Source organism: Xiphophorus maculatus, chromosome 23 (genome assembly GCF_002775205.1).
Source record: "Xiphophorus maculatus strain JP 163 A chromosome 23, X_maculatus-5.0-male, whole genome shotgun sequence".
Classification (NCBI taxonomy): domain Eukaryota; kingdom Metazoa; phylum Chordata; class Actinopteri; order Cyprinodontiformes; family Poeciliidae; genus Xiphophorus; species Xiphophorus maculatus.
In genome coordinates this window covers 26038214-26286433 of record NC_036465.1, presented here as the reverse complement: position 1 = coordinate 26286433, position 248220 = coordinate 26038214, and the positions used below count along the sequence as shown (strand labels likewise).

Genomic DNA, 248220 nt, shown 5'->3' with positions numbered 1-248220 from the left:
TTGTGACTCTTGTGTTTTTTACTGTTATTAGACAATTAATAAACATTGCTGACTGTTGCTTCCAAATAAAAACATATTAAGTCTCACTCTGAAGCAGTTTCAGTCAACATATACTGAATTGCAGTGGCGTGCGCAAACATTTTTGGGGGCCGGTGCTCAAGAGGGCAAAAAAGGGCACCTGCTGCGACACGTGGAACCACCGCCTACCTTAGTAATGTGCAAATTTTTTTTTTTTTTACATCATGTATACAAACCTATTTTAAATCAATAGTCATCTGCTGAATTGAGCCACACACAATAAGTCGTAAAACAAACAAAAAAGAGATTTCAGAAGGGCACTTTTTCATCCAGAGAAAAAAAGACAGGTGCTATAGCACCTCCTAGTGTCTACCTGAAAACTGACAACAGAATGAAGGCTTAAAGAGGAACAGAGAACTCCATAGTGGTAACAAAAACTTTAAAAATGAAAAGACGTGAATCTTTTTCTGGTTTCAGATTTGTGCAGCAAAAAATTCCCTCTTGTGCCGCTATCATTTGACAGATATTAAGAAATGTTTCCAGAGGTCATGAAAGTTTCAAACAGCCCACCCACCTTCCTTAAAATCAGACAAAATTGGTGTCAATCAACTCGGCTACATTTGTGCAGCAACATCTTTTGTTTGTGCTGCTTTAACTTTGAAATTATTCACAAAAGTTTAAAGGCTCTAGACGTCAACCAACCCTCCTGCTTTTACTAAACCAAAATGGCCTTTAAACTTTCATTGATGTTTTCAAAACCAAAGCAGCACACACAAAAAACTTTTGCTGCACAGACCAGCTCAAACGTAGTCGAGTTGACGGACAAGAATTTTGTCTGATTTGAAGAAAGTAGGTGAGCTGGTTGACCTTTCATGACCTCTAGAAACATTTTTTAATATTTGTAAAATGATAGCGGCACAAACGAAACTTTTTGCTGCACAAACGTTTGACACCAATTTACTCTGATTTGAAGAAGGGGGCAACTTCACTCAGGTTTTGCTGTCAACACATACTTTTACAATACACTGTAAAAACAGAACCAAAAATTCAGAAGAGCCATTTTGTTTGTCCAGAGGAAAAAATTTCAGGTGCTCTAGCGCCTCCTAGTTTCTGTCTGTGCACGTCCCTGGTGAATTATGGAGCCTGGAAAGTTAATTGCCTCAGTATCGTTGGATCCAACACCCGAATAAACTTGTAATGACAAAGTATAATGAGCTCTTTCACCTTGGCCCACAAATTACGTTTATTTAAAGCCACCAATCACTCTAAATCTATTATTTGCTCTGGCGGAGATGATCTGCTGCCATGAACGCTCACATATTTGTTTTTTCCTGTAATGGCATTAAGGAGATAATGCGATTGACTTTGAAAAGGCGGCGTCATAAACAGAAGAGCGTCATTTACCATCTGCAGACCAGAGCACTCGCCACAGTGGCAACTGGGAATCGGGACGAATGGTTGTTGGATGAGTTTACTGGTCTCAGATCGGATCGTTACACCAGGAGGCACACTCATCTCCAACTGGCTCACTCAGTAGCACTGATCTTCCCGAATTACTGTCATTATATACTTTTTTTCCCCCCTTTTTTGATGATTCAATACATTTTATGCCCTGCCATTAATGAGTGTTTTTGTCCTGTGTGGTTTGTTTTCGAGTCTTTATTTTTTATGGTATGGCCCAATTTATGGAAAGCACTTTGTGCTGCAGGCACTTCATGCCTAATGATTCCCAAACAACTGCAGTCTAAGTGTGGGCTGCTTTCCACACAGGTCCATTCCACAGAAATGTTACTAATTCCACTATATGGTTGTTATTCCAAATGAGAAATGCAATCAAAAACTTTTTTTTCAAGATTTCAAACTTGCCTCCCACAGAACTTTGTCTTTGGAGGGTTGTCATAAAAAAAAGGTGGGGGGGGGGAGGAAGATCTCCACAACCTCCAACATTTGTGTGGCTCACTTTCACGTAGGCGTGTGGATTTCAAGTGTATACGTCTTCACCTGGGAGTCTGTGAGCAGTTGAGGTTCTACAGTGTCCTGAGCAGAGAAAAGCTGGTTCTGAAATCTACTGAGGGAAAGTTCTGACCTTGTGGGTCACAGCATCACAAAGCTCTGATGACCGTTGACAACACTGAAGGGGTCGCCTTTCAAAATCTCTCTGTTTTGTCTTCAAGTTTCTCGTGTTGATCTTGCTGTTACTTGGGGATTACTGTGTCTCATGACTGCCATCTGGTTTTCTTGGTTTGACCACCCACTGCGAAAACACAAAATCCTACCAAGTATTTTTGGTCTAGTTTCTAGATGAAACTAACTCACAAGTAATGCTTCTCAAGATGTAGGAGCCCCTTAATATTGATTTTAAAAACAGTACTAGCCATAAGCAACCTAATCTGCCAACAGAACAAGATGTTGCAACTTTTAATATTCAAAATGTGAATGTGAATATTGTAAATAATCAAAATCATGGAATGCAAATGTAAAGTACGTTCACAAATATTGAGAATGAAAATGATACATGTTTTTTTTTCTTTTTCTATGCTTTTTTGTGTTGTTTGTTTTTTATAAGTTAAACCTTGTAATGTCTGTCATGTATTTCTATTCAACCCTGCGGAGTCAACATAATGCAGAACAGGGGTGTCCAAAGTGTGGCCCAGGGACAATTTGTGGCCCCTGAAATGATTTTTTTCTGCCCCTGACTGAGTACAAGTCCAAGACTGGTAAAACTTTGGCTAACAAAATAATTGATGGCCCCCAAAAATTGGGAAATTAATCTTTTCTTTTAATTAAGCAACAGTCTAAAGACCTTTTTATGTTTTAGATCTTTAAAGGGGCAGTGTTATGTATTTTCCAGTCACATAGTGAAAACTTATAGTATAAATATGACTTAAAAGAAATTTGACTTGCTAATTTAGCACCTAGAAATTGGGCCTCTGTCTCTTTAAGAAGCACCTGCTCTTTCTTAAACTCCACCCTCAGGAAGTTATCACAACATGGCTCCTCTAATAACCCTTTAACAACGTTTTTACCAGCTTTTGACTGAGAAGCAGCTCGTATATTGAGCTCAGTTTCACCAGGTGTTTGCTAATTGTTGCTAGCTAGTCTGAAGGAGCCAAGTGGGGAGTCGTGGAGAAGGGCAGCTCTGTAAAGTGGAATCTCGAAAGCTTTGGAAATGTAGCGCAGATAAGGAGCTTTGCCCTCGAAGGATGAGCTAGGTAAACATAGGCGGTTTGCACAGCTGAATGGTTACCATGGAGACTGAGGGATCCCTCAAACGTTCCTGGGGGAAACAAAGTAACACTCCAGGTATGTTTTTGATGAGGAAATAACATTATAACACTATGTAAAGCTCAAAAAAGTTTATTTTTTTCCATAATGCTGGCACTTTCATAATACAAAGGTTTCCTAAAATCTGTGTTTATTTTTGAGCAGGTCAAACTAAAGAAAAAAAGACAAACAATTTTTTTTTTCATTCTTATTTTAATTAATTTTGTGGTCCCCTCGGTAAATTCCCAGTTTTGGCCCCCAGGGCTAAAGCTCTGGACAACAGTAGAGTAGGACCTTCAGCTACAAGTCTTTATGGGTCTACCGGCTTTACTCATCTGGTCAGTCTGCATGGAGAACAACATTTGTGATTACAATACGTACTGATTACAATCAGTACGAATTCAAATTCGTACTGATTTTGTCAATACGAATTCAGCTTGGACTTTGATTGGGCCAGTCTAAAACATCCATAAAATTCCCTTAGAGTTTGGCATTCAGACCCAAAACGAAAAGGGTACAAAACTCTCGAGAAACCGTGCCTCAAAGAACAGAGAGGCTGCTACGGCAGCCCCAAAAGTCCATCAACAACGTGCAGAAAGTGTTCACATGTTCTACCCAGGAGCTGCGCTGTCATCGGAGGATTCTAAACATACTGCGAGATCATCATTCATTAGAGCCTTGTAAATAACGCGCCACGCTCTGGGAGTAAAAACCAGCCTGCTCTTGCACAACCCAATTACAACAGGATGATTTAGAGCACAGATTAAGGAGAACAAATAAACAGACCTGCACACTGTTCTAGATAACACGCACGGATGTCACAGCACACAGGAAATGAGCCAGAGAAGCCCAAACTGCTGCTAAACGAATAGACGTCGCAGGACAAAGAACACCAACAAAAAAAAACAGACTCTGACACAACTTCAGATCGTGAAATATTGGTTGCAAAGTGCCCTACATAGGAGATAATGCTGATTCCCAAATTATTTTCCAGCTGCTTCCTCTTTTTTTTAAAAAGAACTGAAGGGATTCCACAAAAGGTTTTGAGTCCAGATGTCGGTGACGTTCTGGCCCACATATTGGCGACGGAAACCTGGCCGATGGTCCGGGGGCCTCTCCGGAGAGGCATCCTCAGAGAGCGGAGAGGGCTATTTCTGGTGCGCCTATTTATAAAGCGGCTGTCTCAAAAGAGAGGAGCAGTGAAGTAAGATTTTTACCAGCAATAAGGTCAGGGATGTGGAAAAACAGCCCAGCCAGTTTTTTTTTTTTTAATAAGTGAATTTAATGTCATTGTCAAAATCAGAGGGATCAGCGAAACGTTTTACTGCTTGAGATTTTTTTACTGGCTTCGTGACATCAAACAGGTGCTTTTTAACGCAGTGGCTCTAGAAATGGATGATGTGAAGATGTACAGAAACGCATCTTTTTAGTGAAACAGCATAGTCAGCATAGACATTTTTGACAATCCAATGTATAATCTTAATTTTACTTTGTTTTTTTAGGAGTTTTTGTGTGTGTGTTTTGTTTAACAATCATAGGTGACAAAATGATTGACGCTCTAAATAATCTTTCAATTGTGCATTTTTACTTTTATTAAGTTGATCAAACGCTGAAGGAACTTCAAATTAGTAATCCACAACGTTTTGTTTCCAGGGGCGTAAATATGACGTGACACATTTCTTTTAGGAAACAAAAAAACCCAAAAACAAACATGGGTTAAAAAAAATCTCTAAAACAGCAGTGTTTTGGGCGTGAGGGGGGAGGACATCATGTCTCCATGACAACCAACAGACTTCATCACCATGCCGACTGGTTGTTTCAGAGGCATGTGAGGAAAAAGCATTTTCTTTCTTACAATCACAAACGTAAATATATGGAGTTTCTTGAATGTGTGTCACAGAGGGCAATGGAACAACTTTCAGAGGTAAAGCACACACAAACTACTAACCAGTTGAGAAGATTGCATGAAAATGAATCAACATGAATCTCGTCAGGTGTTTTTTCATTAGCGAGTAATGAAAAGTTATGGGTGTTGCAAACGATTGTGACAGAAAAATGTTTTGCCTAGGAACACAAAATGTTACAATGAGAGACTGTCATTTTTTAAAACTTATTTTCTCCATATTTATACTTTAACAATAATGTCAGAGTCTAAAGATATTCCCTAATATTTATTAAATAATTTAACCTGTGCTTTTTTTTTCTGTATTGGGGATTGAAGCAAAGTCGTGCTAGGCTTCCTTACCGAGATACGTTTTCAGATTTCATTACAATCTGAAATAGGTAGTCTTGTTTTATGTTTACAATCAGATTAAATCAAATCCGTCTGTCCGGTTGGATTCGGCTCGTACGGATTTGCTCCACTGTATTGGTTTGTGTCACGTGAAAGGAATCAGATCAGATTAGGTTTTGAAGTTGTGCCTTTGTTTGTGAGTAGAGGAAACGTACGCTAACTTTCAATTCTCTGTGCCAAAAAAGAGATTAAGTCCTTTCAAATAAGGTAAAACTAGTAAAACGTAAAATGACCAATATCTAAATTTGTTTCCCCCAATTTAACATCTTGCTGGAGAAAACTGTCAGGATCTGTGTTTTTCTGTGTTTATTTAGAGTTTTCCTTGTCCTTGAGTCTCTCCGTTGTCCTGTCCTCCCCTTGATTGTTCCCAGGTGTGTCTCGTTTCTGTGATTATCCTCCAGTGTATTTAACTCCACCTGTGTTCCTTGTTCCTCGTCGGGTCCTTGTCAATGTCAATGTCTTGTCAGCTCAGCGTCTAATGTGTGCTCAGTCCTTCGTGTTGTCCTGTCGTCATACCAGTTGCTACCGGCGTTGAGCTCTGGCTTCTGCTCAGTCGTGCTGCCTGGTTGTGTGGACTTATTCTGAACATTCATCATTAAAATTATTTATTTTTTCACATCCTGGGTCTACAGCGTCTGCCTCACCACCATCTACACCGCATTTCATGACAAAAACTCATTCCCTTCGCTGTCCTCTGCGTCTAATCTTCGCAATAACTAGAAGAGATGCTAATTACAGATAGTAGTAGCCCAAATTATGTTTAATTATATAGTAAACTTTCCTCCTGCTCGCTCTCTGCTTGCCTTGCTGCTTTCTGGACATTTTTCTCCTGTAAGTCGTTTGGAAATATCTAAAATCGTCTCCACTGATAAAGAGACTCAAATTGATTTGTTGGTCAGTTGGATTTTTCTACATGCTTCTGGAATACAAATATGAAATCTATGTAGGGTTGTTTGTGTCATCTTTAACACAGAATTTGTCTGTAAACTTGTGTTTGTTCATTTAGTGAAGGCTAATGAGGCTAATCAAACACAAACAGCCGAGATGGAATAGCTTAGCTAGCAAAATTACTAGAATGCATTAGCATAACTTGGGGGAGACGCGGGGAGCGTGTAAACTCAGAGACGCCACTGTTAAAAATGGGTGTGAGAAACATACAATCAAGTATCAAGAAGGGAGGTCCTGGCAGCGATGACAGTGATGTTGCAGGAGAAAAATACAAACATAGATGCCTCGTTGTTTTCCTGACCTCTTGTCATCGATCGGTGCTCTCTCTCCTGTACGTTTACCCTCTCGCCTCAGTCCCGCCCTCACGCGTTTACCGCACCATCGATTCCCTGCTCGGTCTCTGTGGGTTTCACCTGAATGTCATTACGCTCTTAAGTTGTCCTTTTTCCACTAGAACTGAGGTTTTTAATCATGAAATTCTGAAATAACAATACTCCAACTAATGATGCAAGTTTTATTAATATTTTCTTGATGAATGCAAGCTAGGAGCGACATTTTGTCCCAACCATTCATTTGATTATTTTCTCAGGATCTTCATTCTATATACAATACTTGTCAGATGAATAAGCAGCAGTGTCAAGATATCCAACAGTGCTGACTACATCGTTGTTGTTGTTTTTTTACCTTTAAATGTTGGTGTTGGGTTTTGTAAAAACTTTCTGGTTCTGTTGGGTCTCTCTGGGTCTAGTTTTGTGCCATTCGGTGTTAATTTCATGTTTTAGTGAATTTTTCAGTAGCAACATCTGGTTGTTGATCACGTTTTCATTGCAGTTTTAGCTAAATACGCTAGATTCGATATACAACCAAAAAACTACCTCACTCTGTAATGCAAAAACTGTATATTGAAAAACTTGTATTTTTTCCTAAATTTATGCGTTTCCATTAAGCAAACTTATTTTCTTAATTCAATTATATAGTCAATGGAAACATAGCTAATGTCAGTTATTGGGAAGAGAGGGAGAACACATCTGATTCAAATATATAGGTGTGCAGAACCACTTGGGGAGACACCTAGAAGTTGCAGGACAGCTGCCACAAAGAGCTGCAGTTTGACTCTCCCAGTTCACCTTCTACTGTACATTTTTTTATTTTTAATTTCATCAAGGGTTTTATTCCCTTTACCTTCTCCGCCTTCCTGCATTGGGATCCAATGCCAGAGTTTTGTGTTTGTCATTATCATTGTGGGTTTGGGTTCCTTCTGTTTGTATTTTTTATTATTTCCTTGTTTCTTTATACTCAGCCTAGACCTCCCTTTGTTAATTAATTATTTTATTCAGTATCTTGGTTTATCTTTGGATTCCTAAGGTTAGTGTTTAGCCCTCTTCTCTTGGTTATTATTTATTCCTCCTGAGCCTCTCTCATGTTCATCGGTCTCTTTCCCTCAGCCTGCCTGACTGGTCTCCCCTCACAGCTGCACCCTGTTATCAATCAGCCACCTGTCACTTGTCCAGTAATTAAGCTCCCCAGTATTTTAGCTCCTCATTCTCAGTCTCTTGCTGCTGAATTCTTCCATTTTTTTTTCTGCTACTGTTTCCTTGAGCTTTGTGTTGCTTCCTGGTTCCCTGTCTGTGCTACCCTGTCAGTTCCTCGCCTGTATCCCTCCGCACCCGCCTGCAAGTTTTTGTATTTATTTTCATTGAAGTCTCTTAATTATATCTCTGCCTCCAACTCTTCCTGCTTCCTGGGTCTCACTGCAACACAACACTATGACAGTCTTAGGGGCAGAAGGAATAGAAACTCCTTTTAAGGAAAAAAAAGTCTGCCTCTGTACTGGAAGCTATGGAGCTATGACAGAAGGAAAATATATATACATTTATTGTAAAAAGAACATTTCCATGACCGTCAGCACAAACTACACCTAACTGTAGAGCATGGTGGTGGAGGAGTTTGTTTTGGAGCCAAAGGACCTGGGCACTCTGCAGTCATCCAGCAAATCATGCATACCAAAGTAATTTGGGTTCAGCTGCAAGGTGATCTGTTAATCACCTAAAGCGTGGCCAAAACTGGGTCATCAACAGGACAATGATCCCAAAACGCAGCAGCAAATCAACAACAGAAGGGCTGAAAATGGCCCACTCAATGTCCGTCAGTCCTCAACCTGACTGAAATTCCACTGTGGCGTAACGAATGCGTTCAAACGTCAACCAGTCACAGCATTACTGGAAATAACTCTGAGGAACAATTTCTCTGCAAAGCCATTCAGAAAACGACTACTTCAAGACAAAGACTCTACAGGTAGTATGGAAAACAGAACAGTTAGTATGAGGCATTTGTGTTCTGATATCAGATCACAACCGCAATTGCAGAGGTAAACATATCTGGTTTTCTATAATGTTTTAAGTGCAATGCATCAAAACTGTTTTGACAGCTGTATATCTGGACTGTTGAAATAACTTTTTCCCTCTAGTTTAAGCTCTTATTATCAGTAATCAAGATACTAAAACTCAAATAAATTGATATGGTCATCCTACGGAGTGAGGAAAACCTTGATGATAATGTTATCTTTGCAATTCTATGACGTCACTGCAGTGTGTGCAACGCATAGGGGCGCTGCACTAGAGGGGGCGCAAAAACGACGTGGGGAATTTTTTTTTCTAGTCAGCATATTATGTACTTAACAGCTGTTTGTGTATGAAATGATCAATAACAGAGGAACAGCACTGATTAGGCGCCCCCCTCTCCCCTCCCATACAGGTAGCTTGGGCAGCGGCCCTTCAAGAAACCGCTGAGGCGCGTTTTTTTTTTTTCCTTTTAAATTTGAATTGCAGTAATGCGCTCGACAACAGGGAGCTAAAGATGGGGCGGCAGAAAAAACCCCTCCGGGGCACAAAACAGAAAACGGAAGAGGGGTAAGGATAAAGATGTTGGAGAGACGAAGAAAAGCTTTTCAAAGTGGTTGAAAGACAGAAGGTAAGTAATGTCAGTGTATCAATAAGAGAGTTGTAAATATTCAGGTTAGCTTAAGCTAGCCAAAAAAATACAGGTGGTTGTTTTTGTCTCCGCCCCGTATTGAACCAATACGGGACGCGATTTATTCCGTATGGCTATAAATGTCTGATAGACACACCTATCACACACATCTCAATAATAAGTGTAATAATAATGACCAAAACAAAACACGGGAAATATTAGGGTCCGCTAAATTGTCGTTGCGGGACCTAAATAGTCACGGTTGCCTAGAGACGGTTGCTACGCAGCCGCCGTGAGCTGCTATCAACCCGCGTCTTTTTAAACTGTCCACCGATACTACACCGTCCTTAGAAGCAAAACCTCTGGCAAAAATACAGACGATAGTGGGAAGACACACATTCCAGGCTAAACAATCACTGTGAAGTTTAATAAGGTCATTAAAATAAATGTGTCGGCGATATTCAGTGGCCCACAGTGGGTTTGATATCAGACAGAATGGGTCAGGAGAGGAACCGCAGACCCGTCAGAACCTAAAGAACCAGACATCAGTCTCTTCATCCCTCAATCATTTTGTGAGACCGTGAAATAATATAGATGGCAATTTAAAGAACAAATCATATTAATAGTAAATACATAAATATTGTGAAGAGAACATTAAAAACGTTTAGGATTATGTAGGAAAAATGTTTATCTTTTATAAATACAGTGTTTTGTGGTCAATATTATCTCGCCATTTTATTAATGTGGGTTGTCAGTTTGAATAAGGCTTCCTATCAAGCTATAAGAATGATAGAAAACATGCTAACAAAAAGCCTCAGACCTGCAGCCCCACAGTGGCGCAAAAGGTGGCTATGCAGTGTGTGCAACGCATAGGGGCGCTGCACTAGAGGGGGCGCAAAAACGAGGTGGGGAATTTTTTTTTCTAGTCAGCATATTATGTACTTAACAGCTGTTTGTGTATGAAATGATCAATAACAGAGGAACAGCACTGATTAGGCGCCCCCCTCTCCCCTCCCATACAGGTAGCTTGGGCAGCGGCCCTTCAAGAAACCGCTGAGGCGCGTTTTTTTTTTTTCTTTTAAATTTGAATTGCAGTAATGCGCTCGACAACAGGGAGCTAAAGATGGGGCGGCAGAAAAAACCCCTCCGGGGCACAAAACAGAAAACGGAAGAGGGGTAAGGATAAAGATGTTGGAGAGACGAAGAAGAGACGGTTGCTACGCAGCCGCCGTGAGCTGCTATCAACCCGCGTCTTTTTAAACTGTCCACCGATACTACACCGTCCTTAGAAGCAAAACCTCTGGCAAAAATACAGACGATAGTGGGAAGACACACATTCCAGGCTAAACAACCTAACCCTACCCTACCCTCTTTGGCTCAAATATATTAAATGATGAAATATTGCAGTTTTTTGTTTCATTCTTTTTCAGTTCCCCTGTAGGCAGCAATTTATTACATACATGTTCATTTATTATTATTGATACTTTAGTTAAAAATGAGTTGTACAAGTTTATGTCGTGGGGGCGGCATGTTCGCGTACGCCTCAGAAAGTGTGCAGTTGCGCCCCAGCGTCACAGATTCCTTATTTCTTTAAGTCTCTGTTTCGGTCTCACGTGTTCACAGGACGTTGCTCCATCTGTCTTGTACTTCTTCTGCAACTTCATTCTTTTGAGGGAGAAATTACGTTCTCTTTACAATTCTCCCAAACAAGCTATATTTTTTCAGTTTTTAGCCAACAGTCCTGTCATGAATATTCAACGTGCTAGCATTTTCTGTAAAATGGACACAATGATGTCAAGAATAGGGTACAATTACTGAGTAAAACCTATAGTTTCTGACATTTCTTTTGTTACTTCTCCCTGGTCTTACCTTTCAGTATATCTGCTGGAACAGCGGGGAGGCTATCTTAACTCCGACTTGTGAAAAATCATTCTCACTGTAGAATGAAAATTAGAAATGGGCCTTTTCCAGATCGAAGGACAGAAACAGTTGCTTCTCCAAGGTGTTGCTGTTGTTTCCTGATGTTTTTCTTCTTTCCTTAGCAATTTGTAAGCCCACATTATGGTGTGCTAAAGAGTCCCATATCCCCAGATAAAGACAACTCTGCTTCTAACAACTAAAAGCGACATCCTGGAGTTTGGAGAACCTTGCAGTACATGAATGCTAGGGCTGGAAAATATGGCTGAAAAACGTAAAACACACACAAAAAAGTGTAAATGTCCGTTCTGTTTAAAAGTTGAATAGAGGTTGTTACCCATTAATGTACAGTGGGGGGTGCTGCGGCTTAGTTCGTGACGAGATGTGTCTTCATTAAAACCGGTCTGGTGCGAAATTCTGTGAAAATCTGTGCCCCCTGCGTCTGGAGCGCACATTGCGGCCAAAGAGGCGGATCTGACCATTTTCACTGCTCCTCTGATCAATTTCTCTGTAAAACAACTCATATAATCATGTCAAGGTTGTAACATTCAGTTTAATCAGCAGCTGTTGTTTTAAAAAGAAGCTATAACAAAATTGTAAAATAAATAAACGAGGTCTTCTTACGCCGTTTTGTGTTGTTGTTTTAAACGCCAAGAGAATTGGTCTTTTTCCAACTTTTGTCACTTAAGTCTGACAAATAAAAAGTCAGCCACCAAACACAGTTTTCCAACACGTAGAGTGTATTTATAATTTTTCATTGCTGATATAAGAGGATGGAAGCTGGCTGATAGCAGGGCACAAAAATTAAGACTTCCTGAAAAGATGAGAGTGTAGACTTTCTGATAAATCCCGTTCTAATGTAAAATATGACAGATTACTGGATTAAGGAAATTTCTACTATACTACATGCTATCACACATAACATTTTTTGAGAATTTGGAAACAGTTGCTTTTTATTTCCCAAAGTTATGGGGGGAGGAGAGGAGAGAATGGATACTTCAGCTGCCTGAAATTATTTGCCAAAGTTAAAGGAGGGGAACCAAATATTTTAGCCACCTGATATAATCTGTTCCCACTCTGTAACATGGGAATAAATTAATTTACCAGCAACTCTTTAACTGTGCTTTGGAAACATTTGCTCTTCATTTCACAAATGTAAGGGGCCCTGGGATTTAAACTGTCTTTCCATAACTACCTTGTATTAAAGTCCTGTAAGGATAAATATCAAACATATTTTTCAAAATGTAATTTATTAACCATTATACAACGTACATAAACCAGCACACCAGCAAATTCAGGAACCTAAGGCAAACACGCGAAGCACTGATAAGTTTTTTCAGTTGGGGTTCCCACACACTCCTGATGGAACCACCTCAGACACATGTCACACTGGATCTAGGAAAGAAACCAAAAAAATATGGCTTTTTTTTAAAAGAAAAATATGTCTTTACATTCACAATACACAATCAATCATTTTAGATTCCCTTATTTTCCAACTGCTGGAGGATCCGAGGCCATGGTCTTGAGCCGGAAAAGGGTAGAGTGCCTTCTCCGGGTCAGGGAGGGTGTCCTGCCCCAAGTGGAGGAGTTCAAGTATCTCGGGATCTTGTTCACGAATGGGGGAAGAAGGGAGCGGGAGGTCGACAGGCGGATTGGCACAGCGTCTGCCGTCAAGCGGGCGCTGTACCGGTCCGTCGTGGTGAAGAGAGAGCTGAGCCAAAAAGCAAAGCTCTCGATTTACCGGTCGATCTACGTTCCCATGACCGAAAGAACGAGATCGCGGATACAAGCGGCTGAAATGGGTTTTCTCCGTAGGGTGGCTGGGCTCTCCCTTAGAGATAGGGTGAGAAGCTCAGTCGTCCGGGAGGGACTCAGAGTAGAGCCGCTGCTCCTTCACATCAAGAGGAGCCAGTTGAGGTGGCTCGGGCATCTGGTCAGGATGCCTCCTGGACGCCTCCCTGGTGAGGTGTTCCAGGCACGTCCCACCGGGAGGAGGCCCTGGGGAAGACCCAGGACACGCTGGAGGGACTATGTCTCTCGGCTGGCCTGGGAACGCCTCGGGATTCCCCCGGAAGAGCTGGAAGAAGTGGCCAGGGAGAGGGAAGTCTGGGCCTCCCTTCTGAAGCTGCTACCCCCGCAACCCAACCCCGGATAAGCGGAAGAAGATGGATGGATGGATGGATGGAGGATCACAAGGGGAAATAACCAAAATACAAACACAAAGGAGTAAGTAGACTAAAGGAACCTAATTAGAACAAACAAAAAAATAACTAGAAACAAGAAATAAACATAATTAGAATCACCAATGAAGAACAGATGTGGAAAACAAGGCAGAATTAAATGGAAACAACTAAGGAACACCAAAAGAATCTGAAACCTAGGAGGATGCCGGCGGCAGAGTAGAAACCTTGGGGGACGCTGACAGCGGAGCAAGTACCTTGGTGGAGGCAGAGCAGGAACCTGGAGACCAACGGGATTCGCTATGAAGCCCTGGAGGCAGGCCAGGAGACTGACAGGACTCACCACAAAGCCCTGGAGATTGGACAGGAGACCAACAGGACTCGCTAGGAAGCCCTGGAGGTCGGGAAGGAGACCGACAGGACTCGATATTAAGCCCTGGAGGCAGGCCGCAAGAACGACAGGACTCGCTATGAAGCCCTGGAGGTCAGCCGGGGGACCGACGGGCCTCGCTATGAAGCCCTGGAGGCAGTCCAGGAGACCGACGGGACTTGCTAGGAAGCCCTGAAAGTCAGCCAGGAGACCAACGAGCTTCGCTATGAAACCCGTCTGTACAAGAGACCGACGGGACTCGCTAGGAAGCCCTGAAGGTCAGCCAGGAGACCAACGGGACTTGCTAGGAAGCCCTGGAGGTCAGCCAGGAGACCAACGGGCCTTGCTATGAAGCCCTGCCTCTCCTGCCAACAAATTTCAAGCGTTAAGCTCAGGGGAGCTTGACTGCGGTGCCAAGCTGTTGAGGACAACAGGACTGCCAACCGCAGTCCTGTTGTCCTCAAGCTTTTCTGCCGCCGATAAGCAAGCATGAAGCTTGGAGCCCTCATGACACTTCTTTATTTAGAAGAACCATCTTTCAAGCCAGTGCCTGAGAGTGCCTCTTTGGTACATATTCAGAAGTGTATTGATCATACGTCTGAATACAGACGGCTGCCTCGGTGGCTTGTCTGAAACCACAAAGTCAGTCCAACTGGCTGACTTTGTGGGTTTCCTCTTCAGATGGCTGCTGGTTCTGCTGTTCCACTCTGTCCCTCAGCCTTTTGTTCAGCTGGTCCACTTCAGGATGCATGTTGGTGTTTTCCTCCTCAAAGGCGGTGTTTATATGCTTCAGGGCGATGGTTTCCTGCTCCAGGGCTCTTTTTTCCTCCTCCAAGGCAGCGTATTTTTTGCCCCAGGGTGGTGTTTTCCTTTGTCAGGGTATTTTTTTCCTCCTCTAAGTCTGTGCTCGTCTTCTCCAGTTCGGTGGATTTCACCTCCAGAGCAGTGACTGACAGCATCAGGGTTTTTTTTTCATGCTCCAGGGTTCTTCTTCTCAGATTCAAGTCGATGTTGTGCTGCTGCAGGTCGTTGTTCTCTTGCTCAAAATTGATGTTTTCCCGTTCCAAGTTATGGTTTCTCTGGTCCAGGACGCAATTTATCACCTCCAAAAAGGGGATTCTCTGCTGCAGAGTGATGTTTTCCTGTTCTAAGGTGTTACATTCCTGCTCCAGGGCGGTGTTTCTCTCCTCCCGGGCAGTGTTTTTCTGCTCCAAGGCAGTCTTTTCTTTCTCCAGTACATTACTTTTCTGCTCCAGGGTGGTGTCCAGGAGACTGGCGGTACTCAGTCTCCTGTGTAATGTGGTGTATTTGTGCTTCAATGTGGTGTATTTGTGCTTCAATGTGGTGTTTTTCTGCTTCATTGTAGTGTTTTTCTGCTCCAAGGAGGTTATTTTCTGGTCCAGGGTGGTGATTTTCTGACCCAAAGCAGTGTTTATCTGCTTCAATGTGGCGTTATCCTCCTTTCAAGTTTTATTTACATTAAACAGTTTTTAAAATTCCTTGTCTTTCTCCCGAAGCAGCTTGTCTATTTCAAGTGCAGCTTTTTCTATGTTTATAGCTTGAATCTTCAGGTCCTCATTTGCTTTAACCAGCGACTGTCTCTCAATTGACCCATGTTGACTTCTTTCAAGATACCACAAAGCTTCTGTGTCTCTCTAGCTAGTTGTATTTTGTCATTCCCAGAATGAGAAGACCTCGTCTTCTTCCAGCGTGATTCTGTCTAGCGTTTCTTTCTGTCCACCTGTTTACCAGTTGCTACCGGCGTTGAGCCCTGGCCTCTGCTCAGTCGTGCTGCCTGGGTTTATGTGGACTATTTTGGACTTATCTTCTTCATTAAACTGTCATCATTCATCTTACCTGGGTCTCAAGCGTTTGCCTCACCTCCTCACCACACCTCTTCATGACAGAAGGACCCGACCAGACCGATCGGTGCTGCTATCCAGGACCAGAATGTTCCCACAAAAGAGGCAGAGCGGACCGAGGCGGAGATCCAGCGGAGAGGAGAGGGCACTGGCGGAAGCTCTCGCCGACCTGCAGCGGGAGCTTTTCCAGGGGATGAGACGGGTATTAGCACCCCCCGGATTCGGTCCCCCCCATTACCTCCGCCCGGGAAGACAGCGACCTGAGCCGCCGGTGGACCCGGCCTCTCGTCGCCTTCCGGGAGCACCACCTCCACCGCCGGCTCCAAGGGTCCGCTCCGGACCACCTCTGCTGCTGGCTCCAAGGGTCCGCTCCGGACCATCTACGCTGCCGGCTCCAAGGCGCCTCTCCGAACCTCCTCTGCTGCCGGCCCCCAGGGTCCTCTCCGGACTTCCTCCGCTGCCAGCTCCAAGGGTCCGCTCCGGACCGCCTCCGCTCCCGGCCCCGGTTAGTGGGTTATCGGCCCCATCAGAGTTTCCGAGTCAGTCTCCAGAGTTTCCGCCTCTTAGTGCTCCTCCCGAGACTCCTCGTCGCCGCCTCTGGGTGGCCCCTAAAGCTCCTTGCCGTCGCCCTCAGCGCCGCGGACGGCTGCTGGACCTCCTCCGTGGTTCCCGCCTTCAGCGCTGCGGACGTCCGCCGGACATTCCCCACGGGTTCCACCTCCTTTGTCTAAGCCCACCCTGTGGGTAGTTTTTTATTGTTTTTGGACTCTGCTCCCCGCCCAGCGCCCCTCCGCCCACCCTTGTTGTGTTTTTTTTTCAGACTTGTTTTGGGCGTCTGGTAGCCGCCTTTGAGGGGGGGGGGGGGGGTACTGTTGCGATCTGTGTTTTTCTGTGTTTATTTCTGAGTTTTCTGTGTCCTTGAGTCTCTTTGTTGTCCTGTCTCTCCTCAATTACTCCCAGGTGTGTCTCGTTCCCTGTTTATCTCCTGTGTATTTAGTCTCACCTGTGTCTCTGTGTCTTTGTCGGGTCCTCGTCTTGTTCCAGCGTGATTCTGTCTAGCGTTTAGTTCCGTCCACCTGTTTACCAGTTGCTACTGGCGTTGAGCCCTGGCCTCTGCTCAGTCACGCTGCCTGGGTTTATGTGGACTATTTTGGACATGTCGTCTTCATTAAACTGTCATCATTCATCTTACCTGGGTCCGTTTTTGATCAGATGCTGTATAATTTCGGTTATATTCACTCCACAACAAATTAGCCTGTGAGGGTAAGCGTCTCATAAGAATAAAAAAAGTAAACTCTGATTATTCTGTGTGGCTGATTTCCTGTTCGTGTGCTCACACGCTTTTGGTCCGTCGAGTTTAAATCACAACACAACCCACATGAATAAAATGGTGAAATAATATTGACCACAAAACACTGTATTTATAAAAGATATCAACATTTTTCCTACACAATCCTAACAAACGTTTTTAATGTTCTCTTCACAATATTTATTTATTTACTATTAATCTATTTGTATGATTTGTTCTTTAAATTGCCATCTATATTATTTTTCGGTCTCAGGAAATGATTGAGGAATGAAGAAACTGATGTCTGGTTCTTTAGGTTCGGACGGGTCTGCGGTTCCTCTCCTGACCCATTCTGTCTGATATCAAACCCACTGTGGGCCACTGAATGTCACAGACACATTTATTTTAATGCCCCTATTAAACTTCACAGTGATTGTTTAGCCTGTGTCTTCCCACTACCATGTGTATTTTTGCCAGAGGTTTTGCTTCTAAGGACGGTGTAGTATCGGTGGACAGTTTAAAAAGACGCGGGTTGATAGCAGCTCACTGCGGCTGCGTAGTGTTCGGCTCTAGGTAACCATGACAACAGCGTCAGTTCGTGGGGTCCTATTTACAATGACAATTTAGCGGACCCTAATATTTCCCGTGTTTTGTTTTGGTCATTATCATTATACTTATTGTTGAGATGTGTGTGATAAGTGTGTCTGTCAGACATTATAGCAATATGGAATAAATCGCGTCCCGTATTGGACAACAACCACCTGTATTTTTTTGGCTAGCTTAAGCTAACCTGAATATTTACAACTCTCTTATTGATACACTGACATTACTTACCTTCTGTCTTTCAACCACTTTGAAAAGCTTTTCTTCGTCTCTCCAACATCTTTATCCTTACCCCTCTTCCGTTTTCTGCCTCGGAGGTTTTTCTGCGCCCAAATTTTAGCTCCCTGTTGTCGAGGCATTACTACAAATTGAAAAGAACAAAAACGCGCCTTAGTGCGTTGTCGGCGGGCCGCTGCCCAAGCTACCTGTATGGGAGGGGAGAGCGGCTGACAGGGAGGGGGGCGCCTAATCAGTGCTGTTCCTCTGTTATTGATCATTTCATACATAAACAGCTGTTAAGTACATAAAATGCTGACTAGAAAAAGAAATTCCCCACGTCGTTTTTGCGCCCCCTCTAGTGCAGCGCCCCTATGCGTTGCACACACTGCATAGCCACCTTTTGTGCCACTGAGAGGAGCCGTGAACATGGTCAGATCCACCTCTCTGGCTGTAATGCGCGCTCCCGACGCAGGGGGAACTGATTTTCCCAGGGTAACAGAATTTCGCACAAGATCTCTTAACAAGAGATAGAAGTTTTGCTAAGCGTCCTGTCATTCAGTACTTTGGGCTGAAATATTCCCCTGACTAGAGCAAGAAGATGTTCTTCATCTTTGTGACTCTGGACTGTGGCGGACTCTCTACAGAATACAGGTCAAGGCTTCCTAGCAGCACAGCACGGACTTTACCGGTGTTCAGTTTAAAAACGTTGCAGGCCTTGGACAGCGGAGCGAGGTAGCTACATGTTTAGAGCTGTATTAGTAATGTATTCATGTTCCGTGTCAAACAAAAGCACTTAAGCAGATGTATTTTATTTTTGGTTTTCACGGTGTATTTGGTGCACTTCAGGAAATCTTAGTTTCTTAGGAAGTAAATGTGAATCTTCTGAGGGACTACCAAACAAAGCCTTTCATATCAATATTTCAATAATTATTGATTAGGTTTTTGTTTTAAATATCTGAAATACAGCCAAACTGGTGGTGTGACAATTAATATTTTATGCACAGATTTCACTCCACGACGTTTCTCATTTTTAAGCAGGCAAAACTTGAAACTGCTGTGAGTGCGAGTTACTCAACAGGGTAACCAAAACGTGAGTGAGTGAATGCAACTCACCTTGCTTAGCTTGAGGCTAGAAGTTGAGTAGCTAAAGCCTTTCTTACATCACCCAGAATTCTTTGTGGCGTTCAGTGAGTATTCCATCAGGTGTTAAATATCTATCGATATTGCGATATGTATTGTTATCGATTAATTGTCCAGCCCTACTGAGTGCACAAGAAATCAAATTAAAACAGAGAAAATGTAAGTTTTTATTATTATCCCAGAAGCAAAGAGACCACATCAACACCACCGCCCAGCACCTGAAGAAAGTGTTGCATCTGGGATGTAACGTTGAGGCTGCTTCTCTGTTGACAGATTGTGAACGCGCTTGGCTGAAAGCGGAATCCACAGAGGAGACACTGATTCAATGTATTCCTGTTGCAGTCCTCACTTTCCCACACAATGTTCCACGAAAATCTCTGTTCCAGCATGAGCTTTCTGAAAAGAAAAGGGGGAAAAAGTAACACTTCATATACCGCAGGTCATAATATATTAGAGAGTCTGAGCTAGTTTTTTTTTTTTTATTTTAAATGAAGCTGATGGTGAAATTTGATTTCATATGTTGTTTTTTTCTGACCACAAACCAAATTGACAGCTGAGAAAAAGTGCAGATTTAAAAATTGCGTACAACTGGGACAGCCTCCAACATAGTTGCTCCAAGACTGTTCGATGCCCTGAACAGAAGCTTATGTTCAGTCATTTCAGCTCATCAAGGAACAAGGAATAATAGTAAAACTAGAACCAAGTAATCAAAACACCAAAACAACACGATGATATCATCTGTATTCCAACACTGCTGCATCACACATCTAACACACACATAGCTAATTCTCCACAGAAGGCTGTACTCTGTGCTGTCGCATTACTATACTATGTAAATCTCAGACTACGAAGTCGGCCGACTGTTCCATGAGCTTTGAACACCTGCTCCCCAAAACGTGCACGCCTCTGATCCTTACTGTCAACTTTATCGATTTAAACACATCCCATTTGTGCAAAACCCACTGATCAAACCCTTGCACACACGTGCGTCATCACAATAGATCAAATGGACCGAGTGAACCAGTTGGATTGCGGAACAAAGTAAGCCATAAAGGCCAGGTAGGGGTAAAAGCGGCTCAGTCTGCGCTCGGAGTTACGATTGATGAGGCTCATTGTGGCAGTGCAGGAAGCTAATGAGTCAGAACCACGAGTCAAGCTGTTGGGAAATCACACCAGCGCCGACACCCCCTCTAAAAAAAGACACAACGCGACACGGTCGACTCCGAACGAACGCAGCTGCAGAGACGACTGACAACCAAAGCGAGACACCAGAGACGAGCTTCTGTTCAGCTGTAAATTATTTCTCCCTGAGACAAATTTCCGTCCGCTCGCCTGAAAATGACTAATTATCAAAAAAAAAAAGTATATATATCCTCAGCACTTCATACAGAAAATAATGGAAGGAGTAGCTTTTAAAAATAGAGCTGTGATTGTAAAAGACGGTCTTCAAAAACGAAACACGTTGACAGCGCTTAAGATGTTTCTGTCAGCCTTCTCGCGGCATCAGATCAGCAACTTGACTTAAGGCTGTCTCTTCCCAGTCGTACCTTTTGGCTTTGAATGCATCCCAGCATTATATAACGTGAACATCAGCAGTGACACTGTTTTGTTGGAACTCGAAAGTATAAGTTTCAAGCAACCCCAATATCCTGGGTTGGGTAGGATTCCCAATATATCTGCAGTAGAAGAAGTAGGGCGTATTGATCCAGAAAATATCGATACATGTTGGTATCAGATTGATACTACCCTCCTAATATCAATACTTCAGGTTCAGACCCCATCTTGGAATTTTATTTCATTTTTGTGTTGTTTGCATTGTTTCTCAACTCTACCTAAAAAAATTTGGTTTGCTTTGTTCTCAAATATTGTTTTTTTTTTTAAATGCACATAAATCATGTTAAAGTTATTAATGTATTTTGTAGACACCTATACACGTAATTCAAATTCTGTCTTAGGTTTAAATAAAAATAATTCAAAGGAAAAAACACAAAAACAAATAGGTCAGAAGTTTGACTATATATCAAATTTTAATATCAGTATTGCATATTTTGGATTGATACAGAAATATGCAGTTTTCCACACCTCTAATTTGCAGGAACTTGTAAAATAACCTGTCCACCTGTCCATCCAGTATTCAGCTATGACTAAAAACTGGAAATCACTGGGATTTTATTCGACAGACCAACACAAAGTAGTGCAAACCTGTGTTGTGGAAAGAGTAGTGGTTTTTGGCATGCATTTTTCCTTTTTGGACTTATTAAGTGAACACTTTCTAGAACCAATCAATCAATAAATATTGTGTACGTGCTGCTCATTGTGATAACGGTGGAGAAACACCTAATCATTCCAGGAAAACTGTTCATCTACCATCATTGGTGGCTGTGTTTTTATTTAGTTTCCTGTGGAAAACAGCAAAAGAGAAGAAAGAAAAACTGCAGTCAGGCTACAGATTCAGAACTTTTTGACACGTGTTATGTTCCTGAAAGTCCTCTATCTAATGCATAAACATATGTGTCTAAAGGCTCCATCTCTCACCTCTGGCTTTGCGTAGCTCTGAATGTGGATGAGTTATGTTTTCAGATGTTTGTGCCTCTGCTTTTCACTGCGTTCCATTTCTTAACCAGCAGCGTTTCTGTGTTGCTCCGTGGCAGATCGGTTTCTGCAATAGCCACCGTAAGTGAACTTTCAAAATTGCTTTGCTGTACAATCCATCAAAGGTATGTTTATTTCCACCGACACTGGGTCTCCTTGAACCGGACGTTGCATGGAATATCTAGCAGCTTTTTTTTTTTTTTTAAACATAGTTAAGTAAGCTTGAGCCTGGCAGCTTGGACCTTTATCTCAGGGATCTGAATGCTGTTTGGTGCGACTGACCCTGGGTGTCTGACCCCTGTGTGGAGGTGGAGTTTGATTCAGAGAGTCTCCCCTCAGGGGTTGAGCAGCATAAAAGGCAAACCTTTCTCTGACATGAACATATATAAAAATAACTAGATGTTTCAGTCTTCCACATTCACACAAAAAAATATTGACATAAAATCTTTCCTTAACACGGCAACCATCAACCTTCCCCTTGTGATACTGGATAATTCCTGCTTTTTTTTTTTGGAGTCATTTATGGAAAGAGAAGAAAAAGAAAGAAAAGTCGTCGGAATATGAGTCAGACTCCCCTGATCCTTAACTATCCTCTGAAAAGATGACTTCAAGCCAGATCTTCAAATGCGGAAAGTGTCCTCACAGCGCATTCGTAAAAGAGCGGCCTGCCGGGTAAGAAGGGCTTTCGCCGTCCGCGGCCATCGAGAGTGAAGATGCTCCGATCCAAATTAAAAGGACGCATAGTGCTAAACCATTATCCACTTGTGAATCTGAGTGATTGGGTGTCATTTACGCTCTGCAGGGCCCCCTCATCTCTTTCAGTCAGCCCGCCCACCCATTAGATTAGCGTACTTGACGATACTTGAGTGCCCTCTTTCCTCTTCCTAGACTTTTTCTTCTAGTTCGTTGCCCTCTGAAAGTTTAGGTCTTGGATGATGGGCGGCTGAAAGTCACAAGTAGGGGCTTGGGTCCAAATCCAAACTTTTTATCTTCTTTTTTTACACCTTAATGCAGAAAATATCCCCCCTTCTTGATTATCCCCCAAAGTTCCAAAACCCTGTTTTCTCTGACATCCCAGCTTCTAAGTATAGGCGGTTTGGCCTATTTAATATGACTGTAACTTACTTACGGGGACTGTGCTTCTTTTCCTGCTTAAGGGAGAGAGCATCGCCTTGCTCTCTCTACCTGTTTTAGGCAGGACTAACTTACCTCTGTTGTGTCCTGTGTGTGTGAGCTGAAGTGGAGGAGGTGTGTGTGTGTGTGTGTGAGAGTAGGGGGAGGTCTACGTTACATAAGCCTCAAGTCAGCATTGGAGGTACAATCAAAGGGTCTAATTGATGTGTATGCGTTTTAGTGGGAAGTGCTGCTGTATTACGGAACAATGGGGTTGTTGTCACTCAGCGTCATTGTTAAGTCTATATTTGTTAGGGCCACGCTAGCAAATATAGACTTAAAAGAAGAATGGGGCTTTTTGAGTGTGAAAAACAAAGCAAAAAAATAAATAAATAAATAAATGAGTGCAGCTAAAGTGGGTGGTGGTTTCTGTTTGTTCTGATTGGAAAACATGAGATTTAACAGGATCATTGAAATTTCTTCCGGTAGGGACGGCGAGTCCACCTGGACGGGTCATGGCGCCAACATGGAAATTGGCAAGAGAGACATTGATGTTACCAGTTAACTCAAATAAATCGCTTAAAATCAAATGATGGCTATTTTCTTCCAACCAAACTTCTGAACCAGTCTGCAGTTTTTATCGTGAAGAAATGCATACAATTTCTCTTTTTGGGGGAGGGGCGTCGGGAAGTCCCATTTTGCTTAGTCTAGAAAAATACTTATTTGTCCATCAGGAATGCAAAATATGTCACTTTTCTTGTTAGCCATGTTTAACTGAATTGGCTCTAGTCAATTTCATAGCAAAATTCATAGTTTGTTCTGAATTTAAAATGAAGGTAAGTTAAGACATGTGACGTACTAAATATATGGTGAATAATTTGTGTTGTAAGAAATTTTATCATAATTATGAGATAAAATTATTTTTGCTACTTTTACATTTTTAAAAGTAGCATTTTATTCATAAAAAAAATTAACTGTCTGAAAATAAATTTCTGACTTATAGATAGAGGTCAGATAATTATTAACAGGATTAATGCTGTCATTTTTACTTTGTTTCAAGCATACAGCATCCAGAGGTGAGGGAATTTTCATCAGCACAGTCAGACTGTTCGCATGGAGTAGAATTAGATTATTAGCACTTTAAATTGCTGCTTTCAAAAAGTTGTTCAAAAGATTTAAGAACAAATCTGTGGGGTAACTTGTGTATTTTCTGGGACATATCACAGTTTAAACAGATTTAATCTGACAAATGGGGCTCATTGGAATCCATAAATGAATTTATTGAATAGGACTGTATATAAATACGACAATGCAGTAATAATGCACTTTCCTCCCGTGTGTCTGTTCTCCTTCCTCCTTCTCTTGTAATGTTAAAAGCAGGATCAGCCAGAACCCAAAACGCAGGATGTTTCACCAAAGGTTTTATTACAAAAGTAATTGGTGTGGAAGGGTGTGGCCTCACTGGTGGAGTCAGGGATGGGGGATCCACAGAGGTCAGGAGTCCAGCCAGGAGCAGGTAGGGTAAATGGACAAGGGGAGATCTGGGGAGGGCTCAGGGGACAAGCAGACGACAGGGACAAAATCCACCAACCAGAAGCTGAGTCCTGAAACGGTCCGGGGTCATGCACGGGAGGGTCTCAAGCAATGAAAATCCAGAATCCAGAAGGCAGGGTCAGAAACAGGCAGGGTTCAGCAACAGGACTTTCAACAGCAGAAGGATTAGGCAAAACTGTGGTCAAAAACAGGCAGGATCAGAAACCAGAAAACTCTTTGGAACATGGGACAACAAGGCTTGAAAGCTGTGACAGCGGCAACAGACGATCTCGCACTGAGCTGGTGACGAGCAGCTGTTTAAATAGGAACCAGCTCAGTGCAGGTGAGGGCAATGAGCAATCAGCACAGCCAAGGCAGAGCTGAAGGGCTGGAATCATGACATCTCTAAGGAAAATAGTCTATAACTATTTATATATAGAGCAGGTATGCTAAGTAACATTTTTTTTAAGGTTAGCAATGAAGTTTGAATCTACACTGCTCAAAAAAATAAAGGGAACACTCAAATAACACATCCTAGATCTGAATGAAAGAAATATTCTCATTGAATACTTTGTTCTGTACAAAGTTCCATTTGCAAAACAGCAGGTGAAATTGATTGTCAATCAGTGTTGCTTCCTAAGTGGACAGTTTGATTTCACAGAAGTTTGATTTACTTGGAGTTATATTGTGTTGTTTAAGTGTTCCCTTTATTTTTTTGAGCAGTATATTTTAACTGTGCATAAAATGAAAGCAGAATTACTGTACCTTGTTCCTGTAAATTTGCACATTTTCCATTCATTTCTGAGAGAAAAGTAGAAATGTTTTCTAGATCTAAACCACATAAACACACAGCACTAAGACAGAAGGCTACCACAACTGTTGTGAGCAGCATTTTTTTGTGTGTGCGTTTTATTTTTGTTTGGGTAAACAGACGGAAATGAGGCGATTACATATTTATAGAGCGGTTCTCTAGATGATTTGGATATTTCTGCAGGGGAGGTGGCCGGTGGGAGATGGAAGAAGAGGCGTAAATGTTGGTGGGAGAGCGTTTGCCCTGCAGCACGTGTTGTGTCGGTGCTCTTTTCGTGCACATGCACTTATGCAAGCATGCTTCTCGAGCGTCACTTCCAATCACACGAGGAAACAAAGTTGCTCTGCGAATCTAAATGGAACGAATCCCAAACCAGTTACATGAATTCAGACAAAAACGGAGGGACGTTTTGAAATGAAGGGAGAAAATATAAATACTGTCTATTCAGTGGCAGAAACCGATTTGACTTTAAACTGCAAAACTAAACTATTATGTTAAATAATTTTTCTGTTTGTCTCTAGAGTCAAAAGTGAACAAACGTGGTCCTTTTCAGCGCGGTGCAGGGACTTTCTTTGGCAGAAAGCATGTTTCTGTTCTGCTCTGCTCCACGGCAGCCGGGGCCGCCCACCGGCAGCAGCAGCTGCAGCCACCACACTAAACCGAGCCGTTTTCTGCTGAGCCATGACAATCGCAACGGAAACTGGATGACACCGATAACCCGAGTGTCATTGACACGCCGCGTACCCCGGGGGACAAACTTGATCTGTCACTATGGCAACCGTGCCATCGTTTTTGATCTTCCTGGAAATTAGTCGTGGGCTTTTAACATCAGTTGTGTGCAAAAATGTTAACATTAAAATACTGTAAAGGGAAGTCAACGCCTGGATAAAGCTACTTTGTTTGGCCTTTTCAGGAAACAAAGACATTTATATTGATCAAAGCTTGTTATATTGTTTGAGGGCTGAGCAAAGACCTCCAAGCCACCAGGGGGCATCCACGAACACCTGAATGATCAAATTTACATTTTTATGAATAACACCTCATGTAATAGTGAGCTAAACTTGCCATATTTGATACATATACATGATGAATCATTGCAATCATATTGCAAATATTACTTTCTTTCTTTTTTTTACTCAAATATTTTGTTGCTAAGTATTTTGAAAAGTAATAAACGGATAATGTCTTTATTTGAAAGTCGACTTTTAGCAATCTCTGAAATGTCATTGACGGTTTGTGGTAATGTTGTTTTATTTAAACCACTTAGACTAAATGAAGACGGTACGAAAGTTATTTACTTCTAAGGATTTAGTAGAACCTCCCCTAGGCTGGGTTAGCAAAACATCCTGAGTTGAGACGTCATTGAAGACGTTTCTAGAGTGCAGTATGGACAGCAAACTGTGCATTTTACTATTTGCTCTGGCTGACAGAAATGTATTTGTGGTCAGATTGAGACTCCTCAGGGGATGGCATTGTGAACCCTTATCTTTGGGTGCAAGCAAAGGATTCAAAGCCAGCTCCCTTTAGATCTCCCCCCCAATTCCTCTCACCTTTTTCTGCTTCCATTCTGCAAGCACACACAGGAGCTCGGAGAGACGCACAAACAAAAAACTAGATTACCATCGCAGTCTATGTGCACTGCAGGGCTCTCCAATAGCAGAGGATTCTGTATAAGCCCGCCTCACGACGGAGTCGCACAAACACTGAAATTCAATTAAAGGACCTCTAAAAACTCCTCGGCGTGCGACAGGCACCGAACGTGTCTTCGGGCCACGAGCGTCGACGCAGCGGAACGCCGCGAGCGGGAAGTTTTAAACCAGCCGGGAAACCACGAGGAAAAGGTCAAGAGGCGTAATAAGGCCGGAAGGTCACTTCTTAAATCTGTGTGACATTTTCAGGCGTTCGACGGCGGCTTCAGTCGATAACGTGACAGCAGCCTTGTTGTGCGGTCTGCCGCGAGAGCCTCGCTTAAAAGAGCAAACGGTAATCAAACGCCCAAAAAGATGAGAAACAAACAAGAAGAAAGATTCCCTCGGACCAATGCCAGCCCCCACAAGGAGCGCGTGCATTACTCATCCCCCACAGAGCCGCCTTGCTCTGGTGTATTGTGGGAGGACTGGGGGTGGGCGGCTGTGCAGGAGATTGAGAGCTGCCTTGCAAGACTTGCATGACTTCAGCTCGCATAAAAGATACTGTATCTACATAATGCTTCCTCATCTTCCCCCTCAAAAACAACACACGCACAAAAAAATCCCCCTCCCGTGTGTGCCTTTCTATCACTTTCAAACTCATCAGGAAAGCCAGTGTGGTGGAACCCACCTTCAGAGCCACACACACACAAACACACACGCACACGCCCGAACGCACACACAAAGGCAGCACACACGACGAGTGAAGGTCTTGTTCTTGTCCCAGGTGCAGAGAAATCTGTGAAGCAGCATGTGGCTTGTCCCAGTTCCTCTACAGTACCTGTGTGCGTGCGCGACTGCGTATTGCGACAAGACTGACCCATTTGAATCCTGATACGGGCGCTCGCCGATGCGTTGCCTGAAACTAGTTCAACATGTAGGTTAAGCTGCAGCTGGCGCTTCCGCATTGGCAGAGAGCAGTGGGCGCCAGGTTGGCGCGGGTTGGCAGAGAGGTCAAAGAGCACGGCGGGATTGTTGCCGCGTATTTTCAACTGTAAACTTAATGCCAAAAAACCTTTCTTTATACGTTGGATATGCTTGATCATTTTTTCATCCATTTCAGCTTTTATGTTACATGTTAAATGTACTGTATTGGCACAGCGCTTTATCAAGTCCAGAGGACTCCAAAGCGTCTCACACTACATTCAGAGGTGAGGCTGGCCGGTGCCACCTGGGGCCTCTGACCACCACCAGCAGGCAGGGCAGGTCAAGTGTCTTATCCAAGGACACCATGACGGAGGTGCTAGAACACATGCCTCTTTTCCTCAGAGCAAAAAAAAAAATGCCCTTCTGAAATCTTTTGTGTGTGTGTGTGTGTATAGCCAGGACAGAATACTGCTATTCATTTGAAATAGGTATATGTACATGATGTTCGATCTGTGCCTGCAAAAAAATCTCACACTATTAAATTTGCGGTATTACGCAAAATCAACATTTTGATTTTGATCAAGCTTTACATGATGCCAAAAAAATGATCTGGAGCCTTGCTTTGTTTCTTTCATTTCTTTCATGTTTGAGAAATCCTTTGATCTCCATGGCAACCAAGCTTCGCCTCAACAGAGCAGCCCTCTCAGGCGACTCCCCCTCTCAGCTCCTTCAGACTAGCCGGCAGCAATTAGCAAGCGCCTGGTGGGACTGCTGAGCTCATTTCCTCTCAGTGCAGCGCTGGTGAAAACGTTGTTGAAGGGTTAATAGAGGAGCTATGCTGTGATGACTCCCTGGGGGCGAAGCTTCAGAAAGAGCAGGAGCTTCTTAAAGAGACAGAAGCCCAATTTCAAGACCCTAAATCATAAAGTCAAATTTCTCTTAAGTCATAGTTCATATAAACTGCTTTTTCAGAACAAGTGAAGGTAAGACAGTTATTTGATTGGGCTAGAAAGTGGCAGTTTGTGGATGGAAAACATAATACTGCCCCTTTAAGGCAGCCAACGACTGAAGTTGGGGTTTATAGGCAGACTCAGTCCAGAGGAGTATGCAAATAAAAAAATCTGCCTCTTCATGTGTGAAACTGGTATTGAGATTCACAGCTTCCTGACAAGAGCTAAAAGAGTAATGTGTCGTTTTAAAAATATCAAGCACACGTTTCATCAGCTCTTACTTCTTCCACAGGATTTCTGCTCCGTCACTGGTTTTGGTGTATAGCGCCTCAAATTTATCAGTGCCCCCCCCTTCCCCACAAATGTGGCTAAACTTTCTGGAGGCGCCCCTGGGAGCGGGGTCAGGGAGGCTGGAGAAGATGGGAGGTGGGGAGTGAGGGGGAGTGGGGGGGGACTCCTTCTCAGAAATGTGCCAGGGTTTTAAATGTGTGAGAGGGAAAGGAGAAAACAGGCAGGGATGGAGAGAAGAGAGGGAATGAGAGAAAGAAGGTGAGACACCGGGAAGGATCCGGACAGGAGGTGACCGCCCGGTGTTGTAGGGTGAAAGTGTGTGTGCGTGAAGGCGTGTGTGCGTGGGCGCGCGTGTGTGTGAGACTGTGTTGCGCTTGTGGCAGGGAGACCGCAGAGGAGAAATCCACACAACTTCCAGCATCCTCCCCGCGCCGCGCCGGGCTGCGCCGCTGCCGCCACCGCCGCGTCTCTTTCCCCTCACTCAGTCTCTTCTACCGGGACACAGGCGGCTCGGCGCGGTGAGATGTGAAGAGGCTTGAAGTATGGCATGCGAGGATGCTGTTCGCAAAGAAGAAGGAGATGGTGACGGCGACGAGACCCGCGTTCATTCGGACCCTGGTCTACTTTTTCTGTTTGACGACTTGGTGAGTGTGGTGCCGAAAAGAAAACTAATAAGTAAAGAAATAATTAAAAAAAAAAAAACAACTGACGGATCGGATTAGTTCACACCTGAAAGTTCAGGGTTTTTTTTTTTATTTATTATTTATTTTATATTTTTTATTATTTTTCTCGTAGTGCGAAAACAATCTCCGGACAATCAAGGAAGGATGAGAGGATTTACCCGGAGAATTTCACTCGGATTTTGGACCGACTCCTGGACGGCTACGACAACAGGCTGCGACCTGGATTCGGAGGTATTTAGAGGAGAAGCGCAATTTTTTTTTTTTTTTTTTTTTGCGCAGCAGAACGAGCATCGCACAATTCACAACACTTTGGCGTCGCTTTGGAAATTAAATTATCGGCTTAAATGAAAAATAATGTAAACGAAAAATGATGCCACTGTTTCCCAAAGAGCCGCTTAAAACATCTTCTCTCTATAGGAGGCGTAGAAGTACAAACAATTTGAGCCCAAAAAAGGTCAAAATTATTTTTCCAACATCCAGCTTTAGCGACTCCTTCTTAACTTTTTTTTTTTTTTTACTACATTAGAAAAAAAAATAAAAATAAAAGCATAAACTTTTTTTTTGCGCAGGACCGACCCAAGGTTGTCCGCGGCCCTGAGCTCCAGCTTTGTCCTTCAGCTGTGCTGCATTCAGTTTGTGTCTGAGGTCGGAGCTCAGAATGACGTCACACCCGAGTTGAGTGGGTTGTTGAGAATCAGAAACCCAGCGGGAGTTCGCTGGGTTTTCTGTATTGAATAGTGGGCATGTCCAAGTTCAGAGTTTCCAAATGGACAACAAGCAACCGGGAACGTCGGGACTGTCGAAGCGGCCCAGTGTGTCCGGGAAAAGATGGCGGAGAGTTGAAGGAATAAACAATTTGTTTTGCTCAGTGTCTGTAAATTGAAGGAACCTCTTTCCGGAGACGCAAACAGCAGAACTTGTTCACTTGAAATCTGACAGCTGGCATATTTTCAAATAAAAATAAAGTTTTACTTTGTACGTTAAAGGGCACGAGGATAAAATTTCTAATATAAACACGGAGGAAAAACACTGTGGCAAGATCTTCTAAATATTAGGGAACACGTCAGACCTTGTTTAGACAAAAAAAAGAAAAAAAATAGGGAATCATTTTTTTCTCTTGATATACTCATCATATTATCGGTGTTTAGTCCTGTCACGATAAGAAATAAATCAAGTAATCGCACAACAAATGAAAACGAGTTCAATAATTTTCATTTTTATCGTTTATTGTTCTTCATTTTTCTCTCTTTCTACCAAAACCCGGGTGACGAAAGTCTTCAGTCTGGTGCTTTGGTCTCAGCTAGCCGTTTATTTGAAAGACAGTTTTGTTTGCAGAGACTTCGTAATTCATTTTATTTGTGGTTCTTGTTGGATATTTAAAATGTCCTCCAGTTCCGGTGTTACATGTTCATTAGAAGTGAAAACTTATTGATCTTTGAGAATGTGTTCTTACAATATTATCCCATCTTATTACTTGAAAAAGTGGTCTCAAAACAGTGATATTATCGTTTATCGCAATAACTTCTGGGAAACAATGTATCACCCAGTAAAATTTGCTATCGTGACGTTTAAAACTTGTAGCAGCTCTTTTGTTTTGGTCAGCAGGGGGCCTTAACTAATTGCACTTTTTCTCCAACCAAACAATCTTACAGAATAGTGAAAACTTGTACTCACCGAAGGCTCCGTGCAAATCCTTAGGATGAACGACCAAGAAAAAGGGTTTAAAACGGCAAAATGTGAAGTAAGCAGAAAATAAATCAAATTCTAGTCACTTTGTTTGATCTTACCGCCCTCAAAGCCTCAGAAGATCCATCGAGTTCATGTCAACACTGTGGCTCTGCGCCCAGAGTTTACTCTGGACCCCACCGGTCTCACCTTTTCTGGAGGACTGGCTAAAAAAAAGAAATCTCTTCTCAACAGCGACACTTAAGGTAGTTATCGAGGCAGAAACGCAATGCGTGGCAGAAAACCGACTCTCCACATCATTGTGAAACTTGGAAGTGGCAGCATTGTGCTGCGGGGGATGCTTTTCTTTAGCAGAGACAGAAAAAGGTGATTAGAGGTGATGGGAAGCAGAGTGGGACTAAATAAAGAGCAAGATGTTGGAGGCAGCACTAAACTAAGACTAAAGTCTAGAGGTGGGCATTTATCGTATCGTTTATCTTTTATCGTGATAAATCTTTTATTGTGACAAATTTTTGATTTATCGCTGTCACAATAAATTCTAATTGATCATGTTTAAAAACCATTTAAAAACCACTAAAAACTGGGCTGTTTTTCTCCAAACTAGAATCAACCAATCAGAGCCAGGAGGCGGGACTTAGCGCTGTCAATCACCATCACAACTCCCCCCCTCAACCTCTCTCCTTTGCTTTCTGCTACGGTGCAGCTAGAATAGTCTATCACGAATGCAAAGAACAGTTAGCACAGTCACCGGGTAAGCAGTGAGTTGTTTCTCTGCCGTTAGCACATTTAGCAGCGCATTCACGGGGTTGATTTGAGGCACCGAGATCCTCCTCCTGGCACTGATTGGTTGTTTTTGGTTGGAGTGGTGCATTTCTTCAGATAGCAATAATATATCAGGAAGGATGTGGAGGAGAGCGATGTTTTCACTGATTTCCTGTGTCAGATTATACTGTCACAACATAGTGATAGCTTTATTAAAAGTTACGTACTGCAGTTTTAAAGACCGCATAAGCAAACCTGCTTTACTTCCTAAATATTAACTGTTGAGAAACAAACAAAAAACCATAAAATGCAGTAAGCAGGGTACCAAAGAATTACAATCAATTTATTCGATCTTAAGGCGCTCATAGGCAGATGAAGCCCGAGGAAATCCTCCATTCAGGACAGAGGAAGTCTTTATGTCAACATCGTGCTTCTATGCTCCATCTCTCCAACTCGCATCGCAAGATTAGCATTGTATGTAACGCGCTGCTTTGTAAACTCACAACGCGACGCCTGCTGAGACGCCGTCTCGCCCTTCGTACTTACAGTGTGACGGGTTTGCCTTTTAAACGAGCGGCCCCGGTGCCATGTGCGTATGACTGAGGGCAGTTACATAATCAACTGTACGTTTCAGGACAAATGCGTAGCGCTCGGTTCAAGGTAAAAAGTATGGATTTGGTTTTTATGCATGATGTCTGCTGAATATTCATGTTGGGAAGCAGCGAGAACGGGTTTACTGTGCAAAGCGGCCTGTCAACGGGAATGTCCGCGTGCAGGCGCCCGCTTACAGCTCGTCTTCACACTGGGACTCCACATCCGTTCAATGAAGGGGGGAAAAAATCAAACAGGATTATGTTTTTTGGGTTTTTTTTTTTTTTACATCTTCTAAGCTATTTTCTCCATTGCATTATGCAGAGTACTAAACTGCTCCAGAAGAGATGAGCCACTGCAAGTCTCCTAGATTTTATTCTCAGGAGCTGTAGAACTCAAAACAGCTTATAACACCTATTTGGATAAGATAACTTTCTGAGAAAATGTCAATGGATGTGATTTCTGTGGTGTGTTTAATTGACCCGACAGGTCCTGTGACAGAGGTGAAGACTGACATTTATGTGACAAGTTTTGGGCCAGTCTCAGACGTTGAAATGGTAGGTAGCTAGACTCTTGTCATGTTGAATTCTGTTCTTACTTTTACGCAACTTTTTGTGCTATCAGGTTGCGATTCAACATATATCACAAATTTACTGTTAAGACAATATCACTGTATGCAGTATGCATATGGTAAAGAAATGTAATCAGTTAGCTAATCAGCCCAGGTCTTTTGTTCAGCATTCAATCTCCCCAGTACTTAAGTACCTCAACCTCAGTCACTCCTCGCCTGTTCCTTTTGTCTACTCCTGCCACTTCCTCCAACCTGTGTTCCCCCCTCTTCTCTCACTGCTGGGCTCCTTGTGAGTTTTGTACTCCTTTTTCATTATCTTTTCATTTCTGAAAAGATAGCATGTCGCGTAGTTCTGCGTTTGTTTTTTTTTCCTGTGTGTCTGCCTTTTAGAGAAAGTACCTCTAACAAAGCTTTTGTGCTTGCTTTGTCGGATAGAGAGCGCTCACTTTTTAAAGTTGTTTTGCGTGTACTCACCCACGTTAGCAAATTTTAAAACCTCCACCGAGGGTTTTAAATTTTGACACAAATGTGATAATTTAGAAAAATGTGAATGGGTCAGTTTGACAAAAGCGAACGTCTTTGAATTGTTAGATAACATCGAAATAGCGATTGTTTTGACAACCCTTGTCTTAAATAATACTGTTATCGCGACATTCACCAATTTTATCACACATCACGTTTTCTTAATGTTGTGCAGCCGTAGCACTGCACTATTTGGTTGTTCAACCAATACATTACTGCATTTGATATTTTGTAGAAAACAAAATAATTCACACTGCTAATTCTTATCCAGATAAATCCATCCATGTTTTTCGTAACATGTCGTTTTTCCCTCCATTAGGAATACACTATGGATGTATTCTTTCGGCAGACCTGGGTTGATCGGAGATTGATGTACGAGGGTCCAGTGGAGATACTGAGACTTAACAACCTGATGGTGACCAAGGTCTGGACACCGGACACTTTCTTCAGGAACGGCAAGCGGTCAGTCGCCCACAACATGACCGCGCCCAACAAGCTCTTCCGCATCATGAAGAACGGCACCATCCTTTACACCATGAGGTAAAAAAACACAAACTCTTAACTCTGCCTCCATCTTATCGACAGCCGGCTGCTTTGCATCTAATTTCATAACTTTCAAAAACACTGGCTTGTGATTGCGTTGCAGACACTTCGCATATTGTAGATTTCCATATTTCTGTATTTTTTTTATCAGTTTTTTTTTTTTTTTGCTAGAAAAGGCGAGATGACAGACTGTGTTTGCTATAAAGTAATAAAAGGGATCTAGTGTGGAATCCAACCAAGGTTCTCGGTGTAAACAGCAGAACGCTGCTCAGAGGCGGTGCTGATGCCAAACGTTTGGCGCGATCCAAAACGCCGCCTTTTTCAACTCGGAGCGACGTGGGCCAAAATAGGAAATTAACAAGCTAAAAGCTTCCCTTGATTTGTGTACCCTTCAGCAGTCACAATGCAGACACTGTAAAAAAAAAACCCAACTAAACAAACCAAAAATCTTTCCTCTACTATCAAAAGTGACTTACAGTATTCAGAGGATCTAAAAATCCGTGTTTCACTCAGGTACTGCTGACTAAATGTGTTTAAATAATTTCTATGTTAGGAAGGGTTTTGGTCGTTTGCTGCTCAGCAGGTGTTTAGCAAAGGAGCAATATTGTGTAAAATGAACTCTTTTGAGCTTAGCATCGCGTTACAATGTTATTCCCCCATCGTAAGCATGCCTGGAGTGTTGCGTTGATTCTTTCATGCATGTTTGAGGAAGCTTAGAATTTCCCATCGCAGCCATTCTGGGGCACCTAAATGAGTTTTTTAAAAAAAGAAGCTTGTTTTAATTCTTATAATTATTATTATTGCCATGTAAGATTCATCTTGGTCCCAGCTTTAACCATTCCTCTGTGCGCCGCTTCAGGTTGACCATTAGCGCCGAGTGTCCCATGAAGCTGGTGGATTTCCCCATGGACGGACATGCCTGCCCCCTCAAGTTTGGAAGCTGTGAGTGCTTTGGTGCTTGTTTGCGTTGACCTGATGAAATAATGTGCAACGTGTCTTTCAAACACCGAGCAGCAACAGAAAAGACGGCAAAAACCTGTCGTGAAAGCAGGTAGATCATTGCTGGCTGGGTTTGTGCTGAAATATGAACGTTTTAAAGTGGTTTTAGCTCCTACTGAGAGACTTTTTCAGACACGTCTCTCAGTCTATCTGCTACTACAGCTACCGTATGCTTCACAGATCTATTTTGTTCAATGTTTTGGGGTGTATTTTATTGAGTATATAATGTTAACCTGCAGAATCACAACAAAATGTCAGGCAAGCTAAAGATATTATTTAATGAGTGATTATATTTGACTGAGAACAATCCAAGTGTTGGCCTGTCATGATAAATTTTGCCGGTCGACAAACTGTCCCAGTATTTATTGCGATAAACGATAATGTTGTCGTCTTGAGGCTATTTTCAAGTAATGTATTGGCAATGGAATAATAATGGAAGTTTGCCCTCTCAAAGGTCAGTAAACTTTAATTTATTAAAAACACTTAATACACTTCAACTGGAAGGCATTTTAATCATCCAAAAGTGAAACACGACAACCAAACGCAAAAAATAAAACGGAAATAAAAACCACTTCCAAACAAAAGCATAAATAAAACAGAGTACGATCTCATTTTAACTAATATTAACCATCAAAATGGAAATGATTGAGTTCATTTTAACATATCAGGCGATTAATTGATTAATCGTTTATTGCGATGTGCTGACTGAGGCATTTGCTGTGAACCAACTGAGGCAAAATGGCTGCCGTCTCTGCTGGCCTTCTTCCATCTCTATTTTCTGTTCAGTGTCTCCTGGTGTGCTTTCTCTGGAGACTCTGTGCCTTACATTAGAGGGGGGGGGGAATGGCAGACACATGAGCAAAGGACACATGGCAAGTGGGCAGGTGTCAGCCTGGGAGTGAGCTCTGGACTTAGGATAATTCAACAAGTTACTTTGTCAGCTGTCTTTAAGTTTGCTGCAAACAAAGTAAGACATAACTTCTGCAAATATAACACTACGTTCCAAACACTGATGTCACAAAGTAGGATTATTATGTATTTAAAGAGGTTTATGTCATGTTATAAAGTCATTCCCTCGTTAAACACATCCCTGGGTTGTTGCTTTGATTCATTCATTTCATGCATGTTTGAGAAATCCTTTAGTCTCATTTGGTAACGCCTGAGCGCTTGCTCTTCCGCTCAGCTAGCGGCGGCAGCAATTAGCAAACACTGGTGGAGCTGAGCGTCTGCTGAGCGCATTGCACAAACTACAGCTCAAAGATCGGTTCGTAAACGGCATCAATGAACCCATAGAGAAGCATTGCTGTGATAAAGTGCTGAAGTCTTGGAAAGGGTAGGAAGTTCTTAAAGAGACAGACGCCCAATTTCAAGTTGTCAGATACAGCTATGATGCAAAGTCAAGTTTGGTTGAAGTTGTTTTTGATATAGAATTTTGTTAACAACTGAAGGTGACATATTTCTTGATTGTGCTACAAAATAACACAATGTGTCCGGAAAATACACAATACCTCCCTTTAAGCTACACATTGACAAGTCCTATGTTCATAGGCTAACATTGAGAAACATGAGGACATCTTAGTGCCTCGCAATGGTATTTATGTCCCTCCAACATCTTCACATTTTCTCACTTTGCAGTCAGAAAAATGCAAAGTATTTAGGGGTAATTTAAGTAATTAGGTAGGGTAGGTGAAAACAAACGCTACAACAACCCTGAAATCACAATGGAGTATAGTGGTGGCAGCATCATGTTTTTATAAATGGACACATTGAAGTTCACCTTTCAGCCGGATGTCAACCCTAAACTTACAGTCAGAGCTACAAGGAGACGATTCAGATGTTAACATTTCTTTAAAGGTTTTATCGGCTCTAATGGCCTTTATTTGACAGTGAATTGACGGGAAAGTGGGTAATGAGAAAAGGAGGAAGTGGCACGTGGTGGTGGTGATTGGTGGTGAGGAAAACGCAGCAGGCTCAAGATATGATGAGAAATGGTGTTTTAATAAAGTAAATCCATAAATAAACACAGTCCAAAACAATCCCAAAGCCGGGCAGCACGGCTGAGCTGAAGCCAGGGCTCGACGCCGGTAGCAACCGGTAAACGAGGGACGAAAAACAGACTGGGCACACAGGAACGGAACGACAAACGCCAAGGGCGGCAAGTAACTACAAGGACCCGACGAAGATACAGAGACACAGGTGACATTAAATACACAGGAGGTAATAAGGGAACGAGAAACACCTGGGAACAATCGAGGAGAAGACAGGACAACATGGAAACTCAAAATAAATACATAGAGAAACACAGATCCTGACGGGAAGACAGGCGCCAAAGGTCACTAGGCCGGGAATCGAACCTACGACAACCACATCGAGGACCAAGGCCTCCATATGTGGGTTGTGCTTAACCCCTACGCCACCACAGCACCCCAAATGGATGATTGTTTGAACTATTTTGAAAACCATGCATCATTTCCCTTACAGTTTGCAATTATTAATTCTATCTCTGTTGTAAAAATGAAGGTTGTACCAGTAAATCGGCCCAGATTTTTTTGAATTTGGGAGATCGATGATCGGCCCGATATTTGCATGTAAAGCCGACCTTTTCGGTGATCTTACCTACCTCGACAAAAATCTACAAATCAAACACTGTCCTCTTTTGCTCTGCTGTGAGAGAAGTTTGACTGTTAGCCTCACAGTTAGCAATTAGTTAACTATAGTCACCCCACAGTCGTCAACTCAGCAACTGTCTTGCTGTATCTCCCAATTGATATTGGCCAAAATCAGAGAGGTCAGGCTTTTTAAACATCGGCCAGAAAACTGCCACCGGTGCACCCTCGATAAAAACATTGAAGTCTTTTACTGTAAAGCGACAAAACGTGGAAAAGTTCAAGTCGGGAAAGTCGCACGACTCCATTTCTTGGACTCTGTGCTTAACAGGATTTGCTGAGGAGCCAAACGCGAGGCGGCCGAGCGCCGTAACCGCATGACGACACGTTTCATCCTTTGTTGCGAGCGACGAAGCCCTAACTCAGCATCCGTGTTTACGCCGAGCCTCGTGGTCGGCAGAAACAAACGGAAACAAAGACGCGTCTCGCGCGGAGCGGCTCCGCCTTATCAGGCGCGTGCAGCGATGTGAAGATTACGACCGGCAAGACGCGAGAGAAAGGAGACGCATTTACACCCGCCGTCAATTACCCGGCGCGGTGACATTGCGGAGGACACACTCCCATGTTCTCGGTTCTCGTCGTCCCCCTCTCCTCGCCCGCTCCTCCCGCTCTGCTGCCGCCTGCCTCCGGTGAGGAGGAGGAAGCGACCGTGAATCCGCAGAGGCCCCGAGCAGAGGAAAGGTCAAAGTCCCTTCCTCCGCCTCGGGACGGCACAGACCTATGCAGCTATTTTCCATAGCCGCTGTGTGTGAGCTTCTTTTCTCGCTGTCTGCCTCTTCTTCACGTTTTCCTCCATCATCCTACATCTCTCTCTGTACCGCCCCGCAACCCTTCCCTCTCTCTTCCCCGTCTTCTTTTCTGCTTCTCCATCTGGGCCTGTGTGCACAGGCACGGCGTTCCACTCCATGACACACCGGAGTCATTTCATTTGGCAGAACAGTTGGTGTCCCACCGACGTGGGGTCCCACCGGGAGTGGCAGGCAACGACAACTGCTATTTAGCTGTGCGCGCACAGACCGGTCAACCTCGCCCGTATGCGAGAGAGGAAGAAACGAGACGAGGACGAAGGCAACAAGAGCAAATGAGAAAACCTCCATATTCGCACCGAGGCAGGTGCATCCGAATGACTTAGAATAGCCTAAAGCCTCTACTCCAAGTTTCTATTAATTTCAGGGCATCCGCGCATCCTTAGAAAGTTTAAAATTCATGTATCTAAAATCAAGGCCTTAAAATGTCTTTAAACTCATTTTACAATGTAACACATTAATCACAGGTATTGTTTTTTTGTCGTGGACAAACTAATCTCAAATATACAACTTTATTTTTCTTGTAGGACTTTTCTTTCAGGCAAACGTAGGAGTCGCACACAGACATCTTCACTGCCTTCTTTGACTCGAGGCAGATAACTACCACTAACTAGCTGCTAATATACCCCTGCTAGCTAGCTGACTAACTTTTTTGTCTATCGGGAGACAGTTGAGACGACCACTGACTAGCTACCCAGCTACCCAGCTGGCCAGCTGGGTAGCTGGGTAGCTTTCATGCATCCATCATTGGAAGGTAGATAAGTCCACTGCTAACTAGCTGCTAAATTACCCCTGCTAGCTGGCTAGCTAGCCTTTTTGTGTCTGTCATGGGTAAGTGCAAATTTATCTCCAGTTGACTGGACGACGTCCGTCTTTGCCACTGACTCACTTTTGTTGCCGACTCACATGATGTTATTTGCATTCTGTCCATATAAAATATGTAATTTTCTTTTGTGCATTTCTATCATGATACAGGTCTTAAATTTCATTCGTATTGGTCTTAAAAATGTTTTTAAAAGACTTAAATTTGAGTTGGTGACACCTGCACAGACCCTGGATTTTGATGATTATGACTGACAGCTCATCAGCACCCCAAAACCAATGAATACAATTATTTTTATAACAGAAATCCATCGATATAAAAAACATTTTGATGGCTTTGTGCTATATATTCACTCAATACTTGACACGAGCTCCTCTTTTACGAACTCTTGCATCAGTGCAGCGTGGCACAGAGATGATCAGCATGTGGTTCTGTTGAGGTGTGTTATCCCTGTTGCTTGAGCACCTCTTTTCCTTCCACTCAACCTTCCATTGTTATACTTGGACACAACCAACAGTTTCAGCAATAACCTTTTGTGGCTTCCCCTCTTTAAGGAGTGTTCCAGTGAAAAATAAATGCTTGGAAAACATTTTAGTTAATAATTGAGATACACTTGAAGGCCCCTAAGTGGATGTTGCATAATTAATTTAAAGTTTGATAGGAAATATTGATGATTACTTATAAGTATACAATACTAGATTAAACAACAAGATATACAGTTGATATCTAATACAAACAATGTGTTTAATATACAACAAATTTTACCGATAGTCTATGCAGTTAGAAATCTGCATTTTCAAGCTCAGAGATAAATTTGACTTTGTAAACTGGCGCCTGCAAAAGGCGGAGGACTAGCTCACGGTCCGTGACACACACAGAGTAGACTGGCACCGGCTGCACAGAGCTAATAGGGAGGGAGAACCACATGGAAAAGTGAAAAGAGCTTGAGAGAATTTATTTTAGAGTCGCCAGTCCAGGCGTTTTCTGCACTGCAAAAACACAAAATCCTACCAAGCGCTTTTGGTCTAGTTTCTGGAGCAAATCTCTGAAGACCAAACCAACTTATAAGTAAGCTTCTTTGGAGTCAATAAATCTTTAGTATTGATGAAAAAGTCCTAGTTCCAGTGGCAGATTATGTCACTCCTAACATTGAAAAAACCCCCGCCATGTTCTAAGTAAGATAATATACCAGTGGAAATTGTACTTTTTCTTCAATATTAAGGATTTATTGACTCAAATCAAGCTCTATATCTTGCTGTAAAGTTAGTTTTGTCTTATTTCAAGTGTACTAAGATGTAGCAGAAACTAGGCCAAAACTACATGGTAAGATTTTGTGTTTTTGCAGGGTGGCTGACACAGATTTAAAGATTTCTATAAAATGCAGTCTACCAATTTAAATTTTGACTCATTAAGGTTTTTAGTGAGGAGGATTACGCACTTAAAAGAAATGTTCTCAGTTTCTTTGTTTGTTTTTCTATCACAGATGGCAGAAAGCACACAGGAAGAGCGAGCTACGGTTTGGAAATGACAGAGTTTGAATGTTTGGAACTAAGGTGAAGAAAGCGGCATACATTTAAATGTGACACTTGTAAAAAAATAAGTAAATTTAAAAAAAATACAAAACTCAGCAGTAATCTGCTCCACTTCAAAACCTGCCTCGTGGATTATTTCAGCACAATCACCCCTCGTTATGGAAATACTGACTGTTGTTCATTTCTATGTCAGCAGAAAAATGCAGCTTTTTTTTTTTTTTTTTTTGTTGGACCAAGACATAAATAAATACATACTTGGAAAAATAGATTGCTTTAGATTTATAATGGGTTTTAGATGAGACTCTGACACAGGAAGCACATGCAGATAAAATCAGAGTCTAGCTGTGGTGTCGGAGGCTTAAAAGCAGACGGCTGTGAGTTTCTCGCTCTCTTTTTGTCTGTTTCTTTTTCTTCACATCTTATTCGTTCCCCCCTGTCTGTCTGCAGACGCCTATCCCAAAACGGAGATGATCTACACTTGGACCAAAGGGCCTCAGCATTCGGTGGAGGTCCCTCCCGAGTCCTCCAGCCTCGTCCAGTACGATCTCATCGGCCAGACGGTTTCCAGCGAGACCATTAAATCAATCACAGGTGAGCCGCAGGCGTCCTGTCAGCGTTTGTATTTATTTTTGCTTTAAATAAGGGTAGCTGGTTGTTTTTTTTTTTTTTAACCCTCCACACTCACAAGTTCACCCTTGAAATCTGAGTGAAAAGCCCTCAGCGTTGGGTATGTACATAATGTTTGGATGCGGCTCCGCCGGCAACATCGGAGGGACTTTTGGAGCCTTGACACTTTACAGTCTGTCAGCTGAAGCATGACTAGCACACAGCAGCAGCCTCGTGAAGCAAACATCACGGACTGAGTCATTTCACAGGCCAACTGGTTCACCCGAAAAAACTGATGGATCCAAAAACAGATTTTATTAATTCCTTTATCTATTTTCCTGAGTTGTGTTTTGCAGGACGGATGACGGGCGTAGATTTGACTGAGAACAGACGGGAGATGTAACGACGGCCGTCTTTCACTGATTGTGCGCCGATTGATTTTCTGTTGATCCAGGCGAATATGTGGTGATGACGGTCTACTTCCACTTGAAGCGGAAGATGGGCTACTTCATGATCCAGACGTACATCCCCTGCATAATGACAGTCATCCTCTCTCAAGTGTCCTTCTGGATAAACAAGGAGTCGGTCCCGGCGCGGACCGTTTTTGGTACGTAACGCACCTTTTAACCACCGCTTGTATTGTCCTGCACAGGGGGAAAATGCAGGTGCCACAGATATAAAGTTTCACACGAAAAATAAAAATAAATAAACAAATATAACATACTGTATGAGAGTATAATGGAAAAATCGGCGCAGCTTTTAGAAATAGGCATATCGGACATTTTATGTGCGCTGAACTCGCTTTTGTTCCATCAAATTTAAAATTAATACACTTAGAAATCAGGCACCATAAAAATATTTTTATGTCCTGCAATGCCCATGTGCCAGTTCAACTTTTGCTAGAGTTACTATAAATGGATGAACTCATGTTCATAGTTCACCTTAAAAGCACTCTGAAGTAAATTCACATCTGCAAAACGAGGTAAAAAACATATTTATATACAGCTCTGGGAAAAAAATGAGGAGCCCTCTGCACTGAACTCCATTGAAAACCTCCTGGCTATTCCACTAACTGTTGATTTCTGAACTCTGACTTAAAACATCAGTGTTGTTGTTTCTAAATGAATCTGAATTTGTTTTTATCTGAGGTCTGAAAGCACTGCATCTTTTTCGTTATTTTGACCATTTCTCATTTTCTGCAGATAAACACTAAATTTTTTTTTGGAATTTCAGAGACACGTCAGTAGTTCATAGAATAAAAGAGCAATGTTCATTTTACTCAAACATATAACTATAGAGAGTAAAATCAGAGAAACTGATCATTTTAAATGCTCTCTTATTTTTTTTACCAGAGCGGTATTTTTTACATATCAGGTCACGGCATCCAAATTGACTGCGTTCCTTTCTGTTTTCTTTGTTGATGTAAGCTGCTCTCATATTCACATTTGTTAAGAAAGCACATTTTCAGAGAGAGAGTGAGAGAAATGGGGAAAGGCACCCAACAAGATGCCTGTCCCCAACAAGATGCCTGTCCCCAACAAGATGCCTGTCCCCAACAAGATGCCTGTCCCCAACAAGATGCCTTTCCCCAACAAGATGCCTTTCCCCAAGAGTCTGAAGGTTTGGAGAATCGAACCTCAAACTGCTGCGTCGATAGTGTTTGCATGTTTCGTTCAAAGACAAGTTTGGTTGCAGATGTCTCATCCAACTTAAAGCGGCGGCAATTGTGATTCATCCGTAAACGCTTGTCTGTCGTCCGCGAAATGCACTCTAGGACTCAGGCTGTGGTCACTTTTCCCTTTAGAAACACTTACACATCGCTGAAACCAATATATATTTAACACGCTTGTTTGCTGAGTAAAAAGATATTGCGTGACCCTAAGTGGAAATGTGCCTTGGTTGTTGCGTGGTTTAATAAAGCCCCGGGGGATTAGGGCCGCTTTCCTGCAGTCGTCAACATATATGTCAGTGCCTCTGCTTCCTTTCCCCCAAAGCGTTCAGCGTGACGGAGCATCACAGCGGCTGGCTTTGCGTCATCCAAGGCTCTGAGGCGGCAGCGGGGTTGGAGGGGTTTCTGCTGCTGCTGTTTTAGGTGTTTTGAACGGGCGCATGTGTTCGTTTGGGACGAACGTGTGACCGGCGTTCAGATCCGTCCCCGTGTGCCCTGCAGTGTGTTCAACTCCCTGCCTCGGTGACTTTAGCCTTGGTGACCCATTTCCAGGATGGCGAAAGTTTCATCAACAGGAGAAAAGGGAGGCAGCAGCTTCTTGTGTTTTCCACGGTCCGTCACATTATAACCACAAACCTCAATGCATTTTCCTGGGATTTTGTGGGACAGACTGACATAAAGTTGCACATAACTGTAATGTGGATGAAAAAGGATCCTCACACGCTTTCACAAGTGAAATACTAAGGGCGGCGTCCATTTTTAATCAGCCACCTTTAAACATCTAAACACTGAAAATATCTACGCACCTTTTTTCACAAAGTAACTGATGCTGTCAGATTGGATGGATGGCATCTAGGGCTGCAACTAACAATTATTTTAGCTATCGATTAATTGATTATTCTGACGATTAATCGATTGAATTGGAATTTTTCATTTAAGCCTTTTTTCCCAAATATTTTTATTAGAGCCAAACAAATTACAATATACAATTCTTACTTAACATATACATCTATTAATACACTTAACAATATAATACTGACAACATAGTGCATACAAAAAAATAAAACAGTGGAGTGCACCAGTGTCAGCCGTCTTCCAATAAAGCAACAGATAATTTAAGCATTTTAATGCAATATTAGAAATAAATCTGTTGACTGTTTTTGGATCAACCAATCAATAATTGAATATCAAGTGGTGCCTAAAAGGAGATTTTGTTTAAATCATTTGAACCAGGTGAAGCTAAAACTGCCACTTGAAGAGTTCTGGGTAAAGCATACTTACAAAGTTATTATTATTATTTTTTTTATCTTTAATGCAAAATACATGTTGTTTTTTTGGTACAGTTTTGACTTAATAAAAGCTCTGAATATAATGTTCTTTCACAAGCTGGCCTTTTGTTTTGAGTCTCTACACTAATGACTAATCAATTACTAAATTAGTTGCCAACTATTTGAATAATCAATTCATCACGATTAATCGTTCAGGTTATGTTCTTATCTGTCTTTTCTGACGTAGCTCGCGAGCCTCCTTCCTTCGCCACATGCTGTAAAGATGTATTTCTCTGCCTCCTTAGTCAAAGTGCAAACCCAGAAAATGAACCTGAATCTCTTTTATGACGTATCGATAATCTACTGTAACCAGTCAAACCAGTTTGTTTATCTGAATGAAACCCTGACGTATGCTGTGCGGACTCTGTTGTTGATTTGTGTTGAACGGCTTGTGTCCGTAGCCATTGAAACAAGCTAAGCTAATTGCCATTTCTGGCAGTAAATCCTGCACACTGAATTAATTACCCAAACAGAACACCACTTTCACAGCAAATGGGATTTTCCATTAGCGCTCTTACTTAACCAGTGGGTCTCTTTCTTAAGTTTTCAAGCTAACTGCAACATTTCGAGCTAATTTTCTCCGCGTGTTCACTTTAGCCGCAGGTCACCTGTCAATGTCAGCCGCCAGCTTTTGACTGATAGGTAAATTATATGGCGGTCACGTCTGGGCAACAGACGGAGCGCAAGGACTTTAAGGAGCGCCCCGTTCCTGTTCTTGTTCCTGCGACCAAAGGGGATTTTCTCCAAATCACATTATTGCTGTTAGTTAATAATCCCAAGGACGAGCAACGATCTACCCACACGACCTTGTCTTTTCGTTCGGTGGGGCCTTTCTTCTCGGAGCAGCGACGACTCTCTAACAAACATGGAGAACATCTCTAACAAACCAGAACATCTGTAACAAACCACGTCGACACATCGAGCGAACATGAGGCTCGGTCGATGTGTCCTCTGGCTCTGTGACGTATAAACACCCCTTTACCTTTTACCTTTGCTTCCGCTGTGGGAGAGAGTCGCAGATAAAGACGATGGAGCAGAAGAGATGCGATTTATTCAACTCTAAGCTGGTGGCGTTGGGTCTTTTGATACAAGAATAGCATTTGGAGGCAGAGCTTGCATGCTAGCAGAAATAATCCTAGTCGATATGAGAGAGCTGCACAGACGCCACAAAGCCTTTCATTTGTTGCTCCTTTACTTTAACGATTATGGTATTTAGCCTCGTCAGTCACTGTTGGCTCGCCCAGTGTAGGAAATGCATTTTGGATTTAGACATATGATTCAGTTACTTAGTATGATAATAACCGATTCTGATTAGCAGCAGCATCAAATGACAATCTGGGATGTGAATTGGATCTTTTGTACCGTCGGGAAAATAATACCAAGTCCTCAGAAGTCTTAAATCAGTAGGAAACAGAGATTTCCAAACCGAGGAATTCAAGTTTGACAGACTCACTTCATTTAAATTTGAGGCTGAGAATGCAGACAGAATTTTCCAGCTGAGCGGTTCGGTCTTGGCCTGAAGCGGAGAAGGTCAGGGGTCATGTTTAGGGTGGAGTGAGGGATGGATTCATGATTTGCGGACTCATATGAAGTAACGTAGCGTTGCTGAGGTGAAGAAATATCTCTGCCAACTGATGAGGCCAGGTGATTGCGACGATAAAAGATGAGACAATATAAATTGCTTCTACATGTAATGTGGCCTTTATTTCAGTCCAATTCGACTGAAAAGCAACTAAAGATATTAGAAGTAGAAGTTGTTACAAAAAGGCTTGTCAGTCTCTGCAAATCAATTTGGTTAAGGTCGATGAGCATGCCGTGTTAAATGCGTTTACCCGTCTTTTATCGAGTAGATTTTAAGATTCTTTTATTAACTTATAAAGTTTTAAATGGATTAGCTCCCCCTTATCTTCAGGACCTTTTAAAATTTCAGTCTGTGTCCAGAACCCTACGTTCAAATAATCAGCTTTTACTGACAGTTCCTCGGACCCGACTTAGGAGGAAAGGAGATCGGGCTTTTTCTGTTGTTGTTCCTACTTTATGGAGCAACCTACCTTTCCAAATTAGATCTGCCCACAGCCTGGATCATTTTAAATCGCTTCTTAAAACTCATTTTTATTCTTTGCCATTTATTTGAAGTAGTGTTTTGATACTCCGTTTTTATTCATTTGTGTTACTGTCGTTTTTGTACAGCACTTTGGTGCAGTTTTATACCTATTTTTAAACTGCTATATGAATAAATTTGACATTGACATTGTGTCTCAATTTGACGGTTTTTACCCACTCTACCCTACAAAGGTGCTCCAGATCTATCAGACTGTGAAGACATCTCTGACCCGCTGCCCTTTTGAAGCGCACCCACAAATTCTCTTGTCAAATTTAGCTCTGGACTCTGGCTAGTCCGATCCAAAACTTCCTAAGTTCCCGTGAAGCCGTTAGTTTGTCGAACTGACAGTGATTCAGAAGAATGTACTCCCGTCTCTCATCATCATTGTTTCTAGCAGAGACTGGAAAGTTTGTCTCTTAGCTCAGCGCCGTTTGGAACTGTTCCAAACGTGAACTTTTAGCCATTTTCACAAAAACCTTAGTGTCATGTTCAGAAAAGTGACCCCAGAGCGTGATGCTCTCTGTCGTTGCATCTGGAACAGAGAAACTCGCAGTTTTTCCGTTCACGCAACGTGACTGTTGACGTTTGTTTCCCCCTGCCATCGGTGACTGTCTTTATTGAGCAACGTCTGATTCTTTAGGCGTCTTCATTTTGCCCTGCGACTTTTAAAAAGGCAAGCAAAAAAATAAAGTTCACTTTTGCTTTTGGAAGCAGAAAAGAGAAGCTCTGCCATGGTGGCCTGTCGCCAGGTGCAGCGCCAGACCTGCAGAGGTCAAACTGAGTCCACGTCTTGTCGAGTCAGAGCTGCTCAGGATTCGAAACGGGACAGAGTTTTCTGGTTTTGGCCGGCTTGACGGGCTGGACGTGGACCTGCTTTTATATTGCTGCTGTACAAAGAGAGCAGGACGGCTGGAGCCAGAACCAAACGTGGAGAAACAGCTTTCAGATTCTACGCTCTTCTAATCTGGAACAAACCTCCAGAAAACGGCAAAACTGCCGAAACACTGAGTTCCTTTAGATCAAGGCTAAAAACCCACCAGTTTAGCGTTACCTTTGATTAATAGTAAGTCGAACACTGATCAACTAATTTGATGTGTATTTGGTTGATGATTTTAATGACTGCGTTTGACAACCTGTAATGTTTATTGCTTGTGTCACAATTATATTATATTTTTTAGATGTAAAGCACTTTGAAGTGCCTTGTTGCTGAAATGTGCCACACAAATAAACATGGAAAGGTATAAAAGAAATCTCAAACACACACCAAAGAACATACAGGCGCCGCTAGGTTTTCATAGCAAACATTATATGAGCGTTTTCACATTAAACCGATGTTTGGGAGTGACGTGAAAGAACAAAAAAAGCCTTTTGATATCCTACCATCCCAAACGTATAGAGTTAGCCAAACTCTACTTGGACTTGAGCTGGAGCTGTGTGTTTTCAGTAACTAAAACATTTGGTGGGTCTTATGTAAAAGAAATGGATGAAATGGAAAAGAGCCTCGTTCCCATGGTGCAGTGTGGCGGAGGATCTGTGACACTCTGTGTCCTCGGAAACTCTTTAAAGTTCACAGTTTTGGGATTTCTTTGAAATATGCAACGCATTTGGTGTACTGCAGCTGGCTTACCAGCTCCATAGTAAAATAAAAAAACAAACATGGTTGTCATGGAGTTTCAACAGAATAATGATAGTAAGCATATGTTCAGATACACAAAGAAATGGTTCACCAGACACAGACATCCCTCCTCATTCTCCTGTTTTCGCTCGCTGTGTCTAATTAAAGTTTAAATCTGTTTTAAGAATAATGTGAGATGAATTCAAGTCTTCGCCTGGCGTTGCCAGTTAAATATTGCCGTCACCTCATCCTCAAAAAAATGCTTACTTTACCCTTAATCTGCTGGATGTGCACACATGGTGCAGATCTGCTAACATTTAGGTCCCCGAACAAAAAGCCCCTTCATGCTGAGAAAAGCACTACAGTCCTTTTTGTACATGTTCCACATTGCAGAGAGCAAAATGGCTCATTATCACGCTGCAGTCTGTTAATGAAAGATGCAGATGAGAGCAACATTACTGTGCATGCATGGGCTATTGAACACTTGTTGTTTTTGTTTTGGTTTTTTTATTCCAATTTTTAATGTGTTATTTTGAGGGGAGAAAGAGGGGGAGTCCATTTGCAGGGAAGCTGCAGTTTCCACAGCCAGAGAGAGAGAACAGCACACACACTGACACCAATGTGCTTCTTCATTAATTTAATTGGGTTCAGTGTGTTTGTGTTTTTATGGATTTAGTGAAAACCTGATGTCTGAGGTTATATATATATATATATATATATATATATATATATATATATATATATATATATATATATACACTGTTCAAAAAAATAAAGGGAACACTCAAATAACACATCCTAGATCTGAATGAAAGAAATATTCTTATTGAATACTTTGTTCTGTACAAAGTTCCATTTGCAAAACAGCAGGTGAAATTGATTGTCAATCAGTGTTGCTTCCTAAGTGGACAGTTTGATTTCACAGAAGTTTGATTTACTTGGAGTTATATTGTGTTGTTTAAGTGTTCCCTTTATTTTTTGAGCATATATATATATATATATATATATATATATATATATATATATATATATATATATATATATATATATATATATATATACACATATGTATGTTCAGAGGAACTGAATACAAACTGAGAGGCAGCACAGTCAAAAGTACCAAGGAAGGTGATGAGTAATTTTCTTCTTGGTGGATTTTATTTTCTGACGTTTCGTATTTCAGTCATCTTAACCTCTCAGTAGACAAAATCCTGCAAGTTTTAGTCAGAACTGGAAACACATTTGCACTTCACTAGTTTGTGCCGTTAGAAAATAGATCAGACCCAAGCAAAAAATCTAAAAAAAACCCCCCAAAAAACTAAAAGGAACCAAGTAAGATTATTAATCTAGTTTACAAACTCATCTACACAACTAACTGTGTGTAGCTCACTAAATGAGCTATGAAGTAATACATTTGATACAGGGTAACTCCGAAGGTCACTTTAAAGAAAATGAACAATACGAAACAAAAATAAAATTGGATTGTAGCTGGTAATCAGTGCCATTATGAAAGCTGCAAACAGACATAAATGACCGGAAATTCACCTTGTAACAGAAAAACATTTGAATGAATGTAATGGTTCGGTAGTCTTACCTTTAAAAAACATTTCACGGATTCAAACTGGAACATAACGCCGCCACAAACAAACGTGAAGCAACGTTACATTGTTTAAGCTAGAGCTATATGACCAATTATAGAAAGATGAACTAAATTAGAAATATGTTTAAGAGATTACATGAACTTGTACAGTTTGTAGCATTTATAATTTGGAACCTACTTAATGGTTTTCTTTCAACAAAAACCACCATCGCCAACGTAGCAATTTTGACTATATTTACAGGCTTTTCTTCTTTTTTAAAATTGGTATCGGCCAAAATTGGAATCATTATACATTTTAAAGAAAACTGCAATCTGTGCACCCCTAGATTTCAGTTGTGCTGTACTAATACCATGTACACATTATGTACTGTATAGAGTTTTCATTACAATGTTTCTATATTGTTCTATGGCCCAACTTTGCCTTAAAATATGATCTAAATGTAGGGCGATCCTCGGTTTTAACAATCTTATTTGTTTTCTGGACCAAATTTTCTTCTAGTGTTGGAGTGAAGAAGCTGAATTCAAACAAATGCTTGTTTAGAGAAAGAAAATGCAAATATTCGTGTGACTCGTCTAATTTTCTTGACTCGTTTTATTTTTAAGGCATCACCACCGTCCTGACCATGACGACACTCAGCATCAGCGCCCGCCACTCTCTCCCCAAGGTCTCGTACGCAACCGCCATGGACTGGTTCATCGCCGTCTGCTTCGCCTTTGTCTTCTCTGCCCTCATCGAGTTCGCCGCCGTCAACTATTTCACCAACGCACAGATTGAGAGGGCCAAGAAGAAGCCAGGCAAGTGTCCCCCCGTGCCCCAAAGCACGCCCGTCAAGGTGAAGGACACAGAGGAAGTGCAGCAGGTGAGGGTGTGTGTGTTGGGTTGTTTTTTCTTATTTTCCCTCTACACCTCTCAGGCTGGCTCAATAATCTGATCGCATTTTTACCTCAAGGGGCTCTCGGGCAGCATACCCTATTGCATGGGCTCTCCTTACCTGGCGTTTAGCCTAGACCCTTGAATGACGTGAAGAGAGTGTGCTTGAGAATAATTAGCTTTGCCCTTGTGTCTGTGTGTGTGTGTGTGTGTGTGTGTGTGTGTGTGTGTGTGTGTGTGTGTGTGCGTGCGTGTGTGTGTGTGTGTGTGTGTGTGTGTGTGTGTGGAGGACTTTGCAGCTGAATCAAGCAAGTCCTGATTCCAGGACATGATGTTCTCTGACTCTGTGGCTGCGTTCACACAGCAGGGGGTTTTTTTGTTTCATTTTTTGCTTTTAGCCTGGTTGTTCATTCTGCTAATTCTATGCGACCCCTGTGAGACTGGTCGAACCCCTGGGTCGAATGGTTTCTAATGGTTGATAACCCCAAAGTGACTTGCGTGCGCAGAAGAAGAACGTTGTCGTCACACAGCAGCGCGACGTCTACCGAAGTAACAATTGATGGAGCCGTTTATGGATCGATTTTAAAGTTTATTCAGCAACGAGAGCCAAACGTATCCAATGTTACTTTGGAATGTCATTTGGTGACAAATGTACACCACAGCTTTCTGATGTCATGTTGGCCAAACAAAATTTTATTCCATTCCACAATTATTTGCTAATTAGTGTTGATTAAACTTGAAATCCTAATTATTGTGTTCAAATTTATGATTAAAGGGGCATTAATATGCGTAATCGACTCTTTTGAGCTTTACATGATGCTATAATGTTATCCCCTCATCAAAAACGTACCTGGTTGCTTAGAGTCTTTCATGCATGTTTGAGAAATCCTTTAATCTCCACGGTTAACCATTCATCTGTAAAAGCCGCCTGGGTGGACGGAGCTCCGACTTTGAGGTGAAGCTCCAGTTTCCAAGCTTTGAAGCTTCTGCCTCACAGAGCAGGCCCCTCCCACCCAGCTCCTTCAGACTAGCCCGCAGCAATTAGCAAACACCTGGTGGAACTGGGCATCAGCTGAGCTCATTACAGGAGCTACTTCTCAGCGCAACGCTGGTAAAAACCTTGTTAAAGGGTTAATAGAGGAGCCATGTTGTGACGACTTCCTGAAAGCAGAGTTTAAAAAAAGAGCAGGAGCTTCTTAAAGAGACAGAGGCCCAATTTCAAGACGCTAATTTACATATTTGATATACAGCATTTTTACTGAAGGCAACATAGTTCCTTGGTTGTGGTTTAAAATAGCACTATGCGACTGGAATACATATGATGCCGCCCCTTTAAGTTCAAGGGGTGTGATTACTTTTGCGAGGCAGAGTGCATGAGCAGCGTGGGAGCTGACATGCCAAGTGAATCAGGACCAATGAGCATGCCATGTAGCTACTGTAGAGATTCGACACATATTGAATATGTTGAATACACACCACAAAGTTACTGCCAGATTCTGTGTGTTCTTAAAACCCAGTTTTTATAGTTTATTCAGCTGTGGAGGCGAGAAGAAGGGCGCTCATTTCCCCGTGTGTGTGTGTACAGTGTGTGAATCTCTCTGCGGCGATAACACTAAACCGTATATATGGATCTGCTGTTAGCTGATCGGTGACTCTGACACAACCCGGCAGCGCGTACAGTACCCCTGTTTTACACTAAACACTTTAAGTTGCCCCCTCCGGTCCAAATCCCAGCGTGGCGTATCCGTGCTTGAATGCGGTACAGTGACAACGGCACTTCAGTGGATTAGCAGGTTGCCACGGCAACAGAGCCCTGGTACATCTGTATAGGTTTCAGAGAGCCAGAGAGGCGGCGGGGGAATTAGTGCTGGTTTCCTCGACAGGGAGAGAGAGGAGAAGGCCCCGTTGGTCCGAGGCCCGGCACACGGGCCTGAGGGTCATTGATGGGTTTAGGCTCTCAGGCGTCTGGCTTTTCCACGCCAACACACACACGCGCGCAGCCATCCCCGGCCATGCTTTGGACACAATAATAATTTCGGATCCTTTCAATTTTCAGAGTGGATAGTTGGGATGGAGGTTGGATTATTTCTGCAAATGCCTCAGTACGGGCATCACTCTCTCCCCGCTTGGGGGGGGAAACATCAACTCTCGAAGGATAAGCTCCTTTGACGCTACACTGCATTACCACCCGGATGCAAGCGCTACTTACTCTCTGTCTTAAGCCTGTGTGAAATGAGTGAAATCCTCGTTAAGTGACATCTGTGATGCACGCGCCCTTTCGTCCGCCATCTGTGTCAGAGGTGGAGAGGGGCGGGGGGGGGGATGTAATCTGATCAATAGCACAAGGCTGATGTTTGCCTGATGCACTTTTCACTAAAACAATCCAGGCCGGTTAAGCATAAAGCATCACATGCTCTAGAAATCATTCGCTTTGTAGGTTTTTATTTTAGCTTAGATAAAAATATTATTACAGTAGCTGCATGAGCGGGATGCACACACTCGGTGACAAAAGACGTTAGTGGCACCCCAAGTGGAGCAATCGTGTTATAGCAGTCAGTCAAAACCTAGGATGTCACTAGACACAAAGAATAACAGATAAATTAGCACTGGATGGAGTTTCCAATTGAGCTGGCAGCTGGTTCCCTGTGCTCTAGACACCTGCCACGGACAGGGCCAAAAGGTCAGAGGTTGCACTAAGTGTGAAAGCCTGTGGAGGTGCGTTTCAGAGCATGCCTCGGCATTTCCAAGGTGTTTTGGGTGGAGTTAAGTGTGACTTTGGTTAGCCAAGTCCAAGTGAGTTAAGGGTTAGGCGTCGTGCAAAGGGTAAACAACGGAGAAAGAAACAATGTTTTGCTACAGGATTACAAGATGTCTCATGTTTTTACATTTTGGACCAATGAAAAGATACTATGTATCTCTTCAGAGTGTTTTTACCTCATGAATTCGCCTCCACCTAAATAAAGAACATCTTGAAAATGCCCTATTGACATGACTTTCTCTCATCCTTTGCAGCAAGTTCTCGACACCAACGGTTCTCTGAGGAAACGGATGAATTACATCTCGCACCAAGACCTGGCGGGCCAGCCGAGAGCCCAGTCCACCACCAACATCTCAGGGCTGGGAAGAGGAAGGCGGCTGAGAGCTCTGGCTGGCGGCGCCAACAGCAGCTCCTCCACTCTCTCCCGCTCCAGCCCCAAGTCCGAGAGCCTGCTGAGCGTGGCCTCGTCCTCGGCGCAGCTGATGAAGGGCACGCCTCAGCCCGCGGCGTCCAGCCCGGACGTGATGGCGGGGACGCCAGCACCTGCTCTGCAGCACCTGCTCGGGCCCAAGCTGGAGCGAATCCAGATGATGGGCAACAAGCTGGAGCCGAAGCAGACGCCCTGCTCCCAGCCGACCGCCGCCGGCATGGGCGGAACCAGCAAAATTGACAAATACGCCCGGATCCTGTTCCCGGTGTCCTTTGGGGCGTTCAACATGGTCTACTGGGTGGTCTACCTGTCGAAAGACACAGTGGTGGCCAAAGGGGGATAAATCTCGCTCTGGCTTGAAGGTTCATTGTAATTTCCTCTAGCGTGGATACAACAACAACAACAACACACTGCTGGCTCTTACCAGACAGTTCAATGTGCTCATCCGTCAACAGTGGATCCTGGACAACGTGTTTGCGATGCATTTGCTGAAGGACCACAAGCATGGGAACAAATCGTTATAATTAGAACGAACTGACTCGGCTTAAGAAAGAACATGCGCACACTGGAATACTCCACCATCCTCTTTCTATTTCACATTGCCTCATCTGATTGTAAAGGTCTCCAACTGCCTGGTGATCCATTCGGCCTGGAGAAAGCGTGGGGATTTGTTATTTTCCTATTTTTGTACTCTGTAACCTTTCGGGATGCTTGGATATGTCATCAATCGGAACTGAACCTCGCCCACAATGTACAATATATATATATATATATAAATATTTATTTATTAGGCTAAACAGATTTATATTTAATGTGCAAACCTGATGCACTGCTGTGTCAATAGATTTAAGGATTAAATCCATCGGAGAGCACAAAGAGATCTGCGTTGGTCTTAAATGCTCTCTGGAAAAACGAGTGTCAAGCTGAAAAGAAGAAATTTGATGAGAAAGGCCTCAAACCGAGGCTTAGAGGAGCGCCGGTCACGAATGGTTGAGCGGCCAAAGCTTCTTGCGCCGAACCTCCGTGTGAAGTATCTGCGTTGCACAAGATGGATTAAGCAATACGGAGAGAGAAAAAAGAAAAAAAACACAAGATGAAATGTGGGGATAAATCAGGAAGGAAGCGGAGGAGACGTGCTCACAGTAGTAGGGTTTAAGCTTCTTCACTGTCTGGCCAAGATTCATACTTTGATTATGTAAAATGGAAAAAAAAAAAAAAATCTACCTGAGCAAACAAAAACAAAGACAATGGAAAGACATTTAGTAGTAGATGTAGGGGAGGGAAAGTAAGTTGCTGTTTCTTCTGGAGCTGTGATGCTGTTTTTAATGCGTTTCGCTGGAAATCATCTGCTGTGCGACACAGAAAGGTTCTGAGACACAGTAACGGTGTTACTGAACCCGCTCAAGGGCGTCGTCAACCCAGACACCTGGATGGGTTTCATCTTGTTTCAGGCAGCCAGATGTTACCTTATCGTCAGTGCAGCTGTTGGTCACTTAGACGGCAACGCTTCATTTTCCTGCCGCTTGTACACTTAGCAGTGCCCTTGCTTTCCATTCATCGAAAGGATAATTCAGTTTCTTCAAGGTGAAGTTTTGCGTGAATTATATCATCAGTGATAGTTCCTTTACAACACGCGGTAGATGTCACGCTGCGGAAAGTTTGAGGAAAACTGAAGAAGTCCTCAGAGGAGTGGAAGGTCAAAGCCAAATTCTGACTTGGAAATTTGGAAACCAGAGTGAGTTTCATATCCAACACAGACCATATAAAGTTGAGTCTATCCATCTATGATCTTTAGCCTAATCCAGGATGGAGTCAGCAGGCTAAACAGAGAGCTCCAGTTAAAATCACTAAACCTTAGAAAGTATTTTTGGTCTAGTTTCTAGTGTAGATATTGTAGTACTGGAAATAAGACAAAACTAACTTACAAGTAACTTCTCAGCAAGAAGTAGGAGTTCTAGTTTCACTAGTAAATTATTTAACTTATGTTATAAATCACGGGTGTCAAACTCATTTTCGTTTTGGGCCAAATCAAGATCATTGATGCTCTTAAAGGGCCGGTTGTCCCAGAATGTATTGATTAAACCTGCTCGCAAACTGTTAAAATATCAATTCATTCTTACAATTAAATAATATTCTTTATAATATAACATCTTTTCAGTCCCTCCAGGATTTCATGATTCTTGTTGTGATTCTTTGCAATAAAAATGTAAGTGTTTGTGGTTCTAATTTGGACATATTTGTGATATTTGTGCTTATTTATGACGATAAATGCAACTTTTTATTACTTTCTGTATAGATCATGGACTATAATCTGACATCAATTAAAGCTGAGGGGGCTGTTTAGGACAGGCAAGAAAGTTTTTGACAATTTTTGAGAACAATCTGCAATAAACTCCCGACTATTAGTGCGAAAAGTGCAGGGATTTGTTTGATTTTGTGTGGATTTCCACAATAATTTTCAAGCAACTGGAGGGACTGATTGATATAACTTGGCAGTAAACAGATAAAAACTGCATTGATTTGATTGAAAACATAATATTTAAGCAGACTTAATATTTAGTCTAGAATCTAGAGGGCCACATAAAAAGCTGTGGTGGGCCAGATTTGGCCCACAGGCCTTGAGTTTGACACATGTGGTGTAAGTGAAAAGATCTGCCAGGGACGCCAGCACTTCATGAGTATTAAGGAATTACTGACTTGAAACAAGCTCCTATATCTTGCTTGAAAAGTTTCTTGTTAGTTAGTTTTGTCCTATTCCAAGTGTATTTGCACTAGAAACTAGACAAAAAAGAAAAACTAGTTGGTGAGATTTAGGGTTTTTTGCAGGGCTTTGTTTACTGCAGACTGCGTCACAACTAGCAATGACGACTTCAGCGAACCCCTATCCCTTCAACGTCGCTCCACACGTTTCTTAAACATCTCTGCAACAATCGAGGCCACGTTTATTAACTGCTTGACTTAGGTTAGCACTTGAACACTCAATGACCCAGATTCCCAAGCTGTCGCCGGCACGTCCATTTAAAATGAGAAATCCAAAAATAGATCCCTCGTTTTTCTTAGGTGAAATGGCAATGCGGAGTTTAAATGTTGCCTTCACTAAACATGGAAGGAAATCACACAAATGATTTCCTCTTCTAGGCGTGGAAGAGATTCTGGGCTGCTGTGAGATTCTCACGCAGTTTGACGGCTTTCATTAGAAGCACAATGTGTGCAAAAGACTTGCAGAAAATGTTTAAATGTCTTACTTTCTGTTTATGCTGCATCTCAACTGGTTAACGGTCTGCACTGCAAAAACGCAAAACGTTAAAAAGCAGTTTTGGTTTCCAGTGCAAACAACTTAGTACACTTGAAATAGAGTAAAACCTATTTACAAGTAAGTTTTCAGCAAGAAATAGGAGTTTGTTTTAACTCAGTAATTGATTAATATTGATGAAAAAATACTGGTGGTAAGCGAAATAACCTGCCAGTGGAATAATACATTCTATCCTGCAGTATAGTAACTTAAGAAGGCTTGTTCCACTGATAGATTATTTCAATTATAATTAGTATCTTTTCCTCAACATTAAGGAATTGTTGACTTAAGCTCCCATATGTTGTTGAAAAGTGACTTGTAAGTTAGTTTGTCTTATTTCAAGTGTACTAAGATATTTGGCAACATTTGGTATTTTTGCAGTCTACCTGCAGCACACACCTGCAATGTTGTGAAAAATCTTCTACTGTATTAAATCAGACCTATGGTGCGAGAGAGAGAGAGACGCTTGCTATTTCCTCCTTTGCTGACATTATTTTAGCTTTAAAACAGTAGGTTTTTTGGGTTGTTTTTTTTTTTTAAGTGACCTCCTCTTTTAGTTTCAACACTATGACTATGCCAATTAGACAAATTGTAATTGGTGGACTTCAAAACCCGTGAAAGGTACAGATGGAAAATATGCGTGTTTTAAAACCTTCATATACCCTGGTACGGAAGTGGATCTGTGCCATCTGTGGCTATTAATAGCTAAAACTCGACCTTTCTTACTTTATTCATAAATCTGCACTTGTGGAAATAAGATAGCGAATGTAATGTCTCAACGACTGATCTTCATCAAATCTCCACGCTTTAACCTGGGACTGAACAATAAGTCAATAACCATAAAAATAGCGCAACAGACACGTGGTCAATATCAATACTGTGTGTTTACTGACACGTCAGTAAACACATTACCAACAGAGACATTACCAACCCTGACCATAGGTGGCGCAAGACAGGAGAGGGAATGGAGAAGAAGAAGAAAAAAGACCGTGAGGAAGACGCTGTGTTTGTGGACTGTACAACTATTGCTTTGGTTAATTAAATAAAATAAAGACCATTCAACAATTATTACCTTTTTCCTTTGACTGTACCATAGAATACTCAGTAATTTCACTGAACTTATATCCAGAACCGCACAGCATTCTGGGGGATGTAGGCAAAGGAGGAAAGACTTTAAGCGCTCAAACTCTTACTGCTTGTAAGCACGGCTGGTGGTTTCAACTCACTCACTCACTCTTTAGTTACCTCGCAACAACTTGTTGAGTAACTTGCAGCAGCAGTTTAATTTTTCGTCACTGTGCCTCATAACTCCTTAAAGATAAATGTGAAGTGAAAACTGGGTAAAACAGTTAAGGCCACAGCGTATTTCAGATATTTAAAACAAAAAACTAATCAACAATTATCGATATTGACTGATATGAAACGCTTGTTTCGTGACAGGTCTTTCAACCATACCGTCCAGCCCTACTTTAAACCTAACGCCAAGAAAATAGATCTACCTCAGTGTTCACACTAATGTTCGAGTCAGACAGGAAACTCTGAAGTATGTTATTAAATCCAGTGAAAAGACTCACTGTGGCACTTCATGGAAACCTGGTGAAAAATCAAAAGCTTGAGTCTGTTGGCGGTAATTTGGTTCTTGTGTGGTCAAAGTACACACACCATTATCCTGATAGCAATAGGCAACATTATGTTACTAAATTGTCCTCCCAGGTCTTCTGTTGCTGTAGTAGGCTGGTGGAGGTGAAGTAGAGAAGTCATTGAGCTGCCTAAGAAAATGGACTGGAGTGTGTTGGTGCAAATGCACAAGAAAATATAGTTGAGAAACCACAACAAGAGAAGATGATGGGAGTTATTGTTCGGCGTGCTGAGATGAGAAAGTTACCATGTACGGCATAAAACCTTCCATTTTGGACCGGTGACTAACCAAAATGAGGTGGTACCAGTTGTCTCACTGAACAGTTGGCGGATGAGCACGTCTGCTGACGGACATGTCACATGGACGGGGATTCGTGATGCAATTTGTACCTCGTTTCTGCCTCTGATAATAACCGTATCGTCCATGTGTGGTTGTTGCTCCTCGTCGATTGGTTGGTCCGACAGGAGTGCTGATGTTGATGAGAAACACACGGGGCTGATCAAGAACCTCCACACACCACTCCACTCTCCTGCAGTTAACCATGTGTGAAATTGATTTTGGCATCATTAGCTCTCCATTGATCTGTGTTTTTTTTTGGTTTTTTTTTGCTTGTTTGTTTGTTTTTCTGCATTCGTCTCTAATAGGGTTAAACAAAGCATATCCCATTCAGAAAACACAAGACATCCGGGGGACTAATGAGGACCCTGTCAGCAACAGATTGATGTTTGCTGCCCCAACCGTAACCCCATATTCCGTTTTTTCTCTGAGCATGAGCGTGATTGATTGGCGCTGCCAATGCAAGGTTGTGTTTTTTGTTTTTGTTTTTTTGCTGGTGCTTTGTTTTTCTTTTTCTTTCTAGATAAACAGATTAAAGATGCTCACCTTGACATTTTTGATCGGAGGATCGGCATACAAAGTCGCATACAAAGAAGAGCTTTCAATTTATCACTATCAAGGAAATCTGAAGCTGCGACTGTCAAACAGTTTGCCTTTGAGTGGGTCCGTGATGGAAAGTTCTACACGGCACTCAGGAGGCAAAACATGGCTTCACACGCCCTCTAGTGGTTCAGTTCACCACTAGATTTGCTTGCCATTTACCCATACAAGGCAAATAAGGAATTTCATTTACCTCGATTTTTGGTTTTAGGGACATACAGTGAAAAAGTATTTGCTCCCTTTCAAATGTCTTTTTTTTTTAAAGGTAATTTCATTTTTTGCTTTTTTTTTGGCACATGTAAATGTTTCACATCATTAAACAAATGTCATTGGAAAAAAGATAACCTCAGTGAGTACAAAATTGAGTTTTTTAATGACAACTTCATTCAAATGAAGGAGTTATCCAAACCAACCTGTCATTATGTGGAGAAATAATTGCTCTCATCTTGGAATCATGATAGTTTGGCTCAACCACATTTTTTGGATAATTGAGTTTAATGTCAATCTGTATCCAGGCCTGATTACTCAAGAAAGTTTCAAGGTCAAAACCACTGGTGACCAAGAGGTCAAAGGGCGTGGGGTACCAGGTCCTTTGATATGGGCTGTTAGAGCCTTTTATGGCCGCTGTCATAAGGGATCACCTTATCACAGCCAAGGGACGGCATTGCTGGCAGTAAGCCAAAGGTCAATGCAGCTTGGACTCCATCAAGGTTTCCCTTTGCCACCAATTCTGTTTGTAACCTTTGTGGATAGAATTTCCAGGTGCAGCAAAGGCATTGAAGGGATCCATCTTGGTGGTCTTCCAGTCACGTTCCTACTTTTTGCAGATGATGTGGTCCTATTGGCTTCATCAGGTTGTGGTCTACAGCTTTCACTGGAGCTAAGTGTGAAGCGGCTGGGCAGAGGATTGGCGTGTCCTAATCTGACACAAAGGTTTTGAGCTGGAAAAGTGAAGCGTGCCTTCTCCGGGTAGGAGAAGAGGTCCAGCACCAAGAGGAGGAATCCACAATTTGAAAAAAGAAACTGATCCCGGCATAACATTAAGATCAAACAAAATGGGCACCATGATTGTTCGGTGACTACACATCCCCATTTACAACCATATATACAAACATAATGGGTTGGCTTTGTTCTATCAGAACTTCTTCACCAATCTGAGCTACAGATTCTCACATCAGCCCATTTTCTCTGTACTTTTAACAAATCCACTTGGAGGACGTTCATATTTTCAAAGGCCTGCGCCTCACCCCTCCTTTGGTATCACAAGGGATAAGCTCTGGGCCCCCAGTGACCATTTACAGGATGAAATGGGCTTAGCCATTGGACGGATTGAAGGCCGAGATGCAATTTGTGAGATCATATTTTCGCATTGTGGGAATTAAACGTCAATGGCCCTTGGCTCTTTTTGGCCGTTTTAGTCTAAAAGCGAGCTTTGAACCTTAAAAGGTGTGGAGCATTGCCTGTGACCCAAAGAGCCGGTATCTCACTAAATTTATTTTCATTTTGTTTCAAGATGAGCAGCGTAATTGTTCTGTTTCTTTTTCGTTGTTATAAATAGTAATTCCTGACTGTGGAAACGTGAAGCGGAGCGCAGTGTCTGAAACGAGCCACTAGAGGGTGCTGCAGCTGTCTTTCTCAGACTTCAGGCGTTCGGATTGTTTAGCTTTGTAGGTTTCTGATTTTTCTACACTACACCTAGACAAAGTAGTTTTCCTGTCTTTAAAGAAAGTCATTCTGAAATATTTTGCTTATTTTGTTTATTTATTTTCCAAATCCAGTCATAATCCTTACATATTTCAGCCCGCTGAATTTAATATCCAGCTCATTGTGTTGGTTTACTTTTCACCCTGTGAAAATTATGTAAGATTTTACAAAAGGAAATACAACAAAGATCTTGCAATATTTAAGACGGAAACTGGTGAACCTTGTGCTCTCGTCATAATGTTACTCAGATTTGGGAGAGAGAAAAACAACTGTTCAGTCGTTGGTTAGATTGAACAGATTGAGGCAAATAACTATAGTTCTTCACTGCTTTAATCAAGATCTTGTGTTTCTTAAAAATGTTTTTCACTGTCCCCATTTGGCTCTCTGTTTAGTAGTTTCAATTTGTAGTAAAAATCCTTATTTGCTGGACCATCTCATCCTTTTGGTTTCATCTGTACATTTAGAGTTTTTTCTCTCTCGTGTTTTTTTTCCAGGCCTTTTCCCTTTTGCTTTGTAGATCCTTTGACTCAGCTCCCTCTGCGTTAATTAGTCTCCCTCCCTCAGTTTCCCTGTTTTCAACCTGCTGCAGCTGCTCCAAATCTCCTTTGATTAGTTCATCTGATTCCGTTGTCGTTTTCCAAGCCTGTTTCAGTACTCAGGCTCCTGGTGTTTCATTGTTAGTTGCTTGATTCTTCCGTTGGAAAGGTTGTAGGTGGAAAAGTGAACAGAAACACAACTTAAGAGAAAATCAGCAGGTTTCTCACTGACCCAGAATCCAATAGGGCTGCCTTGTACATAAAACGTAAAACTTTCACAGAAATTTCTGTGAATCCTCAGTTAGTGACCATGTTGAAGTTTTGCATTGTGCAAATCGGAGAGAAATACATTATTAGCTTATATTGCTAACAGCGTTTAGCTTAATCAATGAGTGCATCAGTAAGAAAATCCCAATTTTTGTTTTCTTTTTTCAAACTTGGAGCTGTAACATAAGGCATCAATAGCTGCGCTTCCATTACAAATGTACATAAAAACTTTGTTGATATTCCGCTGATGTCGGAAAAACACAATTTGGTAATTGCAGCTCTTCCATGGAAAGAGAATCGCCAACATCCTCCCACCACTTCCTGTCGTCTTCTTCATCATTTCCGCCAGTAGTAACGTCGGTTTTTTGATCACATGACTCGTGCGATGTGAAAAAAAGTGTTTCCATCGCACTTTTACGAAACACACTAATCTTGACACGGCTGAAAAACCGCCTCATCCTAGCTCAAAAACTTTTCTTTTTTTTTTTTAATTGCCTTGTTTCCATTAAGTGAGTTTGTTTTCATAAAATTGTGCTGTTATATAGTATAAAAACGCAGCCAGTGAAATGCTGGAAAAGTGTTTTTTATTTACCAAACAACTTAGATATCACCAGTGACGATTGGACCACGATTTGAAAAAGCCTGCTAATCAGACATCAGTTTCTTACACTTTTTATTTTTATTTCATTTTTTATTTCTTTTACATGAACACCTTCCTCGAATCCTCCAAGAGAAGATGATTCCAGTTGAAATCCTCTTCTTTTCCACTGGTAAATGTTTGCATTGATGCTTGATTTCCAAAGATCACAACGATGACTGTAGGAGCCCCCAACAGATTTCATCTTCACCACATTAGAGAAACCAAAAATAGAGAGCAATAAGGTAAAACATTAACACACGTGTACACAATCTCAGCTGGGTTTTGTAATAGAAACCAGTGCGGCACCAAAGGACTCATCTCCCATCGACTCATTTATTAAAGCGCCATCTAATATCTCTAAAGTTTCTCATCTTTAGAAACTGAGACCCCAGAGATGCACATGTGATATTAAAATTGTATGTTAAATGTTGCTCTGCTTTTTTTTTTTTTTTTTTTAGCAAAGTGAGATGGTTTTGTATGTTGTGTAAACAGTCCTGATGCCATGCTCATGTTACGTGACAACACTCTGCAGTAGTGTACAGAAGTGATTTCCGACAGGCACTACGAGGGACAGAGTATTTTTTTTATAACTGTCTTATTAGTCCCAATGTCCAGTTTGGAGGAAACGTCATTAAACATGTTAGATAAACGCAATGTTGTTTTGTTTTCGTGGCCAAGAGGACAAAAATGTCCAACAAAGTTAAATCCCTTTAGTAAAAAAAATAAAAATTATATGTTCATATGTACAAAGACGAAGAACGATAACGAAAGAATCAGAATTTAGAAGCAATAAAACATCGAACCAGACCTGCACATTAAACAATCAACTCTAGAAGTACAAGATGGGTTTGGGTTATTTTCCCACTCAAAATTAAAAGAGCAACCTGTAGTCACGATATTAATGTTGTATTATTCTCTGTGCTTGAATATGGCTTTTTGATTCAGGCTCAGACAGGAATGTAACAAAGCTGTATTGAAAGAGTTTTAAGGTTAAAAAAGGGGGGTGGGAGAAGAACGCAACAAAAAATGACCATTTTATCTGCTGACTCTAAAGCGACGGCATCCTGTTTTTCTTTAGCTATTTATGTATCATACATAACTAGCTAACCTTGTGAAATTGTTTACAAAACTGAAAGGGAAATGACGCTTTACTTTCTTTTTAACAAAAACAATAAAGAAATTGTGGCGAAATCACCTTTCAGTTCAGTTCTAGGTCCACGTCTTTTACAACAAGTTTTAAAATAAAAGCAAATAAAGTGGCTGTTTGCTTTTAAATGGCCACAACCCATATAAGTCATATAAGTCACATTGTATTTTATTGAACGCGTCAAGTTACAATTAAAACGACAGCAGTGTAAACTTCTTAAAACCCATCCCTCCTCCAGCAACGTCACAAGATGATCTCATCCTGTTTGTAAGTACTGCATCAGAATACCTTGCATTCTATAATATACTAACAATATTAACAACAAAGTAATCATAGTAATGTTGACGCTAACAGTGCTGTGTAACAACAACAACAACATAATACATCAAGACAGTTTCTCAAACCATTTCCTCATACAGAAATTTGAATCGTTTAATGTTTGGACATTGTTTTACAGCCAAAAGCAACTCTATGGGTTGCTTTGAACATATTCCACTTTGATGAGATTTCAGTTGGTCAGCAAGGATTTCACCCTGTCCGTCTTTCTCAGCCAGATTCGTCCCAGTGTTGGACTGTGGATCGGGCGGCCTCCTCCGGACCTCCCCGGTTCAGACCGACAGGATGGTAAGTTCAGTTTGTTTCAAAGGGCTAAAGCCTGTCGAATGACTCAAAGCAGCTCTGTGAAGGAAAACGCATGAAATCTGATTGGGTTTAAGTCATTTTTCATGTCTGGACGCCAAAGTCCCACAACCCGGACCCCATTACAGATGTCGCAAGCCGATCAGAAGAGGTCAGTATTGTCAAAATTAACACCCGATTGGTGTAAATTTGGCACAAACTTGCAACAAGTTCACTTTCTGATTCCCAAAAACCCGAATACAAAACACTTGCATACGTTTATTGCAACAGTATCTCGCCAACACAGTAGTACCAATATATCCGATAGCGACGATGTCTGGTTATCTGCAGCAGAAGAACAATTAGCTGAGAAATTCCCAAAGTCTGTAACACAGGCATTTCACCCACCAGGGTTACGCAACTTTCCCAGTTTGATTATTGCCAATGGAATGTGATGTTTCCGTACAATTTCAGTCACAAAATACAAAGAAAGCTCACAGAGTCAAACAAAATCTGTCGCCGGTTGCCTCTTTTGTAGCAATGTGAGATGTTTTCATGTGACAGCTGAGACCAGGTGTGAGGGCCCACGCGTTAACTCTCTGCTGTTTGTACTCGAGCGTGGCGGTTAAATTTAGCTGCGGATAAAAGGAAAGTTATTGTGGGAACTCTGGAGCTGAAGATGGCAGAACACACGGAGGACGGAGGATTCGCTCTGGGCTTAGTTTCCATGGCAAACCGAGGAAGCAGTGGAAGCTGCTGCGTGAACAACGCGGCGTGCGCTGCAGAAAGTGACGTTAAATGAAGATCACTAAAAGCGAAAAAGGACGGTGTGCTTTTGGGATGTTTTGTATAGGTGAGGTCATCTGGCGTCCAGCAACACAAACTCTACATTGACTTTCACTTGTCTCTGTTTGCACTGCCGCTGCCGACTCAGCCTGACTGATCCTGTCTGATCACAAGCTTACAGACGGCTTTTCATTTCTACACATTCTGCTGACTCTGACTCTTGTGTTGACATTTTGGGCCTGACTGAGCTGGTCAATGCTGTGGTCTGTGGTTTATACCCCAGATGATTTTATTTTTTTGTAGGAAGAGAGATGTGACAAGAAATATACATGCAATTTACCATAAATACAATAGAGTCAACTGCAAAGATTCAGTAGTAGAGCCCTCAGCATTTAGGCTCACCAGAGGAAACCTAGTTATGAAGAAAGGAGGGGTCTGTCTGTCAAAACTACAGGACTGTGTTGAAAGCTGGCAAATGTTGCAATTGACTTTTTTCTCAGAATTTAGTTTTTTCCCTCAGAATTCAGAATTTTTTTCTAAGAATTTTGACTTTTTCCTCAGAATTTGGATTTTTTTTTCTCAGACTTCAGATTTATTTTTTTTAAATTCGGACTTTTTTTCCCAGAATTTGGATTTTAATCTCAAAATTATGACTTTTTTTCTCAGAATTCAGTTTTTTTTCCTCAAAATTCAAATTTTAATCTCAAAATTATGACTTTTTTTTCTCAGAATTCCTTTTTCTTCTTCTTTCTTCCCCCGTCAGGATTCTGACGTTATTCTCGGAATCCTGATTTCAGTGTCAAACCTCAAATTTTAATCTCAGAATTCTGACTTTGGTCTTCTGAGTTTCCAGTGGCCCTAATCCTCTTCCGTAGAAGCTGAATGTAAATGAAAGCCACACTTTTCAGATTTTCATTTGTAATTTTTTTTTTTAAAACTACCGAGTCCTCTCCTTTTACCTCAGAATAAATGACTACTTTGTGTTGAGCTGCCATATAAAAACTCCAATGTGACAAGTCTCACAAAGACACAGTGCTCTGCCAAAGAGCACATTCCCTTTTTTTTCCATTTATTCTCAGAATTTAAAAGGTGTTTCTTTTAAATTCCACCTAACCCTGTGTGGATCTGTCAGAGGAGATCAAATCGATTCAAGCGCCAGACTTTGTGCAAATCTCTGTGCATGGGCTTTAGCGGGTGACCTATCGCTTTAAGCGTGTCAGAGCCCCTCGGTGGGCTCCTCATATTTCCTCTCTCGCAACATCTTTCTTCTGTCAGGGCATGGTTTGTTGCCGAGGCAACGGGCTCAGTCTTTTTCAACACCGTCTAGTGAATCAAGCCATGCTGACATGCAGGCTGACACCCCCTTGTTTGACATGGTGCATGACAGACAAGAGAGGGAAACGGGTTCTTCCTGAAATGCCTCCATGACAGATCAGCCACCTGGTGCTTTGAAATGCTGCTTGATCAGAACCACTTGAACGGTGACGCCCTGGATGTCACTGCTTTGCAGGAACAATCAAGCTGCTGTGAGTCAGGGATCAGAAAGCCGGCGTCGGCTGCAGAGATTTCCTTTTGAGCTGCATCAACCACTTGTTTCATCTCATCTCTCTCCAAGTCTGCGTGATGCGCTGCCATGTTTGTCCAACAGAGGACGCTGTGTGCCAGTATGTACAGTGAGTCGTGTCTCACCTCATGGGCTTTTAGCATGCTAACCTCTTCTTTAAAGGGGCAGTATTGTCCACATAGTGACACTGTGTAGCGCAATTATATCACTATGTTGCCTGCAGTTGTTATAAAATCGCTACATATATGAAATATGATTAAAAAGACGTTTGACTTTTTAATTTAACTCCTTGAAATTGGGCCTCTGTCTCTTTAAGAAGCTCCTGGTCTTTCTGAATCTTCGCCTTCATGAAGTCATCACAACATGGCTCCTCTAATAACCCTTTAAGAAAGTTTTTACCGGCGTTTTACTGAGACGTAATTCTTATTATGAGCTCAGCCTATGCTCAGTTCCACCAGATATTTGCTAATTGCTGCTGGCTAGTCTGAAGGAGCAGAGGAGGGCTGCTCTGTGAATTTTGGAAACTGCAGCTCCAAGGAGGAGCTTCGTCCTCGAAGGCGGACCTAGGTTCGCCCAGGCGTTTTGAACAGCTGAATGGTTGCCATGGAGATTAAACGATTTCTCCGTGAATTAAATAATCAAAGCAACACTCCATGTATTTTTTTCGATGAGGGATTAAAACATGATGCAAAGATCAAAAAGTTTATTTTACATAACACTGCTCCTATACAGCTCAGTTAATTGTAAACCAGGTCTTTTGGGTAATTTTTTTTTTTTTTTTTACATCACGACAAAACCGGTTTAATCTGTAATCCAGCCGATAGAGGCAGCGCACCTTCGTCTCTATCGGCTCTGTGTATGTTGCTGTTTTTGATGACGACGAAACTATTGAGCTGCTCTTTTCCCCGACTCCACAGCTCAGCAGTCAACTTTTTCCCTGGATCAGCCTAAATTTTATAGCTCTCTGCCAGGAATCCTTCCTGTTTACTGGCTCCCAGTCCATTAAATCAGAGCCGGGGGGTTAAGGGGGAAGGGAGAGGTAATGAACTTCGTCAATGTCAGCAACCAAACTGATTGGTGGCTCTCACTCATTCTTTCATGTATCAAAACGAGAATAAAATGATTTACGTATCATACTCTTACTCATATAAAGTCTGTAACTAAATCCAAGGTACAAAAATATCACAAATTTAGATATGCAGCTTTTTTGCCTGTTGCTCTCCACTGATCCGATCAGCAAACGTCGCCAGTTAAAGAGATGCGCTCACGGCCGTCGACGCGTTGAGCATGACGCAACGTCTCACTACGATCAGCGCCGCTGTAACCCAAAGGGTGAAGAGGCCGCAGTTTAAAGGAAAAGGAAATGCGCTTGCAGATGCAGTTTAATAAGAATCCTGCTTTGCTTTTGACAAACTGCCTAAGTGCCTCTGTTACTGGGATGACCTGCATCACTCACCGCCTGACGCACAGGTATGGATTTATGCTGGGGAGATTAAGGGAGCAACCTTCTAGTTGACGGATGGCAAAAGGGAGGCAGTAACTCTTGAGTGGCGGTCTGTACTCATCTGATGCTTCAGATGATTACAAATCTCGGCTGGAGTCTTTCAATCTGTTTTGGAGGTTGCGTGTTCGGCCCGCGGCACTCTGGCTTCCTCCAAGAGTCCAAAAAACATGCATGATAGGTTCATTGGAGGTTATGAGTTTTCCTTACCGGATTGGCAGTAATTGCCTGATACAAAAGTAAGGCGGTAATAAGAGCATAAATGTAGACAAAGGCAAATTTGGCAAAAATAAAGCATGTGTTTTTTTTTGATGAAAAGATTATGCACCGTTTCAAAACGTATCCACAATGGCGATACGCAATCGATACAGATGTTTCGATACTGATAAATGGCAGCATCGTCACTCGGCTGTTTCGATTCGATACGGCCGGCTTTTTCTGACACATCGAAACACATCTTTCACATCGCACGAGTCATGTGATCAACAGCCGGGTACTGCTCGGGAAAACGACAAAGAAGACAACAGGAACTGGTAGGAGGACAATGATGCACGCCACTTTTATCATTTGTCTTTGCGTAAAAGGCTGGAAATTACACCCATTTCCTTCCTCTTCATACCTGTGTTCTCCTTTTTGGTTGATCTATTCCATAAAATACAAATTAAAAATTTGAAGTTCTCAGTTTCAAAATGACAAGTTGCAATATTTTATGTCAAATTGATCAGTATTTCAAAGAAACAGCTGGTATAACGTGGCATGGTTTAATTTGAAATATATATTTGCAGCTTTATCAGTAGCTCCATCTCCAGTGACCATATAATTGCGCAAATTGGAATTAGGAAAATAAATTTGCTTAATGGAAACATGGCAATTTTGAAAAAACAAACAAACAAAAATAACATGTAAAATGTTTTTCTGCTAGGATGAGGTGGTATTTCAGCCATATCAAAGCACTTTTTTCATCACACATAACACAAGACTTGTGATCAACAGCTTGATGTTACTACTGGCGCAAACAACTGCAAAGACAACAAGAAGTAGTAGGAGGATGATGGTTTGTCTTTGTTTTTTGGACAATGTGCAGTTGGCTCCAGCAGAACTCTCACAGCACCGCACAGCTCATCAAAGGTTGCGTGTCATTCGTGTTGAATCCATATTTCTTCTGTAAAATGGCCGACTACATTTTCCCTAAAATGCCGCATACGTAGCCGCTCCCAAGTAGGCGGGGCTTGTCGTTCTAAAGTCTGAATATGACGCCGATGTCTCTCCTGATTGGCTGATAGAGGATGATGAGCGCTAGCACCATGACTGAATTATCAGTATATGTGACATAACTGTTTACATCCATCACTGTCATAATTTTTTAATGACTTACTGCACGAACAAGCTTATTCATGTGGGATTTTTATTTTCATTTCTTATTTAATGGAAACACTGCAATTTGTGAAATTGTGTTGTTTTGACATCAACAGAATATCGACAAAGATTTGCGAGCATTTGTAATGGAAATGCAGCTATTCTTTAATTGATTAAAATAAAACCTTATTTTTTTTATTTTTTAGAAATACAAGTTCTGTTCTCCACAAATGATCTCCAGGAAGATCATTTGTGACGCACTGCCTCTAACCTTCGTTTCCTGCGTAAATAATCATTTGCTTCTCTGTATGGTGACAGTTTAAAGACCCATTAAAGAAGTTTTAGGACAGAATATTTTTTGTTTTTGTCTTAGCCCTGATTTTACTACCTGTTACCTTCTACTTCTGAGTACAACTAATCTGGAATTATTATAACTCCAGATATCAATATGTCATTATCTATTGTTATAACGACTGCTAATAACCTTTTGAGAGAACCTTGCTTCAAAAATTGTGTGATAGTTTCCTTACACTTGTCCAGCTGATTATAGTAAAAGAAATTACATGTCATAACATCGTTTGTTTTGTAAAAACTAAACCCTAAATTATTCATTTGAACTTTCCTTATGTAAGAGTGGCAAAGTCAGAAGAATGCATGAAGGCATGCACGTGTTCCTGAATAAAGAACTTCCAAATCCTGGAAGGAGATGACATAAATCAAAAACAACAACAAAAATCAGCAAAAGACTATTTTTTAACAATAACTGGACCTTTTGTTTTCTGGTTTTTGTTTGCTTTGTTTTTTGTGTTTCATAGCAGAGGTGAGCCAGAGGAATAAAGGGTGAAGCTGTAAACACTGCAACTATAGTAGGTGTAAAAAAAAAAAAAGAGTTTTGTTTCCATCACAATTTACAGGCCTAACAACATGGTGACAAGAGGGCCAGCCATCCACTCTGTCACACACTCACTCCTCCCCCCTCACACACACAGGAATAGTTTGAAAAAAAAAAATACAACAATATATATTTGGAGCTTTAATAAAGCTGTCAATCAAATCAATACTTTCTTGGCTATATTATTTGAGTGTTTTGGTTTTGGATGTCAGTAGCTGCGTTTCCATTTCACCATATTATTGCACAATTTGACATTTTGAAAATTAATTTGCTTAATGGAAACAATCGAAAAAAAACTCATTTTTTACTAAAACGTTTTGGCTCTAGGATGAGGTGATTTTTTTTTCGCCCTTAGGATTATTATATAAACTGCAATGGAAGCCCTTTGTTCGCGTCACACAAGTCACAGGATGTTACCACTGCTGGAAACCACAAAGAAGAAGGCGACTGGAAGTGGTTGGAGGATGATAGTGCCGCATGTTTTTTAATGACTTATTGCGTGAACAAACGTATTCACGTGAGATTTTAATTGCGTTTCTTGTAATGGAAACACCGCTACTGCGAAATTGTGTTCTTCCGACAATAGTTTTACGCATATTTGTAACAAAAACACAGCTTTTCAGTTCATGAGCAATATACCGGAAAAAAAAATATTTTGAAACTGGTAAAAAAAAAAATCTTTAAAAAAAACCTCCTAACTACGTTTCAGTTTCAAATCTTTTTTTTAATTTTCAGTTTGAAATAGTTTTTTTCTTTTGTACAAATTTTATGGCCCCAATTTAGCTCCATAAAAAAAACCACAAGTTCTGTAGTTTTGGCTGTCAAGAATCTGAAATGTTTGTCCATTTTTTTATTTGCAAAACAGCTCAGACTCAGAAGAGGTGAACAGAGAGCACAGTGCTCCGTAGCTTCTGTTCTCTTGTTTAAAAATAGCTTACCCACAGCATGATGCTGCCACCACCATGTGGGGATAGTATAATAAAATTATAATAACTTATACATTCATATTTTAGCTGGGCCTCCATAACATTTTTGCACCCCTATGAAATTTTCTGGGGGTGCCACCGCTAGTTACACGTGCAGGCCACACTTTTTAGATTTTTGCTTCCATTGAAAACCCACGCAACACAACACACTGAAGACAGTCTAATCGCGGGCAGTTCTCCTAGAGCGCTCAACCATCATGCCTCCGTGTTGTGCATCACATGTGCGTGCGTTCAGACACGCAACATTCCTCTGTGTTGGCCTCATCGGACTGCCTTTAGGACCCGGGTTGTCTCCTTTGTAGTTGTTCGGAGGCGATGAGGGGAGACCGAGATGCGCTTCTTCTCCTATCACGATTCACATCGCGGCTGAGCGAGCCGAGCCGAACCGAACCGAGCTGAACGGGGCAGCTTAAAGGCTCCAGCACCTGCTCGTCCTCCCTTTTTTTTCCCTCTTAATTGCGCTCCATTAAAAGGCTGTTTTTAAAAAAAAAATTACTTTATGTAATATTAATTATTAATCGAAGGCCTATATTTTCCCGGTTAATTTCGGTAGAGTATGAGACGCAGAGCACCATCCGAGGAGCATTCCTCTTGTTGCCTTGGACCATGAATTATCAATGCTGCCAGCTGCGTTCCTGTGACACGAACCGAGGACAACAGCGGTGAATTCCGGTTAACTTTTCTGCGCATCATTTGACGTTTCCAGCGGCAGCAGGTACTTCTTCCACTTGAGGTGAGGCTGCGCTCCCCCACCACCTTCCCTTCCTCTCTAATCATTTCCCCCCCCCATTTAGACGCGTTAAATTGAATTCTTTACATTTTTCACCGATGGAAACGCAAAGGAGCGTGGGAGAGACGCTCCAAACGTCTCGTTTCCTTCCCGTATATATGTAATGGGTTTTTGTCGCCCTAATTAGGGACGCGGTGTAATGAGTGACGCGACGTGATGTTGGATTTATGCTAACTGGCTGAGTGAGCGCGTGGGACGTGCCACTGAATACCAATTACAGTCAGATGCCGTCTCTTGCCTCTCTTTTTTTCCCCTCCCCCACCGTTTCTGTTCATTTATTTATATATTTATGTGATGCCCGCCGAAGAGGGATTCCCCCACAAATACTAGGGCTTCGTCTTTACATTGTTGTGGGTCTCATTAACCCGGAGCTCCCGCTCTTCCCAGCGGCTGTCGGCCGAAAAGCAGCGATGTGGAGCAAGGAGGGCACGTCTTCACTAGTCTTCTGCCTGCTGGTGCTCACGGCTCTCGGGGAAATCAGGTGAGTGGTTTTTAGCAACGGGAGACGCCTCGACACACACACACACACACACACACACACACACACGCACACACGCACACATACACACGCACACACGCACACACGCACACATACACACGCACACACACACACGCACACACGCACACATACACACGCACACACACGCACACATGTTGTATGTGGGGAGCCCTTTGTTTATCTGTCCAGGTGGACTCTAGTTATCATTGGACCCCCCACCCTTCCCCTCCTGTGAGCAGTTTCAGCCATGGCCTTAAACTGTAAACTAAAGGGCACGTGGGAAATTAAATAAAACGCAGCTGGGCTTTCCTACATTGCTGGTATGAGCAGTTCTCAGCTCAACCCGTCCTAATTGGGTCTTTTCATTAAAAAAAAAAAAAAGAAATCCAGTCGAACCCATTGGTTGAGCCAAATGATCTCTTCCAAAGACAGTAACATATCTCTTGCCCTAACCTCCCCCACCCCCCACGGTCCATACAGCTGTGTTTAACAATGTATGTATCAAAGTATATTTCTAATACAAGATTGAACAAAATACAGAGTTTTTAAAGTCAAGTTTATTTGCATAGCAACATTTCAACAACAAGGCAGATCAAATTCGTGACATCTTACAGTCACTGATTATGAATCAAGCAATAAACATTGGATTTTGTCAAATGCCACCTCAAAATCATCATGCAGATGAACTTTGAATATGTTCCAGTTATGAATCAAAGGCAGCTCTAATCAGGTGGATTGTAGCCTTGATCTAAAGGGACTCTGTGTTTCAGCCGATGTTTGTTTCATGGATTATGAAGATCAACACATATAAGCCTTTCTTCCACTGCATATCCTACTGTCTTGTTTTCAAGAGAAATGATAAACTTAGACATGATCTAGTTACATTTATTTAACGTGAATTACTGCACTGATTGTGGCAGGTTTCATATTGTACTAAAAAACTACTTCTCAGTGTGAACCACTCCAACTAAAACTAGGGTGACAATATGTTGCTGCTCCTCCTTTAACCATATTTCCATCTGTTGTCAATACGTATCGCAGCCGCTAACGGTTTATTTTGTTGTGACAGCTTCCTGAATTATTCAGCAAGCTATTCTGAGGATGTTCTCCTTAATATATTGTACCTGACCTTTGACCCAACGACCAGGCGGTTTTTGTGCATGTGATGTCACATTGCAACATGTCTATGTTGAAGGTCTATATCGACCCTTTCTCATATGTCAATCGAGGAAAACCTATTTCGGATATATATTGCCACTGTTTTATTGCCCAACTCAAATCCTAACAATAGAAGGTATACAAAAACGCTTCGACACTTAGAATATGAGGTTATACGGCATTCACTGCTGTATTTTTTAATGACTATGGTGATGTGACTCTCTGTTAAAGAACAAACTAGACATTGTTTCTTACTTCATGAATAGGTTGTTGTCGTTTTTATTTACATTGTTGTACTATTAAATGTGATTTCAAAATAGGCCTATAGAAACATAGACACATAAAAAAAGAGAAAAATACAACATAACTTTAGTTTTAAGACAAAGAAATAAACATTTCCAAGCCGTAGTGGAGGAAATAGTTCCGGCTCAGACTAAACTCGGTTTATTAAAGTTGTATAGATAGAAGGCCCAGATGTAAACAGTTATTAATATTGCATACTTTCACAGTAACCAATAACCCGAGGCTGCTCCAGCAGAGCTGTCTGTGCCGGTGATTAAGCTAAGATTTAATGTGGGACCCAATCTGAAGTCATTTACCACGAATCTGTGCCCTGATTGCATTTGCATACCCGGCTGTGTTTCTGGCTCCGAGATCACATGGCTGTTGAAGGTTGCGCCTCGAACTGGGTCAGCCACTATGGGGAAACGACGTCTATTTGTGCGTCTTGTGTTGGCATGCGCGGGGAGTCGCTACCAGACAGCAAGGAGCTAGAAAACCCAGGAAAGACTAGAGTCTAAAAAAGTTGCGAAATGGTTGTTGTCTCACAGTCCTGTTATGTGTCTGCTGCCTAGATCGGTGAATGCCGTGTCGGAGAACATCACCCTGTTCACGCTCATCCTGGACAGACTGCTGGATGGATACGACAACCGTCTCCGGCCGGGTCTCGGAGGTGAGGAAACGCAGCGTGTGTGCGCAGAGAGAGCCGGGGCGGGCCCTGCCCTGCGACGCTACGATTGTTCTTACGCAACCGCACGCGTCTCGTTTTTCACGGCTGAGAGCTCGCTCGCAGCGAGAACACTTCATTTAACGTCAGCCTTCGTAGCACCAATAACCTTGAGGAGCAGGCCCCTCAAGAATACACCGATTAACACACTCTGCGTCCGCAGCGCTCAGATTATACAACAACCCAGTCCACTTCCTGGAAAAGTGGACACATCAAAACACACGAATGGATAAATCATTTCTTTATAGCTTTTTTAAAAAAACAAATTTCACAGAATCAGATAAATATATGATAAAACAATCAAGTTTATTTGCATGGCACATTTCAGCGACAAGGCATTTCAAGGTGCTTTACACAATAAAAACTTTTAAAAATGTCATAAAAACATCATACAGTCAAAATAATCTACACACATGAAATATGTTGGTCAATGTTTCATGTCTTATGGTTCAAGAGCAAATCTAAACAGCTTTCATTTAAAATAACTCAGCAGGTTCACAGTTTTTCTGACGTTTCTTCCAGATAAATGTTTTTATTACACAAGTCAGTTTGATTTTGGGTCATGATGTATGATGTGTTTAGAAATAGACAAACTCTTGTATTATATGCATTAAAAAACAATATTGATACTAAAGTATAATATTCCAAAGATTATTTTAAGCAGGTTTGATCTTTTCCACATTTTGTCAAGCACAAATTTCACTTTATTTTATTGGGATTTTATGCAAAATGTAAATATAAATGTCATGGACACCTAACATTACCACCTCAGCATCCTGGTGTGGAGATGCTTTTCTCTAGCAGAGACAGAGCAACTGATGGTCATTTTAACAGCATGTTTTAACGTAAGAGTCAAAATTTCTTTACAAAAGTGTCATAGTTTTAGGCAGCCAAATCTCGGCAACTTTTAGTCGAGAAACGTCATGGTAAAAGCATTCCTCAATTGTCGTGTGAAATCATAAAGAAATGCATCAGTTTTGAGTCTCTTACATTTTTAGGAAACATCCTTTCTATTTATTCCTCAGTGGGGTGGAGTTAAAGTTATATTTTACCATAAACAGCTGTGTTTTGGAGTAACTCCATAAATCTCATTAACTATTTTTCCCAAACGTAAATCAAATTGAATTTCCTCTTCCTCTAATAACTGTCTAGTTTTCATTTGTTGTTGAAAACATTTTAGTTTCAGTCATTCTACATTCATTTTAACTTGGATTTCATTTAGTTTAATTTGAAAACAAAAAAAGTTATTTAATAAAACTATAATTGATGATGAACAATATTAAGACTGGGTTCACCTTATAGCAGGACATTAATCCTAAACATCTAGTTTATATCAAAGTATATTTATGCTCTATGGCTCAGTCAAAGTACAGATCCTGATCCCGTTGAGAATCTACATCCAAACTAATCCAAAAGACTGGGCTCTACAAACTACTCCCTCAAGCAGAATACAATAGCACGCCCCCCTTTTCAGATTTTTACATAAACAATTTATCTTTTTCCTTTGTAGCATAAAATACCAAAAAATTATTGAAATCTGTGGTTATGAAGAAGTTCAAACAGACTTGTCCACGGTAACGTTTTAATTTTTAATTTTCTCCACTTCCAACGCTGCGTTCACTTTGCAGCCTGAAGTGACCCAATTCCGTCTTTTTTTTTTTTTTTTTTTTGTCAAATCGGATTTTTTTGCCGTGGCCGTTCACACTTCTAAACAAAAGCGATCTGTTTGTGTTCTGCAGTGTGAACGGGCAAACCGCATGCGCAGTAGAGGGCGCAATAGCGTCAGCGTTCTCAGTGTTTTACCAACCGCCACAAAAAGAAGAAGTGCTCAGTGTTTGCGGAAGTAAACGCACGGAAATTTTGATGCCAACGGTGAAGCATATCTTACGATTTTGAAGATCTTGTCCGACCGGAGCCAGCATATTAACAACTTAATCCTCATATAGTCCATTGTTGTTGTTGTTTTTGTTTTTCTTCATGCTTGAGCGTATCAGGACGCAGAATAGTGACGTTTGTCGAGTATCAGGGACGTTCAGCTCAGATGAGCGCGACCTGGACTTTAGGTCAGATTTGAATCGGATACGTATCGGATACTCAAGTGGCCCGGGTCGCATTCGAAAAGAATCCGGCTTGTGCTGTTCAGACTATCATGAAAAGATCGGACACGGGTTGCATTACGTGAAAAAAATCAAAACAAACGGAACTGGGTCACTTCAGGCTGCAGTGTGATTGCAGCCTCAGACTTTTGCTATATTGTAATTCATAAAGCACAGTACACTTGGAAGTTTGAACTTCCACGTTCTGCTTGCTCGGCATCCAAAGCTGAGCTCCTCCCTCAGGATTTGGTGCGTTTTGAATTTCCAGTTCCTGGGGCCATCAGTCCATCCCAGGAGCTGCCATATGGGAGAGAGACCTCCTTTAGCTCAGCCTGTTCAGCTGGCTGCTGCCACATTAGCTGTTGAACAGGAAAAGCTGAAATGTTTGTTTTGGAGCACTGTGGTGATATTCTGCTTAATTGTACATTTTGTTTGCTTTTATTATGAATAATTTCTTTAAAAAAACAAAACAAGCATTTGAGGAATCTCACGAATCAACACTGGCAGAATCTAGGGATCTGAAAATCAACATTCCTAAATTTGTATTGTTTTTTTTCTGTTGAATTTGTATGGTGTAAATCTACAGCACAGAATAGCAAGTAGTAATAATACTAACTGAATGGCCAGCAGGAAGGTGTCATTATTAATCGATGTAAGTTCATTGAGATTTGCATTTCATACCATAAATCTACTGTTTATTCATTTTGATTTATTTATTTTATCGGATTGGATGAATGACAGCCTAAGACTATGTTGCAAAAACGTAATTTATTCATGATTTGGAGTCTACAGATGCAGATGTTTACACAGCCTGAATTAAAAGATATACTTTTTTTTAATTTTTTTATCGCTGTCTAAAGTTCAGTCAGAAAAACTTTTCTTGTTTTAGGTCAGTTGGAATTACCCAAATTATTTTAACTTGCTAAATGCCAGAAAACGTTTTTAGAGTATTTTTTTGTAATTTTCTTTGAATTTAAAAGCTGACATCGATTTGGTAACTATCGTGGATAACTAACTAACTGAATATTTAGACACATAAACAATCTTTCTCACAGTTTGACATTAAATCAGACATTTTCCTGTTTGGAGTCAGTTAGCATTACTAAAATTATTCCTAATTGCTGAAAGCCAGATTGCGAGAAAAAAATTGGTAAAAAAAATTTAGTCGATTTCAGAAGTTTCCATACATTTCCTTAGCATTAAACTGAATTTTAGAATTAAGTTTTAGATCAAATGCATCCTTCTGTAAGCTTCTCACAGTAAATTGTTGGAATTTCGGCCCATTCCTGGTAGAACGGGTTCTACCAGAAATCAGGTTTGTAGGGTCACTTTGCTCACACACGTTTGAAATCAGGACTTCCTGATGGCTACTAAAACATTCACTGCAGTCTTTCTACATAAAGGTTTTCTTTCCTCATGATGCCATTTATTTTCTGAAGTGTACCAGTCCCTTTTGAAAACAAAATACTGTTTTTAAGTGTTCATGTTTTCTTCTTTGCTCATCAAATGGACAAATGAACTGCAAAGAACTGCAAAGAAATCTGCAATTCAGACTGGATTTGCAGATTTCTTACCAAAAACATGCTCATCTCTGGGACAGAGTCAGAGCAGGATGATGGCCGGATATCCTCAGTGTTTATATTTTCATATAAATATTTTAACCGATTAATCTGGGAGATTCAGGCCTCTTTAAATTGTATCTGAGGATGAACTGGATCTGGTTTCTCTGTATGATATCTTCATTGATTTCCTTTGATTTTTCCCACCCACATGAGGTATGCAGTGTGTTTGATGAAATGTTGTAAATTTATCAGAAGCCTAATAAGAGATGACGTCATTGTATAAACCCACAGCAATATAAGCAAACCTGAGATTCTGAAAAAGTAATGAAAAAATAAGAAATCAGAAAATTATCCTGACATTTAGCAAACAGGAAGTTTAGCCTGGTTTGATCTCAGACAGTCGAGGACAAAAAGGTTGTGTCTTTTTACACGGGACATGTAAACATCTGGTTGCAACTGCAGCTCTGTTGAAGAGATCATTTGGAATCCGACACGTCTTTCAAAAGCATGAAAACGTGAATCAGATGTTTTTCTTTTAACCCCTTACCTCATTAAACCAAATCCTGCAACACTCGGCATGTACCGCTGTACTGCACGCATCCACGTACAAAGGCGCGACACCGGGGAAGCAGCTTTTACAAACCGAGTTTAGGAAGGGAACACAACACGACATCAGATGCCGTTTTCCACGCGGTAAACACATTAGATCTGTCTGTGGCATCTGTGGGGAAAACGTTGTTAACGCTCCACCGAACTTTGGTTTGCAACGCCTGGAAAAGAGGCCGAACGCAGCTGCCTGCGCGTGCTCACTCGGTAGACGGGCTTGGAGACGGTTTTCACATTTCAAGTAACGTGAGAGAGAGAGGCGGAGACTTAAAAACCGAACCCCTAGTTTTATTGCAGATCGGGAAACCTTCAGATATTTATTTAAGGCAGCAGCTTCCCCCTGGAGAGATTTTAAATGTTGTTCAGTTAAAAAATGTTTTCCATTTCCTTCAGTGAAAAATTATTTTTAGCTGGAGCCGATGGGGGTAGAAAGAGGAGAATGACTTGTTTAGTGAAAATCTGATCATTCAAAAATGGCGGGGTTTTTTTTTTCCAGTTTCCATTTCTGATACAAGTTTTTCCTTCGTGGTATTGTGTTAATCTGTATGCTCCATAGCTGAAACAAATACTTGAAAATCCATCTAAAACACTTATATCTGTCTGTATTAATATTTCAAACACCAAATAAACCTTAATATGGATAAGTACGCCCAGCAGAAAAGGTCTTATCGCTAGCACAGGAACTAACATCTTTATTCTTGGATTGGCTGCTGTACAAGCAGCAGCCAATCGTGTATCAGGTAGCTTTATGTGTGAGGTATTTTAGCTTACACAAGCTGCACTTTTTTAAAAATGTATAATTTAGATAAGCTCTACAAAAAGATGTGTGAACAGCAACATTGTCCGTGAATAATTTGGAGTTTTGTTTCACAGGAAAGTCAACAAATACAGAGCTGTGATTGGATGGGCTCCACACCTGTTTGTTTCTTTGTTGATTTTATTGAAATTAATGTGTTTTTCCAAACATTTTTTTTCACCCCACACGAGTCACGTGATGAAGAACAGGATGTTACTAGATGAAGAAGGCGGCAGGAAGTAGTAGCAGGATGATGATTCTCGCGTGATTTTAAGTGTTTCTTATTGAATCGCAAATTGTGTTTTTTCGACATTAGTGGAATATTGAAAACGTTTTGCAATGGAAACTCAGATTCAGCTAGTGACTGTTTTGGATCGTCCAATGCCATTTACATTATGGCAGTACGTCTTTCTCTTAATGGTTTATTTTTCATTGCTAATTCTTGAAAAGAAAAGAAGAAGTCAGCTCCGCATTGTACAACCTGAATACATTACATTAATGTTCATCATGTATCAAAGATTTCTCCCTGACAAGCTTTAATTATTTAATTATTATTAAGCCCGGCACAGTTTGTTTGTTCCCAGTTTGTTTGGCCAAAGAGTTCGTCCCTCCAAACTGATGAAATTCAGTCCAGCATTGGTTTGTCTCCTTCCCCTGTGTCCAAACTGGCAGGAGTTGAAGCTGACATTTGGATAGTTGCACAGAGGAATGCGCAGTCCCTAACACATGCAGGTTGTGTCTTACCAATTAAACGTGGCTCAGTGGACCCATCTGCACCAAATGATTCAGACTGCATGGAAAGCACATGTCTGGGACTTTTGTTGCTGAATAAATGAACTTTAGGTATTGTCCTTATCCCCACAGATCCTGGAGTCCTCAGGCATTAAATGCACTCTTGATATTTTCAAACAGTAAACACGTTCTTCCCCTCAGGAGACAAGCTTGTTTTCGATTATGTTCCTCTTGTGCAATGCGGTTTCACCTGAGCTGCCATTTGGTGGTGGATTTGTGTTTTTGATGACTTATTATAATTATAGGTTTGTTTTGTTTCGGGCTTTTGCTTATATTTCAGGGTTGTGATTTCTCAACGTTACAACATACCCAGAATCCTCTGCTCTAAAATCTGAACCCTTAGGCTTAATTATTGTTAATTGCTGTTGCTAATTGCATTTTTTTTTTAACTAATAACTAAAACGCCTGTCTGGACAGTGAATTATCTACATGTAGCAAACTCTACCGTTCAATCATAAATTACATTAATGAGGAATTTTGTTATTTTTAATTGTTGCTTATGCAGCTGATTGGCCGTGAGCGATATGCCGAGTTGACTTTTTTAAAATGTTTTTGTTATTTTGCTTGTGAAGCTTGAGGCTCCAGGCTAGTAGTTGTTTCTTGTTCTGCACAATGTTGCACAGTTACCATTCACAGTGCTATAAAACGCTTCAGAGAAGAAACTCCCAGACCACAATAACACTGCAGCTTTAATGAACTACTGCATAAAAAAGATGGCAAAATAACACCGGCTATAAAAATGGCAAAACATGGGTTTTTAATAAACCAGAGTATTTTTTGCTGTATTAATTCACAATGAGTGTCATTTCAAGGAATTTTTCAAAAAAGTAAAGTAACGTAATTCTAATTGATCTTATGGTTTGTTTCCTCTGAGAAGTAAATCTTCAGATTGGCCAGTAGACCAGATGGTTAGAGCAGCAGCAATTGTTTATTTTAAATAGTTAAGAGGCAAAACCAGACTTTTTTGCTGGAATAATTTTACTGAGTTTTGCTAATTAGTTTGAAATAAAGACTGCACAGCAGGACTGTCCCTACAGCACACTAATGGGGCATTGTTTCCACCTCCGTTAGGTCCAGAGCGGTTCCACTCCAGTCCTATAATTTCCTACTGTTGGATGAGACATAAAGCCTCACTCTGGTTTCATGCGTCAACCATTCACATCAGGTTCCACCGTCTTCAAAAGAAGAGTTAAACACACCAAGATGCTTCTTCTAATCTCTCCTTGTAGTTTTTCCAAGTTTCTCATGTTATTGATTCTTCGCGGTGCGCTCATCACAGCCTCAGGCCGCCCTGCAGGGTTAAGATTTTAACTCGCCGCATGTTTCCAATTCCCTACACAGAGTCCGTCAGTCTGACCTCACCTCTCTGAGGCTTTTTGAGCTCTGCAGGTTCACATCGTAAAGCTCTGCTCAGACTGTATTTTGTAAACGTACTTTTGAGGAAAGTTACTATTTGATATCCTTCTGATTTTAGTAGTTTTCTCACTTATTAATGTCTGGAAATAGAAGATGTAAAGAATGAATATTGATTGCCCTTATAGCTTGGAGCTACATGTAGGATTTTAGTGTGAAGATGATAATGTTAATGATCGCAATGCTCACCAATAACACCGATCCGATATTAATATCTGTATCGGTTCAGTTATTGAAGCAAATTCTAGATCCATCAGATATACTCAACTCTAATTCCATGCTTTGTGCTCTGAGCTTTATTATTAATTTTTACATTGTATTTAGAGTGTCTAATTGCACTTTCCAAACCAACAGTTTAATATAAGTCATTTACATATATTTTGAGTTAAAACCCTTTACTCCCTTTATTTACATTGAAATGGAAACATGGAACATTCACTGTTTTTGGGAAGCCCAGTGCTTCCAAATCTACCCGAGTCATTAAAAATTATCTAGTTTTATACATTCCTAGCTTTTTCTTTTCTTTTTAGAGAAAACCAACAAAAAGTTTCTACTTTCCACATATAAACAAGTTTCTCTTTCTAAAAGTGTATTTCTGCACCTCACTTTTCCACATTGTGGGAGTCACACACAAAAGTCTTTTAGAAAATAATAATTTACCGGGTATCTCAGCCTGAGATTATCTGGTGAAAGGGGCCAGATGGGCACTTCAGTGACTGTCCGACGAACAAACTCATCTCCTGTTTTGTATGTTAATGGTCTCTGAGGCAGGAAAGACGCTGTAGGAGATGACACCGAGCTTTTTTTCTCTGATCCAGACAGGGTAACCGAGGTGAAGACCAACATCTTCGTCACCAGCTTTGGGCCGGTCTCAGACACCGACATGGTGAGTGCAGATACTCACTGTGATGCTTCAGCTGTTGTTGGAGGAGCAAAGTGCTTCTATTTGCTTTATTTTAGTCATGTAGGCCCTTTTTATCCATTTGCTGTTACATCACTCTGTTTTTTTTCTGTCCACACACACACACACACACGCACCCACGCACACACACACACACACACACACACACACACACACACACACACACACACACACACACACACACACACACACACACAGATGATACAGAAGCCACACTACGGCACGATGTCTATTCATCTCTAAATTTTCATCTCATACATTATTGAACATCTTGTTGGTATTCAAGTCACTGCTTTCTTTATCCTGCGCCCTCCTGCTTGTTATTCTGAAACACATGGCCACCTTTGCTTCAGCCCCATTTCTGTTTATCTGCTCCCACTTTCCAGGTGATTGATCAGTCGATTTAGCAATCAGAGAACCTGGATGTGTGATGAAACTTTTTTTTTTTTTTTTTACACTCCATAGATCTCCTGGCCTAAAACAAAACATCTCCTGCGTGGAATGAAATGCGTATTAAATCTGCAAACTGTGTGAAAGATTTGTTGCTGCATGGGCGAAGATCCCAGTTCTAAAAATCACCACCCACATGTGATGTACTGTGACTAATTGTCTAAGTGGAGTGCTCAGTCTGCCTAATTGCACCCCTGATGTCTATTTTTCAAAATATATTGCGCATGAACAGATGGACAGATGGGCAAACATCTGATAGGGAAACATTCAATAATTTCATTTCACTGGAGGAAGATTTCACTGCGCAGCTCAACTAAAGCCCTAATGTATAAAAATTCATCTCTAGGTGGGTTTTAATTGAACCACAGGGGGCCTTCACACTCGTTGGCATCAGAAAATCCAACACCTATTGGGCATCCCAAACAGTTGCTATATATCAAGTGCCTAGAAGCTTTGATTAGTAATTAGGGCTGAAACTTTTAGTCAGATTAATCATGATGAATTGATTATTGAAATAATCGTGAAGTACTTTTGTAATTGATTAATCGTTAACTGGAGCATACAGTCTCAAAAACGGCCATTTGCTGAAAGAACGCAACACTCAGAGTTAAGATTCTACAAAAATATACACATTTTGCATTTAAGGTAAATACAACCTTTTCATTGTGAGTATGTTCTACACAGAAATGTCAGTGGTTGGGAAAAAATGAGGTGATTTGAACCTAAGATGTCACAATAAGCCATGTTGTTGACTAAAGAGCACAAAGTGAGCCTAAATGTAAAAGAACTGATCGCAGTGACGAAACTGTAGCTTTTAGAAGCACCTTTAGCTGCAGTAACTCAGAGGAGTCATCTTCTGAGTCTCACAGATGGTCACATGGCAGATGGTCTCACATTTGTCACAAGAATCACTTTGCATAAAGAGGAATTCATGTTCTGCTCAGTAACTGAAAGCAGAAGAGAAAACAAGCCCAAATCATCATCCTTCCTCCACCACAGGCGACTCATTTAATACATTTCAGACATGCCGACATGCATACTGTTTCATAGAGTGATATAATCCTGTCATATGAGAAATTAAATAAAAAGAGAAGTAACATGGGAACCAGATTGCTTAAAGCCAAAAGGAAGAATCTTATAGTCAAAGAGGCCTATGAGCTTTTCAGTGTAATCAGTTAAGACTTAAACATAGAGCAGAAAACTGAGCTGAAACTTTTTGCCTTTATCCATTTTATGTTTTATTAAAGGGGCAGCATTATGTATTTTCCAGTCACATAGTGCCCTTTTAGATCATAGACAAGTAACTATGTTAACTTCAGTTGTTATAAAAATGCTGATTATATCAAATATGACTCAAAAGAAATTTTACTGTGTAATTTAACAAATTGGACCCCTGTCTCTTTAAAAGCTCCTGCTCTTTCTGAAACTCCACCTTCAGGAAGTCATAGCATGGGTCCTCTCTTGACCCTTTTTAATGTTTTTACCAGCGTTGCTCTGAGAAGTTGCTCCTAAAATTAGCTTAGCTGACCCGCAGTTTTACCAGTTGTTTGCTAATTGTTGCTGGCTAGTCTGAAGGAGCCGAGTGGGAGAGTCGTGGAAGAGGGAGGCTCCTTTGTGAGGCTGAAGCTACTGAAGCTGGGCGTTTTTGCTGGGAAAAGTGCCTATGTCCACCCGGGCGTTTTGCGCAGCTGGATGGTTGCCATGGAGATTAAAGAATTTCTCAAACATACATGAACAAATCAAAGCGACACTCCAGGTATGTTTTTGATGAGGAAATGATATCATCACATGATGTGAAGCTCAAAACAGTAAATTTTACATGATACTGTTTTAAAATATTGCTGGATTTTTATTAATTGAAACTTCGCTCAAATATTTGAAAATTATCATCATTTTGTGACCAACATGGAGCCAAAAGTTTTAAACCAACCATCCATCAATTCGTACCTGGAGATGTGTAAACCCGCCTGCTCATGTTCTACAGTTTCCATTAGTAAAAGATTTATTATTTTCTGCAATAGGGAACAAAAACCGGCCCCAACCCACGGGCCCTTATTCTCCTATAGCCACCCCTGCCTAAGATGACCAAAGACGTAAATGGCATCTAATCCTCCTGGGTGCTGCTGAGCTACATGAGGGTTCAGTCGCAGTTTCACCATCCGGAGATCTAAATATTAGAGGCTTTTCGATTGTGATGTAAAAAGGAAAAGAGATAAAAACATCTCTGTATCTCTCACTCCCACTCTTGGTTGTGAATCTCACACATACTAGCATTTCACAGTGCCTTGCTGTGCTTTCTGCCCTAAATCCGCGTGTGCGGTTCCTTCTGACAGCTCTGGGTTTTAGGTCAGGGGGTTTGCTCTGCCCTCACAAGCCGGGAAAACACCAACCCAGGGAATAAGACAGAGAGTGCAGGCCGCACCTTAATGGATCTTTTGTCAAGCAGGGAAAGGTTTCAAAGTGCCAGATGAAGTCAGTTGTGAAGATGCTGCTTGTAGACATCCATAAATCATGAGTGGACTTGTGCACTGTTTTCCTCCGCTATATTTAGCAGGGAAGGGTTTTTAGTTTTCACACAGGAATAGAAAGGGGGAAAAAACAGGAATATCGCTTTTTCACCAATTCACTTTCCCCATCCTCAGGAGTACACTATAGACGTTTTCTTCCGGCAAAGCTGGAGGGATGAGAGGTTGACGTTTCACGGGCCGATGAACATTTTGCCCTTGAACAACCTGATGGCGAGTAAGATCTGGACTCCTGACACCTTCTTTCACAACGGGAAAAAGTCTGTGGCGCACAACATGACCATGCCCAATAAACTGTTACGGATCAAAGACGACGGGACTCTGCTCTACACCATGAGGTAAAAACAATTACGCCTTCATGTTCAAACACAACGTCAAACACCACTTTTAGTCTTTTACTTGAAAGATTCTAGTGCTAAACCGGGGCTTGTTCTGGTTCTGAACTATAAAAACACAGCAAAATAAATTGTTGGGATTTCTGCACCACATCGTCACGTTATTACATCACTAAAAATGTCTCTTTTAATAATTGTTGGGTTTTCTCTCTGTTACATTAAACCTCGCTATCGCTGCGTCCCTCCAAACCATTGTTGTAATATAGCTGAACTTTAGAAACGTTTCACTGAACTAAAACCGTTTGCTTGTGAAAAAATCTGTTTCCATTTCTGATCAATACTCAAGAAGTCCAAGAATTTAATCACAATATCAGATGAAATAATCTTTAAATTAGGATGAAATTTAAAGAATCTTTATTATTGAATTATTGACTTATAGTGGATGTAAGTCACACGGCTATAGAAGTGATTTACATTCACTTCAAAACACACAACAGAAGAAAGAACAGATACAATGAGTTGGTATTATCATACTCTCTATTCAACCTTCATTAATCTGCAGGTTTCAGTTACATAAATAAAAACCTTTTTAAGATCTTTGTAAGAATATTAGTTGAATTTAAAGATGTGTTAATGAAGTAATTGTTTTTCAATAACTTAAGCAAGGTAAATATAGTTTCAGAAATTAGAAATAGTGTTGAACATGAACAAGGTATTTTAAATTGTTTTTGTCTTAAATTAGGAGGACTGAAATCACGGTTTATACCCACTCTCTCTACAGAGAATGGGGAAATGTATCGTCTCAGAGAAAATGATATTCTGTTCCTGCAGCTTGTTCTTGACTCATATTCTGGCCAGAACGTTGTCCTGGTGTGGGGAGTGAGAACCATCGTTCTAGTGATCACTACAATGACAAATGGTACATTGAAAGATAAATATATGAAAACATTCCTAAAGTTCAGCGCCAGTACTTCTGAAATATAAAATGTCTTATTCTTAAAGAACTCTGTTTTTGCTCTCTCCACCTCAGGCAAAATGACTAATTTCTCTGTTCTTGTGGTGCATGTGCAGGCCTTAATTTGTTTTGAACATTTTGACTGGTTGTTGGCCTTCACTAAATACACAGAGATCTGGTTCGTTTTTCAGGCAAAGTAAAGCATTAATATCAACCCAATCTCTTAACAACTCTCAGCTCTGGCAGTACAGAGTCTCTTCCGGTTCGTATTTGTTCAAGAAAAGAAAGTCAAAACTGTAACTTAGTGTATCCAGCCAATGCATAAAATAAAAAAGACCCGAGAGTGGCAGATTGGTTCCCAGCAAAGCATTAGAACAGGTTTAGATCTGGTTTGGTAGAAAATAACCAAACATTTTTGCTTGGAAAGCCAACCCTGCTTACAAACCACAAATGTCTTTTTGCTTTTTGTTCTGTGGAGGAAAAGTGAAATTATCCACTGCTAATGCCTGGTTCACACGGTAAAACTTTTGGCCCATTTTTCCCCCTTCCAATCGTCTTAAGGACGATACAGTTACCGTGATGATTCACGGTAATTGGAAATCTGTCTGTGTGTGGTTTGCTGTATTTACCGTGTAGCTCAACACCACACATTGTAGGACCAAACCTGTTAGAACTGGGATGTTTTTGTATTGTCATAGGTGGGGGCTCTCTCAGATTTTGAAAATCAACCGACAATCTTAAAATCTAGCCATGAGAGCCAGGCATTATGGGAAAATCACACTAGTCAGGTTTATTAAAGTATCTTGCACAAGATGAGAGCAAAGACAGAGAGTAAGCTCCGACCTACAAACATAGGAAATGTCTTTTATACTCAAGGACAGAAGTGCAAAACTTTTTACAAGATAGACTGTGAGAACTAGCTTCCTGACAAGAAGCTGTGAGAACTGACTGCTCTTTAACTTTCGTAGCTGCAGAAATCCTCAGAGGGGCAAAGAGAAAGCTATTCCACATAGACTATAAAGACCAGTGACGTGCGGTCAGGGGAGGCAGGTGAGGCAGTGCCTCACCAGCCATCATGGAAAGAAAGAAAATATATAATCATAAAGTAATTTAAATTGTTATATTCATCCGGTGGTTTGTACTAAAAAATATTTAATTTTCATGTAGCTTCACCAATTTCGATTTTTATTTGTTCAAAATGGCTGAATTTTCTTATTTTCCCATTCAAATGCTTGGAAGCGATGCCGGTGAGGCAGCAGCGAGCTCTGCCTCACCTTGGATTGCGCAACCCCTGGCTCTGCGCTGGCTGCTAAGCGGAGAGAGCATGTTGCTGTAAGGCGTCAATAAAATGGTTTAAACAAATTTAATATGTGAACTTATTTCCAATAATTTAGCTTATGTATATAATGTACAGTGCTTTTTGTCACCAACTGTATTTGTGTAACGTGTTTCGTGTAATGAGCGATTATAAACGGCAGAGAACAGGTTCGAGGTGAGGCAGGCAGTTCTCTTGCCTCATGGCAGGGGGCGCTCAAGATCCCAGACGTTCGTCTTGTTCACTCCTCAACTGCCGAGTAAGTGACAGCGAGCTAGGCTAAACGATTCGGGAAGCAAGTCAAGTGCAGCGATAGATTTTGTGAGCTACAGTTTGTATGTGTAAGGATGCAGAAGTGAAACATAACCTGTAAACTGCTGTCAATCTATGCATCTATTTGCAAATCTGATTCTGATGACGTCAGTGCCTCACCAGCTATGAACCTCACCGCACGTCACTGATAAAGACGCCCAAAAAAATAAAAACAAAAACAACATAGCATAAAGCAAAGGAGACCTTAAAAAGCAAAGTTAGACACAAGTCATAAGCCTTTAGCAATTAGCGGCAGTTCAAGTTTGAGACTAAGCTAGCTTTCTTAGCTCGCTATGTAACTAGTTGAAGCAATAAAACAATTCTTAAATAATTCTAGCTGACCTAAAACAGGACATGTTTAGTCAAACAGTGAGACACAGTGAATAAAAATATCCTGTTTTAGCTATGTATCATCATGTGTTGTGCTATAGGCTACAAACAGCAGAGAGCAGAGAGTTTAGCCTCTCTGCAGCCTCCTGTTTACTGTGCTCTGCTGGTTAAAACACAGACAAATTATTTCCAATTCAAGGCACTGGAGATGTTTCGTGTCTTGAATGGTGCATGCAGCTTTTTTAGTTTAATTTCTTTTTTTTCATTATTTGTTTGTGTATAACCTGTGCTGTTTACTTTTCATGCATTTGCAAATTCTCGCTAACGTTCTGTGAATTGGATGCAGGTTAACAGTGCATGCCGAGTGCCCAATGCATCTGGAGGATTTCCCCATGGACTTTCACTCCTGTCCTCTAAAATTTGGCAGCTGTGAGTAACTCTCATGATGATAGAGCCTGAGGCAACTGCAACTAAGATGCAATCCTTTTGTCTGCTATGCACCTCACTGGTTCCTCGGGGCAAGAGCGGCCTGAGTACCGAGTGAACCTAAAATGCACGGCTCAGCTGGCAGTGACCCTACAAATATCAACAGCAGTGCACCAGCGTTAAAAGTTTAAACATAATAGCATCGACAAGGAAAATGCTGTTATTTTCTGCTAAAATCATCCAAATATTTTTCTTTGGAGAGCTGAGGTCTTTCATTAGGTGCTATGGCTTCTTTACATTTGGATGACTGATTTTTTTTATTTATTTTAATTTTTGCTTTAAGCTGTGAAGCTGGTTACAGGAAAAGTGGAGATTAATAATTAGCCATTATCAGACATCAGAACTCAGTAGGTCATGTCTGAAATGCCTTGACGTCTGGAGCAAATGAAATACATGTTTAGCATTCATGTGATGACTTGCAGTAAAAAGTGTTTTATCGCGTTTTCTTAACGCAGTCAAACAAGAACAGAAAACGTCAACAGGGCTTTGACTCAAAGCTTATGCTTCAAAGGGGCAGTATTATGTTTTCCAGGCACATAGCGCCATTTTATTGCTAAAGAAAGTAACTTAGTTACCTTCAGTAACATTCTGTATATATTCAGTTTGACTTAAAAGAAATCTGACTCTGGAAATAACGCCTTAAAATTAGGCCTTTGTCTCTTTAAGAAGCTCCAGCTCTTTCTGAATCTCCGCCTTCAGGATGTCATCACACCTCTATTATTAACCCTTTAATAATAATGGTTTTTTACCAGAGTTTCACTGAGAAGTAGCTCCTATAATGAGCTCAGCAGACACACAGTTCCACCAGGTGTTTGCTAATTGCTGCTGGCTAGTCTGAAGGAGCTGAGTGGGGGGGAGTCGCGGGAGAGGCGGAAGCTTGAAAACTGCAGCTGTGAGGAGGAGCTTCATCCTCAAAGGCGAGGCTAGATCCCACGAAGAGTTTTGCTCAGCTGAATGGTTGCCATGGTGATTAAAAGATTTCTCAGACATGCATGACAGAATCAAAGCAACACTACAGGTATGTTTTAGATGAGGGGATAACATTATAACATGATGTAAAGCTCAAAAATAGTTGATTGTACATCATACTGCCCCTTTAAATACACAGTAGTGGGGATGCTTCATTTGGGTCACTGAAAAAAGTAAAGTAATTGATATCTGTAACCGCCTCAGGATTATTCCCCTTTGGGTTTATCCTCCTCCCTTTTTTCCAGACGCCTATACAACCTCAGAGGTGACTTACGCTTGGACCTTAAATGCTTCCGACTCGGTGGTGGTGGAAGAGGAGAGCTCCCGCCTGAACCAGTACGACCTGCTTGGTCAAACTGTTGGACAGGAACGCATCAAATCGAGCACAGGTAAGAGCCGATGGGACTCCAGCAGACGTCTAGAAGCAAACTCATCACACCAGGGGCGTCGGGCTCATTTTCATTTTGGGCCACATCAAGATCATGAATGTCCAAAGCCGGTTGATGCAGAATGTATTGATAAAACTACCCAGTAACAAACTGTTAAAATAAGAATCAATGGCTGGTCCTGCATTTGATGAGTAATTCTTAAAGTTAAATAATATTGAACATCTTTTCACACTCATGTAATTTGGCAGAACACAGATAAAAACTGCTGTGATGTAATTGATAAAATGATAGCTAAAAACGGCAGTACAAAAACGCAAAGCAGGTTGTTCTTGTTGAAAAATATTTATTAGATGTATTTTCGGTCTTTAGGTTTTAAACTGTGGTTTTTTTGGTTTGTTTTGTTTTTACGTAATTTTTCACAAATGTCAACATCACACAGAAGAAAATGTATCTGTCCTTTTTTTTTTGTTGCAAAGTTTCAGGTTTTCATTTATTTTAAGACATAAAAATCAAACATTGGGGTGCTGTGGTGGCGTAGGGGCAAAGCACGACCCACGTAGTGAGGACTTAGTCCTCGTGGCGGTGGACTAAGTCCAGGTTCGATTCGCCTCAGAATCAAACCTGAACATGCGGGCAGGTTCGACTCCCGGCCTGCTGACATTTGCCGTATGTCTTCTCCCTCTCTCATTACCCTCTTTCCTGTCTAACTACTGTCAAACAAAGGCCACAAGAGCCAACAAAATCTTTTAAAAAAATCAAACATTGGTCCTTTGAAAATGACAACAAAATTCTGTCAAAATGTTTCCAAATGGTCTCGTATCATTTATGGCTCTAAACAAGACTGATGGCAAAATTGGCTTTTTTGATTGTAAAGATTGGGGAGTCCATAGGGCCACATAAAAACTTATGGCGTGCCAGATTTGGCCCCCGGGCCTTGAGTTTGACATGTGTATCCTTCAGCTTGGGAAACGCCAATAGCCAATATTTGTAAGGGCTACACCTGCTGAGCAAGCGGCCAAACTAGCATCTTTAGTCATTATTTCTGCAGCAAACAATGTCAGGTCTGATCTAAGAGTTGCAGTGATGTCTTCAGCTGTTTGGTTTTTGTGGGCTCCGCACTTTCGAATCATTTTCTGAGTTTTGTCGCAGTGTGTGAAAACCAAACAGTTTTTCTTCTTTGAGAGGATGCTGAGCTCCTCAGCCTCCTACGTGTTGCATGCTCACTTTGTTTTTCTTTTTCTTTTTGCATCTGATTTATTATTAAATATCAGGACTGCTGGTTTGGCTTGAGCAGAATGGCTTTGTTTTAACCTCATTTAATTGAACAGAGACACCTGGATTAAAGGTCAGTTCAGATATCTACATGAAAATATGCAAAAAGCTAAATACTGTTTTTTATGGTTAACAAAGAAAAGTGCTCTAAACACAGCTGTGCCCTGCTTTACATTTCATTTAGGGTTAATTACGACTCCAATCAAGCCCAATAAAAGTTATCTCGCCTCCCAGAATGTAATTGCTTTCTATTTCCCCTCAGTTCTCTCATGCAGCCTGCTCGGTTGCATAAAATCCAAGAGACATCTGTCTGCGGCGAAAAGAAGCTCTCCCTTTGCTTCTTGGGGCCTGAATGAAACGAGAACAATACATGATTTAAGCAAATCACTCGTCAAGTTCCAGCTTTAGAAAAGACAGAAAACCAAGAAAACAAATGCTCCAGAAAATAGGCCACACCGTTAAAAAAAAAAAAGAAAAAAAAACTGAAAATGACAGCTAAAAATAGAAGCAACATTTCACGCAAGCATGCTAACACAGATGACAAGAAATGGGGGCAGAGCTTGAGGTAGCATGCATCTACAGTATATGTTGCTGTGTATGTGTGGGGAAAAAACGAAAGAGATATCATGTTGAGACAGTCTGGAAGATCAGATAAAGTGCTGCTTGTGAGCCATGAAGAAGTAAACCTGACCATAGATTTAGCTACTGTAGAGTTAGTGGGATTCTTCAGCAAAAACAAGACGAGCCTGTGATGTTTTCTGCAGCGGACGCTCGGAAACATAACTCACTCTGATATCACACCCGGCCATTTTTATCTTAGACGACGGCACACAGCTTACATTATGCAACGTCACACTGGTTCAGTTTTCAACTCATCTGTAATGATTAATAAATTTAACTCAACACAACTGGAGTCTGGGCTTCAGCTTGATATTATCTTACATTTGATTGCATCTTACTTTTGGTGTAAATATGAGTTTGTCGTCAAACCAATGATCGCATTGCGACCAGGTGCTGAGCAAAAATCCGTCACCTCTTCGCCACTGTGCCGGACAGCCGTCATGAGACATTTAGTTTACAAACCAAATTTTATTTTTGGGAATTTCAAGTGATAGAAGTGACACATAACTGCAAAAAAGAAAGGAAAACGTGGGATATAAAAAAGATTTTCAAAATCAAAATTTGAAACTCATCTATATTTAGCCCCCTGTGCATTCTATCACTTTCAGAAATCATTTAATGAGCAAATAACCCGACTGCGGCGGCAGCTAGCGATTATTTTAGTAATTGATTATTCGATCAATTAACCAGATTTTTTTAAATTGCTGCATTCTGCAGATTTTTAATTTATTAGAATTGCATTAAAACATGGAAATAAATAATTAAATTCCTCTTCTTAATTTAGATAATAAACATTTTATTGCCTAAAATGCAATAACTTAGCATTCCTTTAGTGAACACCTGATCATTTGTTGCAAAGGTGCAGCTAAAAGAAATACTTCTAATATCAACGTGTGAGAAGCTCAGCCCCTTCTGCATGACTTCACATCAATGCAGTGTTTGGATGACTTGCTGACTATTTAAACGATTAATTACTGGATTAAAGGCTTACTAGCATTTAATTTACAGAATTTAAACCGGGTGATGTCTGTCTGTCACCTCAGGAGTTTTGGGTAGAACATATAATTATTTTGTTTATCTTAAATGTAAAATGCATATATATATTTTTTATCCAGTTTTGACTTAATTACTGCTCTGAATACATTGTTCTTTCATAAAATTGGCTTTCTTTGAGTCTGTATACTCCAGTGAACGATTAATCAATTGCTAAATTAGTTGACGATTATTTCAGTAATCGATTAATCCGATTAATCGTTCAATCCTAACCCTGACAATTTAGGCTAGGTGAGTCTTACATATTTGTGCCACACTTTTCAGATTCTTATTTGTAAAAAATATTTCAAACTATAGATCCTTTCATATCTCCTTTACAATATGCAATAATAAACGTTGATTAAATCCCATGGTGTCATAATATGACATCATGTGGAAAAAAATGTAAGGCATATGAATACCTTTACAAGTCTTGAGAGTTCTCCACAGTTTTAATTAATCCCCTATTGCTTAAAAAGCATTAATATCAATTGACTGCATTATAACTGGCTCTCTTGACAAGGCCCTCCGCTGTGGCAATATGGAGTCACATGCAGCACAGTGATAGATATCATACAGGGCATCGCGCAAAACAACCTCTTAGTGGTTATTAACTCAGAAATAAATGCCCTCTGGGGAGAACGCATAAACAGCAGCAGAGCTGGAGCAGGTGGAGGCAGCGAGGAACACAAAACGTGTTAAGTAGGCCGCTGCATCAGTGCAGTGTAGGTGTGACGGCTGTGGGTGAGGTCGGGACGCCCCGCGCTGCCGTGGCGACATTAACGGCTAACAGAACAGGGTCAAAGCAGACATGTCACGTTACTTTGTGACAACAACAAAAAAACGGAGGGGGGAGTGGGGAAAGGGCAAGAGCGGCGACTGGAGAGTGAAGCCCTGAGGGGTCGCAAAATTCACCTGACAGATGAACCAGATTCAAGGTGTGTAGCTATGGTAACAGTGCATGTTGCCATTGAAAAAGAATTTGTGTAAACTAATGATAAAGTTGTAGCACAGCGCTCCACAGATGGTGAGAAACGTTTCAGAAGACACAAAGATATCAGAAGCTATTTATCACTCAAGCTGAAGGCTGGACGATGTGGCCGGAAATCGTATCACAATATAATCGTTACATGTCAGTAACGATTATACTGTTATAATCGTTAATTATAATCAGTAATTATCTGAAATACTGCCAAACTGGTGACATGACCTTGTTTAAACCATAATTTCCTCTGGAGAAGTTGTTCTCATTTTCTCCTTTCACTCCATGCCATTGTTTTACATTTTTTTAGCGGTCGTGAGGCATGGTGTCAAAACATGAAACTGCTGCTGCGCAAGTTACTCAACATGTTGTTGCTAGGTAACCATAGAATGAGAGACATAGTTGATGCCAACAACCTGGCTTTGCTAGCCAGGAGAGATTAGTGGCTACAGTCTTTCCTCCGCCTACATCCCCCAGGATGCTGTGTGGTTCTGGATTTAGTGAAATTATTGAACATTATATCAGACATAATAGATTGGTATTATGATGGGTTTATTTTCCAGCCCTAACTTTAACTGAGGGTTGGTCAGAAGACGTATGTGACAGTTTAGAAGAGACTTAATAGCACTTTTTGAAGCGGGGGTCTGTAGAGTAGTTAATTAATGGTCAGAATTTCGCTTGAGAAATTTTTGCTAAAAATTTGGCTGAGACATGTTCTCAAAAAATGTTCAGAACTTTGTGAATGTGGCCCAACATACACTGCAAAACTCCTAACAAAACTTCACTTTTGTCCTCCAAATTTATGAAATCTTAGCTTTTTCACTAATAAATTTACAACTTCTGCATTACCAGATCATAAAATACACAGTTGGCATAACTGCACCATGTAGCACCATGTGAAGATCTTGTTCTAGTGCACATGTTTCTGTAACAGGTTTCCAGGTTGCTCAATCTGATGCCGCAAAAGATAAAAAGTTGGTCATAATTACAGCAGGACAAACACATGCTACACAGCCTCCATTTCCATGCTTTTGTTGTTCCTACTTAGAGAAGCTACGGCCACGTATTCCTTAAAGTATTGTCGATTAGATGAGGTGCTTAAATAAAACACAGACTTTAAAAATTCTGGAAATGGTTGTGTTTTGAAGACAACCAGATGAGATTGAAATGTTTAAGTCAAATTCACACCTGATGGTTATGAAAGACTCTGAGGAGTTGGTCCCTGGCGGCGGACATCGATCAGAACCGTGCAGCCGGCAAGCTGAACTCTTGAGGGAATAGTGGGCAGTCTGCAGAGCTTCCCTTCCTTATAAAATGACAGTAATGAATTTACATATAGCTCTCTGCTATGTCTAGACATTTCGGTCTATACTGTAGAAATATTCTGGACTTATTTTCTACATGTCTCTGAACCAAGAGCTCCACCAACATCTCCCATTAGATAACCTTTACCAGTATGTATTCCCCCCACCCAGTGAGTGAATCCCATTATCAGGGGAATCCCTGCTGCAGTTTCACTGAGCAACAATTTGCCATCATCGCTCCACGCTCCTATCTGGGTTAAGTGGCGTTTGGTGCGTCAGTGGAAGGCAGAATGCTGCCAGTCGCTGTTTCTCTCGTCTAACTGGCCTCTCCACATTATCTGATTGGCTGGCTCCACATTAATCATTCATCGCTCTTGTGTCAGTGTTGGTGTGCAGCGTGCTAGCAAACTAGGTCATTGGGCGCTAACGAAGCTGCTTTGAGACCTGACAGGGTCGGACATCCTGCTGCATCTGTAGCCGTACCGTCCAGCCAGGCAAGACGAAGCCGTTACAACACGACTCACTTGTTTCTGCTTGGTCTTAAAATCTACTTTTTTTCTATCTGGGCACTTTAAAAAAATGATTGGCTTTGCAAACTTGACGACAATAATGTTGTCTGACACCCATACAGATTTCTTCTGGTTTTTTCCTTTTCGTCACACTTCGGCTAAAAAAATGATTGGCTTTGCAAACTTGACGACAATAATGTTGTCTGACACCCATACAGATTTCTTCTGGTTTTTTCCTTTTCGTCACACTTCGGCTCATCAAATACATTTTATTATCAGAGAATTGGCGAAGAGTAATATCCCACCAAGCCTAAACGCTGGGTTTGTGAAAACGGTCATCCCTATAGATGTAAAAAGCCCACTCCACAGCATCTCAATTGGATTTGAACCAAGAATTTGACTAGGCCACTCCAGCTGATGTGTTTTAGTGATCTGTCCAAATTCCTAACCAAAGTGCAGTTCAATTAAATACAATTCAGTTCTTATATTTAGCGCCAATTCACAACAAGTGTTGTGTGTAGGCACTTTGGAAAAAAAGTAAGTAAGCTCAGCTAATTTCTTTTTTGTTGTTGTTGTATTTCGAACTTTATTGAACACTATAAATTGCAAAAAAACACTGATCATGTGACCAAATAGAGAGGAGGAAGGCATTATTTAATGAAGTTAAGAACCTCATGGGTGAAGTGGGTAGACAATAGTATTTCTTTAAAGAATGAAAACATTTTTCACTCTTGAAAGTTAATTTAGTCTATCATAACTTTCATCATTTGTAAATGTTTCCACACGGCTGAACTTATCTTTTTCTGATGAGGGAAAGAAGTGTACAGCAACAAGTGGAGGAGGGGAAACACAATGTTAATCTGTCCTCCATATAGCCAGAAAACCTCTGGTCGTTCTGGCATCTTAAAAACGTAGAAATGTTGCTATGATTATTTTTTTCTACTTTATTTAAAACGGTAAGGTTTTGCTTTTGTCTATTTAGTAGCATTATTTGTAAGAAATTAAATCAGTGTGTGCATCTTAAGCGCCATATAACCCCGTTGTGATTCCTAAATTAGTCCCTGCCGGTATCAGGGATCCAAGCGTGCTTTGGCTGATGGGACTACTTTCTGTGGGATCCAGTCGTTAACTTCCCTCCGGATGAAAGCGTCGCAGGTTGCTGCGATGGAAACTCGGCCTCTTCCAGCGCGCGGCTCCTACACCTCCCCCTATCCACAGCCGAGGCACGGGGACTGGCATGCAAATGAAATTACACATGATGAGGGGCTCTCCGTTGGGTACTGAGAGCTTCTGAGCTTCTGTGTGTGGCTGTGGAATGGTGACAGAGAGAATTAGCTCCAGCAGAAACACAACCAGTACCGCGGTTTTTATACCAAAAGAAGAGGGAACGAAAAGAAGACGTTCTAGGATTAGTCCATGGAGTTGACACTCTCCCTCCCCCCTCGTTCACATTGCTGAAAAGGACTTCCTTCATGCCAAATGGATGCCTGTATCAAGGCCCTCATTTCCAAATCGCAACAAATGAGCTATGTTTCTCTGCTCTGTTGCCATGGGTAACACATCTTTTTCTTCTCGTTGCTAATCTTGGCTGGTCTTTCAGATCTCTTCCATTTGGAAAGCCTGCCTGTTAGTGCAGCTCTGACACAGTTTCATGCTCCTGTCAGACATTCGACTGTGCTGCTAAGAAAACACAGAGGTGTCTTTATTTCTTTATTAGCAGAACAATTATTGTAATTTATTAAATTATTGTAAATAGCAAGTCCACATGAGTTGATGCCTATAACAAGCACTCATTGGGTGTCAGGCACAAATTATGTATTAGCTATAATTTAACACCAGAATCTGGAACAAACGTCCAGACTACTAGCTGTGTTTCCATTCACCATAAAACTGTGCAAATTGAAAGTGCAAAAATACATTTGCATAATGGAAACACACCAATTTAGAAAAACCTTCATAAAAGGTATTTTTTGTTAGGATGAGGTGCTTCTTCAGCCGTATCGTAATACATGTATATAGCAAAACTACAATGGAAACTCTTTTGAGTCACATGATCAACAACCGGATGTTACTACTGATGATAACGTCAAAGAAGACAACAGGAAGTAGTAGAGGATGATGGTTTGTTGTTGGTTGTTTCAGACCAATGAGCAGCTGGCTCCACCAGAGCTCAGTTCATAAAAGCTCTGTGTCATCTCAACGTGTTGAATCCACTTAAAATCGCCAACTACTATTCCCCCAACAAGTCCTGTTTGTAGCCCCTCCCAAGCAGGCGGGCCTTGAGTAAGACACAGACGTCTCCTCTGATTGGCTGATGGATGATGAGCACTAGCGCCATGGCTGGATTATAAATATAATCTCATGTAACCATTTACCTCCGTCGCTGCCATGATTGTTAGACTTGTCGCGTAACGTGTGCTGACGCTTATTCGTGTGTGATTTTAGTTTAATTTCTTCTGGAATCGAAACACTGCAACTGCAAAATTGTGTTTTTTTGACATTAGCAGAATAGCGGCAAAGATTTACTCTCATTTGTAACAGAAATGCACCTGGTGAGTTCCTTTAAACCGAAGCTTAAAACCCACCTGCTTACAGCTGCTTCTGATTATTGGAACATTGATCAACATGTCTGATGTGATTTTTGAAGATGGCGTTTGACAAAATGTTATGTTTATTGCTTGTTTCATAATCAATGACTGTATGATGTTTTTATGATTTTAAGCAATTTGAACTGCCTTGTTACTGAACTGTGCTTTACAAATAAACTTGACTTGACTAAACCAAACCAGACAAAGAGGACGTTAATAGGAACTATGAAAACCTATATAAACCAAATGGATTTCTGGCAGGGCTTATACACCAGTGAAGATGTTTTCTTACTTGTATTATTTTAACATTGCTCTTGTCTTCTTTTTTTGCAGGTGAATACACTGTGATGACAGCTCATTTCCACCTAAAGAGGAAGATTGGTTACTTTGTCATTCAAACGTACCTCCCATGCATCATGACAGTCATCCTTTCCCAGGTGTCATTTTGGCTAAACAGAGAATCGGTCCCTGCTAGGACTGTGTTTGGTACGTGGAGTTGTTCTGCATCGACATTTCTTTTTTCCTATCTTCCAGACCTTATTAGAATGTTCTCACCTCTGGTTGGATTAAGGTAATTTAACACCAATGACATGATGATTCCATCTCAAAGCCATTAGAAATTAAGGAAATGGGATATAAGAGACCAGCTGCTAATGGACTGAACAGAGAGCTCATGTTAGTTGGCTAAGACGGGTCAGAACATCCGTCTGATGTTATAAACATGTTATAAACATAGACACATTGCAGCATGTTGTCATGGGCACAGGATCCCGCCCTCCAGCTCCCTGCTTGAGAGGAAAAAGCTGTTCGCTGACGATGACTACCATTAGTTTTAGCTGTCAAGTCACCAACATAACGCACTAAATCTTAAATGTAGGCATGATACATAAAATAGAAAGGGACGCAATTCTTTGCTATTAATTGTGAACACTACAACAACTAGATAACGAGGTACGACATTCTAAAAGTTAGGAAAATGTTTTAAATGTAAAAATATTGAGGGAGAGGGAAGTAGGTAGTTACGCTAGCTTGACTTTGACAATCTTAACATGTGGATGTGCTGTGGAATTCAAAGTGTTTCGTTTCAGTTAAAAATCAAAAAAGGCAACCCACACACCAACTCTCTGACAGATCATCAGTAGAGCAGGAGTTTAAATGAGCTAATTCACTCTCCCAGTGTTCAAATTATCACTTATTAATATTCGCAAAATAAACATCAAGTTTGAAAACATAATGCTGTGACAGACCGAATGTTCTGTTGTTTGTGTGGGAAATGTTTGTGTGGTTTTTGATGTTTTATCCTGATACACTAGTGGAGCTGTTGTCAGTCTGTTGCTATGGCAACGGGTCTCTGTAGAGTAGCCGACAACAGAGAGCGAGGAAGTAGAAGAATAGGAGTGGTTTTGAGTTATTCTTCAGCGGGTTTTCTGCGCCATTTTCCCTTTGCACTAACTTAATAATACCGACATCTTCAAGTTTTATTTATTTTTTTTACCATTTTGCTCTACCAGGGCAGGTAAATGGATGGCAAGTAAAAGAATCGTCTCTCCAGCGTTGGGCACATGCGTGAAACTTTCTGGATTTAAACAATAACTTACAACGTGTCTAAAGATATCAAACATTTACGCTGCAAAGAACCTGTAGAGAGACATAAAAATGATCACAGGTGGATCCTGAAACGTTCTGTTGTCTTGTTCCAGGCGTGACCACGGTCCTCACCATGACCACTCTGAGCATCAGCGCGAGGAACTCCCTGCCCAAGGTCGCCTACGCCACCGCCATGGACTGGTTCATCGCCGTCTGCTACGCCTTCGTGTTCTCCGCTCTGATCGAGTTCGCCACTGTCAATTACTTCACAAAGCGCGGCTGGGCCTGGGATGGGAAGAGTGTTGTGAGTGAGAAGGTAATGAAGAAGAAATCATGTGTTCCGACAGCCTCCATTTTCAAAGAAAATTTATTAGCGCTGCACCGCAGCAGATTGTGGCTACAGAGGCATTTCCTGGAGAGGAAGGGAAATAATGGCAATTTCTCATTTAATTCTCTGGGTTTGTTTTGTTTTGTTTTTTTTCAATTTGGCACATTGGTCACACTTCATTGAATTAGGACAATGTGACTATCTAAAGTATATTCTGTTCATTTTCCGTTTTTGTGGGGATTGGACGATAGAACCAACTGCTTTTCCCCCCTTACTAATTTATTGTGTTTCCCCCTTTTTGTCACACTTAACTGTCTCTGATCATCAACCAAATTTTAATTTCAATTGGAAGCAACATGGGAAAGACAAAAAGCAGCCACATGTCAATGTCATTCATTAAAGTTGCTGTATTAAAATGCCTTTTACATATTTGTTAAAACTTTAGGAGTTTGGTCTTAGTGCTGTCAATCTTCTCCTGTATGCGCTGCTAAATTTACTAGTAGCGGAGAAACAACTCACTGTTACAGGAAGATTCCGTATTCGTTGTTATCAGTGGTAGTCATGCTAACTAGCATTAGCATTCGGGGAGAAGCTGTAGCGTAGCAGAGAGAAAGGGGGAGTGTGAGCAGCGGGTAGACAAGTGTAATTGACAGTGCTATCACCCTTTTCCTGGCTCTGATTGGTCGTTTCTTACTAAGTGATGTATTTTTGTAGTTTGCTCTGAAGCTTTAAAACCTACATTTTGTATTAATCTTAAATCTTTTTCATATATTTAAATGAGTTTTAGCATCTGAAATACTTAAATATGTCAAAATAGCAAAAATAAAATTACTTTGTAAAGGACCCAAACACTTTTTTCTCTATAGATGATGTAACTGCATATCAAGAGGCTTGACATGTTGAAGAACCAAAGTACCTTTTATTCACCTCTTCTTGTAGAAAAAAATAAATATAAGATTAGGTGTCAGTACCAAGTTGTTTTTGTCCATAGCTGCTCATGCTCCCTTTTTTTTTTCGACATTTTTGAAAATTATGAAAATGAGTGTTCATAGAAAACACGTCGTTGACTGATCTCGTCCCTCTTTGGCCTTGCAAAATGCGTTCCAGCCACCGAGGCGCTCAGTTTGAAGTCATTGGAAATCCGTGGACAGGTGACGAAAAGCGAGGCTTCGTGAAACTGATCCCCCTCTGTCTGTCAGCAGAAGAAAGAGAGGGCTTCTGTGATGAAGAAGAACAACGCCTACGCCGTAGCGGTGGCCAACTACGCGCCGAACGTCGGCAAGGACTCCGGCACGCTCCCGACCATCGCCAAAGGCGGCGCCGTGGATCCCGGCAAGGCCAGAGCGGACGGCAAGGCCCCGGAAGCCAAGAAGACGTTCAACAGCGTCAGCAGGATTGACAGGCTGTCGCGGATTATGTTCCCGGTTCTCTTCGGCGGCTTCAACCTCGTCTACTGGGCCACCTACCTAAACAGAGAACCGGTTATAAAGGATATGGTCCCGTCCAACTAGAACTCAGCTTCGGACGGGTTCCGGCCTGTGGAAGAGACGAACCAAATACCTCCAGCCACTGCGGTACACATACTTTTTGCAGTCCCGGATTGCAGTGTAATCCTCTTTCTCCGCCCGTTTTCTACACCGTCTGCAGCACTTTTGAAAAATCCCGGCTTTTGTAAATGTGTACGTATATTTATATATTTAAGGCATCATTGTGATACATTGTGTGGTTACTTTTAATCAAGTATTTATTATTTCCTTTAAAGTTATGTATACGGAAACCTTCACGTGGCCACTGTACATACAAACCAAATGGATAAAGACCCTGGACATTCACACATGCAGAAATTTACTAATATATTTAGTGTGTTCACCTATAAAAGGTAAAATCACAGCATTGTTTTTTAGTTTGTTCGTTTTTTGAGTGGAAGGAACTGAAAATAACGTTTTTGGTTTCAACCATGATTATTTGAGCAACATAATTTTTTTTTTAAGTAGATAACTCACATCAGTCTAATAGTGTTCCTGTTTTAAACTTATATTATAGTCTGGGACAGAAGACAATTGAAGCAATCTAAACTAAAAAAAAAAAGAAATCACTCGTGTGTCAGAAACAACGTCTGTGTTTCTCCAGCGTTTACGTGCCAGGTTTGATTTCAGCGCAGTACTTCTGTAGAAAAACCAAGAGAAATCAGGGGGACTCTGGTATGAAATTCTAAATATGAAGTGAAAGTATGAGCACCACTGTCTTGGCTGACTGTTTAGCATTAGCATCAGCGTTAGCATTTAGCTGTGGTCATGCTTACGGGGATGGCTTTATGTCGGCGCGTGGTTTCATTTCGTCCACATGGATTTTGTTTACATCCCTCCCTTCTTCCATGTCAACAAATCATTTCCAGCCTGTTGGTTTTCGGCATATTTCATAATTTTGTACTTTGACGTTTTTGATTCTGCGCTGACTTTTCTGAATATGAACTGGTATCATGTGCCATGAGGTGTGTTGTATTGACCATGCTGTAAGTCATCCATGGCTGGTGGACATTTTGGAACTGCTTTGACAACCTACCATTCGAAGTAATCTTCAATAATCTATAAAACGGTTGACAGTAGGGAGAGGTGGTTAATGATGCCTATCAGCTGGAGGTCGGACTGGAATCAGAACCAAAACAAATGCGAAAATAGTTTAAAACAAAGTTTTTAGAAAATAATATGCAACTGCGTTAAGTCATACATGATTTGAGTGCTTTCTGACAATTTATCTCCATAATTATGTAATCATATGCTATTGTTTAACCCTCCTGTTACATTGCCATTACAACGGATGCGATTTATTTTATGTTTTGCACTTCAAATATTATGGTTGAGCCAAAATCTCTCACGTGTTCAGCTGTTGCTGTTTTTTCACCAGAGTTTGTATCACACCCCATCGCCTATTATTACATTTAATCCAGTTGGATCCTGTTGACTCTGGTAAAAAAAAAAAAAACTAACAGTAAAATAATCCATGACCTAACCAAAATAACTTAAAGAAATCTCCATAGTGATGGATATTTATATGGGTCTCCTATGGCAACTACGAGTTGATGTACGGTCGATACAATCCCACATTAGACAACAGCATTTCACTCCACTTTTATATTGCTGTTTTAAATGGTTGTGTGCATTCTTTTTCTGCAACCACTTTGGTTTATTGTTTATCTTTTTTTGTTGTTGTTTTTGTTTGGGGTCATTTTACGTCTTGATGATTTTGTATATCAATGTTTTTTGCTGGTTTTGCTGTTGACTTTTTTTTTTTTTTTTTTTAAGCTGTTTTATACCAATTTTCCAACAATTCTGTCATCCCTTGAGGAGATTTTGTTCCAGTTTTAAACTAATTGCCAGCACAACAAAAAAAAAAAAAAAAATCCCAGTGGGAGATTACTCGAAGTTGTATAGCCAAAACAAAGAACAGAATAAAATCAATGAATTTAGGATTAAATTTGACATGTTCAGAAAAAATGTACAGATAACTTCTAAGATTGAAGTGTTTTTCATTTTGTTTTTATTAATCTTCATTTCTTGAATAACTTAAAAACTGAGTGAAGCAAATTGATGGAACATCAATACAGAAAAAGAAAGTGTATGAATTTGTAAAAAAAAAAAAAAGGGACGGCCAGAACGTCTTTCATACTCAATTTAGACACAATATCATCAAAACCATAAATTCACCTGCATCATTGTCTCTTTTTAGTGTAAATCATACAGATTTTATTAAAATGGTGAGATGAAAAAACTCCTTGGAAAAAAAAGGTTTAAAAGCTGAGAGCATGTGTTCTGCTTCTGTTTACAGTCAGACGAGTCGCCCCCTGCTGGCCAGCTAGAACCTTACAGTGACTTTTACACACTGTACACACTTTTTATGCATGGTGATATGTTTTTTCTGTTCAGTTGTCAGTCACTAAAAAAAGTTTTTTTAAAAAAAGAGGAAAAAAGGCTAAAACATTTTTGTGGATTTGAGATGGCTGACTGCTTTTGAATTAAGCAAAGGAAAACAATTTGCATGAAAAAGACAAACAAAGGGAGGAGCTGGAGGTAGAAAAGTGTACTGGACGCAACTACAGACAGAAGGAACAGAAATGTAGAAGAAAGTGTGTGTGTTGTTTTTACGTTAACCTCTGAAATGTAACAATTGTGTTCTCCATAAGCGATGTTGAGATTTGTTGCGGTGGGAGAGGCGTTCCCTCGACGTCGTTGCTTCAATCAGAACGTCTTCCTCTGAAGTGTTCACTGTTTCCACCATGTTTCAACGTCGCCGAAGACAAATCAGGAAATCCTTACACATCTGAGAGCGATACCGCAAATATCCAAACGTATAGACCCGATTTTAACTCCACTAAAGAAAAAAAACGAAAAAAGTTCAGATATCTCTTGTTGTTTTGTTTTTCTTTCACATCCAGCTAATCGTTTGTGGCCTGAAGTGAAAGGACGCTGTCAGGCTGTAGAGGAAAACCGGAAGGTACACGCGGTTGTCATGTGATTTATTGCCATTAGCATCAAAATAGAACAGGAGCTACCAGTTGTTCTGCTTCACAAACATCTGGCACGAGAAAAAAAAAAAAAAATCTGAATATTAAGTTAAACCCATGTCTGTGTCATGAAGTCCATTAAGTTTTTAAGGCTTAATTTATCCTCCCTTACAGAAATGTATGATATAAAACATTTGTTGATGATTTTTGTCTGTCATTGTGTATATACAGTATATAAAAAATTATATTCAGTCTCATATATATTCTCATAAAGTGCTATGATTTTACTTTACAGCTTAACATATTTAATTTTGCCCTATTCTTTTACTTATTTGAACAGACCTTGCATGCAGATTAATTTCACATATCAGGACGTGCAGCTTTTTCCAGGCAGAAACTTCAAACATTCCAGGTAAAGATGATTGTTCAGAAGACGGAGGACTGATTTAGTGCACAGTTGTTTTTTAATAAAACACATTCTTCCAGCTCTTCCTATCTATTCTTTTGTGATGCTTTCGCTGCGACAACCACACAGAGGCAAACTTAGACTCCCGATACATTTGAAGTCGTTGCTTCTTGCGTTCTTATAGAGATTTATTGATTTTTAAAAAAGAAAAGAAAACAAGTCGACATCTCTGGTTCAATAATATCATAATAAAATGGTTTTTTAAAAAAGTACAATAAGTGAATAAATATTTTTATTTTTTTACTATTCATCTAACCTAATGTTTTTTCTTTTGGTAGCAGTGTTTCGCCCTTCTCTCTCTCTAATCTATGAGCCGAGCAGCTCCTCTGTTCCTCTGCAGGAGTCTGTCCTGCCAACCAGCGCTGCCATGCTGCCAACAACCATTATTATTTAGCCAGAAAGCCCCGGCGGCGCTGGGCTGTGATGCGGGGCTCGTTTCCTGACCTCCTTCTCGAGCCTCGCCTCCTCCTCAGTCCACGGCTGACCCCGCTTGTCTGCCCAGAGATTTTGCACCCTGACAGAAATCTCTGCTGATGGACGGGAAGTATCTCGCCGGTCACGCAGCGCTGCGTGGCTGCTTACAGAAATCCACATAATTGACGGCCTGGCGGGGGTTTTAGGAAATGTCCGATCGTGGCATTCAAGCGAAAAGAGTCCTTTTGATACATTTAAAGAGCATTCTGACAGAAACTTTCATTTCTAACACTCTTAATATATTTTTGGTTCATTTTAAACCACTTATTGCTAAATGATTCACCCCCCCTTAAGCTTTTCAACATTTTGTCACTCTACAATAACTCATTTTATTTATTTGTTGTTTGTTTTTTTGGCATGGACATTTTGTGCTAAATGCACACAGGACTGAAACGATTAATCGTGATGGATAGATTATTCAAATAATCAGCAACTAATTTAGTAAGTGATTAATCGTTAACTCAAAAAGCAGCCATTTGCCACACATTAGCGTGGCTTCAACACGCTAATATGTGGCAAAACTACAAAAATATATATATACATTTTGAATTTAAGATGAAAATAGTATTTTTTCTGTAAATTAGTTTTACTCAGAAGTTCTCAAGCAGCTTAGTTTTCAATTCACCTGGTTCAAATTTTGTAAATAAATAAATAAAATCCCTTGTTATGCACCTTTACATATCCAATTATTAATCAATGAATCAAAAAAATAAAATATAATTACCAGCTCTACACTATGTATGTCGAGCAGAAATGGCCGAGATTTTCACATGTTGATGTTAAAAATATTTTTAGCCGCAAAGTGAAAATAAATAGATATGTAAATATATAAATAAATAAAAAATATTCATTAAATGTTTTCAAGCGGGTTGCTCTATTGTCTCACAAAGGAAAATATGCATTCTCTAGAACAATGCTTCTAGATTTTAATTGTAAAGAAGAAATAATAAAAAAAAAACATGACATGCCGCATGTAGGGCTAATAGATGCTTGTTATTTTTTGCTCAAAGAAGAAAAGCAATAATCTATTCAAGGCAGCTTCGTTGTCATAGCAACTGATGTCAATTTTTATCCCACATCTGACAGGCTGAGTGGGCGGGACTAACGGCTGTCACACGCGTTGAAAGCTAATAAATGCGTCGTGCAACTACGAATAGGCTCCCTTACACAAAGTGAGGCGTCGGCATTTCCAGGTGATGCAGTTCATTCCTTTCCCTGCTTTCCGCCAAAAATAAACACATAAACGAGAAACTAAATCACAGTTTTCATTTAGAAAAGAAACACAATATCACTTATGCAAATATAAAAAGGACAGCGGTGTCGAGAGAGCGTCGAGTGAAATAAAAAAAAAAAACAACAACAATCATGCAGCTGAATGAAGCGGTTTTTCAGGATGCCCTCAAAAATGTTGCTAATTTCTTTATCGATAATAAAGCTGCCTGCCATTGTTCTTGTTTAATCTGCCTTTCAGCATTTGGAAAAACTAAGTTACTCGTTTCAGGTGAAGTGGTTCAAATTAACGTTTTCCCCAAGTTCTGGTTCGAAAGAAATACATTTCCCATAATTCTTTGCCGCTGACCTGTAACCCAAAATGTCAGCACCCTGAACGCTCGTGCAAGGACTACTGTTTATAGCGCAGCTGTGTTGTTATGGGTTATTTATTTGAAGCAACCTGTTCACTAAGGTCTCACTTAGCTGCTTCTGCTATGTTAGCATGTTGCTAACCTTGCTAATGCTGCGCAGGTAGCCTCTGGGAGGCTTGCTAGCATTTCTCCTGCCCTGATAAGAATAATACTAATGATAATAATAATGCTGTGAGGTTTCTAGAAAACATGACGTATTTTCTAGTCAAACAGTTCTGCGACTTTTCTCTGTTAGGACGGGTTTTACCTTTTAAAGTGTGCAGACGGAAAATACCGAGCTACAACCTTTGCTACAGGGTGCTGAGACACCGCTGGATGAAAAGTCTGCCTGTTTTATCCAGGAGCGTAAGCACACAACCAGCCAAGGTAACAAACCCACCTCAGAGTCAGTTAAGGCAGCCATGGATGGATTACTGTTGGTAAATATGAGATGTTTAATACGTTTCCTTTAGAGTTAACAGAGTTAGTTGTTCTTTGTTGTTCCTAAGGATGCTGTCGACCTGTCCAAGTTCCCTGTGGACAAAATCAGGAATTTCTGCATCATTGCCCATATCGACCATGGAAAAAGCACCTTGGCTGACAGGCTGCTGGAAATGACAGGTAGAAAAGCTCCACAGAGTCTCACACCTTTGTAAAACAGTATCAAACACCTGGAATGTGTGCCTTTGTTTCGCTGAATATTACATTTCTGTGTAAAACTCGGTTGGATTTCTCCAAATCAAACCAAATCTTTTCAGTCTGAGACATTCACCGTCACAGGGCTCTGTTCTGTTCCTGTTTTTGTTCATAGGTCATTATCATCATTGTCCTCTTTGCCACTTTGTCGGCGTGTTTGGAAAAGTGACGTAGGCATGTGTGTCTGTTGTGCTGGAATTGTCTCTTACTGTTGATACGGTTGGAAAACAGGCGCCATCGCAAAGACGGAGAAGAACAAGCAGGTTCTGGACAAGCTGCAAGTGGAGCGGGAGCGAGGGATCACCGTGAAGGCCCAGACGGCCTCGTTGTTCTACAGCCACGACGGACAGGAGTATCTCCTGAACCTCATCGATACGCCGGTAGAGTTCCACTTCTTCACAGTTCAAAATGTGTTTCCGACCCAAGCACCAAATGTTTGTAGTAATGTGACTATATATGAAAGATATCTTGCAGGGTTTCCTCCAGGAAAACTTGCTAAGCCTGGTGGTTGGTGCCAGGGCGGTCATTCATCCAGCGACCCGTCATGTTTTTGAGTTTAAAAAATGTTTAAAGCTGACAGGAAATTTGAAAACATCACTTGATAATTATGTGTTATTGAAAGATTGGAAGATTAAGACCTGAACACTGTAACAGCCGTAATTGTGTAGTGTCTCTTTAAGATAGTCTAGTATTGCTAATGACGTCAGAAGTATGCGCCACGGCTTCTCTGTAGAGAGCGTGGGAGAAACGTGCTAGACGGACATGTTAGCTCCCTAACTTTTTAGTAATGTTACGGGTTGTTAGGCGCTGCTCAATTTTCCTGTCTGATAATATAGCAGCCGTTCAACCGGGCTTTGTAAGGTTGGTGAAGAGCGTATTTATTAAAGGACAACACTGTGGAATTCCCAGTACCAGTGTGGTTGTGAGTTTTTGACCGTCCTGACGAATCTGCCGCCTCCTCTCCTCCCTTAAACACAACCCAAGCGTTACAACACCAACAATGAAGTCTTGAAAAATGCAAACATTTGAAAATGACTTAAATAAATAAGCAATGCTTAGCCTGGCGGGGGCACAAGTCAAGCCTGGCGGCCCGCCAGGCTTATAATATACTTGGGGAAACCCTGTCTCGTGTTAAGAATTCGTTTTGAAGGCAGGTTTGCTTTCTCTCCAGGGCCATGTGGACTTCAGCTACGAAGTGTCCCGTTCACTTTCCGCTTGCCAAGGCGTCCTGTTGATTATTGATGCCAATCAAGTAATAAATATATATTTATTGACTTTCCGAGGATTTATTTTCCTGTATGATGTGTGGTCTCTCATCTGTTGTTGTCTCTTAAAGGGCATTCAGGCGCAAACCGTCGCCAACTTCTACCTTGCCTTCGAAGCCCAGCTAGCTATCATACCTGTGATTAACAAGGTACTTTCAGACCTTCCCGCTGGGAGTTGCCTGTACAAAGAAAGGTGACTTTGTTCCGTCTCCTCAGATTGATTTGAAAAACGCCAACCCGGAGCGAGTGGAGTCGCAGATCGAGAAGGTGTTCGATATCCCACGCGAGGAGTGCATCAGGGTAAAAGATGGCGGGAAGACGCTAGCCGTTTCCCCCGTACGTTTCACCGCGCGCTCCTCACAAACGTCTCCTCCTGTGTGGCAGATTTCAGCCAAGCTGGGAACAAACGTGGAGGCGGTTCTTCAGGCGGTCGTCGAAAGGATCCCGCAGTAAGATCGGCGAGTTAGTTCTCTCCGTCTCTCGCGTGAAGTCTCGTTTTGTCTCGGTTTGCTCACGCTCTCCTTCTTTTCCCCCCCAGTCCTGGAGGGAGCGTCGACGACCCGTTCAAAGCTCTGGTGTTTGACTCCAATTTCGACCACTACAGAGGAGTGGTGGCCAACATCGCCGTGATCGGAGGTCGGGTGAAGAAGGGCGACAAGATCGTGTCGGCGCATCTCAGTAAAACCTACGAAGTCAATGAGCTGGGCCTGCTGCGGCCAGAGGAGCACGCTACACAGAAACTGTACACAGACGGCGTTTATCGTTACCTACTGGTCTTTAGTTTACATTTTCTTCTTTCCCAGTCAAACGTCTAACAGCCTAACAGGAAAATAAAAATCCAGGTCAAGAAAAAAGAAAAGTGCTGAACCTTCAAAACATATAGCTATAACTTTATTTTGTTGTTGTTTTAGTATTTCTTGTGTTTTAAAAAAATAAAAAAATAATTTTTTTTTTTTTTTGGCCCCCCAATCAATTTTGATTGACAATTTTGGCCAACATAATAAAACGTTTTATCCAAACGTTGCGTTAGCGTCTCGCGCTAATACCAATATGGCCGTTCTCTAGCTTTGCAGGCCAGGTGGGTTACATCATTGCGGGGATGAAGGACGTGAAGGAGGCCCAGATTGGCGACACTCTTTACTGCCTCGAGCGTCCGGTCCAAGCTCTTCCCGGCTTTAAGCCTGCCAAAGCCATGGTGTTCGCCGGTAAGACTCTCCCTGATTTCCGCTTTTAAAAAGTAAACTCGGATTCCAGCTGGAGGTGGGGAAAAGTTGTTCTGCTCTTGGCCCCATAGTCAAGTTTTGTTTACGTGAGGGTTTCAGTGAGGAGTCCAGTGTGGCTGCTAATGCGCTCCCTCTGTGGTTTCCTGCTCCTCAGGCATGTACCCAATGGACCAATCAGAGCACCCGGCCCTGCGGAGCGCCATTGAGAGGCTGACCCTGAATGACTCCAGTGTCACAGTGCAGAGAGACAGCAGTCTGGCCCTGGGAGCAGGCTGGAGGTCAGAACCGGCGCTTTTCAATTAGTGGAAAAATGGACTTCTGGGTCGTAAGACAGAAGGTGGGGTCAGGGTTTGTACCGAGGTCACCAAGGAGAAAACGTTGGCGATAAGGCCACAGTCTGCTTCTCCCCCCCCAAACTGTAACCTATGTTTGATGTTTTCACCGGAATTCTGATTTTTTTCACCTGGAAAAACATCCGATCTGTGCCACATCCACACATGGAACTAATTCAGATACATATCCTATAGCAGAAAATTACGATTATGAACTTATGAATGAAATCTGTGCTACTGGCATTGCATCATGATCCCTACGCATCCTGACTTCTCTACAGAAATTGCCATCAATGCTTCACAAAATACCGTTGCTATTCGCTGCGATTTCTTTGCCGTTGCTGTGACCTTGTGTAGACTAAGCATCGGCTTTCGTAGCTGAATAAACTTTAAAATCGACCCACAAGCGGCTCCGTCCGTCATTACTTCCGTAAACAGTGCGCCGCTGTGCGACGTCGACGTTCTTCTTCTGATTGCGCTTGCGTTGGGTCAGCAGATTGAACGACCACACACACAGAAAAAAATCTGAATCGAGCGTCAAAACCTGCTGTGTGAATGTGGCCTTAGTCGTCTTCCCTGCTTCCTCCACCTGTTTTCTAGTGGTGTTTAGTTGTGTGTCCTCCTCTACAGACTTGGTTTTCTGGGTCTTCTTCACATGGAGGTGTTCAATCAGAGACTGGAGCAGGAGTACAACGCGTCGGTCATAGTGACCTCCCCCACCGTGCCCTACAAGGCCATCCTCTCCTCGGCGAAGCTCATCAAGGTAGATGCCGCTACTTGCACAAACGTCGTGCGTTTTTTTTATTGCAGAGTTTGGTTGAGTTACAGACAAGGGATGTTTTGTTATGGAGAGTGAAAAGTGCCAAATTACAATAAGTAAATAACTTTGTAAATACTAAGTTAAATGTGTCGTTGTTTTATTAAAACTGGAAATAAATACAGAAATATTTTAGAAATGTAGAATCAGTTATATGTGCCTCAATTAACTGCAAGGCTTTTATTCTTAAAAAATGATTTTATTATTATTATTATAAAATTTAAGAAATTATCTCATGTTCTTTTGCTGAAACAAACTGTAAACTTTAGCCATTAAACTTCCACCCATAATTATTTCATGAGTGGGCGGGATCAGAGAAGCCGTCTGATTGGCTGCTTCACACAGCAAGTCAAACAGCTTCTTCCAAGTCGACTCTTTGTCAATATTTTCACTGGAAATGTGGAGAAAACTTTGATGAATCATTTATGGGTGAGCAGCTACAACCTCAAAGTAGTTTTCTCTGGAGTAAGTTTAATAATTATTTTATACGTTAACATGTTAAATGACAAAACACAAAATCTTACGAAGTATTGATGTCTTGTTTTTAGTGTAAATGTCTTAGTGCACTTGAAGTAATACAGGCAAAAATGATATGTAACTTTTCAGCACAAAATTAGAGCTGGTTTTAAGTCAATAATTCTTTAATATTAATTTTCTTAAAAGGTACCAGTTCCACTGGCAAATTATTTCACTTATAATAAGACATTTTCCCATAAGTGAAATAATCTGCCAGTGGAACCAATACCTTTTTAAAAGTGAATATTCAATAATTATTGACTTAAAACCAGCTCCTATATCTTGTTGAAAAGTGACTTTTCTCTTTATTTTTGTTATTTTTGTCTCATTTCAAGTATGATAAGATATTTGCAGATTTTGATCCTTTTTATCAAAAATCATGATATAATTTCTACCTGGTTATAGAGGAAATTTCCCCCCCCCTATTTTACGGTATTTTTCCTCCTGACTTTCTCCTTAATGAAGCCTGACATATGTGATCAGGACCTCTAAAACCCGTCCATGTTCTTGTGTTCTTGTCCTCCCAGGAGCACGGCGGCGAGGAGGTAACCATAGTGAACCCGGCTCAGTTCCCAGGCCGATCGGTCGTGTTGGAATATTTGGAGCCCATGGTGCTGGGGACGATTCTGGCTCCAGACGCTTACACCGGCAAGATTATGAGCCTGTGCTTGGTAAGAGGAATGGGAGTAAAATGCTAAAGAGATGAATTAAAACTCAGTATGGATGCAGTTAGGCACACATAAACATACCAGTTTAGAAAATTAAGAATGCACACAGGTGTGCCTGCTGCGGGTCAGAAAATGAGCTTTTGAGCTCGACTTTCTGATAAAAGTCAAACTAAAAGCCCTTGGAGAAGAAAGCCGTGGTTTATCTTTCAGAGTCGCAGGGGGGTGCAGAAGAGCGTGGTGTACATTGACGAGCAGCGCGTCATGTTGAAGTATCTCTTCCCCCTGAATGAGATCGTTGTGGACTTCTACGACCTCCTCAAATCAATGTCGTCCGGATACGCCAGGTAAACTGTAGGCGGTCGCAGCATGCAGCTCAAAACGACGGCTGCTTTTCGTACATCAAGAGAAAAACCGGGAGAAAATGAAAAGGGACAAATTTGTTATGTTTAGTCGTGTGTTTATTGAGGAAAATTAATTATTAATTACCAATCTGGACGGTAAAAATAAGTAAGTCTTCACACTCAGGATTTTCAGACATTTGTGTGTAGCTATAACTACAACTGACTGGTTCCAGCTGCTTCATGATTAGCGTTAAACGTCAAGTTGGAGGACATTTTGGAACTTCTTACTCAGTCTTTTCCATTAAAATTGTCCGAGTGTTAATTTCAAATTTTACCACTCAGTAGATTTATGCATTTTAATATCTAAAGAACATATTAGAGAGACAAGCATTTAATAGACTAAAGATAAATTGTCAATTAATCAGATTAAAATTAGTTACAACTATCGATTAACTGATGACGTCCGCTTAAACCTTCTTTTAGTGGTGTAGTTCGGCCGCCTACCAGCAGATGGCGCCGCTGGTCATTCTTAAGTGGCCGCAAAGAAAGATGGCGGCTGCACCAGAACGAGAAAGAGACACGGTTCAGACAGAGTCCGGGTTGGGATGCTAAATGTACTCTATGCGGTTCTGTTTAGAAATATAAACACTCGACAAGGTCCTCATGTTATCACCTTAATGTCTCTCATTCAGCGTTTTATGTGCGCAGGGCATAACAAATAAAACTGTAACATGATGGTTGGAGAGGGACATGATGACAATAAGAGGCTGAATTTGGAAGCAGTCGCGAGTTAAAGCAAATGCAGCATATAACGAAAAGGCTAGCCCTTTATGCTAATAAAAGGCGGTAATTAGAATTGCTTGAAATTCACTTTTCTTATCAAATATAATTTTCCTCCAGTTAAGATGTTTTTTCTTGTCATTCCCATTTGATTGGCAATTCAAGACCTCGTTTATTTTTCTGCAGTATCTCTGAAAGCTTTGCGTTCTTCTCACCACTTTCATCTCCTGCTTCCACAGCTTTGACTATGAGAATGCAGATTACCAGGCTGCCGATTTGATAAAGATGGACATTCTACTGAACGGCCGGCCGGTGGAGGAACTTACCACCATCGTACACAGGTGCAGTCAAGTCTTTATTGTGTTGAAATATTCTGGGGATGGTTGTATTTGTTACTCTTTGCAGCACTTTCATACTTCCTCGGTTGTTTTTTTTTGTTTTTTTTTTTGATTAAATTGATTCCAGTGGAGTTTGAATAATATGACAGTTATTCTAATCCTACAGTTCCATCGCTATGTGTTCTGTACAAAATTAAAGTTTACTATTCTTTTAGAGGGCGAACTTGCATTATACCATTGTCAATATATATTACTTGAAAATGGGCTGCGAAACAACAACATTGTTCAAGAAATAGTTGATTTCTTGAACAATTTATCATTCAGCAAAATTTGTTTTTATGGCAAATTTAAGTACAATTAAGTGCTTGGTTTTTAAAATTTTTTTATATTTGTGTCTTCTGACAGGGAGCGTGCGTACAGTATGGGGAAAGCCATGTGTGAGCGCCTGAAAGAATCCATTCCCAGGCAGATGTTTGAGATCGCCATACAGGCAGCCATTGGAAGTAAAGTCATAGCAAGAGAAACGTAAGTAGTGCAGCTCCTCCGTTTGTCGGCAAAACTCTGGACATAGAACAACAATCAATAAATAGTGCTTTGGAGTAAACGTGGTGCTGTGTTCCTCTTTCAGAGTAAAAGCATTCAGGAAAAATGTTCTTGCGAAATGTGTAAGTAGAAGGGTTTCTGTTGTCTTGCGTGGTAACTTGTTGCAACTTGTTGTTTTTAATCGTCATTCATCTTTTGCAGTACGGAGGCGACATAACGCGGAAGATGAAGCTGCTGAAGAGGCAAGCCGAGGGTAAAAAGAAGATGCGGCGCATCGGCAACATTGACGTTCCAAAAGACGCCTTTATTAGTGTTCTGAAGAGGAAAGAAAAATAAAACATCATTTTAATCCATTATTTATGGATTTGCTGCAACTGTAATCAAAAAAAATAAAGGAATTGCTCATATTTTTTTAACAAAACTTTGGCAATCTTTTCTAGTTTTTGTTAGTTTTTTTTCCTTTCTGATGCTTTGTTTACATTTCCCTAATCAAAATGGACACAGTACCAGAAATAAAATACAAAATTAGACATTTTTCTCAATCACGTTGGGATTTTAATACATATTTAGAGGATAAGAAGTGATGCAATTTCATTATTGGCATTATTAAAAACACAAAAAGTGAACAACATAAGTTAGTGCTTGTTAAAACATGGAAGGAAAAATGTGCTAGTTTACAATTTCTGAAGAAGCTGCAGAGATCCACAACTCGGGTGGGAGAAACAACTGCAGGTCTTCCCGTCTGTAATCCTGGCCTTTATGGAAGAGCAAGATGAAATGTTAAGAAAAAAAAGGTATTAAGAAGTCAGGTTTCATGTTGTGTTAACACTCCACAACTTTAGCTGTTATTAAAATTCCATAAAATATCACATCAAAGGTATGTTAATAGATGTTAACACTGAAGGGAACCAGAAATAAATTCTAACTATTAAGGGAGGAATCTGGATATAATTGTATTAATTTGATATTCACCACTATTTACTTTTTGCGAATCTAAAATTATAGGAATGAACGTTAATCGAGCATAAATCAATGTCCAACCCAGGGAAATGGTGTAAACGGAGCTGTCTTGCAGTGACTAAGTTCTCCCAGCAGATGGCGGCAGAGGCTTTGACATGAACATACGGGTAGTCTAGTTCTGTAATCATTGTTTTAACGTACTTCTTTTTTTTTTTTTTTTTTTTTTTTAAACAAAGATATTCTTTGTTCTTTCTCCTTTTAAGAGCAGAACTAAAACTAATATTATAGGATTATTTTTTTTCTAATTTGCAGTTTCATCATCGTAAAACCTTAGATCCGTGGTGCCCAATGCAAATCCTCAACAGTCAGCGTTCTGTTTTAGAGTTTCTCCACCTCTGATGCTGGATTTAAACAGTTGAATCACTTCTTCGGGTTGTCACAGTTTTGCAGAGAGTGCATGTTTAAATCAGGTTTATTGAACCGGGAGGACATAAAATAGGCAAAACGCCACAACTGGAATGGCCACTGCTTTGAACAATCCTCAGAATTTTGAGGTTAATATACTTTGACTTCCTCTGCCACGTAAAAGGTCACTTAAATCTGACATGCACCTCCAGGAAGTTAGTTGTCTTGCTGAGATCAAATTAAGAGTTTTAAAATAAAATTCAGAGATTAAAGTCAGAATTCTGAGGGCAGAAAAATCCAAATTATGAGACTGAAGTCTGAATATTCTCAGATTAAAATCAGAATAATCTGAAATTAAATCCTGAGATAAAAGTCAGAAAATTATTAGATATATTATGACATAAAATATTATTTTATTTTTTTTATTTTTACAGGAGCTCTAATCCCTTTCTGTACCTGCTTAATGCATTTGCTCAGGCTGACGCAAACAAAAACATAATAACCAAGAGTGCTTTTAAAAAGCGCGTTGGTCTTGTTTGGTTCTGTCGCCTGCCGTAGTTTATCAACGCGGAAGCTACAATGAATGGCTACATTGCTAACTGGTATTAGTGTCTTATCCTAAATATACGTATAAACATTGACTGTTTGCTACTTTTTCTGAGAGACGGACATGTTGCGGGGTAACACGCAGCTTGGCGGGTTGTCCCTGTGATGCGTGGCAGCTGCGGTCAGCGAGTTGTCCCATTCAGATAAGTTAGTTGCTGCGTAAACCACCATGAGAGTCCGCTCGTCTGTGTTCGCCTGCTTCATTTTAATATTTGAAGTGCTCGGCGTTGCCCTCTTCCTGAGGGGCTTCTTCCCTGTTCCTGTAAAGTCTTCTTTCTCCTCCAAGAGCAAGCTGTCGGATTTACCCGCGGAGCCGCTGGCAGGTGAGAACCCCCAGCATCACCCTCCCGCTACCTACCTACCTACCTGTCTGTCTGTCTGTCTGTCTGTCCCCCTCATTGTGGTCAAGCTCATCTGAGATGTTCTTACCTCACAGGAAGCCCTCCCAACTCCACCCGCCTGCCCCAGCCCCTGTTCAGGAGGGTCGTCCTCATGGTGGTGGATGCCCTCCGAGACGACTTCGTGATTGGACCCGCCGGGTCCCACATGCCCTACACCCGGTACCTGGTGGAGAAAGGCTCGTCCCACAGCTTCGTGGCCAAGGCAAGACCTCCCACTGTTACCATGCCAAGGATCAAGGTAAGGTCTCTTTATGCTACATTTATCCACGTCTTAAATATGCTTTTATCTGTGGCAAAGACATCTGCAGGCTCGGTTTTCCCACCGGGTGTTGGCGCATCCTTAGAAAGTATTGCATGTTTGTATCTAAAATAAAAGCCTTAAAATGTCTTGCATACGTAAAACAATTTAAGTTAGCCTTAAATGCGTCCTGCAGTGGCAGAACTATTTAATCAATCAATCAATCAAATTTTATTTGTATAGCACATTTCAGCAGCAAGACATTTCAAAGTGCTTTACATCATTACAAACACAGAATCACAATGCAACATAGAATCAATCATTAAGTCAAGTTACATTAATAAATTTGTAACTGATTACATTTCAAATACAATCCTAAACAGGTGGGTTTTTAGTCGAGATTTAAAAGAAGTCAGTGTTTCAGCTGTTTTACAGTTTTCTGGAAGTTTGTTCCAAATTTGTGGTGCATAGATGCTGAAAGCTGCTTCTCCTCGTTTGGTTCTGGGGATGCAGAGCAGAACCAGAACCAGAGGACCTGAGAGGTCTGGAAGGTTGATACAACAACAGCAGATCTTTAATGTATTGTGGTGCTAAGCCGTTCAGTGATTTATAAACTAACAACAGTATTTTAAAGTCCAGTCTCTGAGCTACAGGGAGCCAGTGGAGGGACTTTAAAACTGGTGTTATGTGCTCTATCTTCCTGGTTTTAGTGAGAACGCCAGTAGCAGCGTTCTGGATCAGCTGCAGCTGTTTGATTGATTTGTTGGACAGACCTGTGAAGATGCTGTTGCAATAATCAATACGACTGAAGATGAACGCATGGATGAGTTTCTCTAGATATGGCTGAGACATTAGTCCTTTAATCCTGGAAATGTTCTTCAGGTAATAGTTGTTTTTCTAAAAAAAAAAAAAAATTTAATCAGGACTGTTAGTTTTAAGGAAGGAAAATCTTCAATATTTGTGTCGCTGACCTCGGATGTTGGAGTGTTTTGACCGTAGTTGAGCCACGTTGGGTTTTATTAACAGAATAATATAGTACAGCATCAAATGAAGCATTCTTTTTTTTTGTACTACCTTAATATATGACAGCATTATTATTATTATTGTGGTTAGTCTGTTGTTAAGGTTGGGACACAGTAAGTTTAATCAAATGATCATTTTAAATACAAGTATATGGCTTTTAACATTTCTGAAATTCATACAACTCACAGTTCCAATGATCATTTTTCTCTTTCTGTCCTTTGCTAATCATCAGTAATCGACTTTATCATAATCACACAACAGGAGCTAATGATAAAACACCTGGTTCCCACCAGGTGTTGGAAAATCAAAACCAGAATGCATAAGCAATGCTTGAAAAGTTGAGGAACTACTTACTTCGTAAGAGTTGGGAACGTTTCGTAGAGCTGGAAGCCCAGTATGTCGATTAACTTAATCATCAGCAACTGTAACCTCTTCTGTAAAAACACAAGGTGTGTACAGCTTTTGGTTGGAATCCCTCAGACGTGTGTTAATAAAGCATAAAGAAGGAAAGACGTTAGAAAGGACCGTGAAGAAAGGGTTATCTTGGCCATCTTCCCTAAATAATTAATCCTGCTGTGGCGTTTGTCTTTCTGTCGAGCTGTGCCTGTCGGTCTTGGCTGTCCGAGGAAGTTCACTCAGACGTCAGTCAGAAGAACAAAATAAAACTCAATCCCACATCGTACGGGCCTCCATTGTTCATCTTGCATGTTAAATTTTATGGCAGAAAACTAGAACAGTTATTAATGTACAGGATATGGTCTTCCTGTTTAAAAACAAAATAGGTAGCAACTCGTTGTGGGTTTAGAGGATTTTACAGGAGCAAGTTGCAAGTCTTTATAAAAAATGTTTAATAATCTAAAAAAAATAATAACATCATGTTGCATTGAAAACAAACATATCAGCTAGGGACGCACCGATATGAAAATTTGGGCCGATATCGATATCTGATATTAATATTACTGTTATGGCTAATAACCAATATTTACCAGTATATAGGTATATTTACTTACTTTGCTACACTTCAGAGACTTTAAAAAGAAAACTACCACCCAAGATTGAAATACATAATGGTTAATATCGTCCCAGTTTTATTTCCGACATGTTAAAAAGCGCCGAATATCAGCAGAGACTGATGCTAGTGCCGATATATCGTACATCATCGAATATCAGCTGTTCAGCACAGAGGTGTAGGGTTAATGATTCTGTCTTGTGTATAGTAACCACAGGATCTAGTGTCATTTAACATGGCACCCAGAAGGAGAAAATCTACAACAAAACAGAAGCTACATGTTAGCCCCTGCCGGCAGGTAAAGCAGACGAGGTGACAGAATAACTGAAGAGGACAGAGCAGAGGTTTGAACCAGCAACCCACCGGTTACAAGATAAACTTCTGGCTCCTGAGCAAATTCTGCATTCATAACATAAAACAAGAATGTGCGTTAGCCTACAGGCCAATACCGATTTCTGGTTTTATTTGTCATCCGACCGGTTGGTTCAGATGTCGGACAGATTACTTTTTTCTTTTACATGATAAGATCACATAAAAGAGGGAAAAAAAATGTGTGCTGCATGTTGAACAGTCGTAGCAGTTCTGAATCCAAGTGAAAGTAAGTAAGTGAAAGGCATTACAAAAACATTCCCATTTATCAATCAAGGCAGGTTTCAGGTTCCATAAAACGGTTGAGGTCGTTAGTCTTAAAGCATTTAAAGGATTGGAGAAAAGAAATCAAATTTTAAAAACTTTTTACTCAACTAATAATTAATCAGAGCAGATCTGAGAAAAATATTGGCTGATTCTGATCCCTGGCTGATTGATCGGTGCATTTTTAACACAAACCTGTCCACCAAATCAAACGGTTTTTTGTTGTTTTTTTTAACATAAAATGAAGTTTGCATACACATAACGCCCAAAATTATTCTTGTGAGCCAACATATAACATATTCAGTGTAAGGAAACTACGAGGAACTTTTCAGAAACGGGAGATGAATGTTCTTTCTGGATCCTAAGGCAGGAAAACGGGGCGTGTTGTTAAATTCTGATGACGTGTCATGTTGATGAGAGCAGCGTGAGTGCTGCCGAGCCAAGAGGGAAAGGCAGTCATGTCGTGCTTGCTGCCGATGACAGTTTGTTGTGCTGAAACACGCCGAGACGGCGAACCGACTACTGTGAACAGCAAAGAGTCAGCAGTTGTTGTCAGTAGCGGAGGAACGAGGTTGCAAAGGCTTTGATATTTTTATGTTTCTTTTTTTTTTTTTTTTTTTTTTCCACCTGCAAATAATCAGCTTAGCCTAGTCTGTTATCCTGTAGGCGCCGGGGAAGGGCGGAGGTGGACGAAAGGCGTCTGACAAAAGCTGAAGGGTAAAGTGGAATTTTATTTTTCTTCTCCCGCGTCAGAGCGGGAGAAAAAAAGTCAGAGGCGATATTTACGCTTTCTCGATGGTGGCGGAAAAGAATGAGGATGTGCTGACGGTGTCAAGCTGTCTCAACCCAAGGAGACGGGAGCCACACATCGGCCTCGAGGAGCGCTGCTGCAGAGAAAAGACGGCGTGGACAGAATCGTCCTCAGCGATGTCTTGACGAAATGGTTGGGAAGGCAGAACAGGAGCTGTTGGAATCAACACTCAACGGCTTCTTGACAAAGTGCACAGCTGATGTTTACTTAAAAATATTCCTGATCAAGGAAACAAAATCAATCACTCTTTCTCATTAGAGAATTAGTTTAGTCTTGAGAGGTGCGTTGTTATTGTTTTCGTGAAGTTGTACTGGAGCCAAGGTGCTGTGGTTCGGTGTGACACCCTGGGGTTCTTCGCGGCCCTGCTTGAAGCAGATGGCTTTCTCTTGCGCAACTTGCTTTAATTTGAGTTCTAATTATAGTCGTCAAACAAAATTATGACATATGAGAAAGCATGCCGTCCAAACTCTCACTGGTCCACCAAAGTTACCTGGCTCACTGCCGCCATCTCCAGTCAGGGATTTCTGTGAATGATTTTCTGTCTACAATTTTGTAAAACTTGATCCTGCTGATGCCAATTTAGATTTCTTTTTAAAAGCTGTAAATTATTAAGGACAAAAGTATTATTTTGTCATTTATAGCTTCTAAAGAAATTAGAAGTTAGGGATGGGCATTTATCGTATCGTTTATCATTTATCGTGATAAATTTTTTATCATAAGAATATATATAGAAGTTGTTTTTTAGAATTGCAGTCTACCTGTGGTTTTAGCAATGGCACTGGAGGAAGTGAACGAAGCCGTTCAGTCCACTTTGGCCACATTTCCAAATATTAAATTAGCAGCCATCTTGTTCGGCTCTTCATTTCTCTCTTCATAGTGGAGGATGGTTGTTTACGGCGCAAACAATTTCGGGTAAACTTCATAGCGTACAACTACCGCATTATAAATGTTATGGGCAAACGTTAGCAATTGGGTAAAGTTTAAAACTCCAACTAAGTCAAGTCCTCCAAAAAGCAATCATCTCTCAATAGCTGATTGTCCAGACCCTCTGGATGAAGCGAATCGTAGAACAAGGACTGTCTTTCACCAGGCTAAAACGGATCCACTGTTTAAAATAGTTTCCATTCTAGAAGTTTCTGCACCTTTCGACTGATTCTAAAACAGTCGAAAGGTGTTTCGACTGTTTTAGTCGAAACACCTCGATACAATACTAAAGCTATTGCTGAGGTATGATGTAATCACTGAATGGATGGGGCTTCATCTGTGAATCGTTCTGCTTTAGTTGTAGCTCAATGATGACACGGCCAAACAACTCCATGAATGACATTTTCAGGCTTCCCAATAAAAGAATTGTTCACATATACCAGGGGTCGGCAACCAATGGCTCCGGAGCCACGTGTGGCTCTTTCATCCTTCTGTTGTGGCTCCCAGTGACTTTGGGAAATAGAATATTTTATTAAAATTAAATCATTAAAAAATTATAAATTAAAATCATTTTAAAATAAATTTCTAAATCTGAAGATTATGGTAAACTTGTAACATTAAAACAAAACGTTTTGAACATTTTTAGCACCCAAAATATACGTCATGTCCGCCGACGTGCGACAGGCATTCCTGGCGAACCCCACATGTCTGGCAGACCGCGTTTTTTTAGCGCACTGATTTATTGACTTTTTGATCCTTGCCTGGAAAATACATCATGAATAAATCCAAGAAAAGGAAACATTCTGAAGATGGCAGAACATTTAATGCTACGTGGACAGATCATTTTGCTTTCACCGCTGATGAAACTGGTTCACCAGTCTGCTTAATATGTGGCGAAAGACTGGCAAACAACAAGAAGTCAAATGTTGAAAGACATTTCAAGAGCAAACACTCTGTCTTTGCTAAAAAATATCCCGAGGGAGAGGAGAGAAAAAAGGAGCTGATGCGAAAGGCTGAAGCGTACGGAGCCCCCTAGGGGACATGGGGGATTTTTTTTCTTTTGCGTTCCCTCGCAATACTTTTGCGTTCCCTCGCAATACTGTACTGGTCAGTTATTTGATTATTTCTGCTACTGAATTAAGCTGCACTGACCCTTGCAAAACTGCCTTACTAATAAAATACTTAGCATAAAGAAAATCTAAAAGATGTTGTGGACATTCAGTTAATGAGTCACCTTAAGGTTCTTTGATGGTTGTAAAATAGCTCTGATGTTTGATTCTGGAGAGGAAAAAGTGGAAAATGTTTTATAGGTTGCTGGTAGCCCATATGTAAAACAACATCCTTGGGACTCGCCGAGTCACTAAAACCAACCTGGTTCTGTACCAAGTGCAAGTTGTCATAAAGAGAAGAGCGGCCGTCAACAGGTGAGCTCTGTGAAACTAGTTGGCTGCAGGCTGCTCAGTCTGGCTAATTCACAGGGGGAAGAAGGTTGGGACACCTGGATGTAGTTCGTCAGGAACCAGGCGACTCTTTTCTCGATGCCAGCTTAAACACAGTTTACTTCAGTTCTGGACAGGATAAAACCCAGCAGATTTAGGAAACTCAATTAACCCGATAGACGGAGAGCTGGTAGCACATCTCACCTCTCAGAAGAGGAAGTAGAGAGAGAGAGACTGAAGAGGGGGGAGGTGTTGCGCAACAACAATATATAAAATTTGATCATTATCAGAGAGTTAACAAAGATTAGAGAAAATTTTGTTTTGCAAATGTTTATAAAATCTGAACAATTTCCTCCCAGAACCAAATTAATAATGGATAAAGACAAATTATATGGCAGCAGGTACAGAAAACCAGGGTAGAAATCTATTGTTAATCAATTCATGTTAAATAAATGAAAAAAAAAAAATTACTTATTAAATATTTGGTCATTATTTCAGTTTGAGTCGGGCAGAACTTATCTGTTCGTTCCCATAGCAACGATCAGAAGCAGGACCCTCCCAAGAACCACAGTGACCTCACTGATGAGGTCACTGATGACATCATAAACATCACAACAGATCAAAGAAGTTCTGAGGCTTTAACTGCTTGAATCTCAACACATCAGTTAGAATCCAAACGCTTCAGTGAGAATCAGGTTTTGTGTCTAGAGAGAATTTTTGTGTTTCCAAAATGCCATACCCTTTAATTTTTCCACTTGGTTTTGGACTAGGATATCTGGTGACGACAGGAATGAGGAAAGTATTCGACCATTTCTTTCCAGGAAATGATTCAGATGAAAGTGCCTCCCAGGAGGTTGAGAAAGATTTGTTTTGGGACGGGATTCCATCAGTTCCCAGAGATCAAGCTGACCCGGCTGGGGAAGTTTCTACTGTGGCGAATCTCAAAGCTGAGCCTTCGATTTCAACAATTTTATGTCCGGAGTGTTCAGCGAAGACATCGACAAATGACACATCCTCCGGGGTCTCTGACCTTACATGTTCCCCAGACGGCGCGTCAGCTTCAACACGCAGGAACAGCAGTGGAGCTCCAGGCAGTAAGACTGTCCACAACCAGACAACTGCCCTGAACGAGGACACAAGGTACCCCTCAAACTCTAAAGATGAAGAAAGACTGCTGGAACCACAAGTACCTAGTTCCCAAATAAAAAGATACCCCAGACGGTGCACTTTGACCCCAGAAGAGCATGAAATTTATAACAGGATGTTACTGATTCCCCCAAAGAAAACCTACTACTTTTGGGATAGCTCCACCTCAGAAGAAGAGGAAACCAGTTGGGACCGGGGGCGTGCCGTGGTGGCTTAGGGGTTAGCGCGACCCGTATTTGGAGGCCTCGAGTCCTCGACGCGGTCGTCGCGGGTTCGACTCCCGGACCCGACGACATTTGCCGCATGTCTTCCCCCCTCTCCTTCCTGTCAGCCTACTGTCATATAAGGGACACTAGGAGGAAGAAACATTGAATTTTGCGTATAAACTAACAAAAGTTAACATCCTGTTTGCAGGTTTCTCTCCGGGCGCTCCGGCTTCCTGCCACAAACTAAAGTCATCGCTGTTTGCTTAATTAGTTTCTAAATTCTCCTTTGGTGTGAATAAAACATCAGGGCTGCACAGTAGCTCAGTGGGTAACACTGCTGCCTTGCAGTAAGAAAGTCCTGGGTTTGAATCCCAGCCTGGTTCTGTCTGCATGGGGTTTTCTGGTTCTCCATGTCCATATGTGGGTTCTCTCCGGGCGCTCCGGCTTCCTCCCACAGTCCAAAAAGATTTAGTGTGATTTATAATGGATGGATGTTAATAATAATTATTATTAATATTACCATTACTATATATAAATAGATATATCTATCCATCTTTGCTGGGGGATTTTAACCAGGCCAACATGAAGACTGTTCTCCCTCACTGCAACCAGTATGTGGATTTTCCAACCAGGGGAGTGAATACTCTAGACTTGCCCTACATAGAGGGTTAAATAAGTAATATTTTTTATTTATTTAACAAAGAGATTAACGATAGATTTTATTCTCATCTGTATCGCTCAAAAATGCACAATACGTCTATAAACAATTTTGGAGAATTATCCACCTTATTCCTGGAAGGTTTTTTGGGGGGTAACTGTTGTGCTGCTCCTGGTTGTACTCTAATCAGACCAAGTTTAGTTTGTGGCTGCAGCAAGTTTTCATCGCCTACTGACAGATAAGGAAACAAAAAGAATTTGGCTAAAAATTCTAAACTTGAACAGAGAAACCAAAATGCTTCATATGTGATCATTTCACTGTGTGGACAAAAAGCCAACGGAAGAAAACCCGCATCTGCATCCGAAGCAACTGAGTCAGTGAAGTAGCTAAACATGCTAGTGCGGGTTATTTGCGGCCATTTCTTCAAGTCGCCATCCCTCCCCGCATTAGCTGTAGGTAGCGGTAAAACAATATTGCCACATTTAAGCTGTGATAGCTGGAGTTCCCACATGTTTTACAGCCTAAAAGCTCTGACGAAAGCCGGTTAGCGAGTTGCTAACATGTAAACAAACGGCGGTTCCGGTTTGCGGCGGAAGTCGCGCCCACAAATCACGCAAAGCTTCATGGGGGCTCGGAATAAGGTGGATAAAGAAGTACGTAAATATTCCCTTTTCCAACGAAATAACGTCTTTGCCACTTCGGCACAAGCACAGTGACAAACGTTCAGAGGATGAAAACACTAGACCAGTGTTTTTCAACCACTGTGCCGTGAGTGATCGTCAGGTGTGCCGTGGAAATTTCACCTAATTGGTGTAAAAGAGATTTTTTGAAAACAAATTAATTATCTGCAAATAATATGCTATCTTGGCGTGTGTGTGCTGTAGTAGTGACTAGCGGCATAATCATGTAATTTCCTTACCACTAGATGGCAGTAGGTACATAGCATTGTACGTTAAAACAAGAGTATTAGTGATGCGTGAATGTGACAGGGAGCGGTGAGAGCGTTGTATCTAGCAAGACTGTGATGACAGTGAGGGAAAAGTTTATGAAAAGAAAAATGACTATATATTTAATATAGGTGGAGATAGGGTATCATTTGTTTACATTTTTGGTTGGTGGTGTGCCTCGTGATTTTTTCAATGAAAACAATGTACCTTGGCTCAAGAAAGGTTGAAAAACACTGCACTAGACTGCGAGTAAAAATCATATGACCCAGCTTTTCACCAGCATTTAAACGCAACACTTGTGCACAAATCTGAGGCTGTTTGAAGCGTGAAATGAGTCAAAAGTGCTTTTGTCCTCATAACCGGATCAGTGCGTAAATGCAGTTTTATCTGTGTATCAGGCGACTCGTGCGAACTTCTTTAATATTTGTAGGACTAAGAGGGTTTGAATTCCTAATGATCAGATTTGTGAGGTTGTAGTTAAAAAAAATTGTTTGCAGAAATTTAACGTTTGTAGAAATTGTAATTGTGTACTTTTATTTTTTATTTGTAATTCCTTCATATTTGTGTATGCATTTGACCACATATTTACAAGTACCCAGTGTTATCCACAGGTTTTCTTTTTACGGTTTACAAATAATGTTTCACAGATAAGTAGAAAAAAAGACAAGTAAAAAAAAGGAGGCAATGACAAAAGAAGAGCTTGTATAGATTCTGAAGAACCCTTTGCAGTGGTCAGTGTGTTTGTGTGAGCTTGTATATGCTACATATAGAGGACATTTTTCACCAACAATCAAAGATCATCTGTGGAGTGACAACATTTTCCTGTCTTCACTTTTTAATTTCCATTCTAGAAGTATGGTGTGGATTATTTTTTATTGATTAGTTTTGATTAAGGTTAGGAACACACTCAGTTGTTAGGATTAAGGAAAAATATATGTATTGACTTCCATTTGGCATAAATGGAAGTCAATACACAGAGAGTCCTCTGAGTGGTACAAGAATGTGTGTGTGCTCAATGAAAAATAAAGACTCATAATCCATCCCAAAGGTTCATGCATATTTTATTCAGGACTAAAAAAGTGGATCGTCCCATGGGCCATGCTTACAGTGATGGCAGAACATTTAATGCTACGTGGACAGATCATTTTGCTTTCACCGCTGATGAAACTGGTTCACCAGTCTGCTTAATATGTGGCGAAAGACTGGCAAACAACAAGAAGTCAAATGTTGAAAGACATTTCAAGAGCAAACACTCTGTCTTTGCTAAAAAATATCCCGAGGGAGAGGAGAGAAAAAAGGAGCTGATGCGAATGGCTGAAGCGTACGGAGCCCTCTAGGGGACATGGGGGATTTTTTTTCTTTTGCGTTCCCTCGCAAAACTTTTGCGTTCCCTCGCAATACTGTACTGGTCAGTTATGCAGCATAATTGAATACTGTAAGCCTTTCTTACGGTGGGCGCCGTACTTTCTGCTTTAATATAAGGTTATGTGAGGTTTTTCCATGAATGTTAGAATCTTTTTGTGAAATATCTGAAGTTTTATATCTTTCTTTAGGATAGAAAGGCGCCACAAAACTACGATATAAACAGAAACCTTCCGTAAGTAGGAACGAAATAAAAATACATTATAATTTGGACTATTTCTGAGTTATTATCGCAGGTAATAAATCATCTGACAGTTTTGATTGTGTCTCTGTTGTGTTCTAGTCTGAATGGTTTAAAGAGCTGCTTTCAGTGCCGCTCCATCTCAGCCTTAACAGACATAAACATGCAGTAAAAAATAAATCGATTTTCAATCAGTGTTTTGCACCAAACAGTTAATAATAATAAACAAGTTTTCACTGAAGCTCTGTAAGAGCCATATGAATGAAATAAGTAATTATTGATATGACAGGAGCAGGAGGCTTTGACACTTAGGTGTGTGGACGTGGGAGTGACGTCACCAGGTATGAATGTGAAGGATACTGGCTTTGTGTGTTTTAGGAAGCGGTGAGCGGGGCGGTCAGTCCTTGCAAAGTTTGGAGCCTGATCATCAAAATGGAATAAATCGATAATTGTGACAGAACAAAGAAAAGGTTTGGAGTTGATTGATACGCGGACAGATGAGATTCTCCGAGTTAACCCAGAGTTAATCCCTTTACCATCATTAGTTTGTCGTGTTTTTAATAATAAAAACTTGTTAATAGTAAAAACTGTTTGGTGCAAAACACTGATTGAAAATCGATTTATTTTTTACTGTATGTTTATGTCTGTTAAGGCTGAGGTGGAGCGGCACTGAAAGCAGCTCTTTAAACCATTCAGACTAGAACACAACAGAGACACAATCAAAACTGTCAGATGATTTATTACCTGCGATAATAACTCAGAAATAGTCCAAATTAGCATGTATTTTTATTTCTTTCCTACTTACAGAAGGTTTCTGTTTATATCGTAGGTTTGTGGCGCCTTTCTATCCTAAAGAAAGATATAAAACTTCAGATATTTCACAAAAAGATTCTAACATTCATGGAAAAACCTCACATAACCTTATATTAAAACATAAAGTACGGCGCCCACGTAAGAAAGGCTTACAGTATTCAATTAGCTGCATAACTGACCAGTACAGTATTGTGAGGGAACGCGAAAGAAAAAAATCCCCCATGTCCCCTAGAGGACTCCGTACTACGGGACACAGAAGCAGACTGAGCATTTTTTGGTTTGCTTGGTTCGTTCAGTGCCGGTGGATAATATTTGGATAAGTTTAGATTTGTATCTCCTGAATAAGAGGAGGACAGGTGACTGCTTTCTGTTTCTATGTTTCCTTCAGTGAGGGTTGGGTAAGTTTCGATTTTTATTTCTTAAATACAAAGACCCAAATAGACAGAGGGTGTTTTGTTTGAAATTGAGCATCAACAAAGTGTAAAATGCGTTTTGTTACATGCAGAAATAAAATTTCGTGTTCTCTGCAGCAGTTCGTTGATTTCATAAACGCAACATCGATTTTTGTACATAGCATATAGGTTTTATATATATGACGTCAAAATGGGTTGTGGCTCCAAATGCTTTCTTTTTATTGGGAGGCGGTCCCAAATGGCTCTTTGAATAGAAAAGGTTGCCGACCCCTGACATATACCAATGTCCGATCATTTTTTAAAAACTTGTCTTGTGAAATAAAGTGACCCAATTACAGGTAAACACCAAACCTTGAGCAAAAACGAGCCTATTAGTTGAGGAAAACGTTAGAACATTCCAGCCCGTTATACAGTAGCTAATCTAGGGCACAAGTCATAATACAGCATCTCAATAAAATCCAGATGTGGGCTTTAGAGTGAGGTTTGTTTTGGGTTTATGTTATCCATTTCTGCTTCAGCTTTAATAATTTGACATTTTTTATGCCAGAATTCATGGTGGATTCTATGACAGTGAGCTGAGCTGGTCTTCCTGGCGCAAAACATTCCCACCTCCATGCTTCACTACTGGTATGAGGCTACTTTCCTGAAATGCATCATACCAAACATGTTCTCTCAGACTGTCCAAAGAACGTTGATCCAGACTTCTTGGTCTTTGGCCGTGTTTCCACTCTGGCCTTCATGATTTTCTTAAAGAGCAAAAGTGTTGCACATCTCCTATAAATCTCTGAGGCTTAAATTGATTTAAACAGATTTCTGTATTGTTAAAGCTGGTGGTGAATATATGTCTGCCAAATGTTACACTGATTAGTTTGGCAAAAAGTACAGTCGACTATAGAGAGATTAAGGTAAGATTAAATGTGCTGAGTCACTAAATCTATGTTCTGTAGTTCTGTCCAGCCTTTGATTTAGTGATGTGAGAATGTTGTAACTGGGCTTTACCGACTGAGGCACCCTCTCTCACCTTTACGCCTGGTTTGCTATCGTCTTGGTTGTGATGAAATGAAGCGTCCTATAGGCAGAGTGGTGTAGCGAAGGGGGAGGACATGGAGAGGATTGAGATTTATGTGGACATACAGGGAGGCAGATGTTTCCCTGTAATCCGAGGGTTTAGAGAAAGATGTGGGGATAATGAAGGACAAAGACAGGCGGCCATTCGGTGCCAAATTCCCTCTTTCCCTGATGCAGGGGGTAGTTTATTTTAAAGAAGATGGAAAGCATTGCAGAAATTGTATAACACAAAAAAACAATCTTCAAACTTGAATTTTTTTCCCCTCACATCTAACAATATTCATTCACTTCTCCTTTTATGACAACATATATACATCACAACTTGGTAAGGCAGGTTGTATTTTAGCGGGCAAATGTTTATCCTTTAAATAGTGATGTATTTCACATTTTTGTTTATGTTTGAGTATGTCACAAAGTAGACTTTCATGAAATTTATGCGAGACGGTGTAAGTATCTAAAGTCAAGTCAACTTTATTCATAGACCACATTTCATGCATCTTTCAATCTCTAAGCCCAGAAGAAGAAAAACAGGGCATTTTTAATTTAAGGTTTCATCATGATTTCTTGCATGTCAGCTGGGTGTTTTATTCCAAATGTATAAGGAATATTTACATGTTAAAAGTCTGACAAGAATCGGATCCCCTACAAACCTGACCAATGTCTTTTACACATTCCTAACCCCAACTGGTTTCTGGTGGGAGAGAGGTTTCAAACCTTTGCCACCGTGGGTAAGACCAAAGTATTGCAAACAGGCAAGATGGTATATCTGGACAAGGTTGGAATATAAGACCTCTATAGGTGCATCCATCCATCGTATACTGTACATACACCAGTCCCATTCCTGGAAGGGCCATGGGGTAGCCGGTGCCTATCTTCAGCAGTGAGTAAGCGATCAACTATGCACGCACACCTAAGGACAATTTAGAGAGATCAGTTAACCTCACAGTCGTGTTTTTGGTCTATTGGAGAAAGCCAGAGTACTGGCTTGAACTGAAAGAACTAGCGAACTCCATGCAGAAAGACTCCCCAGGCCAGAATTCAAACCCCAGATCTTCTTACTGCAAGGCAACTGCTCGACTGTGCAACTCAGATGTTGATACAGTAATTGGGGAAATGGAAACCTATAAATGACAATCTGCTCCATCTGGACTCAAGTCATTGTAAGAGAGTCTTATTTATCTGAAGACAGTTAGGGACCAACTTTACAGACAACACACTAGATTGTAATGGATTGAAATCTTGCCACCCTGTGCTGTAGAAGGCACATGTTAAAGGCCAGTGTTTAGTTAGCGAACATCTAAATTATCAAGCAAAGACATCAGAGGCAAGTGCTATGATCAGTCGAGATCAAAGCTTTCCATGGACTCAACTTTGCATTGTTGACTAGCCATGAAGCTTCTTTGCTTAGTCTGAGCTATGCAGATGTGTTCCAGAATGATATTGACACAAAGCCTACAACCAAGATATCACAGGACTAGCCAAAGAAGAGTCACATTAAGGTTATGTAGAGCCCTAACCAGTCTGCTGACCTTACTCCTACAAAACTCTGTGAAGAGAGTGGAAACCAGTGGCGTATCTAGGCATCTCAGCACCCCTGAATCAGGTTGCCACCCTTCCCGTAAAATACGGAGTCGTCTCATATTTGGCCGTTAAATGTGCGTCCCGTATTGACCCGACACATAACTGTCCGACAGAAACGCCTATCATACACACATCTACACTAAGTTTAACAATAATGACCAAAAGAAAACACAGGAAATATTAAGGTCAGCTAAATTGTCGTGGCGGGAGCTAAAGGACCCCAGAACGCTACGGACCGACGCTGAACGTCACCGTTGCCTAGAGACGGACACGTCGCAGCCGCGGTGAGCTGCTATCAACCCGCGTCTTTTTAAAACGTCCTCGACCCGATTCACTGTCCTTAGAAGAAAAAACGCTTTTAAAAAACATACGTGAGTGAAAAGGCGCGCATTATAAGCTGAACAGTTTCAGTTAGGATGGATACTGTGTACAGCGAAAGACAAAAAAAAAAAAAAAGTGTCCGTCGTGGCTCAGTGTGCTGCTGTATGATAGACAGAATGGATCAGGAGAGGAACCGCAGACCCATCAGAACCTAAAGAACCAGAAATCAGCGTCTCTTCATCCTCAGTCATCTCCTGAGGCTGACATGGTACCGAACATTTAGTTATGATTGATTCAGTTTATTATTGTGATTTTAGTTGATTATTGTGGTATGATTCTTTGCTTAGGATGTTGAGTTTGGATGATATTTAATAAATAATAGCAATAGCCAAAATTAGTGGCCATTTAAAGAACAAATCATACGAATAGATTAACAGTAAATACATAAATATTTCCTACATCACATGACTTTCTGTGTGTTTTATTCAGAAATGTTGATGTGTTTTATGAATAATTGTCCAGTGGTCATTTTATGTATTATTTCAATAATATTTTATTAATGTGGTTTACCAGTTTGGATAATCTGACTTCCTATCAATGAAGAAAAAACATGCTAAGCAAAAATTCACCAGACCTGCAGGCCAGGGCCGGTTCTATACGGGGGCCAAGAGGGGCTCTAAAGAAATTATACTACATAAATGTCTTTTTTAAATATTCAGTGGTAGATATTTTTTCGTCACAATTTTCTTTTTAAGGTATTATTAAAACTACATAAAAATTATTTTTAATAAAAATTAATTTAATGAATTAAAAATTATGGTACTGCTGTATGGAGATAGGATCAGACTTTCCATCTACTAAATCAGAGATCTGCACCCTGAATCTCTGGAGACACAAGTGGCTCTTTGGCTCACATTATTAAATTATTAAATATTGCTGTGTTTTTGTTTAATTCTTTTTTTAAGTGTCTCCATAAAAACACTGTCTGCACGGGCCCCTGTGATAAATTTGGTCTAGAACCAGCCTCCAAAGAAAACAACAAAGACCATTATATATATACTTTTTAACCAGCTATAAGGGACCAGACTTGTATCATCACCACCTTTATTCAGATGACAATTTGCAATGCAAAATATAATACTTAGTGATTTTTTACAATGGGCAATGCAGTACTTAATTAATTTAGAATGATTTTTATATTTATGAATGAAATTGTGTACAGCATTGACTTTATTTATTTGAAGAGTATTTTGTAGTTCTGTACAAAATGTTGTATATGTGCAAAATATTTGGATAAATAATGGGTTAGTCTGATCCTGGTCCTTAGCTTTGTTAATTATTTTTATTGGTCTTTTTTGAAGTTTGATTAGTGACTGTTGTTTTGTAATTAATTTCCCAAATCTCTCTGGAGTCACTTAAATAATGTCAAACTGAAGAACAGAGCAGAATGTTAGATTGTTTCTGTGTCTATGAACAGAAAGGTGTTTGGTACTGAAACTATGATAGAACCACTTCAGGAACTATGGAACTGAAATATTAAAACTCGACTCATCATGTCCACTTTTCCATAAATGGACATTCATTCTTGTTCTTGTTCCTCATACACCTCTGGGAAAAATGTAAAGTTTCTCTGATTTCACTCTTTATAGGTTTATGTTTGAGTAAAATGAACATTGTTCTTTTATTCTATGAATTACTGACAACATGTCTCTTAGTTTTGTTTGTATGTAAATAAGCAGTTAGATTTAGAAAACCGCATCAACAAATATCTACTCATGGGTCTTGGCCCTGCTGGGGGCTCAGCACCCCTAAAGGTCAGATCCTAGAATCGCCCCTGGTGGAAACTAAGACTTGCAGCTAAAAAAATTACAGTTTCTCTGAAAAGAGGAGGACCAGAGATCTGGATGTATGGTAGTTATTTTGTTTCCCTTAGATGAAATAAAAATTTTTTTCCTGTACATTAGGCAACACAACCCTGTCAAAATGGATCAGAACAACACATTTTCTGTTACTGTGTTGTATTTTAGAAAACGAGCACGTAAGGCAACACGTTGCTCTGTCTGCTGGTCAGCTCGACCTCAACGTGATTCAGAAAGTCTGTTCCCCAAAAAGGCTTGCAAAGCAAAACGACTCCGCCAGCAGGGGGCATTACAGACCAGCTGCTAATTTCTGTTTAACATCACTGCATTGCACCCAGTCAACTCTTATGACTCAACCAACTAACTAAAATCATAATCTATCTGTGGCAATTATTTCTTTGAAGAACCGCATTCCAACAGCCAGTAGAGCCGCAAGTGATGCTTTACGATTATGAGTTTGGTTTCTCCTTTTATTGAAGATCTTCTTTTAATTCTCAATTTAACTTTAGTCCTGTCTCTAACAATTGAGTTATATTTTACTCTTCTGGAACATTTTTATCTCTTAGAACAGTTATTGTAACCGCAACCAGTTGGGCGAGACTCTCTTCGCGCAGGAACATCACTGAGGTGCTTAATTTGAAAGTGGATTTCAGGTAATGGCAACACTTAGAGCAATGCATTGTGGGCGTTTGAGAGGCTGGAATCGGCCTGGTTGGTGGGAACACAGCGGCACGTGGCTTCTTCTGGTGAATGACCTGAGACGATCAAGGATATTTTTCAGTTTGTAGAGGAACGTCTTCCTACCAGAAGCGAGCAGAAAGTAGTCGCTAAAAAGGAAACTGAAAAAAAAAAGAGAAAAAGAGCCCGTCTACTGCCAGACTCTGGAACGTGGCATTTTGGCACCCTCACTACGCCGAAGAGTGTCAGTAAACCCCGCTCCTACTTTGTGCGACATTTATTCACGTCGCAGGCCTTGGACACACGCTGTGGGCTGGTAATTAGTACGTTGATGAGTCACTCATTTATCTGGGCAGCTTTTCAACGTGATTTCTCTATCTAGAGCAATTTAAACAATTTCAAAGCACTCGGAGAGGACAGTTGTAGAGTATCTTCACACAGCATGACCCCACACCTTTATTTGCAAAATAGCAGATTGCTATTAATAAAACCGGAGACCTCCGTGCAGCTGAACAGGCAGAAAGCGAAGCGGGGTTTTGCAGCAGAGTCATCCATCCCTTCCCTGTAATAAGCAGCCGAAACAAAAGAGTCACCCAAAAGGTAAAAAAAAAAAAAAAAAAAAATATATATATATATATATATATATATATATATATATATATATATATATATATAGCTGAGGAACAAAGTTTTCTTGGAATTTCTGCTTTGACCCCAACTTTTAAAAATCAAACTGAAGCTAAAATAGTTGAGTAACGGTTAGTATATTGGCCAGTTGTAGAGCTTTCTCTCCGTGTCACTATGTATGATCTCCCTCAGGGTTTTGGACAGAGATATTTGTACAGAAATAAAGCCAACTGATTAAAAACATGACTGCATCTCATTTACTGCATTCAGTCCTGTCAGCCTTGGTAACCATAACTTCTGTGAGCCTGCATTCACATCTATATTCGGCTTTTCACTTGCATGTAAAACTCGAAAGCTCACCTGAATAAAACAGAACGGGTTTGCTTTGATATGCTTAGCCTTAATATTGTATGCTGAGCTCCTTCTAGCTCCTATGGCAACCTGAAGCTGTTTTCTTCATCATGTTGTACTGACTCCATCATAAAGCTTGATGATTTCAATTCTGATAGTTTTTTTTTTAAAGGGAAATTTTGTTTACAGAGAAATTCTGATTCATTTATAGTTTTGGTTCTGTTTTATTTATTGTTTTTGGTTGTTGCTTTTTACTTTTAGATGTTTAAGGTATCTTCCGGTTTCAGTGTGAAGTTAATTGGTCTTTGAGAGAGCAAACTGGTCTTATTACGCCAGATTCAATATATTGCATGAAGCGTCCTCAAAACAACAATAATATCGCTTATCGCAATAATTGCTGGGACAATTTATCGTTGGAACCTCCTCCTTCAATACCAAAATGTTGTATCTTTGCATATAGATTTGCACTAGTAAAATATGCATTTCCATTTTTGCAAAAGAGCTGATCACGGATAAGAAAAGGTTTCTCACTTTTTTGGTGTTTCTTTTTTACGTGTGGGTGGTGGTTTTGTTTTTTTTTGAAGAGCTTCTGTTTGGCGGCGTAGGTATAGACGAGTTAAAGCACTTCTCAAACAGCACCACAGATTGGAACAAACAAAGAAAGTGTTTTGTCTGCAAATGTAAAAGCTGACAAGATGAACAAAATACTTAGATGTGAAGTGGAAGACCGGATTATATAAGCACAAGTACACACACAGACACATCAACACTAAGACGGTGCTTTAGGCAGTGATTTAATAGTTTCCCTGCCCACCCCTCAGTAGTTTTTGTTCACGGCTGGGTTATCGCACAATAAACACCGCTAATCTCTGTGTATTTTCGAACATGCTGAAGGACGTCGGGCTGCGCCCTCGGCAGCTCACGGGGGGGTTAAGTGACAGTTTGCTAATGTCTGCAAACTCGGATCTCCTTCAGTGTTTTGGTGAAAAGCAGCATCACATGAGTCTCCTTCTTCAGGAGTGGAGCAGATTCTGTCCTGGAAGCTAATATTAAATCCATTTCCATCGACCACATGATTGCTCAATTTGACATTTTGAAAATAAATTTGCTTAATAGAAACACGACAGTTTCGAACACACCGAACATCGAACACAGGTGGTCTTTATCTGGCCGTGTCGAAATGGGTTTACTTTGCAAAACTGCAATGGAAACACTTTTTTTTTCATATCACAGGAGACGCATGATTTACAACCGGATGTTACTGGTGCAAACCACAAAGAAAAGGAAAAAAACAGGAAGTAGTTGGAGGAGGACGTTTTCTAATGACTTCTCGCGTGAACAAACTTATTCACGTATAATTTAAGTTTTGTTTCTTATTTAATTGAAACACCACACTTGCAAAGTTGTGGGGGGGGGGGGGGGTTCACCATTAGCAGAATATTGACAAAGTTTTGTGCACATTTGTAATGGGAACATAGCTATTTCTTTTTCGCGCCTTGCAAAAATAATTTCTACCCCTTCAACTTTCTCAGCGGCACAATGTCCATCATCAAACACGGAGCGCGACCCGGACAATTTCTTATTGCACTGAATTGATACACTTATGTAAAAAGTAGCCTGAACATTATGGTGACAATAGGCTTTGCTGAACAGTGGCGCTCCCAAGATTTGGGAAAAGAGGGACCGTGGCCCCCTCCTAAAAATGTTAGCCAATCCAGAGGATAATATTAATGTCATAGAAAGGCACATATCTTTTTAAATGAAGACATAAATGTAAAACCCAATAAATACAGTAAATATGATATTTAATAAATAAAAATAAAATCTATAGTTTTTTTTTCTTTCTCTTTTGTAGCTGCACACTCCTTAAATTCTGCCTGGTGCGTCCATCCTTTTGAAAATTTTCTTGGGGCACCAGTGTGGCTAAATGTATATAAAATCAGAGAAAGTGAGCAGCTACCAAAGTCATAGCCGGGTTTGTCTTCCAAAGTGTCTACACCCCATTAAGTTTTCCACTTCTTCTCTTGTTATGACAAATTTAGACGCACCTCAATGAAATGCGTAACAAAGTGTCAGGGGAAGGAAAATGATGCATGGTCTTCACATTTGTGTACTAAAAAAACTCCGTGCCGTTGTATTCAAGCCCTAAATTAAGTCCCAGTGCAACCGATTTGCCTTCAAATGTCACCTAATTAGTGTGTAGCTTAATGCACAGTGAAGGCCGCAGAGCTCTGCATTGTTTAATCTATCATCTGAAAATTATGACACAGCTGGTTACCCCTATCAACAAATGGTGATCCACATAAACTAGGCTTGTTGGATCAGGAGGGTGTTAATCAGAGACAAAGCCAAGAGCCCCATGGTAACTCTGGAGGAGCTACAGAGATCCATAAAGCTGGGCCTTTATGGAAAAATGTCACAAAGGAAGCCATTACTTAAAGAAATATTAATAGCTTCCATTTGCAGTTTGGTAGAAACCATGAAGTGGGAACTGAAGCAAACTTGTGGCAAAAGGTGATCTGAAGGTTTTGAATGTAAATCTGATTTCTGACTGAGTTTGAGTTGTGTTGCAAATAAATCAGCTGGAGGACGAATGTGGAAAACGTTCTGTCTCTACGTGATCAAAGCTGGGAGATGGATACCCCAAAATGTTTGCGGTTGTAAATGCAGCAAAAAGGTGATTCTGTAAATTGTCTCAGGGCGGCTGAATGCAAATTCAAGCCAAACCTTTTGCGTGAACGACCTATCAAAATGCAAAAAAACAGCAAAACAATGTAAAAGTAAAGGGGAAAAAAAGAATATATTTGCAAGTCACTGTGTGTCAGATCCCATAGTGAATATGTATTGTTAAAGTTTCCATATGGTTTGTTTTTGTTTCCACTGAAAGATTATTTTCACTACTCACATGGTTTACCATGTTAATGCTTTTGAAAATCAATCATGATCAACAAACCTTTTAGCTGTTTTTGACCAAAAGAAGTTGTTTTTATACTACCATCGCCTGAGACACAGTAACTGCAGTCAGGTTATCTCCATTCCACTCATTGGGAGACTACCAGCACTAATTGGCTGGACCTCTGTTGAATTAAGTCAGTCACTTTATACTGGGGGTGCATATTTTATTTAATCACTTATTTTATGTTTTTATTTGTAATTATTTTTGGAAAAGAAATTTCACTTTGACATTAAAGCTTTTATTTCTTTGACATTTCATTGTCAAAAAAGCTCATCGTTTTTGGTCGTGGTTCATGCTTGTTATAGGCACCGGATTTCATCATGGATTTCATTCATAATGCAGGCTATCACTCTATCAATTATTCTGGCAATCAATTCATCATACAAAAATTTGCACAAATTTCTACACATTTAAAAAAATGCTTTAAATTTTCAAAAAATCAAATGAGTGTTGTTTTTTTCACCTTCAATGCAATAACGCAGCATTCCTTTAGTGAATTTGAACCGAGTGAAGCTAAAACTTCGCCACTTGACAATTTTTGACTAAAACATATTTACAGACAAAGGGGATTTTTATCTTAAAAGCCAAATTTATACATGCTTTGTACATTTTTGGCTTAATTACTGGTCTGAATATGGTTTGGTTTTTTTCTCAGCAAGTGGCATTTTTTAGAGTATGTATATTCCAGTTAACAATTAATCGATTACTAAATTAGTGGACGATTATTTCAATACTCGATTCATCGTAATTAAACCACTTAATCATTTCGGCCTTATTTGAATCGACAAAGTGGTTTCTCGGATATGCAAAAATTATAGGCTTTTATCGTTTAGCCTTACAAAGCACCGGATTAAATAAGCTGCGTTCAACCCAGTGACAATCTAAGGTCATGTAAATCCATTGCAAGTCGGTCATTGAGGCTGAAACCTTTCCCTCTACAGGCTCTCACCACCGGCAGCATCCCGGGCTTCATCGACGTGGTAATGAATCTGAATTCCCCCGCCCTCCTGGAGGACAACCTCATCTGGCAGGCCAAAACGGCCGGCAAGCGCATCGTCTTCTACGGGGACGACACGTGGGTCCGCCTCTTCCCGAAGCACTTCATGGAGTACGACGGAACAACCTCGTTCTTCGTGTCCGACTACACCGAGGTGAGCGGGAGATGAATCGGTCCCGGGTTTGTGCTGTAAGCAGTCCGCGTCGTTGAGTGAGGGATTTTTCTGCGAATGCTAGTGAAGGATTAAAGCCCCAGGTGCTTTACGTGATACGGGAATTTGGAGGGGGGAAAAAAAGATTGAGAATGAATGATGAAAGAAATGAAATAAACCTGCTTTGCCATGTTAGCCAGAAGATTGATGTTCAGACACGCGCCTCGGAGTGAGTGACGTTTAACACGGCTTTCACAATGTGAACACTTTGAATGATCCACAAAGTTTATGGGGATTCAAAGACAGAAGAAGAAATCAAACCAGAGGTGTAATATTGTATAAAAATGTCTCGCCTGCATTGCACTTTACCTCATAGCAGTAAAGACTACTATTTTTAATGAAAAATTAGGCATTCAAAGTTGCAAAACTATACTGTGATATACTGTAAATGTAGCTCTGATGCATTGAAATGTACAGTATGTGTACGCTTTGATCTCCAGGTGAGTAAAGGGGCCTGAATAAGAAATATGGACCACAGATTGTTCTTTGAACAGCATTTTTAACCTAGTGGGTTCACACTGACCCCGCGTGCACTTTTACAAGCTTGGGTTTTTTTGCGTGTGTGTGTGTGATTTCTGGAACTAACGGTCTGACGGGACACAAAATTAGCTCGATAATTTCCATCTTAATATTTTTTAAAGGCCAATTTTGTTTACAGAAGCTTAATATTTCATTTCAGTCATTGTTTCGGTCACGTTTGGCTTTAATTTTCCATTTTATTTACTGCGTTACTTGGAGAAGGCGTTCGACCGTGTCCCTCAGGGAGCCCTGTGGGGGGCCCTCCGGAAGTATGGGGTACTGGGCCCTTTGATACGGGCTGTCAGGTCCCTGTATGATCGGTGTCAGAGTCTGGTCCGCATTGCCGGCAGTAAGTTGGGCTCGTTTCTGGTGAGAGTTGGACTCCGCCAGGGCTGCCCTTTGTCACCGATTCTGTTCATTACTTTCCTGGACAGAATTTCTAGGCACATGATGGATTGGATGGATTTAATAGAGCTTTGTGAGATGTCGAGTTGTTTTATCGTCTAATTTTTCTTTAAACATCTCCCTGGCCTGTCTGTTGTGTTCACGAACCTGTTTGTTCACTTAATGCGATTAAATTTTAACACACGTTGACTTTAGTTACTCGAGGCGATACATTTCACCTGATTTCATTTAGAAGCTCATGAATGCGAATGCACGCCTGACGTTTCAGTGGCGCATTTTTAACTGTCTCTTTCAATTCCAACAAAATGCGTCGTGGTTTATGGCTGTAATGTGACAAAACGCAAAAAAGGTTTTATAAATCCTGAGGATTGCAAAGTTTCTGCATTAAAGTGGTGAAGGCAGCTAATCAAACGGGGACACGGAGAGCTGAGATCACTCAAGAAATGCTCAGCAGCTGCACCGGTGGGACCCAACAAGCTGTCCTTGTTTATCCTGCAGGTTTGCTGGTTGCAGAGCACGTCACCACAAACACGGCTTGTGTTTGTAGCACAGATTAAGGCGATTAGCTTTCATTATTTAACATTTTTTTCTTGCTAGATTTTGTCGCGTCTCCAACCTCTGGAGAGAATGTTGAATGTCGCCTCTAAGTGGACATGTCCCTGCTGCTGCGATTCAGGTGGACAACAACGTGACCCGCCACCTTGACAGCACCCTGAAGAGAGATGACTGGGACGTGCTGATCCTCCACTACCTGGGCCTGGACCACATCGGCCACATCAGCGGGCCCCACAGCTCGCTCGTCCGACCCAAGCTGCTGGAGATGGACGACGTCCTGAAAAAGATCCACGGTTCCCTCGTTTCCAAGGTGAGTCCGTTTTCTGCGAGCGTCGCACGTTCAGACGGTTATTCCCTCCGGTTTTGGATGACGCCATTAGCTTTTGGAGAGTTGCTATGTTGTGTAACCGTGGCAACAAGGTATTGTTTGTACAACTGGAAACTTTTGGTCAGCGTTTCAAAATCTGAAATAAGGAAAGAACTATGACCTCAAACCCTAGAGGAGTTGAAAAAAATAGATTTAAAGAGGAGTGGCAAAAGCAAACGAGGCGGATTAGCAGTTCTTGCTAAAACCTGATGATGTCGTCCAGGACATGCTACTGTAGAATATTGTCTTTGCTGCCCAGATGTTGAGCTGTCGGCATGTTATGACAGTCATGAGGCCTCTTCAGATTTGTTGCAAGAATGACCCTTGCAACAAATCGCAATAAGCAATTAATCAGCTAATCAAATAATCACATGATAAATTAAAGTGAGCTTGATCATTTCCATTCTGATGATTATTTTTTACAGATTTATTTACAGAGTCTCTGTAATCTATTTCATTCGTAATTTAAGTGTGTGTGTTTTTTATTTATTGTTTTTGGTCATTTTTGTTTATTTTTTGGGGGGAGGTATATATTTTTTAAGTTATTCAAAATATCTTTCAGTTTCAAAATGAAACTTGGTCTTCAGAAGGCAAACTTATGTCATTATCGATACACTACGACATAAAAATAGTGACAAAACAATATTACTTTTTATCGAAATAGTTTTCGGGACGATTTATTGTCCAGTAAGATTTTTTATTGTGACAGCATCGCGATAATTGCTGTCATACGACTGTTTGAATATACTTGGATGATATGAATTATGACATTTAATTTCCCTTTGGGATACATAAAGCGTTTTATATTGAACTGAACTGTCAGAGGTCAGACGTCGGGTCAGAACAAATATTTAGAATGGTTTTATTGTATTATCTGCTGCAGAAGTTCTTCACTGTTCACCTGGTTTAAAAAAGAAATAACCTTAAAATATCTGAGAGAAAAACTTTCCGGTTACCATTCAGCTTTGTCGTACTTTCAAAAATAACTGTGGGAGGTCACCGACACTTTTCTCCAGCTGTCCTTGAAGCAGTAAAATCTAAAAGGATTGCATTAAGTTGCTTATCCATTACTAGAATCCCCCCCCTAAACATAATTCTAAAAAAAATGTTTGAATTGAAGTCCAGCTTTTATTCCCTCCAACTTTAGTCACTGTTTTTGAAATATTATTGCCTAATGAAGGCTTCAAAATATGCAAAAACGAAACGTTTTTTCGGTTACCGATGCAATCTAACCGATGACCGATGTAACCGATGACTATGTAACACTTTCAGGTTCTGGCCGTTTACTTACTGAGGTCATTTGTGCTGCTGTCGGCAGTCGTTACGTTATCTGTCGCATCGGGCGCAGAGATTTAATAAACCGTTATCTTTCATCAGCTCTTGTTTCCCTGCAGCGGCCGACTGCACTACATGCATATTGACTCTGCGCTGTGCATGCGCTCCTAATGGGCATTGTCTCGTTGTCATTCAGATATATAGCTGCTACTTAAGTTGTCAAGTCATGTCTGCGTAAAGCGCTCAATTTCCCCCTTCTCCTTTTGCTACGTTTCTTTTTTTTTTTGAGGCAAAAAAAAAAAAGGTGCAGGCCGTAAACACGTCGGGGTTTATTTTAGATTCGCTAATCCAGAACATGTCGCCACATCCCCAAAAGTTGCTAATTAAGTCTAAACATGTATTGCTTCTCTAGGCTTTTGATGAGGCCTGTGTGCTGTTTGGATTTTTTTTTTTTTTTTTTTTTTTTTTTGACTGAAATATGTTTTACAGCCTCATTTCAGTCCCGTTTGTGTGAATGTAAATATAAACCCGCCCCTGTGGAGTCCTACGGGGCGTCGCACAACGCCGATGTTTTCTCTGGTCCCCTCTCGCTGCGATCGCACCATGTGGGAGTGTTTCACGCGCCGCTGCAGATGCCGCACGCGTCGTCTGCCGCCACATCCTGAAGGAGCAACGGCTCCCAGCTGCAAGGGAAGGAGGGGTGGGGGGGAAACGGAGAGTCAGATTCAGATGACAGCCCCTCACCGCTCCGTTTGTAATGAGGTGCCAGTTGTCTCTTTTTTTTTTTTTTCCCGTGCAGAGAAACGCTTCGGCTGCTGAGCAGAGAGATGCATCATGTTCTATTAAAAACAAGATTGGGTATCGTGACCTCACGGTCAAGAAGGCCTCGGTTGGACCTTTGTGTTAATGTTGAGCTCATGGCCTCAATCTTCTCTTCCTGAGATTTTGAGTTTGTAGGGTGACAGTTGCCGTTGGATGTGTAAAGTTTCTGAGACCTGCAGAAAAGCAAAACTGATTGAAGGTTTGTAAGGTACAAAAAAAAGGGATGAATCGGAGAAGAAAGGAATAATAGTGAGATGGTTTAGGGAATTTGTATGGGAGCAGTTTTCCCTATTGAAACTTAAGGAAATTCAAATTTAGCCCTCACGCACACACACCCCGTCACGCCAGTTTGTATTTCTACCCATATTAGCAGGGCCGGATTCAGAAAGATGTGGGCCCCTGGGCTGGTGCTAGTTTTGGTCTTATCCATAGCTAGTCCTTCACATCAGCAGGTATAAATGGATGTATGGTGGTTTACTACTTATTTTGTTCCTAAAAAATATTTGAGTATTGTTTACATTCATAAAAATAATTAAATATTAATGCAACTCATCAAATATGAACCTATGCAAGCAATCATAAAAAAAAAAAACAAAAAGTGAAATAAAAATCTTTTGGCTCCCACCCCCCAAAAATCAAATCAGAGTCCTGGGCTACCACCACTGTAAGCCCTTTTTATTGTCTGACCCAGCATATTAGGACTAATTGTTGAAGTCCATTGATTTTATTAAACTGCTGTTATGTCCAGCTCTATTACTAGTATTTTGCTGAGCTTACGTAAAACTGAACTCACATCTTTCCACCAGAACTACGCCTTATATAGGAGCTCTGTCTTTACTGGGGGCCCAGACCGTTTTCATAGGCTTGGCCCAGTAAAAAAAATTTAGGGTGGAACAAAAAAAAAAAGTGGTGCTCCTTGCCGGAAATGACTACTGTCTGTCATCATGTCCTGGCTATGATCCCAATAAGATCCATTGGTCTTCAGAACCAATGGACCAGAAGAGGTTCTGAATAGGCAACGTAAACGAGCATAAACACTCAGAACTTGAAAAATGCTCAATCAGCCATTTTTATCATAACACTTCTACCAGCATTGTGTGGTGAAATGTTAAAAAAACGATTAGAGCAGAGTTGCAGTAGGACACCCACCTCTTCAATGAGTTTGACAAGTGAGGGAAATGCAATCAGTTTGTTTTTGGAAGGAGAAATGTCTCCCGTAATGACTTCAGAAAAGATGGCACACGTTGCCCCCATCCCTTGGCGTTTTGCACTTGGCCCGTCACCTACCGGATACATTTTTGGCAGTTTAGGAGAGCTGGAAGAACTCCGGCACTATGTCAACTCTTGCAGTCGGGGAGGAATCAGTCCACAGGCGACGTCATGAAAACGTGCTATGGTATTATTGTATTGATTGAGACATTTTTTAGGGGGTGTTGTGCATAGACGTTTTCCACTTTTTTTCCAAGATTGCATCAACACCCCTTTGATTGTTGTGAAAGATGGCACCTTTTGACCATTCTGTGCTCAGGTTCTAGTACAAACAGCACAGGAGATTAATTCATTCAGCAGCAACAGAGTACAGTAGTAGCAGAGAAAAGCTAGGGTTGTGTTGGCTTGTGTGCTTTCAGTGAACATCTTGGCCTTTCGTTATGTTCAGAACATTCTTGCACCATTCAGATTTGGAGAAATTTGTACCCAGATTTGTGTTTTGTGTTGTCTGACACTTAATCACAAAGTTGCCAACAGAAAAAGTTGGTCAAGTTAACTTTCACTTTTTTTTTTACCACTCCAGGTTAAAGTTTTAAAAATAAACATTTTACACAAGAAAACAGTACTGTGCCATCAGCATCAAGATGGGATTTCCAGGTCCATAATGAAGATATAGAACTTAAATCAAAGGCAAACAGAACTGGTCCAAGGACAGAACCCTGGTGGACACCCTTGATTATTGAGGTTACGTTGGCAGAAATTGAGCTTCTGTTCTGATTCAGTGTTACTCGCTCCTGTGTTAGTAATTCCAGCTTTTCATGCCAGTAAATACTTCTTACCTTTGCTCAACTGTTTAAAGTGTTAAGTAGAATCCCCAGGCTTTAGATGTCAGCTGTTGGACACTGTTTAGACGGAGTTTGCTTGTTCTGGTAAATACGCTCTGCTGCCCCCAAAGCTTTAGGCTTTCATTGCGAGGAAAAGAAGTTAATTGTGTCTGGTTGTAAGCTGAAAGGAGAGACCAGGTCGGGATCAGCGGCTCTTTGTACTTTTTCTCAAGGTGTTGTGTCGGTTCCCCTGGACCCTGTGACATTTATAAAAGCTTCCAATAGGTACCACCCAGAACAGGAGGTTGCCTTCTTTATTTTCCTACTGAGTGTGGGTTATAACGAGCCATCAGGGCTCTAAAACGCAGCCGAGGTCAGGCTCTTTTCTGCAGCATGTTTAGAGCATTCACCAGTCTTTTATGTCTCCTATTAAAGTAAAAAATGATTATTCCACTCCCAACGATAGAATAAAGATAAGCTGACTTAAGCTTTTTTTTTTTTTACTTCAATGCACTCCTTTTAGTTCGGATGAAACTTTCCCGTCTTGAACAATAACCCTTCGATTCTTGTGTGGGAACTAAAAAGTCTCCTGAGAGTGTTTGAATCTGTGGACAGTTGTTTTCTTAACATCTCAAGTATCTCAAGTTTCAGGCCACTGTGCTGTGACTCATAAAGCCTCCCAGTTGAATTTGTAGTCGACTGAGGGTTCCCCCGACTCAACTTGAAAGGGAATCCACTTAAGGAACAACTCACGCCTGGTCAAAGTCTGTCATGCTCGACAAACGGGTCGCCCTTTGCGTTTGTTCGCTGCGTTTGCAGTAATTTAGTTTTTTGGTCTCTTCCAAGGCTAATAGCAACAATGCTCTGGAGTGTTTTGTCATGACTTCCTTTTCAGAAGTAATAATTTAATGCTGATGGACGCCGCTGCCATAACAGCATCATAATCCCTCAGACAGCATGTCTTTTTCTTTTTTTAAAATTTATTTCAGTAAACGACAGGATGTAGGAGCATATTGTGGATTTTAGACTCGGAACAGGAGACGTCTTCTCGCGTCGACGCACATAAAGGTCGGCCGTTGACCCTGGTGTTTGGTTCCCCGTAGGAGGCTGAGGGATCTTTGCCCTACCTGCTGGTGCTGTGCGGAGACCACGGAATGACCGAGACTGGTAGCCACGGGGGCTCCTCGGTGCCAGAAGTCAACACGGCTCTGGTGCTCATCAGTCCAGCCTTTAAAAGAAAAGGTAAGCCAAATGGTAAAATGTGGATGGTTTGCCCCCTGTTACAAATCGAAAACCACCCTTTTTCCCCGTACTCTCCCAGATGAGGTTGCGGCAGCTGTAACGTGACGTCGGCGCTAAGACTCACTAGCAGAAGTGTTCCTTGAAGTGATGAATGAGGTTAAGTGTGAACGTGGGATTGTGATAATTGGATCTTCTATTTTTGAAATTCTCCTTGCGTGTTTGATTTCTACACCATTCAAGATAATTATTTGCTTGCTGATGTTTGCTAACACTGAGTCCTGCAGAGCTTCAATGAATAGCTTGGGTGTTTTAGATGATTGTTTTGACCTATCGTGGTCGAGGTAATTGGGAAATAAACGCCAAATGAGGTTTTAATCAAGCAAATATACGTTAGTCATTTGAATATTTGATGAACTCACCAATTCTGCAAAGCAACGTACTGCTTGTTATTTATACTGAACTCATCACAACATTGCGCTTCCTATGTGGTTCTGCTCTTCTTAGAGTAACGGCATTAGAAAGCTGCAGGGCATCCCAAAGTTTAAAAAGTAATAAATTAATGCATCAACAATTAAGGCCTTAAAATGTCTTAAAAGCAAGTTGAGCTTCAACATGTTAATAATAGATCTTAAATTGTGTCTTAATTTAGTATATTCTTTGTTTTTTTGTTTGTTTTGTTCTTCTTGTGGGACTTTTCTGTCAGGCAAAAGTTCAAATTGCACTCAAACATCTTCAGATGGTTGAGGCTACCAGTAACTAGCTGTTAAAATACCCTAGCTAGCTGGCTAGCTAGCTTTTTTGTGTCGATAAGTGGAAATTTATTGCCAGTTGGCTGGAGAACATTATTTGTGTGGAGATGTAGGTCTTAAATTCCATTCATACAGGTCTTAAAAAGGTTTTAAAAGTCTTAAACTCCAAGTTAAAAGTTTGGATGATGTCCCCAGAAAGAATGTTGAGTCTATTTGAAATTTCTCCACAGCTGTCCCAAAGGCTTTTCCTTTTCAAGATTTTATTGTCCAAGTCAATATAGTGTACCGGGAGAACCAAATGTTTTGTGTGTTGATGCATTTAAAAGTTTTCAGAGCCACACTTGGTCTCACTTTACCATTTGTTATTGAGAGAACCCCCCCCCCCCCCCCCCCCCCGCCCAGCTAACTGCTCGTAGAAACGCTGTAAAATTTCTTCAAGGTTTGATTAAAATCTACTCATCAAAAGGGAGGCTCTCTAATGAAATGTACCATAATCTCGTAAGGTAAGGACTTTCACTAAGTGGCTCCTTCGACATAAACACGGCGGCATGGAAATGTGTTGGTTTATGAAATCAGCGGCCGCATTAACATAAATGGCTACTCTTTCAAATGAGGGGTCATTAGCAGAGCGCTTGTCTCCCTGTTGTTTTCATTAGTACATGCTCCCCCGTGTCAGAACTCGCTGCCTGCCGAATACCTGGGCTTCACTCTTTAATCCCATTGCGTCTCTAAGAAAAGCGCATATTGGCAGAACATTTAATTGACTTTGCTGGGAGGACCCTGACAGGCAAATCCACTTTATTCAGACATCTCTAGGACTATTGTATATTTAGGTAAGTGTGTCTGACTCTGCCTCTATCTTTACTGTCCTGGATCCAAAAGAAAAAGACTATAAACATTTTGGCACCATTTTCAAATGAAAAATAAACTCAGTCGTTAGCTCACATAAACTGTGGAAGGTACGTCTTAAAGCTAGTTCAACAACTAGCTGCTAACTAAACACCAGGAGACTTCACGGTCTGGACTGTACACACAGTGCGATGAGAATGGACTCCCAGTATCATATTGTTACATGTTGAACCTTATAATTAAAGTTTTAAATGTAATATTTCAATGTCAATTCAACTTTATTTTTTTCCCCTTCAGCAATAGGGATTGGAAGTAACTTTAAGGATGTTCGGCACTTTCAGGTGCGGCGTAAAAAGCCTTAAAAGTAATTCATATTTTAATACATAAAATAACAATGAGGGGTCTGTAACGTCACAGCTGTCTTTGCTCAGCGGGGAAAGTTTTGGATTATTGTTTTTATAAATATCTCGCTTATTTTTTCTCATTTATTGATATCATGAGAACTTCTCGTCATAAGAATTTTGATTAATTTTGACAATAATACGTTCCAGTCGATGATGTTCGAAAGACCAAAAACTGGTCTGCATTGTCAGAATTTTTTTTACTATTTTCTCCAATATTAGTTCCATGAGAGCCTGATTAAAGATCAATAAGGTCAGAAATAGGATTAAATGCTTCTTCATGCAACTGGTGTCTTAAAGAAGCCTAATTTAAGATGGGAATGTTTTTAAAAAGCAGCTTGTAGGACTTAATTACCTACAAAAACTGCAGTTCCTACAAACTAAATCTAATGAAGAATATTTTAAATTCTTACATTACTTTGATTAAAGTTGATTCAAGTCAGTGAAATTCAAGTGGTAATCTACAACTTTCTGTTTTCTTGGTGCGGCCATGTGACCCTAGAGGCTCATTATTCCTAACTGCTCTTCAAAATGGGAATAAAAAGAGAGCAACCCATTCAGGTTTCTCCGCCTGTACCTTTAAGAATATCCAGCGGGGGAGATAAATAAGTATTCAGGGCAGGTTCTTTTTGATGCTTTGCTGATTTTCTCAGCATCTTTCAATTTTTAGACATTTTTATTTTTATGTGGTGAGAGACTTTGAGCCATTCCTCCTTACAGCTACTCTCCAGATCACTTCAGGTTCTCAGCTGCTGCCTAGCAACTCAAAGCTACGGACTTCCTGCACGACCATAATGTGATTCGTCTTTGGTAACTCCATTGTTGTCTTAGCTGTTTATCTCGATTTATTGCCATGCTGGAAGACTCATTCATGACCCATCTTTAACGTTCCTGGATTTCACATTCAATTGGCTGCCGAGCAGAAAAAACGGCACCAGAGCTTAAAGGAAGAGAGTTTGATTTTGCCCTCTACTGACCACAACACTTTCTCCTAAACCGCCTCTGAACCATGTAGAACTACAACGGCGAACCTTAGACGGACGGATGTACATGCACCACCTATAGCAGCTGGTTAAAAGATATCAGTCTGTCCAATTCCCACCAACCTTCCAGCTTATGATCCTGGAGGCAATTCCACCCTTTAGTTGGAGTGGAACAAACTGATTCTGTTTCTGTGGATCTGAAACGGATCTGTGTGAAACACTGGCATCTAGCTAATCTGTGGGAGACAAAATTCTGAATGTGTTTCGGGATCAAATAAATATTTCACTTATAGACACAAACCTTTTTTTTTTTTTTACCCCTCCAGGGGGTCTTTTGTGGGCTCTAGTGTCCCTTATATGATAGTAGACTGACAGGAAACGGGGAAGGAGAGGGGGGAAGACATGCGGCAAATGTCGTCGGGTCCGGGAGTCGAACCCGCGACGTCCACGTCGAGGACCTGGGGCGCGCTGACCCCCTGCGCCACCACAGCACGCCCCAGTATTAGCACACTTGATTCTGATGTAAGTTTACATAATGCATTTCCAGTTCTTGAGCAAAATGGAGAATTTTATGTGTGTTAGAAAACTGTGAAGCGATAAGTAGAGATGCAACTACGATTAGCTGAAGTTATTAAAACAGCAACCTCTTTGAATCATCTTTTCTGGATAGTGGAGTTTCTTATCTTAAGTCTGAGATGTACAGAAACCTCCAACCTTTCTGAAACCAAAATGTTTCCATGCTAAAAGCTCAAAAGGATATAATGGCCTTCCTGTCATCTAGCTAGCTAGCTATTTAGCTATCTATATAGCTATCAAATTTTCTAGCTAGCTGTGTAGCTAGCTAGATAAATGGATAGCTAGGTAGCTAGCTAGTGTGGGGGTTCGATAATGGATAGCTATCTAGCTAGCTATGTTGCTATCTAAGTGTGTATCTAATTATCTATCTATCTAGCTCTCTAATTATCTAGATATCCTGCAAGCTGTAAAGCAAGCTATCTATTGACGTACTTAGCTCACTCTTCCACATGATGTATTCACAGATTTTTTGTTTTGTTTTGATTTTTCAGTTTCTGACCGTCTAAGATGAAACTTGGCTGGTTCTGACCACCAGCAGTTTACTTGTTGCATCTCTAACAATAATACCAGTCCCTTCGTTGTGTGTCGTCCAAAGATCGTTACGTTTCCAGAGCAGGGGTCCTCAAATCCAGGCCTCCAGGACCTGGTGTTCTGCCACTTTTAGATGTGTCTCCGCTTCAACACACCCGAGTCCAGTAATGAGGTCTCTGGAGAACTGTACTGCATACTGAGGAGGGGATCCAGCCGTTTGATTCAGGTGGATCAGGGACACATCTAAAGGTTGCAGGACCTGCAGGTCTGGATTTGAAGACCCCTGCTCTCCACAGGTTAGTGTGTGCGATTCGATAATGGAGAAAGACCCTCTGCTTGTTGTTAACAGCGTAGAGATTGTGAAAAAGAAGACTCCCTTCCCTTCCCTCTGCTTTAGCTGGCAGTATAATTGCAACCAACAACGAAACTTTAAATCTGCAACTTAGTACTAAACATCTTAAAGCAGGTTTCACTTCCTGTCGTCTTTTAGTTTCTGGAAGTGTGACTGTAGCTCCTTTTAGTTTCAAACGGATCGTTTTCTGGCTTATACCGCTGTCCAAATAAGCCTCCAGCTCCGAAATGCGTGGCCGTCTTTAATCTGCGGTGGTCTCACTTCCTGACAGATCCTCTGTTCGTTTAAAAAGACTTTCTGCATAAGTTTAATTCATCACTGCAACCTGAAAACTTCACTCAAATGCAGACAGTACGGGGCGGGGGAGAACAGCACTCCCACTGTCTGTCTGCTGTCGGAAGCTCTCTTCAGAAAGCAGATTGTCAACAACGAAACGCTTGACAGGAGACGACGGGCTTTGAAAAACAACATCCCGGGCTCACTTGATAATGATGATGATGATTAAATTCACGTCCTATTTTGTTGATGCCGTTGCCGTCCTGACAGCCCCCCTCATGGGTATTAATATGAGAATAATGACGGGGGTGATTTGTCGTATTGTGTTTGGTTCCTAAAACGTTTTTTTTTTTTTTTTGCCCCAGTTCTAACCCACGAGCACGATGCAGGCTGCCTTCATGTATTAAAATGAGAAGTTTTCAACTCTCCCCAGCCTCTCACTTTGCTTTCATTTGCTCACAGTTTCACCGCTCAGGGGTCAGAAGTAGCGGAGCAGCAGCGACTACAACGGCACGCTCCGTTAATTCGTCTGACTTCATCAGGCTCCCTAGTAATTGAATGCCGTGGGATGTTTCACCACTGCTGTTGCTGTATTTCTGACTCCAAGACAAGGACTTCCTTTTTTTTTTTTTTTGTAAATTTGTCCTGGTTTGTCCTGGCTTTTGTGTGCAGGGGCATAAACCTGCGTAAAAACAAGACAGAAAGTTGAGTTATTTAATGTGACTGTAGTAGAAAACCGTGGCTTTTGTCTTGAGAAAGAAATATGCGTGCTGGTGATCGGTTTTACACAGCTGTCACTGCTGAGAGGACGTGGCGTTAAGGGACAAAAACACCCACAGAGGAGGCGGTGTCAGGGTTTCCTACAGGAGCTGGAAACACCTGGGATTAGACGGAATAACACAGTAATGATCTGTTGGATCAACCTTCCAGACCACTCAGGCCTTCCGGTTCGGGTTCTGCTCTGCATTGCCAGATCCAGAACCAATCTAATATTCTTGTATGGAAGAAACTTCCAGAAAACTGCAAAACTGCTGGAACATTTTAAATCAAGACTGAAAACTATTTTGTAGTTGCCTTTGATTTGTAATCACTGGAACATTGATCAATATATTTGATTAGTACTTTCTTGGTTATACTGATGATACCATTTAACAAAATGTAATGTTTATTGCTTGCTTCGTAATTTGTTGCTGTATTGTGTTTTTATGACATAGAGCACTTTGAACTGCCTGTTGCTGGAGTCTGCTATACAAATAAACGGGACTCACCAGAATGCAGATTGTATGGAAAAGTACATTAGTGGCCCTTGTTCTGAACTTTTGACCTGCATGACAAAATGTTTGGACACCCATCGCCTGAATCGGGGATGCACGATGTATCGGTAATAACATCGGCATTAGGTGACCCTTTTTTATGTTTGTTTGTTTGTTTGTTTACACATTGATATCGGCCCAATAGGTTGGATCGATATTAACAACCAATGTTTATTTCCATATTGTGGCCGTTTCCAGACGGGACAGAAGGAATTTGGTGATGTGGCGGTCATCATGAAGCAGGGCAGGATCATGGAGTTTAATGTAGACAATATCTGTAAATATTGGTTATTGACCATAACAGCAAAATTGGTAACTTTATTTGACGGGGTGTGCTTAAGACTGACATGACACTGTCCTAAATGTAACATGACACCTGCTATGAACATAAAGGAGTCTTTATGAATGTCTGACTGTTGTCATAAAGTGTCATTGTGTAAACATTCACAGTGAAACATGCATGAAGGCTCCTTCATATTCATAGCAGGTGTCATGTCAGGTTTTTGACAATGTAATATCAGTTTTAAGAACACCCCGTCAAATAAAGTGTTACCGCCAAGGATAATAGTATGCCTGTCGCGAAGCAATAACTCAATTAATTGCATGTAAATTAAAACAAGCTCAATAATTTCCATTTGCCTGATTTTTCCCTGTTCTTCCAAAAACTGGATGATAAAAATCTTCAGTCTGGTTCTTTGGTCTCAACAACACCTTTCTTTTTTGAAGGAAATTTTGTTTCAGAGAATTTATGATCCACTTTATTTGTGGTTTCTGTAGTTTTGTTTGGTTTATTCTGAATTTTTTAAATGTCTCCCAGTTCCAGTGTTAAGTGTTGATTAAAATTGAAAGTTTATTGATCTTTGATAATGCGTCCTTGCATTGTTATAATGCCATTACCATTATATTACTTGAAGATGGTCTCAATAACAGTATTTTCATTTATCGCAATAACTTCTGGGACAATTTATCGTCCAGCAAAATTAGTTATTGCGACAGGCCTATTCAATAGCAGATATTGGTGTTAGCCCTTGGTATTAGTCTGAGTCATCTGTTCGTCCGTCTGTGATCTGTCTCCCTAGTTTTTTTTTTACATTTAAAGCCAACCTTCTGCAAAAACTTTGAAAAATTCACAGAGAATTTTTTTATTATTGTTATTACTGTTACTTCTACTTTGAAAATTGTCCAAGCTGACCAAGTCAAACATCCTAAACTCTGTCTGGGAGAAAGAGTTGCAGTGACTTTTTAACTGTTGCATGCTGTTCCTCCAGAAGCAAAAGAAAGGCCTCTAGTCAGCCCATCTCCGTCTGGTTTCATCATCGCCTCCCTTTGTTTTTGTTTTTGTCTTCTCTTCCTGAAGCGGGAATGGAGAGGCCCGGCGAGGTGGAGCAGGTCGACCTGGCCCCAACGCTGGCCCTGGGCCTGGGGCTGCCCGTGCCCCAGAACAGCGTCGGCCGCGTCATCCCCGGCGTGCTGGAGGAGCGGTCGCTGCGGGACCAGCTGCGCTTCCTGCATCTCAACGGCCACCAGCTCAGCTGCCTGCTCCGAGACAGCACGCCCGACTACCAGAAAGGTAGGCGGCAGGAAACTTTTCTTCCAGAGAGCCTCGCACCCGACGGGTCGTCTCGTTGTTGCGCTGCATCGTTTCGGGACTTGTCTTGTAACAGACTCGACTTCCACACTTTGCTCACACCGCCACCCGCGAGGTTATTGGGGGAGATTTTAAAGGGCTTAGTTTACGCCAGAACAAAATGCAGTGCAATTCTTTCTCGCCTGATGGAATCGTTTTTGAAGTGAAGAGCGTTTCAGCCGGCGTCAGTCAGAAAAGTCCCGCCAACGTGAATGAAACCAAAACATACAGTCGGCTTTCATTATTTCATCTCGGCCTCCATCAAAATGTTGAACTTCATTTCCATATTTATTCTGCCATGAATAAAATTTGCTCTGTCACCACATAAGCATATTCATTGTATCATTATCATACTTATGGACACAGTAATTTGTATTTTTTTTATATAATAAAAATGATTCCATCTAGGCCTGAAAATAGGAAATTGGGGACATTTAGATATTAACTAAAGTCTCTCCCATGCAGGTACTTTTTCACATTTTGCATATTTTAGGTTTACGCCACAATGCTCTGTTAAACTTTAGTTTTTAAGCACTAAAATGTCTCAGGAAGCCTAATGCTTGGCAGGAGTGAGCATTTGTGTCCTAACTATCATCACAAATTTAATTTGTAGATAAATTATCTACAGACACACAAAGATTAGACAAATTCTCATGCATTGGCATTATATTAAAATTAGCGACAACAAAATCTACAAAAGCAATTCCAAAGTCCAAAGCACTTAAAGCTCATGTTTTATATGACACTACTTAATTTTTCTTTTCAGACTTTACTACTGTGTCTGTTTGGGTTTCCGATCAAAAATGCCACCAGAACAATTCCCAAAGTTGGAATTCCAAGTTGGAAAGTCAAAAAGTCTCTGAGCCCTTTGTTCAATATCCAACAAAGCTGCCATGTATTTAAAAGATATTAAAGGTTCATATCTAATCACACCAGTTAATAAATGTATCGATTGTATAGAATGTATGGAAATAAAAAGTGTTTGGATTGTGTTGCTAACAGTAGTTGGCTGCACAACAATTTTGCAAATTCCACAAGCTTTCAAGGCGAATTGAATGCAGCATTTCTCCTTCATCTAATATTTAAAAAGTTTAATACAATTATTTCATTGCTTTTCTTTCTTCATCATCCAGAAAGCAGTTGAGGGCTTAAAATGGATGCTGGAGAAAGTCACAGTTTGGGGAAAGCTCGCGTTTGGACAGGACCTTGTTTGCTGCTGTGCAAAACTAAGACATTTGTGTGCAAGTTGTTTTTTTTTTGTTTTGTTTTTTTAATAACAATTCTTGATTGTTGGCATGTGTGGGGAAAGGGTTAAAACTCTGCTCCTCCAGCGCTTCAAGTCAAACTGCAAAGATGGGAAATGTCTCCAGAAGGCCTTAATGAGAAGCGAAGTCCATCAAAACGTCTTCAAAGTTTAAACGTTTCGTTAAACCGACTTTGAAAACAGACTTTTTAATTCAGCAGGATGCTGATTGGGATTCATTAACCCTCCTTTCTTATGCTTTTGGACTCTGATATTTATTTATTTGAAACTGTGTTTTAACTTAATTTTATTTATTTATTTCGAACAGAGAAAGAAACGAGAAAGAAAAATAGATAAATTAAACAAATTGTCATGCCCAATTGACATAAAGTTTTACATTATCTGTTCAAATAGGAGCAAGTAGAAGGTACAAGATCTTATGTTGGGTTTTTTTTATACATTTTTAATATCAATAGCATTTTTGGTCCTGGAAACACTCATCTTATAGAATATATTTCCCAATAAGCTCCTTTTTAAACAGTTTTTTTAAGCTGGTTTATGTTTGTACTGTTTTTGAATCCAGTCCATAAATCTGCTCCACACACTGATGAACAAAAACTCTTTTTGGTTGTTCTAATACATTGTTTTTAAAAAAAAACAAAGAAAATAAGGAACCAGTAGGACAAGAAAAAACATAACCAAGAACAAAATAATTGGCTTGCCATTGCTTTTCCGTTTGAATAGGAGTGGACAATAAATCATTAGCAATAAATATCGCGATAAACATGTGATCAGTATCAATACATAACACATCTTATGGAATATTCACTACTCAACATGTGGAATATTCATTGATCTCCGATCCAGAACCGCGCAGCATTCTGGGAGATGGATGCTTTAGTTGCTCAAGCTGGGTTGGTGGTATCAACTGTCCCATGCACTCTTTGGTCACCTAGCAACAAGCTGCTGACAAACTTGCGCAGCAGCAGTTTCATGTTTTGCCACCGTTTCTCATAACTGAAAACCATTTAAAAATAATAGTATTAATGTAAAAAATAAATAAATAATAATGGTGTAGAGTGAAAACTGTGGCTAACACAGGAAAAATTATGCCACCAGCTTGGCGGTATTTAAGATGTTAAAAACAAACAAAAAAAATATTAATCGATAATTATCGATATCAACTGATATGAAATGCTTCTATCGTGATACGTTTTTTTTTCTCAGCCATATCGTCCAAGAAGTGAACACTTGTTTAACCCTATTTCTTTTCTCAATCTAACAAAGTATATATATATCACTCACCCACTCAGTAATGATCAGAAAGGTGTAATTAAAAACAAGCTGTGGTATTCATCTGCCTGTTCAATTTACCGTGCAAAAGAACCAACAATTGAAGCAGCCTGAGCTCAACAAGATCAGTCTGGATTTGCTCAACTCCAGCAGGAGCTGGGTGTTTTAAGTAAACCTGTTTTGATCACAGCTTTTTTGTACCTGAATAAATTACCTTTTAAATGTAAAAACCACCTCAGGGAAGTCTCCAATCTGTAGTCTGCTCTTCAACTTCAGTCCTTTCCAATTTCTGTAGAACTACTCGCACAAATCCCAGCCTGTATTTGTTTTTATCCATCTACTTATGTCTCGCCGACAAACGGTTTCTGAGAGACATCCAATCTTTGAGCTCCTTCCTCCTTGTTTCCAGACGTCCTTCCCATCTTCCTGTTTAAACAGCCGGAAGTTCATCGTTCTTTTGTCTGAGAGGTGTCACAAGTGAAGGAGCCGACAGAGAGAACATGAAACCAACACTAGCTTAAAACGGAATGAATTCTAATTAATCCCACAGAGATCCCCGGTAAGCATTAAAGCAGCGATTTATTTTTTTTAAGTTTGTAGATGTTGTCCTCATTTTCACAAATCGCTGATTTGGAAGATGAATGGACGATGTGAAATCACGCGCACGGCTGAAGAAGAATCCACAAAGATCGGCGGCGGCTTTAAAAATCACGTCTGACCTGCTGGAGGTGATGGATTTGTGCCGAGCCGTTTGCTTCACCGGGTTAGACGTGTCGCCTCACACTGAGCAGTACTCCTGATTTAAATGTTGCCCTCATTTAGTGTTCTGAGGCTGTTGGAGCTGTGCGGTATGTTGAATCACAGTTATCATTGCAGTATTAGGTATTTGCTTGTTGTTCATGCTACGAATAAAACCCTATTACAACCTCCCCCAAGACCACTAAGGGTAAGTTCTGGCACTGGGTGTAAATATAGTTTAATTTACAGTTCAAGTAAAATCTCAATCACATGAGACAACAAACACTGGGAAGCTTTAAGCTTCAGGGTCTCCAAGGCCAAAACAACAAACAAAAAAAAACCCTTTTAATTAATGAAGTAAAAACACTTTCTAGAGGAGAACTAAAAAAAAAGTACAAAACCTGAACTCCCTGGCCAACCACAAAACAGGAGAAAACATTTAACAAACAAAATGGCAGAGAACCTTTACCAGCTTCCACTGTGAATAGAAGCAAAACTTTAGTTAGACACTTGATGCTTCACAAAAATGCTCACAGCAAAATCATCCAAAGTCCCCACAAACAATCAGCTCACAGACAAGATCACGTCAGATCAAGGCCCAGAGAAAAAGGAAGGGATCTGACATCTCTGGCTGTCGCTCTTTATGGGGTGGCTGACGAGCTCCAACACATTGCACCTGTGGCAGCCAGGTAGAACTGAAATACAAAGAAAGAGCTCTGTCATGAAGAGAGCCCCTTGAGGTCAGTGTAAACTGTTTACGATCCCAAAGCGACCGCAATGCGCAGAAGAAGAACGCTGATTTCACACAGCATCACATCTTATGGTGGTAATACAGCATGGATCTTTTTGTGGATCAATTTTAAAGTTTATTCAGCAGTGGGAGTCAACAGGATTGGCACAAAAATCATAACGCGAATGAAGCGAATAAAAAGAAAGCCACTACAACTAATAGCAAAGGCATTCTGTAGATTATTGACTACGGTTTGTGTAGCTGGATGTGGTGGCATTGTGATGTGACGCGCTTCAGTGGACCGATTCCCTTCACATTTTCATCATTCTGAGTTTTTTCAGCCACGGTTTACGTCCGATCTGGCTTCGATGACATAAAAGTCAGACAAAATGCAACATGACCGTTTTTTTCCCTGTGAATGGATTGGAATCGGACTGTTCACACCGTCGTGAGAAAGTTGGATGTTGGTCTCAGTTGGGCAAAAAAATCCAATTTGGGTTGCATTCACCTGCTGTGTGAACGTCGCCTTAGTGCCACGTTCACACAGCAGATTCAAGAGCATGGATTCATGCTCTTCATATCTTCACGAATGATTTGAGTGGTCTTTATCTGAAAGTGGTAGGACAGGAAAGTAGTTAAAGAGAGAGGGAAGACATGCAGCAAAGGTCACCAGGCTGGGAATCTGGGAATGGATGTTTATGACTGTGGTCATGAAGTGTCATTTGGCAAAATGACACTTTTAATGCAAGGTTGCTTTAAAATGTGCATTAAAGGTCAGTTAAAAGTGCCAACTTTGCATTATCTGGTAAATTTAAACACTTCAATGCAAAGTTGGCACTTTTAATTAAAAGTGTCATAATTTACCGAATGACACTTCATAACAATAGTCATAGACATCCATAAAGACTCCTTCATCTTAAATATTTGTGTCAGAGTCGTATCAGTCTTAAGAACACCCCTTCAAATAAAGTTACCAAATATTTTTGCTGAAGTCGGAGCTGCCTTATCTACACGTAGCTAAATTTAAATGTGCCGTAATTGTTTGTTCTGTTTATGTTCACCCAGACATTTTGCCCTTTTACGTTACTTTACATATCCAACGGCATCAAGCATTCATGAGGACAGGAAGTCTATTAAGGCTAGAAATCCGGAAAACACAAGTTGCTATTCTTTGAACTTTATTTATGTATTTAAGCTAGCCACATGCATTTGCAAACTTGTTTCCAGTTCCTCGCTGTTTCTTCGTTGGACCACTTTTGATGAGACGGTGAAAAGAAACACCCCACATAAACCGGACCCTAACTTTACAATAAAAAACAAATAAACAAGAAGCTTATCGGGCACAATGGAGGGCATACTGCTACGCATCTTGAGGATCTCAGCACAGCTAGTAGCGTGAGAAATGCTTGCATCATGAAGCATTAACTATTGCTGCTAATCTGTAGTCACCCCTGTGTGTGTGTGTGGGTGTGTGTGTGTGTGTGTGTGTGTGTGTGTGTGCGTGTGTGTGTGCGTGTGTTTGTGTGTGTGTGTGTGCGTGTGTGTGTGTTTTTCCCCTCAGTACCCAGTTCAGATGATGCATCAGGTTCACTGTGTTCATGTCTAAAGTAGATGTCTCCCAAACAGCAAACGTTGCATTTAGAAACAAACAAAAAACACAAATGGCACCTCATTTTCCTCTCTATTTTAGTCCATGGGTTTCCATAGCGATGGGAGGGGAAAAAAATGGAAATAAATTCAGTAGACCTACATTTGGATGTGTTGATTTGTCTGAATCCGTCCACTCGGGTAATCAGGAAGTTATTATGCAGCAGGATGTGTTTGCCACCGTTGCCTTGGGTGTTTTGATAATCCTCCCGTCAGACAAATCTTCCTCTTCTGGTGCTCAGGGTTTGGAGTCTCGGGGTGCGGTTTGGATTTTTGTTTTTTTCTGTTTTTTTTGTTTTTGTTTTTTTTTTTTTGCAGATCTGCGAGGCATCGAGCGTTTTTTTTTTGTTTTTTTTTTTCCACCCCGACTCCTCGGGCCGACGTTTTCCAACTCGGCCCGTCTTGCGTTATCTCAAAATCTTGAGTTGTTTTTCTTGCTTTTCACAAGAAAAAACTTTCAGGACATGAAAGCAGGCCTTTTTTAAAAAAAAATGATGATGCAAGGCTTAAACAACCCCTTTCCAATTTAATTCTTCCTCTGCCACATTCCTGTCCTGTCTCGAGCATTTCAATCTTTATGTTGCGTTTTTTTTTCCTCTCCTGTGCTTCTAACCTCGGGCATTTGGAGGAGCCATTAACCAATCCCTGTACTTTCAGACGGATAATGCATGGCCGGGGCCATCCATATTGTGTAATTCATGCCTGCGGCTTAAGGTTCTAATATTTCTTCTAACCCTCTCTGTCTGACAGAGCCTCAGTCCCTATTTATCACGTCTATGCTTATGCTGCTGAGATGGGTGTTACATTGCAAATAATTGTTTATAGGAGATGCTGCGTGTTTTTCACGGAGCTGAAACAAATTGCTCTGACCTTCGAGCGGCTTCGAAGCCGTTGGAGTAAAATGTGAGGTGGCATCATTTGATGTGCTGAATGAGTCAGAGCCGGTCTCTCTAAGCGACCAGACAAATTGCTCATGAGGCTAAATGGTCTCACCAGGGGCGTACTCGCTTTTTTTTCTTTTCTTTTTTTTTTAAGTTGACACAGAACCATAAAAAAAGAAGAAAATACTGAATAGATTTTTTTTCCCTATTCAAAAGAACATCATTATGTCCAAAATGACAGATGAAGTCGTAAATAAGATTACACGGATCTGATTTCTACAGAAACGGTCAGAAAGTTTTCCTCCTGATTAAAGACAAGCGCGTCTCGGCTGTTTGTGGAGGCTTTTGTCGCGACAAAACGTCTTTCTGCATGGTGACGCGCCCCATCGCAAAGCTGAAACAGGTCCATGAATTATTTTAGCAGCACGGCAACAAGTCTGAGCCGTTGTCTTGGTCTTCCAAATTCCACAGATCTCAGTCCAGTCAAACATTAACAGTGGACTACCGATCGATCAATCAATCAATCAATCCATCCGTGGGGGCGCCCCTCCTGGAAAGTTAAACTTGAAGCGTCCGCTGGTCGCGTCTCGTCAGCAGGTACTTCTTCACAACCTCCGGGATCGAACGGAGTCCACGCCTCAACGGGTCGGAGATGTTTCGGCAGGAGAACGGGGACCAGTACACTTCTAATTCATAAAGTTACGCCTGATTGGTCTGTTTTTCTAGAAGCAACGTCTAGTGGCCTTGTAAGTTCAGAGCCGCTTCGAAATTGTAACCCTTTAGTGCATGAATTATGATCCTTTATGGCAGGATTTTATTCCAAACTGTTTTTGATTTCCTTAAGGCATAGAAAAGAAAAGGTAGGAACTTTTTTTTTAAAAATGGAACAAAATTTTGTTGAGCAAAAAAATTTTTCTAGGATTTTTTTCTAGGTGATCAATTGTAATTTTCTCCAAATACAGAATTATTTGGAAAACACTTCAGTAGTATTTTTCTTTAGGGGTTAGTTGATGTCGCTATATATATATATACATATATATATATATAGTTTTACCTGCAAGAGTTATCTAGAGTAGGAGAGACTGGCCACTTGCAGTGGATGGCCAGTAGCTGATAGTGTATTGCCTGGTGCACTAGTGTCCACTTCAGCATCTATAACATAGAAATCCACAAGAAGCGCAAGAAAATGGCTTTCAGTTATCTGTCCACTGCAGTGACCGCGATGCATGAAAGGGTTAAAATGGAAAGATCCGTTCAGGTATTTTAGGGAACCGAAGTGGAAAACGAGATTGTCAGTTTTTGGTCTTTGTTAGGCACACGACAATTCCTGTCCGATGTGATTTATTTATTTTTTTTAATTTTTATTATTGTTTTAGTTTGCACAGTTTTTCCAGCATTAATGGCTTCGGTTCCTCAGCTATATGAGTGGATTTAGCTGCCTCTGATAAAACAAATGCCTCATGCAGGAAAACAAGATTCATAAATTCATCCTATCTAGTAGAACATGAAGAAGAACGAATATGATGCATAGACAGGCGTTTTGTTAGATTAATGCTACGGAAGGACAAAAACGAAAAGAGGGAATGACTAATTCAGAAAAAACTGTTCTACTAAATTAAAAAAGCACAGTAATAGATCACCTCGTCTTGAAAACAAATAAACAAGATATTTCCACCTTGTTTTGTTTTTTCCTTCTCCCCCTGTCCAATCCAGAGGCCGGCTTCGAACAGTTTCGTGTGGCAGAAAAGGCTCATGGGAGCTGGATGAAGCTCTACCTGGAAGGAAACACCTCTGAGGTTCTGACCAACATGGGCAAAAAAGTCCTGAAGCAGTACCTGGAGGCGCTGGCTGCCATGAGTTCTGCTCTGAGCAAACAGCTGGGCAAATACGACATGTACTCCATGATCGCAGGAATGGTGTTTGTGTTCCAGGTGAGGCTCCTAGAGCGTCTGCTGGGGGAGCCCGGCCCCCCGTTTAGCAGTGCTGGGTTGGCTCATTAACCCACACAACAGTGCAGGAAGTAAAAATTGAAAAGAGAAACTCGGAAGATTATAAACTTTTGATAGCTTTAATGCCAGTAACAAGAATTGGCATTAAAAATAAAGCTGGGGTAAAAATGTAAAGTTAGTTTGTTATTCAATGCAGCAAGCAAAATTGAAATGTTTTTTGATTTACTCCACACACATTAGATTTTTAAAAAAAATATGAAATCATTGTTTCTTGCTTTTCACAAATTGCTGGGATCATATAAATCATGTAATTACATTCACAGTCATTGTTGTAATTAGGATGCAGATAGCGGCGTACAGAAACTGATTTTAGCTAAGTGGGATTTCTTTTAAGAACTACAAAACAAGAAGAGGTAGCAGTCAGTGATCATCTACATTAGTAGCAGAGGGTGACGTCTAAGCACTGTGTGAGACAGAGTAGTTGCTGTAATTTAGGGCCTTACTAATATTTTAAATAAAATATGATCATCAAACTGACATTTTAAACTGACTTCAGCAGATACGCTACCCGCTAGCTCCTTGTTTTGAAAATGTACCTGAAAAAATAGACCTTTAAACTAGAGCTTACATTTCATTCAAGGTGGATTTAAAGCATCTTAAAATGTCTTAAATTCGACTGACTTCTAACACCATGAGATGAAGGAATTTGTATGATTCAGGTGTGCTGCAAAAGGGATGCAAATAAAAATTGCGGGATAGTAGCTGTCGACCCCTGACCTAAAGACATCTACAGACTGCATAAAAGTATAAACATCACAACAGAGAGATGAGGTTCCTACGTTTTAACCTGACAGCTTGATCCAAGTTGGTCCAACTTTTCCCTCACCTCTCCTCTTCCTCCCCTGGCCTTTCAGCTCCTGCTGGTCTTACTGCTGGCGATGCCCGAAGCCCTCAGCAGCGCCGCGGCAGTGGACCTTCCGGTGCTCTCCTCCCTGCTCTCCCTGCCTTTCTACCTCTTGTGCCTGCTCCTCGCCTCCGTGCACGTGTTGGTGTGCACGTCTGCGGAGAGCTCCTGTTACTTCTGCAGCCTCTCCTGGGGCCTCGTGTTTGCCGCCGTTGCCTTCTCCTCGGCGATGTTTTGCATTCTGATCTCCATGGTGACACGGAGGCTCCCGTTCGGACCCGCGGTACATGGGAAGGTGAGTGAGACGTCGCGACGAAACTGGTGTCCAACGTTTGTGCTGCAAAAATGTTTGTTTGTGCCGCTGTCAGTTTAGAGATATTAAGAAATGTGTCCAGAGGTCATAAAAGGTCAACCGACCAGTTCCTGTTTACAAACTCAAACGAAATACGGTGTCAGTCAACTGTGCAACTTTTGTGCTGGTTTGTGCTGCAGAAAGTTGTTTTTTTTTTAAACAACCTTTAAAAAAAAATAACTTGTTTTTTCTTAAAGGTTGTTTTATCATTTTCATCATTTTAATGATATTAATACGTTTTCAGATGTCACAAGAAATTCCCAGCCACGTTATCAAAGTCAAACAAAATTGATATGAATTCATTTTGATATGTTTGCCAACTTACATTTGGCCAATTAGCTCATCATAGGTTTATAAAACTGTGATGTCATCGTCTGAGTCTTCACTAATTGTTGAAAGTCACGGTAATCTTTGTGTGTGTAAAGTTCTGACTGGATCTGATTCAAAAGTCTCAAAAAAATAATCTCATTATTCTGACATTCAGCGATTAGAAATAATTTTGACAACCTCAAAATGACAGGAAATATTTAGGCTCATTACAACGAGTGGAGAAATGTTATGTTTGTAAAAGCAGCTCGAATAATAAGAAAGGCTAAATCCACTCAGGTTCTTTTGGTCTTTTTGATATTTGTCAACTTGCTTTTAAGCTCTTTGTTTCCCGAAGGTTTATTTCTGCACATCGATCCAGTTTGTTTTCTTGTTTTTATTTCTGAAAATTGGAGAAAAAAAAAATCTCCAAATCCTATTTAATGAGTTTTCAGAAGAACATAAATGTTTCAAACCCTGATTGACTTGCCCACCTTGCTTGGTATTTAATCAATGATTCCACTTAATTACCCCTAATTACTCTACAGTGTTGCACAGGAATACAATAAGGTAATAAGAAGTAGTTTACACCGGAGACGGCTCATTTATTTAAACACATGAAGCAGTGCTTCATGAAACTTTTATACATTCAGTACTAGATGAGAACAGGAAAGAAAGGCTCTGCAAACACTGCTGCTTCTGCTATGTTTTTTTTTTTTTTTTTTAGTAATAATAATAATAAAAGCAACAAGAAATAAATGAAAAGTGCACAGATGTTTTCTGTAGCCGATGACTTTTCTGTAATTTCCACAATCACTCATCTTCCTGTCCCAATACTGGAATGGATACACACTTGGAGTTGGATGTTACCTTAGTCTGTAAAAAAAAAGGAAAAATGTTTTTGAGCAAAATGAGCCATACATGTGGTTCTTTACAATGTCTGGACCGACTACCTGCTGTTACGTTAACTTTTTTTTTTTTTTAAAACATTCAACCTTGCCACAATGTTAATTGTTCATATTGTGAATGGAATAGAAAACCCAATTTGAAAAATATTGTTTTCATATTGTATTATTAGTACTTTAAAGGTACTAATAACATATAGCTAAAATCATGTAACTATGTCACCTTCAGTCGTTAGAAAAATCCTAAAAATGACTTACAAAAAATTGGACTTTGTAGTTTAACGCTTTGAAATTGGGTCTCTGTCTCTTTAAGAAGCTCCTGCTCTTTCTGAAACTCCGCCTTCAGGAAGTCATCCCAACATGGCTCCTCTAATAACCCTTTAACAACATTTTTACCAGTGTTGCTCTGAGAAGTGGCTCCTATAATGAGCTCAGCAGATGTTCAGTTCCACCAGGTGTTTGCTAATTGCTGCTGGCTAGTCTGAAGGAGCTGAGTTGTGGAGGGCTGCTTGGAAACTGCAGCTTTGAGGAGGAGCTGTGCCTCGAAGGCGGGGCCAGGACCACCCAGGTTTTTTGCACAGCTGAATGGTTGCCATGGAGATTAAAGGAATTGTCAAACATGCATCGAAATGAATCAAAACAACACTCCAGATATATTTTTATCAGCGAATAATGGTATAATATGAGGTTCGGCTTAAAAAAGTACATTGTACGTCGTACCAAAGGTTTTGTGATACGACCACAGAGGCGAGTAACCGTCTCTTGATGATGGTTCTGTACCTGGCAGAGTTCATCGTCATAGCAACATGAAGTGCTGCCTCGCGTAATGAAGGACCGCTGCATTATTTTTTTCTCTCAACTCTCCGAGGCTCTGCGACCTGACTGGGTAACGGGCCGCCGTTGTGAAAGAAACCCTTCAGGTCCACCTTGAAGGTGAAACGAGCCTCTGAATAACAACAAGAAGGATCCTACTGGGCAGGCCTCACTTATGACCCAACTCTTACATGCAGAAGCAAAACATTAGCATCAGTGCTGACGGAGGCAGACATGTTCTACAGTACAGAATGTATCCAATTGATTAATTTAGCGGTCTCTAAATGCATGGAGCTTTGGAAAGCACGCCGAACTTCACCTTTATTGATCTGACTGCCTTATCTTTTGTGAAAGCTGTTATTTGTGTTCATTTAGTCTTCAGTCTTGTCACAGGTACATTTACTGATCTAAATGTATTTATACCTGGAACGGCTAGCAGCTTTTCAAAGGGCCGTCTTCAGTGAAGTTGTTCTTTCAGCGTTCATATATTGGCCTTCTGTTAGCACAGGGATCAATAACAGGTTCTCATGGATTACTTTAAAAGCAATGTATGGATTTTATCCCTGCTGCTCCTGATAGCAGGCACAAAAGAAGCCTGGTGTAATGAAAGACTTGTTCTAAAAATGGGGTTTAGAGATTTGCAATAAGAGCACATCTTCATATGCCAGACTATCATACACCTTTGTATCTACTTTTTTAATATCAAGACTAGATAAGAAAGTTAGATATTTCAAGTGACCAAAAACCTCTGTGCATTTTAAAAGCATTTTATGTGACAGTCTGGTGAGGTCCAAAAGCATTTTTTGCCATGTGGGCCAAAGTCACCATTAAAATAATAATAATAATGTAAAAGTAATTTTATGGTGCTATTAGCCTTTCTTACTGGCTCTCGTTTTCCCTGCTCAGGATCCGATTTTTAAAGCTGAATACGTCACCTTTCATTTTGCCTTTCAAAGTTTGAACCATGACGGTTTTAAAAATGTAGGTTTGCAAAAGAAACAAATTGGGCAGAAAACACACGCTTTAATTACCAGGGCATCCTTAAAAAGTCTTAATCTCATTTATCTAAAATTGAGGCCTTTAAAATGTCTTAATTTCATTAAAAATGTAAGTTGGTTTTAATCACAGGTCTTACATTTTGTTGTAGCTGGACTATTCTATGTAGACTTTTTTGTCAGGCAAAACGTTTGAGTCGCACGCAAACATCTTTTACGTTTTGTGAAGGATACCCCAGCTAGCTAGCTTTTTGTGCTTCTATCTTGGCTAAGTGTAAATTTACCACAAGTTGGCTGGACAACGTTCATCTTCACCACTGCCAATCCATACGATGTTAAATGCAATATAATCCAATTCTCTTTTGTCACAACAAATATCCTTTCTGTTGTGATATTTGTGAAATTCTCGTCATAATGGTCCTAAAATTGTCTTTAAAAGCCTTTAAATATGAGCTGGTGAAACCTGCAGAAACTCTGGTTTTGCTTTAGTTTTCTAATCTAAATTCAAACGTGAGCCAGAGAGTTTGGTTCCATGAATTTAGCTCACTTTCTGCTCCAACAGAATATAATTAGAGTTTGAACCCAATGACCCTGTAATGAGTTTGCTGTTTCCCTTAAAAAAATATGAGAAGCAGAAACACTGTGTAACTCTAAAATAGTGACGTTATTAGAAAAGGAGGCCCGTAACGGACAATTTAATTGAATTTCATAACTTTTTTTTTTTTTTTTTAAAGTTCAGTGAAGTCTGACAGCAGTAGAAAAATTTAACAAGATTTCTTTCTTGGCCTGGGTGAAACAGCTATGTTTTCCAATGAGAAGTCATAACACAGATGGTTGGGTCAGAATACTCTTATTCTTTTCTTTTTTTCTTCTTCTTTTTCTCGTGACATGATGGAAAGGCGGGTTCAGAGCCGTGCCGCTGAAATAAATCACAGACACACACCGGGCCCGAGACTGACTTTATGGAATAGCACAAACGATCTGTTATAAATTATGGTAAAGATATGATTGGAACTAAACATTTCACCAAAATTTGATTCAAAATACGACATTTAGAGGCCTTTTCTTTTTCCTTTCATGGTGCAGAGAGCACTGTTGACAGGGCAGGAGCGCCGTATACTTTTCTTAGCACATTAGGCCTCCGCTCATTTTGATTGATTAATGTACTACTGTACACGCTGGCCCCTGAGGCCCCCTGGAGAATATTTCTCCCATTTAGACTTTTCAAGTCAGCGGAAGAGCCTCGAGTTCAAGGGTAGACGAGGAGATCAATACTAAGGGACTCACGTCTGTTTGATTAATACATGAAGCGATCCAGCCACATGCTGGCTAGCGTACTTAGAAAAAATAACAGTGCCAGCAGGAGAGAAAACTGAAAATTTGAAGCTTTTATCAGGTAATATTAGTTTGAAACAGAAAAACAGAGTCAGTGTTTTACATGTGGGTTACTTTAAAGCAACGGGGGTTCAAAGTGGGGCTCAGGGGCCATTTGCAGCCCTGGGAATGAAGTTTTTGCGACCACACGACCACAGTTCAAGAATAAAGTAGGACAAATCTGCTTCCAAAAATGTTAGCTGCAACACAGAGTGATCATATTTTCCAGTCTTTCTGGTTTTCTTCTATTGCCATGGTAACCAGTAGCACCTCCACTCGTTGACTCGCACTCTAAAGTTCACCCCGGCGCGCCAAAATCTGCTTTTAGTTGCCGTATTAAAACTTGTCTGAATACAACAACTGTTTTCAAATGAAGACCGAACTAGGACCTGTTTTTATTGCTGAGAACCGGATCAAATATTTTTTAAATTTTCTTCAAAATAATAAGCAAACTGTAGGCCTTTCATTGAACAAGGGAAGACATGCTAAAACCATTAGTATTGGATGTACGTTTCTTTTCTCTTTTTTTGTGCAAAACAAAATCTGATTACTGTACTTTTTTTGTTTAATTAAAAATAGTTTATGCTTAGTTTAGTTGGTAAAGAAAAAATTGCAACATTTTTGTTGACTTTAGTTCTTAAATATAATATTTTTATTGAAAATTTTAGGCCACATGACAAAAAGTTTTATACACCTCTTGTTTAAAGACTTTACGTTCTTCTGCTTCTACCAACATTACCAAATATTAATGTTTCCTTCATCAAAATCATGACATGGACATAAAGTGATCCTGACCTAGAGAGGAAGTTGCTGTAGTTTTAAAACTGCTTTTACATTTCCTGTCTTTTTAAAGACCTTGCTAGGATATAACACATCTGATTTATTTGCTGCGGATTGAAGAGGCTGCTGCTGCCATGGAAATCGTTCCATAATGTTATACATTATGGCTACAGCATCGATTTTAGATTAGCGGGTATGTCCAAAGGTTTTGCTGACTTACCGAATGCGTATAAATACAAACTAACGTTATTAAAAGTATTAGAATCCGCTTGTAGTTCAGCGAGGACGCATGAAGAGAAAGCTGGGTGAAAACGCTGAATGTACGGCAGATGCAACGCTTGAACAGAAATAGACGAAGCACCGCAGGTCAGCCTGACCCACATAGATCTAGAATTACAAGAGAGGTGGAGTTATTTGTGGGTTTTCGTATATAATCTGCCTCCATGCAGCTCAGAACAGTTGACTGACCTTTCATCTTTTACGTCTCGGCGGGGTGAAATGGCTCCAACAGAGACAAATAGGCGAACACTGAAACTTCCAACTAGACCAACACCTTTACTCTGTTGTTTTTTATTATTATTATTTTTATTCACTGCATTCTTATTTTGCCATCTTAAATAAGTTTCTTTGCAATGGTAGCTTTACAGATTAACTTATTGAACACATTAAAGTGCTATTTTACTGTTATATGTAGGTTCCTTTGTGTCGTTAGTTATAGACGTCTACAAACCTGACCAGGGATTAGACATGCGCGCCAGTCTTTGGTTTGAGGAGTTATAGACGAGAGAATGGTTTCTTTCACATCTTGTTCCTGCTCACATACATTTGAAATAAATACATAGAAGTAACCAAAGCGTAGTTTACAAACCCATCCATCAGTTGGAGGTGATGAAATGAATGCAGAAGCAGTTTTTTCCTCCATCACAGGCGAGTAAACGGCATCTGTGTCCGGGACGCCGTCTCGACTAGGGAATGCCTCTATTGGTGGGTGCAGACACATTCAACAAATTAGAATGTTATGTTATTGAAAAGTTCATTCATTCCTGAAACTCAATCCATTGAGTTAAAACGCATTATGTGGATTAATTGGACACGGTTCTGAGAATTATGATGATTTTCCACTTACAGCTAATGACAACGTTTAAGACCAATAAAAAGCATTTTTAATGTAGAGCTGTGGGTTTAGTGAAAAGCATTTTAAATACCTACTTAAAGGTTCTCCTTTTCAAAATGTCTCTTTAATCCGACAAGTGAGCCTTGTCGGAAAGCATATTCTGATTTATGAAATGTGGCTGTATTTTCAAACAGTTAGCTGGACCAGATTGCCACTAGAGTGTGTGAGCAGTGTGCAGGGTATTTGGAGCTTACCAAAATGTAAACAGAATTTTTCCTTTCTACAAATCACAGACTGTTTTCTCCCCACCTCTTGGTGAATAGATTAGTTGTGCACCAATTGCAGTTTTCTAGCCGACCAGCAATTATCAATCTTTAAAAAACCTGACCTGTATGATTTTGGCTGATGCCATTTTTTATTTTGGTCTGAAATGTCGCTAAAAATAGCTAGAAAGTTGCTATTTTTATAAGGTGGCAACAGTGCTGTGACTATTGTTAACGTACAGACATGACCTGATTGGCCGGTCTGTCAGTAAAACCTCTCTCTATGGAGAGCAAAAGAGGACAGTGGTTGATTTTTTTTAGACCTTTGCCGAGGTAAATAAGATCAACCCTCACATGTAAATATTGGCCGATCACTAATCTCCCAAAATTATATGTTGCTCTCTAACAATTTGTATTGTAAACAAGATCGAAAAGCAGTCAATGTGCTATCAGGGAGAAATAACAAAAAACATGCAAAGACCCTTGTTTTGTATTTATTTCTTTAAATTAAAACACTTTCTATCTCTGTCTTTTACTTCTACGTTTAAACGTACCTACCCAGCAGCCACCAAGGAACCATGTGATGTAAAGTCCAAGGACATAATTGTGCATCTGTCTTGTATTTTAATGGCATATAAATAATTCCCTAGCATCACCTTCTACACCTAATGCTGTTTGATGCATGTTTTAATTTTCCCCGAAGCTTGACATTACAAGTGAGAGCTGGAACGCATAAACGCCGCAAAATACCCAAGCATTGACCTTAATAATGAGCTTATATATATTAATCTCATGCTAAGCTATGCAGACGTGCACTCTACACCAGTGAAGATTCACTCACCTCAGGATGCTGAATGCTTGAAGGTGCTGCAACAGCAAAGCAACTTGACTTATTTTCTTAGTAAAGCATGTGATTATCATTTTGTATGAAGAGAGAAACTAGATTCAACTTGAGCTACGTTTACACGAGACTGGAAACTGTCTGTATTTTCCGTTGCTGATTGGGAAAAACGTTCCACGTTTAGACGGCGCAGCTAAGACGTCTTGAGTTTGCTGTAGTTGTCATGCCAGTCCGCTAGATGGCGCTGTGATTTTTAGCATGTAGTCCAACTTGCCTTTAGCTTCCACCTCGCTGTAAACAGAAACCCGTCTCAGTCTCCTGTGAACAAAGTGTCATGTGTATTCCTTATCAGAAATTATGCTAAACTGAACAGGTTATTATGCTGCTTTATTTCTGCGCAAGTGTTGTTCCTGACTTTATTTAAGTAAGAAATCTTATAGATCGTATTTGTTTGGTTTGAACCCATTTACAAGTGGAAATACATTGAACTAATTTCTTTTAAAACTTTAATGTTTTCTAAAGAAGAAGATAATGAGACACGATGCTCATTTGCTTGTCCCAAAACACAACTCCAGTGATCTTTATAGAGACTGAAGTTTGTTTGAACAAAGAGTGATTAGCCAATAATCTGGCCTAATAGTTCTGAATTGCCATTTGAGCCTATTTATAACTTGGAGGCAACATTATGCCTTGAAAGATGGTCATTATAAACAAGCCAAATTACAGCCTCAATTTTCTGAACGTAATGTGACACTTAAGTGTGTTTTCCCCCCAGCCTCTTCTACTTGTCTTCTTTTGAATAAAACTACTAAAACTAAATGTTTAACGATCTAATGTGCTGTAGAAAAAAAACAGCAACAATAAACATTTGTTCTAAAACGGGCCCTGCGTTTCTTTTGTACTTTTTGAAGGAAAATCAATTCTCAGCCAGCCCGTTCCCACAGCGGGCCCCGCTGCCGTAGCCTGCAGGTACCGGCACGTAGCAACTCAGCCTCTCTCTCCCCGTCACCGGGACCGATGAGGCGCGTCTGTTGTTTTCCGAGGTGAAATATTGCTGCTGAGCTGAGAGGTTGGCTGAACTCTGTCTGAACTGACTTTGCGCTAAATCAAGTCATTTGCATAGGAGCGCGAAGCTGGAAAAACTCCCAATCTTTGGGATGGGATGGGCTCATCCTCCAGAGACGGGTCCGCAATTGATGGATGACGGCTCACGGTCACCGTTTGCCGTGCCAAGGCAGGAAGTGACTGTTATATAGGAAGTATTAACATGATGGATAATCTGCTGGCTTAAAAGAAATATATAGTCCAACTATAAAAAGCAGCGTAGAGGAAAAATTGCCAATGGTGAATAGTTTTTGCATCAGTTGACTTATTTTTCCTGCTTTGTTGGTGTTGCGTCCAGAACGCTATAAAGTACACAGGTCATTTCATAGATGCCGTGGGGTTAGCTTTTCAATTTTGAATAATTGTAATGTGAATCATCTTGGAGGTTTTTTGAACCTGCTAATTATCCCACTGGCAACTGCAATGCCAAAGCACAGAGGTGGGCGAGCTAAAAATATCTTGTGTGTGTGTGTGGCTGTGTGTGTGTTGGGGCTCATGTTCTCGTGGCACTCCTCTTAAGAAAAACATTCGAAGCGTATCGAATTACGTTTCCCACAAATTCAGCTGATCAGAAGTGAGGAGAATCTTCTTAATATCCTCAAATCTATTAGCGTTTATTACAAATAACACGAGCGTCTCAGGAGATCTGCAAGCAATTCTTACCCACACAACGAACTAACCAACAACACAAAGCTGGTTTAATATCTACTTCCAAACAGTTTTTTGCAATCTCTGAGAAAAGATCTAAATAATGTAGTGTGTTTTTGATTCACTCTGTTATACCACTTTTCCCTGAGATGCAGTTGCATCTCTTTCAGGGTACGTCTGCACCAGCTTTGTGGATCGAAAGACTCACTTTTGCTCAATCATATTGAATGGAAAGTGTCTGTGAACTGAAGTTTTCTCATCTTCCCACAAACTCCCAAGTTGGACCAAATTGGGCCATTTGCACAAACAAAGAAGCTTGGATCTAAACCATCCTGTTTCCGCTCTCGTTTCATTTAGAGTGATGGAAATTGATGCTACACCTGAGGCTCAAGTCTTTTTGTCAATGTTTTCCTTTAGGATTGTCCTGTATTTAGCTCCATCCATGTTTTTTTTAAAATATCCCAACTTCTTTTGTCCCTGATGAAGAAAAGCATGATTACAGTGTCTGTGAATCCTTAGGAAGTCTTACAAATCATGTACCTTTGTCTTGAACTATGAGTTTTAAAAATGTAGGTTTGGAAAAAAAAAAAAAAGAAAAAAAAAAAAATATATATATATATATATATATATATATTTTTTTTTTTTTTTTTAAAGGGGCAAAAAATCATTCTTTAGTTATTAGGGTGTTTGCGAATCTAAAATTAAGGCCTCAAAATGTCTTAAGGGCAATAAAAAAACATTTCATTTGGCCTTAAATATGTTAATGAGTGTTCTGAAATTTCATCATGGCAATACTATGAAATCTCATTTATGTAAGTTTTTTTCTTTCTCACAGGCAAAAGTTTGAGTCGTTTGCAGATATCTTCATTACGTTAGGTGACTCAAGGGGTTTCAGGCTACCGCTAATCAGCTGCTAATATCTGCTTGCTAGCCAGCTAGCAAATGTATATTTAAAAATGTAGCAAACTAGTCAAATGCTTTTTCTGGGTAAGCGCAGATTCATTGTTAGCTGGACAATATTAGTTTTCGCTACTGTCTCACTTCTGTTGCCAACACATACGAGGCTAGACACATTCTGTGCAAAAAAAAGAGAAAACGTCTAAGCTGGTCACTACGGGTGTTAAAGCTGTAGAGAGCCAGGCAAAGTGCAAAAGCACAAAATTGCTGTCAGTTGCCGCAGACAGACACCAAAAATGTAAGTTTTTGCCATGCTTGATTGTAATATGACAGGATCTAAAGTTTTTTGGTCTTAAATTTCATTCAATGTGGCATTAAAAAACGTCTTGAATTTGGCTTTCTGAAACCTGCAGTTTTCCTAATGATGCTCCCACCTCCATGTCTCACAGTGGGGACGGTTTCATGTCGTGCAGAAAACTTAATTTTGGTTTCATCTGACCAGAGCTCCGTGTTTGCTGTTGTACCTTGTGCAGTCTCCATAAGGGTCAGATCTGTAGAGTGCACTAGTAGTCTAATACAGAAGCCCATTGTGGACTTTAGATGTTACTTGCTAAAAAAAAATAAATAATAAAATAATGTATCACTTTTATGATTTGATTCATGGGACAGCTTGTTGAGAAGGCAAAGCAAACAAGGCAAATGCATCAATGAGCCAGAAAATGAAAACCTTCCACCTCCTACCTCTCAGCAAGACATACTGTGGGCCTTACAAACCTGCTGAGGAAGGACTCCTCGCAAAACAAAATCTAAATAATAACATAATAAAGACATTAAGATGCTCATCTGCCCTTCAAACTCTCCATTTAACAGGAACTAGAACCTTTTAAGTATAAAGAGCAACATTTACCCCCGTTGCAACAAAATAAAACTGGTCTAGAGATGCCAAAAAAATTAGACTTTGTTTTGAAAGCTAATTCAATTAAACTATTGATTTTTATTTTAAGAACATTTTGCTTTTACAAAAAAAAAAAAAAATCTATAATATGGAAAATGAAGAAAGATGGGTAGATGACTTGAAATGTAGAGCTCATGGTTTAATGTTAAAAAACACTTTGCACCATTGGTCTCCTTCTGTAGATACTCTGTGAAGATATTTTATTAAAACATGCAGGGTAAATGCCAAAACTGCCATTTCTTATTGACTTTATAATAAAAATATCATTTGGTTTTGTAAGAGCTACACGTTGCAGACCTTTGATCTGGGTTTACAGACCTGGCAGAACCAAGTGTAGCGAATGTTTGGTCAATAGTAGCAGATAATGGCGGCCGACTGCGGTACAAATTAATTGTAGGGTAATGATGTGTGTTATTGTAATATTTCTCCTCTCTCTGGAGACCAATAGATACCAAATGAAAGCCTTCAGCATTATAGAAGATTCCTTTCATCCCTCCCCAGATCTGTTCAATGTCCTGGCATTTAGAAGAAGACATCAACGTTTAGAACACATAAGAGTTCCTCAAGCAACGAGAGTACTGAACTCTGACTGACAAAAAAGGGCTCTTTCTCCCCTTTCAGTTATTCATATTTAGTGTTTTGATTGTTCTTTTCTCATATTTCGCTGTGTAAACTGTCCGTTTTTTCTTCGCTTTCACAGTCTCCTGTGCGGAGCTCCGGCGGGGAGTGGTCGCTGTCGGAGCTCGACGTCCTGCTGCTGGCCGGAACCGTCGGCCACACGCTCAGCCTGGCGGCGAGCAGCTTCGTCGAAGAGGAGCACCAGACCTGGTACTTCCTGCTCAACACGCTCTGCCTCGCCGTCTTCCAGGACGTGTGCAGGAAGTACTTCAGGGAGCAGAGGGGCTCCGGAGACGAAGAGGAGCACCTCCTTTTGTCCAAGGACATCCGCTCCTCTGCTCACCCCAAACAGGAGGTCGTCTCGGAGAAGTGGCTGGCGCTGGCCACGCCCCCCTTCACTCTGCTTTGCTGCCGGCTGCTTCGCTCCCTCAACCAGACAGGAGTTCAGTGGGCCCACCTCCCAGATGTCAGCCACTGGATCAACAGGTTGGTTCTGTTGGACCTGTGATTAGATGAGTAGGTTCTGGTGTTGGTGGAAATTCAAAAATCAATCGGAAACGGCACCTGTGGCACCTATTGCGGGCAAAATAAAAAGACCCAAAAATACGGGAGACTTGTTTTATATGTAGCTAAAATTAATTCATTAAAATGTCTTAAATTTGTTTTGAAAATGTATGGGGGCTTTAAATACACAGGTCTTAAATGTTGTTCTGATGGGACTAATCAATCTTGCCTATATAGTTGTTTTTTGGGGGGTTTTTTTGATAGCTGGAGTTTTCTGGAATTATGCCCAGATATCATCACATTCTGTGACTCCAGAAGGTTTATGCTACCAGTAAGTAGCTGCTCATACACCCTAGATAACTGGCTAGCTACACCCTAGAGCTAGCTTGCTTTTCAGCATCAATCTTGGGTAAGGGCAAAATGAATCGGCAGTTGGCTGCACGATTTTGCTTTTAGTATGAAAGTGTTTAATTGCCAGAATTTTCAAGAAAGTTTCACATTATAAAGGAATAAAAAGAGATGTTATAACAGGATAAACAGAACTCATTTTAAAGAGATAAAAATACTTGCTATAAAGAAATGTAAAAAAACTTAGGAGATAAAAAAAAACTTGTAATGAGAGAAACTCATTATGAGATAGAAAAACTAACGATGAGATAAGAATCTTGTTTTGACACAATAAAATACTTATAAGATAAACAAGTCATTGCGAGATAAAAAAAAAAACAAGATATAAAACTGGTTTTAGCAATATAGAAATCTTATGAGATAAAAAAAAAGTCTTGTTATAATGAGGTGGAGTCATAATGAAATAAAAAAATTGTGATTTATAATAGTGATTGTTATAAACAAAATATCCTGTTTAAGAAAGAGTTTGTACAGCATCAACCACCACTATGGCTGTAGAGAGCAGACCCCAGAAATCTGTTATTTATATTGCTTTCTGCCTTAAATTTCATTCCAGGTGGCATTAAAAAGGCCTTAAGAAGTCTTAAACTTTTTAAGCTAGTTTTTGAGAGTTGCAGATTCACTGAGATGACAATAGGACCACCAGGAGAAGTCAGAGCATCTCCATATTTTTTTCACAGATTGTCTCATACTGTCAAGAAATGGTGACAGTAAAAATCATATTTTCTTCCCCCTAAAAGTTATCTGCTTTATCTATATGTGTGTGCAAACACTTATTTGGGGCTTTTCACACTTTCCTTTTATTCAATAGCAAAAGTTCAGCAGTTTAACCCAAACATTTAATGAGTGCTGAGCTTTTTCTAGAGCTGCGATCAAAATTTTCGCCTCATAAAATGCAGCACATCACCGTCTTTGTTTCATCGTGTGGATATGAGGGAACCAAACCCTCCCAGCTCAGCTCTCGGTGAAGGTGGTGAGAGTCAGAAACCAGTCGAGGCAGAACGAAAATAAAACGTGAACGGGCGTGATTTAATATTTAAGGCGAGAAATTCAGCAGCGGCTCTCTGGAATTAAAAGAAAACAAACACGCTCTGTCACAACGCAGCTGATGCGTTTCTGCTGCTCCACCTACACCCAGTCATAACATATCAGTGCAACCAGTCATTTTCTGTTCTCCAGTCATTTTCTGTTCTCCAGTCATTTTCTGTTCTCCAGTCATTTTCTGTTTTCCAGGGGAGGACTTTCATCACTGGGAGATAAAAGGTTGCCAGACACTGTAGCTGCTTTAGTGCTAACGCACAGGAAGCTAATGCTGTAACAACAGCTCGTCTCGCCAGACATTACATTTGCAAATGTAAATGTGAACACGGACCTACGTCTGCTTTCTGCTGACACCGAAGCCGCTCTCTTCACATGTGTTTTTTTTTCTTCTCCCCTCCACTTAGCATTTTGAGATAGCCGTCTGCGACTGTAGAAAGCCGTGATTTCACAGCGAAACTGTGACCGCTTAATTAATATTCCGAGAACATAGTTTGTTCTGGAACAAACTATGTTGAGTTGTGGAATAGAGATGCTGATTCTGACCTTTTCTCGGTCCGACGTTGCCCTTTCCCCCCCCCCCCCCCCCCAGCCCTACCTGCTCTGCCGTCTCGCTTGGTTAATGAGATCCAGGTAGTCGAGAGAGGGGAGTTAAAAAAACAAAACAAAAAAACATCCCAACTTCCTCCGGCCGTATGATCCGGCTAACAGCTAACGCACGCGACTCTCGCTTGGCTTTGATGCGTCCTTTGAGGCCTTATTATTTCTAGCCTCGTGCTCGAAGTGGTGTGGCGTAATTTCTTACCGGCGCGCTCCTAAATCCATTAAACAGCTTAAAATGGGTGATCTCAAGGTTTTAACTGATGCTGCTGCTGGATGTGACTGACAGCGTTTCAACTCATAAATGCTCGGCATCCATCCATCCATCCATCCATCCATCCATCCATCCAGTCATCGAGCGCTTCTGCTTTGATGCTAAAAACTGAAATCGACAGGATCCTGTCTCGAGGTTGTGTAAATAAATGAATAAAGTCTGTTGGCCGTACACACAAACAACATGAAATATGAATAAACTTCCGCTTGGAAACTTTGAAAGCTCTTCTTTTATATAGAACACGTTCTCTATGTCTCACTTTTCTTTTTTTTTGTATCTGTTTGTCAGCTCCGAACATAAGACGGTCCTGTCCCTGCTGTCCGCGCTCTGCCTGCTCCTCATCTACCTCCTGGTTCAGAGACGCTGCTCGCTCGTCTCCAAGGTCGCCCTGGCGCTCGGACTCCTGGGCGTCTACAGCTACCGGGCAGCTGTCGGCAGTGTCCTGTTTCCCTGGCAACGCTCCGGCCGAGCCGCGTCCAAGTAAGTTGTGCTTTTTCTTTTTTTTTTTTTTTTCTTTCTGGCCCGCAGGAATTTGATTTCATTCCTTCGCAACAACGTGCAACTTTTTCCCGCCCTCCTCCCCACCACCCCCAATGACAGGAGCCTGATTTAAATCACAGCGCCTTAATGCGCTGCGATGCAGATGAGTTTCGCAGACTATAATGTGTGTCATCTGGGACGAACACTGAGACCACATCATTAACTGAGATGATGAACTACTTAACACTTGTGTGTGTTTTTGTTGCTTGTTTTTTTTTTTTAATCTACAGTAAATCTTGCAGCTCCAGGGTCTCTTCCAGTCATAAAATAAAAATTTGACAGTGTTTTAAATTAAACTGATTACACACACCGGAATGGCGGTGACTGCCTTGCTTTTTTTTTTTCTTCTTCTTCTTCTTTTTGATTGTGGATTCTTTGACTCTACAATCCACAATCGAACGTTGCATCACTGTCACATGACCACACAAATACTACATGACCAACCCTCTCCCCTTCACCTCTGGAAACAGCAACAAGATGGAAATAAATATTGGGTCAGTCCAGACCGATACCTACATGTAAAGAAAAAAATAATAATCTCAGCAAATATCAATGTTAATGCTGATATATCATGCATTCCTCCTCCAAAAGTCCCACCTTTAACTTGTTCCTGTACAGATTGATCTTCAAGACGAACAGTAGCTCTAATCGTTCATATTTAAATTTGTTAGCATGAATTACACTCCCTAAATTTCTTAACTCAGCTGTTTAAAAGGCCCTTTGCTCCCTTCTATTATTAAAAAAACAAATCCTGTATGGAGTAAGCGTTTTTTTTTTTTTCTGATCCTGCAAACACCCTCTGGCACATAAGAGCAGAAAGAGCCGTCCCTCCTACATGCCCGAGCAATAATCAAGCATACTAGGTGCATAATCATGCTAATTTCCCCCCACTAGATGATACAACAATTCATCTTGTGCCAGCCCTTCAGTGTCCGGTGCTTTCAGGAGAGTTTCTGTGTGCTTGAACTCTCATCCTGACTCGTGGCTTATGCTAATGAGAGCCATATCTAAATTCATGTATACACCTGTGCCATGTTTACATAATATCCTCAAAGTTTACTAGATGTTCTTAGCATAGTGAGCCCGGTTGCTAAGTGCTATATTTCACTCCTCCGACGCTAGTTAGGCTCAGAGTTATCGTCTGCTGAACCCCGTCAGAAAAATAATGAGCGTTCAGGGTTGCGCGTGGCTTTCCTATCTACTTTTTATGACCTTTCTTCATCTCCCTCCAGTACCTGGCCCTTTCTACCCTCTTTTTTTTTTTTTATTATTCCGCTCTCCTCGACAGTCTCTTCAACCTGCTCAGCTAATTAGCAGCTCAACCTCTCACCCGTTCACCGACAGCTGACAAAGCCACGCGGAGTCTGCGGCTGCTTTTGATGATTGACAAGGTCTGAGCCAGATGTCGAGCTTTTTATGTCGACCTCGAGACGCTGATTATTACAGCGCTGCTCTTCACAGGTTTTATTGTGGATTTAGACAAACGTCAAGTCTTCACGTTTCTAAGAATGCGACGAGCGGTTCATCGCGGGAGCAACAGTACGGGTGGGTCGAGGAGCAGCGGCCATCTTTTTGTGAAACGCCGTTCAACGGCAGCACGTTAGGCTCAGCTGTGGATGCACCGATCCACTTTGTTCACGTCCAATAACATATCAATATCTGAGGTTTAGCGCCGCCCGATACCGATCCAATAACAAAAAAATTGGTAGAATTAACTTGAAATGTTTCTTTTTATAAAAATGCAAACATAAATGAACTCAATTTGCTAACTCTTCAACAGCACACCAATATCTTCACAAGCTTGGATAAACTTGCAAAAACAACACATTTTTAATTTCTTAAGTCAACAGGTGTACAACAGTTTATGTAAAATAAATAATAAAGACACTGAAACTGACCAACAATAGGTTGACTACCTTGGCCAAACATGGAGAAATAAACTCCTACAAACCTTCTCTTCAAATGGTTCAGAAAGTACAATTAGAAATGTAAAATTAATAATGAAACATGAACTCAGAGCATGAAGCATAGAATTAGACTGAATAGATACTGTATGTCCTTATGGATCTTGCACTTAGTCACGATCTAGATCTGTCCCGATTTTTTTTTTTTTTTTTTTCAATATCGACACTGATACAGATATTCATATCGGATCGCTGCATCTCTGGACTCGGCTACACCATAGAGCAGGTATCAGTTGGAGTTCTGGTGCGAAGTTTAAGTACATCTATTTATTTCTAGCTTTAAATGATGCATTTAAACTATTCTTCTCCATTGTGGAATAATTATGACAGCAAATAACTTCCATAGAAAAATAAATAAATAAAGTCGATGCATAAGTTTCAATCACAGCTCAAAAATACACAACAATATCTGTTGAAGACTCTTAATAGTTGCATCTAACCCATGATTTTTAAAAGTTTCTGGTGTCATTTTGCACTGCATAAACACAAAATCTTGCCAAATATTCTGTCCAGTCTCTAGTATAAATACATAAATACCCTTGAAACAAGACAAAACTAACTTACAAATAACCTTTTCAGGAAACTACTGGCTTTTTAAAAAAAATCTCAGTACTGGGGCGTGCTGTGGTGGAGCAGGGGGTCAGCACGCCCCGCGTTTGGAGGCCTTAGTCCTCGGCGCGGACATCGCGGGTTCGACTCCCGATCCCGACGACCTTTGCCGCATGTCTTCCACCCTCTTTCCTGTCTGCCTACTGTACAAAAAAATACGAGCCACTAGCGCCGCAAGAACTCTTCGGAGAAAAAAAATGGAAAAAGAAAAAAAATCTCACTACTAACTGAATATTGAGGCAAAATTTCTAGTTTTAGAAATAAGTGTTATTTCACTTGTAACATGGGAAAATGTCTTGTTATAGGTAAAAGTATCTATCATTGGAATTGGTCCTTTTTAAAATCAATATCATGGAATTATTGACTTAAAACAATCAGTCCTGACCAGATCGCAATCGGTCCTTTAAAGATCAGAGATCGGCCAGAAAAATGCAATCGGTGCATCCTGAGTCTGTGGTTCTATTCACTAGGAAATTAAGACGCAGAAACCCAATTAATAGACAAGACACAACGTTTACTGCCTCTAACGCTTTTCAGTTTCATTTTTTGTTGACTAATTTTATTTGCATGGGAATATGTCACCGAGAGATGGGGCAAAAAAGAAAGGGGAAAAAACCCCAAAACATTCTACCTGCACCAGCCGCCCGAGTTTCAGGCTAGATTTGCTCCGTTCTGGAGTTGTGCTTGGGATGAAACGATTGGATGTTCCAACAGAACAGTGATCCCTAACACACACACAAACGGGCTTTGGGATGGATAAAGAAGGTTGATATCGAGCCCTGACCTCACCTACATTAAAATTTATGGACTTTGCTTTAAAGCCAGGCCTGGGCCAGAAAAACCAAAGTGTTTGAAATCAACTGTAGCGTTTCAGTCAACTAGAATGAGTAGACGTCTGTCTCTCCCTGAAAATGTGGTTAGATTTCGATACAGCATCAGGGTCTGTCTCAGGTTTAATGAGAGGAAAAATGTTTTTCACAACACTTTTTTTCTATCGCTGTGTAAAGTGGATGTGTGGGAAGAAACTTTGCATGACGATCTGGTTTTTTTTTGTGGATTTCTCCTTTTACAAATCCACCTGACACATCCCTGACTCTCTCTCTCTCTCTGTGTGTGCCAGCTGCCTTTTTGCTTCGTTACATCTTTCTAAACAGCAAATGGATTTGAGAACAGGAAGTGCTTCTCATTTTGAAAAGGCTACAAGAGGCAGTATGATGGATGACAGTGAATGATTTGCCTTTTCTTTTGTTCTCGTGCTTTTTCCTACATACAAATAATCCATGCAGAAGTATTTGTAGCCTGTAGAGCATTTCCACATTCTGCCATTCTACAACCACAAAGTTCAGCATGTGTTATGTGATAAACTGACTCAAACAAGCGCATGATCTTTAAAGCGTCAGTACGTAACTTTTAGAAAACATTTTTTCTTTCTCACTTTGTTGTATAAGACACCGAATCTGTGAAAAAAAAATTGAGCTCCTCTGTTTTCTCCCAGTACTAACTGCAGAAATGCACCACTTGGTTAGAAACAACCAATCAGGGCCAGGAGGAGGGTGTTAGCGCCATCAGTTAGACTTTCAGACAGCAGAATGCTAAAGTTAGTTAGCATACCCACAAATGATAGAATAGAATAGAATAGAATTCAATGATAGATTCAAATGATGGCAGATAAACAGTTTTTCTGTAACAATAAGTTGTTTCTCTGCCATTAACACATTTAGCAGCGTGTTCATGAGCATGATTGACAGCGATAAGACCCTCCCCCTGGCTCTGATTGGTTGTTTTTGACCAGGAGCGGTGCTTTTTTTTTTTTTACAGATTGCTATAGCAGCATAAGTGTAGCAGATTACGTGTCTCATGCTTCACTGTCACGAGACGGTGACAGTTTTAACAAATATGGTTAAAAAAAAAAAACAGGTTAAGAAAAAATATATGTACTGTGGCTTTAAGTGGAAGTACCACTCGGTGCAACACTTTGGTAGTTAGACACCGTTTTACTCATTCGATTCTGTTTGTCTGCTCCTGAGCTACAAAGTAGCTCATCATCAGAGTGTGAATGACTGAATGAATTGTAGTGGAAAGAGCTTTGGAGTCCTCTGCCTTGAGAAAGTGTGATATAAATACAGAACATTAATATGTTTTTTTTCTTTTTTGCCAATTTATTTTTTTGTAGGCCCTCAGTTAATATTAAACCAGGTTATATTGTTATAACATGATGTAAAGCTCAAAAAAGTAAATTTTACATAATGCTGCCCCCTTTAAACACTGACAATATGTGCAGCAGAAAAGAACAGAAACACACGTCTAAGGTCACAAAATGTGTTTTTTGTGAACAAATGTTCCAGCAGGAAGTCGCTCCACATCAAAGCTGCCGGAGCTGCCAGGACCTCTGCACGTCAAAACCAATTTCTGACGTGGTCTTTATATTGTTACCACGTATAAAGACCACAGCAAGCCTCCGCTGTCCGCGTTTGTGTTTATGCATTTAGGCGGCTAACAGCTGCACAAAAAAACATGACCCATTTTTCCTCGGCCCGCTTGATCCGGAGAGCGACCGGTGGTGCTGCTCCCCCAATTTAAAAATATGCATGCATACAGATCCCGCTTAAAAATGGAAATGTATTCAAACTTGTCTCAAAACACCTGTGAACTCTCCCAGACACACGTACTGACGCACACACACACAACACACTCAGAGGATTCAGCTTTATCACCCAAGCGGTAAACCACTTTAGAGCCACGTTCCAAAGACGATTCGGCGTTCAGTGAAAACCTTTTAACAAAGGATCATCCTCCGTTTACTCTCGGCGTTGTTATCTGTGATTGCTGAGTGTGCTGTAACCAGGTTACGGCCTCGGAAAAGGAGGTCGTCCTCCTTATAAATCTAACATGAGGCTAAAGGGAAGAAGTGACATCGCCGCTCGCCGCCGAGGCTTCGCAGATATCCACCAAGTGGCTCGAAGGTCTAATTAGATGTTTTTCTGCAGCCGTTGTTTTAAAATCCCTCTTACCCCGCCCCCCTTGTCACTTGGACGTGTTCGGCTTTGTCCCAAGTAGGAGGAGCAGGGATCTGGGGGGGTTGGGTGTCTGCCTGTGACGCTGAATTTCGTGCTCTGGCTGATTTACAGTAAGTGCCAGCCTGGTGCGGGTGATTGATGAAGTGGGTATGCCAAAGATGTCAAGGGGATTGGACATAGTCTTACCTTTTCCTTATTCGCCTGCTGGAGCGCCGTGCTTGTTACCAAGGTAACCGGAAATCCAGGCAACCCGACAAGCTTCTATTTTCCGTCCTCTGTTACTATTAAGATAAAAGAAAGCATTAAGCTGATCAGACGAGGGTGATTAATCTCCTTGCGTTTAATGTCTGCAGTTGCCAAAAACATCCTCTTGAACCTCTTTTTTTTTTTTTTTTTTTTTGTCAAACTACATGTCTATGAATAAATTGTAAGTTGTAGGAAACTGCTTCTGTAAAACAGCAACAAACCTGCTCAGCCCTTCTCCATTGCAAACCCACACCTCAAACAAACGGCCATTTGCTCTCTTCCTATTTGCATTTGATAACTATAAACAAACCAGTTCGTATCTAGGCCCTTTTCTTAATCTTTGGTTGTTGTTTTTTTTTAGTTAAGTATTTTAATGAATTAAAGAGATAAACGTGATCAAATCTGCTATATAACTTAGTTTTATTGAATGTCATTATTCCAAAGCTCTGGGTTTCCATTTCCTTTGGTTCGGTTTGTCATATGGGCTCCCCGACTTTCATAAACAAACCAAAATACAGACAGAGCTGTGAAATAGGGGTGGGCATTTATCGTATCGTTTACCATTTATCTCGATACATTTATGAGAAGAATTTTGATTTATAGTTGTCATAAATTTCACTTATCAACGGTAAATCAAAAAAAAAAAAAACCAAAACTGACAGAATGATTGATTGGAAGTGTTACTTTTCCATGAGGACATCAGGTTCAGATATATTACTTCAACTTTTATATCTGTCTACGTCTACTGTGATTTTATTGCCTAATAAACCTGGATATCCCCTTTTTGAACTCTCTAACTTAAACTTTTGTTTATTATTTTAAACCAGACGATTCAAATCCAAATGCCTAAAAAGAGAAAAACGAAACAGCCCTTTACTTTAGTGCAGAATTGGAAGCACTATTACTTTGTCTGTCACCTTTATTACAATTGGTTATTAAAAAAGGCAAAAAAGTAATTTAAAAATCTTGGATCTTTGGTAACACTTTATTTGACGGGTTGTGAATAAGATCGTTATGACACCGTCATAAACATGACATGACGCCTGTCATGAACATGAGTGAGTCTTCATGAATATTCATGACTATTGTCATAGAGTACCATTCGGTAAATCATGACACTTTTAATACAAAGTTGAGATTAATCAAAATGTCTTTGTCATGACATCTTGACATTAACCAAGAAATCATGATCTGACATAAATTTATTATGAAAGTATTAATAAAGTGTTACCGGACCTTTGTGTTAGACTTGACCGGCTGAATGTAAATGGTCTGAAGTTCCCAACAGAGCTTATCTTCACAATTATTTGCCAGTCGAAGCATTTGATCTCTTTTATTAGCACGTCGTTTAGCACGGTTAGCATTGTTAACTGCAGCAGTGTTCAAACATAGGCTGTCTTGACTTAGCAGTTCCCTTGAGGCTGTGGACATTTTCAGATTCGGCACGGTGAAAACTTAAAAGAATGAAAAATCACAAAGGGGGGAAAAAACCCCCCAAAAGTTCACTCAAAAAAACATACTTTTTTTTTTTTTTTTGTAAAAATCCATCAATGACCACATCTGATTCCTGCGATATCACACTTTTACAGCTTGTCATCACCCACTTCCAACCCAGCAGAAAAACGCAGCCCAAAACAGAAAATCAAGCCCAAACTGTTGCCAGCGTTGGTATAAATAACCCATTCTGAAAGGCTGCATCTCCTACAGTGAGAAGCTAAAATCTGATTTGAAATTCTGATCTCAAATGAAGTTTCTTTTTTCCTCCCTATCCAAGGGATGAAAATGATTCTGTTTTTCGAGACATTGTCTATGTAGAGTCCCCTATCAAGATAAAGTGTGATCCAGTGATTAATGATACATCTAGGCAGCAGTTATTACTCTATCTGCTTTAATGAATGTTTAATGCTCTATCTTGCTGGGTGAATTTGATTGTGGCAGTGCCTACAAAGGACTCGAGTTCGGCAGTAACAAAGTAACAAAATGTTCCCTTGATGAAATCTTTTTGTTAACTGTTATTTTGTTAGAAAGATGAACCTGGACATAACTCTCCAAACATCATCAGCCTCCTTATTGTCAGTGCTCTGACAGAATACCAAGTACCTTATACATACCTTTTTGTTGTTCTGAAAATAGCAAAAGAAAGATATCTCTGCCAATAGGGTGGAGCAACAACTTCCTGTTCATTGCAGTATCTGGACTCTGAAAATGGCCACTTTGGAAGCAAAGCACAAGTCAGACATTTGTCTTTCTGACAGCGCTGCACAAAAATATTCACTCCCCTTGAACCTTTTCAGGTTTTTATTTGTCCTTATGTAACAAACAGAAGCTTCTGTGTATTCTATTGGGATTTTATGTGATGGACCACATTTCTATTGACCGGACAGTGAAACTTCTGCCACTGTCTCAAGTCTTTAGATTTTTTTTCAGCGTCGTTCTGTTTTTAACTCCCAACCGTCTTCCCGTGCCGCATGGACGCCACAGTTTTCTGTTGCTTTGCGTTTTCCTTTGCTCTTCTTTACACACCAAATTAGGGCTGTTGTAAACAATTATTTCAGTAATGTAGTAATCCATCAATTATTGCAACGATTTATCAAGTAAGTGAATGAGAAATTTGACACAATGAAAATGTTTTTAATACCGTTTACTGCCGTAACAACAGTATTAATATCAGATATCAGTATTGGGCCCAAATTTTCATATTTGTGTATCGCTAATACTTGCTTTTCTGTAGCTTAGAAAATTAACCTATAACAATAACAGCTCATTATTTAAGTCATCCTGGACAAAAATGGCACAAAATCTGAAATTCGTCCATTTAAAACTAAAAATACTAAAGCAGCAGGCTCACAAAGACACTTTTTTAATGTGTATACTCCAGGTTTTAGTTTAAGTATTTATCTTTAGTGAGTTAAATAAATGAACTCTCACTTTGCACAGCCATCTGTAGCTTTTGTGTCCATGTTGGCGACGGGATTTGGCACATTCATCACACTCAGAAACACACCCGCCATGATGCGCTCCGCCACAAATTAGTTGCAACTGGGATGGTAGGAAATTTATTTTCCGTAAAGCTACGGTTTGTCCGCTAAGAATCAGCTTTAGCACCTGCCGCGCACTTCTCCGTTTTAACTAGGCAGCAGGGTTATACTAGCTCTGGTTTTGTCATTATGGTTTAGTTTTATTTCCTTGAAGCCTTTTGTTTGTCTATTTCGGTTAGTTTTAATTGGTTTTTAGAGCGTGTTTACTAGTTTTTGTTATTTGTTAAATATTTAGTTTAGTTTAGATGCAGAATAGTGATTATGTATACAAATACTGGGTTATGAATACAACAAAAGATACCATTTTTAAAAAATATATTCAAATATTATTGAACCAACGACTGCTGTCCAACTTCTGCTGTCGCCATATTGTACCTGAGTAGGTGCCGTAAAAATGTGCCGTAAAAAGGAAGAATATAGACCATCGCAATCTTCCGGCAGCTGACGTAAACTGTTTGTGTGGGCAAAAAAATTCATTTCACATCAGTTTGAAAGGCTAATAAATAAATTCATGAACACAAAAACGAAAGATATTATATCTATATAAATCCATGCCATATAGACACATGATATAGTTCCACTTAGTTATAGTTTTTTCCCATTAATTACCGTTTATATTCATTTCCGTTGACGAAAAATGTATTCTCAATTTCAATTTTCATTATTTTGTGTAGTTTTAGGTAACTATAGCACCGTTGCTAGGAAGCAGGCCCTGGAGAAACGCTGTCCTATTTCAAGCAGTCAATTTAAGGTTCCCTATTGGTCCCTGGAAAAGCTATGAAAACTCTGACATTTTCATCAAGCAATAAAATCCCGCCGGAAACCCCAGACAGAACGTGAAAAGTGAATCCGGGAAAACAGATCCACCCTATTTTATGCTAGTCGCGCTTAGTGTTTATCTGCAACGTATTGGCGGAAGTGCGCAACAAATAGTCCTACCTAAATAGTAAATAGTAAAACATCACTTAACTAAGGTTCGAGGCAGATAATTTGCTGGAAGATTTTTAATACTCGAGGTGCACAAATCATTCAATGAATCGTTACGGCCCTACACTAAATTATACATCCTGCTTTCTTTAGAAAAGAAAATACGTCCCATTTCACCTTAAATGAACCAACACACGACGGGGGAGATCCAGTTGAAAGAAAACTTTCGCTGTCATTTTTTTAAGGGCCTGTAGTTTGAGAAATTGTGTAAACAGCAATTAGCTTTAATTGCTTTGAGAAGGAGGACAGCTTGTACGTTTAGCTTGGAAAATGCCAAGCCCAAACAAGATGCCTTTCAGCTTTCAGAGTTTGGCAATCCCTAAGTGTTGGGGAACACGTGTATCGCTTCGGGCTAATTTACATTGACGTTCTAAATCAACATGCCAGTTCCAGAATGGCAAGAATTTCTTTATGCAAATGTCACATCGTGTCCACATCAGTTTTTATATGTAGATGGTATGATGGCGGCAATAATGACGGCTTGTAATCAGAGACAAGTGCTGTAGGTCAGATAAATTGGTATGTGATTTTCTCTCTACACGCTGGTTATCATATAAATGGCACCGGCGCACATCCATCACCGTACAATCCAGCACAGGGCCTGGAATGCTTTTTTTCCTTTGCATAAAATAATAATGAATGTAATCGGTGCAATATTGTGTGAGGAGTTTTGAATAAAGAACAGTGCATAGGATGGAGCATATTACTCTGCTTCCTTCCTCACTAGGTACAAGTTTGCATAAGACACTGATTAATAATATATGTCTAATACTTGCTCAGTTCCTTCAGGGTCAGTTATTACCCTCTAGTACTTTTGTGAGTTTTGACAACTGCAGTAGAAATCCTCTTTTTACCGTGTTTTTTGCCCCAAGCTGGATTTATAAAAATAAATAAATTTAAAAAAGTCCTGCTTTGTGAGTCGATCATTTTCTAAGTGTCTAAATAGCTTCAGAGCAGACATTGAGATCATTTTCAGAGACAACAGCATTGGAGCTGAGTTCCCTCCTGGTGTAGCAGTGCTGTGAAGAAAAATGTTTGCCCTCCCCTGCACATTTCTTTACTTGTTTGCCATTTTTAAGTGTTTTTGTTCATCATAGAAATTTTTATGCGAGACAAAGATAACTTGAGCAAATTCAGTTGAAGTTTTCAAACGATGTTTCGTGATTCATTGATAAGAAAATGACTCGGGTGAAACTGGCGTGAATGAGAAAGTCTGAGGCCAAACTGCTGCTGACCCAAAAGTACATAAAGGACAATGATTTCCCAAAAAACACCTTAGTGGTCGCCAAGTCTTGCACGAAGATATTTTGTGTGCTATAGATACAAAAGTGGAGCTTCTTGGAAGATGTACGTTTCGTTTCACCTGGCACATACAACGGGCCCCTGCCTGTTTGCAAATTCACATATTCCACACGTATGTTAATGTGTCTTAAGATATGCTTGCTGTTTGACTCAATAAAGTTAGGCAGCTATGTTTGTAGACGGGAATCTCAGTTATTCACGGATTTTTGCTATTCGCGAACATTCACGGGGACCACAATTGTCCGCTGAAAAATCCAGAGTTTTTTTTTTTCAAAATTGCTGCGTTTTCGTGAAGCGAACTCATTTTCGTAATTCCAATTTGCGCAATTCAATGGAAACGGATCTACTGTCTGTCATAATGAACACTTGATGGTAGTCGTTGTAGCCAACGGCGGCACAACCAGTTATTAAGTTTAGAAGAGAATTACTTTTTTTTACTCATCATATTTGCTCAGGTTATCTTAGTGTGATACGTTTTCGCTCTGAAAGTATTTCCAGAGATAACATCCCTGGAGTTGAGGAAACTCCACACTCTCAATCCAGACCGAACCAAAGCCATTAGTGTCTTTAATTCCACCTGCGTTGTTGTTCGGCCGTCACAATGTCTGCTGTGGGAAAGGTTTACAGGTGAAGCACTCTCCCCCTAATTGCTGCGTTCATCTCCACATATTTTCTCAGAATACAATTAGATCTGATTTCCTCCAGGCTGTAAGTGCTTAAAGATTCAGTGGCTTTCTTAACCTCATTACCTCCTAATACTCCCACTTTTCCCTTCATCTATAATGAAACGGGATGAAGCAGTTTATCTTTGTCACTCTTCTTTCAGCCCTTTGTTTCTCGTGTGGCTCCGTTACAGCGAGTGTACTCATCCCACAATCTTTTGAGCAAATATTCATATGACTTCATTAAAGAGCAGTTTTCATGTAAGGAGTGCGTGTGAGGGGGTTGGGTTGACACTTTTTCATTCAAGTCTGTCTGGATAAGCATTTCTCCCAGAAGAAATTAGACTAAATGTTATTGCCTTCATTATGGAAAGCACTTGTCCGTTAAAGCTTCAATTTAAGGCTTTTTCTCTGTATAAATAATTGATAGTTGGGAAAGATTTCTGTAGAGTCAGCAGTTTAGATAAAGAGCAGCCGGTACAAACTTGAGTCATAAGTTGTATGCCACTAGATGTGTTCTTTGAAACTTGTTGATCAGACAAACCTAGCTCCTCTTCACTGCATCTGTACTGTCCAGATATTTGAAATCAGGAAAAGAGGGAAGTAGGGCACAATGGGCGACAGAGCTGGGTAAAATTAAGTAAAAAGTCTGAAAACTGGCTGTAATAACTAGATATGGTACCTTGAAAACTTTTCATACCACTTAACCTTTTCTACATTTAGTTACTTTATAACCACTTGCATTTATATCCAACCCCTTTACCTTGAGACCCTCATTAAAATCCAGTCCAACCAATGGTTAGACATGGTGCTGGGAGCATCTTAGTGTGTGGATGATTTTCTTCAGCAGCGACAATGTGTCTACAATGTACATAGTGAACAACACAATGTACTGCAAGCCTACCAAGTAGGAGTGCACCGCACAATCGACCCTAATTTTCTTAATTCTGGGACATCAGCAATTGGTTGATCCTTAAGTCCACCGATCTCATCCGCCAATCTAAAAATCAGCCATTGTCCTCTGTTGCTCTGCCATGAGAGAAGTTTGACTGACAGACCACTGGTTTTCGTCCGTCCGTTCACAGTTGACAACTGTCTCCCCACTGTTGCCAACTTAGCAACTTTGTTACTAAATTTAAAGACTTTGTAGGCCAAAATAATTGGTATTGGAAAAAATCTGAATGACCAGGTCAGTATTTTTAAAGATACGGTTGGTCCGATTCCTGCACTATACGTGACAAAAATAAATTGACGCACTTGATTGTGACGTGACAAAATGAAGATTGCATAATACTTTTGCGATCCGTCACATAGCAATTTATCACGTTTATTAGGCTATTAGGTTCTGAAATTGTGTTTTCAACTTGTTTCATTTCCTGAAAGTCTCAGTTTACATTTAGCTTGAATGTGTAGAAAGTTACTCGAGTCACTTTGTCTTTCTGTCTCAGTGGGGGTTATTCACCTACAGGGATCTCTGTTGTGGTTCCCATGGTAACACGGGTCCCCATGAGTCAATGTGCAGTCTGGTTAAAATCCTCCTACAAAACAATAGACACACACAAAAAGCATACAGCTATGATCAAATATTTTATCAAATAAGGATTACGTTCAATTGACATTTGACTCGCTCAGAAGTTGAGTTGAAATTAACTCTGGCTTCACTTTTCCTCTTTTAAAAATTGTCATCTACTTTTTGACTATTTCATTTTAAATATGGGAGGGACATAAGGACACTTAGTTCCACCAATTGTGCTTTAATATCTAGTGTTTTTTGATGATGTAGCCACGAGCATTTCCAAAAATATTAGTAACCATTTTCTTTCTGTTCAGTGCATTATAATTTGAAATATAATTGTATTTTAAATAAAGATGAACCTGCGTAATGGACACCTTGATTTTAGAAGGAAGAGTTGGTAATCACACCTCCTAAATGTCAGCAAACTTGCTTTCTATGATGGTTAAATACATGAGAAATTCTGATCAAATATTCCTTTCCAATTCATGCCCGTTGATTATTACGTGTTTATGTAAATTTTCTTTCACTCATTAGTTAAACAGCTGTTTATTTTAAGAAGAAAAATCTAAGTTTTGAGTTAAAGGACTGATTTTTGTGGAAAAACAAAACCTTTGAAGTCACTGCTGGGATTTTAAAAAACATTTTTGTATGAAATTTCTGTATGAATATTGATGCCTTGAGATGTTGAGCTTGAGAAACAGTCACAGCTCTGAAAACAAGATAAAGATGTCATCACTTATAATAACAAGGACATTAAGCAGTAAAAACAAGACCCGGGTCAAAGTATTTCACACAGGGCTTTGTTGGATGGGTTGTGTGATTGGTCCGAAGTTTGTGTTTTATGCAGAAAGTAGATATTAATGTCGGGGTAATTAAAGCCTGGCGGATTGCCAGGCTTTAATTACCTCTCCACCAGGCTGAACGTTGTTTGTTTATTTTAAATGTTAAATTTTTTGATACAGAGTGACAGTAAAGACGGATTAAGCTAGGTTTATAGTTTACTGGGCTCGCACCGATTGCATAAAACACGGTGTGGACTGCCCTAGCGCCCCTTCCACCGGGCTTATCAGGTTTTCTGGAGAAAACCCTGTAATGTTCATATTTCTCTTCAACTATTTATTTCCCCAGGAGACATTGGTACTTTTTTGGAGCGCGAACACCAGACACAGTGAGGAATTATGTACATTTTTTTTACTACTCTTCACTAAATAACAAAATTGTCAAATTGTACTAATTTCTCAGAATCAGCATGGACTTCCTCAGCAATTTGAGCTACACTAGCTCGTTTAAAAAAATCAGACCCAATAGATTCTGACCATTTCAGACTAGAAACTGTTTCAGTTTGGAGATGTTCTGACTCGAGTTGTCAACCCATAACGGTTTATCCCTTAAATCCTTTATGCCTTCCTGAGTTTTCTGCTTACGGAAGAGGATTAGGGCCACCGAAAAAAGAAAAAAAATAATTCTGTGATTAAAGTCAGAATTTTGAGATTAAAGTCAGAATTCTGACTTTAATCTCAAAATTCTGACTTTATTCTTAGAATTCTGACTTTAATCTCAAAATTCTTTTTTTTTTTTCCGATGGCCCTAATCCTCTTCCGTACTGCTTCTACTCATGAACTGTGAGCTAAAAACGATGAAAAAGATAACGAGAGTTATTCACTTCACGACCGTAACATCATGCCTAATTTCTTCCACAATCTAATTCAGAGAGAAATTCCTGTGAGCATGTTCCATTTATGTGAAACTTTAATATTGTTGGATTTTGTCTCAATGAGAATGTGTTTGCTTGAGCGGAATTTATCGTTTTTATTGTATAAAAACGTTCAGAAGAAGAAACACACAAACCAGAAAAGGAGGCAAAGACAGTGAAATTCACACGATAGAGGGAGACGAGAGCGGAGAGAGAGAGAGAAAAAATGCCCTGAAGCAGAGAGAGATGCAGAAGTACAACCTCTGAAATAAAGAACTGATAGCCAGGCCTAGGATAAGGAGAAGTCCCAGGGTGGAAGATTGATCTGGCACAGAGGCGCCTGAATGAAGAGGGAAGGACGTGGAGAAGAAAAGGGGAAGTCACTCTCCGCGCTGATGGGGAGGAATGTTAAAAATCCTGATGTTTTGGATGCAGCTGGTTGTATGTACTGCTACTGAACACGCCGACAAACAAAACCAAGTCATCTTTGATATGTCGAGCTTCCACTTCCCGAATCCTTACTCTGAAAAGTTCCGACTTTTCCCCGTCACGAAACCTCGGCGAAACCTATAAATCTACCCGATCTCAAAGCAAATTTTAATTCAGCACACCGTTACTCGTGCGTCTTATGAGCTCGTGGTACGACGTTCAAATAAAAAAAAAAATTAATAAATACAGTTGAAGAAATGTCACCTTACCTCAAAATGCACTCAGAGCATCTTAATGCCCTGTTCCTCAAAACGTATTGAGAAACTGACAATGTGATGGGTGGGAGACAGCCTGTTTCCTGCGGCGGTTCGCTCCGTCTTCCAGTCTCCTGGCTTTAATTATTAATGTTACATTGACACACCGCATACCGAATGAAGCAAAGGTTATGAGTCACAGAAATATGAGCAGTCCTGTTAAACAAGAGGGAGGAAGATGAATTTAATTAAAGTTGTGATCTTTGGAGAGCAGATATTGCAGAGGATTCTGCACAAAGCACGTCACTGATGCAGCGAACTGCAGCCCACACCTGGGCAAAGATGGAGTCATAGTTTCACATTTTGTTTTCCTCCATTTGTTTAATAGTTGAGTTTGGGTACAGTGATAATGTGTTCCTACTTTTTTTTACTTTTTTTTCTTAGATATTGGTCTACTTCATGATGTCAGACAGGTTACATTGAAGTGATTTCTTGATTCTGACAGTAATCAGGTGTGGATGCGGAAAGTGGAACTAATTTGGTTTCACACCAGATGGTCTGTTAGGCAGCAAAATGATGAGATTTGTTACATTTTCAGCCAGTGCGGCTCGCTTTCACGCCGAGTTGTGTCAACCAAACCGCACTAATTTAAAACGCTGTTCCTCTCCTCGCCTGTGGGGGCACTGAAAAGAACAACCACTGAAAGAGACGACACAAAAACAACAGAAGAAGACATGAGCACAACGTCCTTCTTCGTAAAATGTAAGCAAAAATGGAGTAATGCCAGATTTTAGCGGTTGTAGGATTTCTCTTTTGTTGTTGGAACCAAACAATGAACCTTTGTGTCTAGCCAGCGCTAGACATGTTTGATTTTGATGTAATTACCCAGAATGCCAGGCGCTATAGTCCGCTTCCAACTTTTGGAGCGGTCTCCGGTCCACACTGCATTCAATCGGCACCAGAGTTCACTTGAACCGAACCAAGGTCTAGGTTTTCTTTTTTTGGACCACATCAGAATTTAATTTCCCAGTCTCCCCTTCTCAAACAAACTGGAGGTTAACATACTGTAAAGGAAAAATGATTATATATAGTGCTTGATACAGTTAATCTTAAAAGATATATGGAACACTCTTATTTTGAACAGGGTTGTGTTAAGCATTTAAAACTAAACCAGAGGGGTAAGCATTCAGAGGCACAGGAACCAAATGCAGATTAAGGGAGATCTCTCAATGGGACCCCCACTGTGAGGCCGGGCCACAGGCGAAGCCATAAAATTAGCATTTTCCTTGGGAGACAGAGACTTTAGATTTCTCAGGTATCTGTGAGGTCTTATCTCAGGATCGTTCTGTACTCAGAATGACCGTGGGAGCCACAGGGGGTCAGGGCCAGCTATCCGCTCTTTTGTCTCGGTAGAAGGCAGATGGTCTTTTGATCTTTGCGTAGATTGAGGGGAGTTTCCAAGTTTCTCTGGGAGCTTCCAGTTGGTCAACAAGAGGAACGCCTAGAATGCATAAATTAAATAGAAAAACACCCACTCAGTATAAAATTTAGTGTCATCACTAAATTTGCAGAAAGTTGCCACTTTTTTGCTTTTTGCATTGGCTCTCTCTCCAAAGACGTCTTTGCTTTTTGTTTGTCTTTGTTTTGTGTCTGTTTGTCTTCCCCTTGTCTGTCTTTATTTTTATGAGAAAAATGCATATCTCTGTTCTTCTGCAGCTTGGTTGATTGATTCATGCGTTGCTTTGTATGAGATTAAACTCTGTGATCTGTGACGTCAACACGCAGTGTTGTGGTTTCCTTGTCGCTGCACGTCGCCCACTGAGAGCGTCACTAGCGGAGAACGCCACTCGCCGAGGATCCCGGGGCAAATTAAAGAGGAAAGAGCCAAACGTTTTGTCCAAAGCTAACGTTAATTTACCTCTTTTTTAACAATACAAACCAGAATTTGATCAAAGTGGACTGTACAGGGCTGGTGTGAATGCACCCTAAAAATCAGGGGTGCAAAAAAAATGTGATCAATCATCGTTTATTCATGATTCAACAGAAGAGGCAGATATTTATCTTTGTTTTATCTATACACTATGGACCTTGTAAAGCAGGGATGCCCAAAGTGGGTCCTGGAGGGCCGGCATCCTGCACGTTTTAGTTCTCCCTGGTTTAACGCACCTGGATCAAATGATGGCTCGTTAGAGGCCTAAGCACAACATTGACTTGCTGAAAAGGTTGTTGGAACCACCAGGGTGAGATCTAAAGCCCTGGTTCTAAAGCAGGGGTCTCAAACTCCAGGCCTCGAGGGCCGCAGTCCTGCAGTTTTTAGATGTACCACAGCTACAAAACACTGGAATGAAATGGCTTAATGACCTCCTCCTTGTGTAGATCAGTTCTCCAGAGCCTTAATGACCTAATTATTCTGTTCAGGTGTGGTGCAGTAGAGGCACATCTAAAAGTTGCAGGACTGCGGCCCTCAAGGACTGGAGTTTGAGACCCCTGTTCTAAAGTGTCTGGACTAAAAATATGATGATTAAGATGATTTAGCTTTAGCAACATGTTAGTTCGGATAACTTTTCCTTTAATAAATGAAGTCATTTAAAAAAAAACACACATTTTGTACTTAGATTACCTTTGTCTGCTATTAAAGTTGATTTAATCTGCCACTTTTGGAAGAAAAAAAATCTTTAAAAATTTGTAGTATGGGTTTTCCGTGCCACCTTAGATATGTCATCTTCTTCACAGACATGCTCACAAGCTTTAAAATCTGTTGATTGTGACTTATTAATGATAATTTAATAATAATATTATAAATAATTTATTAATGATATTAATGATCATTCAGTAATAAACTCTAGATCACGTGCTTTTACATTTGTGCCCCATCTAAATATTTGTGATTCCAAAGCAGAGTCAGAGTTCACGTCGCCGAGTCTCTTAACCCAGTCACCCGAACATTGAGCGAGACGTTTTGTCGGGGCTAATCGATGCGGCTGTCCTGTTTCTGCTGGAACAGAAGTGACGAGCTCTGTCTGCTCGTCTTTCACAGGGGAACGGTGGAGGCACGCTTCGTCTACGTCTTCGTCCTGGGCATCCTCTTCTCGGGCACCAAGGACCTGCTGAGATCCCAGATTGTCACGGCAGATGCGAAGCTGAAGAGCAGGGGGTTGTGGGAGATTTACAGTGGCCTGGTGCTGCTGGTTTCGCTCCTGTTTCGGGCCCATAACCTGCCGGTGCTGTGCTGCGGGCTCCTCATCCAGACGCTCATGGCTCAGTTCATCTGGAAGAAGCTCCACTATGACGCGGCCCAGACCACCATCATGCACTACTGGTTTGGCCAAGCCTTCTTTTACTTTCAGGTAAGCTACAAACCTTTGTAATTTTTACAACTTTTCCTTTACAACTGTGTTTGTTCCCACCTCCAAACTTCACTGTCTCTGTGGTGTTTTTGGCATTTCATCCTTATTTGTTTATTTTTTCTTCCTATGTATATTTCTTTGGGTTAGTGAACACTTCATATCATTAACACCTTTAGAAATATGTTTACTATGAGAAATTGTGATGTATTCAGATTTGTCCGGTGAGGATGAGGAAGTCGGAACAGCTGAGTTCAGTAGCTGGGAGACCTTACAGACTATCACTCTACAGTTCATTCATCAGTTCAAATGAACTAAAATGCTAGCAGCTATCAGATAGACATCGTAATTTGTCCTCTACGTCTAGCCAACTCTCTTCCTCTGATGGTCAGTACGTCTCTTTTTCCTTTCCTTAAATCCAAGCTGCTGATTTTTTATTTTTTTTTTACAGTCCTAGGGCTAAGGTTTTTTTCTAAGGGAGAGATTGATTGTAGTGGGTGAGGACAGATTCATCCTCCTTTACTTTGCTCCAAAAGTGCTCGCTGTATCCTGTCTTCATCTTCCATTTGTGGAGATCTTTCCTGTTTTTACTGGGCCTGACCCCAAATTCTCTTTTAATACAGTTTATTTCTATCACCCCAATTAAAACAAATGTCATTCCAAGTTGCTTTAGAAGACAAGTCAAGCTGATATGCAGAAATATATAATCCAGTCCAATCATATGGACAAATTCAAACTCAGTTAAATACATTCCCAGCGAATCCCGGTTGCGTTGCACTGCAGCCAGATTCATTTCTTCTGCCGGCTGATTAAAGGTTTTCTCAGGAGGCCTGTAGCAGATTGAATCAGTTTCTATTGACGCAGCTGTGCATCCGGACTCCTCCCCTCCTCATGCAACAGGTTGATCAGGTGGTCGAGTGTTTTCGTCTGACTTGATGATCGATCAGACTCTGTAGGCGTTCAGGAAAGCTGAACTGAATTGAATTTCAGCTTTCCTGAGTAAACCTGTGATAAAAAGCTAGACCGTGTTTGAGGAGCACCTCTGTTCTCAAATGAACTCCGTCGCTCTGGTAGAAAGTCCAGCAGGGGGAAGCTGGTTTCCAGGCGATGCTTCCCGATGCCCAGTGTGCCTTTAGAGGCAGACAGGACTTCTTCATTTCAGCTCAGCCCACAGCAGGTATTTGCTTCGCGGCTGTTCGTCGTCGTCGAAGGAACTCGCGGGTCGTTAAGGCCGTGATGGGCTCGGGATTACTCTGTCACCAGACAATTTCCCACCTCTGTGTCCAGGCTTGTAATTATAGAGCTGTGGGGAAAAAAAATGTACTCCAGAAGGCACGACCCTAACGGGTTCGTTAAGGAGCAGCGTGTGAAATTTAGGCTGGGATGATACAAAAGATGTCGTCAGGCAGAAAAGTCGGATAATGTAGAAACAAAAATATCATCACCAATCTGATTAGAACTTAACTGGTCGCTGGACTCCAAATTAATCCTTTTTTAGGGGTTTCTAACATATTAGCAATGTTTCGTCAATATCTGTTTGCTATAAAAGACGCCAAAGCATCATGGGAAAAATTCCAGGTAACTTCATTCCCAGAAACAACAGAGTGATGAGATGACGACACAGAGTGGTATTTATGCAGCCCGATGTGTTTCTATCAAGACAAAGTGGTGCATGAATATAACCTGGAAGTGAAAGGATATGTTGTTTTGAACATATTGTTAATGAGTAGCTGCATGTGTCTTTAAGGGGATGTCTGCTTGGCGTTCTTTAAAAAATGGCTCAAGGTCAGTCAGATTATACTGAGAGCGCCAGAGAACAGGGATTTTTAAGTCAAGAAAGGAGAAACGCAGACTGAAAAAAACAAAAGATGAAACTAGTACAGAAGTAGCAAAGTAATATTTAAATTCCTGCCAATGGCAAGAACACAAATTGTAGACTGAAAACAGTGTAGGTGGAAGAACAGGCTTGTTATGCCTTCACTTTGTTGTACATAAAGCGTAATGAAAATCAAACCTGATAGTGCAGTAGGCTGCGGTTGATTGGGGACAAAAATGTAAACATTTGTTTCATTTTCAGCTGCTGTAGTGAACTTTCCAATTAGTCAAACCGTCCAGACTAATGGAAAAACGTTTTTACCTCCTCGCCTGTGGTGGCGCTGCACCAAGAACAAGTGAAAGAAATATGGAGTTAAAATAGTCTCAAAATATCTGTGCATGTGTAATTTTTAATTTTTAATCCATGAAAGGCTCTTTGTGTGTAACTTTGGATAGTTGTATCTGTAAAGCATGATTTGTAAACTGTAAAAAGAAAAGTTTTGCGGAACTCCTGGTACTGAAATATGTGGTCAAATGCATACACAAATGTTAAGAAATTACAAATACAAAAGAAAAGCACACACCCACAATTACAATTTCTATAAACATTAAATTCCTACACACAAATTTTTTAACTTCAACCACAGAAATCTGATGATTACAAATTCAAACCTTCTCCTAAATTGCTCCCGCTAACAGAAAAATATGAGGACAGAGTATCAAACTACCAGACATAGAAAACATACGACCACATATTTACAAGAACCCGGAGTTACGCACAAATTTTCTTTTTTACGGTTTACAAATCATGTTTTACAGATACAACTGTCCAAAGTTGCACACTAAGATGCTTACACAGATTACAAATGCAGTATTACACACCCACAAGTATTTTGATTCTATTACGACATGTAAACAAATGTAGAGCAGCATTGGATTTTAGCGGTTGTAGGACTGTTTGTTTTGGTTGTATTTACCCAGAATGCCCTCTGCTGTGGCTTTGCTTCCTGCTTGTGGAGCGCTCTCTTGACGCTATGCATTCGCACCGCTCCAGAGTTCACTTCAATCGAACCGGGATGTGGGATTTTTGGTGGACCAGTTTTTTGGTCCATTCACCCTGTCCCAAACAAACTGGACTTTCTAGCCAAACACGTTAGATTATACCCAAAGTTTTTTGTGGCAGATTCTCAATACGTGGCTGTATATTTAGCTGTATAGCTTCCTCTACTATCAGAAGCTTCCCCATTCCTCGTGAAGAAAAGCACGACTCTCCCACCACTGTGTATCAGTTCAAGTGGACAAGCGAGTTTCTGCAGGTTTCCACTTGTCTTGTACTTTTTCTGTTTACAATGCAGACCAAAAGGAAATGTTCAAAAGCAGATTTCTTTACAACCTAACCCGACTTTAACCTCTCCACAACGTCATCCTTTATCTGCCGTGGCGGGCTTCATGGACTCTCTCTAGGTGACTGTAGAAAACAGGATTTTAATTTGTGTTCTGCGTAATAAAAGAAGTATAAAACAGATATAGATTTGTAGCTCCACTATGACAAAATGTTAAAGCTAATGTGAAACTTCATCTTGGGGTCTGCCATCTGAAAACCAGACGATGCGGAAAGCAGCAATAAAGGCTGAAATTTGCATTTTTTCCCCACTTTTTACAGACTCCATCAAACCGATGCATCATCCAGCCCTGCTGGCTCACACCCTCCATTTGAGGTGCTTTTTTTTTTCTTTTTTCTCCTGAAACATCTCGCTCTTCTACATTTTCAAAAGCAATAAATATTTGCCGTTTGTGAGGGGAGGAAAGAAATGACATTGAAAGCAAAACAGTGGGACTTCCAACCAGAAAGCAAAGAAGAGAAGCATCTATATGCAGCCTCCAACCTGCTCACTCACAGCTACTGTTTGTTTACAGCCGAGCCAGCTGTTTGCGTCTTCTCCCTCCCTGATCACAGACGTGCGCGCAGATGGAGAAGAAATTGTTAGTTTGCGAGACGCTGCGCGGCAGATCGCCGCCGCGTTTGCGTTCAGACAGAGAGTCTCGTTCGGATCTTCAGGTTTGGCCGGTTTGAGAGCAGGAAAAGGGAGAAACAGACGTTCCTGACAGAAGCACAACCGGCTCCTGGATGCAGTTATCGTTCATTGTAAACTGAAATCAAAACAAAAAGGTGGTAGTTTGTGTATGTAAAACAGCGTGTTTTTGCTTTGGCTTATGTGGGAAAGGATTTAATTGTAATGTTTTAAACGGAGCTGTAAAGGTGCACAAGATAGAGCAGGAAGATGTGAACATTTGTTGAACTGAAATAAAGTGATGGTAAAGGGCAGCTATTATGCAAAATTCACATTTTGCGGAATTGTTTACTTGCATTTGGGTCTTTCTACTGCTTCTAAAAACAGTCCAAGTCAATTTTGTGACAATAACTTCATGGTTTCTTCTGGTGTCTGGAAAATGAGCCGTTTCAAAAACCTTCTGATTGTGAAGCTACAACCGATGAGCACTGCACTGTCACCTAGCAACGGTTAAAAGAGCCATTGGTCAGCTTTTTTAACCGCTGTACAGCGGCCACTGGTAAAGACAAGTGTTTTGTTGTTGACATATCATTCAGAAACAACTTGCTGCATTCCTGTTGGTTTCGAAGGAGGCTCCACTTCTGCTTTTCAAAGATGTGCCGTTGTCCAATCGCGCATCTCTTTGCAGCCGTTTTCACATGTGGGTGTAAATGTTGAGTTGGGGGGCGTGGCCAGCAGCAGCTAACTCTTATTTGAAGTGACCAGATGTAAAACATCTCTTCCGATAGCCAGAACTGACCAGAATGAAATCTCATTATCTCAGAATGATTTTGTGTAAAAATATGTAATGAACATGTCTTATATAAGCAATTGACCTATCCTAACCTGTTGAAGGAAGCATAATAGGTCACCTGTGTTTCTAAAGCAAAAAAAAATGCTGCTTTTGCTTTAGAGAAATGTAGTTGTAAATGACTTATTTGCTCCGAAACAATTGCGAATCTCTTTCTTTTTTTTCATGCTTTCAAGTTTTTTAGACTTTTGTGTCTAATTTGCTCTGTACTATATATATAATTCGGAAATATTTTTGTCAAGATTGCTCCCTTTTTTGTTGTCGTTGGCAAATATACAAGTGAACATTTCCAATTTGTCCTGAGTGGTTTAACCTCCAGCCCAGTTCCTCAGAGCTGCGCGTGCTGATCCGGTCAGGGACGCAAAAACAACTGGCTCGCCGGGAAGTCGGCAGCGTCTCAGAGTGACTCCTTTCGTTAAAAAGCGAAAGGAGTTGTCTGTCCTTTAAGTGCTTCCAGCCACAGATCTTCGTGTGCACTTGTTTTTGTCTGTACGCAGTCATTTCTGCGCTCTCATCAGGGCTCTAAAAGGTTTGCTTTGTGCACCCGCAGGGCAACTCCAACAACATTGGCACCGTCGACATTTCTGTGGGCTTTGTCGGTCTGGAAAGCTACATCGAAGCGCCTGCCATCTTTTTAACAGCTCTCAGCACTTACGCGGGTCCCCTGCTCTGGGCCTGTCACCTCGTCTGCTACCTGAGCTCGGAGAGAGAAAGGTAAGTGTCACTTACAAAGTCGATACATGGCACAGATTTTTAAGTGTTTGGCGCTGGAGCACCAGGATTCTCATGGATAGAGGGGGAAGCGTATAAACTTTTCACATAGAACTCAGCTGCAACTAAATCTTATTTTTTTTAAAAAAGGAAATTAAAGCTGGTTGTATTCAGGTTGGTTATTTATTCTCCTGTGAAACTATAAGGCTAAAAGTACCTTGCTTCCAATATGTATTAGAAAATGAATGAACAAAGTTGCAGTTGTGGAAAAGATTTTCTCTCTCTTTTTATTTTCTTCTTAATTTCAGTTGAAGTTCTATCTGAATCTGGGTTATATCAGCTCAGAAGATAATCTAATCTTTATAAACGTTTCACATAGAGTTTATATATGTAAACATCCACTCTGCCGATGATTTGTCAGAGTCGATGTGAGCCGAAACGCCAAAGTCTGCAGCTCAGCTACATGTTACGGTTGTCAAAGTCAAGCTAGCATAGCTGACCTACTTCCCTCTCTGTTTTATTTTACTAAAACTTTTTCCTGACCTTGTTATCAAGTTTTTGTCGTGCTGACAATTAGTACTGCATCTCTTTTTCTTTTATATCTCACACATACATTTAAGATTTAGCTCGTTATCTTGACAACAGAAAAACCAGTGATCGTTTCGGTTTTGGAGCAGTTTCCTCTTGTCTGGCTGACGTCACGCTGCAGCGTGTCCATAGTGGGTTCCACTGGTTCTGGTTCAGGCTGGAAAACAGATTGTTGGGATTCACCGACATGCGCTCAACACTGTTTGCTGTGCACGATGCTTTGTTGTCTGACTTTAAATCCCCAAAACACTAGAACGACTACTCAACTGAACTGCTCAAGCCCTCCTTTTGTGTATTCCATCTTTTCTTCCTTCAGGGCTTTCTCTTCTCTTTTCTCTCTGTTACCTGAATTAAGAGGCTACAAGCTGCACACTTTATTTGTAACTCTGTGTTGTTGCTTTTGTTTTGCTACCGAAATATTTCCAACCTGCCACAGTTTGTATTTGTGAGCATAAGAAGTGTGGTAGCCTTCGCTCACCCAACCGAAAAGCAGCGTGCCGCCACTTTATGCCACTTTATGGTACTTTATGCTTCACACAGCTGGAGAAAACAATAAAAAAAAACACCTGCCTGTTCTCTGGTGTCTCTTCTGAACGGACCATAAGCCCCGGCTGCTAAGTTGTGTGTGGAGGTGGTGGAGGATGATGGGTGGAGCAGGGAGCTGTGATTATTTAAATAATTACTGACTGAATGAGGAAAAACATAACACATTCATTCCAGTTGAAACACACTGAACTGCCTTCACACTTGAGAATTTCCCAACAGCCTCAATTTTAATTCTTACTTTGAGGTAACTTACGAAGATTTTCTGAAATATATGATTTTTATAACAAAAAATAACAGAAAAGTTAACATTGCACAGCATGGCACCTCATCTGGAGAGAGGCCAGTAACTAGGTAAGTGTGTGTGTGTGTGTGTGTGTGTGTGTGTGTGTGTGTGTGTGTGTGTGTGTGTGTGTGTGTGTGTGTGTGTGTGTGTGTGTGTGTGTGTGTGTGTGTGTGTGTGTGTGTGTGTGTGTGTGGACGGGCGTGCACGCAGCCAATAACCAGGGCTCTCCCGCAGCGTGAGGCCCCCATGCACAGTGCTGAGTGATGAGGCTTGAATCTGTCCTAACAGCTGTTCTGATACCGAACGCCAAAACAAAAATGAAGCGAAAATAGAGACAAAGATGCTCCGGGTGTGAAATGAGTCAGTCAGCCTTTAAAATGCCAGGAGCAGGAATGAGAGGCTGCAGACTTCTGGTCTGATCAACAAAGCGTTTCAGCACCAGTGTTGTTGGCGCAAGGTGAGCAGGACCCACAGGTTCTGTCCATCAGTCTGTCCATCTATTTACCCATTTATATGTCTGTCTTTTTGAATTTTTCATCCTTTTATTCTTCCTTTTGTTTATCCAGCTGTTTAGTTATCTTTTCCTCCAGCGTGTCGGCACATCCTTAAGAAGTCTTAAGCTTTATGTATCAGTTTTAGCTTAACCACGGCTCTGAATATGTTAGTGACTTTTTCGGTCCTTTTTTTAAATTTCAACTCCAGTGGTTGACGATTAATCGATTCCTAAGGATTAATTGTTTCAGCCTTTGTCACATGTAGGGTCATTTTTTAGCGTAAATTCTGGCCAGTTTAGCTTCATGAATGTATATTCTGTGCTGTGTATTGTAAGCCTGGCGGGTCACCAGGCTTTACTTGCTCCCCCATCAGACTAAGTGATGTTTTTTTTATTTATTGGATGACTCAATGAGCCGGGTGTGTGGGGGCGCTCACCAATCGCGTCGTTTTGTACCTGCCCTGTTGGCCTCGCACGCCATTATTTCTAAATTATGATGCTGACTCGTGCACCTCTACATTTTTTTTTTACTATTATTTTTTTTATATACAAAAACACTGGGCTGCTGGTGGACCTCCCTGCCACCAGTCTACCTCTTTCAATTGGATAAGAGAGCGTCTCGCGCACATTGAAGACGAGTGGACGTTCCTTCCAGTAACATCAACCCAAACTGCGTCACTCGATGGAGTTTGAAGGTAAAAGCTCAGAGTGGTGTCATGAAAATTGTCGGATGTCTGAAAGTAACTCGAGGAAAAGGAAACCGTAGAAGCACGGGAACTAAAGGCATTTCCTCTCTGGTGCAGATCAGATTCTGGGAGATCTTACATCTGCTGGTGTCAGATCGTTTTCTGTGGTTTCATCAGAATCCTGACCATCAGTTTCATTTAGCGAGTCGTCCCCCGAACGCGGCTGCCTCCGCAACCCGACTGCAGGAAGTTTCCCGTGTTTCCTCTCCCGGCACATGTCACATTAAATCCAGCTTTCATACGTTACACGCCGGATTACAGTGGCGGGCAAAAAAAACAGAGCATCACTCCTTATTATCCCTTATTACTCGCAACGCAGCGCTCCCCTGCGGCGGCCCCGGCTGCATTGTGCACTCAGAGGTATTGTGACGAATGAAACAAAAAATAGTCCGAGTTCATTAAGGATTCACTGTGCGGCATCAGCAGATTGACCATAAAGGAGGGGAGGTGGAGGTACTGGATCAACGGCCGCTCTGCTGGTTTCCTGTGTCGTTATTTAAACAAATCGTTGCTTTCATCTGTGAAAGACTTCGTATTCTGACAGAAACCCGAGCGAGAAAAGGAAATATTTAACCGCTTCATTCAAGTTTTGTTTGTTAAAAAAAAAAAAAAAATACTTGAAAAGCCAGTGGCAGATCCACAGTGAGTGGGTTTTACTGACCGTATCTATTATTCATCGGTTTTCCTTTGAGTTGGTCTTTTCAGCGCTTCTTAGAGCGTTTAAGTTGTTTTGTAAAGGTGGAAACCAGCGATATTTGTCGTGCATCTCGTTTAGTGAGTTGGTAAAAAAAAGAAAACAGTCTGGCAGATAAACCGGCTCAAAGAGATTATAAAGCATTCATGACTCAGCAGGAGTTTTTGGAGTGACTCACCAGAGGAAACTTTCAGCTGCGGCTCGGCGGACTCCGGTAGTTTTGGTTCTGCAGAAGCGGACTCACCGAGCCGGGGCGGGGCTGACATCACAGCTGGGAAAAGAGTCAATAATAATCCAATCTGAGCTGATGGCTGAACCCATCGATTGTGGCGGAAAGGTAGGAATTGACGGAACATGATGTCATTGAAGCCACACATGTTTTAGATGTATTGATCGTAGCAGGACATCTGATCAATTGATATCTAATTTCAGCCTCTGCATTGATATTGGATTAGATTAGAAATATCTAATGTTATGTTTTCATTTTTTTAGTTGTTTTTTTTTTTGTGCTGGGTGATATTAAAAATCAAAAAAAAAATTTCTACCGGAGCCAATTCCCGATTTTGATAGATTTTTTTTTTCCCCTCACTTGCTTCCTTTTCTAAAAATGAAATGACAGAAATGCTTTTCAAAAAGTGACTTTTATTACAGTCATGCCTTCTGTGAGCTGTGCGTCAGAGTATTAAGGCGAACATTTCTGCTTAAATATGGGGATACAGTTGCAATATTAGCAGAATAAATATACAATTTTACCAGAAAAACGAAAATTTTAATTACGTGAAAAAAGTCGTTTTGATGAGAAAAGAGCTTTGAGTTTTAGGTAGATCTTCCTTCGAAACAGACACAGCTGTTTGTGTGATTGCCTCAAGGTTATGGTAGTTTGATGCTGACGTGTTGAGTGTTTCTGTTAGGTATAATCTCTAAAACTTACACTAACGTATAACTTCACAGGATGCTCAGCATTCTTCATTTTATTTTATTGTTGTTTTTGTACTAGTATTAGTTCCACTGGTAGATTAAATACCTATTTATCAGTAAAATAATCTGCCACTACAACTAGCTCTTTTTTGTAAAAATTAAGGAATTATTTACTTAAAACAAACACTCATATCTTGCTGAAAGATACTTATAAGTTGTTTTTTTATTTTAAGTGCACTAACATACTTGCACTAAAAACTAGGCCAAAAGCACTTGGTAAGATTTTGTGTTTTTGCGGCGCATCTACTCCGGCGCCTGCTGTGTCATTTGTTTGTGCAGATTTAAAGCAGCCTTCCTGTCAGCAGCAGAGCACTTCCTGTTCCAGGTGGTAATGGAGGAGGCGGTGTGGGAGGAGGAGGAAGGTGCACTTCAGCTTCCAGCGGGGTAAAAACTCCCATCAATACCGGAGTGCTGTGAGGACAGTTTGCTTCAGACTCCTGAGGATACTCGGTTGCTAATGGGCCTTCTTTACGACGCTCGCTCTGCATCGGGGTTTTTTTTTTTTTTCTTCTTTCCATGAGTTACTTAAAAACGGGAGACAATTTCCACCACCTCCTCCTCCTCGATAAAAGAGGGGAGAGGCATTGCAGCGTCCGCAAGCCTCTTCTCCTCCTTCCCCTCCCAACACATTGATGCAGAGGTTGCTTACTCTGCGCCGGTCCACAGGTTATTTTACCTCCTGCTGTTATGATGACTCATCAGTGTGTGTCTCACCAATCAGCATCAGATTGGCACAAACACACGACTGGATTCAAACTTGGAGAAAACTGAGAAATTGAATCAGAACATAGATTGGCCCGTTGAGCTCAGGGTGTGGAGATAATCGACAATAATCACTAGAGGCGTGAGGTGCCGCCTGTTTCGATATCGATACTAAGTAAATACTGGGACCGTATCGCCAATGCCGATACTGATACTTTTTAACAAAGTTTGATATACCATTAAACTTCTCACCTTTGGGTGCTTTAGTACACTGAAAAAAACATAATCTTACCAAGTTCTTTTTTTTTTTTTTAAGTTTTTAGTTCAAACATTTTTGTAGACTTGAAATAAGACACAACTAACTTACAAGTAGCTTTTCAGCAATAATTGGGAGCTTGTTTTCAGTGAATAATTGCTGTGATATTGATAAAGCAGTACCAGTTCCACTGGATTATTTAACTTACAAGACATTTTTAATATGTCAAAATGAAACAATCTGCCTGTTGAACTGGTACTGCTTTATCAATATTACAGGAATTATTCACTTAAAACAAGCTCCTAATGGTGTGAGTAATTCTTGCTGAGAAGTTACTTGTAAGTTAGTTTTAACTTATTTCAAGTGCAATAACGTAGCTGCACTAGAAAGTAGAACAGAAATACTTGGTAAGATTTTGTGTTTTTGCAGTGTGGATCTTTGTTTGAATTATTTTTTGTTCAAACCTACAACAGAATTTGGACAACGTTTATGGCTGTTTAATAAATGTTTTACTAACATCAGCATGATTTGTGTGAAAATGTCATTTGTGAGCAAATCAAAAGAAAATTAAGGTCGGGTTGAGAAACTACAATACAAAAAATAAACAAGTTTCGAGATGGAATCTGAAACTGAAGTACCAACCTCAGCACACCAATATTGATCCGATACTGATACCAACTTGGTATCGATATATTGGATCATTCTTCCCACCCCTGTAATTTCAAGTAAAAATTGGCAATAAGGAGTTTCCTTAAACTAATACTTGGGTAAAACACCTTTTGATTTAAATTCAGCCGTTAGTCATCTTTTTAGCGATCTGTTGCGTCCCACATATTAATCTGATAACATTGACCTCTTTATTGGACCTCGTCAGGCTGAAGTTCCTCAGATTTCTCTGTGAGGAAACCAAATGTTCTCTTCTAAAGACTTCAAGGCTCCCTGTCAGAGTTAAAAGAAAATAATTCAGTTTCCTAACAGCCACCTGAAGGTTCAGCACCAGAACTGATGGGTGTTAAAAGCTTTAGCCTGTCAGAAAACGTTTAAGTCTGGCATAGTACATTCGTCCAGAGGGCTTTGGGAGGTTTTTGACAGACCTGGACATTTTCTTCTGTCTGTCTGTCAACTTGACTCCTTAGTTTAGTTTTGGAGATCTCATCAGATTGTTGTCTTATGTGGAACACAAGCAGTTTCTTTACATTTTAAGGGCTTGACATACCTTCAACCTCATGGAAAATCACCTATTCATTCTATTTTTAGTGCCGCTAACAAAGCATTCCAGTCATACCGTTTTCACTTCAGCCTCCTAGGGGGCGATAATGTGCTGATATGTTTACACTGAAGAAGAGAATGTTGATTCAGTTTTTGTTAGATAAATACTCCACACTCACAAAAACAATATTTCTCTCCTCACTAGGTTTCTTTGAAACTAGTTCTTTTTTGTTTTATTGTTGAATCTGTGTTTGCTGCCACCCTGTGGATGGGAGTGTTATTGTCATTAGCTTTGTCTCCATTACAAATGTGCACAAAGGTTTCTCAATATGTTTTTCTAATGCCATAGAAAACCAGAGTTTCACAACTGTGACGTTTTCGTTAAATAAGAAACGCGATTAAAATCACGTTTTTTAAATGCGATAAAACATTTAAAAACATCATCCTCCGATCACTTCCTGTTGATTTATTCTTTATGGTTTCTGCCAGTAGCAATATCCAGTTGTTAATCATGTGACTTGTGTGCTGCAAAAAAATTGTTTTTTAAAATTAAACATTTTTTATATCATCAAAAATCTCATCCTGGCAGCAAAACTCATCAAAAAGTCAAAATTGGTGCGGTTCCATTAAGCAAATTTACTTTCAAAATGTCAAATTGCACACAAATTGCTTTGGAAACGCAGCTACTGCCAGATCATATCTAAAAATCTGGATTGCATATTCCATTTGGCATAATTACTGATAAGAAAACACACACAGTCTGAATCCAGTGTTGTTTCAGTCTCACTGTCCAGCTCCAGTCTCTCCAGTTTGCCGGTTTCACCAAGCCGTTCCTGCTCCACAGTGAGATCAGAATATATTCCGGTCATGAAGGATGTCTCTGTTTCTGCAGCTAATCGCGGCCTTGATGACCTCGCACGTACTCCCAACTCCACCGGAGGACTCTATGAATTTCTAGAGTAGATTTGTTCTTTGCTCTTTTATTTGTCTTTCCTTTTTCTCATGCAGTAGCCGTAGAATAAACCTCGGCCTGTGCGTTCTCCCGACTTCCTGATCGGGCCAGATATCGATCCCCACCCATGTTTGTTTAATCGCCGGTATCTTCTCTGATGTCCTCGCAAACAGATTCGCTCATGTTCCTCTAAGTATCTGCTTTTTCCGTTTAAAACAGAAGTGGTGTTCTTCAGCTTGTCATGCAGTGCTGGTCCTTTGAGTGGGCTTGCGCTTTGCGTAGGTGAGGAGGAACCCTCAGGATGGAGCCGTGATCTAAGAAGCTCCCCCATCCCCCAAAAAAGAAGAAGAAAAAGCAGGACACGGCACTGCAGGCCTCCTGTCTGTTGTTACACACACCGTTTCCCCTGTGCTTGTAAAGACCTGCTAGGGGGGGGGAAAGCTACAATTGTTCAGATGTTTTACACGATTGAAGTCCCCGATTAAAACTAGGAAAAAAAATACCTTTGCTGCTTTTTTTTGTTGTTCTTTTAGCTGTTGGTGTGCTGTGTCAGCACTTGTTCTTTGTTAGAAATGAACAGTAGCAGTCGGCACAACTCTGAACTCCTGGGGCTGATCATGTGGGCCACGTTTAGGCATTCCTCTGCAGAGGAACCAGCCTGTGTTCTCCGTGTTTCAGTCAGGACTGAATCTTAGGAAGCCTCGACTGATGCCGTTAGATTTTTACCTCTTCTAGAAGATTTTCAACTTTTCAATCTCAGAAATGTCTTCTCTTTTTTTTCTAGAAAATTCCTGAGTTTAATCTCAAAATTTCTGAGTTTTTTAAAGCAAATTTTAAACTTTTCAAACTCAGAAAATGTCCTGTTTTTGGCTGAAATTTGTTCCTCTATTGTCTATCCACATGGATCCTAATATGCCATCATAATTGGTCACAACTTGTGTGATGCGAAAAGGTTTTTTCACTGCAGTTCTGTGAAAAACACTAATTTTGATACAGCAGGAAAAACACTATCGAAAAACGTGAGTTTTTTTTATTTTTTAATGGCCGTGTTTCCATTAAGCAAATTTATTTTTCTAATTCCAGTTTGCGCAATTATATGGACAATGAAAACGCAGCGACATCCGAGCGCCACACTGCCGGATAGAGCATAATAAGAAAATTAAAAATAAATTAAAAAACTATAGAGAGGAGAACAAGGCAGCCGACTGGAGGACAAACTTCCAGAGGATGAAAAACTTTGATGGAAAGCAAAGACGCACTAAGCTGCTTTACGTCTCAATCTAATTCATGAAAGATTGTTTGATCATTAACGGTGAACGGCCTAACTCATATTTCTCCCTCTCTCTCTCACACACGCACGAGAGCGAGAGAGAGTCTGATCCAATTATCTTCCCACAATAATGCAGATTGCCGGCAAATTCTGATTAGGAAGTTAATGACTTTAAAACCAGCAGGAGGAGACGACGAGACGCAGCCAGGAGATTAGGAGCGGAGGACGTAAAGCCAGACACACAAAGTTTTTCTGTGTGCGTTCATACCTAAAATTCATCTCCGAAACACTATTGTAAATTAGCAGAGGGTGTCAGCTCATCCCAGCCGGCAGCGTCCCAGCTGAGGGGGAGGAGCTGCGTGTCGCCTCCTGAGAAAAGACGGTAGGTAGTCGAGCTCGGAGGAGGACAGATACGTTCACATACACTCTGACCAACAATGAATCAAGCAGTGAGCAATACCTCCAACCATTATTAATCTGCTGTACACAAGAAAAATAAAAAAAAATACAAATGCGCTCATTCAAGTGTTACTGTGCTGTCCTCACTCTGTTTGGCAAGCTGTGATTTACATGTGCTCTGCACGCCTCGGCGCTCAGCCAGCCACATCTCAAATAGTTCTAGTTTTTCTCCCACAGATTTTCAGTTGGATTCAAGACACGTCAGAGGCTATATTTTCTTTCTCAGAAGTCAGTCGGGGGTTTCTTTGGCTCTCTGTTTGGGATCAGAAGCTGCATTTCCATGGACCATTTGGTTGCGCAAATTGGAATTACGGAAATAAATTAAGAAAAAAACTTGTTTTTTGATTAAAAGATTTTGACGTGGTTTTTCGGCTTTTCGCCAAACTGCAATGGAAACGTTTCTTGCAGCACACGGGTCACGTGATCAACTACGACAACGTATTGGGTAAAGCAGATGGAGGGAATTTCAGCCAAACACCTAAGAACTTTTCTACAAAAGACCCCCTGAAAATTTCAATTTCAAAATTTCAGTTTCAAATATTTTTGCCATGATGCTCCACTTGATACATGTATGAAACTTTATTAGAAGTTGCTTTGGGTTCATTTCAAACATAATGGACACAGATTTGCTAAAAATATTTTAAAAAAGGAGAAAAGAAACATTGAGGAAAAGTTTTAAAACACAAGAAGGAAATAGGAGTAAAGGGTAGAAAGTAGCATAGAGAGACCACAAGTCAAGTCAGAAGTGTGCCTCTAACCTGCAGAAAGAGAGAAAACAAAACCACAACCACTCTGATTGGTCCTCTTCTCTCCCCTCCCCACAGGAGCCCGGTCGCCGTCGGCCACGGCTGCTACTGCTTGGCCCTGCTGAGGTCGGTGCCGGCCGCCGCCTACATCGTCCTGGTGACGGTCCTGCGCTACCACCTCTTCATCTGGAGCGTTTTCTCGCCCAAGTTGCTGTACGAGTCCATGCACCTGCTGCTGACCGCGGGAGTGTGTCTCGTCTTCATCACCATGGAGCAAAGTCCCGGCTCCAGTAAGTCCTAGTGGGAGGCGAGGCGGGGTCGGACGCAGACCCCTCGGACTGCCGCAGTACAATCGACTCCCGCTTCTCATCTCCTCACGCTGTGTGAATAGATGTGCTCTCAGTGATATATTTAAATATGTTTCTATTTCTAAAAGATGGGGGGGAGGGGAAATGTTTGAGGATGAATAAAAATGTGATGTAACTTGTGGAAAGAGGCCATATCTCTTCCCTCAGAGATATGCCTGACTTGGAGGTGCAGAATAAAAGCGGGCTGTTGGAGAACTTTGATGTTGCGTTTTCTGGGGTAGCTGCGTGTGTTTACCTGTTTTCATGCCGACCTGCGTCCTCCGGGCTCGTCCCGACTTAAAACGCAGCGGTCTGAAGTCGAGACTGTCGGTTCCCCCCGGGGCTCCGGACGCTTCTTGATCAGAGGTAAGAGAAACGGAATCGATCATGACAGTTTTCCAGTCAAAATGTGTCCGGATTCCGGGTCCCGCTGCGTCCTTCACTCCCCAACACTGATACTGGATTATTAATCTAGCCAGATATCCCACTGTGACGGACCGAAAGGGGTCCGCGATGGATTCCTTTGGAGTTTGTGCCGTCTCGGGCCTAAAGGTGCAGAGGTGCCGAGGCGAGCGTGAGCGAGATGTCAGACGGCTTCGGCCTGCGTCCGCCTACACAGAGCTGTAAAAACGGTTCTAATCAGGCAGCGCTAATGAAAATAGCTGCGTTGGAGGAACACAGGAGCGCAGAGTGGGAGTTTTAAAGACACTGCAGTCATTTCTCTGTAGAAGTTTTTCTAACATGTATCACGGATAACTGATTAAACTCCAGTTTTCTTTTGTTTGTTTTTTTTATTAATATTATTGCATAAGTTGAGCTTTTTCGGTGGTAATTGTTTATGAAGCTCTCTTGGAGAGCAAACAGCTGTCAGAGTTACACTTCTTTCCAAAAGTATTTATTCCTCCCAAGCTTTTCATTTTGTCATGTTAGAACCACAAACTTCAGTGGGTTTTGTTGGGACTGTTTACTTGTATTAGGACAAAAGGTGAAACTTGGCTATTGCGTTTAATTCCTGCATATTTACACTGCCATGAAATGCGGTAATGTTGATTAATGTGTACTGTCCAAATTAAATTAATTCCACTTTTTTTTTCTCCCTCCAGGGGGTCTTTTGTGGGCTCTAGTGTCCCTTAAATGACAGTAGGCTGAGAGGAGAGGGGGGAAGACATGCGGCAAATATCGTCTGGTCTGGGAGTCGAACCCGCGACGGCCGCGTCGAGGACTCAAGGCCTACAAACGTGGGTCCCGCTTTCCCCTACGCCAACACAGCACGCCTTTAATTCCACATTTTTATGCAATAGACTAACTAGTTTTTGTAAATTTCCTTCAGATACAAATGAAAAAGGTGTGGAATGCATTTACCAAAAAGCATAATGCTTCCAAATCCATATTTTACACTGAGGGCGGTGCGTTCAGGGTGATCTGTGGTGTTTGAGATTACATCCATTCTCCTATCGACTAAAACTTTAAAACTATTTTGACCTCATCTGAGTACACCAATAATCCACAAGGCCACTATTCACCCAACATGTGGCTCCCGCTCTGGGGTGAACTTTAGGGTTAACTTCTTGTGGTTAACTCCCAGATTCTTCCACCTGAGCTGAGGATTTGTACTGCTCCTCCATATAATGCTCTACTAGTCTGGATTTTATTTTAGGATTTCACAGTTAAAGTGGGGCTAAATACCAACTCCATCTGGACCAAACTTTAGAAACGGTTTACAGGGCACTAGCCCAGGGCCCCAATTTTTTGAGGGTGCCACTGATTTATTTTTGTTTTTTAATGAATGCATGTTTTGCAAACCTTGTACTTTATATTACACTCATTGGCCCATATCAGGTGAGTTCCATTAATATTTTTGAGATTTTTACGAATATAAACAATACGTATTTGAAAATTAGGACCAAAGCTCTCCCCGGTTCAGAGGCCCGCATCGTTGTAAATCTGACCCTGCTTAAAACTGTTAAGATATTTATTTCTTACACATTTTGTAAAAGCTTATATGATATTCGTTCTACTTCATAGCTATACATGTGTTGCTCTGTCTCATGAAATCCTTGAAGTTTGAGGCTTTAACATGACAAAATGGGAAAAAATGTTTAAATGGCATGAATACTTTTGCAAATATTGTCAACGTCCAAAGGGGGGGAAAGGGTCATTTTCTGCTTTATTTTTACGTTAATCATTTGTTCTTCATTATTCATTTTTCTCCGTTTGCTAAATTAACCTGAGTTCTGACTCAGAATCCGAACCTTTTCACCGGTCTTTGTGTTCTGTCATGCTCACAAACCAAAGCCAAACTGGCCACCGAGGCGGCTTCGATCCAAAGCAACGAGCGCAGCGGTGAAACGGTGACGCTCACCTTCATTCCAAACACCGATCCAAGTTGCTCACAAAGCTGCCTGAGCGACCCGACCTCTGCCCGTCCTGGAACTGTGTGCATCGTTTGAGTAATGAGAGCAGCTGCCGAGCCAAGGAGCAACACACGAAGCAGAAACTAAAACTATCTGAACTGTTATTTCTGTTGGCATCGGTGATGTGAAGGAACATCTGCGACTCCTTCAGAGCTCCGCATTGATTACAACCTGCCAGCCCTGACATCTTCCCTCCCCGCCACCCTTTGAGGTCTGAACAAAAAAGAAAAGGGAAAAGTAAAGGATCGAGCTGAAAGATGCAACAGTTTGCGGCGTTTCGCCTACGGGCAGAGAAGCCGATTGTTCTCACCCTCGACGTTCGTCACTCGGCTTGACGAGTCGCCTGCATTGCAAAACAGCTTCTCGCCCGAGGCAGGGTTCCCCGACGCCCGGCGAGCCCGGCCCGCCACAGGCGTCGCGCCCGGGGACTTTCGGCGCGTTCGCTCCTGCTGCGTGTCCGGCTGTAGCTCGGGCCTTTTGTTTTTGCCGTGGCTCACTTTCACTAGGACCGACAGAATGCAAATGTCCCTGGATACACGGCAGGATTTCCGCCGGAGCTCAGAGAGTCTGCGGCGGGAAGACGCGCTGCATATGGATCACTGCGGGTCGGGTCCTCTCCGTCAGAGGGAAAGGCACGTCCAGCTTGTGAGAGAGTCCGGGAGCTCAAAGTTAATTTGACCTTTTTCTAAACCGACAGAATGCTACTGTCAAGTGCCTTTTCCGCTCTTTGGCTCAACGGGGAATCTCAGCCAGACTTCAAACAAAGTCTGCCATAAATAGTTTATGAGCCCGAAAATAATCTACATGACTCTGAGGATTAGTCTGTCGGTGCTCGGTATGCTCCACATCTCTGTCCGACAAGCTCTGCATTGTCTTTACAAGCTGAGCTGCTGATCCACACAGATGCTACGGAGTTCTGCTGAATGTGACGTTCAAGGATAACACCACCAATCACATCAGTTACTGTCATGGCAAACCATTAGCTAGTAGACTAAAGTAATAGAAAAACCAACAGTCATGATGAACAAACTGGTGTCGAACAGTAAATGTTGTACATCCTGGTTATAGAGCATCTGCATAAAATGGCTTGTTCCAGACATTGTTCAAGAGAACAAACTTTGATTAAAAACTTAACTGGAGATAGAAAAGTATATAAAGAAATGCAGAAAACAATCGACCGCTAACTTAAAATCATCTCAGATGCTTGAAAAATCCAACCAAAACCAGGAAGATGTGGAAGAAAACTATAAACTGCCATCCTGGTAGGTTGAAGGGTGACTGATCAGTCAATGATCAAAGAACATCTACTGTTACCTGTGAGTTGTGTAGCTATAGGGATGCCTCTGTGAACCAAAGGTATCGGCAAGTAGCCCCAACAGAACCCCATTGCTCAAAACCAAGAATGGACACATTGGCAAAGACGTCATTGTTTGCCTTGATGAAAAAATGCCGCAGATGGTTTGTCATCAGACAACCATCTAATGCTAAATTTAAAGAGGCAGTACGCTGGGAAGAAGGGTTGCCGAGGCATTTCAGTGTAGGCTTTCGTTGGCCATTGCCTGACTGAATATTTGAGTTTGTAAGCCAAAAGGCAGACACTGCACTTTTTCTTTTTCTTTTTTTCTTCAAACTGCCCAACACTCATTTTTCCCATGTTTCTATCGACAGAGAGCAAACGTGATCAATTTTCCTTCGCTATCTGTGTTCCTAATCCACTCGTGAACTTGCAGTGAGCTTGTGTGTGGAAGTTAAAGCTGCAGCCCGTAGTTAGAGCGTTACTTAAGTGTTGTTATTTAGAACACAGCTGCATGTATTTTCTGGGGCTGAGATTGATTTACTGCTGCGAGATATAAAAACGATTGTTGTTCCAGACCTCTCGGAGGGTTTCTCTGCTGCTGAAGATGAATTATGCTGGATGGAGTAACATTCATCTGCATCTCATTAGTGTCGTTGCACTAAATGAAAAAGAGCCTCGGCTTCGTTTAATAGAGCCGAGCGGTTCTGTACGGAAGCCGAGCAACCGGCAGTAATGTTCTTGGGGATGGAGTTTGATCTTTAGTGGCGTCTTTATTTCAGTGGATTCTGTATAAAAGGGGCTTTTCCCGATTGACCCGGTCGTATTTATTTTCCAAAGAGCCACAATGACTGTAAAGTGAGGTTCGCCGATACGCTGGGCTCGCAGGCGGCAGATGGAAATCCTCAACCCGGTGCTTTACAGACGGCCTCTCTTCCCTCTCTACCCTCTCGGATCGTCCGTAAGCCCCCGTCCGTCTGCAGCGGTGCCGGAAGCCTCGGATCTGACGGATCTGACACTCCGTGTGCGAAATCGCTCCTGTGTATCTAAAATACCCAGCAGCCCGTGAAATGGATCGGAATAATTGTTTCGTTCACATGGCTGAAAGCTCTCACGCATCACGTCGATGGTCTCGGCTCGTGCTTTATTTTCTCCTAGATTCCCTCCTCAGAGGACGAAGCGTTTATTTCCGTGTTGTTAACCACGAGGTTTGGTTTGGTTTAGTCTCAGGCAGGGCCTCCAGGTGATGGTGTCAGCTGTACCACAACAAGCTCTCTTCTTTAATGAGCAGACAAAATCATTTTTTTCTGTCATTTTAATAGAAACTATGCAACTCGTGCTGTTTGTGTGTCGTCTGTCGATTTGTTTCTGTTGGTTTTACTTGTTCATCTCAATAAAGCCGATCTTTTTACCTACCTCCATGTCTGAGGATAAGTACCTTTTTTCATTTAATGGAATAAAGGTGAATTATTTCTCTAAAATCACGTGTATGACGTCCTTTCTCTCATGAACATTGAAATTTCTATCCCCTGGGAAAACGGCTGACCCGATTTCAGTTGAACATCCACGTCTTTTTAGACGTTTTAATAAGAATCCGCCCATTTCCCTCAAGTGATCTCGGTGATTAGCCGGCCATTAAATTGTCTTTGGGCTCGGCACAGCCTGGACGGAGGCCATCTGTCTTCAGGCTGTGTCGTTCACAAAGTTTTCACCGGAGTGTCCTTCTGATTTGGTGAGACGGAACGAGACGCCGTCAACCTGCCGCGTTTCAAAGCGTCGCAGTGCAGTAGGAGGATGACAACTTAGCGATCATCCATTTTATCCACCCACTAAATAATCGTTTTGTGCCTCCAGGAGCCGGGCATCGGCGACGGAAGAACACATTCCACGCTTTTCTTGCTTCTGAGTAGGAGTCCGTGCCAAACATCCTCCAACGGGATGATGCACCAGAGATGTTGCTTATTGTCCTGAAATGTGACGCACAGAGCTCGGTTTTAATAGGGGAGCGTTTTTATGTTTCCTATAAATCCCTTCTTCTTTTTTTCCCCCCCAGCACAATCGGTTCCGTCCTGAGGTCACTGTCGAGTGTGTGACTTTTTAAGAAACACGCCCGTCAGCTATTTGTGGAGCCTCTCTAATGTACAGTATATATGTTGAGCACAACCATCCATTTTCTCCACTTTCACAGTTTGGGGTCACTGCTTCCACCTTTCTCCCCGTCTCCATCCTTTACAGCCCTTTTCTGGAGTGTTTCTAAAAGCCTCCTCAGGCTATAACCGAGACGATCCGTGATCCCTCCGGGCTGATGTACGACCTTCAACATCTTACTATCCTCTTAATTTACACACACAAAGAAGGAGCTTATCAGTATTTAATGTGATATTGGATGATTATGAGGGGTAACAAACGACTGGGTATTTTTTTCCCCGTGTATCTGATCGTCTTCCCGTCAGGAACAGACCAGGCGGGTCAGATACAGTTGTAAAGAAATCCTGAGCTTTGACTATCCAGCAATCCATCATCTGGAAACGAGGAACAGCGAGTTAGGACAGCGCACCCACCCAAACGTTGGCCATCCGTCTACACCGACAGGCTGCACTGAAAAAAGAAAACTGCATGGCGATCCGACTTGGAAATAAATTGAGCTCATCTTCTACAAGTGATCAAATTCAGGTCATCCAAGTAAATATATGACGTTGTCATGTCGAACAAACGTAACCAGAGTAAGTTTGACGAATTTAAATTTGATTGCATGTAACAAATTAACGGGTTTCCTTTTTTAGTTGGAGGTCCATTCTCATTTTTTCAGCGTGGCTAAGGAGAGCGTTACTCAGAGAAGCAGCCAAGAGGCCCATGGGAGCTCTGCGGGAGCTACAGAGAGCCAGCGCTCAGGTGGGATAATCTGCTGCTGGCAGGACAGCTACCAGCAGGAAGCGTCAAAAATCAGGTTTTTACTTTGACACAGACCATGCAGGCGCAGTGGTGGTCAAACTCTTAGCCGTCAGGACCAAGTTTGTCAGCTTTAGAGTGTTTTTACACCTGTTAGTCTGGGAGGTTTGCTTCGATTGGGGACAAAAGTTGAAACATTTTGTAACATTTTCAGCTTGTGCGGTTTGCTTTCACACTGAACTGAAACTTGTTCTACTCCTCGCCTGTGGCGGCGCTGCACCAAGACCCACTGAAGGAAATGACATAAAACCCTCTGAAGAAGACACCGAGCGCAACTTCCTCCTTCACAAACTGGAAACAAAAAATGAGTGGCGTCAAATCTCAGTGGTTGTTAGATTTCTCTTTTGTCTTTGGCAAAAGACCATGAGCCATTTCTTCGACTAGGGTTGGAATTACCCATAATGCCTTGTGCTACGGTCCTGTGCTTCTCTGTATGTCCCCGACATAGAGAAACTGGCTGAGGAAGACATTTGCTTTGGTTAGTAAGTCATACAAAACGCTGCATGTGTGGTTGAAAACTAAAACTGCACATCAACCTGAACATCTCGCTGCTTTATAGTGAAGAATGTGCAAAGCCGGTAGAGCGATGCAGTATATGGTAGCCTTATACTGCAAAAACACAAAACCTTAATATTTCTGGTCTAGTTTCTAGTGTAAATATTTTACTGCACTTGAAAAAGGACAAAACTATTTTTTTCTTCCCCCCCCCCCAAGACCTGAATACTTGTATTAAGTCAACAGTTCTAGTTCCACTAGCAGATTATTTCACTTATAACATGAGGAAATTGTCTTGTTAAAAGTGGAATTAGAACATTTTAATATAAATATTAAGGATTTATTCACTTAAATCAAGCTTCTATATGTTGATGAAGAGTGACATGTTGGTTTTGTCTCATTTCAAGTTCACAACTGGTCTTATAGGTTTTATTTGCACTAGAAACTAAACCAAAAACACTTGGTTAGATTTTGTCTTTTGGCAGCGTAAGCAAGAGTTGGTTCACCAAATTGGAACCAAAACAAAAAGACACGCCACACTTTTTAGATTTTTAACCATTTATCACATAAAATACAGTTTCTGCTCGATACACAAAGGACTGGCGGGAGGAGACGGACACGCCTCGCTGTCTGCGGGTCCTGCTGGATAAAAAAGAAAATGTTTTCAAGATGGAGCTCATCCTGCAGAACCCAGAGTCTGAAGCTGAGGAAATCGGAGTTCATAAACCTGATCATCTCTTTCCCTCGGCCTTGTGATGGAGCTGCAGCTTCTCTATGAAAGGAAATACTTTATTTTCTATCCCCCGCCTGTTTCTGTGGAAAAAAAAAACAAAAACATGCGTCATTTTTGGAAACAGTAAATCATATTTTCTGCTCATTTTGTTCTGCCGCTTTCAATATGTAATTCATTCGTCTGCCCCGTCGCATTACAAGGAGCCGCTGTGATGCATCTAAACATCCTTGCTCACGTGTCGAGTTGGTTTAAGAAAAAAAAGAGAAAGAAACAGCTCTTACTGCATTATCCATCCCATCCCTGCTGAATTGTGAAGCTTTCTCGGCCCCGGCTGCTGCTCCGGCATACAAATCGTCGAAGGAGTGAGAGGAGAAAACTGGGAACCGACGAATCGAATGGTCTGAGCTCGGCTTGGGGCCGCTGCCTTCCACATTCTCGATCTTAATAACTGGATCCGATGCAAAGATCACCAGAGAGACGCGTCTCTGATTGCTCATCTTGTCTGGTCAGATCGAGTTGAGTTGACGTTGCGAGGCGGCCATTTTCAGACTCGGACCAGGAGAAAGAAGGGAGAGAATTTTCCAGCTGATGCACATCAAGTTTCTAGTTTTCTAGTCTCTCTAAACCAGTGTTTTTCAACCTTTCTTGAGCCAAGGTACATTGTTTTCATTGAAAAAATCACGAGGCACACCACCAACCAAAAATGTAAACAAATGATACCCTATCTCCACCTATATTAAATATATAGTCATTTTTCTTTTCATAAACTTTTCCCTCACTGTCATCACAGTCTTGCTAGATACAACGCTCTCACCGCTCCCTGTCACATTCACGCATCACTAATACTCTTGTTTTAACGTACAATGCTATGTACCTACTGCCATCTAGTGGTAAGGAAATTACATGATTATGCCGCTAGTCACTACTACAGCACACACACGCCAAGATAGCATATTATTTGCAGATAATTAATTTGTTTTCAAAAAATCTCTTTTACACCAATTAGGTGAAATTTCCACGGCACACCTGACGATCACTCACGGCACAGTGGTTGAAAAACACTGGTCTAGTGTTTTCATCCTCTGAACCTTTGTCACTGTGCTTGTGCCGAAGTGGCAAAGACGTTATTTCGTTGGAAAAGGGAATATTTACGTACTTCTTTATCCACCTTATTCCGAGCCCCCATGAAGCTTTGCGTGATTTGTGGGCGCGACTTCCGCCGCAAACCGGAACCGCCGTTTGTTTACATGTTAGCAACTCGCTAACCGGCTTTCGTCAGAGCTTTTAGGCTATAAAACATGTGGGAACTCCAGCTATCACAGCTTAAATGTGGCAATATTGTTTTACCGCTACCTACAGCTAATGCGGGGAGGGATGGCGACTTGAAGAAATGGCCGCAAATAACCCGCACTAGCATGTTTAGCTACTTCACTGACTCAGTTGCTTCGGATGCAGATGCGGGTTTTCTTCCGTTGGCTTTTTGTCCACACAGTGAAATGATCACATATGAAGCATTTTGGTTTCTCTGTTCAAGTTTAGAATTTTTAGCCAAATTCTTTTTGTTTCCTTATCTGTCAGTAGGCGATGAAAACTTGCTGCAGCCACAAACTAAACTTGGTCTGATTAGAGTACAACCAGGAGCAGCACAACAGTTACCCCCCAAAAAACCTTCCAGGAATAAGGTGGATAATTCTCCAAAATTGTTTATAGACGTATTGTGCATTTTTGAGCGATACAGATGAGAATAAAATCTATCGTTAATCTCTTTGTTAAATAAATAAAAAATATTACTTATTTAACCCTCTATGTAGGCCAAGTCTAGAGTATTCACTCCCCTGGTTGGAAAATCCACATACTGGTTGCAGTGAGGGAGAACAGTCTTCATGTTGGCCTGGTTAAAATCCCCCAGCAAAGATGGATAGATATATCTATTTATATATAGTAATGGTAATATTAATAATAATTATTATTAACATCCATCCATTATAAATCACACTAAATCTTTTTGGACTGTGGGAGGAAGCCGGAGCGCCCGGAGAGAACCCACATATGGACATGGAGAACCAGAAAACCCCATGCAGACAGAACCAGGCTGGGATTCAAACCCAGGACTTTCTTACTGCAAGGCAGCAGTGTTACCCACTGAGCTACTGTGCAGCCCTGATGTTTTATTCACACCAAAGGAGAATTTAGAAACTAATTAACCAAACAGTGATGACTTTAGATTGTGGCAGGAAGCCGGAGCGCCCGGAGAGAAACCTGCAAACAGGATGTTAACTTTTGATAATTTATTCGCAAAATTCAATGTTTCTTCCTCCTAGTGTCCCTTATATGACAGTAGGCTGACAGGAAGGAGAGGGAGGGAAGACATGCGGCAAATGTCGTCGGGTCCGGGAGTCGAACCCGCGACGACCGCGTCGAGGACTTGAGGCCTCCAAATACGGGTCGCGCTAACCCCTAAGCCACCACGGCACGCCCCCGGTCCCAACTTGTTTCCTCTTCTTCTGAGGTGGAGCTATCCCAAAAGTAGTAGGTTTTCTTTGGGGGAATCAGTAACATCCTGTTATAAATTTCATGCTCTTCTGGGGTCAAAGTGCACCGTCTGGGGTATCTTTTCATTTGGGAACTTGGTACTTGTGGTTCCAGCAGTCTTTCTTCATCTTTTGAGTTTGAGGGGTACCTTGTGTCCTCGTTCAGGGCAGTTGTCTGGTTGTGGACAGTCTTACTGCCTGGAGCTCCACTGCTGTTCCTGCGTGTTGAAGCTGACGCGCCGTCTGGACTACATTTAAGATCAGAGACCCCGGAGGATGTGCCATTTCTCGATGTCTTCGCTGAACACTCCGGACATGAAATTGCTGAAATCGATGGCTGAGCTTTGAGATTCACTGCAGAAGAAACTTCCCCAGCCGGGTCAGCTTGATCTCTGGGAACTGATGGAATCCCGTCCCAAAACAAATCTTTCTCAACCTCCTGGGAGGCACTTTCATCTGAATCATTTCCAGGAAAGAAATGGTCAAATACTTTCCTCATTCCTGTCGTCACCAGATATCCTAGTCCAAAGCCAAGTGGAAAAATTAAAGGGTATGGCATTTTGGAAACACAAAAATTCTCTCTAGACACAAAACCTGATTCTCACTGAAACGTTTGGATTCTAACTGATGTGTTGAGATTCAAGCAGTTAAAGCCTCAGAACTTCTTTGATCTGTTGTGATGTTTATGATGTCATCAGTGACCTCATCAGTGAGGTCACTGTGGTTCTGGGGAGGGTCCTGCTTCTGATCGTTGCTATGGGAACAAACAGATAAGTTCTGCCCGACTCAAACTGAAATAATGACCAAATATTTAATAAGTAATTTGTTTCCCCATTTATTTAACATGAATTGATTAACAATAGATTTCTACCCTGGTTTTCTGTACCTGCTGCCATATAAATTGTCTTTATCCATTATTAATTTGGTTCTGGGAGGAAATTGTTCAGATTTTATAAACATTTGCAAAACAAAATTTTCTCTAATCTTTCTTAACTCTCTGATAATGATCAAATTTTATATATTGTTGTTGCGCAACATCTCCCCCCTCTTCAGTCTCTCTCTCTCTCACTCTCTACTTCCTCTTCTGAGAGGTGAGATGTGCTACCAGCTCTCCGTCTATCGGGTTAATTGAGTTTCCTAAATCTGCTGGGTTTTATCCTGTCCAGAACTGAAGAAAACTCTGTTTAAGCTGGCATCGAGAAAAGAGTCGCCTGGTTCCTGACGAACTACATCCAGGTGTCCCAACCTTCTTCCCCCTGTGAATTAGCCAGACTGAGCAGCCTGCAGCCAACTAGTTTCACAGAGCTCACCTGTTAACGGCCGGTCTTCTCTTTATGACAACTTGCACTTGGTACAGAACCAGGTTGGTTTTAGTGACTCGGCGAGTCCCAAGGATGTTGTTTTACATATGGGCTACCAGCAACCTATAAAACATTTTCCACTTTTTCCTCTCCAGAATCAAACATCAGAGCTATTTTACAACCATCAAAGAACCTTAAGGTGACTCATTAACTGAATGTCCACAACATCTTTTAGATTTTCTTTATGCTAAGTATTTTATTAGTAAGGCAGTTTTGCAAGGGTCAGTGCAGCTTAATTCAGTAGCAGAAATAATCAAATAAGTAAAATCAATCATCTAGTCTATCTTTCCCTAATGCTGACACTGAGAACTAAAAAAGGGAACCTTTGAGAGAGATGGACGGAGCATGGCTTTTCAAACCCCAGACCTGGCCTGATGATGAAGAAGGTGCTGCAGCAGGAGGAAGATGTTGATCGATGAAGGCCGGGATCTCTGTAGGTCTGATGAGCTTCTTCTCCGCATGGATGGTGAGGTCACACAGGACTTGGGTGCTTGCCTTTGTCTTCATCTTTGTCTTTGGGGTGTGAACCCAGCTGATGAGAGAAGTGCCATTTGAAGCCACATGTTGCGGGGCTAACGGGTTGGTCCCCATGCGCAGGACAGTCTTCGGCTCTGTGGCCCCGCCTCTTCTTCAGCTGCAGAGTTCTTTGTCCGTCTCGATCTTGGCTCGAAGCTGCCTGGAGGATCCAACCAAAGGTTCCTCTTTTGCACCCACCTTTTATAGGGTTTATCCACCATTTTGGTGCGTTTGCATTGGCTAGCACTGTTGCTGTGCTTGTTTCATTGTCTGTCTGCTCAGACAGATGATCTCATATCCATCACTGTTTTACAGACATTATGTCCTGATGTCTGTGCTAATGTCTCAGGGTTGCCCAATGGTCTTCCTACGTCCGTTGCCTGCACAACCTTTTCTTTGAAACATTTAAGTTGTTCAACAACCTGTTTCCAAATAAGGTGTTGATCATCTCTGCTCTCCTGTTAGTTCCTCTTTTTCCCTTAACCTTTCACCTTTCACCTACCATCTACCTCCAACACAACATCAGTGATGTTTAATTGCAGTTACACATTTTACACCATTTCAAGTTCAATGTCAAAATCGCATTTATAACTTCTTTAGCTTCTCTGATTTAGCTTTCATTTATAATTTTATAACCATAACTTATTAATTACTCTTATTATAGTCTTAATGTGAGTTATTACAGATGTTTTTCTGAACAGAAACCAAGAATAATCTATTATTCTAATTATTTGATACCAAAGTTACTTGTTTTACTTGCAAGCATTCCCACAAATGTAAGTGTAAGTATTATTACAAGTAAACCAGTATTAATATAAGTATTTTACTTTGAATCTTATCCAATTACTCAAAATGTTTAGACTTTCATTCTTTAAAACTTTCATTCTTTAAAATAAGGAATAGTCTCAACTATTTCTATAAATTTGCAGGCTGGAAACTTACTTCCTCTTTTTCCAGGAAACCTGCTCTTCCTGTTTCACGACTCTCTCTGACTGACTATGATTTCTTATGATTAGATAGAAAAAATGAATAGAATTAAAGCAAAGTTTGCAGGAGACAAAAACAACCCACCAGATTTATGTTATTGATGTTTAAGTCTACTGTTGGGTCACTTGAGTGATTCATTTTAAAGATAACTTTATTTATTATTACTGTTAAACTTAAATCTCCAGCATGGGGAAGTTTTCTTCACAATATTTTATACTACCTTGTACTGAAATGATCAATAATGATGTAATTTGTTGAACAACTAATATTGGGATTGATTAAACTCAGATCTTAAACAAATAATAATTGAATAGAAAAGTATCACATATATGTATATAGATCTATATAGATCTCTCTCTATATATACAGGTAGATAGATAGATCTATATAAATAGATAGATCTATATATATGTAGATATATAGATCTATATACATATATAGATCTATATATAGAGTACAGACCAAAAGTGTGGACACACGGTTGTGTCCAAACCTTTGGTCTGTACTGTATATATAGATCTATCTATCTACCTATATATATAGAGAGAGATCTATATAGATCTATATACTGTATGTCAAAGCCACAACTGAATGAAAGACATAAGAAGTAAGACAAGACATGTAGGGAAATGCTTTTCTTCAGCGGGGTCAGTGAACCTGGTGAACGAACGTTAATGGAGGTTAACACTCAAAACCAGTTTGAGGCTGCAGAATGCTTGAATCTGTTGCAGAGATTCACCTTTCACTAGGAATCATATCCATCTGGTAAAAAGGTCTAGTCAAAGTCCAGAGTTAAATCCAAAAGCCTCAGCAGTTTTACAAAGAGGAATGGACAAATATTTCAGTCTGAGTAAAGGTAGTAGAAATATACCTCAAAGTGTGTAAATGCAGGGAAAGTTGGTTTTCCAAAATATTCGCTCAGTTGAACTGAAGATGGTCAATCTGAAATTAAACACGCTGACGTCTCTGGATGAGATGCAACATAATGTAAAACAAATTCCAGGGGTCTAAAACTTTACAATCTAGTCAAAGAGCCATTTGGGACCGCCTCCCAATAAAAAGAAAGCATTTGGAGCCACAACCCATTTTGACGTCATATATATAAAACCTATATGCTATGTACAAAAATCGATGTTGCGTTTATGAAATCAACGAACTGCTGCAGAGAACAAAAAATTTTATTTCTGCATGTAACAAAACGCATTTTACACTTTGTTGATGCTCAATTTCAAACAAAACACCCTCTGTCTATTTGGGTCTTTGTATTTAAGAAATAAAAATCGAAACTTACCCAACCCGCACTGAAGGAAACATAGAAACAGAAAGCAGTCACCTGTCCTCCTCTTATTCAGGAGATAAAAATCGAAACTTATCCAAATATTATCCACCGGCACTGAACGAACCAAGCAAACCAAAAAATGCGCAGTCTGCTTCTGTGTCCCGTAGTACGGAGCCCTCTAGGGGACATGGGGATTTTTTTCTTTTGCGTTCCCTCGCAAAACTTTTGCGTTCCCTTGCAAAACTTTTGCGTTCCCTCGCAATACTGTACTGGTCAGTTATGCAGCATAATTGAACACTGTAAGCCTTTCTTACGGTGGGCGCCGTACTTTCTGCTTTAATATAAGGTTATGTGAGGTTTTTCCATGAATGTTAGAATCTTTTGTGAAATATCTGAAGTTTTATATCTTTCTTTAGGATAGAAAGGCGCCACAAACCTACGATATAAACAGAAACCTTCTGTAAGTAGGAAAGAAATAAAAATACATCCTAATTTGGACTATTTCTGAGTTATTATCGTGGGTAATAAATCATCTGACAGTTTTGATTGTGTCTCTGTTGTGTTCGTAGTCTGAATGGTTTAAAGAGCTGCTTTCAGTGCCGCTCCATCTCAGCCTTAACAGACATAAACATGCAGTAAAAAATAAATCGATTTTCAATCAGTGTTTTGCACCAAACAGTTTTTACTATTAACAAGTTTTTATTATTAAAAACACGACAAACTAATGATGGTAAAGGGATTAACTCTGGGTTAACTCGGAGAATCTCATCTGTCCGCGTATCAATCAACTCCAAACCTTTTCTTTGTTCTGTCACAATTATCGATTTATTCCATTTTGATGATCAGGCTCCAAACTTTGCAAGGACTGACCGCCCCGCTCACCTGCTTTCTAAAACACACAAAGCCAGTATCCTTCCCATTCATACCTGGTGACGTCACTCCCACGTCCACACACCTAAGTGTCAAAGCCTCCTGCTCCTGTCATATCAATAATTACTTATTTCATTCATATGGCTCTTACAGAGCTTCAGTGAAAACTTGTTTATTATTATTAACTGTTTGGTGCAAAACACTGATTGAAAGTCGATTTATTTTTTACTGCATGTTTATGTCTGTTAAGGCTGAGATGGAGCGGCACTGAAAGCAGCTCTTTAAACCATTCAGACTAGAACACAACAGAGACACAATCAAAACTGTCAGATGATTTATTACCTGCGATAATAACTCAGAAATAGTCCAAATTATAATGTATTTTTATTTCTTTCCTACTTACGGAAAGTTTCTGTTTATATCGTAGGTTTGTGGCGCCTTTCTATCCTAAAGAAAGATATAAAACTTCAGATATTTCACAAAAAGATTCTAACATTCATGGAAAAACCTCACATAACCTTATCTTAAAGCATAAAGTACGGCGCCCACCGTAAGAAAGGCTTACAGTGTTCAATTATGCTGCATAACTGACCAGTACAGTATTGCGAGGGAACGCAAAAGTTTTGCGAGGGAACGCAAAAGAAAAAAAATCCCCCATGTCCCCTAGACCAGTGTTTTTCAACCACTGTGCCGTGAGTGATCGTCAGGTGTGCCGTGGAAATTTCACCTAATTGGTGTAAAAGAGATTTTTTGAAAACAAATTATCTGCAAATAATATGCTATCTTGGCGTGTGTGTGCTGTAGTAGTGACTAGCGGCATAATCATGTAATTTCCTTACCACTAGATGGCAGTAGGTACATAGCATTGTACGTTAAAACAAGAGTATTAGTGATGCGTGAATGTGACAGGGAGCGGTGAGAGCGTTGTATCTAGCAAGACTGTGATGACAGTGAGGGAAAAGTTTATGAAAAGAAAAATGACTATATATTTAATATAGGTGGAGATAGGGTATCATTTGTTTACATTTTTGGTTGGTGGTGTGCCTCGTGATTTTTTCAATGAAAACAATGTACCTTGGCTCAAAAAAGGTTGAAAAACACTGCACTAGACGCATTTGAATCGCCACAAATTTCCAATTGGTCAACAATTGATTCCGATTAATTTGGGGGTGGAGGAAAAAAATAAGAATTATGTGCGCTAGTTACACAGTCTTCGGTACATAAAGGTTCCTCTGCTAATATTTGGTCAAATTTCCGTGCGCAGCAGAGAAGCAGCATGCTTCTGGTGAGCCTTTCTGCCGTCATCTGCCAGATTTCTGGCCAGATATTTGATGATTTTCCCCTTCAGTTTGGAGGCGCTTATTTAAATTGGTCGATTTCCGACTCAGCTTTTAGTCATAGTTCATAAATTTTCCAGCAGAGTGGAGGTCAGGGCCGAGAGCGAATCCATGGCTGCATTTAGACACTGGATCTCCAGATTCTTCCACTTCAGAGCAAATTGACAAAACAGACAGACGATTGAAACTTGGACGTATTCTGATGTTCCAACACGCACATAAAAAAGTTAATAAATTGTTTGTGTCATGAATAAAAACACGGCAACATTAAGATGTGGAACGGTCCTCACATCCGCCCCTTTGGAAACTTTGGGTCTGTCCAAACAATTTGAAGGATCTCCATCAATTCTGAACAGAAGATTGATGAAATATTTAGACGCCTCATCAATAGCAGCAAAAAGCTGGTGGTTTTTCTGCCACTCTGTAAGGGACGTTTGACCAAATATCCTCCTTTACAGTTATATTTAACCAATTAGAATTAGAGCTGGAATGATTAATCGTGATTAATTAAATATTCAAATAATCGACAACTAATTTAGTGATCGATCGCTAAGTGGAGTGTGCCGACGCAAAACAAAAAAAAGGCCAACTGGGGAAAGAACATGCTTAGAGCAAAAATTAAGACAAAACTATACAAAGATATTTAAACTAGGAGATCAAGATCTAGAGGAATGCTGCTACCGCATTTTACACTGCAAAAACACAAAGTCTCACCAAGTATTTTTGGTCTAGACTCTGGCGCAAATATCTCAGTAAACTTGAAATAAGACAAAACCAACTTTAAAATAACTTTTCAAAAAGACAGAGGAGCTTGTTTTAAGTCAATAATTCCCTGATATCCCTGAACAAGTTCTAGTTCCACTGGTAGGTTATTTAACTTATAACAAGACATTTCTCTTATGTTTTATCTGCCAATTCACTAGAACTCTTTCATCAATATTGGCAAATTATTGTCTTAAAACAAGCCCTTATATCTTGCTGAAAAGCTACTTGTAATTTAGTTGTGTCTTGTCTCAGCTGCACTAGGATATTTGCACTGGCAACTTGTCAAAAAAAAAAAAACAACTTTGTAAGATTTTGTGTTTTTTACAGTGTAGGCAAAATGTTTATTTAACAGCTTAAAAAGGAATTGAATCATTTGTTGCATTTGTTAATGTATTTCTACACTGAAGTCGTTATATGAAAAATAAGGGTCTTAATTAGAACATGCTGTAAGCTGGTATTAAACATACTTTGTTTGCAGGACTCATATTTTTGCATTAACTTTTTAAAAGATTTTGTATAATATTCTAATTATTGACAAAAGTGAACTTCTAAATAGTTTTGTAATTTGTTGAATATGGCACTAGAATGTACGTAACATTTTAGCTGTTTGGCGTATAACACGTCCACACTGGGAAGGAAAGGATTTAACTATACCAGTGAAGATTCACACTGATAATGACTGCATGTAAACCTTTGACCTTTGACTGCACTTACTATTATCCATCCATCGTTCAAATCCTGCTATAAACTCCTAACAAATGATTCTAAGAAGAGATTCAGAAATGTGAAGGAGTCTTGTAAACAAACCAGCGCAGTCTGAAATCAGAGTCGGTGCGTTTGTATCATTTCCTGGAACACACACCTGACCGCATGTCGAATCGTGTGTGTGGGTGGGTGTGTGTGTTTTAAGGGCCTGTGCTCCTCAGCAGCCGAGGTGAATTTGCGGACCTCGTTCCAGCTCTGCTGCTGCGGCTGCAGAAATAACTTTGCGAACTGCAGCTGTCTCTCTCTCTCTCTCACTCCGTCTCATGCTTCGGGAGACGTCTGCTTAATGGCAGATAGCAGCCAGCCAAAGAGCTTTACTGCAAAGTTTGGAGTTGGCTCTCCAGTGGGAAAAGAAAAAAAAAAACCCACACACAGCCACTGCAGGAAGCTGGTGATTGACGCACAGCCGACTGCGTGGAGCCGCGGCAGCTGCCACGGCTCCCCGGCTTTCTCCACGCCGCCTGGCTGTTCCAGCGGGGGAAAAGAAACTCACCGGAGCTGCTCGGCGAGGAAGGCCTGCGGGGAAACTTCAGGGCTGTTTGCATAAAGCATCAACCTGTCTCACTCGCAACGCAATGTTTCCCAGTCTTCCTGGACGACATTTATACTGTTAAGGAAGAATAATTTATAAATTAACTTTGGAAAAAAAGTTTGGCTGTCTCTTCCTCAAACTCCCAGGTCCTCTCAGCGGGCGACGTGCGGCCACCAGTAAAACAACAATGCGTGTTGACGTCACAGAATTACAGAGTTTAATCCCATACAAAGCAACGTATGAATTAACAACAAAACTGCAGAGGAACAGAGATATACATTCATTACCTGAGACAGGAAAAATAGAGAAAGAAAAATCAAAGAAAAGGCAAAGACGCGTCTTTGGAGAGAGCTGATGCAAAAAAGCAAAATAGTGGCAGCTGTCTGAATTATTACTCCTGTGCACGAAGTCTTATACTGAAGGTGTGTCTTTCCTTTTTAATATATTCAATTAAGGCGTACCTCTGGTTGACCAACTGGAAGCTACCTTGGACACTCAGAGAAACTTAGAACTCCCCCTAATTTACGCCAAAGATCAAAGGCCATTTGCTCTCTGGTTCAACAAAAGAGCCAACAGCTGCATCCTGGCCTTTTGGGTTCTACGGTCATTTTGGGCAAAGAAAAACATGAGATAAGATTTCACAGATACCTGTGAAATCCAGAGTCTCTCCCGTTATCTCTCCTTACATAAATTCTCAGGAGAAACTTAAATCCAGTAATTTGGTTCAAGGAAAGGTTATCTTCACAAAACCCAGTTTTGCTCCTCTGCACCCAGCACCTCAAAAGACTGAGTCCTGCCAAAAATAACACATAAAATCAACAGAACAAAATGAGGTATAATTCCTTTTCTAACCTATGAAACATAATATTCAATCCTAAGTATACAAGTTAACACAATCATTTTCCAAAACCCCATTTAGCTTAAATCTTGAGCAATTTTCTAATACTAAACAAAACATTTTCATTCAAACAATTTCCATTTGATTCTGATATTGTCACAGATAGTACAATTTTCAAATACATTCATCATTTACTAGATTAGTAGTTCTACAATTAGATAATACAACCTTCGTTAAAAACATGTTAATAGTACTTAGAAAAATGTCTTAGAAATTAAATGTTAGTGGTTTCAACATTCCATATTGTATTCAGTTTGTGTAAATGCGTCTTGTGGAGGCTGCACAAAGAAGTGGAGAAGTTTTTACGTGAAAGGAAAAACTGAGATGGGTTTATTTAAATTAATTAATTAAGAAAGAAAATGTCTAAAAGTGGGATTTGCACTTTTTAGAGAGAGAAGAGGATCAGGGGGTTGATATGCAGCAAAGTTCACAGGGGTCGGGAATCGAACCCCAGACGGCTGCATATACGATGGCTTCCCAAAGTGTTCATTCTGCTTAAACTTTTCCATATTTTGTCACATTATAAATATCAACATATTTCATTGGACCTTAATGTGAAGTAGAAAAAAAGTTATGCAAGATTTGAAACTTCTTTTCTTTTCTTTTTTTTTTTACAAATAAAACACTGAAAAGTGCTGTGAGCCAAAGTGTTCAGCCCCGTTTCTCTGAGTGCCACAAATTGCCTTCAGAAGTTGCCTGAAGATTACCAATGACTCAACAGAGTCCACCTGTGTGTAATTTAATCTCAGACCTAATCAGGGGTTGGCTAAGGGAATATTCTGACAACCGTTGAGCCTAGACGCAAAAAAAGCTAGCTAGCTAGCAATAGGATGCTAGCAGTGAGTCACAACGTAATAAAGATTTGTGTGTGTGAGTTAGACTTTTCCCTGACGGAAAAGTCCCGCGAGAAAAAACCATAGAATATATGAGATGAAATAGTCTCACCACAACAAAATTTAAGACCTTTAATTAACGTATTTAAGGCCAACTTATTTTTTAAAATGAATTTAAGATGATTTAAGGGCTTAATTTTAGATGCATGTATTTAAGACTTTTTAAGGATGCCCTGTGGCGGGAGGGAGATGCAGTGGGATGGTTTGGTCAAAGGCTATCCATGTGTTAAGATGGCGTAGTTAAAGTACAAACTGGAAACAAACTGGGATTCTGTGGTAAAACTTGATATCTGATCCTCACAGATGGCCTTCATCCAGTCTGAGTTTGACCTGCTGGTGGATCTTTAAAGGTGTAGTTCTGAGGGGCGAATAGAAACGCATTCAATTTTTCAGATTTATTTTTGTAAGAGAACAAAAATGAATAAAAGACCACACGCCTTCTTTTTCCAACTTGACAATCTTTTACTTTTTCCATTTGTTTGTCATGTAAAACCAACATGTGATGAAGCTTGCAGCTGCAATGTGGAGAAGTTCAGTCGATACGCACCTTTTCCCTGACATCACTGCATCTCTAAAAACAAATTTGTGAGATATTGATTAAAAAAAAGCATGACTATGCTTCATATTGATAAAACGGTTCTATAGGAAAACCGGAGCCTGTCGCAGGAAGAGGCCTCAGCGCGGCCACATGCCGCATGACGGGTCAGTTTGTTCCAACCCCGTTCTGAACATAAATACCGTTTCTCCAGAATTGCCGTCCTGTGAATTTAAAGTGTCCGCTCTGGTGCCAAAGTGGCGATGCAGTGAATAATAGGATTCAAAAGGCTTTCAGAATATTAAAGTCCTCTAGGCTGTTTGTCACAAACCGCACGGTTTGTCAGTGGAGGGGAGCAGCGCGAGCGATGAAATGATCTTTATGTGCCGCTTCCAAAGCATAAATTCATCTGGCTTGCTTCAGCACATGTGGCAGACGAGGCTGTAAATCAATTTACCTCACTAAGGGTTACATACATTTTATGAATCAAACCCCGACTTTCACAGTTGCATTAATCCTGATTCATTTTTAGCAGATTGGGTCATACTTAAATGCAAGATTTCGCCACGAATTAAAGGTGAGCATTTCTGGCCGGCAGACCTGGAAATTACTCCATACTTCTCCAGTCGAAATGTGGCGATGCCATTGTCTTGATTCTCATCTCCCTTCACTGCTCCGTCTCGGATTTCCCCCGTTGACTTGGATTTCTCCAGTAGAATTTCTACCGGGCCAATCAGCAAACGGAAGGAGAAGTTGTGAACGATGGCGTCAATTTTTCTGCGCCGTTTTGACTTTGATAAACGTCAGCGATTGGGTAGCATTTAAAATGTCGACAAGAGTCCAGGAAGCAATCGCTTCTCAATAATAGCCAAGGATCTGCACCAGGGGTGTCCAAACTTTTTGTCACACAGGGTAAAATTGTAAAGTCAAAATTCTTTAACTTCTTAGCAATAAATTAAGCATTCTACTACTACTACTACTACTACTTTAATAAAACAAATAAAGTAGTTTTTAAAGTAAAGTAGTTAGGTTTTTTTGCTGTGTAAAGTATTTTGGATCCAAAACTTTAAAGTTTTACAGGTTTGCCTTATGAAAAGACATTTTTGCAAATGTTCTAGATATCAGTTGGAAACAGTCAATTCTGATCATTGAAACCTCGATTTAGGTCATTCTTTCTTTAAGAAAGTTTTCTGTCATTTGCCAACTTTAATCAAATTATTAAACAGAGATTTTAGTGCAGCAAAGTTAGTTTTTGAGTGAAAATCTCTGGGTAGATGAGGAGAAACCAAAAGTCTGGAGATTTTAAACACAAATAATTGCTGCTGTTGGAAACATTTTCTATTGTAAGAAGATTTGACTTTACCTGTGATAATCTTGCCATAATAATAATAATTTTAAAAAGTCTCATCTTCATCAAACAGCTGTCCTGGGGGGCAAATTTGTATTTGTTTCATTCTTGAACTGAAGCCTGCGGCCGCACGCAGTCAGTCCAGGGGTCTCAAATGGCCCCCGACCCACACTTTGAACGAAGCAAAGTGGAACTTAATCTTTTTATGTTCTTATTCATTTTATTATTACTGGAGACTTGCAACAAAATTTCACTCACATTTTAAATGTACATTTGAGTGACTGTAAAGTTTGTCTTCATGAACAAGGGGCTGTTTATTTACCTGGCAAGCTAAAAGAAAAAAGTAGCTATTATACACTTTCTGCAATTAAACAACGACGCTAAAGTTCAAAATGAAGGGATCCAAAGACGGAAAGGTGGCGCTTGATAATCCGGCAGCTATGAATCTCGAGGTAATCAGCTACTTTCGCCCGGCGCTGGCTCCTGAAAGCCACTGGAGCTCTTCCAGACACAACTTTCCCTGGAAGCAGAACACGGGAACTGGGTATGTTTCTAATGAAAGGCTTTTAGGGGATATTGATTTTTGGTCTATAAGTATACAGCCAACGGCTCTGACCTTGAAACACATCGGGACGGACATGCAGACGGAGGAGAGGCGGGCTGGTGAAAAACGTGAGCTCGTCAGAACCGGGTTTCCCTGATTTAAGCCCGTTTCTGTCCGCGCGCGACCACCGGCACCGTGACATTCAGAGGTTACGACACGCGCTAACGAGCTAGCTGCCTAAAAACAGGCCTCAGGTGGCACGAGGGACATATTTGGGTTTTGTTTTTTTTCCTCCTAAGAGTTTTTGCGGCGCTAGTGGCTCGTATTTTTTCTATAGTAGGCCGACAGGAAGGAGGGTGAGGAGAGGGGGGAAGACATGCGGCAAAGGTCGTCGGGACCGGGAGTCGAACCCGCGACGTCCGCGTCGAGGACTAAGGCCTCCAAATGTGGGGCGTGCTAACCCCCCTGCGCCACCACAGCACGCCCCACGAGAGACATATTTGATCTCACTTCCTGGCCTCAGCCCCCGCCCACCACGGGACCCCTAACGCCGCTGCGCGCACATCATTCATCCACATATCTGCAGTGTAATCACTTGCGCAAAGAGCCTCTCTTATAATTCTTCAGAGTGAGGAACACAAAGATGCAAGTCAGCGTTTTCCCACACACACACACACACACACACACACACACACACACACACACACACACACACACACACACACACACACACACACACACACACACACACACACACACACACACACTGTGTGACCGGAGCTGGAGGCTGTCATTACACTAATGCAGCTCTGCTATCCAACAAAGGATCAGCCACCAAAGAGGTGGAGGAGGGATGGGTGGTGGAGGAGGGAAGCCCCCCCTCTGGACCGTAGACAATACAGATCTTATGATAATGGACTGCCCTACATTACAACCTGACATGCCCGGGCTTTTCTGAAAACGTCCAATCACTCCTGATTATACGTTCAAAGCGGCGCGGCTCGTCATCACGCAGAAAGGAAATCGTGTCTTCAAAGGCAATGAAAGTGAACTTGACCTTAAACATGAATGTGCACTCCTTGGTTTCTTATGTTTCATCACGAACGCCAAATTTAAAAAGATTGCATTAGGATTTTTTTTTTTTTTTTTTTTACGGAAAAGATGTGGCATGTTGTCTCTGATATCCCTAATACTAGCATTAAATAAAGAAATGAGACTGTCAGAGAAACTGTGTGTCTTCAATCAGTGCAGGATCTTCAAATTACAGGAGATCCTTCCTGCATCTGCATTGTCTCTTTAATTAAATGAGTTGCAACAACGTTTAATTTCCCTTTGGGATCAATAAAGTTTTTTTTTATTGAATTGAATAAAGTCCAGTTCAACGCAGTGCCTCCAGGACATTAATCTGATTAGTAATAGAGTCCAGCTGTCCATAAAATGGAGAAAACACCAGTCAGGCTGTTCAACATTAATTGAATACATTTTCTCAAAATGGTATCTTCTGTTGCGTAATCATCACCCAATCGATGTTAACATAATTACAATACAATACTTTTACCTTTCTGAATTCTGCACCTAAAAAATGAACCAAAGGATAAAAAAAAACTAAATCTACTACTATGTCTAATAAACACTAAACTGGAACTAAACAATATTTAACTAATGATTACTCATAATAAAAAAATATCAAACACACTCTTAAGAACTAACTGAATTAGACAAAAACAAAAGGTTTCAACAAGATAAAATGAAACTGCAATGAAAATCCCCAAACTATTATAACCCTAATGGGATGTTGTAAGAGTCAGACGTTGAAATGTGCGAGTAGAAAAGTGTCCAGATCAGAAGTTAGGAAACAGACTCGGCGATCACCGGTTGCCCTCAGGTCCCTGCATGTGTGTCACTGAAAGAAGCATCCAGGCTCATTTGACTTGGTTTTTTTTTTTCACTGCAGTCCCCAGAATTTCTTTACAGTGAAAAGGACAGGTGGCATTTGTTGAAGTACGCGACGCATTTGTAGTGACGGACGGCTGGATCCAAAGTGCTCCGGCACAGTGGAGCTTTTGGAGAGTTAATTTGTCCCTCTGCTGCCCGTAAGGGTGACTGCACTTCGTCATTTTCTAACTGGATCTGATGGAGCTGATATTTAATCACAGCTACGGGGCGAAACACCCTGGGAAAAACAAATCGTACAAATTGAGCTTCACCCAATCCGGACCAAAACCTGAGGCTGTACGTCGGAACAGGAAGCTGCAGCGCCTGAAGTATTCACACCTCCTAACCTCTCCACAGTTTGTCTTATTACAACTACAAACTTCAAAAGGATTTTATGTGATGGACCAACAAAAAAATTGATAAATGGGTTTACAAAAAAATGTTTATACGCAGAAATCTTAAAAGTGTGGTGTGTATTGGGTAAAACGCGTCGCTTTGAAGAACCACCTTTCACGGTGACAACAGCTGCAAGTCTGTTTGAAGGTTTTTGCCAAATAATACCTTTCAAATCAGGTCAGTGATTCTTAGGTCTGGACGTTCTGACACATTATATTTGCGTTCATCGAAACCCTTCTGTTTTATCTTCGCTGTATGTCATCGGCTGTTGTCAGGGGGGGTTTTTTGTTTGCTTTTTTGCAGGTTGTCTTTCAGGACTGCCCCGTATTTAGCTCCGTCCATTTCCCCATCAGCTAAATGGAAGCATTCCCTCAGCATTACGCTGCCACGTGCTTCACTTCAGGTGTAATGTGATCATTTTGATGTGCCAACTTGTGGTAGAAGGTGCTGAGGAGAAAAACTAGGGGATCAAATTGTCTCTTTCATGTCTCGTTGCAAACCTTCAGATACATTTTCTTGACTTGATTTGTTGAGTAATAGCCGTTCCGTCAGCAGGTTCTCTCTCACCTGAGCGTTGGATCTCTGCAGCTCCTCCAGAGATACCATGCTTCTCTTGGCTAGCTTCACTGACTAATGCTTACCTGGCGGTTTAGCAGGTCCTGGTAGATTTTCAGTTGTGCCGTGCTCTTTCTATTAGAAGTTATGACCAGTTTTTTGTAAAAAATAAATAAATAAATAAATTTGAAAACCATGATCAATTTTCCTTCTTCTTCAGAAGGATGTTGGTTTATGACAAAGTTCTGCTAAAATTACACAGAAATTTGTGGTTTGTAAAGTGACATATTGTAAAATAGTGAGACTGCAGTTTCTAGTTCTCCAAAATGATTGCTAACGTCTGGTAGCTAAAAAAAAAAAAAAACAGTTTAAAAACCCCCTCAAAATCAGAGACACTTATGTCTCGTTATTCTTTCATGAAGTGTTCACTCTTAGCTACTCTGTTGTTTGGCAAAACAGAGTTTAGTTCAGCTAAACTCGCTAGCTGTTACAAAGTAGCTAACCAGCTAAGCTAGCTAACTCTGACTTACAGGAAGTGCTGCACAGCTGCTTCTTACAAAATCATGAATCAGTTAAGGGAAATATTCAAATATGTTTCCTGATTTGAATTCTGTGCTGAGAAAACATTTTTTAAACGTTGCGCTCCAGATGACAAGGGGCCAGAAGCAACAGCAGCAGAGCCTCCAGAACAGGCTGAGCTAGTTGGAGATGAAGATAAAAGACGAGATAACAAGTCTGGGAAAGGCTGAGTGGGCAGGTGCTTCAACACAGACAGAATAATATTTATCTCTGTGAAAGTTCGAGTGTCGCAGGGAAGCTGAGTAACATATTGGAGATATGAAGGGAATTCAGAGAAAACTCTGTAGAGGACAGTGAGTGTTGACTGATTTACCATTTCAGTCTAAAGTTGAGCATTATTTTTTCACTATAACAAGTCAAATAAGAGTACTGTTTGGAATATTTGAAAGAAAAAAATGATGCTATGATTGAATACCATGAACTCTTAAGAGGTTGTGTCATTTGAGCCCCATAAGTTGTGCGCAGTCCAGCAGGGTCGCACTGACCCCATCAGTTCCCCCAGTTTTGGGAACTGATAGTCTGACAGGACAACCACTCGTTTCACCACCGTCCAACCGTGACATCTGCTTGCGCTCCTCCTGAGCATAAGAGCGCCGGAGATTTAAACATTTTGACAACTGCAGCAAACTTAGTTTTTCTTAACAACTGATTACTGTACACTCCACCTCTCAAGGCTGCGGGGAAATATGAAGTGAGGCTCTCTCCATACAGTTCCTCCAACTTTTTGAGGTTGAGGTATCTTCATTAGCGTGACTTTGTGGGGAAAGTGCCTCATCATCTCCCGTGAAAGCAAAAGCTGGTTTCTCTTTGTAGGTACTCTCTCTGATTTTTTCTGAGAAATCTTCCACTCACTTTGTAACCCCAAAGATTATAACCTAACTTTACTGCTAGCTCCTGTCTTTGGTTAGTTATGGTCATTTCCACCGAGTAGCTGCCAGTGGAAAAGAACCGTAAGTTGGTCTATACCTGTTCCCTAACACTCTACCAACACAACTATCCTCTCCCGTCATGTTGGGGACAGGACCCGTCTCTGTCTGCTAATTCAATGCCAGTTCGCATCGTTTCTTTGCAGAAGCACTGCCTCAATTTACCCCCAGGCATTTGGCTCGCTTTACCCCAGAGAATGGCCTAGCTTAGCAATTTGAGACACGTTTTGGCTAAATAGTTTCCATATGCTGCCAAATCATCAACTTGTATGGTATACAGTTTTAGACATGGATAAATTAGCTTTTTAGTCAATTAGTCATTCATGATGACTCAAATGTAAAAAATTTACTTTGACATTCAAAAAACATAAATTAAATAAAATATATTTGTCCCGTTAGCACATGCTTCACTCAATTATGGGGCCATTAAAATGGAGCGTATTTGCAGAATTTATGGTCACATGAACACAGATATCTACCTGATGTTGTATATTTACTGCAGTAGGTTTCAGTAAGTCAAATTTAAGGATTCTGAAGAACTTTTATTGCCACCTTGAGTGAAATTTAAGACATAAAAAACTATAAATATGGGGACTGGTCAGGGGATCCAGGTGTATTACAATCTAGCAATGTGAAATCTTCCATAGTTCCAAGCTTAAAAGATTTCTTTTTTTGCACAGAATGCACCCAGTGTTGTACGGGTTGGTAACAGACGTGAGCCAGTGGCAAAAACAAATGTTGTCCAGTCAACTGGTGATAAATTTGCACTCACTCATGACAAAGCTAGCCAGCTAGCAAGTGTCTATTAGCACCTAGTTAGCGGTAGCCGCAACCGCCTCGAGTCACAGAATGAATGGAATGGAGTTGCGCGCAACTCAAACTTATACCAGTGCCGAAAGACAAAACTACATATCCTGCCCAGAATAAAAACCTGTGATTAACATGATTAAGGCCAAATCAGACTTTTGAAATAAATTCAAGACATTTAAAACCTTAATTTTGGATACATGAAGTTAAGACTTTTTAAGGACATATGAACATCCTGTACTCTTCAAGTTCTTACTTCAAGACAAATGTTTAGAGGAATAGCCACAGGTAATGAAACAAACGAAAATATAAAGTTAAGACGTATTGCTTCTAATCCTGACCCAGAATCTTTTCATATGGGCTTCATAGTGGGTGGGGGGAAAAACCCCAGCATTGGGTCCTAACAAAGGTAAAACAGCTTCAGGATGTTTCATCTTTAAACTCTTAGTCCAGTTCAAAGTTTAGAGGTGCTGAGTCAGTGATGAATCAGAGGTTCATCCAGCCACACAAAATGTTCAACCTGCACATCTTGGGACGTTTTGAAACTCTGAAGCCCAGCTGGACCTTCATGTTTCCGTCAGAGTGTGGATATGTCTGAGAGCCAAAGTGCTGCCTATGAAAAAGAGAGAAAATACTTAAAGAGCCCAATGCATTAAGAAGTAGAGAGCCTTGATTGACACAGTCATCATACGCATCGTCCATAATGAACTTAGAAAAGTTCTCAGAATCTGTCGTAATGTGATCCCACACACCTCCTGTCGGACGTTGTTCTAAATACTGACTCAACCATTCAGAATCTGAATTTCCATCTTATGATTCCCCACTTGTGGATTTGGATGTGATGCAGCAAAGAACCACCTTCATGTTTCTAGTAGATTATGATTTCACAGACGTGACCAAAAACCCAGTTTCATCTGGAGAAAAGTGAGCCCAGAGCATGATGCTTCCCTCACCGTGTTTCACTATATAGATATATATATGGTCAACAAAGTTTATGGTAATGCACTAAAACATAAACATCATCTGACCTGACTTCACCTTCTTCTCCTAATAATAATCATAAATCTGATGAGTTCTGTTGTGGGGTGTTTTTCTGCTTAAAAACAAAATACTTCAAGTCAGTAATTGTTACAAAACACGACTATCAAACACAACACTTTATGACGATGAGATAAACTGGAAAATACGCTCCAGGTGTGCTGAATATGAGATGCTTTGTGCATTATTGAAGCGCATAAAACCTGCCTGATACGCATTAGGAAGCGAACAGGCCACTGGAGGACGGCGGCAGCTCAGCCAGTCCTGATGCTCTGGGATCACATCGGCCTCCAGCTGCAGCTTAATGGCCTTTTTATTAACGCTGCAATCGAACCGCTGAACATCTCCAACGGAAGCGTCCGACCAGAACCAAATGATGCATTCTGCCTCTGCTCACTGAACGTCAGACCGTTTCTCGGAAACGACAAGCTACATGCAACAACTCCCCTGTAAGGGGAAGTTTTACTGTGTCATAGAGGCGAGAAATCACATCCACGGTTCCCTGTAGGTTTTGTCACGTTGCAGTCACAATGAAAAAAGGAGAATCCGGGCGCGCGTCCTTTAAAAATCCTTCATTCATCTAAAATTAAGGTACTAAAATTCATACAACTGTAAGTTGGCTTTAAATGCATTACTCATAGGCATTAAAGTTTGTATTCACCAGACTGTCTGGTCCTGAATAGTTTTTTTTTTTGTTTGTTTGTTTTTTTCTAGCTGGACTTTTCTGCCATGCAAGAGTTTGCAATAAATCACCCGCAGACATCTTCACTTCTTTCTGTGGGTCGAGGCAATTGAGGCTACTGCTAACTAGCTGCTAATATACCCCCTGCAAGCTAGTTAGCTAGCTGTGGCTTTTCATCTATGATGGGTAAATGCAAATTGCTAAGTTGTATTTATAGTTGTTTGTCTTAAACTAAGTTTGAGATGACGTCGGAAGATCTTAAGAAGTCTTAGATTTGACTTGGTGAAACCTGCAGATACCCTGAAAGTGGAGCGGCAATTTAAAAAAACTTAACTGGTTACCATTAATTGAGCAAAGTTTGTCAAACTTACTTTAATTACGTTTGTTTAACTTAACTTAAGTTTAATAAATTAATTTGGACAAATTTAATTCGATGCCTTGTGACCAAATAACACAATGTATTAAAGTTGGATCACCTGTACTATTTTTATAGTGCACCTGCAGTACACAATGCAGCAGACCAGCACAAACAAGCGCATAATTATAAAGTGGGGATAAAAAGATTGAATGTTTCCCAAATTAGCGACAAATGACGGTGAGCTATACCTGTGGATTCAGCCTCTTTACTCTGAAACCCCGACATAAAATCTTTAATGCTAATGTTATGCATTGATCGTATCGCATATCATTTATCGTGATAAATTTCTTATCGCGGTACGATTTTGATTCATCGTTGTCACGATAAATTCCAATTAATGATGGTTGAAAACCACTGCAACTGTCTTTCTTGTTGGGATTGTTATTTCTACTATTTTTCCTCCATTGTTTGTTCAATAACCCTGAATCAATAAATAAAAAAAAAATGTGATAAAATGCAGTTAGTATTGCAAAATACCAATATTGATTGGTATTTTAGGAATACCAATCACACCTCTTTAAGTGACTGGCATCCTAAAGAAACAGATGACACATGGGAAGATTTCTCAAAAGCAATATTTGTGATGTGTCACAGTTGCCTGAAAAAGAAAGTTAATTGTTCTTATCGCCACTTTTGCAATAGTACCTAAACATACTGTGACAACTGTAAACCTGCGTCGTTCAGACGCCATTACTGCACAAATACTCTCAGGTCACCAGCATATTGTAGCTGCTGAGCCACACAGAAAACGCCTAGAGCCGGAGTGTTTGCCACTTCTCCCTGCTCATGCATTCATCTCTTGCAAGGCAAACCCACGCTGAGCAGAATGAGTGAGCAGAAAGCATCATCATGTAGTTCTGCGAACGATCGCCCTGAGCCTGTTGACGACAGCAGCCTCCTCTTTAAACTTTCTTCATCACAAAGTGCTAAAAAAAAAACTCAAACACCGAGCCACAGATGCTCATTGAAAAACCTTTATCTGAAGAATAGGGAACCGCTTTAATTTCGTGCAGAGCCGCGCCGACTAAAGGTGCAAAATAATGACGGCAGAGCCTCCTATTTTCCCCCTGTCTTTGTTCCAGCGGTTAAGTGAAATTGGTGATGGTGAGGCTGAAAGGCTTTTTTTTTCCTGGTCGGGAGAGGACCCATGCTGGAGGCTGATGACGGTTATTTGTGTGTGGCGCAGTTAATCAATCACTTCGAGTCAAATCAGATGGCACAGAGTGTGAGGCAGCTCTGCGCAGTTTGAATTTAAAGAGAAAACAGCGGGATGCCACCGTCAGTGCATTAAGGATTACATAAAATGCCTCCCATCTGGAAAGCAAACATGCTACTTCTCACTGGGATCATCTGTCGTGCTACTGGGGGGGAATATATATACATAAATATATATATAAACATACCTTAACTTCTATAAAAACCTAAAGATGGGGAAAGGGCTTGGCAATAACAGGTTGTATCTTTGAAAACAACATGTTGGATATTGAGTCCGGAAAGGTTTGAAAGGCGCGGCCACTGACAGTCTTGTGGTGGCACACAATGATAAAAACTTAAATAAATAACTTCTGCAATGCAAAGCTCATTCTCTCCTGTCTTGAAAACATTAAGCTTAAAGAATTTGGCCGACTTAAATAGGAGGCATATGTCCAGGTTTCCTGAGAATTAATATGTTTAGCAAACATAAGTCGTATGTGAGATGTTTTCATAATTACACGTTATTTATTATTATTATTATTATTATTAACTGTCTTGCGGTCTTAGTGCAACTCTCAGGAGGAGTGCGGCAAATGTCACGGTCAGACAGCGGGGAATTGTCCCGTCAGGCCGTCAGTTCCCAGAACCACACACACACAATAAAAACTTGTAAAACCGTGTAAAAACACTTTATGACCCTGTCTCTTGTAAAGGTTAGTCAACTATTTCAAAAACTTAGAATTTTGTAGCCCCACCTCTGACTCAATGAACCCAAAAATATGAGGCATAGCTTTAAACACAGGTTCCGTACTGGGTTTAGTTTTGGTGTGTTTCAGGGACTTTGTTACACATCAGCTGGGCCAGAGTTTAGAAAGGGCTTTCAGGGGCAGTAGCCCAGGGCAACAACTTTTTAGGGGTGGAAAGAAAAGATTGTTCATTTGTCTTTTTTATGTTGTTTGTTTTATGAATGTGTGTTTTACAAACACTTTACTTTAT

General features: G+C 40.7%; 4 protein-coding genes across 6 annotated transcripts; all 4 read left to right on the top strand.

Annotated features, from left to right (window-relative positions):
* Positions 1 to 29133: 29133 nt before the first annotated feature.
* On the top strand, positions 29134 to 56240 carry gabra4 (gamma-aminobutyric acid type A receptor alpha4 subunit). Its single transcript, XM_005813890.2, has 9 exons — positions 29134 to 29561; positions 29713 to 29831; positions 33129 to 33196; positions 34052 to 34272; positions 35135 to 35217; positions 41549 to 41692; positions 42162 to 42314; positions 50627 to 50883; positions 53907 to 56240. The coding sequence occupies exons 1-9, from the start codon at positions 29473 to 29475 to the stop codon at positions 54423 to 54425; spliced, it is 1653 nt and encodes a 550-aa protein (XP_005813947.1). The 5' UTR covers positions 29134 to 29472; the 3' UTR covers positions 54426 to 56240.
* Positions 56241 to 72104: 15864 nt separating this feature from the next.
* Positions 72105 to 106866, top strand: LOC102227473 (gamma-aminobutyric acid receptor subunit alpha-2-like). 3 transcript variants are annotated; one of them, XM_023328837.1, is made up of 10 exons: positions 72105 to 72661; positions 73124 to 73217; positions 75248 to 75345; positions 83483 to 83550; positions 86679 to 86899; positions 90155 to 90237; positions 91509 to 91652; positions 100294 to 100446; positions 101661 to 101863; positions 103075 to 106866. In XM_023328837.1, exons 2-10 carry the CDS (start codon positions 73147 to 73149, stop codon positions 103384 to 103386), a joined length of 1353 nt encoding a protein of 450 aa, XP_023184605.1. In that variant the 5' UTR covers positions 72105 to 72661; positions 73124 to 73146; the 3' UTR covers positions 103387 to 106866. The 3 variants fall into 3 exon arrangements, with proteins under 3 accessions (XP_023184605.1, XP_005813945.1, XP_023184606.1); XM_005813888.2 differs by having other exon boundaries at positions 72105 to 72679; XM_023328838.1 differs by having other exon boundaries at positions 72106 to 72679; positions 103078 to 106866.
* Positions 106867 to 108876: 2010 nt separating this feature from the next.
* Positions 108877 to 116878, top strand: guf1 (GUF1 homolog, GTPase). Its single transcript, XM_005813889.3, has 17 exons — positions 108877 to 109325; positions 109448 to 109559; positions 109866 to 110014; positions 110806 to 110886; positions 110971 to 111048; positions 111116 to 111199; positions 111284 to 111348; positions 111438 to 111641; positions 111965 to 112104; positions 112277 to 112400; positions 113085 to 113217; positions 114315 to 114458; positions 114666 to 114799; positions 115816 to 115917; positions 116320 to 116439; positions 116543 to 116579; positions 116659 to 116878. The coding sequence occupies exons 1-17, from the start codon at positions 109149 to 109151 to the stop codon at positions 116791 to 116793; spliced, it is 2019 nt and encodes a 672-aa protein (XP_005813946.1). The 5' UTR covers positions 108877 to 109148; the 3' UTR covers positions 116794 to 116878.
* A 1719-nt stretch (positions 116879 to 118597) lies between these two features.
* On the top strand, positions 118598 to 216760 carry pigg (phosphatidylinositol glycan anchor biosynthesis class G). Its single transcript, XM_023328856.1, has 13 exons — positions 118598 to 118751; positions 118865 to 119067; positions 141075 to 141284; positions 142942 to 143130; positions 148421 to 148559; positions 155947 to 156159; positions 164462 to 164679; positions 165612 to 165896; positions 177649 to 178052; positions 180679 to 180870; positions 199685 to 199994; positions 205219 to 205382; positions 215380 to 216760. Exons 1-13 carry the CDS (start codon positions 118598 to 118600, stop codon positions 215600 to 215602), a joined length of 2904 nt encoding a protein of 967 aa, XP_023184624.1. The 3' UTR covers positions 215603 to 216760.
* Positions 216761 to 248220: the final 31460 nt, after the last annotated feature.

Bases quoted from the DNA above. Each gene is read 5' to 3' on its own strand.
- gabra4 (XM_005813890.2), top strand. From the start codon at position 29,473: ATGCTGTTCGCAAAGAAGAAGGAGATGGTGACGGCGACGAGACCCGCG. The intron at 29,832-33,128 runs GTATTTAGAGGA...TTGACCCGACAG, and splicing joins GCTGCGACCTGGATTCGGAG to GTCCTGTGACAGAGGTGAAG. The intron at 50,884-53,906 runs GTGAGGGTGTGT...CATCCTTTGCAG, and splicing joins ACACAGAGGAAGTGCAGCAG to CAAGTTCTCGACACCAACGG.
- LOC102227473 (XM_023328837.1), top strand. From the start codon at position 73,147: ATGTGGAGCAAGGAGGGCACGTCTTCACTAGTCTTCTGCCTGCTGGTG. The intron at 86,900-90,154 runs GTAAAAACAATT...AATTGGATGCAG, and splicing joins ACTCTGCTCTACACCATGAG to GTTAACAGTGCATGCCGAGT. The intron at 101,864-103,074 runs GTAATGAAGAAG...TCTGTCTGTCAG, and splicing joins AGAGTGTTGTGAGTGAGAAG to CAGAAGAAAGAGAGGGCTTC.
- guf1 (XM_005813889.3), top strand. From the start codon at position 109,149: ATGACGTATTTTCTAGTCAAACAGTTCTGCGACTTTTCTCTGTTAGGA. The intron at 110,015-110,805 runs GTAGAGTTCCAC...CTTTCTCTCCAG, and splicing joins TGAACCTCATCGATACGCCG to GGCCATGTGGACTTCAGCTA. The intron at 111,642-111,964 runs GTACACAGACGG...GCCGTTCTCTAG, and splicing joins GAGCACGCTACACAGAAACT to CTTTGCAGGCCAGGTGGGTT.
- pigg (XM_023328856.1), top strand. From the start codon at position 118,598: ATGAGAGTCCGCTCGTCTGTGTTCGCCTGCTTCATTTTAATATTTGAA. The intron at 141,285-142,941 runs GTGAGCGGGAGA...GCTGCGATTCAG, and splicing joins TCGTGTCCGACTACACCGAG to GTGGACAACAACGTGACCCG. The intron at 199,995-205,218 runs GTAAGCTACAAA...GTGCACCCGCAG, and splicing joins AAGCCTTCTTTTACTTTCAG to GGCAACTCCAACAACATTGG.